Source organism: Microtus pennsylvanicus, chromosome 7 (genome assembly GCF_037038515.1).
Source record: "Microtus pennsylvanicus isolate mMicPen1 chromosome 7, mMicPen1.hap1, whole genome shotgun sequence".
Taxonomy (NCBI): domain Eukaryota; kingdom Metazoa; phylum Chordata; class Mammalia; order Rodentia; family Cricetidae; genus Microtus; species Microtus pennsylvanicus.
In genome coordinates this window covers 55,309,019-55,594,227 of record NC_134585.1, presented here as the reverse complement: position 1 = coordinate 55,594,227, position 285,209 = coordinate 55,309,019, and the positions used below count along the sequence as shown (strand labels likewise).

Sequence of the window (285,209 nt, the reverse complement as noted above, 5' to 3'; positions counted from 1 at the left end):
GTGACCCTATAACGTGACATCATCAGCACTTCTGTACAGACACCAAAGCAGAGGCACTGAAAGGATGTCACTTGTCCAGGGACTCTAAACGTCAAAACAGAGCAAGAATTTGAATCGGGTTTGGTGGTTCCCAAGCCCTTGTGATACCACCCAGGATCCTGCCTTTCTGTAACCCATGGGACCACGCTTCCTGAGAGGGCTTTGCAGGGTGGCTCTGGAGGTCAGCAGCTCCAGGAGCTCAGAGATCTGAGTCCAAGGTGAACTTACTGGAATCAATAGCATCTCTGAAGGCAGAGGTTGCAGGAAGGGCCACCGACAGCATGCACATGTATGTGTGTGTCTGTGCTCACGCTAGTGTGCAAGTAGGTGGGTGGGTGTGGGGCTGGGGCCAGGGGAGACAGTCTACCTATTAGCAGAAAGTAATCAATCTGAAGGCTCCTCACATGCTCGGCACACAGCAAATATTTGTCGAATTAAATTGGAATCCCAAAGACAGCGCTCTATAAATGCAAGGTATCGCTATTACCGTCACCTCCAAGTCACAGGCCCTAGGAAAAAAGACTCAGGGACAGTGTTGTGAGGTAGCATTTGCCAGCTTCCTCCAGGTCACCTCTGGGTGGTACTGACTCCTTTGGGTGGTCATTCTCTGGGAGATATTCCTGAGCTGGCTGAAGCAGGTCTTCCACTCAGGAAGATGGTGACAAGATGCTAATCATAGCAATAACTCAGAGGCATGGAGTCCTCCCCACAGGCTAGCTGTGTGCTAAGTGCTGTTTCCACATAGTCAATGAGGACACCACCATGTGTCCAGAAGGGAAGGACGAGGTCCACAGGGACTAGCCATGAGAACATGTACTTCATGTTAAGAATAACTAGGAAACCAGCTCTCTATCTGTCTGTCTGTCTCTCTCTCTCTCTCTCTCTCTCTCTCTCTCTCTCTCTCTCTCTCCTCTCTGGCTTTCTCTCTCTCTCTCTCTCTGGCTTTCTCTCTCTCTCTCTCCCCCCCCCGTAGGTAAAGATGGATGTGTATGTATATGTGAACATATGCACATGCGTACGCATGCAGAGGCCAGAAGCTGATGTACTTACTCCTCTGCCGCTCTCCACCTTACCTCTGGAAACAGGGTTTCTCACTCCACCTAGAGCAATTTGTCCAGGCTGGATGAATAGCAAACAGCATGGGTCCTCTTGTCTCCACCTCCTCAGTGCTGGGATCATAGGTTCATGCCACCAAGCCTTTAAAAAAGGAAAGGGAGGGAGGAATGGCTCAGGGGTTAAGGGCACTGGCTGCTCTTACCAAAGACCGCAGTTCAACTCCTAATACCCACGTGACAGCTCACAGTTGTCTGTAACTCCAGTTCTAGGGGATCTGACACCCTCATACAGACACACATGCAGGCCAAACACCAATGCACTAAAGTTAAAAAAAAAAAAGTGGGACAGTAGTAGCACACGCCTTTAATCTCAGCACTCCAGAGACAGAGGCAAGTGGATCTCTGTGAGTTTGCGGCCAGCCTGGTCTACAGAATGAGTTCCAGGACAGATAGACAGGGCTACACAGAGAAACCCTATCTCAAAACAAAACAGGAAGGAAGGAGGGAGGGAGGGAGGGAGGGAGGGAGGGAGGGAGGGAGGGAGGGAAGGAAGAAAGGAGGATTGTGTGTGTGTGTGTGTGTGTGTGTGTGTGTGTGTGTGTGTGTGCGCTCTCACATGACACACGCAGCCCCACATTGGCACAGCATACATGTAGAGGTCAGAGGACAACTCTCCAGAGTCCATCTCTCCTTCCACGGAGAGTCCCAGGGATGGGACACAGCCATCAAGTGTGCGTCCCTTTTACACTCTATGCCACATTAATGGTGCACATCTGGCTGCTGACAGGTGCAGGCAGATCCCGGGGCCTCAGTTCCACCCAGGCTGGTGGAATCTTCAGCCGTAGGACAGGAAAAATTCCTGTCTCAAAAAAACAGAGAAGCCGGGCGGTGGTGGTGCACGCCTTTAATCCCAGCACTTGGGAGGCAGAGGCAGGCGGATCTCTGTGAGTTTGAGACCAGCCTGGTCTACAAGAGCTAGTTCCAGGACAGGCTCCAAAAACCACATAGAAACCCTGCCTCGAAAAACCAAAAAAAAAAAAAAAAAAAAAACAGAGACTAGCCCCTGAGAAGAAACTCCTGGCTTAACTCCTACCCCAGCCACACACACATTCAAGAGAGCCCCCTAGCCCTGTGCTTTCCTGCCCTATGAACTTGTGATGTTTGAGAGCTTCTGACCCTAAAGCTGGTCCCTACTCTCTCCACTGCCCCTGTAGTCGAGCAGTGCTCCTGAGGCCATGTCAGTCAGTCATTCCCCCTGACTGCCACACCGGTGACATGGAGCCTTCTCCACGGAGGTCTAGAGCCTTAAAACTTAACAGTCTCTCAAACGCTGTAACACTAAAGGGGGCTTTTATGAACTCAACTGGGCTAATATTATGAGGGGGCAGCCACCGCCTAAAGTGGGCTGCTCACAGTCAGGGGCCTCTCAAACACACTTCAGAGGCCTCGGAGGGCGACTCCACTCCCAGCTCCTCTGGGTCTGAGGAGGTTACGACTGAGCAGTTTGTTGCAGACAAGGGCCTGGTGGGAGGCGGAGACCCTTGTACCCAGGCTCAGGGGAAGCAGAGGAGCAGGGGGCGGGGCTCCAAGGGGGAAAATCTGGGTGACTAATGAGCCGGCAATCGAAAGTTCTGTCGTGTCAATGAGGAGCAGATGGGGGAGGAGGGGAATTTCTGCGGCCTGGCTTCTGAGGTGTGGCTCTAAGGGAGACCGGAGGGAGGGAGCAGGCACCAGGTGGCGAGCTGAGGGCAAGGCTGCTGGAGCTTTGGGACACAATCTTTACTGTTTTGAAGTCCAGATTTTTCTATTGTTGCCTTTCTTTTTCTTTCTCACTCTCCCCCACCCCATACACTTCTTTTGAGACAGGGTTTCACTGCTTGGCCCTGGCTGGTCTGGAACCCGCTATTGTAGATCAGGCTGGCTTCAGACTCAGAGATCTGCCTGCCTCTGCCTCCAGATGCTAGGATGGAAGGTGAGCACCCTCATGCCTAACATTTCCCATCATGCCAGCATCCTCCAGCATGACTAGCATCTCCCGTCTTTCCCTGTTCCCTTCCCTCAATCCTTTTCTCCTTTCTCAAGGGTGGCTATCTCAGACCAGAAACAGACTCCTGCCTGGGTTCAGTCTGTGTAGGAAGAACCCCAAACAAAATACAAACAACAGAAAATAAAGGCCCATGACTGATTTGCCTACACACACACACACAAACACACTTATCCCAGACGCATACATACGCTTACTCCACACACTCTTATCCCAGACATATGCATACATACACTTACTGCTCGCACACACACACACACACACACACACACGTGCCCATGCTCATAAGTACCACACAGAGATACATAAACAAGTCTACTTGCAGTTGCACTTTTCCAGACACACTGATTTGCAAACACAGGCGCACACTCACACCTTCCCCAGACACATGTACACCCGGGTGCACGAACACACACACATATTTTCTTCATTACCTCCTCAAACACTGTCTTTTCTTTCTGTCTTGAGTTCAATGTTGTTTTTTGTCTCTTCGTGACCCTCCCCCTCCACTTCCCTTCAATTTATTCCAGCTGTGAAAACCTTTTCCACATCTCCTCTGTCACCCCAGAAGATAGGTGAGTGGCAGGCAGAGGAGTCCATTCGGCAGCCACCGTTGGTAATGGGTGCCAGATGTGGATCTGGCCCCTCGCCCAGCCCAGCTTGGAGCTGGGGCTCCCGCGCCTGGTTCCTGCAGCTGGGCCAGGAACAGCCGACCTGACTCAGGGGACGCAGGCAGGGAGGACCAGGAGCAGAGCCCACAGAAGGGGAAAGCTGGGTGCCCAGCATGCAGGTGGGAGCCCCTGCGGCTGGGTTGATCCAGTATGCTAAGAATGTGGCCTGCCTCTAGCTTCCTGTCAGCCATTTTATTTCCTGGGGGAAAAGGGTTTTCCACTGATATTATTCATAAATACATGCACTTGGTAAAATACAAAAAGCCAATTGCCAATTATAACTTTCTAGAATCCTCCGCATCTTTCTGCCACAGGTGATCATGAGCCAGATGACACTAATGTTTGGTTGAAAGCCACTTGCTCAGGATGAGTTCCTTCTCTCAGGAAGCCAGCCTGGCAACCATATTGGGTAGAGAAAACAACTGTCACCATCCAACTGATGGAGCAAACGAGACCAAGACCTGCCCATCCAGAGAGTGGTGGTCTCAGGAGCTGAGCCCATGCACTGTGAATCCATGGACTACACTACACTAGCAGAGGGCTAAAGTCTCCCATGTTAGCTGTATGGGGAGGGGCGCTCATGTGCAAGCCAGAGATCTCTGAGACGTTCTTCCACTTGCTTGGGTGGATATATATATATTATATTATGTATTATTGTGTCTGTGTACGTGATGGGGGCGGGACACTCACACGGAGGTCAAGAGAACATCTTTGTGGAGTCAGTTCTCTCCTTCCATCTTTACTTGAGTTCCGAGAATTGGACTCAGGTCACCAGGCTTGTAGTCAGCACCTTTATCCCCTGAGCCATCTCACTGGACCCCCTCCACCTTATTTTTTGTTTGTTTATTTGTTTTTTAGACAGGATCTCTCCCTAGGATCTAGCTGGTGCCCTTTTGGTTTATCTACACTAACTGGCCAGTGGGGCCCAGCAATCCTGCTGAGCCTCCCTGCCCCGAGCTTACAAGTGTGTACCACCACGCTTAGCTCTTCTTTCTGCGTGTATGTCTGAAGGCCAGAAGAGGGCACCAGACCTCATTACGGATGGTTGTGAGCCACTATGTGGTTCCTGGGAATTGAACTCAGGACCTTTGGAAGAGCAGGCAATGCTCTTAACCACTGAGCCATCTCTCCAGCCCCATTCTTAGCTCTTTATTCTGGTTCTGTAGATAGATCACACTCTAGTCCTGCTGATTATGTGGCAAGAACCTCATAGACTGAGCCATCTCTCAGTCACCCAAGACATTAAATTGTTAGAAGGCATCAGATTTGCCATCATGCATCAGTAATATCAGTATTGGGAGGCTGAGGCAGGAGGATTGACTAGTTTAAAGCTACAAATCAAGTTCAAGGCCAGCCTGGGCTACGGAAGACACAGCTAAATCTTAGAAGGGATCTGATCCAGAACTCCTACTTTTCTTTCTTTCTTAGCCAGTAAACTGATTGTGCAAAAACATGAGAACAAGAGTTTGGATGCGCAGTGCCCACGTAAACAGCTGGGCACTTTGAAGGAAGTGGAGACAGGTGGATCCTGGAAGGGGACCGGCCTCCCAGTCTAGCCTAATTGAAGCTCTGGATTCAGTGACAGACCCTGCCTCAAATAGTAAGGTGGAAATTGACAGAGACAGATAGACACCTATCTATTACCAGGGCACGGGACTCTGGCTTCCCCATGGATGTGCACACAGGTGATTGAGACATGGAGGGAGGCAGTCAGGAGGGCAGACCTGTGGAGTCCATTGCCCTCTTCCGTGCAGAGCCCTCACTTACCAGGGACAGTCTCTGGTCCCAGCATCCACTCTCCCTCAGCCTGACTGTGACCTGCTTTGCCCCAGCCGGGACCAGGACATTCCCTGGTGGGTGACCAGCGGTGCTCAAGAGAGCTTGCAGCAAAGGCCTGTGGTCCTCATCTCTAAGCCACAAGGGCCTCTGTGAAACCAAATCCTCCCTCCCCCATCACTCGCCCACTGGGACACCTGACTCCCTCTGGAGCTCACTCAGGGCAAAGGCAACTTCCTGTCTGGGTCTTGGTAACCCCCTTGAAATCCAGGCCTCTGCCTCCCCATCCCTTCCAAATGCTTATTAAGCTGTTTGCAAATCCAGGGCTGAACCAGGGTGTGAGTTTAATAAAACGAGAGACAGAGGTCATCCATCATGGGCAGGTGCGCTGGGGCTCCGGGTGCACACTCTCCTGGTACTTCTGGTCAACCAGCAGCGGGCATATCCACACATTTCCTGTTCAAGGTGTTCCCTGAGTTCTCTCTCCTCAGCTCATGTCCCTGTTAGCTAAAGTCTGTTCAAAGAGAATAGCTGGGAGTCATGGATGTCAACAACAGGCAGGGCCTTGGCCCCAGGAAGATGCTTAACGGGAGTGAGGACCATAACCTCAGCCATCAAGATAAATCACATTTAAATTAATAGCTTGTTGTGATGGTATTTTCTTGGGGATGGAAGGCGAAGGAGGTGGAGCAAGATCTCATGGATCCTAGGCTATCTTCAAATTCACTAGCAGCTAAGGATGGCCTTTGAATCCTCCTGCCTCCACTACTTTTGTTATTACATTCAAATTCACGATCAGAGCCAATTCCCATTGCTCACCATTTTACATATACACAGGGCCAGCCTTACGGATTGCCCTGGGGGCCAGAGTGCCTCATGGTGCTCACTGGACCAGGTAACCAGCCACCTCCCACTTCTAGACTGTCCCTCCCACCCCCACCCCTGGCATGCACCTTCTATAGTCTTCTTACTTTGCTCTGGAAGGAAGTGCAACCTTCCAGGTACTCAGGCTAAAATGCAAATGCTAGGACCATGCTTAACCTCTTCTCCCACAACCATGGCAATGCTATGCTTCTCCTTTTTTTCTTTTCCTTCTTCTTCTTCTTCTTCTTCTTCTTCTTCTTCTTCTTCTTCTTCTTCTTCTTCTTCTTCTTCTTCTTCTTTTTCCTCTTCTTCCTCTTCTTCCTCTTCTTCTGTTTTTTGTTTTGTTTTTCAAGACAGGGTTTCTTTGTATAACAGCTTTGGTTGCCCTGGAACTTACTTTGTAGACCAGGCTGGCCTTGAACTCACAGAGATCCACCTGCCTATGCCTCCCGAGTGCTGGGATTAAGGGCTTGCAGCAGATCAGGCCCCCCACTGGTATCCCTGGCCCCAGCTTCATGTCCTGTCCTCTGGAGCCAGAATCTCCCTCCATCATTTTCTTTTTTGCTGGATAGTTGTACACACCTTTAATCCCAGAAGTCAGGAGGAAGAAGCAGAAGGATCTTCGTAACTTCCAGGCCAGCCTGGTCTTACAGAAGTCACCAGCCAAAGTTACATAGTGATACCCTGCCTCAAAAAAATGTTTATTATTATTGACAGGGGGTGGGTGGCCATGCTTGCTGGGGTGCACGTGTGGACATGGAAGCCATTGAGTCTGTCACTCCACTTTATGTAGGTTCCAAGGATGGAACTCAGGTCATCAGACTTGAGCCACAACACCTTTTCCCTCTGAGCCACCTCATTGCCCCCTTTCCCCTTTAAGATAGCTTCATGCTGTTCATGACGGCCTGGAACTCGCTATGAAGACCAGGCTGGCCTCAAACCTGTGGGGTTCCCTGCCTCTGCTTCCCGGGATCTCTCTCTTATTTTTTAGCTTCTTGTTGTTGTTACTTGAGATCTCCCCCCCCCCCCCTGTGTAGTCCAGGCTGGCCTTGAACTCCTAATCCCCCTGCCTCTACCTCCCACAAGCTAGAACTGGAAGACGTGAGTCACCATGCCCACTTCCCCTCTTTACTTCTTAGCTTGCACTGGTGCCTATGCCGCTGGTGAGAACCTGCTCCTCTGCACCAGCCTTGGCACTAAGGTGCCCCAATTTCTCCTGAATGAGGCTGGAAGCTCCAAGGTGAAAAGGGGATTCATAGACAGACCTCACTAAGGGGCCCATTCGTGTTATGTGGGTTTGCCAGGCACATAGCAGGCCACATTTTCTAACTCCCAGACTAGTGATCACCACATTGGTAGCTTGAAGTTCCCGGCGGAGGGGATATGGAGAGCATGGAGACAGGCGAAGGAGGATTTCCTCCGAGAGTCAGCTTTGGGTCACGTACCAGCCCACCCCTGCTTCTCCACCAGCAGCACACACGCACGCGCACACGCGCACACACACACACAGCCTCTGAAGGGGCCTGAAAATGAGCTCCACCCCAAAAGTCTTTGCACCCCTTCTCAATTCTGAAAAAGCTGGGACTGTATAGCTTACAGACAGTGCAAGAGGGGCTGGTGAGTGAGCCCCAACCGTCTTTTTCAGCCCTCGTGGGTGTTGAACAGTCTAGGAATGGAAGGGTTCTCTGAAATCAATTAGATGTGAAAACACTTCGGAACAGGGCCTCAAACTAAAACAGGTCTCCAGTGCATGGTGGTCCCAAGCTCCTTGCCCTAATATGGGTGATGAAACTACCAAGGGAGATGCTGTGGCTAGTCCCACTTTCCAGATGGAAAAGCACAGTGAGGTGTATTAGGCCCCTTACCTGCAGTCCTGCGCAAGTGAAGTTGGGATTCACACCTAACAGCCCTGCTCTCTCCGTATGTGTTTGGGCATAGGGACAAGCGTGGAGACCTCACTTCTCCACATCCAGCCATAGACTGTGAGGAGTCTTCCACAATTGTTACTTGCTGCATTTTTTAATTATCTATTTTTATTTTATGTGCATTGGTGTTTTGCCTGCCTGTGTGTCTGTGTGAAGGTGTTGGGTCCCCTAGAATTGGTATTACAGAGAGTTGCGAGCCACCATGTGGATGCTAAGAATTGAACCCTGGTCCTCTGGAACAGTCGGTGCTTTTAACAGCTGAGTCACCTCTCCAGCCCCCACTGCTTGTTGCATTTGACCCCAATCTGGCCTCAAGCACTCCCAAGGCCGGGTGTAGCCAAAGATGACCTTGAACTTTGGTGTACTAATTACTTCTCTACTGCAGCAACTAAGATAACAAAGAAGAAGAGTTTGTTTGGCTTATGATTCCAGAGTAAGAATCCAGCATGGTGAGGAGGCCGGGCATCAAGGCACAGTGGCTGGAGCAGGATGCTGAGAGCTCATATCTGAACAGCAAGCACAAAGTCGAGAGAACTACCTAACAACGGCACAAGCTGAGTCTGCCCCCACTGACGCGTTTCCTCCAGCAAGGTCACACCTCCTGAACCTCCACAAATGGTGTCATCGACTGGGAACTAAGCGGTCAGATGCATGAGCCTATGGGGACATTCCCACTCAACTTCTGTCTCCACCTCACAAGGGCTGGGGCTAGAAACCAAGCCCAGTTTTATGCAGTGCTGAGAATCAAGACCAACCTTTCTACCAGCTGAGTACCTCCCCACCCTGCTGGGTCTTTATGTGTACATCTCTAAAGGACCTCGCAGTGCCCAGGCCCCTGCCTGCCACAACACACCTGCTTATGCCCATTGGACATTCTCCCCAGAGGAGGCCACTTCTCCAGGTAGCACACAACTCCCCGAGGCATTTCTCTTCTGACTTACTCTAGAGCAGTGTCCTAATCTGGCCTGACCTGACCTTCCCACCCCTCCCCAACTCCCCCCCTCCACTACTCAGTCCTCAAAGCTGCACTGTCACCCATCCCAGAGCCTGATTCTATGAGGGTGGAGGCCAGAGCCAGCAGAGGCAGAGCCTGGGAGGTCAAGGGCAGGCCGGGGAGCTTTTCTGCTACATCCCTTCAATCCTTCTTTTGTCTCCGGCTCCTTGTGGTGTCTCTCCAGCTGCCTTCTGCTCCCTTGGTTCCTTTGCTCTTGCCTGTGTGTAGATCTCCTGGTTCTCTCGTCCTTAAATATCTGTCCTCCTCACTTCTGATGCTGTCTGCTTTTGTCTCTCTCTAGTCCATCTGTTTAGTGGCAGGAGTGTATATGCATTTTTCCTCCTTTCTACTTTGTGATTGTCTGTGTCTCTCTGTATGTTGCTTCTCTGGCCTGGTGAGTGAGTGAGTGTGTGTGTGTGTGTGTGTGTGTGTGTGTGTGTGTGTGTGTATAGGTGTGTGTGTAGCTGTATGTATGCATATAGGCGTGTGCGTTGCATGTGGCATGCGTGTAGGTGTGTGTTGCTTGTGTGCGTGCATGTAGGTATGTGTTACATGTATGCATAATGTGTGTTTGTATGCATGTGTGAATGTGTGTGAGCATGAATTATATGTGTACATATCTGTGTGTGTTCTGTGCATGTGTGTGCATGGTGTGTATGAATGGGGAGTACACATGTATGTGTGCATGTTTGTCTGTGTCTCAGTCTTATGGTCCACCCTGAAGCTCTTTCTGCCTGTCTACCCATGACTTCATGTGTCTGTCTGTCTTCAGGGTTCTCTTGAGGTCTCTTCCTGGCAGCATTCACTCAGTTCATCATGGCTGCTCTCTGGAGACACCCACTTACCCCTCCCAAAGTTCACTGCCTTGTCAAATGGAGCTAATCTCCTGCAGGAGGAAAAAGCTTCATTCACACTGCGGGGGGAGGGGGAGTAGGGCAGAGGAGGAGGGGGAGGGTTCAGGGGCTGCAGTCTGAAAACACCCTGGCCTATAATACCGCTTTTGTTCTAGGCTGGTGGGAGGGGGTGGTGGGGGAGGGAAGAAGGGGGATATTAAAGGAGCAGGTGAAAGGCTTGTCTTCGGCAGCCATGATAAGCGCTTACCCCTTCTAATCTGACTGCGGCCTATTATCTTCCCGCCACAGTCATTACTATTAATATTAAACACCCCCAACCCAGCTGAAAAACAACTTGAAAGCTCTGACTCCCACCGCCCTTCCCAGACACCTCCCACAGTACTTGACCACCAAACCAGGCTCCCAGACCCCACAGCCCTTGACTTCCCCCGGACCCTCAGTACCCAAAGCCTCCTTTCCCCCACCCCCAGCCATACTCTTCTGCTTTGATAATCAACTAGTTCTCTCTCTAGCGAACCCCAATTTTGGCTTTATTTCTAGGGATTCCTCTATACCCCAGGCCTCCTCTATCCCCAGGAGAAAATGGCAAGTGGAAGGTTTGTTCCCCTGATTGACAGCTATCAAACACAGCTGATTTATACAAGTAAGTTTTCTAATCCTGCTAGCCTTAGTTTCTCATCTCTAAAATGGGAGGAAGATGTAGTCTCTACAACTAAGGATTGTGTGAGTGAGTGGATGAATCCTATCCCTGATGTCATTTTTAAATTAAATCATTATATTGATTTTAGTTTAAACTTTTTTGTTCATGTGTATGTGAAAGGCAGAGAGAGCACGCACTCGTGTGCCTTGCTACATGTGTAATTGAGGAGACAGTTTAACGGCGTCATCCATCTTTATGTGGGTTCCAGGGCTCGAGCATCTCTACCCACTGAGCCACTCAGCTAGCCCTCATTTGCATAGGATCTCACTCTGTAGCCCTGGCTGTGCTGGAACTTGAAACAGAGATCCACCTGCCTCTGCCTCCTGAGGACTGAGATTAAAGACATGTACCACCACACCTGACTTTGTTTTAGTTTTGGGATACGGTCTTACTAGGTAGCCTAGTCTGGCTTCAAAGTTATGATTTCCCTGCCTGACACCTGTTCAAACTGACATTACAGTCCCAGGCCAGCAGACCCAGATAAATCCTCCATATTTTACACATTGTTTGTATTCATATGTATATATAAATGTTTGTGCAGCACTGAGGGTCAGACCCCAACTTCACATGGACCAATTAGCACTTTATCACTGAGCTCTTCCCGGCCTCTGTAGCTTACATTCTTCCTAAATTAATTAGTGCACCATGCATGTGCTCATGTGAGTCTATGTGCAGCATGTATGTGCTCGTGTGATCTATGTATACCATGTATGTGCTCTGTGATCTATGTGCACCATGTATGTACTCGTGTGATCTATGTGCACCATGCATGTGCTCGTGTGAGTCTATGTGCACCATGCATGTGCTCGCGTGATCTATGTGCACCATGCATGTGCTCGTGTGATCTATGTGCACCATGCATGTGCTGGTGTGAGTCTATGTGCACCATGCATGTGCTCGTGTGATCTATGTGCACCATGGATGTGCTCTGTGATCTATGTGCACCATGTATGTGCTCGTGTGATCTATGTGCACCATGCATGTGCTCGTGTGAGTCTATGTGCACCATGCATGTGCTCGTGTGATCTATGTGCAGCACGCATGTGCTCGTGTGATCTATGTGCAGCACGCATGTGCTCATGTGAGTCTGTGGTCACCATGCATGTGCTCGTGTGAGTCTATGTGCACCATGCATGTGCTCGTGTGAGTCTATGTGCACCATGCATGTGCTCGTGTGATCTATGTGCAGCACGCATGTGCTCGTGTGATCTATGTGCACCATGCATGTGCTCGTGTGAGTCTATGTGCACCATGCATGTGCTCGTGTGATCTATGTGCACCATGCATGTGCTCGTGTGAGTCTATGTGCACCATGCATGTGCTAGTGTGATCTATGTGCACCATGCATGTGCTGGTGTGAGTCTATGTGCACCATGCATGTGCTAGTGTGATCTATGTGCACCATGCATTGCTGGTGTGAGTCTATATGCACCATGTATGTTCTGGTGTGATCTATGTGCACCATGCATGTGCTCGTGTGATCTATGTGCACCATGCATGTGCTCGTGTGATCTATGTGCACCATGCATGTGCTGGTGTGAGTCTATGTGCACCATGCATGTGCTGGTGTGATCTATGTGCACCATGCATTGCTGGTGTGAGTCTATGTGCACCATGCATGTGCTCGTGTGATCTATGTGCACCATGCATGTGCTCGTGTGATCTATGTGCACCATGTATGTGCTGGTGTGAGTCTATGTGCACCATGCATGTGCTGGTGTGATCTATGTGCACCATGTAAGTGCTGGTGTGATCTATGTGCACCATGTATGTGCTGGTGTGAGTCTATGTGCATCACGCATGTGCTCGTGTGATCTATGTGCACCATGCATGTGCTGGTGTGATCTATGTGCACCATGTATTTGCTCGTGTGATCTATGTGCACCATGCATTGCTGGTGTGAGTCTATGTGCACCATGCATGTGCTGGTGTGATCTATGTGCACCATGCATGTGCTGGTGTGAGTCTATGTGCACCATGCATGTGCTCGTGTGATCTATGTGCACCATGCATTGCTGGTGTGAGTCTATGTGCACCATGCATGTGCTGGTGTGATCTATGTGCACCATGCATGTGCTCGTGTGATCTATGTGCACCATGCATGTGCTGGTGTGAGTCTATGTGCATCATGCATGTGCTCGTGTGATCTATGTATACCATGCATGTGCTCGTGTGATCTATGTGCAGCACGCATGTGCTCGTGTGATCTATGTGCAGCACGCATGTGCTCATGTGAGTCTGTGGTCACCATGCATGTGCTCGTGTGAGTCTGTGGTCACCATGCATGTGCTCGTGTGAGTCTATGTGCATCATGCATGTGCTCGTGTGATCTATGTGCACAATGCATGTGCTCGTGTGATCTATGTGCACCATGCATGTGCTGGTGTGAGTCTATGTGCATCATGCATGTGCTCGTGTGATCTATGTGCACCATGCATTGCTGGTGTGAGTCTATGTGCACCATGCATGTGCTGGTGTGATCTATGTGCACCATGCATGTGCTGGTGTGAGTCTATGTGCACCATGCATGTGCTCGTGTGATCTATGTGCACCATGCATGTGCTGGTGTGAGTCTATGTGCACCATGCATGTGCTGGTGTGATCTATGTGCACCATGCATGTGCTCGTGTGATCTATGTGCACCATGCATGTGCTGGTGTGATCTATGTGCACCATGCATGTGCTCGTGTGATCTATGTGCACCATGCATGTGCTGGTGTGAGTCTATGTGCACCATGTATGTGCTGGTGTGATCTATGTGCACCATGCATGTGCTCGTGTGATCTATGTGCACCATGTATGTGCTCGTGTGATCTATGTGCACCATGCATGTGCTGGTGTGAGTCTATGTGCATCATGCATGTGCTCGTGTGATCTATGGGCACCATGCATGTGCTGGTGTGATCTATGTGCATCATGCATGTGCTCGTGTGATCTATGTATACCATGCATGTGCTCGTGTGATCTATGTGCAGCACGCATGTGCTCGTGTGATCTATGTGCAGCACGCATGTGCTCATGTGAGTCTGTGGTCACCATGCATGTGCTCGTGTGAGTCTGTGGTCACCATGCATGTGCTCGTAGAGTCTATGTGCACCATGCATGTGCTCGTGTGATCTATGTGCACCATGCATGTGCTCGTGTGATCTATGTGCATCCATGCATGTGCTGGTGTGAGTCTATGTGCATCATGCATGTGCTCGTGTGATCTATGTGCACCATGCATGTGCTCGTGTGATCTATGTGCACCATGCATGTGCTCGTGTGATCTATGTGCACCATGCATGTGCTGGTGTGATCTATGTGCACCATGCATGTGCTGGTGTGAGTCTATGTGCATCATGCATGTGCTCGTGTGAGTCTATGTGCACCATGCATGTGCTCGTGTGATCTTTGTGCACCAATCATGTGCTGGTGTGATCTATGTGCACCATGCATGTGCTGGTGTGAGTCTATGTGCATCATGCATGTGCTCGTGTGATCTATGTGCACCATGCATTGCTGGTGTGAGTCTATGTGCACCATGTATGTTCTGGTGTGATCTATGTGCACCATGCATGTGCTCGTGTGATCTATGTGCACCATGCATGTGCTCGTGTGATCTATGTGCACCATGCATGTGCTGGTGTGATCTATGTGCACCATGCATGTGCTCGTGTGATCTATGTGCACCATGTATGTGCTGGTGTGATCTATGTGCAGCACGCATGTGCTCATGTGAGTCTATGTGCAGCATGTATGTGCTCGTGTGATCTATGTGCACCATGTATGTGCTCGTGTGATCTATGTGCACCATGTATGTGCTGGTGTGAGTCTATGTGCATCATGCATGTGCTCGTGTGATCTATGTGCACCATGCATGTGCTGGTGTGAGTCTATGTGCATCATGCATGTGCTCGTGTGAGTCTATGTGCATCATGCATGTGCTCGTGTGATCTATGTGCACCATGTATGTGCTGGTGTGAGTCTATGTGCACCATGTATGTGCTCATGAGTCTGTGTGCACCATGCATGTACTCATGTGAGTCTATGTGCACCATGTATGTGCTGGTGTGATCTATGTGCATCATGTATGTGCTAGTGTGATCTATGTGCACCATGTATGTGCTCGTGTGATCTATGTGCACCATGTATGTGCTGGTGTGAGTCTATGTGCATCATGCATGTGCTCGTGTGATCTATGTGCACCATGCATGTGCTGGTGTGATCTATGTGCATCATGCATGTGCTCGTGTGATCTATGTATACCATGCATGTGCTCGTGTGATCTATGTGCAGCACGCATGTGCTCATGTGAGTCTGTGGTCACCATGCATGTGCTCGTGTGAGTCTGTGGTCACCATGCATGTGCTCGTGTGAGTCTATGTGCACCATGCATGTGCTCGTGTGATCTATGTGCACCATGCATGTGCTCGTGTGATCTATGTGCACCATGCATGTGCTGGTGTGAGTCTATGTGCATCATGCATGTGCTCGTGTGATCTATGTGCACCATGCATGTGCTCGTGTGATCTATGTGCACCATGCATGTGCTCGTGTGATCTATGTGCACCATGCATGTGCTGGTGTGATCTATGTGCACCATGCATGTGCTCGTGTGAGTCTGTGGTCACCATGCATGTGCTCGTGTGATCTATGTGCACCATGCATGTGCTCGTGTGATCTATGTGCACCATGCATGTGCTCGTGTGATCTATGTGTACCATGCATGTGCTGGTGTGAGTCTATGTGCAGCACGCATGTGCTCGTGTGAGTCTATGTGCAGCATGTATGTGCTCGTGTGATCTATGTATACCATGTATGTACTCATGTGAGTCTATGTGCACCATGTATGTACTCGTGTGATCTATGTGCACCATGCATGTGCTGGTGTGATCTATGTGCACCATGCATGTGCTCGCGTGATCTATGTGCACCATGCATGTGCTCGTGTGATCTATGTGCACCATGTATGTGCTCGTGTGATCTATGTGCACCATGCATGTGCTGGTGTGAGTCTATGTGCACCATGCATGTGCTCGTGTGATCTATGTGCACCATGTATGTGCTCGTGTGATCTATGTGCACCATGTATGTGCTGGTGTGAGTCTATGTGCATCATGCATGTGCTCGTGTGATCTATGTGCACCATGCATGTGCTGGTGTGATCTATGTTCACCATGTATTTGCTCGTGTGATCTATGTGCACCATGCATTGCTGGTGTGAGTCTATGTGCACCATGCATGTGCTCGTGTGAGTTTGTGTGCACCATGCATGTGCTCTTGTGAGTCTATTGCACCATGCATGTGGTCGTGTGAGTCTATTGCACCATGCATGTGCTCATGAGTCTGTGTGCACCATGCATGTACTCATGTGAGTCTATGTGCACTATGCATGTGCTCGTGTGAGTCTGTGTACACCAAGTGCATGCAGGGTCACTCAGCAAAGAATAGGCTGCTGGATCCCCTGGCACTAGAACTGGTTGTGAGTCACCATGTGGATGCTGGGACTCCAAGCCAGGTCCTCTGCAAGAGCAACAAATACTTTTAACCACTGAGTCATCTCTCCAGCTCCTGTACCTTACTTATATCTTATCTTAGAAGCCTATGAACCTTGAACTTTCAAATATAACTGTCAATATTTTATTACTCAACAGAAATGGCTGAAAGACACTTAAGGAAATGCTCAACATCCTTAGCCATCAGAGAAATGCAAATCAAAACAACTTTGAGATTCTATCTTACACATGTAAGAATGGCCAAGATCAAAAACACTGATGACAACTTATGCTGGAGAGGTTGTGGAGTAAAGGGAACACTTCTGCATTGCTGATGGGAGTGCAAATTGATACAGTCCCTTTGGATGTCAGTGTGGCAATTTCTCAGAAAATTAGGAAACAACCTACCTCAAGATCAAACAAGAGGCAATTTTTGGGTATATACCCAAAGGATGTTTAATTGTACCACAAGGACATGTGCTCAACTATGTTCATAGCAGCATTATTTGTCATAGCCAGAACTGGAAACAACCTAAATGCCCCCTTGACCAAAAAGTGGATAAGGAAAAGGTGGTACATTTACACAATGGAGTACTACACAGCAGAAAAAAATAATTACATCTTGAAATTTGCAGGCAAATGGATAGATCTAGAAAACATCATATTGAGTGAGGTAACCCAGACCCAGAAAGACAAATATCATATGTACTCACTCGTAAGTGGCTTTTAGACATAAAGCAAAGAAAACCAGCCTACAATTCACAATCCCAGAGAACCTTGACAACAATTAGGACCCTAAGAGAGACATACATGGATCTAATACACATGGGAAGTAAAAAAGACAAGATCAGGGATGGACAGATGGCTCAGCGGTTAATAACATTGCCAGTTCTTCCAAAGGTCCTGAGTTCAAGTCCCAGCAACCACATGGTGGCTCACAACCATTTGTAATGAGGTCTGGTGCCCTCTTCTGGCCTGCAGGTACACATGCAAACAGAATACTTATACATAATAAATAAATATAAAAAATCCTAAAAAAGGAAGAAAAAGATAAGATCTCCTGAGTAAATTGGGAGCATGGGGACCATGGGAGAGGGTACAAGGGGAGGCGAGAGAAAAGGAGGGGAATAAATAAAAATATATAGCTCAATAAAAACAATAAAAAAAGAAATAGAAAAAATATAATACCAGGCAGTGGTTTCTAACATCTTTAATTGCAGCACTTGGGAAACAGAGGCAGGCAGATCTCTGACTTTGAGCTCCAGGGCAGCCAGGGCTACATAAAGAAACCCTGTCTTGAAAACAAAACAGGCTAGGCCGTCGTGGTGCACGCCTTCACCTTTAATCCCAGCACTCAGGAGGCAGAGGCAGGCAGATCTCTGTGAGTTCTGGACTACAAGAGCTAGTTCCAGGACACAAAGCTACAGAGAAACCCTGTCTCGAAAAACCAAAAGAAAAGAAAAGAAAGACAAAACCCAAGCAAGCAAACAAAAAACAACAATAACAGAACTCTACATATGTTTAAATGCCATTTGATTTAAAGAGGAAGTTTATTTCATTTATTTACTTATTATTTTGTTTTTTTTTTTTAAGACATAGTTTCTCTGTGTAACACACCTGGCTGTCCTGGAACTCCCTCTATAGACCAAGCTGGCCTCAAATTCAGAGATCTGCCTGCCTCTGCTTCCAAAATGCTGGGATTAAAGGTGTGCACCACCACTACTTGGCATAAAAAGGAAGTTTTAAAAAGTAAAAATTAAATCTCAAAATGAATATAAAATAAAATGTTAAAAAAAAATCCCTCCCCAAATCTCACGCAAACTTAAAGGTTGGGGTTAGGCATGGTGATATACTTCTTTTTTGTTTGTTCATTTTTGCTGAGACAGGGTTTCTCTCTGTAGCCCTGGCTGTCCTGCAATTCACTCTGTAGACCAGGTTGGCCTCGAACCTGGAGATCTGCCTGCCTCTGCCTCCCAAATGCTGGGATTAACAGGGTGCACCACTGCGGACTCAGCAGGACTCAGCAAGTGGTGGCATACTCCTAAAAGCTCAATTCCTAGTCAACAAAGATGAGGAGTTCAAGGTCATCCTCAGCCACTTAGCAAATTTGAAGTCTGAAATGGCTCAGTGGTTAAAGAAGCTTGCTGCTAGTACAGATTTTGTTCCCAGCACCCACACAGCTACTCCCAAACTCTGTGGCCCTCTTCTGGCCTCTGCACAGGCATGCATGCCGCGCGATGAATTGCAGTGTGTTTAGGATTGCACCCTCCCTTCCCTTGCCTCTCTGCTCCTGTGTGTGGTGTTTGTTAACGCCACCTGAGGCCCTGTCCAGTTTTGATGCCTGTACCTTCTTTCTTCGCAGAATGACTGCCTGCCATTCTAGCCATACTTTCAGTAGGTCTACCAATCATGATTCCGCGGACCCTCCTACCTTAGGGTGGGCCCATGAATCAGACCCAGCCAATCAGCACCAGCCATCTGCTTTGCCCAGGAAGTGAACACCTGACCAAGCTGGGACAGGAGTTATCCTGTGTCAGAGTCTGTAGCCCTGCAGCTTTGGGCCTGGTAAGCTCTCTCCTCTGAACTGGACTTTGCTCCCATCTCTCCTTGTCCTCCGATGGATCCAAGAAGCTCTGACCTTCCTTCTTTGCAACTAGAGGAGACTCAGCTTCAGGAGGAGAGAAGCAAACAGAGGCTAGTGAGATGGCTCGGCTGGTAAAGGTGCTTGCTGCCGAGCCTAGACCTGGGTTCTAGTCCCAGACCCTACTTAGTGGAAGAAGAGAAATGACTCGCACGAGTTGTCCTCTGCTCCCCATACTCGTGCATGGCGTGCATGCGTGTGCGAGCGTGTGCGCGCACACACACACACACGCCATCCTTTCTGGCGCCATTACTACTCATATTCGCCTTCCTTCTCCATGAGGTGAATTTCCGTGATCGCTCCATGGACACAGTCCCCAGCACACTCGGTCCTACTTCATGTCACCTGGCCTAGCTACACTGGAGACAAGACAAAGATCAGGAGACCAACAGGAGACTGAAGCTGTCTTGGGATAGATGTCACCTGCTGCCATGGCCTCTTGAGGACCTCTGTGACAAGCTTTAGGCTGGAAGGGACCCCTGGAAGATAGGAAGACCGAAGACCTGCCCTAACCGGCCCTGCACCATCTGTAACAGAAAACGGACTCAGCTTCCTGCACTGGAGAGAGAGAGAGAGAACACACGTGTTTTGAAGAGAGGCTTACAGTGTGCCTGCCTCAGGCTAGCCTGGAATGTACTACATAGCCCAGGCTGGCCTCCAAGTCTCAGCAATCTTCCTGCCACAGCCCCAAGCACTAGGATAGAAGTTACCTCACATGGGTTTGAGCATATTCTCAACCCTCTTTTTACTTGTTACTTTGAGACATGATCTCATTAAACTGCTCAGGCTGGCCTTGAACTTCGGTTCCTACAGTCTCCCGTTTCTGAATAACTGTGATTACAGGCTCATATGACTAGTTCTTGCCCTGACTTCCCCCACCCCTGGCTTTCTAAGAGACTGCAAAACTGTCCAGCTATGTGAGTCGAGCCGGCTTCACTCTGCCCTGCACTGGGGACGCTCGGGAAGAACTCACCCTGTATTTCTCCACTTGCTCAGAGACTCACCCAATCTTCCCTTCCCTGCCCTCTGCCCTACTTAGCACAGGCTCGTGCATGCTGTACACCGTGCCCTGAGAGCCCAGGCTGCAGCAGGCAGTGCCAGTGCAGCCAGTGTCACTAGCTGTGTGACTTCAGGCAATATATTTACCTCCCTTGAACTTCAGTTTCTTTAAGAAATGGAAAAGGTTTCAAGAATGAACGAACATAAAGGGCTTGAAACTGGGGTCAGAGAGACAGCCAGTGGATAAGAGTGGACACTTCACTTGGAGAAGACCTGAGTTTGGTTCCCAGAACCCACATCAGGCAGGTCATGCCCTGTAACTCCAGCTCCAGGGGATCCCACATACCTGGCGTCTGTAACTCAAGCTCCAGGGGATCCCACATACCTGGCCTCTGCATGCCTGCACCCACTCACACACACATACTCACACATATAGATTAATAATAAAAATTGGAAGAATAAGCTGTTTGGGGTTATTCCCAGCTCATAGTAAGTACTGACTGAATGAAGATGAACTCTTTTGATAAACTGATGCTAGGGTGTGTGTGTGTGTGTGTTCAGGACCTCCTCCACACTAGGAGACCCCTATGGGCAGAAACACACCTTGCTCATTTAATTTTGAAGAGTATATGTGTGAGTGCCTGCATGTACGTATGTTCACTGTGTGCAGCAGCATCCAAAGAGGCTCGAAGAGGGCGTCGGAGTCCCTGGCGCTGAGCGACAGGTGGCTGTAACCTGCCATCAGATACCCAGGAGTGGACCCGAGTCATCTGCAGGAACAGCCGCTGCTCTTAACTGCAGAGCCACCTCTCTGTCCCCACATCCTGCTCATTTTTAAAGACTGGAGTCTCAAAGTCCTAAGAAATAAAAATGGCAAAATAAACTGGGCGGTGGTGGCAGCATGATTTAAAACCAGCACTCAGGAGGCAGAGGCAGTAGGATCTCTGTGAGTTTGAGGCCAGTATGACCTACAGAGAGAATTTTGGGACAGTCTAGGCTAAACAGAGAAACGCTGGCTCAAAAAGAAAAAGGGGAAAAAAAGAAAACAAGAAGAAAAATCAAGAAGAACTGAATGAAGGAATAAAAGGTGTCCTGTCCTGGGTCTCCCCCTCATCCCTCACAAGTAGACGTCAATTTTGTTCACCCCTGACCCGGGGTGAGAGACCTGTCAGGCAAAGAGGTCTCATAACTCAACAACACAAAAGCGAATTCTGCTGGCTCTGCTGTGTCTCTGCACTGCATACACCATGAGAAAGGGAAGGGTCACTCCGCATTCAGCCCACGGGGCAGAGGTGGGCACTGAGGGGTAGCCACATACAGCTGGCTGGTGGTGGGAGGGAGGCCAGGACCTTGTCACCTGTTTGGTCAGAGCTTTGCCAAACACACCCCCAGAAGCTGAATGTCCCCTCTTTTGTCCCCGGCGCCTCACTCTGCTGTGGTCTGTTTCAGAGCATACGGGTCCAAGTCCAGGCGATTGTCACCCTCCCCACAGCCTTTGTTTATGACTGCACCTTCCATATGTCCTGATATTTGTACAGCCTTGCTGGAGGGGAGGCAGAGCAGAGGAAGCCCAGCATCCAGGACTGAAGGTGACTCCTGAGTACAATGGCCTATTGTGGCTCCCTGTCATGTCCCCTCCCCCTCCACCACGCCCAGCACACAGCATCCTGTTTACCTGCCCCCAGGAGCTGGCAGCTTCTCAGGTGCCACTCCAGCCAGGCCCACGCGCAGGCATTGCCAAACCCTCTGCCCAGGAGCCCCAGGCTTGGTATCTGTACAGTTCCTAGGGGCACCCCCAGCCTTTGTTTTAGCCCCAGAGACTCTCTGCTCCAACAAGATGCCCAACAGATTCTGTAGACATGCACTGGTAACTGTAACAGCCTCCAGGTCTCTGGGCCTCTAGGAAGAGGTGCTGGAAGCTTCTGAAGTGCAGGTGGCATTGTGAACGAGGTGGTGGCCAAGCATCAGCTGGCTGGGAGGGGGGGGCTTTCTTTCCTTGTCCCCTTGCCTGAGCCTGGATGGGGAGCGTGAGAAGACAGAGCCCACTGCTCTCTAGGGAATGAAAACCCAAATAAGGCACTCCCTTGGTCCAGCTGGGACGCCTTCCTCTCGCTGCTTCAGAGGTCAGAGGTCAAAGGTCAGGACATCAGGAAGACCCTTGGAGACAGACCCTCCTCTAAGAAGGCAGATGGAGAGGGTTAGTTCCTCAGGTCCAGGCTGCGTTTGTGGACAAGCTGCTGTCTGGCTGTGTGGAAGTGTGGGGTGCTGTTTGTCCACATGCTCTCCCTCACAAAGAGCTGTGGCAGAAGAGGACAAGGGTCCTTGCAGAGAAAAGCCAGGGACAGAGGAGTTAGGGAAGAGCAGGAAACTTCAAAGAGAGATGAGGGGTTCCGACAGGGATGGGAAGGGGGGCGGGGCAGGGAGAGGCAGATTGCAGAGCTGGAGGTCCAACCTGCTCATTTTCCACATCAGGAGTTGGAGGCCCAGAGGAGAGGCACACCTGGCCTGAGGACACACAGGAGGTCTAGGGTCAAAGAACCGAGGCATTGGGCCAGTAGACATTTCTTAGCTTTCTGTTGAGCTGTAAAAGGGGGGTTCAGGGGTCCAGCCTTGTTCATCTTCCAGAGATGCAGGAATCAGTTAGGATACCCATCATGCCTCTCAAGACAGGTATCTGGGGTTTACCAGCCACATTTACAGGTTTCACTTCAAGGTAAGTTTTTTTTTAATATTTTTATGGTTTATTTAACTTTATTTTATGTGCATTGGTGTGAAGTGTCAGATCCCCTGGAACTGATCTTCAGACAGTTGTGAGCTGCCATGTGGGTGCTGGGAATTGGTTTTCCCTAGTCCCACATCTGTCTCTTTTGTAAAGATTTTTAATGATGTGAATATACATATGAATACGTGCGTATGAGTGCAGGTGCCCCCCGCGGCCAGAAGAGGGCGTCAGACCCCTTGGAGTTACAAGGGGTTGTGTCCCAGGGAGCTGCCCAAGATGAGTGCTGGGAACTGAACTAGGGTCCTCTGGAAAGTCATCAAGAGCTGCTTACGTACGCAGTGCACAGCACACACACACACACCCCATTAAAAATAAATCTCAGAGGCACAGACCATCATGCCCAGAAGGAACTGGAGTTCTGTTCTGTGTATGGAAGGGTCCCTTTAGGAGGGCAGGTCATGCTTGGGTGCTCGGCCAGAGGCTGGGGTGGGCAGCTGCAGTTGGCAGGCATCCTTTGACTTCTCTCTCAGCAGGTGCCCGTCACTCTCGCTACTCTCTGCGCCCACCAAAAAACTCCAAAGTTGAGAGTCTCCTTAGAGGCTGGGAGGTGGGCTGGGAGAGCTGGAAAGACCCAGGAGGCCTTGGGGGAGAGAGGAGGTCACACTGGAGGCCAGCACTGCATCTGGCACGAGCCCCACTGGGCTAGGGTCCCAGGGAGTCACTAATTCCCGATGATACACTCGCATTCGCTGATGTATTCTCTCTCTGGCTGTATTCTCGCGGCTGGCACTCTCGCAAGACCCCATTGTCTCTATAGCCAGCTGCGGGCCCAGGGCAGCCACCTCAAGACCTCGTGCCTCTCATTCACTTCCAGAGAAGAGAGACTCTCACTCCAGGCACACGACCCTCCCCGCCCTCTCCCAGCTGGCCCAAGGGTCCAGCTGCCAAGCCAGCAGGCACTCCCAGGTAGGCGGCTGGCAACGCTTGGATGAGGGGCTAAGCTAACCAGGCTGGCTGTAGACAGGAGGCCTTGCCATGACTCCACCGAGCCTGCGCAGGACGGGCAGGGGTGTGGCCCACAAGGAAGTGGGTGTCAGAGTGTTGAGGAATAGGACAGAACAAGGGCAGAGGCGAGGATTTCACTGACCTGAGTGGGCGGGAGTGAAGTGAATTCATAAAACGTTGTTCTTCTTTAATGGTCTCTTTCCCCTCCCCTTTGCGAAGGCCCTGCTGCGGGAGGGAGCTGACGCGGTCGGGGGCAGGGCAGGGCTGGGCCCTCCACAAGTGACACCGAATTCCCAGTCTGGACTGGGCGGGAGCTTGAAAGCAGCTAAATTAGCAAAACAGAAGTCAACCGTCGATTGCTTCTACAGAGGATTAAGTGTGATAAATGGAGGGTTTGTTCGCTCTCCGGGCCAGATGTTGTGTCTAAGTGAGGGGTTTTTATGCTTTTTTTTTCATTCTTGGCCCAGATCCCATATATATTTTGGATACTGCTGGGAGTATATAATATCACTGGAAAATGATGTGGTCTGGTAACCTTTTAAATAACATTTCCGCCCTCCTCTGTTTTCTAATAGTTTGTTTTTCTTTCCATGTTTGCCTTTTATTGGGGGAAATTTTTTTTGGAAATTAATGAGGCTCAAGTTTGGAGACCAAAATGAGAGAGAGAGAGAGAGAGAGAGAGAGAGAGAGAGAGAGAGAGAGAGAGAGGGAGGGAGGGAGGGAGGGAGGGAGGGAGGGAGGGGGGGGAGGGAGGGGGGGGGGGAGGGAGGGAGGGAGGGAGGGAGGGAGGGAGGGAGGGAGGGAGGGAGGGAGGGAGGGAGGGAGGGAAGAGGTGGAAGGGTGCGGGATGAGTCTGGGACGGTGTAACGTTCGGGGTGTGTGTGTGTGTGTGTGTGTGTGTGTGTGTGTGTGTGTAAGTGATCTTGCCCCCCCCCCACACACACCCCTTTTAAATGTTCCCTGCCCTCGGTTGGGGCTACGTGGTGGCACGCGCGGGCAGAACGCCCGGGATTCGTCCTGCCCGGGCCACGGGGCTGCGTGCCTCCTTCCTTCGGGAAGAACCTGCCATTCCCCTGGCTCAGCCGGGGCCCGGAGTGAGGGGGATGGGGGCGCCTCCTTCCTGAGTGAAACCTACGGAATCCGGCAGGAATTCGGGCCTCCCAGATTTAAGAAAACAAACAAAGGAAAGATTGTCAGAGAGGGGCCTCCAAGAGCCGCCCCGGCCGCCGCACCGCGCTCGGCGCTTGCCCCCTGGGCTGCCAGGGCCTTCATCAGGGGCGGAACGCCTGGCTCCGGCTCCCACGGGTGGTCCTCAGTGGGCTTCCCTGCCCTGGGCCTCTACTAGCAGGTCATCCCCCAGTCTCGGAACCGGTGGAATACTCCCCTCCCCAACACATAAGAAAGGAGCTGCCGGTGTGACTGCCGGGCGGCGCGAGGTGGGCATCCCTCTGCCTCAGAGTAGAGTCTCATCAGCACAATGTCCAGGGTGAAATGGTGTCTCAGGCTCGCGTTTGGGGTGAAATACCCACTCCTCAGGTTCATGTGGGGACAGGGGTCTTCCTTCACCCAGTCAGGCTAGGCCTAGGGCACTGGTCGACAGACTCAGTCCCAGACTTTGTCAGGCCCTGGAAAAATTAGAAAGTGAAAATGTAGGAAGAAGGGGCCATGAAACAGAAGGACCTATCAAGGACCACTGCTGACCATCGCCACGTTGCTGCCCATCTCTGGATCATGGGTCATTCTGCCGGTTTCTGTCTCCCCAACTCCTGTTTCCCTGTCGTCTGCTGCCTCCACCTAGGTTTCTGGTCCTCCCTGTCTCTGTAGCTACATCTTTTTTTAGGATGTCTCTGACCCTTCCTGTGTCTGTCCCTGAGCTGTGTGTGTGTGTGTGTGTGTGTGTGTGTGTGTGTGTGTGTGTGATTGTCTTCTGTCTGCCTGCTTAAAGTCTCTCTCCCTCTATACACCCTACACCCCCTCCCATTTTACTCAGTCTACCCACCCCGCCTAGGTAGCCGCGCGGGCCGGCATCGTGCCAAGGCGACCCGGGGTAGGGCCTTGCTGGCGCTGACAGAGCCTCACGCCCGCGGCCCAATTAGCGCGCGGCGCGGGCGATGCGGCATCTGGAATTGCGCTGCACTCACGGCCAAGGCCGATTGTTTAGTCTGCGCGGCGGGGCGGGCGGCCCGCGCGGTGGCCCCACATCTGGAGCAGCGGCCAGACGGGCCTGCTGGCGGCTGGCCGGGGTGCGTGCATTTTTAACTCTGGGATTTGCTGACAAGTTAAGAAGTCAGAAAGTCAGTGGCGGCGGCGGGAACTGGCGGGGAGTGCAGGGAAGGGAGCGGCTGGGGCAGCTGCCCAACCCGGGTGACTTTTTCTTCCGGATTGCGTCCCTCCCCGCCTTTATCTTCTCCTTCCTTTTCATTAATTAAGTGGCTGAATTATCCCTAAATCCCCACACTCCCCAGCTGGCAGGAGCTCCCTGGAGGCCCGCGTCCACCGGGGAAAGCCCTGTGCACTCTGGTCTCCCACGCTCTGGAGAAGCACACAGAAAGACAGAGTGACTCTGCAGTTGGGCGGCAAAAAGGACCAGAGGACAACTCTCAACTCGCTAACAGGGCTCTTGGCACAGCTCCATGTCCCCCTTGGGGATGGTCCAAACTGAGGAGCCTTTCTCAAGTTGCCAGCGAGCCTTCCTATCCTAGCAGACATGCTTTTGAGTTTCCATTCATTCGCATAGTAAATAGCGGTTACACATTGTGTCTGGCCTGGGGGCACAGCTGTAAGCGTGATGGGCGCATGCTTGTCCAGCACAGTTGACATTTTAGTGAAGATGAAAGATGCGCAGAGAGATGCCGGGCCTGGTGGCACGCGCCTTTAATCCCAGCCCTTGGGAAGCAGAGGCCCGTGGATCTCTGTGAGTTCGAGGCCAGCCTGGCTACAAAATGAGTTCTAGGACAGGCAGGACTGTTACACAGAGAAATCCTGTCTCGAAAAACAAAAGTCCAGAGGGAGACTGAAGACCAGAAGTCAACAAACTCTTGGAACTGGGAGTGTAGCACAGTTGGTTGAGTGCTTGGCTAGTCTGCTGGAAACTCTGGGTTCGGTTCTTGCCCTGGGGAGGTGGAGACAAAAGGGGATCAAGAGTTCAAGGCCACTGTTCTTTAGGAAGAGTCAAACCAGTCTGAAATACTGAGACTGGCTCTGTATAAAAAAACAGAACAAAGATACAAAGTATTGAAAAACAAGGTGGATGATTGTAGCTTATTTCTTCTGTAATCAGCATGACAGATTGATCCTTTTGTTTGTATCCACTGGTCAGGCCCTCAATGTCCTAGTGAGGTATTCCCATGTTCACTGAATTCAGCTTTGACTACAAAACCAGGGATTTTGTGTTTGATTTTGTTTGTTTTTCAAGACAGGGTTTCTCTGTGTAACAGCCCTAGCTGTCCTGAAACTAACTCTGCAGCAGACCAGGCTGGCCTCACAGAGATTCACCTGCCTCTGCCTCCCAATTGCTGGATCAAAAGGTGTGCACCACCACCCGCTGGCAGAAACCAGTGATCTTTTTCATGTGTGTCTGGCATGCATGCATGTGTATATGAAGGCCAGAGGGCAAAGCTAATGTTTTCTTCTGTTGCTTTCCATCTTTTTATTTTTTTAATATTTATTCGTTTATTTTCTGTATATGGGTGTTTTGTCTGCACCTTTGTCTGTGCACCATGTTCATTCCTGGTGCCAGTGGAGATCAGATGAGGGTGTCAGATCCCCTGAAGCTGGAGTTACAGATGGTTGCAAGCCACCCTGTGAGTGCTGGGAACTGAGCCTGAATCCTCAGTGGAGTTCTTCTTGTCCACCTTGATGTGAGTTCCTGGGATTGAACTCAGGTTATCTGGTGTTCCTGGTGAGAGTCCTTACCTGCTGACCCATCTCTCCTGACCATATTTTTTTCATATCTATGTCTGTGTTCTCTCAGTCATCTCTTTAATCTTCATCATTTTCTTCAAAGACTGAGTCTTATGTAGCCCAGGCTGTCCGCAAACTAGGATGACATTGAACTCCTGATCTCCTGTCTTGACTCCCCAAGTTCTGGAATGGCAGGCACACACCACTATATTAAGTTTTGTTTTGTTTTGGCTTGGTTTTTCGAGACAGGGTTTCTCTGTAGCTTTAGAGTCTGTCCTGGAACTACCTCTTGTAGACCAGGCTGGCCGCGAACTCACTGAGGTCTGCCTGCCTCTGCCTCCGGAGAGCTGGGATGCTATGTTAAGTTATTGGGCACTGGAGATTAGCCCACGGCTTTCTGCATGCTAGGACGTCACTCTACCAACTGAGCTACATCCTCAACACTGTAAAGCATAACTTTTATTTTCATTTCCGCATCAGAAAACCTAGTTGCTACAGTGTGCACAAGCTTAATTTGGTTTTGCTGTTTTAAGATAGTATCCTTCTATGTAGCTCAGCCTGGCCTCGAACTCATAGTGCTTTGTCAACCTCACAAGCACTGAGACCCATTCTTAGCTAAGGTATTAAGGTTCCTGCCTTTTTCCTTGGCGGGCTTGATCTAGCTCCTTCTTTCCTTCTAATCTATGTGTTTGTACTCCGTGGAGGTAGACCTAAGGTGTGTTCTCCGCCCCAGGAAATAGTGACTATGCCTTGCCTTTGGGAACAGGGAGACTCCACTGGATGCTCTGGGTGAGTCTCCTGGAACTAGCTCTTGTAGACCAGGCTGGCCTCGAACTCACAGCGATCTGCCTGCCTCTGCCTCCCGAGTGCTGGGATTCAAGGCCTGCACCACCACTGCCCAGCAAGTCCTTCAGAATGTGCTAGAAGTTCTGGGAATAGTTTATGTACATGCACATACATATATTTCATTCAACGTGTATTTCCAAAGAGTTTAGAAACTTTTAGTATGTGTATGGTGTACGCATGTGTGTGTGTGCTTCGATGCTCCAGATCATGTCTGTGAATGCAGAGGCCAGAGGAGGAAGTCCTTGTCTTGTTCTGTCTCTTCTTGTTCTATGCTCTCACTAAACCTTGGGCTAGACTGGCAGACAATAAGCCCCATGGCCCACCTCCCCCACCCCCACTTCTTGTACATGTGCTGAGGATTTGAACTCGGGTCTTCCTGCTTATGGGCAAATATTCTTATCCAATTAATCACATCCCTAAGCCCCTAAGATTCCAAGAACTCTTTTCGTTGTTGGTTGTTGTTTCTTTTCGTTGTTTTTCAAGACAAGGTTTCTCTGTGTCCTGGCTGTTCTAGAACTCACTCTGCAGCTCAGGCTGGCCTCGAACTCACAGAGATCTGCCTGCTTCTGCCTCCCGAGTGCTGGGATTAAAGGCATGCGCCACCACAACCCAGCTGTGACCCAGTTTTAAAACAAAAACAGAACAACAAACAAACAAAAATGAAGTTATAGGTGGTGGTGATGCATGCCTCTAATTCCAGCACTCGGGAGCAGAGACAGGCAGAGTTCGAGACCAGCCTGGCCTACAGAGCCAGTTCCAGGCCAGCCAAGGCTACATGGTGAGACCCTATCTTCAAAACAAAAACAAAAAGTTGAAGGTTTCTGAGTTTCAAAATCCCTGGTCCTTCCCAGCTGCCCCTTCAGCCATGCTCTCTCAGGAAAGGCCGCTGACAGCAAGCAGCAGGAAGGTTGTTGCGATGAAGTGTTGTGGGCTCTTCATAGCCTCTGCTGAGTGCCCAGCTCAGTGCTGCCCACAAGCCAGAGACCATATGATTTGTGGACCAAAGAAGGTTTGGGTTGAGAACTGAGAAAGCCTGGATCCTCCCCAAGAGTGTGGGTTTGGGGGTTTTGTTTTCTGTTTTTGTTTTTGAGATAAAGTCTCACCATGTAGCCCAGGCAGGCTTGCAACTTGCTGCATAGTCCAAATTTGTCTTGAACTCACAGTCCTTGGTTCTGGTCACCTGGCACCTAGGATTACAAGCAGGGGTTACCATGTCCAGATCCTAGTGCTGAGCTTTATTTAAATCTGCTGTGTGATCCCAGGCAACCCATGCAGCCACTCTGGGCCTCATCTGTTACATGTTTCCATCGTCTCTGCTTAGGTCATAGTCTGACTGTGAGGGCTGCTCACCACAGGTGGCTGTGGCAGGGAGCAGGTTCTCCTGGTGTCTTAGGGTTTCTGTTGCTGTGGTAAGACACCAGCTTGGCAAAGAAAAGGTTTATTTAGCTTACATTTCCGCATCATAGTCCATCATTAAAAGAAATCGGGGCAGGACTCAAGGCACCTGGAGACAGGCAACTGATGCAGAGGCCATGAAGGAGTGCTGTTCACTGGTTGCTCACCCTGTTTCTTTTCTACTACAACCCAGGACCTCCTGCCTAGGGGTGGCACTGCCCACTGTGGTCTAGTCCCTCCCACTTCCATCATTAATCAAGGCAGACCCCACAGGCTTGACTACCGGCCAATCTTATGAAGGCAATTTCTCTTTCCAAATGACTCCAGCTGTGTCATCGTGACAAAGGCCAACTGGCACAGACCTGTTCAGAGCAGAATAAAGCCAGCGTGGAGCATGTGCAGCGGGGGCACACGCCTGTAATCCAGCACTCGGGAGACTGAGTCAGGAAACTGTCGCAAGCTCCAGGCTACCCAAACTATAATATGAGATCTTGTTTAAAAAACAAATAGGCTGGGGGGCTGGTGAGATGGCTCAGCCGTAAAGAACACTGACTGCTCTTCCAGAGGTCCTGAGTTCAATTCCCAGCAACCACATGATGGTTCACAACCATCTGTAGTGGGATTTGATGTCCTCTCCTGGGATAAAGGTGTGCACGCAAATAGAACACCCATATACAGAAAATAAATAAATCTTTAATAAATAAATAAGTTTGCCTCGTCCAGCCATGATACGAGGGTTTGTGCCTGGTCTTACTGTAACTTGTTAGGCTGTGTTCTGTTGATGTCCCTGGGAGGCCTGCTCTTTTCTAAAGGGAAATGGAGGGGGAGTGGATCTAGGGTGGAGGGTGAGGGACTGGGAGAAATGGAGACGGGGGAAGCTTTGGTCAGGGTGCAGTATATGAGAGAATAAATTCTCGGTGTGGTGGCACATATGAACACAGCATTAGAAAGGCTGAGGCTGGGGGATCTCTGTGAGTTTGAGACCATCCTGGTTCCAAACTAGCCAGTGCTACAAAGTGAGACCCTGTCAAAAAACAAAAACAAAATTTCCCCTAAACCAAAAGAACAAATAAAACAACTGCAGAAAAGTGGGTCAGATGTGGTGGTTAAACTTGGAGGCAGGAAGATCAAAAGGTATGTCCCCCGGCCCTGTCGTGACGCCTTGTGTCTCTTCATATCTCATAGCAGTCTTAAAAATAGTCGCTGAGCGATGGTGGCACACGCCTTTAATCCCAGCACTTAGGATGCAGAGACAGGTGGATCTCTGTGAGTTCGAGACCAGCCTGGTCTACAAGAGCTAGTTCCAGACAAGCTCTGAAGCTACAGATAAACCCTGTCTCAAAAAACCAAGGAAATAAAAATAAGAAAATAAAGAGTCAAGACTAGGAATGGTGGCACGTGCCTTTAATCTTAACACTTGGAAGGACGAGGCAGAAGGATCCCTGTGAGTTCGAGGCCAGCCAGGGCTACAATAGTGAAACACGACCTCAAAAAACTAAACTTTCCATCATCCTTCCCTTCCCCTCCTTTCTTTCTTAGTTTTGTTTAGTGTTTATATGTGTGCACACACACTCACACTACCACCAACAGGCAGAGCTGTTTAGGCACTGGCGCTCGCAGGCTGTGCTTCTTCAAGTCATCCTGGGCTCCTTGCTGGGCCGGAGGCAGCAGTTTTCACTCTTTAAAAAAATCATATGGAGGGGCAGGAGAGATGGCTCAGAGGTTAAAATCACTGACTGTTCTTCCGAAGGTCCTGAGTTCAATTCCCAGCAACCACATGGTGGCTCACAACCATCTGCAATGAGATTTGATGCCCTCTTTGGCCTGCAGGTGTACATGCAGACAGAATGCTGTATACATAATAAATAATAAAGAAAACATTTTAAAAAAAACTTATAGAGTGAAAGAGACTGCTCAGCAGTTAAGAGCACTTGCTGCTGCTCTTCCGGAGGGCCTGGGTTCAGTTCTCAGCACCCACTTAGGCAGTTAACTCTGGGTCTAGGGGACCCAAAGCCCTCTTCTGGCTTCCATGGGCACCTGCACACGTGTACACATACCCTTGCATAGACATAAAAATAATAATATATATATATATATACACATAGTGCATACATACATACATATACTTGTTTTTTTATAATATATGCAACCTCACATGCATACTCAAACTCAAGGAGGCAGCCTTGGCAGCAAACGTCTTTACCCCCTGAGCCATTTCCCTGGCCTAATTGTCCCTTCTTTTTACAGAGCAGGAATCTGACACAGACTCCCCTGCTCAGGCCTGGGTGGTAAGGCCTGGCTGAGCTGTCTGCTGCCCAGTAGTTGTTTCCCAGTGCCTGAGTGGGCTCCAAGTGACTGGTGATATAGGAATGGCACCCAGGGAGGCCCGTGAAGACCAGGTGGGAGACTTCCTGGGGAAGCTGAGGTTCAGGGGTGCATCTGAGGAATGAGCAGAAAAGAAGAAAAGTTCTAGGCAGGGTGGAAAACTTTGAAAAGAGCAGGAAATGGCTCTACTGACCAGAAGTGCTTATTTTGGGGCAAGTTGAGGCCGCACCACGGAGGCTTGAATATCAGTTCCCTGGGGGCAGGTCTGGCATGTTGTCCCCTATATCTGCACCCAGGGGACTATATCACAGAGAACTTGCCAGGGCAGGGACAGAGGAAGCCGGGGACTGGCCAGCAGGGGATGAAGGAGTCTCACCTGGCACGCTTCCATTTCCTGGCTAAGCACCCTGGTCCTCAGTCCCTCCCCCTGCATCCAGCAGTAAATAGATGTATAAAGCAACCATCCCATTTAAAGTTCTGCACACTGGAGGGAGGCGAGCCTGCAGGCCAGCTGCGCCCTTGTTTGGCAATGTTTGTGCTTACAACAAACCTGATAGACAGAGATTTATCACCGTTTTCATTAGCTGAGGTTGGTTTGCTTTGCTGCAGGTTTCTACCAGGCTCTCTCCCGCGCCCCCACATCCCCACACACTGTGGAGTCACAGATTTATAGCAGGCAGGAAGGTGGGGGCTTCAGGGAGGGAGGGGTCCAGAGCAAGGTGCGGGCTTGGAGCAGCCTGGAGAGGAAAATCAGGCGTCTGAAGGGGGTGTGGCCAGGAGGACATGGGGAGGAAAGACAAGAGAAGGGAGTTAATTAGGCTGAGTGTGTGGACATGGGTCCTAGGCAGGGGTTGATAGGTACTTGAAATCCCCTTCCCCCTGCCTCACACACACACACACACACACACACACACACACATCTCGACATCACCCTTTGGAACATAGATATTGGTGAGTTACTGATTTTTGTTAAGATTTATTTTAGTTTTAATTATGTTGGGGTGGGGAGTGCAGATGAGGGCATAGATGCCTGAAGAGCCAGATGTCAGACCCCTAGAGCTGGGGTTACACCTTGTGAGCACACACACCGCCACCCCTGATGGTGCTGGGAATCTAATCACGTGTCTACGAGTGCAGTTCAAGTTCTTAACTGCTGAACCACCACTCTAGTTCCCCCTACTTTAGCTTTTTGAGACAGAGTCTCACTATGCAGCCCTGGCTGTCGTAGAACTTGCTCTGTGGACCAGGCTGACCTAAAATTCAGAGATTTGTCTACCTCTGCCTCCAAAGTGCCGGCATTAAAGATGTGCAGTATCACTCTTGGGTTTTATTATTATTATTATTATTATTATTATTATTATTATTGTGCTAAGGACCCAATGTAGGGTTTGGGGCATCCTCAGCAAACACTGTAATGCTAAGTTACATCACCTCTTAGGTTTTTGTTTTGTTTTTGTTTTGTTTTTGAAAGGTCTTATGTAATGAAGGCATCTCAGTTACAGTTCTATTGCTGTGAAGAAACACTGTGACCAAGGCCACTCTGATAAAAGAAAGCATTTACTTGAGAGCTTGCTACAGTTTCAGATAGTTGGTCCATTATCATGGTGGGAAGCAGGAGCAGTAGCTGAGAGCTTTATATTCTAATCCAGAGACTGAGAGTCACTGGACCTGGTGTGGGCTGTTGAAACCTCAGAGCCAACTCCCAGTGACACACCTCCTCCAACAAGGCCCTACCTCTTTATCCTTTCAGACAGTCCACCAACTGATGACTAAGCTTTCAAATGTATGAGCCTATGGGGCCAATCTTATTCAAACCAACACAGCAGGCTATCCTCAGACTTGCTATGTGACCAAGGCTGGTCTTGAACTTCTGATTCTCTTGACTTCACCTTCCAACTGTTGGAATATAGGTATGCATTGCTAAGCCCAGCCACATTCCTTATATTTTGAGAAACGGTTCCACGGTGTTGCTTGGGCTGCTTTCGAGCTCAGAATCTTGCTGCCACAGTCTCCCAAGTCCTGCGGTTGCCAGGCGTGGTGGTTAGTGAACATTATCTGTGATCTCAGCATGCAGGAGTCTGAAGCAGGTTTATAGTCCCAGTCCAGCGTTTAGGCCTACCTTGTCTCACAAAAACAAAACAGGGCCATCGAGATGACTCAATAGGGAAAAGCACTTGCCCCCGAGACTGGCATCCAGAGTCTGACCTCCAAACCCACATAGTAGATGCAGAGAACTAACTCCTTTAAGTTGTTTTTGGACATCTACATGTGTGAACCCATGGCATGTGCAGACATACACACAATACACACACATACAAACACACACACTCGCCAGGCAGTGGCGGCACACACCTTTAATCCCAGCACTCGGGAGGCAGAAGCAGGTGGATCTCTGTGAGTTCGAGGCCAGCCTGGTCTACAAGAGCTAGTTCCAGGACAGGCACCAAAGCTACAGAGAAACCCTGCCTTGAAAAACAAACAAACAAAAAAAAAAAACCCACAAAAACCCACACATATTCAAACTAATAAATAAGGCTGGTGTAATGGTTAGGTTTTCATCAGCTTGACATAGGCTGGGGTCATTTGGGAAGAAAGAACCTCAACTGAGAAAATGCCCCCATCAGATTAGCTTATAGGCAAGGCTGTGGGGCATTGTCTTGATTGACAGCTGATGTGGGAGGGTCCAAACCACTGTGGGTGGTGTTACCTTGAGTAGGTGGCCTTGGGATCTATAAGAAAATAAGCTGAGTACTAGGTCACCCTACAGGCCGACCTAGGTTCCCTGCATATGCATTAGGACTGAGTGGTTCCTGCGGGGTTTCTAACAATGGGAGCAGGGGTGGTTGCTGACTCTCCTGCCTATTTATGGGACCCTTTTCCTCCTTCTGGGTTGACTCATCCAGCCTTGAAGTGATGGTATGTGTCTGGTCTTATAGTAGTACGCTGTGTTGTGTTTGGTTGATGTCCCCATGAGACCTTTTTTTTTTCTGAGGAGAGATGGAGGGAGGGTGGATCTGGGGGAGAAGAGAGGTAGAGGGTAGAGAGGGGAAAACTGCGGTTGGGATATAATATATGACAGAGGAATAAAACATTAAATGAAAAAGAAAGAGAGAGAGGAAGGAAGGAAGGAAGGAAGGAAGGAAGGAAGGAAGGAAGGAAGGAAGGAAGGAAGGAAGCCAAGTAAGTCAGTGTTCCTCCATGGCATCTGCATCACTTCCTGTCTCCAGGTTCCTGCCTTGACTTGCCTTCATAATGGACTGTAAACCATAGTTGAAACAAATGATTTCCTTATCACATTACCTTTGTTTGTGGTGTTTATCATAGCAATAAAAAATCAAAGACCACTGGCAAAATGGCTCAGCCAATAAAAGTGCTTGCTATACAAGCTTAATGGTGTGAGTTCAATCCCTGGAACCCAAGGAGGTAGAAGGAGTGAACTGACTCTACAGATTTCTCCTCTGATCTTCATACACGCGCGCATGCACACACACACAACAACAACAACAACAATTGTAAGCGGAACCCACTCATTCATTTCCCAGCCACCCAGACCCGAATAATCACACAGAACCCATATTAATTACAACATTGCTTGACCAATGGCTTAGGCTTATTCCTACCTAGCTCTTATATCTTAAATTAACCCATTTCTATTAAGCTGTGTGTCGCCACAAGACTGTGGTTTTGTTTACCAGAAAGGTTCAGGCAGCATCTGGCATCTTTTTCCTTCGGCAGCTACATGGCTTCTCTCTGACTCCACCTACTCTCTCTCTCACTCTCTCTCTAGCCATTTGGCCAAGACACTGCTCTTGCCTGGATTGCTTGATGGTATGGTGTATGAACTGGACATGCAGGACCCACAGAAAAATGACTGCTGAAGCTGCTTAAAGAAGGTGAGACAGGGGCTAGAGAGATGGCTCAGTGGTTAAGAGCACTGACTGCTCTTCCTAGAGGACCTGGGTTCAATTCCCAGCACTCACATGACAACTCACAACTGTCTCTAACTCCAAGATCTGACACCCTCACACAGATATACATGCAGGTAAAATGCAAATGAAATAAAAGTAAATAGTTTAAAAACAATGGTGAGACAGTCCTTCAGGGTTCCTGCTAAATGAAAGAGTCTGCTAGATATTTCAGGACACAGAAGAAAGTGACTGACAAACTGCCAATATAGGCTAAATAGTCTTTCAAATTTCCTGCTTCATGGGAAAGTCTGTTGGATACTGTGGGCCTGTAGGCTGAAGATGAATGCCCCAGCATTACAGAAGAACTTTGGGTGACTGTCCAGGCAATTCTAGAGTTTTGGAAGTTGCTTACCGTGCAGTTCCTGTTTACTTGGATAATATTATATCCTCCTGGGGTCTTTGATGAAGAATACCTATCCATCTGAAATATATCTCTATACATCTAGAAAACCTAACTAACATGACTACAGTTTGACTATTACAGATAACTATTAACCCATAATTTTTAATTATATATTACATTTTAAATGATCTGTATAAACATAGTACCTTAAACAAAAGTAGAAATACACATATAAAAAATTGACCTTAAGACAATGGCACGCGGTTTTGATCCTACGCAATCTGCTGGCTTGGTGGGAGCCTAGCCAGTTTGGATGTTCACCTTCCTAGATATGGACGGAGGGGGGAGGACCTAGGACTTACCACAGGGCAGGGAACCCTGACAGCTCTTTGGACTGGAAAGGGAGGGGGAGAGGAGTGGGGGGAAGGGGAGAGGGGTGGGAGGAGGGGGAGAAGAGTGGGAGGAGGGGGAGGGAAATGGGAGGCTGGTGGGAGGAGGTGGAAATTTGTTTTTTTTTTTTTTCTTTTCTTTATCCTCCTTTTATCAATAAAAAAATTAAAAAAAATAAAAATAAAAAAAAAAAAATTGACCTTAAATTTGTATCAATAAACCAAGATCCATACCAATGCAAAGTGTTTATCTCTATATCAAACAACAACAATAATAAATAATACTTTAAAACTTGAACATAATGCAACCCCAAGCACTGGGATTACAAGGTGTGTGCTGCCACGCTCTGATGCTAAAAGTTGAAATTTCAAGGCATGACCATAATCTGGGCCAAAGGTTAGGAAGGGATGACAGCTGAATTTGGGCAACCCCCAGGGATGTTGTGGTCCAGCAGTGTTTAACATGTCTTCGGCTTTCCTTGTCTGCCTGGTATTGCTATGGTCTTTGCGTAGATCTCATTTCCACCCTCAAAACCAGGTTCTGGTGTGGTGGCCAACACATATTATCCCTTCGGTATAAGGCAGGAGGACCTGGAGTTTGAGGCTGGCCTGGGCTGCTTATGGAAATTGTTTCCAAAAGCAAGGGAGAAGGGCACTGCTCTGGAAGGATGCTTAACATGTGTGAAGCCCTGGATTTAATTCCAGCATACAATAAACAGGGTATGGTAGTGCAAGCCAGTGGTCTCAGCACTCAGGATGCAGAGGCAGAAAGATCCCCACAAATTCCAGGCTGCGTAGTTTGCTTGAGGCTAGCCTGAGCTGCATGAACTCTGGTACCAAAGGGTCAGCAAGAGGTCAGCCGGAGCGGTGACACAGAGGTCAAAAGCAACTGTTGATCCTCAGGAGGAGCTGAATTGGGTTTCCAGCAACCAAACTGGTTTATAGTCTCCTGTGACTCCAGCTGCTGGGGATGCCTGCTTCTGGCACTGCACACACATAGTGCACACACACACATGCGCGCGCACACACACAAAGAGAAAGAGAAACTTAAAAAAAGAAAGAGAAGAAAAGAAAATGAAACAGCAGAAGAGAGCTGTGCCAAGGCCCTGGAGATGACGGGATGGATCCTAAAGAAACAGATCAGGGCGAGTTACCCAAGGCCACAGACAGCCCTGGAACAGCATGGTGCCACAGTCGCCTTCCCCCACATCCATATTATGCTACGAACCATCCCTGAGCTGGACTTCTCTTGTCGACTAATTCTTATTTTGTTTGTTTATTTATTGTTTTTTAAGACAGGGTTTCCATGTGTGGCCCTGGCTGAACTGGAACTCAGCCTGTAGACCAGGCTGGCCCCAAACACAAGACCCTCCTGCCTCTGCTCCCAGAGAGCTGGGATTAAAGGCATGCACCACCCTGCCTAGCTCTTGTTGTTTAAAAATTAAAAAAAAATATCATGTGCAAGAGTACACGTGGTTACATGATGGTCAGAGGACAAGTGTGTGACATTTCCTCCTTCCACCTTTGCATGGGACCTGGAAATCAAACTCAGACGGTGATCTGCGCGGCGATACCTTCACCTGCAGCACCATCTCACTGGCCCAGACAGAACCATGGAGCCCACCCTAAGCTCTAACTTCTGGTCCTTCTGCTTAAGCCAGGTGTCCCCTGGGTGTTCCGCGGGCTCCCACAGTGCACCCCTGGCTGCTCTATCCCTTAGCTTGGCTTCCATTTTCTTCCCAGGGGCCTTGGAGATGCTGGCATTTGTAGTCAAACTCCACAGCCTGAGTTCAGTCCCACAGACCTGGCCCATATAGGGAAGAAGAGAACCACATAAATAAACAAAATGCAAATATTCCTCCCATGGGGCCAGCTTATGAGCTAGCAATAGCCAGTGCTTTCTAGATGTCCTTGCATGCCAGGCCCTGTGTCCCCAGCTATGGGAGAGGGAGGCCAATGGGGTCATACACATCATCTTGATTGACAGACACACCAGGAACTGAACAACAGCAAACACTCCAGAGCTAAGCAAGGTTCCCAATCTATGCTATCTTCAAACCCCTCCTTCTCCTGGGGTTAGGGTCAAATGCCACCCTGCCCCAGACCAGACTACGTCTATTAAGGGCCTCTGAACATCCCAGCCTTTCCTGCAGCATACAGACTGCACATTTGTTACTTCCAGGCTGGGATCTGATTGTCCTTCCAGTCCCTGTCTGATGGAAATTACCCAGGTCCAGGGGCCCAGAGTGGGGTGAACGAGGCAGAGAAGACATGATCCCAGCCTTCAGACGTTTTCCACTCATCTCTGGATGGGGCAAAAGTACAAATGGGGGTTCATGTTCCACACGTCTAAATATTTAAAAGTGATAAATCAAGTTAACAAACTTAAATAAAATGAGTCGTGCTCTGCTAGGCTGGCGAGTATTCCTTCTGAAGATCCGAGAGTTCTACCCAGGGCTGACCGGGGAGAAACAGCCCCAGAGCCTCAAGTCTCTTCCTTCTGTTCTCACCTGTAGCTTTTGTTTTGTGGCTAGGTCTTGTGTAGCCCAGGCTGGCCTCCAACTCATAATATAGCCCAGGATGACCTTGGATCCTGAGTGTTGGGATTACAAGCACTTGTCCCCTTTGCCTGGTTTCTGCAGTGCCGTGGATAGGAACATACGTACAACCTAGACAGTCACTCCACCATCTGAGCTACATTACCAACATACAAATCCTCTTCCCGGAACAAGAGCATCGGCATCCAGCCGACTGCAGCTGTGGCTCAGCAGCAGCCCCCACTGATGAATGTGCTGGGCACATTAGCTGTAACCTTCTTCTCTGGACTCCAACAGCCATACCTTACCTGGCCATACAGTAGCTTCCCAATTGCTCTCTTTGCTCCCACTCCTGTCCCTACATCCAGGCATCAAAGCCCTTTTAAAAATGTGTTTGCAGGCTGGTGAGATGATTCAGTGGGTAAAAAGCATTTGCTGCCAAAGCTGAGGGCCTGCGTTGGATCCCTGGTACCAGCATGGTGGAAGGAGAGAACCTACTCCCACAAGTTGTCCTCTGACCTCCACACACACCACATCACCCCACGAGTACCCCTCCACACACAGAGACATGCACAAAAATAATAATAATTTTTAAAGCGTTTGAGAGATGACTCAGTGGTGAAGGACACGTGCTGTTCCCATAGAGTGGCTCACAACCGCCTGTAACTCCAGCTCCAGGGGACGCCTTCTTTGGGCCTCTGAGAACCCCTACACTCTCATGCAAACCCCACACAGACACATGCACATCATTAAAAACAGAATACAAATGTTTTAATTAACACGTGCTTCCCGCTGGACATGGAGGCACACATCTATAATCAAAGCCCTTGGAAAGCAGCTGGCAGGAGGATCCCAAGTTCAAGGTCAGCCTGAGCTACTAGAGAGACCTAGTCTCAGAATACCAAAAGCTAGGGATATAACTCAGTGGTAGAGCACTTGCCCACCATGCCCCAGCACATCCTGGATCCAGGCTCCAACACCACAAAACATTATACATATATATGATATTATCATAGACTATATATAATGCTATAGGTGTGTGTATGTATGTGTGTAGCTCACGTGGTAGAGTGCTTGCCAAGCATGCACACAAACCTTGACTGATCCCCAGCACCAAATCCATTGGGTGAGATGGTGCAAACACACAGAGAAGCAGAGCGAACCCAAACTCGCTACGCTGTTGCATACCCACAATCCCATAGGGATTTGAGGCCAGCCTGGAATACAGAAACCCTGCCTGAAACAAAACAAAGCAACTAATATCAATAACATGGAATTTAAAAAGCCCGCCGTGCCACCCCTGCTCAGTGTTTGCCAGGGCCTCCCATTTCACTGATTGCAGAAATTCCCTCCCACCCCCAACACCAGATGAAGAGGCTTCCAGGTGGCAAGCGTCACTGTGGCATGGCTGCCTTCTGACCCTGAACCTTGGTAGTTGGGAACAAGTCTACTCACATGAAGGATTCTGGGTTTGCAGGAGAAGGGGTGTAAGGAAAAGTTAGGGAATGGGTTTCCTGACAGGAGGGCTGGGGACAGACATAGATTATAGTGACTCCATCCACCTGAGGACCATCCAGCCCCCTGTTTGGTATCCTCCAAAAGTCACCGCAGTGTTGGTCACTGAGGACGTCCTAGGTGTGCAGCAATGTGCCAGGGCCTCCCGCCCTTCCCCGCCCACACAGGGCTTGACTCTAGGTCAGCTAGCTCCTCAAGTGGCTTTAAGCAATTGGACTGAGCGCTAAGCGCTTGCAGATCTAATTTTGTCAACAGCCCTCAACGTGTTGGAGGCTGTGGAGAGCGAAGGCTCTCCACCAGATGCTCCAGATGAGTCCTTGGTGGGTGCGGGGGCCCAGATTTCTTGTCCCCCGCCACTCTGTGCTGTCCATCTTCTTGGTGCTGAGATGGAGGTTTGCTAGGGACCAAGGCAGCCTTCACCCCCAGGCTCCGAGGGCTCGGAGGCCCTCCCCTGTCTTTAATTAACTGTCCCACTAAAGTCAGTGCACAATCGTTCCCACTGGCAGCGGACCCTCCTCCTGTGCGGCCGCGTCTCCACCGCCCAGAAAGCTGTCCAGCAGCCTTGGAAGTGATCTGCTGCTGCCTCGAGGGCTGGATGCTTGAAAGTTAGACGGGCCTCAGGCTCCCTGAGGTCTGCAGGCAAGCGAGGAGAAAAAAAGCTTTGTCAGCTGAGCAAAAATGAAGAAAGTGGGGTGCTGAGAGGGGAGAGAAAGAAAGACAGAAACAGGCCAGCCTGAGTGAGATCCAAGAGACTGCTCCATAGAGAAAGTGGCCGAAAATCGAACTTCTGGGCTCTGCAGTCAAAGCCCAGAAGATAGATACATTCTTTGGAGTTATGTGGTGGTATATGGGCCAGGGGGTTGAGACAAGGTGCCACATAACCCAGGCTGACCTTCAACTCACTATGACATTGCACTTCTGATCTCTCATCTCTACCTCCCATTTGCAAGGATTAAGGCGTGTACCACCATGCCCAGTTTATGGGGTCTGTCAATCAAAACCAGGACTTCATGTACACTAGCCCAACACTGATTCAACTGAATCCCATCCCCCATATGTTGTTTTGTTGTTATTGTTTTCTCATTGTGCATGTGTGTGATGTGTGTAGATGTATCCATGCATTGTTGTGCATGTGTGTGATGTGTGTATATGTATCCATGCATTATTGTGCATGTGTGTGATGTGTATAGATGTATCCATGCATTATTGTGCATGTGTGTAGATGTATCCATACATTATTGTGCATGTGTGTGATGTGTGTATATGTATCCATGCATTGTTGTGCATGTGTGTGCATGTGTACAGAGGCTCAGTGTTGATGTGAGGAATCATGCCCTCATCAATCTTCATTCACTGAGATAGGGATTCCAAATCAAACCCAAAGCTCACCAGCATGGAGAGTCTTCCTAGCCAGCTGCTCTGGGTGTCAAGTTTCAGCCTTATGAGGACCAACATTTACTTAGGTTTCTGGGGTCTTCATGCTTGTGAACCACTGAACCATCTCTCCAGCCTCTGTTCCATTTTTTGAGGTCAGGTCTCTCATAGCTGAGACTGACCTGCTAGCTGGATACAATCTTGAACTCTTGGTCCTCCTGTCTCCACCTCCTAAGAGTTAGGTTTACACTTAGCTCAGGAAGAGAGATGAGGAAGATCTCTCACTGAACCAGGAGCTTATGTGTAGGTCTGACTGGCTGACCATGACCTCCAGGAATCCAACTGTCTGTAACTCTGCCTCCCCGGCAATGGGATTGCAGTCCTGGGCTGCAGCACCTGGGATTGCAGTCCTGGGCTGCAGCACCTGGGATTGCAGCTGTGGGCTGCAGCACCTGGGATTACAGCCGTGGGCTGCAGCACCTGGGATTGCAGTCCTGGGCTGCAGCACCTGGGATTGCAGTCATGGGCTGCAGCACCTGGGATTGCAGTCATGGGCTGTAGCATCTTGGATTGCAGCACCTGGGATTGCAGTCCTGGGCTGCAGCACCTGGCTTTTATTTGAGTGCTGGGGATCCAATCTCAGGTCCTCATGCTTGTTGACCTTCTCAGGGAAGTCTTGGCAGCTGCTCCTTTGCGCATTTTTTAAAAGGTGTATTTATTTATTATGTATAGTGTTCTGTCTGCATGTATTGGTGCAGGCCAGAAGAGGGCACCAGATCTCATTACAGGTGGTTGTGAGCCACCATGTGGTTACTGGGAATTGAACTCAGGACCTCTGGAAGAGCAGCCAGTGCTCTTAACCTCTGAGCCATCTCTCCAATGCATTCTTTTATTTGCTCAGTGATTTCCTTGGGTGTTCCTGGGGGAGAATCCATACACACACGCACAGGCGCTGACACACGCAGTTTTTAAAGTCAGTCCTGGCTCACTAAGCAGCAGCCCAGGCTAGACTTGAACTCATTAGTTAGCCCTGACTAACCTTGAACCCATGACCCTCCTGTTCCAGTCTCTTGAGTGCTGGGATTGTAAGTGTGCCCCCATTAAACCTGGTTAATACAGTGCCAAACTGAACCCGAAACTTCATGTACCGAAGTACACTATCAACTAAGCCATATCCCCAGGGCTGTACTTCTCGGAGACACTAACCTAGATAGTTGCTTGGATCCCTGGCATCCTTGAGCCCCGTGTCTTCTAATAACTCACAGGGGACCCCTTCTCGGCTAAGGGTAGAGAGGAAATCCTGTGTAGAGACCCTAGTGGACATTCTACCCCAAGGTCTGATGTCCTGGTGAGGGCCGAGTTTCCTAGGGTGCTCAACTCTGTCACCAAACTGATCAGGCTGACAGCACCTGCCTGAAGGTCTGTCATTAGGCTGCCCCCCAACAACTTTTTCATGTGGATGGGGACAAAATAGAGCTAGCAGCAGACCTAAATGCAAGTCAGACAGTCAGGGTATCTATCGTTACCGACAAAGTCAAGAGCACCGACAGTGTAACCAAGTGGTCTGAAGATGTCTCAGCAGGGACTGTAATAGAAGTTGGAGGGGGGGGGCGTGGATTCTTCCCCAGGAACACCCGAGGAAATCGTTGAACAAATAAAAGAATGTGGAAAGGGGCAGCTACCAAGACTTCTCTGGGAAGGGTCAGCGAGCGTAAGTTTGAATCGGATCCCCATGCCCAGCAGGGGCAGCAAGGGGGACAGCTTCTCCCCAGGGACACGCAAGGAAATTGTTGAGCGAACCAAAGAATGCACAGACGGTCCCTGGAAAGGGTCACTTTGAAGGCCGTCTGTCACTAGTCCTGTTTGCTTTGGTGTGAATCGTGTGTCTTACACCAAGGGTTTCTAGGAGGAAGGAACAGTTTTGGAAACCGGATGTTTCTCTGTACAGGAGAGGTAGGAGACAGTCACTCAAACAACCCCCCCTGACCTGGGCTGCCCCACCTCCCCACCTCCTGTCTTTCAGCCCTCAACCTACCCTCTCTTCCTTCCGGTAGGAGGGGGGGCAGCTCAGGTGCTGAAAGGTACTTTCTGGAGGAGAAAGGTATTTGGCAAGGAGCAGGAGGGTGGGGGAGGGGAATGTTAGCTTGTGCTAGCTTGAGGGGTGTGGCCCGGGCTTGTCAACATGAGAGGGAGTGGCTTCCTGCCTGAACTCGGCTGGTGCTAGCGGTGGAAATTCCTACCTGGCCCTCCGCTCCAACTTCTACCTGCCACGGCAGCAACTTCACAAACAAACAAGGCCGAGGCGGAAGTCAGCACGACACCCACCTGCCCGGGCCACTGTCCTTGAGCCCAGGAGCACGCTCCACCCAAGGCCTGGTCCGGCCCAGTCTGTGGAAGGCAGTGGAAAGCCATCGTGAAGCAACCACGTCACTTGGCCTTTCTGGATTCCAGAGTCTTCTTCAACGGACAAAGGCAAAAAGGAAAGGTGTCAGAACTAAAGACGCTGCCACTTAACTGCTGTTCAAACCCTGCCTTGACGTCGCAATGGATCCTGGAGATGGCATGGGTCCACCACCACCCCACCCCGCGGCTCTGGTAGCTACCGGTGACCTTGAACTTCTGATCCTTTTCCCAGTGTTGGGATTATAGGCAGGTACCTTAAAACCCAGTTGTCCGCGTTGCTGGGGCTCAGACCTGAGGCTTTGCATATGCCAGGCCAGTACTGAGCAGGCTAAGCCACCTCTGACTAACTTTGAGCCCGTGATCCTCCTGTGCCCCCTCTCTCACCTCAGGCGCTCACAGGACTGCCTTGAGGTGTTGGAGGTGGTTACAAAATGAAGAGTAAAAAAATCACCAATTATGCACGTCTGTCACAGAAGCCCATTACAAATTCTTCTTTTTATTTATTTATTTTCATTTTATGCATATATGTATGTGTGCATGTGCACCACCTGGCTGCAGGTGTCCACAGAAGCCAAAGAGGGCATTGACTCCCCTGATCCTGGAGCCATAGATAGCTGTGAGCCTTTATGTGAGTGCTGGGAACTGAGCCGAGTTCCTCTGGAGGAGCAGTCAGTGCTCTTAGCTGCTGAGCCAGCCTTCCAGGCCCTGTCTTTCCCTTTCTCAGATGGAAGCTGGCCACGGTGGTGTACACCTTCAATCTCAGCGCAAAGGAATAAGTCCAGTGGGATCTCTATGAATTGGAGGCCAGCCTGGTCTACATAGCCAGTTCTAGAAGAGCCAGGACTATATAGAGAGATGCTGTCTCAAAACAAACAAACCCATACACCTCAGATTCTAAGAGGCCCATTATTTTACCTTCCAAGATTTCAGCAGCACAAGGTGGTACATGTCTATAATCCTGTCATTTAGGCTCTGTCGCCTCTGGCCTCCTCCTGCGCCTACACCCATATGCATATACCCACACACACATACATATAACTAACACCCACATGCGTATACCCCACACACATACATATAACTAATACCCATATATGCATATACCCACACACACATACATATAACACCCATATGCATATACCCCCACACACATACATATAACTAACACCCATATATGCATATACCCCCACACACATACATATAACTAACACCCATATATGCATATACCCACACACACATACATATAACTAACATCCATATATGTATATATCCACACACACACATACATATAACACCCATATGCATATACCCCCACAAACATACATATAACTAATACTCATATGCATATACCCACACACACATACATATAACTAATATTCATATGCATATATCCACACACATACATATAATTAACACCCACATGCATATACCCACACTCACATACATATAACTAATACTCATATGCATATACCCCCACACACATACATATAACTAACACCCATATGCATATACCCACACTCACATACATATAACTAATATTCATATGCATATACCCCCACACACATACATATAACTAACACCCACATGCATATACCCACACTCACATACATATAACTAACACTCATGTGCATCCCCACACACACATACATATAACTAACACCCATATGCATATATCCACACTCACATACATATAACTAACACTCATGTGCATCCCCACATACACATACATATAACTAACACTCATATGCATATACCCCCACATACATATAACTAACACTCATGTGCATATACCCCCACACATACATATAACTAACACTCATGTGCATATACCCCCACACATACATATAACTAACACTCATGTGCATATACCCCCACACATACATATAACTAACACTCATGTGCATATACCCCCACACATACATATAACTAACACTCATGTGCATATACCCCCACACATACATATAACTAACACTCATGTGCATATACCCCCACACATACATATAACTAACATTCATGTGCATATACCCCCACACATACATATAACTAACACTCATGTGCATATACCCCCACACATACATATAACTAACACTCATGTGCATATACCCCCACACATACATATAACTAACACTCATGTGCATATACCCCCACACATACATATAACTAACACTCATGTGCATATACCCCCACACATACATATAACTAACACTCATGTGCATATACCCCCACACATACATATAACTAACACTCATGTGCATATACCCCCACACATACATATAACTAACACTCATGTGCATATACCCCCACACATACATATAACTAACACTCATATGCATATACCCCCACACATACATATAACTAACACTCATATGCATATACCCCCACACATACATATAACTAACACTCGTGCATATACCCACACTCACATACATATAACTAAAAATAAAAACTCTTTAAAACAAAAAGCTCATCTCAACTATATATAAAATTTGGGGAGAGCCTTAGGTACATGAGGCCCTGTATCTGCAAGAAATAAAGCAAAACACCATGGGACTGATTCTGGATCCCTGGGAGAGCAAGGGAAAGAGAGTTACTTCCACAAGAGCTCCCCACTTGGGAAGAGTCATTTTTGAATTTGACACCTATACTTCATGCCCAAACCTCTGGGGTGTGGACCAGTGAGTGATCTTTTTGTGCCTTTGTTTCCCCAGCTGCAAAGCTGAGCTCATTCCGAATGTACTCCTGGGATCTGTTGTGCTGTAGGAATTAAGTCAGCGCTTCTCAGCCTTCCTAACGCCGCAACCCTTTAACACACACAGCTCATGTTGTGGTGACCCCAACTGTAAAATTATTTCCCTTCTTCGTGACTGTGATTTTGCTACTGTTATGAACAGTAATGTAAATATCTGTGTTTTCTGATGATCTTAGGCGACACCTGTGAAAGGGTCGTTCAACCCCTAGGGGTCATGACCCACAAGTTAAAAACCTCTGAATTAAGTGAATGATTTTGTACAAGATCAGTAAGAATGCTGAAGGACATGTTAAAAGCCACACCATGGGTGCTTCCAGAATTCAGGTTGATCAAAGGCAGAGGGCAAACAGCCAGGAACATGTGACTGCTGCCAGACCCCACCCCCACCCCTACTCCTACCCAAAGTACCTGGGAGAGGCCCACTCTGGCCTCTGTAGAGATGGAAGGCCAGCAGGAGGCTCACCTGCCTTCTGTACAAAGTCCAGGGGGACCCCACCCACCCTGACACTGTGCCCCACCCCCACAGCAGAGCAGTGGGCACTGCCACGCCCCAACCTGCCACAGCCTCTAGGAGTCTGTGACGAGAACCAAACCTTCCCCCTCCTCCCCCCTCCCCTTTCCTGCTTTTATTATTTTCTTTTCCATAAAGATTAGTCTCTGCTGCTCCTCTATCAAGGCCCAGAGGATAAACATGCGGTCCTGAGTCTGAGAAACGCCAGGCCTGAGGCCCACAACCCCCACCCAGCAGCATAAACCCAGGGCTTTTAAGCAAGGAATGGTTTTCAGCAAATCTCCCCCTATCAGCAGAAACCTTTGAAAGAGTTTGTTTAAAGGCCAGGGAGATAAACAGCAAGGAGAAGTGTTTGTTTAAGAGGCATGCTCTGTGTGGCCACTCTGGGGCCAGGATTTACATCTGTGGGGAGGGCAACCACTTGGAGGCCAGGGTGGGGGCCTCCCAGGGGCACTCTTGGACTCCTGGGTGTGGACTCCAGCCCAGGTAAGTCACCTGAGTCCTGGAGAAGTGAGGTGAGCCAGGCTGTACCTGTGGGCCCTCCTGGGCTAATGGAGTCTGAAAGGAACCCTTCTCAGGCGGCAGTCCTTAGAAGGGAAGGTGCCCAAAAAGACTTGCTGGTGGGGTGGGGGCAGAAATCCCACATGAAGGAGCCAAGATGTGGCTCAATCAGTACCGTGCCTGGCACACAAGCAGGAGGACCTGAACCGAGATGCCTAGAATCTGACCTGGGGTGGGGGGAGTGTAGAGACAGGAAGATCACTGAGATTGATGAGCCTGCTGACCTCACCCAACTGATGAACTTCAGGTTCATTGAGAGACCCTGTCTTAAAAAGTAATGGTGGGGAAGGCCAGCAAGATGACTCCGGGGGGGAAAAGGCACTTGCCACCCAACCTGACTACCTGATTTCAATCTTCAGGACCCACATGGCAGAAGAAACACTGGCAAAAAGTCCTCTGACATATATATACAAGCTGTACACACACAGAGATACACACACACACACATGTGCACAATAAATAAAGCATAATTAATAATATATCTGATGTTGATCTTGGGCTACCGCATCTACACCAATATATAGACATATCACATACATACAATACTACATGCACACATACGAAAATAAACTTAAAAAAAAATAAAGTTTCCCAGAAATCTATTCTGCCATACTCAAAGTTCAGAACAGAAGTGGGTTCTGGGCCCATGCCATGCACCTTAACACCACAACCCAACATACACCAGAGTGAACTCACACAAGCTGGAGTGAGTGTATAGAGGCTAAGGAGACCCCAGCTGAGGGAGGAAATAGGTGCCGGGGGCCTGGGAGGGGCAGTTGCGGCTCCCTAGAAGGTGAGGTTGGTGGATGTATCCACGAGGCAGACGCTTGGAGGAATGATGGGTGCTCTATAGAGCCCTGGAACAGGACCCATGGGCAGAAAGAACCATGGCACTGTCCACGTCCTTGGCGTCTTTGCTAAGGGGGTAAGGCAGGAGGGGAGGACTAGTCTAGGGAGACTGGCTTTTCCCTAGAATCCTTTCCCCCTTCCAGGCAGCAAGGATGCAAGCTCTGAAGATAGGGAAACAGGCAACTCCTGACCCAGTTCCAACATGATGCGCCCTGCAAGTCTAGATCAGAAACTTAAGGCGAGCCCTCAAACGGCCTGGGAAGCACTGCTTCCATCCCGCCTCTGCCTTTGCTAACCACGTGACCTGGGTCGAGTTTTCTTCTCACTTCCTTACCTGGATGGGGAGATAGAAAAGGAAGGATAGTGGGTGTTTGTGCCTGTGACACATAGATACTCAGTGAACACTGGGTTTCCCAACTGAGCCCCTGGCACGTTTACCCTTCTTTTCTACACCGTTTTGGAAGGATGGACCAGAAGATGACAGTCTGTCTACCAGGAACAGCTAAGTTGTCAGCAGGCATTGGGAGGACCGTCTCATGGAAGAAAGTCCAGATCGGCTCTGTGGGATTCACAAGGAGGGAAGGAATTCAGAACAATGGGCTCTCTATCACACCCAGGAGGATTTCCAAGAAGTCAATGCTAGTGATCAGCGAAAGAGACTTCTCAGGAGCATTGCGCAGGTAGGCAGAGGTAGGGCAGAGAGGGAAGGCTGCCCTGGGCGGAGTTTGGATCCATCAGGTCTCCGAAGCTGTTGCTACTTTAAGATTGGGGATTTTCCACCACTCCGTATGGGGGTGGGGGGTTCAAAGTCCATCAGGATTTTCTCCAGTCCTTGAGAAAAGTTGTCTGTTGTCAGTCCTTAGTGTCCTACCGTGAGAGGCCAGCACGCATCTGAGAGATAAGTCCGTGCTAAATTTGGACCAGCAGCACATTAGCCTACAAACACTAACCAGGACACAAAGGTGATGTTTACAGGACCTTGAATATGTTCTCACCGGGGTACAAGGAGAACATTCCAGCACCAGGGAAGGATCGGAGGACAGATGAGTTTGGGAGACTTAGGCATTTTATCAAATAATTCCTAGTGCTCTAAAGCTCAATCCGGGATCATAGGATTGCGGTCCATGGCCCAGACATTTACAGGACTGGATTGCTGCCTCAGCCCCTCCTCTCTGGCAGCTGGAGACCTTGGGGTTCCTTCTCTTTGCCCTGTCGACGCCTCGCCAAGGAGAGCCCTCGTGCCTGGCAGCCGGAAACCAGCACTTTTCTTTTCAAAGTGTCTGTGTCTCCTTTGCCTCCTCCTCTTTCCTCCCCCCACCCCAAAAAAGGGAGGATGCCCCTGTGTTGAGTACACAGCCTGTAATTTTGCTGTCAAACCTCAGCTAGGAGGTCAGTGTTGTGACTGGCTGTGTAAGGATCTCTCCCTTAAGGGTAATTACACTAAATTCCCTCTGAAGGACAGCTCTCTCTGGATGGAGTACAAGAAAACCCCCACATCACATCCCTGTTCATGGAAATGCTTCGGTCTCTGTGGCTGGCACTGGCACTCTGGAGATACTTTGAGGCATTCTAACTCCTCTGAGGAGAGGCTGCAGGGTGACAAGACCCAAGACCAAGGGAAGCATGACCAAATAGGGGGGCTTCCAGAGAGCTCTGTCTGGGAAGCTGGAGTTCTAGGTGGCCCAGAAGGAGAGTGGGTATCTCTGCTTTAGCTGACACTAAATTCCCTGAACCAGGAAATCTAGAAGGTTCTATCTCCTGGCATCCAGACAAGAGGTGGAGACCCCTCTGTACCAACCGGTCCCTTTAACAGGTCGGCCTTGAGGACCTGCTGTGTGTTCAGCCTGTACCTCCCACCTCACAATGGACCAGCAGAACCGGGGCAGACCTAGGATGCAGCAGTGGTGCCCTTAGAAAGAGCTTGAGAACTCTCAAACATAACAAAGCCCTCATACTCGAAAGGTGAAATAAAAACCCCAGCACACCTGCCCGTCACCGGCAGCTCTTATCAGGGGACACCATCTTCCCATTGGTCTTCTTCCACCCAGAGGATCCAAAGATGGCAGAAAAAAAGATGGTTATGACCTTCCAGGTCTAGCATTGGAGCGTCCCCTTTCTATCCCAGGGAGACCCCAGAGAGAGCTAGGGAGTCACTTCAACCACAACAAACAGTTAAAAGGAAGAAAGCGGGTCTGGCGATATCAATGCACTTTGATAACAATAAACCCTGCTTTTAATTTATGCTAATGTGTAGGGCTGTGGTGACAGTAAGGACTAAATTACAGAGTGGCTTTCGAGCCGGTAATTATCCCTCCATTTTTCGCCGCTCTGGAAGATGGACACACAATTATGCTCTCTTGCTGTATATTAATACAGATTCTTGACATCTTCAGCAGACCCGGAGCTGTCATCCAGCTTTTTGTCTCCTTTAATTGAAAATTAATGGTTACTGGGTTGCCACGGAAACAGAGGCCACAGACGCCAATGGTGCTCACTTCTCACTAAGGGACTGGCGGCATCAGGAGTCCGGAATGACCTTGAAAGTTAAAAGAAAAAAACTTAAAAAAAGAAAGGAGAGAGGAGGGGAGCTGAGGACAGGAAAGTGGGAGACTGTGGTCAAAGCTGATAGGAGAGGAGGAACGAGGAGGTGAGAAAGGAGAGAAGGGGAATAAAACGTATTTAAAGAGAAAATTTCTCATGATTAGGAGCATGAAATCTGGACAGAAAGAAATTAAATCAGTAGGTTTCCCCTCCCAAGTGTTTGTTTGCTTGTTGTTTTTTTTATTTGTTTTTGTTTTTGACTCAGGATCTCTTACATCCCAGGCTGAAGGAGGATCTTGAACTTCTGATCCTCCTGCCTCCACCCACCCAGGGATACTGCTTAAAGTTGTGTGCAATCAACTACACCTGGTTTGTCCGGTGCTGGGGATTGAACCTGGGGCTTTGCACTTGCTGGGCAAGCACTCGACCAACTGAGCTACACCCTTTGCCCAGTTATCCACCTCCCTCCTCCAAAGGCCATTGGAAATCAGGGAGACAGATCTTAGTTTCCAAACCTGTGGCCAATCCGTTGACCATCAGCCTCTGCCTAGAGCTCTGTGGGAGAAAGACAAAGTTTAGGTGTGGTGGGAGTCAGTGGAACAGGGCCATATGTAAGAGGTTCTGGGGGACATAGGGTGGGAGCCAGTTGTTAGGACTGTTGGAAACAGGATCCAGAGTGTTGCTTGGGGAGCAGAGAAGCCAGAGCAGGTAGATAGAGTGGGTGGGGAAAAGGGTACCTTCCTCAGTCCCTGCCAAGGTATGCAGCTAAGAGTACATGCCAAGCGCAACAGAAGGGCTCTGTGGGCTGGCCCTCAGCTTGAAACACAAATGAACCAGAGAGATAGGAATAGTGAACCTGAGATGAAATGTTGTTTCCTTCCTTCCTTCCTTTGTTTCTCTTTTTGAGACAGAGTTTCTCTGTGTAGCCTTGACTGTGGAACTCACTCTATAGGCCAGAGTGGCCTCACTCACGCCTGCCTCTGTCTCCCGAGTACTGGGATTAAAGGCATGCACCACCACCAGCTGGAATGCTTTCTAATAAACCAAAAGACAGAGTGTTCCTCTTTCTTTAAGGTTTTGGGTTTTTAGTTTGCTTTTCAAGTCAGGGTTTCACTGTGCAGCTCTGACTGTCCAGAAACTCACTTTGTAGACCAGGCTGGCCTCTAACTTACAAAGATCTGCCTGCCTTTGTCTCTCAAGTGCTGGGATTAAAGGTATGTGCCACCATCACACAGCTTTTTGTTTTGTTTTGTTTTTCGAGACAGGGTTTCTCGGTAGCTTTTGGTTCCTGTCCTGGAACTAGCTCTGTAGACCAGGCTGGCCTCGAACTCACAGAGATCTGCCTGCCTCTGCCTCCCGAGTGCTGGGATTAAAGGTGTGCGCCACCACCGCCTGGCAGCTTTAAAGTTTTTAAAATGCGTATTTGCGACTGTATGGATGAGTGTGTGTGTAACGTGTACCGTGTCCAGGGAGGCCAGGAGAGGGTGCTGGGTCCTCTGGAGCTGGAGTTACACGCAGTCGTGAACCCCCACACACATGGGAACTGAACTTCCTGAGAGCATTGAGCCATCTCTCCAGCGCTCTGTTTGTTAGCTTGTTTGTTTGCTGAGGCAAAGTCCTCCTTCGTGTAGCCCAGACTGGCCTAGAAAGAGCTGTACAGAAAAGGATGACTTGAATTTTGTTTTTTTTAAGATTTATTATTTTATTTCATGTTCATATTTGCCTGCACTATGCCTGGTTCTGGCAGAGGGCCAAAGAGTCAGATTCCCTGCAACTGGAGTCATGAATGGTTTCAAGTCACCATGTGGGTGCTGGAAACTGAACCCAGGTCCTCTGCAAGAGCAACAAGCACTCTTAACCACAGAGCCATCAACAGCCCCCAAGCTTGAACTTTTGATTCTGTCGCTTCCACCTCCTGGGACAACAGGTGTGTGCCACCACACCCAGTGTGGGGGTGCCAGGAATGGAACCTAGGGCTTTGGGCATGCTAGATAAACACTACCAAACTGAACTTTATGAGACTCTGTCTCTGAGAATTAAAAATGAGCATCCTTACCAGGCATGGTGGTACATGCTTTCATCCAGCATTCGGGAGGCAGAGGCAGGTGTAGCTCTGTGAGTTCGAGGCCAGCCTGGTCTACATAAGCAAAAGTTCTAGACTGATGTATATAGGAAGTGTTACCATGGTTATCTCATCTCCTTGTGTGTGTGTGTGTGTGTGTGCTTTTCTGTATTTTTAAGTTTTCCTCTGTGGGTATATCTATGTATTGTTGTTGTTGTTTTGAGACAGGGTCTCCTGAAACCAAGGCTGGCCTTGAACTTGCTCTGTGGGGAAGGATGACTTTGAACTCCAGTCCTCCTGCCTCTACACGCTTTCTCTCTGAGTGATGGAATTACAGCTGTTCCCCACCATGCCCAGGTGTGCTTTCTGAAATTCTATGATATACATAACTTTGACTATCCTAGAATGGTAGAGACCACTACCCTAGATATTAAATTCCCAGCAAGTGAGGGGTGGGATCCCCACAGACACATACGGGAAGCTTTGGCCACTGGACCCAGGATTTTATCCTAAAAACAAGAACCCTTCCCAAATCACCAGATTCCCCCACCTCCCGCTACCCTGTTCCAAGCTCTCATCTCTGTTCAATGTCCAGAGTACACAGAGATGGGGGAGGGGCTGACGACCCCAGAAGGGCTACTCAATGGCCAGCTGGGCAAGCAGACATGTGTCATAACCACCCCTTGGTTCCTGGGTGAACCCTGAAAGTAGCATGGCTAGTTTAAGCCACGTGCCAGCACATATGACTCAGGGACCCAGGGAGGGGCTCATTCACTAAGATCCAGTACCTGGATGGAGATCAGTGGCTGCCAAGCTGATGATCAACTCTGAGCAGTTACTAACCAGACATCATTATAACTCTAAGGTGAATATCATTATTTCTGTGTGTTCATGTATGCGCAGATGTGTGTGTGTGTGTGTGTGTGTGTGTGTGTGTGTGTGTGTGTGTGAGGTAGGGGGAGAGAGAGAGGGAGGCCAGCTTTAGATATTCCTCAGAAACCATCCACCTTTTTTATTTTTTAATTTTTGAGACTGGGTCTCCCTATGTAAATGTTGATGGCCTAGAACTGGCTCTGTAGACCAGGCAGCCCTTGAACTCACAGAGATCCTTCTGCCTCTGCATCCCAAGGGCTCGGATTAAAGGTGTGCACCACCACACCTGGGCCTCTTTTTAAAAACTTTTTATTTTGGTCCAGCTGTGGTGGTGCACACCTTTAATCACATCACTCAGGAGGCCGAGGCAGGTGGATCTCTGTGAGTTCGAGGCCAGCCTGGTCTACAGAGGGAGTTATAGGACAGCCAAGGCTACACAGAGAACCCCGTCTCAAAAAACAAAAAACAAAACAAGCAAAGAAACACAAACCCTTTTACTTTACTTGGTGTATATATGAATGAGAGCACACCTATGACACAGTGTGTGTGTGGAGATCAAGAACAGCTCTCCGGAGCTGGTTTTCTCCCACAGTGGGTTCCACAGATTGAATTTAGGTCACCAGACTTCCATAGCGAGTTCTCTGACCCAGCCAGCTCACCAGCCACCCCTCACATACACACTTTTTTTTTGAGACCCTGTCCAGCTGGTCTTTTATTAACTTTATAACTGGAGACAATCTCTGACGCCTGATTCTCCCAACACTACCTTTCCCAGTGCCAGGATCAGAAGTCACCAGGACAGGCTAGGCTGTTCCTCTTCCTAACCTGGAGTGTCTCTATTTTCATGTGTCCTGCAATCCACACCAACCACATGAAAGCGAGTGATCAGGAAGAAAGTTTGCGCTTCCTGTTCCCCAGTCTGACCAGTTGACTGGGACATTAAACTGACTGGTCCCCCTAGACACACAGGAGCCTGCCTCCTCTAAGCCCCATCTGTCCTTCCCTGCCCATCTCCTGTCCTTGCCCCCACTTCTCCAGTCACCGGTGCCCACTTCCCTCCCTATCCACTTTCCCAGAGCAAGAACAAGAGAACAAACAAGACAAACCCCAGAGGCGGCTCTGGTGGCGGCAACGGGGGAGACAGGGAACTGGCCTTCATTCCCCGGCTTCCCTGATCCCGACCTTAATCCCTGCTCAGCATCCTGTCAGCCGGCTGTTCTGAGCTGACATTGCTGGAGGCACCTTCTCGGCAGCCCTTCCTCAGATCTACCTCCTCTGGGGACTTTTAAAGAGGAGCCTGAGGTTTCTCCGTTACAGCCTACTTCACTGGCTGCCCTCGAGCAAAACCAGGGATCCCGCGGGGCCGCAGGGAGGAGGGCTGCGGGGCGGTGCCGGGGCTGATGTCTTTGAGGAGGAGTCAAGATAAAGGTGGCTGGACCCCAGGGATTCAGAGAGTGAGGGTTAGGGCTGGGGCAGGGGCCTGGCCCGTACTGCCTGTCTATGGCATCAAGTGCTCAGATGTGTGGGCCTGTGAGGCAGAGGAGAAACCGAGGCTAAGGCTCGAGGAATTTAGAGTGGTAGGTGGGGGAGGAGCTGGGGTTCCGCACAGTTCTGAGCCAGTAGCCAATCAGATGGCGCAGTGAGTAAAGGTGACAGCCACCAAGTCTGACAGCCAGAGTTTGATCCCTGGAACCCAGAGGGTGGGAAGGGAAGAGAGCCCCGCAAATTGTCCTCTGACCTCTACAATGGACCCCGTGTGGCAAACGTGTATGAGCATGCGTACATGGGTTGAGCATTTGAATAAATATAAAAAGAAAAAAGTTATTTTGTCTTAAAGAGCTTGGAGATAACTGGGTATGGTGGCCCACACCTTTCATCCCAACAGAGGCAGAGGCGAGTAGTTCCATGATGAGTTCAAGGCCACGCTGGTCTATCTAGTGGTTTCCAGCCAGGCAGGGCTGCATAGTGAGTCTCTGATTTAAAAAAGAAAAGAAAAAGCACACACACACAAAAAAACAAACCTCAAGAACTTGGTGATGTGGTTTGGTGGTGAAGGGGTCATCCAGGCTGCACCAACTCAAAGAAGCACCTAGACCTGCCAGGTGCTGCAAGCCATCTGGGGCAAAGTACAGGGGAGGCCAACTCCAGACTCGCCCTGTTATACATAGCTGTGCCGCCCTGTTATTTGACTTTCTTGGACCCCTTTTCTCTCCTCTCTAAGGTTGGGAGTGACGATAGTAATAGCTTCCTTACAAGATCATGGGCCGAGCAGTTGGATTTCACTGACTGTCACCATTCAAGTCACTGTCCCCACAGTCATGAGAATCTGCAGAGTTGCTAGCACCTTCAGGAATGGTACTGGAGCATGGAAATACATGCCTTAAATCTCAGCACTTAGGAGCCAGAGGCAGGAGTATATCTGTGAGCTTTGAGGCTAGCCTGGTCTACACAGCAAGCTCCTGGAGAGCCAAGACTACATACAGAGAGACCCTGTGTAAAAATAAATGAATAAATAAAAAGAGTGGTTCATATCCAAGATCACTACATGAGAGCAAGTGTCAAGTAAGCAAGACCTGCGTGGAGTCTGGATGGAGCCCGGAGAAGCTGCAGAGTCCCCATACCAGAACTGAACTCAGTCCGCAGCCCCAACTGTCCAGGGCAGCATGTCCAGCCAACCCCAAATGTCCCAGCCACCAGGTCAAAGTGTCCTGTCTTCCCTTGGTCCCTAATAGGTGTTGAGAAAATCCCCTTCTTCTTTGTCTTCCTTCAAACCAATTTTCTCCTCCCTGGTTTCCAGCTGAATTCCACTATGGGGAATTTCCTGCCTAACCTGCCCAGATACTCCAGTGTCTGTCTTTGGGTTTGGTGGAGGGGAATGCTGTCAGGGGCCCCTCAGGGCCTGTTGTTGCAAGTGTTTGGGAAATCACCAAATGCTAGTCTCAATATTCCTAGGGACTAGTTCCCGTGGGCAGATTCCTGGACACCTTGCATCCAACCTGCTGAATTCTTGCCCTGCAGAGGGATCCCGGGGAACAGCCTGTAAGAAGCCTTATTGAATCTGACTCCCATTACTGCAGAAGACCATCCCTTGTTAGATGTCCTGGCAAAGGCCTGCAACCCCAACACTTGGGAGGCTCAGGCAGAAGGGTCACAAATGCAAGGCCAGTCTGGGATACACAGAGACCCTGCCTGAAAGCAAAATAGGTTGAGCAAGGGGGTCCAGTGGATCAAAGAGTTGAGTGCATGAGGTTGTCAATCTGAGTTCAATCCCTGGGACCTGCATGGTGGAAAGAGAGAACCAGCTCCTGGCATCTGCACATGTATATGTATGTGTACACACACACACAGGTATTGAAATAAAAAAGAAAGAAAAAAAAACCCAAGTCAGGCATAACGGCACATGTCTTTACTCCCAAGACTTTACAGGCAGAAGCAGATGGATCTCTGTGAGTTAAGGCCAGTTTGTTCTACATAGTTCAAGGACAGCCAAGGCTACAGAGAAACCTGTCCTTTTTTAAAGGAGAAAGGGAGGGAGGGAGAAGAGAGAGAGAGAGAGAGAGAGAGAGAGAGAGAGAGAGAGAGAGAGAGAGAGCGCTGGACATTGGTGGCACGTGCCTTTAATCCCAGCACTCCAGCACTCAGAAGGCAGAGGCAGGTGGATCTCTGTGAGTTCAAGGCCAGTCTGATCTACTAGAGCTAGTTCCAGAACAGGCTTCAAAGCCACAGAAAAATTCTGTCTCGAAAAACCAAAAAAAGAAAAGAAAAGACAGACAGACAGACAGACAGACAGACAGAAAGAAAGAGAAAAGAGACGCTGCCTCTTGGTGCGTTTTTCCCTTGCACTGGGTCCATACTGTATGTTCTTATGTTGTCAAGGTGTACGGTCCTTCCTGGCTGGGGTGGAAGTCTCTTCTCCTAGCTAGGAGAGCACAACCACAGACAACTCGAAGACCTCGAACTAGATGCTGCCCTGGAATTCTAAACTCTCCCCCTACAACTAGCAAAAGGTAAGAGCTTCTACAGTGAACCCTATCTTTCCAAGGTCCTCTGGTACCTCTGGGTTCCTGAGCAGTGACCTGGGATACCCCTGGGGCTCCATGCTCAACCAAAGCGTTGTCACCCTGCCCAGGCATGCGAAACCGGGTTTGCTCGGGTCATGGCCCGCATGCATTGAAGGTTGGTGAACAGATTTCTTCTGCTTCCATCCTCCAGCTCCATTCAGTGTGCCCACCTCTGGAAGGACCGAGGGGAGAACTTCTCAGATTTCCCACAGTCCACATTTCCAGACATTGCCACCTGTAACACCCACGTAGAGATTCCCACTGGCTAGCAAAAGTGAGGTAGGCTGGCCTTGCCAGGGAGCTGGTGCTGGAAGACAATGGGGGAAGACGAGGCCTTTTCAGGAGCCTTAGGTCTGAGTCTGAAGTCCTGGCTGCCATGGCCAGCTGTGCAGGCAGAGCAAGTCCTTCTCCATTGTCACATCTGGGAAACCCATGCTGGAGAACCTCTGAGGTCCCCAGCACTCGAAGTGAACCAGGGCAGGAATCTTTTCTTCTTTCTTTAAATATTTATTTTTAATTTTAATTATGCTGTGTGTGTGTGTGTGTGTGTGTGTGTGTGTGTGTGTGTGTGCCCATGAGTGCAGGTGCCCATGGAGGCCAGTGGTGTTGGATCCCCTGGAGCTAGCTATAGGCTGTTGTAAGCCACCCTACATGGGTGCTAGGAACCAAACTTACCCTCCAAAAGCTCAGCAAGTGTTCTTAACCACTGAGCCATTTCTCTGGCCCTTTGTTCATTTATTCATTCTTTTTTTTTTTCTGTTTTTGTTTGTTTGTTTTGCTTATTCAAAACAGGGTTTCTCTGTGTAGCCTAGGCTGTCCTAGAACTTATTCAGTAGACGAGGCTGGCCTCGAACTCAGAGATCCGCCTGGGTCTGTGCTGGAATTAAGTGTGCATCACCACTGCCTGGCTGGCCCTTCATTCTCTATCTAGAGTTTGAATTATTCTGCATCCTTTTCCCCAAGACAGGTGCAGGCTCCCTAAAAAGCTCCCTTTCCAACTGGCTCTTTTCATGGAGCCCGAGCTCTTAGCAGTCAAGCTCTTAAAACAAGCCCATCTGTTTGAGGGGCTTCAGAGGTGGCTGGGAGGGGCCCCAACCAGGCAGGTTCCTTCCAAATCATTGCAACGGGAGAACCCCTGCTACCAGGCAGTCCCAAGCCACCATGTGATTCCAGGGTGGGAGGTAGTGGGTGGGGAGTTGTCAAGGAACAGGGCACCATAAGAGGATTCTGGACGCCAGATCCTGAAACTTTCATGGGCGTGAGACCAGAAACCCAAATCCTGGCCGTCTACCCCACCCCTCAAGCCACTGTCCGGAAAAAATAAACTATTTCCTGCGAGCAACTCCGAACCAGAGTCTGAGAGTCCGCTGTGACACATGTCACATAAATAGAAGCCACAGAGGGGAAAAGCCTGTTTTCTCTTTCATTATTTATCACTCTCTAACCATCTCCAGCTGGGTGAGTAAACAGGCACATTGGCCCATAATGAAGAACAGACTGCTGCCGTGGGGCTGCTGGAAGGGCTGGGTGTGCGTGTGTGTGGTGTGTGTGTGCATGCGTGTGTGTGGTATGTGTGTGCATGTGTGTGTGGTGTGTGTGCATGCGTCTGTGTGGTGTGTGCGTGTGTGTGCATGCGTGTGGTGTGTGTGCGTGTGTGTGCACGTGTGTGTGGACGTGTGTGGTGTGTGTGCGTGTGTGTGGTATGTGTGCGTGCGTGTGTGCGTGTGTGTGTATGTGTGTGTGGTGTTAGAGAGAGAGAGAGAGACAATGTGTCTGTTACTCGTGATGCCAGCAGGGCAGAGGGGCAAGAAAGAATCCATGAGAGAGGAAGACTGGCGTGTAAGGGGGTACCTGATTCTAGAAGGCAAGGAGACATCCTCTGGGGTCTGTCCCATCTAGTATAGGCCAGAGCTGCCGGGTTCAAGTCTGGTGGGAGGGGAGACTGCTGGAGCAGGAGGGAGGAATCAGGAGAAGGCTGTGTGGGTGGGAGGGGATGTGAGACCAGGAGGCTAGTCTAAGGCTACCAGTGGCTGGGGCTCTGAGTGTGATGAGTGTGGCCATTGCTGAGCGGGTGTGCCGGTGGAGCATGCAGCAAGAGGACCTGTGCTGAGCTGTCTGAGGCCGTGAAGGTGTGCAGTCCTGGTAGCATAGTCCAGTAAGTGCGACCCTAGAATGTGGGTGTAGGTAGATTGATGTGTGTCACTATGGGAGAATACTGTATGCATGTAGAGTTTATATGACCATGAGTGGTGTTAGATGCTGAACTGTTCTCCTCTCATCCATATATGTGCATGTATATATGTATACATACACACACATGAATATACATACATACATGTATACATACATACACACATGCATACACATGACATCCCAACATCTAACACCTTGGAACATGATCTGGTTTGGAGACCAGATGAATGTACATGTAAATAGTAAAGAGGTTGGATCTGACGTTGGGGGTCCTAAGGTGTTATGACTGGCTGTTCAAAACTGTTCATATGAAGACACCAACATATGGAGAGAATGCCCTGGAAGACCAAGGGGAGACTGTAGTGGTGTGTCTGCTAGCCAAGAAGCACCTGGGGTCCCCAGAAGCTGGAAGAGAAGAGCCTCTCCCACCTACCTGAGGAGGGGCCTTTGTTTATCTTTTGAGGATAGGGTCTCACAGCCCAGGCTGGCCTAAGGCTCAAGTCATCAATCCTGACCACAAAGAACCTTAACCCACCAAGATGTCTTGCTGGTCCAAAGATTTCTCAACATTTGTGTGGTTTACCACATGGACCACCAGCTGGACACTCCAGCCCACCCCAGCCGCCCATCCTGGGGACATCAGAGTAGTGCCCTCAGAAAGCCTGTGTCACAAAGTCTGTCTTTGAATTCTCAGTTGTATCCCAGACAGACCTTTCTGGGCTTCCTTTCCCTCTGAAAAGGACTCGGTCACCCTTATCAGCATCACAGTGGTGTGTCACCTCAAAGGGACCCCATGTCCATAAACGTATTTGGGTTTTCAAGACAGGGTTTCTTTGTAGCTTTGGTGCCTGTCCTAGAACTAGCTCTTGTAGACCAGAGAGGCCTCGAACTTACAGAGATCCACCTGTCTCTGCCTCCCGAGTGTTGGGATTAAAGGTGTGCACCACCACTGCCCAGTCAAACTCACTTTTCTTAAAAAGAAATGCGCTGGGCTGTCGAGAGAGCTCAGCTGGTAAAGGTGCTTGCTTCCAAGCCTAACAACCTGAGTCTGATGCGCAGGACAGACGTGGTGAGAGGAGAGAATGGACTCCCCAAAGTTCCAGAAATGAAATCACAGGTTATGATTGCCACACTCACACCATGGCACCCCCATATACATGCACACACAAAATAAATAAAACAAAGATGTCTTAAAGACTGTCTGGCCAATTGACTCTGGCAGACACCCCACCACACAGCCCCTTGCACTATGACCCGGTGTCCTTTCCCAGCTTCCACTGTGTCTTTCTTTACTCAGGAATCTGCAGGTCCACAAACCGGACTGAGTCTGTATTGCATAGTTTGCAAGCTAAGCATGCACATACACATATTTAAGATTTACTTATTTTTATTTTATGTAGACGAGTGTTTTGCCCTCATGTACGTATGTTCACCACATGTACGTGTGCTTGGTGCTTCAGAGACTAGAGGAGGGTGTCAGCCCCCCTGAAACTGGAGTTACAGACAGTTGTGAGCTAGCATGTGGAGGCCAGGAATCAAACCTGAGTTTGGTTTGCAAAAGAAGTGAGCCCTTTCAACGCCTATGCCTTCTCTCCAAGCCCTAAGCATGTTCTTTGCTTGCCTGTGTTATGGCTCTGAGGACAAACCCAAGCAGTGCTAAAGTTATGGCCCTGGTTCAAGAGTTTGGTTGCTTTGGGACCCTACACAGCCCAGATTGGCCTTGAACTTACTATATAGTCACAGACAATGTTGAACTCCTGACCCTCCCACATCTACTTTCCCAAATGCTAGGATGGCAGGAATGAGCCACCAAGATGGGTTTTGTTGTTGTTTTGTTTTGTGTGTGTATGTATGTTTGTGGTGTGAATGTGTGTGGTGTATGATGTATGTATATGTGTATGGGCTGTGTGTTGTGTGTTTTGGGACAGAGTCTCCTGTAGTTCCTACTGACCTCCAACTTTCTCTGTAGCTGAGGATGACCTTGATCTTCTGAACCTTCTTCCTCTTCCTCTAGGGTGCTGGGATTACAGATGAATAGACTCACACCAGGGGTTTGTGGTGCAGGGGCTCAAATCGATCACCACACACATGCTAGGCAAGTACTCTAACCACTGAGCTCCATCCCCAGGTCCAGACTGGCATTAATTATAATAACAGGCAATTATTTACCAACAGTTTGATAATAGGAAATTTTATTTTGAATCCAGTTATATGTTCCTTTTTTTGGGGGGGGGGGCTTGTTTGTTTAGGCAGAATCTTTCTTTCCATGTGGCCCTGGCTGGCCTGGAACTTCCCCACGTGTAAACCAGGCTGGCCTTGAAGTCACAGATATTCACCTGTCTCTGCCTCCCAAGAGATGGGATTAAAGGTGTGTGTCACTGTGTCTAGCTGTATCTGTTACTTTTGCAGTTCCAGATCACAGTTCTGGACAGGTACAACAGGCAGGGGTGGGGTTAAGGTGGGAGAGGCAGGGGTGGCTCACAGTTGCAGAGAGCCCATCAGAGAAAAACAGACATGGTGAACTAGTTTGAGAGAAGGCATCAAGAGCATGTGGCAAATATTCTTCCTATGATGGCCAACTAAGTAGCAGAGAACAAGACAGGAGCCAGGGACCACCTGCCCCTAGTGACCTGCTTCCTCAAGCCAGGCCCCACATCTTCAGGGTTTCCAGAACCTTCCAAAATAGTGACACCAGACAGGGACCAAGCATTCAACCGAAGAGCTTGTGGGGCTATTTCAGATTCTAATCATATTATCAATGAAGGGAAATGATGGGACCGGCAAGATAGCAGAGCAAATAAAGGGGCTTGTCACCAAGGCTGATGACCTTAGTCTGAAACCTGTGACTCTCATGGTGAAAGGGAGAACAGAAGCTGGCAGTGCTGGCGCACACCTTTAATCCCAGCACTGGGGCAGAGGCAAGTAGATCTCTGTGAATTCAAGGCCAGCCTGTTTTTTTGTTGTTGTTGTTGTTGTTGTTGTTGTTGTTTTTTGATTTTTCGAGACGGGGTTTCTCTGTAGCTTTTGGTTCCTGTCCTGGAACTAGCTCTTGTAGACCAGGCTGGCCTCGAACTCACAGAGATCCGCCTGCCTCTGCCTCCCGAGTGCTGGGATTAAAGGCGTGCACCACCACCGCCCGGCGCCAGCCTGTTTTTATAGGTCAGCAAAGACTACATATTACCATTCCACCTCAAAAAGAGAGAGTGCCTCCTCCCCTGAATTCTACTTTTCTCATTGATGGACCAGCACCACAAAAGAAATGACTAATTATTATTGTAATTTTTATCATTTATTTTATGAATTCCTATATAACATCCTTAGTTTGGCCTCTTAAGCAGTAAAGCCTAGAATATTTACTCTCTGTCTCTGCCTCCACTACCTGCCACTGTAGCACAGACCAGCCCAGATGACATCTAAACAGTTGGGTGTGGCCATGTTGCTATACAACCTTTCTTAGAGACCACGGTTGTGGTGGAATATTATTTTAACTGGGCAAAGATGTATTATACTTGTTTATGCTGCGGAATATTACTTTAACTGTGTAAAAAATATGTTATACTTTTTTAGCCAAAATTTTTATTAATTAGTTTCTTGTACTTGAAGTGCTCTTTGATGACATCCTTGGCCTGAGAGTCTTTGCCATAATCCTTCACCACTACCCAGCTGCAACCAACCACTTTCCGTGACTTTCCCTCTCGATCACTTTTACAGAGGTCTATCCATTCCCCTAATTTCTTGTCATCAACCTTGCCTAGGCTGACTTAGCAAAGTGTCTCCACCAACTTGGCATGCACAGGCTCATCAACACTGGATGCAAACACACGGAGATGGGCTTGACACTTGTCTAAGGCCTTGGCAACTTCGTGTGTGCCATGTGCTCAGCCATCGTGGATGAGGGAGGCCTTCAGAACCTCTTGAAGAGCAGTTCTGACGTACATCACACCTCCAGGTGCAATGCCTTCCTCGGCCATGGCGGTGGGTTACAATGAGACCGAATCTTGAAAGCACCAGCGGCTCCACCTCCAACGCACCCTGGGTGTCACATTTGCTTGTGCTGCATTTGTTTAATTATGTAAAGACGCATTGTGTTTGCTTCACCTTGCCTGCCCAAGGCACCTCATTGGTCTAATAAAAAGCTGAAGAGTCAATACTTTGGCAGGGAAAGAATAGTAGGAAGAAAGAACAAATAATAGGAGAAATCTAGACTCGAGAGAAGAGAGGAGAGAAGGATGAGAGAAGGAGGGAGATACCTGGGACCAGACGCCAGCCAGCCCCCAGTCAGAAGACATGAGAAGCAGTGAAAGAAAGATATACAAAAAGGAAGTAAAAAGTCCCAAGGCAAATGGATGAAGAGAAACAGGTTAATTTAAGTGAAAAGAGCTAGCTAGAAACAAGCCTAAGCTGGGCCGAGCATTCATAACTAATAAGAAGTCTGTGTGCCATGATTTCAGAAATGGTTGGTGGTCCAGAAGAAAAAAGCCTCGTACAAATGGGTGGCAGAATTCAGTCATGACAACAGAACTCTGGGAGCCCTTAGCCAGCCTGATGGTGCCACAGGCCAAGGAAAACCTCCACAGGGGCCAGAAGAGCCAATGTTTGCTTGAATACTTCACTGGACCAAAGCAGGCTGGGTGAAAGCCTGAAGTCTCCCGAGAACAAAGCCCACTCAGAGGAAGGCAGAAGTAAGCAATGGGAGGGCCTAGGGCTGTTGTTTTAAGCCCAGAGCACACAGCAACGGCAGCAAACCTCAACCCTGGGTCCTGCAGTTCCGGGAGCTCATCTGATCCATTGCCATTGTTAGCTAAGACCCTTAGAAGTGGCTTTCCTGATGCTTGCACTGATACAAGCTCACAAAAGACCGGTGTAATCCAGCCTGGGGCATTCAGGGAAGACTTCCAAGTGGAGGAGTCATCCTGATGGGTCTTAGAGTCGGCAGCGAAAGCAAATGGCAGAAAGGATATTCCGGATAAAGGGCAGGGGTGAGAGGAAAGCACAGCGCAAGTGTCAGGTGACAGAGCTGGGGGTGGACAGGATGGAATGGGAGGTTTGAGAAAGCACACCCTGCACCCTGTGTGCCAGGCTGAGTGCTGAATTTAGTGTGTGTATATTATGTATATGAAATTATTATCATTATTGTGTGTATAACTGTGTGACTGTGAGCACAGGTGCTCATGGAGTGTGTAGACTGTGTGGAGGTCAAAGGTCAGCTTTCAGGAGTCAGAATCACTTCTCTTTCTGTTGTGGGTTCTAGGGTCCCAACTCAGATATCAGGGTTCCAGGCAAGGTCTTTCATTCACTGACCATCTCACCAACCCTGGAATGGGTCTTGGGCAGGGCATGACAAGTTCAGCCTGGCACTCTGGAAACTGACCCCGTAATTCACGAATGCAGGATAGTTAAAAGTGAGCATATTTTTAAAAAGTACCCCCCCACTAGACTGCACACTCCTTGAATATAGAACTCTTTTTTTCTTTTTTTTATACAGGGTCAAATGTGTAGACCAGGCTGGTCTCACACCAAGATGTCCAGTTTCCACTTGAGTACTGGGATCACAGATGCGTGTCATAATGCCTTTTTTTGTGGTGCTGGGGACCAAATCCAGAGCGTCACACATTAGTCAAGCATTCTGCTGGCTGGGGTGTAGGACCTTCTCAGTCCTTACTGCCTTTTAAGGCAAGGTCTTCTGTGTAGCCCAGGCTGACCTACCACTTGCGGCTCACCTGCCTCAGCCTCCAGCTTGCCAGGGATACAGGTGTGGACCACCAGGTCTAGCCTAGAGCTTTTTGACCGCTATGGATGATGGATGCATAGGAGGGAGGTTCTTGGAGAGAATCAGACTGGAAGTAAGGGTCCAGTTCAGAAGCCAGAATGTTCCAAGCCATCAGCAATGAGGGTCCTGGTAGCAAGCAGAGTGCAGGTGGCAAAGAGGGAATGAATGGCTGTGGAAAATGCTTAGGAAGCCACTTAGCAGGACAAGGTGGCCGAGTGCATGTGTAGAGGAAGGGATAGGAGAACACAGTGGTTCTTATGGCTCCATGGGAGAAGCATGTTCTAGATGAAGGCAGTGATGCCAGGGCTGGAGACATGCCTCATGGCAGCATGGTCATCTAGCATGCACGAAGTCCAGGGTTTGGTCCCCAGCACAACCTAAACCAGGCTTGCTTACATACCTGGAATCCAACACCCGAGAGATCTCCATTTCAGGGGAATCAGAAGTTCAGTGATGATGACTTGAGTTGGAGACAACTTGAGTTGGAGTGTGAAAAGCCTTGAGGCACAGAGGAATAGGTATGGGATAAAAAATATAAGAAAGGATGATACAAGAAGCCCCCAGCTATAGGTAGTAGTTAATTCCAAGGGAGTAAGGGGCTGGAGGGACAGCTCAGTGGTTAATAGCACTGACTGCTTTTCCAGAGGACCAGAGTTCAGTTCCCAGCACCTACATGATAGCTCACAACCATCTGTAATCCAGTTCCAGGAGATCTGATACCCTCTTCTGACCTCTGCAGGCACCAGGTAGGCATGTGATGTGCATACAAACATGCAACCTGCCTACATACATAAATAAAAATAAACCAAGATAGTAGGACTGCAGGATGGCATGGTGTTTAAAGGCACTTGCTACCCAATAGCACAAACTGGTTCAGTGCCCAGAACTTACAAAGGGGGAGCAGAGAACCAACTCCACAAAGTTCTCTTCTGACCCCCACATGTGCCATAGCATGTATGACCACATATACACATAGAATATTGATAAGCAATATTAATTAATTTTAAATTAAACCAAACATGAAAGCAGGTTGAATTGTCCAAGTGTGAGCACAGCCTTGGGTCCAGCTCAGAAGTATGAAAACCCCCAGGGTCTTAGTCAGGGTTCTATTGCTGTGGAGAGACACCATGAGCATGGCAACTCTTATAAAGGAAAACATTTAACTGGGGGGGGGGCTGGCTTACAGTTTCAGAGGTATAGTCCAATGTCATCTTGGTGGGGAGCATGCCAGCCTGCGGGCAGACATGGTGCTGGAGGAGTAGCGAGAGTCCTACATTCTGCAAGCAACAGGAAGTCAACTGACACACTGGGCGGTATCCTGAGCATAGGAAAGCTCAAAGCCCGCCCCACAGTGACACACTTCCTCTAACGAGGCCAGGCCACTCCACATTTGAAGAGCTGGGAATGCAGCTCAAGGCTGAATACACACTAAGCAAGCGCTCTACCACTGAGCTGTGTCCCCTTCTACGCTCTCCTAGGAAGGCTCAGCTCCTCACACTCATGTTCTTCTTCATGTGGCAGGGTGGGCCCCAGTGCTCAGAGGGAACCCCCAGGAGGGAAAAGCAGGCACTGGTTATGGAAGTTATCGGGTGTAAGGGGCAGCAGCTGCGTCACGCCCATGAGCACAGAAGGAGATGGGGCTCTGTGCAGAAAGCTTTGCACCCAGTCTAGGGGACCCACCTGTTACATGACCCTCAGCCTCACTCGAGTCTTCAGCTGCTCAACCCTAGGAATCTCCGGCTACCTGACAACTGAGACAATCTCCGGCTAAGGAGCTCAGAGGTCAAATACAGATGAGACCCGAAGAAAGTGGATTCTGAGTGATGAGGGGACAATCAGAAAAAAGAGGAAACTGGGGAGGGAGCCTGGGGCTCAGGCCTGGCATAGAATATGGCAGGGACAGTGTAAGGAAACCTAGGATACAGGTCAGCTCAGACACCGCATCCAATAGGGACATATAAAGGCTCCTTTTCTTTTTCTTCTGTCCATCTGTCATCCATTGTTTATTTGGGATACAGCCTTGATCTCCTACTCCAGCAGTATACAAGTTAAGGTCTGAGGACAGCTGGTGTCACAGTGGGTAGATGGTAAGTGGCACTCACCCACAGGCCGGTGATGTCACAGTGGGTAGGTGGCACTCACCCGCAGGCTGGTGATGTCACAGTGGGCAGGTGGTACTCACCGGCATGTTGGTGATGTCATAGTGGGTCGAAGGTATGATGGCACTCACCTGCATGCTGGTGATGTCACAGTGGGACAGTGGCACTCACCTGCATGCTGGTGATGTTACAGTGGGACCGTGGTACTCTCCTGCATGCTGGTGAAGTCACAGAGGGTAGAAGGTACAGTGGCACTCACCTGCATGCTGGTGATGTCACAGTGGGACCGTGGTACTCTCCTGCATGCTGGTGATGTTACAGTGGGACCGTGGTACTCTCCTGCATGCTGGTGAAGTCACAGAGGGTAGAAGGTACAGTGGCACTCACCTGCATGCTGGTGATGTCACAGTGGGTAGAAGGTATGGTGGCACTCACCTGCGGTCCCCATTCTAGGGAGGCCAAAGAAGGAGGACTGCCACAGTTCTGGCCTTAAGACCAGCCTCGGCAAAGGCAATCTAGTGAGATTCATTCTCCATCCCCTCCATTCCCCCTCTCTCCACAGGGTCTCACTATGTTGCTTTGGCTGTACTGGGTCCTGCTACTGAGTTCTGGAATTAAAGGTGCCCACAGTGAGATTTCCTCTCAGCCTCATCTCCCTCAAGACTGTGAAAAGGAAGGCTGACATGCCAGGGCTGCCCTCCTGTTACATCCATGCTATGTCTGTCTGTCTCCCTTCTCCTGCACAGAAGCCTCTCCAAGCAGGCCTCATTACACCCACCACTGCTGTTCTCTAAAGGAAGGCTGCTCGCGGCCTGACACGATAGCGTTCATTTCCTGACCTTCAATGAGGGATTTCCAACCACTCGGCCCAAGGTGCCTATGTCCACCACCACAGACAGACTGAAGTGTCAAGGCTTCTGCAAGCATCTCCCAGGGCCCTGGCACACAGGTCAATGCCACCTCACCCAGTCCCATGGACCTCAATCCACAGTGCCAGGGACATAGCCCCACAGTATGGTAAGCTGATAAGGCTCCTGCAGGGGTGGAGCCCCCCTCAGTGTAAGGGGGAGTCTACAGAGTGCCTGGAAGGATCCTGGCACAGCTCATTAAGATATCAACCCTTAATGAAATATTTCTTTGCCTAGGCAGTTTGGATGCTCACCTTACTAGACCTGGACAGAGGTGGGCGGTCCTTGGGCTTCTCACAGGTCAGGGAACCCTGATTGCTCTTCGAGCAGATGAGGGAGGATGACTTGATCGGGGGAGGGGGAGGGAAATGTGAGGCGGTGGCGGGGAGGAGGCAGAAATCCTTAATAAATAAATAAATTTAAAAAAAATTGTCATTTATCTTGGGGAACAGAGGCCTTGTTGGGAAGACTGCCCTTGCATCCTCCCTCACCTCCACTCAGCACAGACTCTGGATCTTTCTGAAAGACTGCAAAGGGTAGATAGGGAGGGGGGAAAATTTCAGAGAAAAGGACAACTCAGTAGAAGGGAAATGGGGGTCACAGAGGAAAGAACTGCAATGAGCCCATGATAGACAAACATCCAAGGGGCCTGACTGTCCGTCAGTGACAGGGAGGTGGTAAAGAAGCAGACACACGCAGTGGGATGTTGTCTGGAGACACAACGTAGGGCAGGCTAGCCTTGGACTTGTTCTGTGGACTGTGACAGTCAGGAGCACAAGATGCACTTCCAGAAACATCAGTTGTGCTCCAAGCGACCGGTGCAGGTGGCTCACAGCCACAGCAACTTCAGCTTCAGAAATCTGACACTCTCCTCTGGCTGCCTCAGGCACCCAACACACTTGTGTGTGCATGCACACATTTTAAAAAATCTTTCAAAAAAAATAATGGCTGGAGAAATGGCTTAGCCATTAGGATCACCTGTTGCTCTTGCAGAGAACCTGGGTTCAGTCCTTAGCGGCAGCAGGGTGGCTTACAACCATCTATAATTCTAGTTCTAGGGGATCTGACACACTCTTCTGGCCTCCTTGGGCACTGCACTCGTGTAGGCAAAACACTCCTACACACACACACATACACACACACACTAAAATAAATCTAAAAAGATAAAAGATTGCAAACTTTTGAGGGGCAAGAAAAAGATAAATTCCTTAGCTGCCAGATGAACTGAAACAAAATATCTGGATCTAGGTATATTCCGAGTAGGAGATTAAATACACTGTTTCTAATCACCCCATCATGCCCTTGAGAGCGAGCTCAGGCCTCCTGCAGGGAACAAGCTCTGCTATTGGCTAGCTCTTGCCCTTTGGGAAAGCCTTTCTGCTTCCCAGCCCGAAGAAGACTTGGTAACAAGCACTTGCTGGGCTATCTCCTAGCTGTGTGATCTGAAACAAATTATCCGACATCTCTGAGCCATCTTTGCATGCAGAATGGGGAGAAGAGCAGGTGCAGGCAGCCTAGCACATAGCAGGATTTCCTAACCGGCAGCTTTTTTGGTTTGGCTACCTCTTGCCTCCTGAGGTCACCGCTGCTATTATTCATTCACTCATTTTCTTGTTTTTATATTTATTTATTTTCTTGACTTTTGCATCCTACCCAAAGCTTCCCCCTCTTCCCAGACCCCCCATCCACTCCTCCTCCGCTGTTTCTCTTCAGATGCAAGCAAGCATCCCATGGATATCAGCCAGCCACGGGATAGCAAGCCGCAGTGAGACCAGGCACCCCCTCCTCCATCAAGGGTGAATGAGGCAATCCAGCAGGACGAATGGCTTCATGGGTCCCAAAAGCAGACAACACAGTCAGAAATACGCCCTGCTCTCCCTGCTAGGAGAACCACTCCAAGACCAAGTTACACAGCTGGAACATATATGCAGAGGGCCGACGTCAGTCCCGTGCAGGTTCCCTGGTTGTCAGTTTAGTCTCTGTGAGCCCCTATGAGCCTAGCTCAGTTGGTTCTGTGGGTTTTTCTTGTGATGTCCCTGACCCTTCTGGTTACTACAATCTTTCCTCTCTTCCACAGGATTCTCCTACTGTTTGGCTGGGGTCTCTGCATCTGTTTCCATCAGTTGCTGAGTGAAGCCTCTGCTGACAGTTGGGCTAGGCACCAGTCTGAGTATAGCAGACGAGCATCATTTCACTGACTGCATCCCCTCTGTGTTTGGTTCCATCCTAGGCCTCGGGGGTATTCTGCTTCTTGTTCCTTGTTCTTAAGCAAGGAAAGTGGGGCTCACAAAATAAAAGTTGAGCATTTAAGGGAAACACTTGAGGTGCAGGTCACCAGGCTTTCCTCATGCTTTCTTCAGGCTCTCCTCCCAACCCCTTTAAGAAAACACCTCCCATAAGGCAGTGGTAGCCCACACCTTTGATCCCAGGATTTGGAGGCAAATGATCTTCAGGTTCAAGGCCAGCCTGGTGTACAGAGTGAGTTCCAGGCCAGCCATGGCTACACAGAGAAACCCTGTCTCAAAACAAAACAAACAACAACAAAAAAGGCATCCTTTCAGTTTTGTGACTGAAGGGAAGGGGGCTGGGACCTACAGTCTGTCCAGGTCACACATCTGTAAGTGTCCAGGCTGAAGTTCAACCCCAGACTGCCTGACTCCAGCCCTCACCGTCCTAACCTTAGCTTCTGTCTCTGTCTTCCAATCGGGCCTGCAGCCACCTCCTGAGCTTCTGTACCTGCCTTGCACACTGGGATGGGACAAGGCACAGTGACTCCCACTGGGGAACCCCTCCAAACTCTTACACTGGGAGGAAGGACTCAGGACTATGGCTACTCTAAGACATTGTTCTATTACCTCTTCCCAGAGGTCTGTTTTCTCCACTGAATTACCTCAATTAGGTCAAGATGGGGTCTTCTGACTCCCCTGGGCTTTCCACTGTGACTCACAAGTCATGCAGTCCCATGGGGGACTGAGTGGGCCCAAGAAAAGCAGGTAAACTGAAATGAAAGAAAAACAAAAACAAGTTATTTTCCCAGGGTTCCATGTGATGGGTGGGGGAGGGGCTGTGGTAGCAAGGCAAGGGGGCAGAGTTCGGTGGGCATGACAGCAACACACCTCACAGATACTCCACCTCAGCCTCTGCTGTAGACAGGACGGGAAGGGGGCTGTGGAGCAGGGTCTACACACCAGGAGGCTCGCCAGGCTCCCTCTCCCCAGAAGCTAAGATGAGGACCCTCGCTCTGGTTGGACCTGCTCCATCACTTGTCAGCTGTGTAAACTTACACGCGGTGAGTGCCTTTCGTGCTCAGCTTCCGCCTCTATAAAATGGAGCCAACAGAACTAGCTACCTCATAGGCTAACTATCAAGATTACAGGAGCCAGTATACCTGGAATGAGGCAGGATCCCCATGTTAACTACATCTAATCCTTGACTATTTTTATTATTTTGGATTAAAAGATGCTTTAAAAATACAGTTTTATTATTTATTGTGTGTGCACATGTGCCAAGGTGCATGTGTGTATGGAGGTGAGAGAATAGTCTCCAAGAGGCAGTTGTCTCCTACCGTGTGTCTCCCAGGGTCCCAGGTATATAGGCAAGTGACAGAAGGCATCTCTACCCACTGGGCCATCTGGCCAGCACTGTTTTGGATTTTTGAGAGCTGGCCTGGAACTCCCATCTGTAACTTAAGATGACCCTGAACACCGGAATCACCTTCTGCCTTCACTACCCACGGTCATTTGGATTCTCCATTCTACTGGAAAGGTGACTTGATGTCCAAATAAATGAGCTGAGCTGTGGTGTGGCTGGGTGGGAGATCATGTGCTTAGCATTTATGAGGCCTGATTGGCTCTCCAGCAGCGCAGATAACGAGTTCAGTAAGTGGCATAACAGTCCTCCCCACCTTGACACCTCCCTGCCTGGACTCCAGCAGGGTCCACCGCTTGGGCAGACACTGCAGACCTGTGCAGTTGCCATCAACTTCCAACTCCTGGCTGTAACTCCCCACAGAAAAAGGGCAGAATGCTTGAGCAGAAACAGGTTAAGTCGAGCATCATCGCTGAGACCCGTTTTTTTTACAGCGTTTTCTCCAAAATATGTGTCCCTAGGAAATTAGGCCCAGTCCTTAACCAGTTCACCCTCCACTGAGGCATGGATCTGCCTGCCCTTGGCCACCTGCTAGCCTAAAGTCAACAGGGCATTCCAGGATCACTGACTTCCTGCTCTCAGATCACAGCAGAGGCCAGGGGACCTGGCATCACTGGGCAGGGTGGGGGCAACCACCGAGAGACCCTGAGGTCTCTCACCGCTTCACACACCCAGTCAGGGAAGATGTTTGGGGTAGAGAGTGGGAGGATTTTTTTCAGATCTCCACCAGTCTGAGCCTGGCGCCTGCTACCCAACTTAGCCCTCCCCTTCGGAACGTGGGTCTTTCCGTGCCCGGACTTCCCCCTTCCAACCCAAATACACACGGCTGTCCTCACCCCCATCCTCCCAAGTCCCCCGGGGAAAGCGGTATTCAGGGACGCTGAGTTTTGTTTACAATCTAATTTGTTCAGATAATTGCCTCGACTTTACTCCGCGCTTGGCCCGCGTGCATCCAGCCTGAAGCCCCTTCTTCATTGGCTCTCACAGCACTTTATAGGAAATTCCCCATTGCAGACCCAGGCAGCGCGTGCGCGGGGCTGGGAGAACCACTGTTCACAAAGCCCAGAAAGAGCCTCCCCAGCCCCAGCCCCCACACAGTGGGGAGTCGGAAGGAGGCAAGGCAGAGCCCGCGCCGGACGCCGGCTCCGGACTCGGGGGGCCCCCTGACCACTCCCAGCGCCAGGCGCAGCCCGCCCGAAACCAGTGAACCGTGTGCCAGCAGGACTTGGCCGTACCTCCAGGCTCCTGGAAAAGGCCAGAGTTTATAAAGCGTCCCATAGGCTGGGTCCCCAGGCCAGTGTGAACCTCTGCGGCCTATCTGCTTTGGCAGATCTGTAGCCCAACGTTCCCATTTTTCCTTCCCCAAACTTTGGTCCACGTGGTCTTCTTCGGCTCGCCGCTGGCCGCCTGGCGGGGGGAAAAGTGGCTGCACCTGCTTTAGGCGAATTATGGTAGCACTAGAAGTTAGTCTCCCCTCCCTCCGCCGCTCTTTCGTTCTCTCCCTCCTCCCCGTCGCTCGGCGCGCTCCCTCCTTCCCTCCACCCCTCCGGTTCTCCGCCCGGTGCGCCCCGCCCGCGAGCCGCTCGCTCGCAGCCACTCGCAGCCGGGGCTCAGTCGCAGCCCCTCGGAGTCCGGAGCCGGCCGCCCCTGCGGGCCGGACAGTGCCACCGGCGGCCGGGACGGAGCCCCCCAGCACGCGATCAGGGCGCGGCGCAGGCGGCCGCGGCGCGGCGGGGAGGAGCCCGGGCCGGAACCAGGGCTGGGCCGGGGGCGGGGACGCCGGGGTCCCGGAGCCCCGGAGCCGGAGCGAGCTCAGGAGCGTCGCGGGAGCCCGGGGAAGGAAGATCGGAAGCCTGAGGGAGCCGAGCCACCCTACAAAGTGCGATGCCCCCGAGGGGCTGAGGCGCGCGGCGTTCAGTGCTGGAAAGATCGCCTCGGAGCGGCGCGGCGCGCAGGGGCAGTCCCGGCGGGTGGCGGCGGGCCCGGGCTGCGACCCGAGCGAGCCCCATGCCCCGTGCGGGCTGACGGGCCGGAGCCCACACTGAGCGGCCGGGCCGGACAGGTAGGTGACCGATCCAAGAGACCCCAGGGACTCGGGTGGGGGCTGGGCTAACGACTCGTCGAACTCCCCAGCTCGCTCACTCTCTGGCTTGCTCCCTGGCTCACTTTGTGTTTGCAAACTGCCGGCCCGAGGCGCGCCGGGCGCCGGGAGGAGCCCGGCCCCGGCCGGAGCACTTTGTTCCAACCGGGGCCGGCCGCGTCGCACTGTCCCCAGTGGGTACGAAACCCTGTCCTCGGCCCGGGCTTCTAGCGGACTGGAGCTGTCTGGGGAACAGGTGGGGGCCGCGGTGCGGGGTTGGGGGGGCAGCGGGAAGCCGGCCATGGGGGCGGCTTGGAGAGGCCACTGAGGCCCGCCCTGCCCCAAGAATCTGGACTCCGCCCCCTTCTGGCCTCGCTACTGGGAATGGGGTGTTAGGGGGCGCGACCCCCCCTCCCGGAGTGAGACAAAGAATACTCCCGGCCCGGACTTTCCTGAACCGGGAAGGGAAGTGGTGAAGTGGGATCCCCCCCAAGTCCAGTCTGCACGGGACTCCCCAGGACTAGAAGGAGGCAGAGGGACTTGAGGAGGGGGGGGGGTACGACCAACAATCTCAAACACCTTGTCGCCTTGGTCGTACCTCGGAAGTGCTGAGACTAGTCAACCTTCTTTCCCTTTATCCCTTAATCAGATCTGAGATAGAGCGGAAAAACTTCTTGGGGACTTGAGAGAGACTGGAAATGGCCCCTGTGATTTTTATGTGTTGGAGCTGGTCGGTGGGGGACTGACCGGGTGGATACCCTCCCCATTGGGACAGGGCTCCTGCAGGGTTGTGGGGGAATAAAGTGACTGGACGGAGGGCCCAATGCCACCAGAGAGGTGGGGCTGCCGGATTGACCGAGCCGGACCCCATTTCTCCAGACCGAGCACTCTGGTGACTCACTAGACAGCCCTTTCGTCGCCCCAACACCTCTCTGACCCGCGGCCACCCTCGGCGGTGCTCAAATCTTGCATTCCGCTTCTACGTAAAACTTCTGCCTCTTGGGCTGCGCCGGAGCAGAACCCGGTGGCGCTTAGAGACCTGGGGCCGCGGGCACCTGTGTGAAGGAACTTGTGATTTCGTGGGACGCGGATTCTGAGGCAGAAGCCGTGACCATCACAGATTGACCCTCTTCCCCAAGTGAGGCGACCGCGTGAACACCCTCATGTAGCATCTGCCGACTCTGTAGGTTGGGAGGACAGGGTATGGGGGGCTGTCCCTGCTCTCAGGCAGTGCCCCTCTGCTTTGCATCCCGGGCCTCTTACACCGCCGTGCGTGTTTCCACGTTCCTTTGCTTGGCACCTGGGACTTCAGAGATAGGCGCGTGTGGTGCACCTTGACACGGGTCTACCCACCCGATTGACCGTGGCGCTCTGAGCCGGGGAGGGGATCAGGACGAACAAACCTAAGTCCAAATCCACCGTTTGGTGGTTCCATAGCAAGTCGAAAAGAGTTTTGGCTGATGCGGGATTTTTACCTTGAACTTAAAGCATCTTTACCTGGATTGGCAGTCGACGGCTTTGGGGCTGGATTTGGGGTCGGGAGCTTCCGCGACAGTCGTTTTGTTTTGCACGAGTGTCCCCTCTCATACAAGAAAGGAGCAGCGGGTGGTCCATGCTGTTCCACCGCTTCCTGGAGAAGCTTAGCCCCCACCCCCACCCCCGCGAACCTCAGTGGGTAGGCCCCTTGGCCTAGGTACCCTGCGGTACCGGCATTTTAAGCCCCTGGTTGAAATCAACCGAGGAGCCAGGGGGAGGCTCCTTAAGGGGAGCGGTCGGCCTTAGACGACCTCTGCCCGCCCCCGCGGAAAACCGCTGTGGGGAAGTCTGCAGGCTTTCCTTCTTTCTCTTTTTTTCTCCTTAAGCTTGAGAAACTTTACCTTGCCAGGGTGATTCAGGGGCTGTCGTCTGGAGGTCGGAGGGGCCCTCAGATGGCTTGCTGGCTCTGAGATACCCTTAGAACAGCGCGTGTAAAGAATGTCCACCACTCTAGTCAGTTGAGCAAGGTAGCCTGGTATCAGGGCTGTTCTAGGACCTCCTCTTCCACACTTGCTGCACACCCCGTGATATATGATCCTCAACTTGCGGGGACCCTTAAGTGCCTGGTTGTTTTATTGTTGTTTTTATTTTGTTTTGTAGGAGGGTTGGGGAGACTTGAGACAGTCTCTTTATGTTGCCTAGGCCATCCTCGGATGCTGCGTTTTCAGGTGTGTTCCACACACACCTCACCAAGCTCCTTCTATATTTTACCCTAGCTCCAACCTTGGAAGTTGGAGGAGACTCTCCCTTAGTCTCTTCTGAGGCTAAGGCTAGGTTGGAGTTGAGGAACAGGAGAGCGTGGGGGACTAATCAGGCCCAACTTGCTGGTGGACCTGCGCCTGTTCCTTCCTAGATATCCCCACCCCTTTCCTCTACCTTTGGCCAGAAGCTCGCTTTCTGACCGGCTGCTAGGTAGGTCCCTTCTTGCCAAGAATGCGCAGTTCCTGCTGGGCTCTCACTCCAAACACACCTTTCCCCAGCAGGGGAGGACTCCAGGAGGATTGGAAGGGGGTGGCTTTCTTTGATCTGATAATTTCCTCAGTGTTTGCTGAGCCCCCTCCTTGCCTGGGCAGATCCCAGGCTGGGCACTGGGGTCTGGAGCCTCCTCTCTGGACCTCAGCCTACTGGAATAGATGAGACAGTTGTGATGGGGAGGAAGGTGGCATGCAGAGTTTGATTTCAGAGGACTGTGTGAGGGAGGGAAGGAGCATCTCCCTGCGAAACCATCCTTCCTTCCCTACATTTTAACCTTTCACTGCCCGTGGTACTTTTGGAAGATTTCCCCTCTAGACGCAGTGTGCTAAGCTCAGGCCTTTATTCTTATTGCCCAAACAGCGCCAACTTCCTTCCATCCCAGGGGCTTCTCAGTTTCTCTGCCCCCATCCCCTTTCCTATCCTCTCAGTTTCCCCAGGCCCAAGGCAGCCATGGGCCTTTTTTTTTTTTTTTGCTGGAATTCTGTGCCTCCATTGGCCGAGAATAGCTTCCTCTGAGGTGGTTCCGGAGCCCTAGAACCCGAGGCACACAACTCGTGCCTCCCTAGGGCCATACGTGTGTCAGAGTAAAAAGGGCTTTGGAATTTGGCACTTGAGCTAGGGCTCTAGGGAACCTAATTAAGCGGCTGGAACCTCAATTTTCTTAGGTTGTAAAGTAGGTCAGCAGTGCCCAGAGCAGAGCAGCGGCTGGGGGTTGAATGGGAGGTGAAGTTTCGCGCCCTAGCAAGCGTCTGGCCTTCAGAGTGCCACCCGGTGATGGCACGCATTTCATTTTCTTTTCTTTAACTGGTTTACTGGCACTGCCAGGCCACTTATCGGGCCGAATACTGGAAACGCTGGAGTATAAACCTTCAGTTTATAGGCTGGAAAATGAAGCCAGAGAGAAGTGGCAACTCATGTGAGGTTTTCGCTGCTGCCCAGGCACAGAGCTGAGACTAAGTTGCTGGGCTCCAGAATAACCAGGGGCTGGAGCCTCTCTGCCTTGGGCAAGTGAGAAGGCCAGGGGATAGAGGGCTGACACTTCACCAGCCTGGCCCAGCCAGCCATCTCCCTAGCTTGTCTGAGCTGTACTTCCTGCATTCTCTGCCTGCTCCTACCCTGGCTGGGCCCTTAGGTCTTCTTAGGGTGGTAATAGATACAAATACAAATGAGACAGAATTCTCCAGAAGACTGAGGAGAAAAAAAAATTACTGGAAGACTAGCTTCTCCTCTTTTTAAAGGGAAAGATTCCTAGTGTTTGGGAATGGCGCCTTCTGTCCTTACATGAAGCTATCAGGCAGAGATCCTCAGGTTTGGGACCTGCCGCTGAATGGTCGGCTCACAGAGGCAAGAACCTGTCCTGCAGGGAGCCTGACATTGTCTGTCCTTCCCATCACCAGCTGGAATTCTCTGTGGAAATGTGGAAATGAACATTTTCTTTACTGCCGGTTTCACCAATCCTGGGTCTCAGTGGGAATCCTCTTCCTATGGCCCCTGACTTTGTGTATGTTCTGGGCTTCTCTCAGAAGATTTGGGGTTCACGGATGGGCTGGGAAACAAGAGCACCCCCACAAAAGGTGCCTTCTGCATGGAACCATGGGGTGAGGGGCCATGCAGTCTTCCTTGTTGTATCACCTTCCTTGGTTCCAGGACAGATGGACGGAGACACACGCACACACACACGCACACACACGCTTTTGCCCACTTACAAAGTCATACATCATCTTTCAAGCCCTATCAGAAGTCTGCACCTCCAGCCCCAGATGTCTCCTCCTCTCTTAGGGCCCTTCCCCTCCACCACTGCCTCAGGATGACTGGGCTGCATGGGTGGTACCAGATAGACGTGAAGGGTATTTGCTTTCGCACTGGAATTGGTTCTGATGGCATCTGACCCCAGCTACTACTGTGTAAATGAGTAGGGGGAGCAAATGGTGGATTTCCTCATAATAGGACAGTATGCAGAATTAAGCATGCCATTTGTCTGAAGTAGGGAGGGGGCAGAGATGACACAAATCTGTCTGTCTGTCAGTCTATCGGGTTGTGGAGCATGGCATATCTCAGTTTCTGACTGGCAGGAAGAGAGGGAAAAGTGATGGCTGCCAGGCTTGAGGAGGATTTTTGGGAATAGAGATGGGCGTTTCTACAACCCCCAGAGCCTGCTGTGTGCAGCAGACACATTGGCAGGACCTAGGGAAGAGAGGAAATGAGAGGAGGCTCTCTTGCAACTCCCGAAAGCCCAAACTGGAGTAAGTAGGCGAATGTGGATCTTTGAGATGGGTGCTGGGGACAAGAGAGGGTGGGGTTCTGACAGGGGTCCAGTGTCGGGGAGGGCGGGGAGATGAAGGGGTGGGCAGGTAAGGAGCATTGAGTTCTGGTTTCCTCAATCCTGCCAAACCGGAGTTGGCTCTTGGGATACGATTCCGGCTGGGCCTGCATTTCTAGCAGACCTAGGTCCGAAGAAGTCACTCTTTGGGACTTCCCTTTTCAGTAGGAATTCCCTGTGTGGAGGAAGGAAAATGTCTTGCCAGAGAGAATTAGGAGTAAGGAAACATCAAGGTGTGCTCACGGTCTGGTGAGGAGCAGCTGCTGGAAGGGCTGGGGGAGTAAGGGCAGGGGCTCGTGGCCTTCAGAGCAGGAGGCTGTGTTGAGGTGTTACCTATGTTCCCTTGGGAGACTCTCACCTGGGTTTCCCCCAGAGACCACAAGCTACCTGCCTTTCTACCCAGTTGGAGCGCAATGGTGATGGAAGCTCTGAATGGCTTCCCTGGCATCTTGCTGAGTCCCAGGAGCATCAAACATCCTTGCCCCTTGATGAAAGGCTGCAGGTGACTGAGACCTGAGCCCAGGAAGGCAATCGTGGGTTGTGAGACCAAACCCACCAGAGCACAGACTTCTACCCACCTCCGCTGGGCTTGAGCCAATCTTGCAAGCTCAGACTTCATGATCTGTGTTTTGCTATAGCGTGTCCCCCAGTGTTATACTTCCTGTGCTCTGGGACGACTCTCTGGGTCCTCCAAGTTCACTGTGGGGTCCCTGTAAGGCACTGCCACCAAAATCCTAACTTTCTGCCTGGCCTTTGCCATGTTCTCTGTGGGTATCGGTTTCCTACAGTGTAGCTGGTGAGTAACCGCCTCCTCTCCCTGGCCTCAGTTGAGGATGGCTACGGTCTTTGCCAAGGCAGCATGGCCTCCTGCCCCTGAAGGGGCTGCCTGAAGGGAGCGCTGTGGAACTCAGGGCAAGGGGCCCTGTGACCCTTCAAGCCACCTCTTTGCCAATTAGACAGCCAGAGCCTGATTAAAAGGGGTGCTGCCTGCCTCCTCCTGCCCGATCCCCATCGACGAGATTTCCCTTCATCAGAATCTCACATCCTCCAGAAATTAATTTGATGCCTCTTGTTATCAATTAATTGAATCTCGTTGGGAGAGCGCTCCGAGAGGCGTGCTGCAGCTTGGCCCTTATGTGTTTCTGTCCCCATCCCCCACTAACCAGGACAGCCCAACCCTTCCCCCAAACTCTTCTTTCTGCTTTTAATTTCACATATTTTCTAAAATCAAAGCTCTGCTCTGAGCCCCTCTGCCAGGTTTGATGTGGATGGATACTTCCAGCTGGGTACTGGCTGGACTCGCCTCGTCAGGGAGTCCACCTCTCTATTTGGTTTCTCCTTAAATAAACAAAACCTCACCCTTCAGGGTTTGTCTCTGCCCCTGCCTCTGTGTGCTCCAGGGGCTAGAACTTGGGAGGGGTTGGAATAGCTACATCCTAGATGGGAAAAGAGAGACACACAGAGGGATCAGAGCAGGGGTCTCTCCTGTGAACACGTACCGTGGCAAACGTGTAGAAGTCGAGGGCAGCTCCTGGGAGTTGGTTCTCTCCTACTCCATGGACTCTGGGAATCAAACTTAGGTTGTCAGACTTGGTGACAGACACCTTTACGTACTGAGTCATCTCAGTGACCCATCCTCCTGCTGCCCTGGGCTGTTGTGGGATATTCGGTTAACTAGCAAAGATGTGTTGCATTTGTATATAACTATGCAAAGATGTGTTGCATTTTTGTTAATTAAATAAAATTAATGTAGACTCAGAGGCAGGGTTAGCAACTGGTTGCCAGGAAGTAGCAGGGAGGAGCTTAGCATGGGTTTCTTAGTTGGGGTGGTGTGGAAGAAGAAAGAAAACGAGATGCCAGAGGCCAGACAGACAGACAGGGAGGAAGCAGGAAGGTAGGACATACAGAATGAAAGAAAGTAAAAAGCCAAGAGGCAAAACATAGATGAACAGAAACAGTTTAATTAAGTAAAAAGAACTAGTGGACAAGCCTAAGCTAAGGCTGAGCACTCGTAATTAAGTCTCCGTGTCTTTATTTGGGAGCTGGTTGGTGGCTCAAAGAAAATGCCAATTACACTGATCATCAATTTAGGAATTATTTAGAAGTTATTGCCCTTGGCAGATCAATTTATCATTTGTAGGGCAAAGAGCACCTGTATGGCCTCCTGCCCACACCCCAGCTTCCTGAGAGACAGGATAAGCTACTTCAGCTCTCAGTGTCCTTCAAAGTGGAAGTCTAAGCTCCACCCCTAGAATGGAAGATGCGGGAAAGGCTCTCTGATGCTTCCCAGTGAAGAGGCGTGCTTTACGGCAGCAGTTCTCAGCCTGTGGGTCCAACCCTCCAGAGTTGCATATCTGATGTTCACATTGCAATTTATAACGGTAGTCAAATTGCAGTTATGAAGTAGAGATGAAATAACTTCATGGTTTGGGGTCACCACAATATGAGAAACTGTACTGAAGGGGTGCAGCATGAGAACCACTGGTTTGCAGCTTCTTCATCCTAATCTACCACATCCTGGTGACCCCCAGGGTGTGATTATTGCTCCCGTTTGACAGATGAAGGACCTGGGGCTGGGGAGGTGGTCTGCCATAACAGGAATCCCCGGTTATGGAACTTGACTCTTGAAATGCTTCATTATTTCAGGGGTAGGGGTAGTGCCATAAGTTGACTGACCTTACCCCTGCTTTTTGTTGGCTGCCATACAGGTCAACCCATGGTAAATGTCACATAGAGTCACATAAATATTCCCACTTGGGCTTCCTTTGAACGAGCAAACACAGGCTACACTTGTGTGCAGTGGGGACTCATTGAGGCTGAGTGACAGCTTCTTCTCCCTGGGCCTCTTTAGTGGCCGTCTTAGCTACGGAGGGGGTACTACATAGCACCTTTCATCTCTTTCTGTTTTACATGTATGGGTGTTTTCCTGCCTGTATGTCTGTGCATCACATGTGTGTCTGCTCCCACAGGATCCCCTGGAAGAGATGCCAGTGCTGTTAACCACTAAGCCATCTCTCTAACTCCAGATCTTTCTTTTCCTTCCTTCCTTCCTTTTGAAACAGGGTCTTACTGTGTAGCTGTGGCTGACCTCAAGTTCATATATATTCTCCTGTTTCTGCCTTACAATTTCTGGGATTATAGAAATTAAAGCTGGTTAACATCTTTTCACGTGGACGTTAGCTTGGTCCGAGTTTGGTTGTGTTGTCCCCCCCACCCTTTTTTGGAGACAGGGTTTCTCTGTGTAGCCCTGTCTGTCCAGTGTAGACGGGCATTTCTGTTCCACCTGGTCCCGCAACCATTCATTCCCAAAGAAACACACAGATGCTTCTATTATTATAAACCATTGGCCTATTAGCTCAGGCTTATCATTAACTAGCTCTTACAATTTAAATTAACCTATAATTCTTGTCTGTGTTTAGCCTTGTGACCTGGTACCTTTTCTCAGTAAGACATTCTCCTCTTGCTTCTTCTGCATCTGGCTGGTGACTGACTCTGCCTTTCCTCTTCCCAGAATTCTCCCAGTCTGGTCACCCTGCTTTTTGCCTAGCTACTGGCCAATCAGTGTTTTATTAAACTAATACAAGTGACAAATCCTTACTGTGTACAAGAGCTTTATTCCACAGCAGTCCTGGAACTCGCTCTATAGATCAGGATGTCTTTGAACTCACAAAGATCACCTGTCTCTGCTGGGATTAAAGGTGTGAGCCACCATTGCCTGGCATGATCCCAGTATTCTTTTTTTTTTTTTTAAAGATTTATTTATTTATTATGTACACAGTGTTCGGCCTCCATGTATGCCCGCATGCCAGAAGAGGGCACCAGATCTCATTACAGGTGGTTGTGAGCCACCATGTGGTTGCTGGGAATTGAACTCAGGACCTCTGGAAGAGCAGTCGGTGCTCTTAACCTCTGAGCCATCTCTCCAGCCCCCCCCCCCCCCAGTATTCTTTAAGTAGATAAAGGTAGGGTGGGATAGGGAGAAGGTGTCTTGAAGACTCCAAAGACTCAGAGAAGACCTGTAAGGACACTTTTGCTGAAATCAAATTCCTATTCCCATGCTGCTGCTAAGAACTGACAGTGGCATTCGGTTCTTGCTGGTTCTGGAGGTACTGGGATTGAACCAGACGTCATTAAGTTCCAATCCTAGGAGCTCTTCCTCCTTTCTCCTGTGAAATGAATTTTAAGGCTTCATGCTTCCAGGGACTGTACAAGTACAAAGTACCTTCTTGTGTATGCCTTGTTTGGGCAAGAACCTTTTTAGAAGGATCATTGCCCCCCCCCCACCTCCTATTCGATCCCCAGCGATGAGATTTCTCTTCATCAGAATCTCACATTTCCAAGAAAACAATTTGACGCCTCTTGTTATCAGTGATTTGATATGGAGGTCCTCTAAGAATGGGATCACGAGTGGACTCTGGCCCACTGAGGCCTAGAGAGAATGAGGCACCTTCTGAACCTAACCTTGATGCTGGGACAGAGAGTGCTCACCCGGTTTGTGTGTTGCTGTGTCTTAGATGTCCCTGAATCGGTGCCCAAGAGCCTTCTGAATCCCATGCCTAGAAATCTTCTGGGGAGACAGAGGGGTCAGGGCTGGGTCAAGGGCCATGGAGTGTCTGCCGCAGGCCTACAGGAGCCTCTGGTGCCAAGGGCACCCCCAGAACCAGGCTCCAGACAGGAGCCTCTGGTGCCAAGGGCACCCCCAGAACCAGGCTCCAGACAGGCTCCAGATGGTCACTTGAGCCCTGAATGGGTAGCCCCTACCCCTGAACCGGCAGGCCCCCCACGTAAGACGTCACTATTTAATTAGCTCTGTCTGATTAACCAAACTTGGCATTAGGCTCCTCTTGCCCTCTTCTCTCCCAGCTCCGAATCAATGGCTTTGATATGCTAATTAGGGAGTAATTTAATTTCAAAAGGCCGCAATTAACAAGGGTGTTGTGGACATGCTGTAGTTAAGCGGAGTAATCTAATTTGCATTAGTAACAAGCAGGGACTAATTAGAAGCTTAATTAGACACTTAGAAGGCTCTTCTGTTTACTTTCTTAATGAGATGGAGTGGGCTCTTTGGTTCTCTCTGTCTCTCTTGTCCTGTCTCTGTTAATCCTTCCTTTTGGTCATGACTAGGAAAGTATTGAATGAGGCTTCCTTGCCAGGCCTGGTGGAAGCATTGTGACGTCAGAAAGTGGCAGTGAAGAGTATCTGAGGTCCCCGGTTTGTCACTACTGGGGTGGGATGCTAGGAAGGGACTGGGACCAGATGACCTTGTCAATTATTTGTTCCTCTTTCAAAATGAGCCCAGGAGTGTGGCGGAAGAGGGTGAGGGTATGGTGGAGGCCGGCAGGGACTCTTGAGTGGGTTAAGGAGGATTAAGAACCAAAGGCTGAGGCAAGGGCTGCTCTCGGAGGCCTGGACCCATAATCCCAGCTACTCAGGAGGCTGAGGCACATTTAAGCCTGTCTAGATTACAGAGTGAGTTCAAGGCCAGCCTTGGGTACCTTAGGAAAACCCTACCTGACACTTTCTGGGAAAGAAAGGTTTTTTGAAAGGTTGATGTCGTAGCTCAGTGGTAAAGCCCTTGCGTGGCGTACGTGAGGAACTAGGCTCAGTCTCCAGTACCATGAAGAGAGACAGTGACACACAGCATGAAACACATTGGCAAATTATGCTTTGGAGGCTTACTGCCTATAACTTATCTCAGAAGTAACCTGCAGGGGTCTTTCCAGAGTACCACACTTCCTTTAGGTACCCCTCCTTTGTTTTAGTGCCTAACATAACATATGCAAAGTGGAGCGTGTGTGTGTGTGTGTGTGTGTGTGTGTGTGTGTGTGTGTGTGGTGTCTGTGTATCTGTGAGTTTCTCCACCCCAGCTGTGTTTGTAGTTCAGGGTCCTGGGAAGGCTGTGTGAGGTGCCCATGCCTTCGTCACTCCCCAGAGTCTGACTTAACTGACCGAGAGTATGAAGTAGGAATGGTTTGTCTTTAAGGCTCCTTTGTCAGGAAGAGCCTTGTGTACCTTTGTTGCTTATGGTCCTTTTTCACTCCACCAAAAGCCAGAGCTGTGTTTTTTTCACCTCTGTTTGCCAAGATTCCACCACATGTGCGTACTTAGTATTCATTGCAGGGCAAGGGCCGCTCAACACCTCTGTACCAGGAGCTTGTGCATAGCCAAGGGGCTTAGTTTTGGCTTCCTGATGCAGAGCTGAGACTGTCTGGGAAGGAGCTACACGGTAAAGGGAAGTGGCCCCAAAGGCTTGTGAACCTCCAGGAAGAAAGGTCAAACTGGTACCAATCAATGGACACCAATGAAATCAAGAGCTATAAAGAGATAGAGTTCCAGAGCTGGGCAGTGATGGCACATACCTGTAATATGAGCATTTGGTAAGAGGAACCAGGAGAATCAAGAGTTCAAGGTCATCCTCAGCAAAATTGCCAGTTTTACCTCAAAAAATGTGATTCTAAAGCCTGGTTGGTAGTGGCTTTGTGGCCCCAGCACTGGGAAAGTCAGGAGAATCATGGGAGTTCCAGGCCATCCTGGCCTACCTAGTGAGATCATATCTCAGAAAAAAGGAAATCAAAATGAAAAGCAATGAAAAGGAAGAAATAACTGTACCTTCTAAGCAAAATGTTCTCCTAAGTGAAGACAGATGAAGACAGTCCCTTGTCTCGGACTCTAAGGGCTTGAGAACTAGAATGTGTTAAGTAGACCTCAAATTTCCAGTGACCCTCCTGCCTCTGCCTTCTAAGTGCCGGTATTACAGGCTTACAATGCCAGGCCTGGTTGTTGTGGTTTTTGATTTAGTTTTTCAGTACAGGGTTTCTCTGTGTAGCCCTGGCTGTCTTGGAACTCTGTAGACCAGGCTGGCCTCAGACTTGACAGACGGGTGGATCCGCCTGTGTCTGCCTCCCTAGTGCTGGGATTAAAGGTGTGTGCCACCACTGCTGGCATGGTTTTTGTTTTTCAAAACAGGATCTAGCTGTGTAGCTCAGGCTAGCCTGAAACTCTTTCCTCCTGGCTCAGTCTCCCAAGTGCTGTGATTATAGGCATACATACTGGACATGGTATGCACATAGGCATATATATACCATATGGTATAGGCATATATACATATCATATGATATAGGTATGTATACCACATGATATAGGCATATATGCATGCCATGTGATAATATAGGCATGTCCCCCATACCTAGCTATACATCTCCCTCCTAGAATATTCTTCCAAGATGTCCTTTGCTTTTAGAATTAGAAAATAAAAAAATGGGGCTGGAAAGATGACTCAGTGGGTAAGAGCAGTGACTGCTCTTCCAGAGCACCCACATGGCAACTCCCAACTCCGGGGGACCTGACACCTTTATACAGACATACATGCAGGAAAAATCACCAGTGCGCACGAATAAAATTTTTAAAAAAGAAAATAAAAAAATTTTGAAACTTGGGAAAAGACCCTCCAAAGGTAACCCAGGAACAGATTCCCAGTCGAGGGCTGTGTGGGCCAGGGGACCCTGTGAAATGGCTCCGTGCTTGCCCTGCTACTCGTCTTCAGCCCCTATAGCCCTGAAGTTTTGTGCTGAGGACTTGACCGGTCCCTGGATTTGGGGGCAGGTAGCTTTTAAGGGGCCACGTGCCATTTACAGAGGATCTTTGGCTTGGCACGCAGGTGGGTGGGGAGGCTGAGGTGCCAGCCTCCAATCTGCAGGTGGGAAAGCCCCCAAGTTCCTATCCTGGAACTTGGGGAGAGGGTGTTTGTTGCTCATGGTAGGCGAATGCTATACCCGTGAGCTGGACCTGCAGCCTTTAGAGGCTTTCTGGCTGGTTGTTCCTACCTTAGCTTTTCTTAGAAGCCGAACAGAAGGCTGGAAGGGGCCGAGTGAACTTTTAACTCCAGTTCCTTCAGAGTGGGCCTGCAGCAGGGCCTTTGGGAGCCCCAGGAATTGCCCTTCTCTGACTGTCTCGTTCATGCCCTATGCTTTAATGAGTCCGAAGGGAGGAAGGAAGGTTTACTGGTATCAGCCAGAGATCTGGACCCCAAGGTTCAGGCTGGGGACCTCACTGTTCCGTGCCATGGATCATGCCAGGAAAGGGTTAGCGGTAGAATGGCAAGTGAGTGACTGGCTGACGTGGGCTGCTGTGTGGCGCCCTCCCTATTCCTGGCCGCCTGTAGCCAGTGAAGGTCAGAGATGCATTGAGTCCTTGGGTCCTTGACTTGAGAGGTACACTCAGCTGCCTGTGGGACCAAGGTTGATGGCCCTGAAAAGCTGTTTGCTCTCTGTTCCTTACTAAAGATTCGTTAGCAGGATAGTCAGAAAGAAAGGGATAGACAAAAAGTGTGCACCTTACTCTATTCTATGTCATGTTCATGTGAGTTGTTATATGTGATCTAGGAAATGTCACTGTTTCAAAGACCTTTAGTCCTAGAAACGTCTGAACCCAGTAGGCTCTCTTTTAGTGAAATGAAGGCCTTTGCATGTGATTTTGGGGCATCAGGCTACAGTCTGCCTGGCTGAGTCTGCTCATCCTTCATAGCTAATTCATTTCAGCAAAAGAGACCTTCCCCAATCCAGACTTCATTTAAGGTAGAGCCCCGAGTGTGGGGAGAGGATTCACATGACCCAAAGACACTGTATGCATGCATGTATGAATTTCTCAAGAGTGAATAAAAGTACAATATTTACTCCTTTTACTCACGTTGGATAGAATTTGTCTCAATCTGAGAAGTGCACTTATGCCTATCATTTCTCTCCCCCTGGGAAGGTGGGCTCTAGAATGCATGCCAATGCCTGTTCCCTGCATACCCAGCCTGGCACACTGGTGCTGCTTAGGTGCCCTTTGAAACTATGATTGGTGAAGGATCGTTGCTGGTACAACATACTCCTGACGGGCTAGCTGTGGAGGAGGAGAGAACCCCCACTAGTGACCACTCTTTCAGAGACAGATACTCAGAGGAAACATAGGGGGGGGCCTTCACCTCTTCCATTTGCCTTGTTGCGTCTTTCCATTCGCTCAGAAAGAACTGCCCTTCGGGCTCTTGTGGCTAGATCTCAGCTTTTAGGGTAATCGGACCCTAAATGCTTGCTTGGTGAATGCATGGCCTCAGAGGGCCACCAGCTGACCAGTTTGGACCATGGGAAAATTAGCTCTTCCCACCGAAGCTTGCTCTCATCCTCGGAGCCCTGCTACCCCAGACAAGCAGGTCAGCTGCACCCGGAAACGGCAATACAAGTTATGTCCTCTTCAGATCAACAGAATTTGCCTCTCTGATTGAGCCCAGTACAAGCACACAAAGGTTTTGGTTTATCCCTGGGCTCTTTCTCCTGCATGGTATTGTGCTTTAGGACATTCTGTCTCTTAGTGCAATCAACTTCCTCGGCCTCCTTCAGAGTTTTAAGTAGACAACATCCACTTATTTGCTCCAGATCGCTCAGCAAGTTCGTGACCTACAGGGCTGCAGCTAGACACCAGTTTTCTAGCCCTAAGTGTCAGGCTCTCATTAGGGCCACCTTCTGCTTCAGGGGCCACGGGACTCCGGTACAGGTGACCCATGGCCACGCCCCCATATGTCGCCTGCGGCCGCACTGCTGCTCCCGGGAACGCGCGTCCCGAGCTTCTCGGGCCCCTCCCCCTCCCCTCTCTCGCGGGTAAACTCCGGGCATCCATCAGTCTGTTAATTGCACTAATTAGAGATCGCGGAGGTGTTAATTGGAAAACCCTGGTATTGTGCCTGTTTGGGAGAAGAAAACGTCAATAAAAATTAATTGATGAGTTGGCAGGGCGGGCGGCGCGGGTTCGCGGCGAGGCACAGGGTGTCGTGGCAAATGTTACGGCTCAGATTAAGCGACTGTTAATTAAAACGCGACGGTAATTAATACTCCCCACGCCATATGGGCCCGCGAAAAGGCACAAAAGGTTTGTCCACGTGTAGGACTCCGGTGTCTTTTCCTCTCCGCCTCCCCAAAGCACCCCAGGTCCGGAGTGCCCCTTTGGCCTCAAGCTAGGTGCAACTCGTCACTTCCGGCAGGGAGGGGACGGGGCGGACCCTGACTGGTTCCAAGAAGGCGTTGTTGCCTTCGCTCCCACTGGGGTGCATCATAGAGGCAAAAGCCTCAGGGAAAGTGGGAACCCTCAGATGGCCACGGAGTTCCCTAAAGCGGAAGAAGTGGCAGTGGCTTTGACCTAGCTTCCTTCCGAGGACGCCTGCTGGAGCCCGGGCCAGACCGTGGCTCCCTAGTGCTCCGACTTCAGCCAGGGAATCCGGAGAATGGGAGTATGGGAGACTAGGATCCACCCACCTGTAGCCATCCAAATCCTGAACCCCCACCCACCCAACACACACACACACACACACACACACTGTAAATGGTCCTCCACTACCCACGACATTTGGTGAGGGAGTGGTCTGGAAATTCTGGCATGAAGTGAGAAGCCTAGTCTTAGCAATTCTTAGGGAAATTTGAAAATGTTTGGTGCCCACTCCTTAGTGGCTTTTGGGGGTAGGGAAAAACAGTCTGCTGGCTGTTAGTTGAGGTTGGTCTTGAAGACCTGCTCCTCCTCCTCTTTCTCCTCCTCCCCCTGATGAGTGCAGAGAAGCACCCACCAAGCCTGGAGGGATTACTATGTGAAGAGCGGCCCAGCAACGTGTCCAGAGACACACAGCTGGGCCTAAGTGGTCTAATCTCAGCTTGTGTCCTTCCCCGCTGCAAGTGTTACTCCCGCTAAGGGGAGGGTGGCTCTGTATACAGAGGGGGCGGGAATATGCCAACTGGGATCCTTGTTGGGTGGAGCCTTTGGGCCAAGGGACTAAGCTGTGACTCTAATGGCCTCCTGGTGGCTCCCAGCAGCACCCAAATAGTGTGACTTTACATCCCCCCAGCTAGGCTAGGGAGTTCCTTCACCGCCACCCCAGGAGCTTCTGAAACTATTTTCTCATGGAGAAAAGGGAAACTGAGGCCTTGAGATGTAGGAAGGCAAAGGGCTCATAGCTGGTTTGTGGCAGAGCCTAGGGTCGGTCATAAGGCGCACCAGTGGTTTGCCCCTACCCCCTCTTAGTTACTAGGCACTGATAACAAAGTGTACTCCAAGCACCCCACCCCACTCAACCTCTAGCTGGCTGGGCCCCAGGCGTCAGTGCCTGCTCACCTACGGTACAGGGCACTCCCCATCTTCCTTACAACACTGCTGAGAGAGGTGGGTAGGCGCTTTGAGCCTGGAGGCTGTTGGCTGTCCGTGTGCTCGGGTTGGAGGGCAGGTGTGCCAGGGCAGAGGTGAGGATTCCTAGAGGGCCTGGAAGTTCCTGCCCAGTGGGTTTGAGGGGCTGGTGTTGGTGGGTGGGCCAGAACCTGGAAGGATATGGGTGTGTGTTAGCGGGGCCAAGGCCCCTGGGGGGGCAGAGCACACGCCAGAAGGGAATGGCCGCTATTCATACACCCTGCGGAAATGACTTTTCAAATGCATATAATCTCAAGCATGCAAATGAGAGGCTTGTTCAATATGAATGATCGGCCCTTGAATAGCTATTATTATATGGCACATTGCCACAATTATGTTGTTCACTTGGTATTGCTATGCCCCGCCCCCCTCCCTGCTCTCCCCAAAAGGAAGGGAAAGGAAAGGACACCTCTGCTGGCACCCCCCTTCCTTTCATTCTCCCTTTTCCAAACTTGCTGTCAGAGCTACAACTTTGCTGTGTTCTGTGAATGTTGGAAGGGGACCACTTTCCCTTCCCTGGGAGAAATAACTGCCAGATTTTTCTTGCTTTCTCCTGGCCGTGCTTACACCCGGGAGGCTTGTCTTTGTCCCCTGGGGCCCAGGAGTTCTCAGATCTCAGAGCAGCTAGTCTGGGATTCTGAGCTGGAAGCTGCTCTCTGCCCCAGCCGGGCTGGAATTGGAGGTGAGGGAGAACTGAGTGGGCAGTGGGCTCCCGCTGTCTTCCCATTCCCTCACCCCCAGCTGAGGTCCAGGCCTGAGTGGGGGAAGTTACTCTTGTAGTTTTCGGGGTGGGTGGTTTCAGGGGAGGGGGCTGAAGTCCTGTGCTGTGGTGGGTGGAGGCCAGAGCCCACCCACCCATCCATCATTTGGCAGTACAAGCCCTGGGGCTGACACAGCTATTAAAGGCTGGGGACCTAGTACTCAATCTCTTCCAAACTGTCACCTCCACGCTCTACCCCTGCTCCAGTTCCTCTCAGAACTCGGGAGTGGGAGCTACTGACCAGAACATTAAGGCCGCTTCAGCAGTACATGGACTCTTTAGGATCCCTCTCCCAATCCACTACAAGAGAGACAGTCCAGAGTCAAAACCTGAGGACTCTGGAGCGATGGTGTAGCCCCCTGTACCCCTCTTCTCTCTCAGTCTGCTCCAGCATGGGTGAACAACTGGTGCAGGAGAGACACGGAAAGGGAGGGGAGGAAGACAGGACTGGGAGCCTCATCCTGGGGAGAGGAGTAATTCAGCCACTTTCTACAGTTTCTTTAATCTGTTACCTGAAGGGCCTCAGCCTGTTGGCTGAGAAAGATGTGTTTATCTGTCTGGTTTCTCCAGTCCTTGTTGGATGTTCAAGTGACTTGATCCCTATGTGACATCAGACAAATCAAGAGCTCTCTGAACCTCATCACCCCTGCCTCACCTGGGGTCGATGGAGAATGAGCTGATGAGGGCTAGCCTGGGCAAATGCCCTCATTGTCTGTAAAGGACTGCAAGAGGATAGGATGACATACGTGGACAAGGAAACGGAAGTTTAGGGCATCTGAGACAAGTGTTAAACAGCAGTTCATGGTGGGTGCCAACTGTTCCCTTTAGGGTGATTATTCATGGGGTAATATAGAGTCCAGAATTTGAGGAGAGCTTGCTGTGTGTGTCCACGCGTGCACATGCTCGTGAGTGCTGGGACGTGAAGCAGGGTCTTACTGTACCGCTCAGGCTAGTCTTGAACTTGTGATCCCTCTGCGTCATAGTCCTAGGATTACAGGCATGCATGCGCCTGGGGTCGAAGGCATGCACTGCCCCCCTAGTTTCAGAATAGTTTTTTATGCTAACATCCCCCTTCTGAAGTGTGTGTGTCAAGCTGGTGGGCTGCGCTGCAGCTGGGGAAGGGAACTCCTCACCCCTTGCTCTCCCTGCTCTTCACCTCGTCTCTGGAGAATTTACAGCACTCCAGGTTTAAGGAGGGGGCATTTGGGCCTTGATTCTGATGCTTTGGATAAGATACCTGATTTGGGGCTGGAGAGATGGCTCAGGGCTTAAGAGCACTAGTTGTTCTTCCATAGGACCCTGGTTCGATTCCCAGCCCCCACATGGCATCTCACAGTTGTCTGTAACTCCAGTCCTAGGGGCTCTGATGCCTTCTTCTGGATTCTGCACGCATATGCTGCACAGATATACATGCAGACAAAATACCCATGTACATAAAATAAATATATTTTAAAAGATTTTTAAATTAGTTTTTTTAATTAGTTTGTTCATTTGGCTTTTCTTTTCTGATTTACATGTGTGTGTATGTGTGTGTAGGTGCACACTTGTGTGGGTGTCTGTGGCAGCCAGAAGAGGGTGTCAAATTCCCTGAAGCTGGAGTTGTGAACACTCTTATTTGGGTGCCCTTAACCTCTGAGCCATCTTTCCAGCCCTGCGTTTTTGTGTTTGAGGCAGATTATCCTGTAGCTCAGGCTGGCCTGGGTCTCCTACCACAGCCTCCCAGACTCAGATTTTAAGTGTGACAGGGTTTTTTTCCTTCCTTCCCCACCCCAGTTTACATAGTGCTGGGAATGGGAACCAAAAAACACACTCTCCCCTTGAATTACTGTAATCCCATTTGGGGGTGACGCTTGCTTGGGCTTGGACCGAGGGCATTCAACAGGCTAAGTCTTTGCCTACGCCTGTACTGCCAGCCTCTGTTTTACCGTCAGTAAAATGGGTATTGAACACAGATCTCACTGTTCTGAGGAGGAACAGGCTAAGTCTTTGCCTAAGCCTGTACTGCCAGCCTCTGTTTTACCGTCAGTAAAATGGGTGTTGAACACAGATCTCACTGTTCTGAGGAGGACTCTTGGGCTGTGGGTAGTAATAAATGAGTTACTTTGGTAGCCGGGCTTAAGTGTGACTGTAGGTAATGGACCCCAGGATGCCTTCCATAGACGCTAACTAGGGCTTAGGACAGTTACTTTCCTGTGTTGATTAGGGCCTGCTGTGTCCTGGGGAAAGCAACCTCTGCCTCCAGGGAACTCATATTTACGTGGGAACAAAGGCCAGGGCCATTACTGGTGAAAGGGAAGAGGTTTGGTAGGTCCCAGCTAAAAGGAAAGACCAAAACAGGTTTAAGACCCCGAGGGAACAGGGAAGAGCTCATCTCCTACCCTCCCCCATCTACTCTTACTGGGAGCGGGAAATGGGAGGTTGCAGGGCAGGGGCCTGAGCTCAGGAAGGGGTGACACATTGAGAGGGTCTCTGGAGGAGCTTCTGGGAAATTGAGGAAGAGAGCACCCTAGGACAGGGGTGGGTGAGGTGGGTGGGGGCAGCTTTGAGTTGTAGTCCCAGGTAGGACCTGCCCTGGGAATCTGTCTTTGTGCCTCAGCCCCTCCCCCATGTCTCTTCTCCAGATCCCAGTAGAACGACATGATGGTGGAATCTGCATCGGAGACAATCAGGTCGGCTCCGTCTGGACAGAACGGCGTGGGCAGCCTCTCTGGGCAGGCTGATGGCGGCAGTGGGACCGGGACCGCAGGCACGGCTCCGGCCGTGGGGAGGGATGGCTCCGGCAGGGACGCCACCAGCGGAGCTGACAGCAATGGCGAGATGAGCTCCACCGAGCTTCTGCACTTCCAACAGCAACAGGTAGGCTGACCTCCCAGAAGCCCTCCACCCGGGTGTTGCTGCTCTGTCCAGCCTAGCACCCTGGCTTTTAGATAGTGAGAAGGGACAGCCTCCAGGGACTTCCCTGTGTGTCTGCTGTTCTGGTGGCTAGCCTGAACTGGTACTGGGGGCTCAAGTTTATGAAGTTTGAAATAGTCCCAGCAAAGCCATAAGGACTGACAGCCGCCTGGGCTTTGAAAGTCTGTTTTGAGTGGGTGGATGTCTTGGCACGAGGCTGGAAAACTGGCTATATTAACAGGTTTGGAAGTGTGTGCTGTGCACACAGGGGTGTCTTTATTTGTACTGTGAACCAAGGCTGTGAAGAGGTTAAGTGGCCAAAGAATCTGGAAAGAGGCCCAAGAAGGGAGGGGAAAGGTACCTGCACGCGCGCGCACACACACGTATTTTTTTTTCAAGACAGGGTTTTTCTGTGTAACTGTACTGGCTGTCTTGGAACTCACTTTGTAGACCAGGCCGGCCTTGAACTCACAGAGATCCACCTGTCTCTGCCTCCCAAGTGCTGGGATTAAAGGTTTATGCCACCACTACCCAGCTTATTTTTATATTTTTAATTATGGGTATGTCTGCATTCTGCACACAGTATGTGCTTGTGAGTTCAGGGGCCTGCAGAGGCTCCGAGTGTCAGATACTGTGTAACAGGAATTGTAGACAATTATGAACCACCTGATACCAGTGTTGGGAATCAAACTCAAGTCCTTCGCATGAACAGCAGATATTCCTAACTGCTGAGCCTTCTCTCCAGCCCAGGCTTGTATTTTATTTTAAAGGCTCACACTAGGAGCCTATAATCTCCACCCTGCAGGACAGGGCACTAGGTGGAGAACCTCGTTAGATTATGAATGAGCAGACCCCCAGGGGTTGGGGTGGAGGGGATCCCTGGCCTTGGGAGTCTTGTTTGACTTTGCCTCTTCAACTGTTGCTGGTGGCCTGACCCTTAGGGCCTCAGCAGGGAAAGTAGAACAGGAAGACCTCCAGATGCTCCATACCATCCATCCGAGCCTTGCAGCCAGGACCTTTGCGCCTTGCAGACTTTGCTCTCACCCAGGCTCCTCCCCTAGACCACACAACATCCTGGGGGTTGCTCCAGAAGCAGTTCACTGATGCTACAGGTGATCAGCCCCATCACACAGGGACCTGTCCTGAGTCTAAGCCAGCATCTTAGCAGCCACATGCCCCTGGCCACTAAAATACTGAGTTGTTAGGACCAAAAGCCGCCAGTGTGACACGCTTTACATTTGTTCAAGTAAGAGTGAACAAGTAGAGGAGTTAACAGTTTCTGCGTGTGTTATTGGCTTGTATGTGCTCCTGTCCTGTGTACAGGGGGCAGAGATGAATTTAGGGTACCTTCCGTAGTCACTCGCAGTCTTTGTGGGGTTTTTTGTTTGTGTTTGTTTGTTTTGTTTTGAGACAGGGTCTCACTATTAGCAATGGCTGGCCTGGAATGTGCTATGTAGATCAGGCTGGCCTGAAATACATAGAGATCTGCCCGCCTCTCTGTGCTGAGATTAAAGGAGGAAGCCACTATACCTGGCATCTTATTATATTGTGTGTGGTGTGTGTGCGTGTGCGTGTGTGTGTGTGTGTGTGTGTGTGTGTGTGTAGTGGTCACATGCCACAGTATGTGTGTGGAGCTTTGGAGAACCATCATGTGGAACCCAGGGATCGAACTCAGATCCTCAGGGATATGATCCTTGTGAGTTGGTGGGCATTGTCATCACCCTTCTTAAGCAGAATCTCTGGGAAGAAAGAACCACTGAGTCTGTGCTTTCTGCTGGGACAGAATCCTGCTTTCTATCAAAATACAGCTAAAGACGGGCTCTTGCAGAGGACTTGATTCATAGTGCCGACATGGCCACTTGAACATCTGTAATGCCAGTTTGGGGCTTCAGTTCCCTTTTCTGGCCTCTGTAGGCACCTGTATTCCTGTGCATATACACACAGACACACATACATATACATAATTAAAACTAAATCTTAAAAAAATAGACCCCTAGAAGTTTCCAAGGTCACACTGTTTTGGACCCTCTGCATCTCTTTGCAAAGAGAAAGCCATGCAAAACTTCAAATGTGGCATGAGGTTGGAGGAGCCGCCTAAACTGGAAACTTTAATAAAACAAAACCAAAAAACCTTGAGGCCAGCAAAATGACTCAGAGGCTTGCCGCCAAAGTTGAGTTCGATTCCCTAGGACCCACAAGGTGGAAGAAAAGACCTGACTCCAGCAAGTTGTCTCCTGACCCCCACACACGCACTGTGGCTTGTGTACACACACACATATCCACAAACTAAGTAAATAAAATGTAATTTTCAAAAGGAAATTAGAAAGCTCTCCATGAGGCATAAACACAGGCCTCTGAGTAGCTGGGGAGATGTTTGGGCGGGAGAGGCAGAACCATCTGTACTGATCAAGTTTCTAGGCTCTGCCCTGTACACGGGCCGTGACGTGCCATCTCAATTCCGCGTTCCAGTTGTTCCCGTTTGTTTTGGGGACCATCCCAACGTCCTGGAAAACTTTGTATCTACTTCCACAAGTAATCTGGGACGGGGATTTGCAGGCAAGCAAGGGGCCGTTTTATCCATTTGGGCTCACCACGGGAGAAGTGCCCAGGCCCAAGGAAAATATGTGAGACTTAAAAAAAAAGGTCTCGTTGGCTTTAAACTTCAAAAATAACACTGCAAAATTAAAATTATAAAATTTTCAATTAAAGCAAAACATAGCCTGTAGGTCATTCTTCCACTTCCAGCAGATGACTTGAGGCTTTGGGGGAGAACATTCAGCAATTCTTGGGCCCCTCCCCCCCCGAAAACAGATGTTATTGTTGGCGGGGTAAGCGAGATCAAGAAAGGGAGGTTGATCTGTTGGTTCCATCTGCCTTTCAGCCATAAGCAGGACGTCTGCAGAAGACAGCTTTTGGATTCACTGTGTCATTAAATGTCATTAAATTGCCTCAGCATCCGTGGGGGGAGAGGCCATGTCATTCCCACTTTGCAGATGAGGCCACCAGAGGCTGCACTGACAGCCTCCAGGCTGTCGTTCAGGGCTCAGCTCTCTCCTTGTTGGTCCCACTACAGCCACAGTCGCCTGGGTGATACAGGAGGAAGAAGAACTTCTCACACACAGTGGGTGCTAAGTACATGTGTGAATCTTGGTGAGTGAGAATACCTCCTGCCTGGCTAAAAGGGTCCCTTAAAACAGGAAAGGAAGGCAGGACCCAAGAGATGATGGCTCACCGGGTAAAAGCACTTGCTGAACTCAAACCCCAGTGGAAGAAGAAAACCGGTTGTTGGAAGTTGTCCACACACTTGCACTGGGGCACCTGGACACCTGCGCGCATGCGCGCGCACACACACACATACACTCTAATAATAATAAATTAATTTTAAAAAATGGAGGGGAGTAAATTTAAAGCCATGTATAGTACAAGAAGCTGAGGCAAGAGGATCTCAAGTTTAGGAACAGTCTGGGCTACTTGGTGAGACCCTGAGTCAGACAGAGCCCTGGGGCTCTGGAGATGGCGGAGTGGGGAGAATGCTTGCTCTAAAGCATGGGAGCATGAGCTTGGAGCCTGAGCACCCACAGAACAGTGAATGCTCTAATATATAACACCTATAATCCCGGCCTAGTGTGTCGGGTAAGGGGGAGACAGGAATCCCTGGAGCTGGCTGGCCAAACTATAGTCCAAACTGTAAGGCCCGGGTTCAGTGAGAGACACTGTGTCTGAAAATATGATGGGGGTACTAGGGATATCATATACATGTCCGTAATTCTTGAAAAAGAGATAAATAAAAAATGTTAAAGTAATGTGGCAAAGCAATTAAGGGGAACATCCCAGTGTCAACGTCTGTCTTCATCACATGCCTGCACAGGTGAGCACACACAACACACACACTCACACAAGCATCCCTGCTGAGCATGGTAGCACACGTCAGTACTTAGGTGGGATGGAGGCAGGACATGGAGAAATCCAAGGTCATCCTTAGGTATGTAGAGTTGGAGACTAGCCTATATGAATCCTGTGTCAAAAAAAAAAAAAAAAAAGACTGTGAGGAAGACCCTACACACTGCCCTAGGCGACCACTCCAGTGCCTGCTTCAGACAGAGGTTTGACTGAATGAGTCTGCAAATGACATTCTGTCCTTCTGCCCTCCAAGGGTCTCCCAGCCCCAATCCCTTTGTCTGTGGGTCCCTGTCTCTTTGGTAAACAAGTCCTGGAAAGGCAGTCCTGGCCTTTAGGAGTAATGAGTTGAGAGACAGCCAGACAGGGCGAGTCAGAAGTCAGGCGGTTGACAGGACTTTAGGCTGGAGCAAACAGCGCTGAAGAGGGCAGTCACGTCACTTTGGAACAAGAGCCGGTGCGCTGTTTCCATGCAACAACAGGCTGGGACCTTGTTTAAACAGAGGTGAGGGGGCGACCCAGCTCAGCCGCCAGGCCAGTTCTGGCTGCACAGAGTCCTTGCTGACTGCTCCATTTCAGTCTTTCCCAGAGCTCCACTCTCTGCCTGGGGCCTCCGTGTCTTCTGCAGCCACGCTCTCTGGAGACTGTCCCATGAGGGTGGTGTGGGAGGGCCGCGGGGCTGTAGCTCAGTTGGTGGAGTGCTTTCCCTCACATGTGATGCCCTGGGTTCGAGCCCCGGCTCAGCATAAATTGGGTGTGAAGTCGCTCATGTGGTGTGAAGTCACTCCTGTGCCTCCTTCACCAGTACTTGAAAGGTGGGCACAGGAACCTCGGAAGTTCAAGGTCATCTTCTGCTACCACTGAGCTGGAGATCAGCCTGAGCAAGTTGAACCTTGTTCTGCCTCTGTTAATGAAAATGCTGTGGGGACCCACAAATTCCTGTCGGACTTGGGCTGTGGAAGGTGTGCCTCTGCCCTGGTTTTGGAAGGTCTTAGGGACTTCTGGTTTTGCCGGCAGACAACTGGACTTGGGGCCAGGAGGGCTGAACTAGCAGGGTGGGGGTAGGCAGAACCAATGGCTACTGAGCTGAAAGGCGTCCTGGGCCCCCAGAGCCAGCATTCCCATTGTCCTTGGGTTGCAGGGGTGACAGGTCAGAGAGGGTCACCAGAGGGTTGCCTAGTGTCTAGGAACTCCCACTGCAGTTGCCGTGGCAACCGGGCCAAATCCCACCCCGTCCACATCCTGTGAGGAGTTTCAAAAGGGTTGGGGGGCTCAGCCTAGTAATGGGCTTTTAACTCACCCCCTCCTAAGAGATGGGGGTTGAGTCAGGGAGCTAGGGGGAGGGGAGGAGAAGAATGGAAAGAGGCTTTCCTCCGTCTGGCCCTCCTCTGCCAGCTCCTTAGGAGAACTGGGTGGAAAGGGAGCTTCCAGAGGGGATCAGCCCCGCCCCGCCGCCCACAGGCTGCCAACAGTTAGTTGTCTGAAGCCTTTCTGCTGGTCAGTACTGCAGCCTCACGCCCTGGATTCCTGTGTCAGCTCTGGTCCTATAACCAAGTTCTCTTTGTCCATCTGGAGAGGGAGTCCCTCCTCAGAGGAGCTGGGGTGTGCAGAGAAAAACCACCCAGGGGTCGGGAGTGCTCAGAAGTAGATGGGGAAAGGAAGGCAGATGAGAAGCGGGGGGGGGGGGGGGGGGGCTGGAGGGGTTGGGGGTCATGGCTGGAGGAAGGGGCCCAGTGCCTGGGGGAAGGCTCCTGACTGTTCCTCCTCTCCACAGCAGAGCGTTTTAGTCCCCGCTGAGGTGGAGGGGGGGGAAGGGTTTAGGGTGAGGGTTGTAGTGAAGAGGGTTGTATGTATTCCAGTCACCTGTGGGCTCCCGTGGAACCTGACGTGTGAGCTGGTGTTGCTCTGAGATGCCCTAGTAGGATCCCTGGGGGATGTATCTGCCAGTTTCTGGTCTAAGTCCAGCACCCTGTAGAAGTGGCTGGGGCCAGGCAGTGTGAAGTAGACCCACTTCTGAAGAGTTCTACAGAGAGGACAGAAGACCTGGCTAGGAACATGCTGTCCACTTCTTCACTTTCGCTCCTTGTCAGTGCCTGGGTGCCATCCCTTCAGACCAGAACCATGCCAAGCTGGCTCTGGATGTCCCTCAGGCCAAGCTGCTGAGAAGGCACCTGCAAGGGGAAGCCACAGGAGCCTTCCGAGGACAGAGTCCCTTCTATGCCACTGGCCCATGGCTGTCCGCACCTGCCAAGGCCAACCTCTCATGAAGCGAGAACCTTCTGTAGAGTTGGCGGCAAGGGCCCTGAATCTGCGAACGTCCTGGGGATGTCTCCCACCTGGGAGGGCCTGTCTGTGTCTGTGCTTCGCTGGTTTTCATTTTAATGGTTCTAATTTGAGAATGTGCCGATGTCATTTTTACGAGGTTGGTGTAAAAAAAATTTACAGCCTTTTCCAAAAAGCTTTCTTTAAAAAAAAAAAAAAGATCCAAGGGAAGAAAACTGGAATCACTTTGGGGGTTTTATAGTCTCCCCCACCACACGCCCCCCCTCACCCCCCCGTATAATTTCATCTTTACGTCTCCTCACTGGAGGACAGAGCCTTACTGGTCAAGAACCTGTGTCCCCCTAGGTTAGTTCTGTCTGTGGTGGCAGCCTCTGACCCCTTCTCCCTGCCGTTCCCTCCTTGGGTCTGTCCAGAAGGAGTTTTGTGGGCTGCATGAGCTTTTAAGGAACTCTTATTAGACACCTGCTGTTTACTAGCAGGGGGTCAGGTATCACTTTCTGCTCAGTGTCCCAGAGATCGCCCAGGCCAGGAGCTCAATGAGGTGAGCTTCATTTGAAGTGTCTGGTACTCTGGTGTGTGCCTATATTAAAAGTACTTGAGCCACTGAGGCAGGAAAGTCATGGGCTCAAGGCTAGCCCACAGACAGCAAGGCTTTGTCCAAAAAAAAAAAAAAAAGAGAGAGAGAGATGGGGCTAGCTAGAGATGGCTCAGTGCCTTAAGAGCACTGACTGCTCTCCTAGAGGACCAGGGCTAGATTCCCAGAACCCATATGGTGACTCACAACCGTCTGTAATCTGATGCCCTCTTCTGGCCTCTGTGACACCAGGAGGCACGGATATGTTACAGGCAAAACCAAACAAACAAGACCATACACATTAAAAAAAAAATATTTAAAACAAAAACAAACAGATTAGGGCCATGACTCAGTAAAGTACTTGGCATACTCTCATTATTAAGACCTAAGTTCTGGTCCCTGGTGCTCATTTCAAAAGTCTGGCATCTCAGTGCTGGAAAGGCAGAGACGGGCAGGTTGTTGACCAGCCAGCTTAGCCAAATCGGCAAACTTGGGAGAAACCCTGTCTCATAAAACAAAGGGAGAACTATTGAGAACGATGCCAGCATTGATTGCTGGTCTCCACATACAGGTGTGTGTGTGTGTGTGTGTGTGTGTGTGTGTGTGTGTGTGCGCGCGCGCGCACGTGCGCGTGTGTGCATGCACGCATAGGCATACAGAGGAAGCAAAAAACAAAAACCACCCTGCCCTTATTTAATGGGGTCGCTCCATGTCTCTAGAATTCAGCCTCAGCCTGCTTCCCGGTTGGGAGGGGGCGTATGGGGTGTATGTTCAGAGAGAAGAGGTCTTGCTATGTAGCCTAGGCTGGTCTCAAACTCCAGATCCTTCTACCTCTGCTTCCAGATGTTGGAATTAAAAGCACATGCCACCTGGCTGACCTGGGTATCGTTTATGGCACTCCTCATGTTTTGCTTTTTCTACCTCAGGACCTTTACACTATCTGCTTTTCAGCCTTGAATACTCCCTGCTTCTGCGGTGAGGTGTCTCTTGGCCATGTTTTTTTTTATTTTGAAATTTTTTATTGACTATAAATTTTTTTAAATTTATTTATTTATTAAGGATTTCTGTCTCCTCCCCGCCACCGCCTCCCATTTCCCTCCCCCTCCCCCAATAAAGTCCCCCTCCCTCATCAGCTCGAAGAGCAATCAGGGTTCCCTGACCTGTGGGAAGTCCAAGGACCGCCCACCTCCATCCAGGTTTAGTAAGGTGAGCATCCAAACTGCCTAGGCTCCCCCAAAGCCAGTACATGCAGTAGGATCAAAAACCCATTGCCATTGTTCTTGAGTTCTCAGTAGTCCTCATTGTCCGCTATGTTCAGCAAGTCCGGTTTTATCCCATGCTTTTTCAGACCCAGGCCAGCTGGCCTTGGTGAGTTCCCGATAGAACATCCCCTTGTCTCTGTGTGTGAGTGTACCCCTGGCGGTCCTGAGTTCCTTGCTCATGCTCCCTCTCCTTCTGCTCCTGATTTGGACATGGCCATGTTTTATGTAGCTCGCTGTCCTCAGCATAAGGCTTCGCTGTGTTCGGGTTTTGTCTGGTGGTCATGTCAGCCCACTATACCAGGGAGCTCTGGCAGTTAAGAGTTCTTCCTTGAACTTGACCATGGCTCCTGGGATTGTCCTGGGCCTGAAACTGGCAGGCTTTCCTAAGATTGCTTCTCATATTTGAGACTCAGGGAAGAGATAGCAGTCCTGGACCCCTTGTGGTCCCCCTTCTCCCCCAGCCTGCCCCCAGCACATTAGTGATAAACACAGGACCAATAGGTGCCTCGGGGGTTGGAGGAACTTGCCCTGTGAGCTCAGTGACTGAGTTGACCCCTGAAGCTCACATAAATATCACCAAATATGGACAGGGCTGAGTTCCAGTTTTGCTAAAAAGTTTCCAGGGACAGAGAAGAAAGTGTGGATTTCCAGAGTTAGACCAGCAAATTTAGGGTTGACTACGTGTGAACACAGTTCCCTGGTGTGAAGTCTCTCTCCCATCACCCTCCTGGCTCTCGGAGTCTGCCCCCATTACCCTGCCGGCTCTTGCTCCTTTTTCCTGCAGAAAGGTCTGGTGGGCTTTAGTTCTGCTTGTGCTGCTGTATCTCTGGGTAAGCCCTAGGCCCCTTTCTGGATCTCCATGTTCTTCTCCTCCTTCATCTATTTAATTTTATTTTATATGTGTTGGTGTTTCGCCTGCATGTGTGTCTGGGTCTGAGCTGGTACCCTGGGCCCTGTTTCCTTGTCTGTAAGGTGAACATAGTTACGCCCGCCCTGTAGCTTAGTGTAGGGACGTTCCTGGATAGTCTGTCTGCAGAAGGGCTTTGCCCCTGGCCCCGTGGACCTCTTGGCCGTCCTGACACTGCAGAAGCGCCTTCACAGGTTAACACCTTTGAACTTGGGGTCACCTTCTGCCAGCCTCCCATACTTAGCCTGGAATGAGATGGACTTTGTGTGCAGGGATTATGCCTACTGTGTGTTGGAGGTGGGAAGCTCACAGCTGAATTTGACATCCATGCACTTAAGGGGTTCCTGGCCCAGGGTAAAGTGGTTGCTGTGCCAACCCTGCCCTCCTGAGTTCAGTCCCCAGAACCCATGTGAGGGTGAAAGGGGAAAATGGACTCCTCAAAGTTATTCTCTGTTATCCCTACATAGGCACCTGTGTGTGCCTGTGTGTGTGCGCGCACGTGCACACACACACACACACACACACACACACACTGGGTGGCTCCAGTTTGGGCAGCATCACTGAAGGAGGTGAGCTGGGCTATGAGGTCAGGGCCTGTTGTTTCCGTGTCTCAGAGGCTATGGGTCCAGTGGTTTCTTTGACCCTCAGTGGCAGGGACAGAAGACATTGGCCCTTGTGGTGCTTTACACTGACGGATGAAGCTCAAAAGAAGTTTTGTTGGGCAAACGTAGAAGGAACAGCGGGCTGTGTTCCTGCCGCCCGGCTTCCAGCCACCTGGCTAGCTTATGCCCCAAAATAACAACACACAAATTGTATTCTTTTAAACACTGCCTGGCCCATTAGTTCCAGCCTCTTATTGGCTAACTCTCACATCTTGATTAACCCATTTCTATTAATATGTGTAGCACCACGAAGTGGTGGCTTACTGGAAAGATTCTAACCACTGTCTGTCTTGGGTAGGAGAAGCATGGTGACTGACTCACTTCCCTTCTTCCCAGAATTCTGTTCTGTCTACTCCACCCACCTATGTTCTGACCTATCAGGCCAAGCAGTTTCTTTATTAATTAACCAATGAAAGCAACACATAGAAAGAAGACCCACCTACATCAAAAAACGGCTACACGAAGACAGCTTAGCTTGGGGGACGCCTGAGGCTCCCAGGTGATACGCCATCCTCAGCCAGGTGCTTGAACAGCAGTTATTGCCCACTGAGTGCCATGTGACCTGCCATGGCCATTTGAGGAGGGAGCTTAGACCACGGTCCTGGAGTTTATCCACACTCATCATTTGGCACCTACTGCATACTCATTAGGTGATACGAGATGGGTCAAGGCATGCTCTAGGCAAGTATGAGAAAGGAACTTGCTTTGTCCCCGTAGGCTTCCCAGCCCTCCAGGCCAGGACCCTGTGGGAAGAAGGGAGGAGGCAGTGAATGAGTGAGGTGCCGGAGAGGAGGTGCGCAGCTTCAGGGCCCCGCAGCCAGTCTCCAGCCCTTCTTGTTGCCTTCCCCAGCACAGTCCAGCTTTCTACTGACCTGGGAATTATTTCAAGTCCTCCTGCCCCTGCCACAGTCACCTCAGGTGTGCTGCCACACTGTATAGGAGCACCTCCTCCTCTTCCTCATCTGCTTGATGAGCAGACCCTTCAGGACTCCAGGTTTCTGGTGCCCCCATGCCGCCTTCTCTGGGAGGCCTGCTCAGAGCCCCACAGCAGTGGAGGGCCTTCTATGGGCCAGGGGTGGTTTTGATAATCCAGTTCCCTGCTTCCTGCGCAGGCTCTTCAGAGAACTCCTGCTCCCAGCAGTTGAACACCTGGGGCCAGGACACCTACCACCTAGCGTGACTTAGCACACAGTAGGCATTTTGTACATGATAATGAAGGTGGGAGAGGTGGGGAGGAAGAGAAGAAACAGACAGCCCTTGGGGGACAGGGAGGGGTGAACCACCTCACCTAACTCAGCTGGCCTAAGGGTGAGGTGGGGAGCGGAGGGTCTGTTGCTTTCAGGAATGAGATTGTAGGACCCTGTCATACCACCACCACCACCCACCCACCCCCGCGCACCCCTGTAAATCTTGTAATTTCCTGCTCCAGGGAACCACAAAGTAGGAGAGTTGGTGAGGAGTGATTTCAACTCCCCTGGCTGCTCTGCAGCCCCAGAGACTAGGCCAGGCTCTCTCCCCAGCTGCCGCCGAACTTCCTCTGCTGTTGTTCCGCCCACATGGGGGGGTTGTCCCCCACCCCCTGACTAATGTCTCTTTTGAATCATCTGTGCTGGTCAGCTCTGGGGTCAGCCTCCACCACACCCCTTACCGCCTAGTCCCCTCCTCCCGCCACTTTTCCATGGTGTTCCTTTAGAGGACAAGAAGCATTCTATATGCCTAGACCTGGCGGCCAGTAAGAGCTGGGCAACGAAGGCCAGAATGTCTTCCTAAGGTCCCTTGGCCACCTCCTTGCCATCCTCTCCTTTCTAGAGTTTCTGAAATTCTCTTGGCCCGGGAAGGTCCAGTTTCTGCTTCCTAAAGAAAACCCTTCGGAGAGGCAGTATCCTGATTATGCCTAGAGGTGTGGGACATCCGAAAGGAGGAGCAGATAGGGAACAGGGCTGCCAAGGAGCACACGTTCCCATAGATACACCAGGGAGTATTTAGACAATGTCCTAAGGTAAACTAGACTGAAGCCCCAGGAAGCTGTGCCAGTCAACACTGTGAAGGGCCCTGCAGGTGGACTGTATATAGTCACACTGGGTACACGGTGGGCGCTCAGAGGGTGTTTGCCAAGCTCTGAGTGTCCACCACACATCCACGGTACTGCTGCGGCCTAAGGATGTGTAGAGGCCCTGGGCTTGGCCTGAGCGTTGGGAAGAGGAGGCAGGGGAACGGAGAGATGCTGGGGTGGGGGAATGGAATCCACGTGAGAAAGAAACAGGTGTGGGTGCCAGTGTACGAGCCAGCTCCAAGTTGGGTACCTTCATCTAACAAGTGTGGGCCGCTGGGAGTGGGTAAGGAGCGAGCCACCTGGGAATTATCGAGAAGAAAAGGGTATACGCTTCCTGAATGCCAACGAGGTGCCAGCGTTGGTCTTTTAATCCCTCCTCCTGATTCTGAAGTGGGTAGTGTCCCAGTTTTAGCACTGAGAGGGGGAATGACTTACCCAAGGTCACAGCCAGGCAGCTACAGGGCTGAGATTGCAGCCCACATCTGCCTGGTGTCAAAGCCTGGCCTCCAGGGCCTGAATACATCTGCTCTGGCTCTCTAGGAGGCCTTTGAGGAACCTGGAACTGACTGGACAGGTCCCCCACTGTCACCACCTCCATCCACCTCCAGGTCTTAGGGACAGATCTTGGCTGGACCCCAGAGGAGCTGTTGACGCTTCAGACTTTTCACCACCCACCTATAGTCATTGCTGCACTCCCCATCCCATTCCTAGGATCCCCTTTGCCCAGTCTTTTGTCACTGTGGCCACCAAGCTAGGCACTCATGTGGTGACTCTGATCATTTAGACTCTGCTTCAAATCTGATTGGTTTCCTCAGGACCACTGAGCCTCCCTCCCCCCCCCCCCCCACCACCACACCCACACTGTGTGCCCTAGTAGCTTCATGGCAGTGCCGGTCCTGTAGGTAGTTCTTGGTTGACACCCACCTCCTCCCTTCCTTAAACCTCAGAAGCAAGCCTCCTGGGCTGGTCAGTTGATCTTGAGGCCAAGTTACTGATTTAACCTCCTAGAAGCTTCACTGCCTCACCTAGAAAGAAGGCTGATGAGCCCTAACTCAGTTTTTAAAAGGAAGATCAAGAGCTTGGCCTCTAGCCCTGAGTGATGACCAAGGATCTCTAAGTTCAAGGTCAGCCTGGTCTTGAGCATGCTGAGTTCTGAGTTCCAGGGCAGCCTGGTCTTGAGCATGCTGAGTTCTGAGTTCCAGGGCAGCCATGGGCTGCCTCAAAAACAAACAAGCAAACAAATCAGTGCTGCACCAGGCACGGGAATGCTCAGTAAAAAGCACCTACTTATTCTGCCCTGAGTTCACCCTCCTGCACTTTCACCTGGAGTCCTTTTGACCCTTGACCCTTTCATCTGCTGTCCCAGCTAAAAACCACTCTGATCCCTGGTGAGCCCTGGCCATCTGCACTGATCCTGCCGTGACCTCAGTGACTCCGTCCTTTCCCCCAGCCCATATGAGCCTTTCTGCCCGGCCTCCCCACCCCCTTCCGTGCACTCATCCCCGCTCCCAGCCACTTCTGAGGGCATCGCTGGGGCCTCACACTGACTCAGCCCCTGTCTTACAGGCTCTCCAGGTGGCCCGGCAGTTCCTGTTGCAGCAAGTCTCCAGCCTGAACTCCCCGGGGAACAATGACAGCAAACAGTCGGCCTCTGCAGTGCAGGTGAGAGGGTGCACCCACTCATGCGAGGCAGGGCTGGGGTGGAGGTCAGGGGCTTGGGGGTATGCTTGGCCCAGGGAGCAGTCAGAGACCCCTCAGACCCATACCTAGCCCCCACGTTCCTGAAAGAAGTACTGTCACTCACTGTAGGGTGGGGCCCAGGCACCAACACCTCCCCTGTCTCCACCTGATCGGCCAGGTCTGAGTCTGCCTAGCTTCTTTGTCTGCACCTCTCTCTGGACCTGACTCACTGGGGTTCCCTCCCCACGTGCTACCCGGTCCCTAAACTGGGTCTTGGCTCCTCCTAGACTTCTCAGTTGAAGAATCACTAAGCCTCCCCTCTCCCTTATCTCTCCCAGTCTCTCCGTTTCCTGTCTCTTGCCATCCCTGTCTCTTCTGTTTTCTTTTGCACAATCTGCCCTTTTTTCCCTTGTCCCCTCCCCCCCAGCCTGTCGGCCCATCTGGCTGGCTGGAGGGGGAGGGGAGCAGGAGGCAGTGGGGAAGCCTGGCCTTCTGTTTACCCTTTTGTGTCAAAGAGAACTTGGGAGAATTGCAGTCTGGGTCCCCGTGGGTCACTACTCTGGCCAGCCGCTTCCTCCCTGCCACCAGAGCCCCCTCCCTGCTGCGGCAGGGAGGGAGGCTGGGACGGAGGATAGAGGACGGGATTAAGCCAGGCTCTGAAAGGAAGTTTGAGGGGAATGGTGTGAACCATGTGGAGCTGTCCCTGAGCCCCTGTGCCCGAGGGAACCCAGAGGAACAGGGACATGAGACAGGCTCAGGGTGCTTGCAGGACCCAGGACCCAGCCAGTGGTCCTGGAGAGGTTCTGTACTTACAGACAAGTTATTCATGCTTTTTTTTTAAGCATATGTTTGGAAAGTGCTTTTAAAAAGTTCAGGGTGCCAGACAGCTGTGCAGCCATGACCATCAGTGGCCTCAGAGCAATCTAAGCAACCTGAGAGTTCTCCCAAGTGAGGAACTGGCTAAGGGTTGTGGCTGGGATGGGGGAGGACAAAGTCTGGAAAGGCAGCAGGGGAGGGAGAGAGGGAGGGAGGGAGATCTCAAGGGGAGACAGTTCTTGCTGAGGGTGAGAGACCTCCTCATGGATGGTCTCCAGGTCTGTATCTGCCCTCCCCTTGCTGACCTGGCCTGGCACCTCCTTGTAAACAGGGGGTGAGAGCTGTGGGGCAGGTAGCCCCCCCCCCCTCCACACACATACAAATGGAAACCGCCAGGTGAACTCCAACCCCAGCAGGGCAGGAGGAGTTGGGTGGCCTTGGAAGAGAAGCAGCATTAGGGGACTTTCCAGCTGGGTGCTGGGATGGTTATCTCAAGGTCACTTCCTTAGGATGCCTTCCCCTGCCAAAGAGAGCTGCCTCGGGCTCCAGCAGAGAAAAGATGGCCCCCTCTTTGCTTCCTCGCTGCCCGGGGTCAGCTTCCTCACCTGCTCAGCAGCTATCAAGTCCTTCTTTTTGTTCATGTCTGTGCACGTGTGTTCGTGCTTGTGTGCACATTTGTGTATGTGCTTGTGGAGGCCAGAGGATAACCTCACATGTCATCCCCAAGATAGCTTCAGAATTATCACCACCTCCTCAGAGACAGTCTCAGTGGCCTGGAGCTGAGCAGTCAGGTTACACTGGCTGGTCCCAGGAGTGGGTTTGGAAGATCAAACTCCAGGTCTTCTCAAGCCCGCCCCCTACCAGCCTGGATTCAGAGTGCTTATCCAAGGCTGGCCCTGTACAAGTATCCGGCACTCTGTCCTCACGCCCATGGGACATCTGCTATTATTAATCCATTTGCGAATGAGGAAGCCGAGGCTGAGACAGAGTATCTAGCTAACTAGTCAAAGTCAGTTCATGCCCTAATTTCTGTCGCTTTGATAAAAGGCCCTGAAAAAAGCCAGCTTAGGGAAGGACGGGTTTGTTTGGCCCACTTTATGTTCCGTCATTGCAGGGACATGGAGGCAGTAGCTCATTCATGGTGGCCAGGCACAGCACATCCCAGAGCAGAGAGAAAGAACGCATGTGTGCCTAGTGTCAGCTTTCTTCTCTGCTCTTCTACAGTCCAGGGAATGGTGCCAACATGTCACTCACTTTCGGGCTAGGTCCCACCTCCCCACCCCCCACCCCCACCCATCAATTAATGTAATCAAGACAACCTCCTACAGGCATTCCCACAAGCCAACCTGAACCAGACACTCTCTCTTCTCTAGTGATTCTAGGCTGTGTCGAATTGACAGTTAAAACCGACCGCAACACCCTCCACATAAGAGCAGAGACCGGGCTGAGCCCAGAGGACTGGCTTCAGAACTCTGCTCCATGTGGTGCCTCAGTACCAGTGCCACTCAAGTCCCTGGAGTCCCAGGGACACGGCTGGGCTGAGCTTCTCCCCAGTCCCTTCTCCTGCAGCCAGGTCTGTCTTCTGTGCTACCCCGCCCCATCTTTGCTGTTTCTGAGTGGGGATGGTGGGAACTCTGTCCTCAGGTAGGGCCTAGGGATAGTGAAGAAATGGGAGGACGAAGGCTGGGCCTCCAACCAGAAAGTAGGTGCTGTGGATTTGGGACTTGAGTGACTTGGTAGTGAAGGGAAGCTGTTGGGGTCCCATGGGCACATTCTGCTCCTGGACAGGTCACTTGTCCCTCACCTACAGCTTCTTTTACCATCTTCCTGCAGCTAGCCTCAGTGGGCTTCCAGACCATATTGAGCTCGAGGAGTGCCCATCACTATAGAGATCAGTCGCAGGAGGCGAGCAGGCAGCCAGGAAGGAATCTGGAGGAGCTAGTCAGGGCCAGGTTTGCTGCTTTCTCATCTCCACAATTCTAGAAGCTGTGCCTTTTCTTTGGCTTTGTATTTTACGAAGGTTTTGTTTCTCTTTGTTTTGTTTGAGATAGGGTCTCCTGTAGCCTGGGCTAGCCTCCAGTTCTCTGTGTGATGTAGGTGAAGATGACCTTGAACTTCTGACCCTTCGGTCTCCACCTAGAATCGCAGGCACGCACCTGGTTTATGGAGAGCCAGGAGTTAAACCCACGACTCTGTGCGTTGGACAAGTTCCTACCCTAAGCTACATCCCTGCCCTCCTTCCCATCCCTGCTTTATTCTTTCAAACAGGGCGTTATACTGTAGTCCTGATTGGCCCAGAATTTACTATTTTGCCCAGGCTGACCTCAAACTCGAGGTAATTCTTCTGCCTCACCTCCATATGCTGGCATCACAGGCACTAGACCCCATTCCTGGCCACCACTGCCATCTCACTCAGCTTCAATACAGAATTAGCTGAGGTTCTTCTGGTCCCTAGCAAGGGGTGCCTGATGCTACACACTACTCCCGCCTACCAGGCACCCCAGAGTCTGTCCTTCAGGAGTTGAGTTTGGATCCATCACAACCCTCAGCCCCTAGCTACTTTTCCTCCATGGCAGCCCTGCCTCGCTTCCTCCTAGTCAGGCCACCGCTCCCAGTACTCCGCATTCGAAGTGGGGGGAGGGCTGGGACCTGAGTGTAGCTGCGCCCAGTACTCCGCATTCGAAGTGGGGGGAGGGCTGGGACCTGAGTGTAGCTGGCATTCAGCCGTCCTCCCTGCCGTGGCACTATTGATCATCTAGCTTCGGGGCCGATCTCTAGACAGGGATTCTCAGCTGTTGAGCCTCCCAGCTGCCCAGTGTCCATACTGACACTCCCTTGTCCAGTGAGTGCGGGGGCACCATCAGGGCACCTCCGCTCACTTTTCAGAACCCCAAGACGGGCCCGGTGATCGCTGGGCCAAGCCATCTCACCGATTCTGTTTTGGCTCCGTGTGGCTGGCCACCTGGAGATCAGTACGCAGGGTGAGGTCCATCTGGGTCCCCACGGAGGCTTCTGCAGCCAGCTGCTCAGCCAACTCACAGGAGGCATGGGGGCCAGAAACGCCTTCTAGGGTCATCGCTCCCATTCCCCGCCTCCAAGCCAGAAAGCCCCAAGGAGGGATAGGCAATGTCCTTTGCTGTATCTGTCAGTCATTCACATCCTGGTGCCCAGAAGGGTCCTTGGGGTGTGTCTGCCTGCCCTCTCTCCTGGCTCTTGTTCACTTCCTGCTGTGGTGGGAACAAGTGATCTGGTGAGTTGTCCTAGGTGACCTCTAGGATGTCCTTTCTGCTCCACTCTGCTGGTGTCCTTTCTGGATTGGGGTGGATTGTCTGACCTCCACTGTCTAGATGGAGCTGATGTACACTTTTCAGTGGTTTCTCTGACCTTCAGGGGGAGAAAACATGCTTGAGGGCTTAGCCACCTGCTTGGTACCGGCTCAGGCAGCAGCATCTTCATTTTCTGCAGTGTGAGGCTGAGAAGGGATGATGTTCAGATCCCAGGGCCAGACGGGGACAACGATGCTTAGCTTTTTCAAAGAGCAGTGATGAGGACCAGCGAGACAACTCAGTGTGTGAAGTGCTTGACACACAAGCCTGGTGACCTGAGTTCAAGCCCCAGGACCCACAGAAAGAGAATCAGCACCCAGAAGTTGTCCTTTGTGGAGATCGTATACGCACGTGCGTGCACACACATGCGCGCACACACACAAACACACACACACACAATAATAATAATAATAACAAGAAGATTATATTAATTTTTAAAAAGAATAAACTGAGCAGTGGTGGTGCATGCCTTTAGACCTGGGTACTAAGAACTGAGGTCACCCAACTCGAACTCAGGGCTGGAGATGTGCCAACCTCTCAGCTGGCGCTGCCCTAAGAAGAGGAAGAGAAGGGCATCCATGGGTGCTCCGTGTTGGGTCCTTCCACCTGAATTCTCTAAGCTGCCACCCCACTGCTTCTGGGCATCCACCAGGAGGCACAGGGCCATGTTCCACTGAGCCCAGCCCTAGGTCCCTCAGCCTGCAGGTCTTGACATCTCAGCAGCCTTACAGAGAACCTTCGTGAGGTGATGTTTCTTCCTCGTCCTCTTCTGGTTTTTCCAGGCAGGGTTTCTCTGTGTAGCCCTGGCTCTTCTGGAACTTGCTTTGTAAACCAGTCTGGTCTTGAACTTAGAGATCCGCCTGCCTCTGCCTCTTGAGTGCTGGGATTAAAGCCACATACCACCACCACTACTGCCTGGCTAAGTTTCTTCTTATTCTAATTATATTATTATTAGTTTTCCAGTCTGCATCAGTGTTTCCTGGATCCCAAGCTGTCCTCAAATCAACATACAGTCGAAGATAGCCTTGAGCTCTTGAGTCTCCTGCCCCCAGCTTTCCAGTGTTTGGCATTGTAGGTGTGCGCTACTACACCTGATTTTATTAGTGCTGGGGTTCAGCCCCAGGGAATTACAGGTGCGCTCCTACACCTGATTCTATTCAGTGCTGGGGTTCAGCCCCAGGGAATTACAGGTGCGCTCCTACACCTGATTTTATTAGTGCTGGGGTTCAGCCCCAGGGAATTACAGGTGTGCACTACTACACCTGATTCTATTCAGTGCTGGGGTTCAGCCCCAGGGAATTACAGGTGTGCACTACTACACCTGATTCTATTCAGTGCTGGGGTTCAGCCCCAGGGAATTACAGGTGTGCACTACAACACCTGATTCTATTCAGTGCTGGGGTTCAGCCCCAGGGAATTACAGGTGTGCACTACAACACCTGATTCTATTCAGTGCTGGGGTTCAGCCCCAGGGAATTACAGGTGTGCACTACTACACCTGATTCTATTCAGTGCTGGGGTTCAGTCCCAGGGAATTACAGGTGTGCACTACTACACCTGATTCTATTCAGTGCTGGGGTTCAGCCCCAGGGAATTACAGGTGTGCACTACTACACCTGATTCTATTCAGTGCTGGGGTTCAGTCCCAGGGAATTACAGGTGTGCACTACTACACCTGATTCTATTCAGTGCTGGGGTTCAGCCCCAGGGAATTACAGGTGTGCACTACAACACCTGATTCTATTCAGTGCTGGGGTTCAGCCCCAGGGAATTACAGGTGTGCACTACTACACCTGATTCTATTCAGTGCTGGGGTTCAGCCCCAGGGAATTACAGGTGCGCTCCTACACCTGATTTTATTAGTGCTGGGGTTCAGCCCCAGGGAATTACAGGTGTGCACTACAACACCTGATTCTATTCAGTGCTGGGGTTCAGCCCCAGGGAATTACAGGTGCGCTCCTACACCTGATTCTATTCAGTGCTGGGGTTCAGCCCCAGGGAATTACAGGTGTGCACTACAACACCTGATTCTATTCAGTGCTGGGGTTCAGCCCCAGGGAATTACAGGTGCGCTCCTACACCTGATTCTATTCAGTGCTGGGGTTCAGCCCCAGGGAATTACAGGTGTGCACTACTACACCTGATTCTATTCAGTGCTGGGGTTCAGCCCCAGGGAATTACAGGTGCGCTCCTACACCTGATTCTATTCAGTGCTGGGGTTCAGCCCCAGGGAATTACAGGTGTGCACTACTACACCTGATTCTATTCAGTGCTGGGGTTCAGCCCCAGGGAATTACAGGTGTGCACTACAACACCTGATTCTATTCAGTGCTGGGGTTCAGCCCCAGGGAATTACAGGTGCGCTCCTACACCTGATTCTATTCAGTGCTGGGGTTCAGCCCCAGGGAATTACAGGTGTGCACTACAACACCTGATTCTATTCAGTGCTGGGGTTCAGCCCCAGGGAATTACAGGTGCGCTCCTACACCTGATTCTATTCAGTGCTGGGGTTCAGCCCCAGGGAATTACAGGTGTGCACTACAACACCTGATTTTATTCAGTGCTGGGGTTCAGCCCCAGGGCTTTTGCATGCTAGGAAAGTGTCTTACCAACAGAGTCCCAGCCCCAGCCTTGGGGTTAAAGCTTCAAAGAAGGCAATCCCCCTGAGATCTCAGTCCCATGGCCCCTTCAAGGTGGACTAGCCCAGCTGCTGTCTGCCAGCCTGTGATGGGACAGGAGCTCGGGTCCCAGTGCTGTCACAGCTGTCCGACCCATCCGAGTCCCTTCTGGGTAAAAAGGGACCTGAAAACAAAAGCCCACAAGCTGCCGCCCCCCCCACACACACAGAGGCTTCAACAAGGGTCATGTCTGTGACTAAAAGCCTGATTGTCCCCCTTCCTTCACACAGATCTAGACTGAGTACTGGGGCAAGCTCAGGAGTGGAACCCAGCTGCTGGCTGTGGGTGGGAGGAGAATCAGGGATAGAGATCATTTGTGGGGGGACCCCTGCATCAGCTGCAACTCTCTGCTTGCTCCTCTTTGGGGGGATTTTCTAATCTCTGGCTTAAGGGGTAGCTCGGGGCTGAGGCCTTAGATTGGAGAGGGAAAGAACCCCTCCTCCCCTGTCCCACAGGCCAGGCTGGAGTTGAGGGAAGGGTCCCTTAAGCACCTAACTTGTCTCTACCTAGGGCCCCCGCTTGCTGACCCTGCTTCCTGATAGGCCAGTCCCCTCTCCTCCTCCCCCTAGGTCCTGGGGTCTTCAAAGTGCTGGCCGGCTATGGAAGCAAGTACTTACACCTATTATGTGCTAGGTCCTCCACCAGAGCATGGGAGTGAGATAGTAGAGTATTGTGTGTGCAGGGCTCACTGAGCGGTGGGGATACAGACAGTTTCACCCCAACACCTGTTCACCACTGCAGGACTGTGTGATATGATGTCCTTAACTGCCATGCTCTGACTGCTCAGGGAAGGGCTATGGGAAAATATGTCGTTGTTATTTTCTCTGAACCATTTTAGTTTGTAGGTGAATCACCTGCACCTTCTAGAGAGTGCTAACAGGCCCAGTAGGCAGAAAGCGACTCCGCCTGTGTTTTGTGTTTGAGGACAGTGACATCCCGGAGAGGACAAGTGACTCTAAGCCTGCTGAGCTGCTGTGCTTTGTCCACTGCAGCTCTGACTCCAGAACAGTCCCAGCAGGGTGTGCTCTCTGGGCCTCTACTCTGGGCCGCCACGCGTACCACGAACACAGGCGTTCAGAGCGAGCCAGGTGGGCTCACGCCAGAGTGGGCTCAATCAGGTGCTGCTCAGGGGAAGACAGGGTCTCACTGTAAGCTCTGAATGGCCTGGACCTTCCTGTGTCCTCCGATCTGAGCTCAAACTCACACGATTATAGGCATCATCCCGTGTCCAGCAGGCAGGGTACTTTTGACTCTGTCTCCCTGCTGCTCTCCGAAGCAGGCTCACACTGCTGGTAGTCTCAAACGTGATAAGTTAAGAGCTGGAAGTGGCCCAGTGGCCTGTTGGTGCTATCTTGTCTCCCACACCTGGGACCATGCATCCTGCGATCATGGCCATTTATAGGCCGTTGCTATGCACTAGCCTCTGACCACTGTTGTTAATCCCCTAGTAGCCTGAAGACGGTGACTGTTAAATCATATGTCCAGAAACAAGGCTCTGTGGAGGTCGGTAGTTCACATCTGAGATCACAGTGTCTGGAAGACAAGGAGAGTTCAAGGCCAGCCTGGGCTATAGAGTGAAAATGTCTTCAGATAAAACAAAGTATAGAGACACAGGCCTGTAAACACAGCATCTACCCGAGTTCAAGGCCAGCCTGGGCCCATGGTGGAGTCAGAAGAGGCACAGCCCCATAGGTGGCAGAGGCAGACACATTGGAGAGCCACTCTGCCATGCACCGGGGACGGCCTCTGACTCGTGGGGTACATCCCACAGGTGCCCGTGTCTGTGGCCATGATGTCGCAGCAGATGCTCACCCCTCAGCAGATGCAGCAGATCCTGTCACCCCCTCAGCTGCAGGCCTTGCTGCAGCAGCAACAGGCACTCATGCTCCAGCAGGTGAGATTAGCCCCAGGGCGGCACCCACTCCCTCCCTGAGCCTCACTGAGGACCTCTGCTGTGGCAGAAACCAGAAACACTGCCCAGAGAATCCTTTGCTACCTCCCACCCTTACGTCCCACATACTGGCCACACTTCTATCTTTAGAACTCTTGGGGAGCAGGGTGAAGTATGGAACACCATACCCTCCATACCCCCAACACACACTCAGAAACATACTGAAGAGGTCCCATCTCTCTCTGCCTGGCCATGTTTGTGGAACACTTTTGCCCTGCCTGCGGGAGCCTTGGCCAGGCAGGGCTGGGTTTGCACCTAGCAGCTCCTGGATTGGCAGCTCCAGGGCTAGCAGCTCCGGAAACTGCCCCTCTTCTTCCTTCAGCTGCAGGAATATTATAAGAAGCAGCAAGAGCAACTCCATCTGCAGCTCCTCACCCAGCAGCAGGCTGGGAAACAGCAGCCCAAGGAGGTGAGTGGCTGTAGAGCTGTGCCCAGATATCCCCTGCATTCTCTAGTCCCAACACTGGCAACCAGCCTTCTTCAGTCTGATAAAGAAAACTGGCCTTGTGGGAAGAGTTGGAAAACCAGGAAAACATTGGGAGGGGAGGTTCAAGGAAGAAGTTAGGGGTGGACATTCACTTGCCTCCAACTCCTTGTACCCATTCTTTCTCTGCTTGCCTCAAATTGTGTGTCCCTATGTGTGGAATCACCAGATATGTCTGATGGTCTTCGCTTATATCCAACAGACTCATGTCCTACCATCTTGCTGCTCACCCTGTCCCTTAGTGAGCCAGCTGTCCCATGCAGAGGACCCTCAGCAGTGTGCCTACCTCCTGCATCTTAGCCTGCCCTGTCTCCCGATGCCTTGTGCAGCCCTCACCAGCTTATTCTCATAGCTCCCCAGCCCAGCGTCTGCTTTACCTCCTGCCACAGCACATCCTGAGGGGTTACAGCAGGTGCCTGGTGTCCCAGACTTGTCTCCTTCTTGACTAAACTGTGGCCTCACTTCAGGGTGCCCCTTCCCAGAGTGCTGCTCTGATGGTTACCAGGCCCTCCCCGCCCCTGCCTCTCTTCCAGTGTGCTTTCAGCTGCTAAGATCGGTGTTTGAATCTATGCTCTTTATCCTCTTGTCTCAATGAATTGCCGCCCCTAATACATACCAGGCCACTCCCCAGGGCAGGCAGGCAGAGATACCTGGCCTCTCAGACATCCAGGACATGATTGGCTCTCTGGACTCAGAAAACTTGCTGACAGCCTGACCTGTCAGTGCCTGTGTGAAGAACTGAATGGGGAGGGGCGGGGAGCCGTGTACTCAGGGAACCAGGAGTTTAAGCCTAGGCGGTGTTGGCCACTGTTCTAGACCATGCTGAGGCTGGTCAGGTCCTATCCCCTTCTTTAGCACTGTGTCTGAAAAGCAGAACAGAATGAGATGGAGGTGCAGAGTCTCCACCACCCTAGAAGAAGGGGGGCTCTGGGCATGTGGGAAGGGTCTCCTCCAGGTGGGAGTGGCCCCCAGTTCTGACAGGCTCATCCATCACTGTGATGAGAGCCCCCCCCACCCAGGCGCACAGCTGCCGTGTGGATAGCAGAAGCTGCCGCCAAGGAGGAGGAGGAGGGAGGAGGGAGGGCGTCGTGCTGCGTGTCTGGGTCTGGCTGTGTGTGTTTGCGCGTGTGCGTGCGTGCGTGCATGCGTGTGTTTACTGCGAGAAGGCATGCAGCCCTATGGAAGCTGGGCCGGGAGCAGAGAAGCTGCAGCTGCGGAGGCCACCACGACAGCTTCAGGGGCTGACAGGCCCTGGGAGGGGGTGGCGGCGGCATGGGGGCCAGATGGCACGGCCGAGGCCGACGGCACCCCTCTCTGCCCACCCCCTCGGGCTCCCTCTCAGGCTCTGGGGAACAAACAGCTGGCCTTCCAGCAGCAGCTCCTGCAGATGCAACAGTTGCAGCAACAGCACTTGCTCAACCTACAGAGGCAGGGGCTGGTCAGCCTGCAGCCTAGCCAAGCCTCAGGCCCCCTCCAGGCCCTCCCGCAAGGTGAGCAATGCCCCACCCCCGCCCCCAACCCTGCAGCTTTCACCAAACCCTGGGTGAGGCACAGGCTCTGTGTATTGTGCTCCCAACCAGCCAGCCTCTCTCTCCTGCAGCAGCCGTGTGTCCGACAGACCTGCCTCAGCTGTGGAAAGGTGAGGGTGCCCCAGGGCAGCCTGCTGAGGACAGCGTCAGGCAGGAGGGGCTGGACCTGGCCAGCACAGCTGCTACTGCTACCTCGTTTGCCAGCCCCCCCAAGGTCTCCCCACCTCTCTCCCACCACCCCTTACCCAACGGACAGCCCACTGTGCTCACATCTCGGAGAGACAGGTATGGATGGCCCTAGGGCACAGCACGTGCCCAGGCCCTGCTCTGGGTTGTGCCTGGAACCCCAAGAGTAGAGGGAGGGAGGGCTGGAGCTCAGGGACCCAGGAGTTTACCTCCTCCCTCTGGTGTTCAGAATGGGAAGCCAGCTGTAGGACAAAAGCTGGACCCAGGGTTGCTGAGGAGGGGCCTTCGGGCTCTGATCACTAATGTTTTCACCCCTTTCCAGCTCCTCCCACGAGGAGACCCCCAGTTCCCACCCCCTTTATGGACATGGAGAATGCAAGTGGCCAGGCTGTGAGACCCTGTGTGAAGACCTGGGCCAGTTTATCAAGTAGGTGTCGCCCAGCCCTTCCCACTGTCACCTGCAATCCTAACGTCCCAGCCAAGTGGAGCTGCAGGGTGGCCTAGCTCTTCCCCTGCTTTCCCTGCCCCCCATATTCCTGCTGGCAGCTCCCCCCCAACACCCTCCCACCGCAGAACAGGGGTGTCAGTGGAGGAAGCCTATCTCGCCGCATCCTGGAGAGTGATGGCCAACCGAGGACAGGCAGGGTGGGAGGCAGACAGGCGGCTGGCAGCAGGCGGCCAGCCGCCACCACAGTGCCAAGCTCTGTCACTGACGGATTAACTCCGCTGTCTCCCGGACCCTTGCTGCATCAGGGTCAAACAAATTGTTTTCACGCTTCGTCAGAGGTTTACTTAATTAGTTCATTTGCAATTAGATCTCTCTGTAGCCCGGTTTTAGCTAAGACATCAAAGGAGGCTGAGGAGAAAGCTTCCTCAATTGCTCCCCCCCCCCCCCCCCCGCTTTGTTCCACCCTTTCTCTTCGTTTCTCTTATTCTGTCTGCTTTTCTGGCTGAGGCCTGGCTGACAGAGTCGGGGTGGAGGATGGGTGGCAGAGGTGAAGTAAGACAGCCCAGGGCTCACTCTCTCCCCTGCTCTCCTCCTCTCTAAGACACCTCAACACAGAACACGCTTTGGATGACCGGAGCACAGCCCAATGCCGCGTGCAGATGCAGGTGGTCCAACAGCTGGAGATCCAGGTGTGACCCACGGGTGTGCTGGGAGAGCCACACAGTTTTGCCCATCAGGGCAGGCAGTGTCCTGTGAGGGTCCTGTGGTCAGAGCCAACATCTTACATTCTCTGGGTCTTAGTTAGCATAGTGTGGGGTGAGGACCGGTGAGTTGTTTGAGGCTATGTGCTTTATATGCTACGTAAATACAAGGCTGGGTGAGTGGCTGTGTACAGACCTGCTTCGTGCCGTGCTCCCCCAGCCATCTAGGTAGCTCAAGGAGTCCTCAGAGCAGCCCGCCATGCCTGCACTAACACCGTCCCCAGTGACACATGCACAGAGCATGGTACCTTTCAAGTGGCCACTCAGCGAATGAAGGAATTGGGATTTGAACCAGATACCCTGGCTCCTGTGTGGAGTCCTTAGTAGTCAGTCAGCCAGCCACGTTTAACCTGGCTCCTAACAGGGCGCCCTGTGAAGAGGGTAGTTGTAAAAGATGCGTCAGATTTATGAATGGAGGAAGTGAATCATTCATCCATTCCCACGTACCTTTTCAGTAGTGAACCAGGCAGGCCGTGGGGTGGTGTTCGGCCACAGATTCTGCCTTCCCTGGGGAGAAAGAGCACATTGCTGATGGGAAGAAGGGTGCCCGTGTGTAAGAGTGGTAAAGTCTGAGCCGGGACAGGGTGTCAACATCCCGACCCTGAAGGTGTGGAGGTTCAGAGGGACAAAGAAAGTTTTCAGAAGTGAGACACAGGGAGCAGGCACCTCTGTGTGCGTGCATGCGTGCGTGCGTGTGTGTGACGGAGAGAGAATGAGTGTGCATGTGATTGTGTGTAAGAGTATATGTGTGTAATTGTATGTGTGAATGTGTATGTGGTGCACATGTGAATGTGTCTGTATGGGTGTGAGTGTGTGTGTAAGAGAGAGAGTGTATATGAGTGTGTGTATGTGAGAGAGTGTGCGTGAGTGTCGAGGCTTTCTGGGGGAGTACTCTGGTGAAGATGGCATGTAGGGATAAGGACCCATTGCCTTCCTTTACAATGCCCCTCTTTGCCTGTGTCTTTCACAGCTTGCCAAGGAGAGTGAGCGGTTGCAGGCCATGATGGCCCATCTGCACATGCGGCCTTCAGAGCCCAAGCCCTTCAGCCAGCCAGTGAGTGCCCCCGCGTCCCTGCATGCCCTGGGCCCTTCCCCATTACTAACCACTGAACCCAGTTCCTCACTCCTCCTCTTTCTCCAAGGTGACCATCTCTGCAGACTCATTCCCAGATGGCCTCGTGCACCCCCCAACTTCAGCGGCTGCCCCTGTCACACCCCTGCGACCCCCTGGCCTGGGCTCTGCATCTTTGCATAGCGGGGGCCCTGCTCGCCGGAGAAGCAGCGACAAATTCTGTTCCCCCATCTCCTCAGGTGAGGCTGCTGTGGAAGGAGGGGTGTTCCCTCCCCCAGGCAGGTCCCCGGTCTGGCTGCCTCACCTTCTGCCTGTCTCCCCCAGAGCTGGCCCAGAATCATGAATTCTACAAAAATGCTGATGTCAGGCCCCCCTTCACCTACGCCTCCCTTATCCGCCAGGTAAGTGTGGAAGGCAGGAGGGGTGTGGAAGGAAAGCTAGTTGATACCTCCAAGAGGGTTCTGGGACCCTCTCCTCTGGTCTTTTGCCTGCAGCTCAGAGTATATTCCCATTAATTTTTGCTGTCTGTATCCACAGTGCCATGCTCATTTCTGCATACACACACTCAGCCTCCTTCCTCTCTGTCCCTTCTCTCCTGTCCATACCCCTCATGTTCTTAATGCTCACATGATATTCATAAACACATAGACATACTCTGACACATGTGTCTGCTCTCCGGGACTTCCTATAGGTGTGCATTCTCTCCCATTCTCAGGGTGCACTTTGCCCAAATAAGGATAAATTCCCAGCCACTTCAAGAACGGCGCTCATTCACTTCTTCCAGATAGGGCATGTGGAGCCCTATTTCCCCCTCACCCCCAACCCCAGCAGAGGCTCTTGTGTCCCGCGTGCACTTGCACAGGCTCTGGAGCTGGGCTCCCAGTATCCTCAGCCCCTCTTAGCTCACTGGCCTTGCTGGGATGCCCAGCCTACCTCTCTCTGGTCCTGCATCCACCCATCTGGTCCATACCTATTGCAATGGGTCTCCTCTGAGAGGGGCAAAAACACAGGGCTCTGAACCCTCCAGGAGTAAGCTGAGGGTCTCTCTGCCCTTTCCTTGCTTGCAGGCCATTCTGGAAACTCCGGATAGGCAGCTGACTCTGAACGAGATCTATAACTGGTTTACCAGGATGTTCGCCTATTTCCGGAGAAACACCGCCACCTGGAAGGTGAGGCCTGCCCCTCCCCTCGTTCTCACTTCTTAAACCTCCACATCCCATGGAGACCCAGGCTGCCTAACAGTTTTTCCCCTCAACAATCCTGCAGAACTATCCCATTAGGGCCATAGACACCCCAGCCACACACACACACTTCTTAGCAGGAGGTGTGGAGTATTCATAAGGGCCCTTTTGTGAGTTGGGGACTTGCCACATTGCCCAGGCTGGTCTTAAAACCCTGGGTTCAGATGATCTCCCTGCCTCCAACTCCCTGAGTGCCAAGATTACAGGTGTGCATCACCACACCCTGTTAGGCAGTGCTGGGCATAGAACCCAGCCCTGTGTGTGCTAGGCATACAGAGGGACTTGCTTTTAGTGACTTTGTCCAATCTTGTGCTGTCACTTTAAAAAGAAGAAATCACCCCCTTCCTAAGGTACTTCCAAGGTACAAAGAACCCAGCCCCCTGAGGCAGGACAGCAGAAGGGTGAATTCTTGGTAGCAGGTCCTGGGCTGAATCCGTAGGTACTTCATGGGTCTAGATTCCAAACTAAAGGCTCGTATGAAGTCCCGGAGGAGGTTGCAGGTATATGGCCCAGATACATGGGTGGAATGAGCCCCGTGGACCATTCCCGGGACACACATGGGCATTCACAAACTACCCAGTATACCAGTAGCAGGGAGATAATTGTATCTATCCAATTAGAAATTTAACACTTTCAGCCATAAAAGCATTTTCCTAGGAGACCCTAGGAAAATGGGACACAGATGTGGTCTGGGACCCTAAACCATTCTCTAGTCAAGACGAGGTATGCGTGCCCACACTTTGTGTGACTTTCACTGTGCAGCAAGGTGGGAAGGTGGTATCTGAATTAAGGAGGAAGGAGTATTGGCCCCTTTGTGAAGTCTGAACACTGGAGAGGGAGTCCCTATCTCAGAACTCTTAATTGTATCCTGGCTCTCGGGTCCCCCTGCTGGCCAGCGAAAAAACTGCAGCGAAACGAATCCTCTCCCACAGTGTTGCCGGTCTCTCAACACGTGTACCGCCAAGCCCTGTGTACGGTCTGCGGTTGCCCAGCCTTTTCCACCTTGGTAATATACAAAAGGTTACTAGAAGGACCTTTCACATCATCTTCCCTTTCCCATGCCAAGCTCCCAAAGCTTAGAGATACTATGTGGCAGAGACAGCCATTCTGATTGGCTATGAGTGATGTCACTTCCTGGCAACCACAACCCTGCTCTTTTTGAACCAACAACGCGTCCTGGGGCCACCTGGCCCAGCCTCCAACCTCCAGGCCAGGTCGGAAGGCAGGCTTTACAAGTGATACAATCACATCATCTAAAATTTAATACGATATAGAGCCTAGTTTCTATGTGGAAGGTGGTCAGGTGGCTTTCTTGGTTTCTCAGTGACCATGTTAAAACAACTCATCTGGTCAGTTGGCCTCCGTCTCTGTTTCATCCCTCACACACACTGGTCCAGATCCTCAGGGTGCCTGTGTTGCTACCTGCACCACCCAGGGACCCCATACTGCCAAGCCACATCTGGTCAGACTATGTTGGCTTTAGAGCCACAGTGTCTTTGAGAATTCTTTTCATCAGCCAAACTTCATTCATGTATTGGGGGAAGCTTGTGGTTTCTTCCCTCTGTTCCTGTTCCGTCTACTTTTCACTTCCTCCAGGTCATCTTCCTCTACTTTATTTGGGTTTCTAAGTCCCATCCCCACCCCGTCTGGCCCCCATCCATAAATAAGGCTTCTACTTCAGGCTCAGGGCATCCAGGCTTAGAAGTGGGTGTAGGCCAGGCCAGCTGCCATTTCTTGGGGACAGAGCCACCATCTGCCAAGCCAGTGGTCCCCACCAGCCCTCCCATGTCCATCCCCTCCTAGGGCCTGTGTTGTGGGCCCATCCTTTTGTTTACGCAGCCTCCGCCAGACCCCTTAAATTGCCGTTAATGTTTCAGCGTAACGAGTTAGTCTCTCATCACGAATCAGGCTTCGAAATGAGGGAAAAAAGCCCCGGCGAGGCCACCCTCGGAAATTGGGGTCATTCTCATTTGCAAAGCGGAGGATCGGAGCCCCGTAATGCGGGCAAATTTATTCTGAGGCAGGAGCCCCGGCGTGATTAGGCCCTTTGTAATTATCGCTCCGTGAGATTCCACTCCAGCCGCCCGCCTCCCTCGTGGATTAGCAAGCGAGTCGGAAAAATACACAGGATTTAATTAGAGGCAAATTAAAATTGGTAATGAAATCGGGCCAGTTGCAAGAGGCAAGAGTTGGATGGGAGAGAGGGAGAGGGGATCTCCAGGGGCACCCACTGCCCGCCCTGCCCGCATTCTTCCCCCTTCAGAAATGTAAAGAGGAGATAGGAATGGGGCGAATGGAGGAGGCTGATGGGGGACAGGTAATGGGGACAGGGCTGGGGCTGGTGGTGAGAGGCAGAAAAACTGAGAGCAGAGAGTTAGGGAGGTGGGACCAGGGGACCTGGGGACAGGGATCAGGGCCCTCATCCAGGCTTCCAGAGGGAATTAGGCCCAGCAACCCCCCGCCCGTGTGTCCTACCAACCAGGTGACCTCAATTTCTGAAGTTCCCCCGTCAGGAGAAGGTGGTGGTAACCTTGTCGTGTTGCCTCACAGCTGTGACTTTAGACTGTCTTTTCAAGTTAGCAGTTGGTTTCCACGTGCATTTATTGGGCTCCACTGTATGCCTGTGCTCCCAGGAAGCTGTCTGTTCAGAGCCACAGCACAAAGCCTCAGACTCCTTAGGGCTTCAATAAAGGCTGTGAGGACCATGGGTCAGTCGCAAGTCCAGAGTTCCTTGTGTGCCTGAGGTACAGTGTCCCAACTTCTCTGAGTCACCAGGGTCCTTAAATCAGGTCTTAAAATCAGAAGCTAGGGAACTAGAGAGATGGCTCAGCAGGTAAGAGCAGTGGCGGCTCTCCCAGAGGACCCAGGTTCAATTCCCAGCACCCACATGGCATCTCATAACCTTCTGTATCTCCTGTTCCAGGAATCCAACATATTCGCACAGACATCCATGCAGGCAAAACACCAATGCGCATTTTAAAAAAAATCAGAAGTCAGGAGTGACAGCTGCCAGTTTTGAGGACAGGAAAAGGAGTGATTTCATTTCCCAGGCTGCAGCATTTTCTTTTCTTTCTTTGGAGACAGGGCCTCTAATGTAGTCCTGGACCTCTTATATAGTCCTGGCTGGCCTGGAACTCCCTGTATAGACCAGGTTTGTCTCTGCCTCCCATGTTAAGGCATAAAGCCATGTACCACCACACCCTATCCAAGACAACACTTTCCAAGATGAGGCAGAAGTAGGAGCTCCTGGAAGCAGGTGCAGTGAGAGCCCTCCCTCCTGCCGCCCTTGGGTGGGGTACGTGGTTGTTGCTCCCTAGGACGTGAAATGAGGGACCTTTGCGGGACCATGGGAGGATTTTCTGTGTGTGTTCACTGGAATGAAGGTGAGCCCCGTTTACTGCATCCCTAGAACGCCGTGCGCCACAACCTCAGCCTGCATAAATGCTTCGTCCGTGTGGAGAACGTCAAGGGGGCTGTGTGGACCGTGGATGAGCGCGAATATCAGAAACGGAGACCACCAAAGATGACGGGGTATGTGGGCCCCCACTGGGTGAACTGGGTCAGGCCGGCCCCTGCTTCTCAAGGACACCTGGGCTCCAAATGCTACCCTGAAAGGGAAATGTGGGTGTCGAGGGTGGGGGAGACCAGTGCTTGGCAAGCTGTGGATGTGATGGACAGTCCGGAGATGGCGCTGACAGCTTCTGTTCTCACTTCAGGGGGGACAGGGTGCCAGGGAGATGACGCCCATAGTAGTCATGGCATGGCCAGAGCTGGGATGTGGGCTGAGGTGACAGCTGTCAGTCATAGAAGAACCCTGGTCCCCGCCCTATTTCACAGAGGAAGAGTTGAATGGGGAGGGCAAGGGGCTGGCAGGAAGCCACACAGCAGGTTGGTGGCAGAGCTGGGTCCAGGACCAGGTATCACGTGAGGTTTGAGCTGCTTCACCACACAGTAGGTCAGAGGTCAGAACCTTACCTACCATCTCGTATACACATCTGCCAGAGGAGGCCTGAAATAGGCTTAGATACCCTTTCTCTTTCTTTTTTAAGATTTATTTATTTATTATGTATGAATGCCCTGTCTGCATGTGTGCCTGCAGGCCACAAGAGGGCACCAGATCCCATTATAGGTGGTTGTGAGCCACCATGTGTTTGCTGGGAATTGAACTCAGGACCCCTGGAAGAACAGCCAGTGCTCTTAACCTCAGAACCATCTCTCCAGCCCCAGGCTAAGAAGATACCTTTAGCACCCAATGTTTCTTCTAACCAAGCACAGCCTTGCTGTGCAGCTGCAGGGATGCAGGTGCAGGGTAGACTGCAAAATGCCCTACTGTGTGTCTGCAGCCGCCTCTGCACTTGGCAGTATCATCTCATGCCAGCCTGGATCCTGGTGCCTCTGCTTCTCCCCCGCGGTGTGAGTTCTGAGAGGTTCTGTGAGAGGCAGACAACCCCAGCCTTGGCGTCCCCAGAGCCTCTGGAACAGAAGGGCCCCTTTTGGTGCATGGTGTTCCAGGGGGACAGGTTTGAGCACAGGTTCAGTTCAGGAGTTCCAGAAAGTGGACGTCCAGAAAGGAGCAGTATAAGCTATAGATCAGACTTTGTTGCCAAACTCCAGAAAATAGGCATGCCGGTACAGCTCTGTTCCCAGGCTTCGGAGGCAGAAGCTGGAGGATCAGGAGTTCAAGGCCAGCCTCAGCTACAGCACTTCAGTGACCAGCCTGGGCTATGAAAGAGACCTGTTTCTTTTTCTTTTCTTTTTTTATGTTTTTGTTTGTTTGTTTAGACAGGATTTTTCTGGTTTTCTCTGCCTTTCCTGTCATTCACTCTGTAGACTAGGCTGGGCCAATACTGTCTGCCTCTGTCTCCTGAGTTCTAGGATTAAAGACGTGCCCCTCGGCTGAGATTCTGGGGGTGGGAGGATGATGTGAGAGAGAGACTGGTCACACCCTGTGAAAAGGGAGTTCTGGAAGTACTGATCCTACCTTCCAGCCCTTGAGCAGTCAACGCTAAGTAAGGCTTGTGGTCCCTGCTCCTTGCAGGGCTGTGATCAGAGCAGGGAGAATAAAAAGGACCTGTCCCTAACCCCGCAGCCTCTCCTGGAGCAGTGGAGGAGCCAAGTACATCTGTTCCTTCGGGCCTAGAATGGGGGGGACAGTCGGTCATGTGTAGACCAGTGACTTGAGCTCATCTTCTCTCCCCTAGGAGCCCCACCCTGGTGAAGAACATGATCTCTGGCCTCAGTTATGGGGCACTTAACGCCAGCTACCAGGTGACTGAGCCCACCTGCCCCCCTCTGCCTTGCCCCTGGTTTTGCCTTACCTTCTCCCCCTACAGTTGGGGGTAGGTGGGGAGGAGGGTGAAGACTCCCCATTCTTGGCCTCAGCCCTCCGCTCCCTGCCCTAATTAGTGTGTACCTCTGATTTGAAGCCTGGGTTTGAAAAGGGTGGACATAGCACATGCAGACATAGCACAGCCAGTGGCGTCCCGTGCCTCAGCCCATCACTCTAGGGTCCTCTCCCCAGGTTGTAGTGGGAGGTGTTGCTGGGTGAGAACAGTTTTCAGGGGAGCTGGGAGGTGGGGTGAAGGGTTCTGCCCGGGGTGTGTGGGGAGTACTGCCCAGATAGACAAGCGTGGCATCCGCACGAGGGCCCTGGCAAGTGGGAAGGGTCTCCAGCCACTGATAGCCCGTTCCTGTGTGCTCTAGGCTGCCCTGGCAGAGAGCAGCTTCCCCCTCCTCAGCAGTCCTGGCATGCTGAACCCTGGCTCAGCCAGCAGCCTTCTGCCCCTCAGCCAGGATGACATGGGTGCCCCTGGGGAGCCACTGCCCAGCAACGGGAGCAGCAGCCCCCCTCGCCTCTCCCCTCCTCAGTACAGGTGAGCTCACACAAGCCCCTCAGATGTGGAAGGTGGCTCATCCATCCTGCCTCATCTCTGCAATGGACAAGTGATCTCTTTCACCTCATATTCCTCCCCACAGTTCTCTCTTCCCTTCCCCACCCCTCCTTTCTGTACTCTTCCTTCTTCCCTATCGGTCCTCCCACTTCTGCATCTCCCAGAGCCTGGGGGAGGGGGATCTCAGATGGGATCCTGGCAGGCAGGATCCTGAGCTTCTGAATGAACCTGTGGGAGGACGGGGAAACCTGGCAGCCACATGCTCACATAACCCTTTCCATCAGCCACCAGGTGCAAGTAAAAGAGGAGCCTGCTGAGGCAGAGGAAGACAGGCGGCCGGGGCCTCCCCTGGGTGCCCCCAACCCCAGCACTGTGGGGCCTCCGGAAGACAGGGACCTGGAGGAGGACCTGCCAGGCGAGGACATGTCCTAAGGGCTGAGTGGGCAGGCAGGGCAGGCCAAGACCCTGCCGCCCAGTCCGGACCCTAGCCCACCCACCCCACTCTACAGCCCCCTCCAACCTCAAGGCACTTCGGGGACTCAGACGGGGGAGATCTGGGCCAGCAGCTCCCTAAGCCACCTGACTGACAGACGCCTGGGGGCAGGCACATCCCTGCCTCTGAGAGGACACAGAACCCTTGGCCCGGGACCTGTAGAGGACGTGGAGGGCCCAGACCCTCTCAGACCCTCCCTGTATCCCAACCACCACCAGCAGCAGGGCCCTCCTCCCCCACCAGTGCTCCCTTCCAGGGCCCCTCAGCACAGGGGAGACCCGCAGGCGGGGCTGAGCCACCCTGACATCCCTGACCTTCATCTCCTGCCCTGGCTGTGGCAGAGGTTTCTGGCCAGAGGACCCTTCCTGGTTCGTCTTCCCCTTGACCTTTCCCAACTGTGAAGATTGTAATTCTCCAGCCCCAGCTCCCTGCTCAATGGGGCAAGCAGACTGGGAATGCCGCTGCAGCCCAGCCCCTCAAGCTGCTGGTGTGGGGCAAGTTGTGCCCTTCCCTTCCCCCACACACACCTGAGACAGGACCCAGATGAAAACAGGCCTCCACCCTAGCCTGTTTGCCGGGTGCTCCTGAGGCACCCCAACTTGAGGAAGCACTGAGGGATCCCCATGCTGGGCACCTTCACAGCTGTGTGCACAGGCGGCCTCTGGCCCGGGCATCACAGTACAGGAGAAAGCCAGGCGGGAACCATCCTCAGCCCCAGCCTGCGGGTCCCCCTCTCCCCGCACTGGGGTCCTCTCACCCCCTCAGCACCTGTCCCCCCCCCAGTTAAATGGATGACCAAAGACCTTTCTTATGCCGGAAGCAAAAACCAAATCTTTTTGTTGGCTTTTTCCTTTGTCGCCTCCTGAGCACCCTGCCCACCCCTCTGCACCCCGGCCCCAGGCTGGAAGCCATCCCTCCACTTAAGTTATTGTTTAAAACCAAAGTTTACAGTGTCTGTTGGTGGCAAGACCCTCTCCTTCCCCTCCCCCAGGGTCTAGGGGTCCTGCCCACTTCCCCTCTGCTCTACCCCCCACCTAAGGAGAAGGGAGAGGGCAGGATCCTGCCCCCAACCCTGGGCTGCTCTCTGGGGACTCTTCAGACCCCTGCAGAGGACCAAGTCCCCATTGTGCTGGGAGTGTGGATTCTAGCAGACTCTAGAGCTGGAGAAGTTGAGACTCCACAGACCCCCCTATGGGGGACCCACAACCCAAGGCCATGGACTGGGTGTCAGGGATGCCCAGAACACCCTGCGACAGCCCCTACCCTGAGAAAGACTCCTTGGACGTTTCCCAGGAGAACCCCACATCCACCATCAACCCCTATCCCACCACCCCACACAAGCTGCCCTCCTGAGAGGCATGGGGCCCTGGCCTTCCCCGTGTATCCCCACCTGTGTTCCGTTTGACCAGCACAGAAATATTAAAGTCCTCTATTTACCGGGCCCTGTGTGTGTCACCAAGGCGAGGGAAGGGAGGGCCCTTGGAGCCAGAAGACTTGCTAAAGACAGGAGTGGCAGACAAGCCAGGCCTGTGAATGTGTCCAGGGCACAGGCCATCCTGGGTCCCTCTCCCAGCTGGCACCCTGCGCGAACCACGCTTCTCCTAACCCTGAGTCCTGAGCGCCAGACCCTTGTGCGGTTTGGTTGCTGACGGCACTCTTAGCCAGGGTCCTCTGCTGTCATGTCACCTGAGTGGGCACGTGCATCCTGACTCCAGGTCGGTTACTGTTGGCCCTGGGGTGCACCTGTGTCTGCAGTGACCTAGTCAGGTGGTTCTGGACTGGGAAAAGAATGGTCTGATCCACTCGGGACCCTGGAGAGTGAGGGGAAGGGCCGGGAGAAAAGTGGCTCAGCCGTTAGTCCCAAGGTGAGTTCTGTCTGTGGGTGACGCCTCCCTTTGAACGCTGCTCACCGGGGCCTCCTCTGCCTTCCTAGTGTTAGCCCGCAACGCTCAGGAAGCTGCTCAGCCGGAACGAGGGGGAGGGGCACAGAAGAGAAGTACCAGGCCTGCAAATGCAATCGCCCTGCAAGCCACACGCTGCTTCTCAGTTTCTGAGACTCAGACCGCAGCCAACCTCGCCTGCCAACCTTCAATCTTGCTTCTAACCCTAGCTCAGTGGCCCCTCTCCCTCACACAGTCTGAGATGAACTCTGTCCATCCACCCGCCCACACACACCATCGAGAGGAACAGCTCTTCTTGGAGACAGACAGACACGCTGCTTGTCCTGCTGGTCACCTGACCCTGGCCACCGCAAAGGCAGTGTGCACTTATTCAGGACACCACCTTCTGCAGTCAAACCTTAACATGACTTTTGCTCTCCTTTCCTCTTTCCCGCCCCCAGAGCCCCAGGAGAATCCAGGGATCTCGACTGCCAAGCACCAACTCCATTGCCCTAACCCTGCAAAAATAGGCGCTGTTCTGAGAGTTATTCCCAGTGGTACTCCGCTTACTCCAAACCCTAACAGGGACAAGATGGCACCCTTCCCCCACCCCCAATACTCAAGACAGTTCTCTCAGCAGTCTAACTCCAATTTCTCTTGCTTTAACTAAAATCCTAGTGGCTTTTGGTTTTGCATTGCCGTTCTCCCATAGACGGTGGCAAGTGTCCTGTCATGTGGAGAAGTAGGTCAGCCTCCGTTGCTGATGAAGACTGTCCTACAACATAGGGCGTTTCTAGGACCACTGACCTTAGAAACTCATGTTACCTTTTTTGTGTTTGAGTCAGGGTTTTCCTGTATAGCCCTGGCTGTCCTGGCACTTAGTCTAGAAACCAGGCTGGACTCGGACGAGTCTCCCCGTGCTAAGGTCACAGACGTGTGGCACCGTGGCCAACACTAGTCTTAATGCCAGTCCACCTGCCTCTCGGTCACTTTTCCATCAGGAAGTTCTCCACGCTGTCCAGCGTCTCTCCTTCCTAGTGTCCTTTTTTTTTCCCCGGTTTTCCAAGACAGGGTTTCTCTGTGTAAAAGAACTCGCTCACACTTGTCTGTCTCTGCCTCCCTAGCGCTGGGACTGACGGCGTGTGCCACCACCGCGCCTATGTTATCTGTTTTGTTGGAGGTTATTTTATGTTTATGAATAACTTGTCTGAATGTGTGTTAAGTGCCTGCAGAGGCTAGAAAAGGACATCGCATCCCCAGGGAATGGAGTTCGAGATGGTTATGGGTCACCATGTGGGTGCTGGGAACCCAATTCCAGCCCTCCGCAGGAGCCGCCAGCACTCCTAACTGCCGAGCCGCTTCCCCAGCCCGAGTCTTCCCGCTATTGATGGGTGTTGGCTGCTGCCAGCCAGCGGCTTGTCCTGGTTTTAGCATTCCTGCGCCGGACTCTGGGCGGGGAGGGCTCCTTGCACACCCAGGGCGGGCTTCCCTTTCAGAACCGCCACCCTATCCCGGGCCTGCCACCCGCAGCCCGCAGAGGGCGCTCCAGACAAAGCGGACCAGCTACAGTCCACAAAAAATCTGAAGGAAGGAGGAAGAATGTGGAGACCCAAAGTCAGAGACCTCCATAAGGAAGGATGAGTTCTAACAGTAATACATACCCGTGGCCTGTACTCGTAGTCCCAGCCCATGAGAGGCAGGAAGATCAGGAGTTCAAGATCGTTCTAGTTCATATATCATAGGTCAGTCTGGGCTACATGAGACCGTGTCTCAAAACCAACCCTCAAAAAACAAAAACAAAACAAAAAAAAAACTAGCGTTTAATGAGATTTAATACGTCCTGCATGCTTCTAGAAGCTCTGTGTTTGATTCCCCACAACTCTAGACTAAGTACCGTATCCTCATTTCTTAGGCAGGGAAACTGAGGCACGGTCTAACCAGCTAGCAGGTGGCTCAGAAGACATGGTTGCTCGTGCCTTAAGCATTCAGGAGGGTGACCACCATTGAGTTCAAGGCTAGCCTGGGCTATAGAATGTGAGGAGGTGGGGGCCAAATTTGTCCCCTGGGGAAGGAAGGAGGGACGCTTGGAGCCTACTGCTTCTTTGGTGATGCTCAGCAGAGAAACTGATAGAAACGAGAGCGCCTCAGAGGCAGGATTTAGACAGTGGCTTTCTGAGCCCCCAGCTGATGTTCTTCTCCAGGCTGAATGAGGTAAACCTGGGTTTGCAACAGAGCAAGGCTGAACCGCCCTGAGGAAATACTCTAACGGCCTTCTGCAGCACCTCGGGGCAGGCAGACAAAGGCAGCCTTGTCTGAGGTGGGAGTCGGCAGCCTGGCTTTGCTCACACACCGGTCAGTGATTGGTTCACACCCAGAGGCCCCTTCCACGGGGTGCAGAGCAGTCCCACCCTCGGGGCCTGATCCCCTCGCCTGGCCTCAGGAGCAAAAGTTTAGGAAAACAGGGCTAGGGAGATGGCTCCTTGGGAAAGGGCGCTTGCTGCCAAGCCTGAAGACCCGAGTTCAATCCCCAGAACCACATGGTGGAAGGAGACTGATTCCTCCATTCGGCACACTGGAGTCCTCCTCCCACAGTAAAATAAATAAATGATGTAAAAAGCAAAAGTTTCAGAAAGAGCCTGTCCCTGTGCCTGCCTGGTCAGAAAGGTTCATTATCCTCGCAGAGGGTCCAGACAGGCATGGGGCTGGCCGTGCCAGGGTGGAATGGACATGTCCTACGTGGGTCCCTGCTTTCCTGGGACCTGGATTGGCCCCAAGTTGGCCACTACCTGCCCTGAGGGACGAGTCTGCAGGACAGTCACAAAGATGTCTGTCAGGGTGGAGTTGCTTCTATGGCCCAGAAATAACGGAGATAGGCAAAGCCTTGAGGGCAGTAAGCTGGGTAGTGCTAAATGTTGGTTCAAGAAAGGGGAACTCAGGTGTGCTACAGGTTCCAGTGTAGTGGGCAGCAGAGGAAAGGGCCAGGCAAGGTACCCGCAAGGCCAAGGTTAGAGAAATAATGAAAAAGTTAAGGGGTGGGGGACAAAACAGAATGCTTCCATTATTAGCATGTTTGAAAACATCCATGGCAATGTCAGGTATGGACATGCAACAGAGATTTAAGGAATTTGCAGGAGTAGCAAGAACTCTCGGAACCTGGTTGTCTTCCAGGGGAAGGGGATATAAGGGAGAGGGGAGTCTCCAGGGGTTTCCTATAAGCTGCTAATGTCAAGTTTGAGCTGGGCAGAGAGAACTCAGAGCTCATTTTAGAACAGAAAGAGACTGAGGCAGGAGGATGGAACTTCACAGGCCAGCTTGGGCCTGTCTCGACATACATGACCCTTTCTCAAAACATAAATAAGAAATAAACACGAATAAAAAAAGAAGCCAGGCAGTGGTGGCACATGCCTTTAATCCCAGCACTCAGGAGGCAGAAGCAAGGAGATCTTTGAGTTCGAGCCCAGCTTGGCCTACAGAGTGAGTTCTAGGACAGCCAGGGCTGTCCTGTCGGGGCCAGGGGAGTGGAGAAGAACTGGGGTCGGGAGGTGAAGTTATTAGTTAAACCTGGATTCAATTGCTGGCACCCACATGGTGGGAAACCAGCTCCTGAAAGTTGGCCTCTGAACTCTGCATGCACACCGCAGCACATGTGTACGTGCACACACACACACACACACACACACACACAGTAAACAGACAAACGTGAGAGCTGTGGTAGGCTGGGAGAGGGGCACACACCTGTAACCTGACATCTTTGGGCTGAAACAGGAGACATAGCAAGTCTGAAGCCAGCCTGGACTATATGAGACCTTGTCTCAAAAAGAAGAGGAGGGAGGGACAAGGAGCCAGACATGATGGTGTGTGCCTGTCCTGTAATCTAACCACTCAGGAGACCAAGGAACTGGAAGACAGCTTGGGCTACCTCATCTCAGAAAGAGCCGATGGGGCTGGCACAGCTCAGCAGGGAAAGGCACTTGCTGCCGAGATCTGAGATTCCCCAGGATCCACATGGTCAAAAGAGAGAACCGACAGCCACAGGTTGTTCTGTGACCTCTATATGCACGCAGTGGCATGCACCCCCCCCCCAAGAACAGACAAATACTCAAAGTTTTCCCCCAAGCCTGAGATATACCTCAGTGGCTACAGCCTTACACATTCGCGTTCAGTGGTGGAGGAAGAGGTTGTTCTGAGGTGAGGCCTACATCCCAGGTCCTTACCCACTCACCAAGTCAGGACAGAGCAGATTAAGTCTCACCTGGCCTTGGAGACAGTAGAACACCTAGCCGCCTTTGCCAGGTGGACAGATAGACCTTGGTGAAACACATCCGACCCAGATTTGTCTATGGAGCAAGAGGTCGGCCATGAAAGAAGCGTGAAATAAAGACAGGGAGAGTCTCAAAACACAGAGCCAGGAGAGAGGGCTAGCCCAGGCCAGCACAGAGGCCCCAGAGTCAGAGGCCTGGGAATGGCACCCAAGGACAGAACACCCCAGAAGACAGTCAGCTGGGGAGCCAGAGGAGGGGAGGAGCGTTTGGCTGAGGCTGTGTTCTGGAGACTTTGGTCATGAATGGGAGAGAACAGACTTCAGATGACGAGGGGAAGGGACAGGGCTTCAGCTCTCATCTAGGGTGACTCCATTCCTTGTAGAACAGGATTCTGAGTTCTCACGGGCCAGGCCTCCCTCTTTTTTGAATCATCTCTTTCATGCCCCATCCCACCCCACTCTCTCCACCTTTGCCCTACCCCTTCAGCTCCCCAACACACACACACACACACACACACACACACACACACACACACACACACACAGCTCTGCTCCGAACTCAGTTCAGCACAAAATGCTTAGGAAGAGGAATGGGACCCTGGGGTGGTCTGGATACCATCTCTGGGCGTTTGGAGGAGAGGAAATGGGGAGGGAGTCCCTTCCATCAACACAGGCCTGAGCCTAATGGGTTCCCTGGATAAGGCGTGACTCTCTGACTCTTGGGGCTCCCATGGCAGGGGTGGGGAGGGGAGGGCTCAGCACATCAGCTTGAGTGTGAAGTTTCCTAAGTCCTCCCCTCCAGGGACCTGCCCCTACCTGCAGCTCTTTTCTACAGACATGCCCCACCCCACCCCTGCAGCGCCATTTTTTCCCTTCAGGTTTCTCTGAGAGAAGCTGGCTGTCATCGTCTCCAGAAGCCGCTCCAGGAGGCCATTCCGTTCCTAGCTGCCACAGGCGCCACCAACCCAGGCCTGATTTTGTGTCTGTGTCAGAGAGGACCCTTATCCCAGAGCATACAGCCAGTTTATGAGCATTAACTGAGCCTGCTTGACACCTAGTGCAGTGTTAACCGAGCCTGCTTGACACCCAGTGCAGTGTTAACTGAGCCTGCTTGACACCAAGGTTCAGCGTTAACTGAGCCTGCTTTACGCCCAGTGCAGTGTTAACTGAGCCTGCTTTACGCCCAGTGCAGTGTTAACTGAGCCTGCTTTACACCAAGGTTCAGTGTTAACTGAACCTGCTTTATACCTAGTGCAGTGTTAACTGAGCCTGCTTTACACCCAGATGCAGTGTTAACTGAGCCTGCTTTACGCCCAGTGCAGTGTTAACTGAGCCTGCTTTACACCAAGGTTCAGTGTTAACTGAGCCTGCTTTACACCCAGTGCAGTGTTAACTGAGCCTGCTTTACATCAAGGTTCAGCGTTAACTGAGCCTGCTTTACGCCCAGTGCAGTGTTAACTGAGCCTGCTTTACACCCAGTGCAGTGTTAACTGAGCCTGCTTTACATCAAGGTTCAGCGTTAACTGAGCCTGCTTTACGCCCAGGTGCAGTGTTAACTGAGCCTGCTTTACACCCAGGTGCAGTGTTAACTGAGCCTGCTTTGCACTTAGGTGCAGTGTTAACTGAGCCTGCTTTACGCCCAGTGCAGCGTTGACTGAGCCTGCTTTACACCCAGTGCAGTGTTAACTGAGCCTATTTTACACCCAGTGCAGTGTTAACTGAGCCTGCTTTACACCAACATTCAGTGTTAACTGAACCTGCTTTACACCCGGTGCAGTGTTAACTGAGCCTGCTTTACACCCAGGTGCAGTGTTAACTGAACCTGAATTACACCCAGGTGCAGCATTAACTGAGCCTGCTTTACACTGAGGTGCAGTGTTAACTGAACCTCTGCCCAGGTTCAGTGTTAACTAAGCCTCTGGTTTACACCCAGGCTGATTCTGGGGGCTCTGGGGAGCAACAGTGACCACTAGTAGACCCGGGCCTGGAGCCTTGTAGGGGTCACAGAGTAGATGGCAAAACGACCACCACTGTGTAGTGACGTAAACTATTAAGTAAAAAATTAGCACTCAGCAGGGGCTGGGGTGATGGTTCAGTCAGTCACATGCTTGCCGCACAAGTGTGAGGACCCAAGTTTGTTCCCAGAGTTTGTCCTAAAAAATAAATAAATAAAATAAATAAATAAATAAATAAAAGGCATGGTGCATACTTGAAATCCCAGCATTGGAGAGGCAGACACAGGAATCCTCCCTGTTGGGGTACCCTACTCAGGGGAGCCCCAGGTTGGAAAGACAGCCTTGTCTAAAGAACTAAGTGATTGGCTTCTGAGGAATAATGGCTGAAACACACGCGCACACGCACACACACAGAACTTAAAAGACTTGAGAAGACCCTACTCCAGCTGGTCTACATAGTGACGTCTTCCTTCCCCATCTCCACCAAAGAAAAGAACTCGTTCCAGGCCCTGCCGCTCTAGGCAGCTTTCCACAGGGAGAGTCCTCCTGACACTTCCAAGCACCTTCATCATTTAAGGAGTGTTATTAATATTTGACAGTGAAGGCCACAGAGAAGGGAGGATAAATAGTGAAATGTAGCCCGTCACTCACACATTCTAAACCTATTGAGATGTCCTGCATTCAAGACACTGATGAGGTCTTAAAATACAAATGGGTTAGACAGTCTCTCTCCTCAAGGAACCGGGAAGTCAGCTGACAAACAGAAGCAGGGGCAGGGGCCTGGGAAAGGCTCTGGCTGTGTGATTCCTCTTGGGCATCTGAGCTGAGCCAGGGAGAGGGTGTGGCTGGGCAGAGGGAGGATTTGAAAGGGAGGCTGGAGGCTGCTTCAGAACCGCCTGCAAGAGAGGCGGGAGGGCTCTGCCTGGACATACAGACTGGAGGCAGATGGTGGAAGCCGCTGCTCCGCCCAGAAACGCAGACTTTTGTTCTGGACAGCATCAAATATGTTTGTGCCAAGGCCTGGAAGGGTTGTCCAGTTTATGTATGATGGTTGTGACAGCCGTCCCCTCAAATTTTATTACGTTGCTTTGTGTGTGAGATGTGTGTGCACCATTGTGTGTGAGATATGTGTGCACCATTGTGTGTGTGACGTGTGTGCACCATTGTGTGTGAGATATGTGTGCACCATTCTGTGTGTGTGACGTGTATGCACCATTGTGTGTGTAATGTGTGTGCACCATTCTGTGTGTGTGACGTGTGTGTACCATTGTGTGTGAGATATGTGTGCACCATTCTGTGTGTGTGACGTGTGTGCACCATTGTGTGTGAGATATGTGTGTACCATTCTGTGTGTGTGACGTGTGTGTACCATTGTGTGTGAGATATGTGTGTACCATTCTGTGTGTGTGACGTGTGTGCACCATTGTGTGTGAGATATGTGTGCACCATTCTGTGTGTGTGGTGTGTGTGCACCATTCTGTGTGAGATATGTGTGCACCATTCTGTGTGTGTGGTGTGTGTGCACCATTGTGTGTGAGATATGTGTGCACCATTCTGTGTGTGTGGTGTGTGTGCACCATTCTGTGTGTGTGACGTGTGTGCACCATTGTGTGTGAGATATGTGTGCACCATTCTGTGTGTGTGACGTGTGTGCACCATTCTGTGTGTGTGACGTGTGTGCACCATTGTGTGTGAGATATGTGTGCACCATTCTGTGTGTGTGGTGTGTGTGCACCATTCTGTGTGTGATGTGTGTGCACCATTCTCTGTGTGTGCACGATTGTGTGTGAAATATGTGTGCACCATTCTCTGTGTGTGAAATATGTGTGCACCATTCTCTGTGTGTGATGTGTGTGCACCATTCTCTGTGTGTCATGTGTGTGCACCATTCTCTGTGTGTCATGTGTGTGCACCATTCTCTGTGTGTCATGTGTGTGCACCATTCTCTGTGTGTGATGTGTGTGCACCATTCTCTGTGTGTCATGTGTGTGCACCATTCTCTGTGTGTCATGTGTGTGCACCATTCTCTGTGTGTCATGTGTGTGCACCATTCTCTGTGTGTCATGTGTGTGCACCATTCTCTGTGTGTCATGTGTGTGCACCATTCTCTGTGTGTGATGTGTGTGCACCATTCTCTGTGTGTCATGTGTGTGCACCATTCTCTGTGTGTCATGTGTGTGCACCATTCTCTGTGTGTCATGTGTGTGCACCATTCTCTGTGTGTGATGTGTGTGCACCATTCTCTGTGTGTCATGTGTGTGCACCATTCTTTGTGTGTCATGTGTGTGCACCATTCTTTGTGTGTCATGTGTGTGCACCATTCTCTGTGTGTCATGTGTGTGCACCATTCTCTGTGTGTCATGTGTGTGCACCATTCCCTGTGTGTGATGTGTGTGCACCATTCCCTGTGTGTGATGTGTGTGCACCATTCTCTGTGTGTGGTGTGTGTGCACCATTCTCTGTGTGTCATGTGTGTGCACCATTCTCTGTGTGTGATGTGTGTGCACCATTCTCTGTGTGTCATGTGTGTGCACCATTCTCTGTGTGTCATGTGTGTGCACCATTCTTTGTGTGTCATGTGTGTGCACCATTCTTTGTGTGTCATGTGTGTGCACCATTCCCTGTGTGTGATGTGTGTGCACCATTCTCTGTGTGTCATGTGTGTGCACCATTCTCTGTGTGTCATGTGTGTGCACCATTCTCTGTGTGTCATGTGTGTGCACCATTCTCTGTGTGTCATGTGTGTGCACCATTCTCTGTGTGTGGTGTGTGTGCACCATTCTCTGTGTGTCATGTGTGTGCACCATTCTCTGTGTCTCATGTGTGTGCACCATTCTCTGTGTGTCATGTGTGGGCACCATTCTCTGTGTGTCATGTGTGTGCACCATTCTCTGTGTGTCATGTGTGTGCACCATTCTCTGTGTGTCATGTGTGTGCACCATTCTCTGTGTGTCATGTGTGTGCACCATTCTCTGTGTGTCATGTGTGTGCACCATTCTCTGTGTGTCATGTGTGTGCACCATTCTCTGTGTGTCATGTGTGTGCACCATTCTCTGTGTGTCATGTGTGTGCACCATTCTCTGTGTGTGATGTGTGTGCACCATTCTCTGTGTGTGATGTGTGTGCACCATTCTCTGTGTGTCATGTGTGTGCACCATTCTCTGTGTGTCATGTGTGTGCACCATTCTCTGTGTGTCATGTGTGTGCACCATTCTCTGTGTCTCATGTGTGTGCACCATTCTCTGTGTGTCATGTGTGTGCACCATTCTCTGTGTGTGGTGTGTGTGCACCATTCTCTGTGTGTCATGTGTGGGCACCATTCTCTGTGTGTCATGTGTGTGCACCATTCTCTGTGTGTCATGTGTGTGCACCATTCTCTGTGTGTCATGTGTGGGCACCATTCTTTGTGTGTCATGTGTGGGCACCATTCTCTGTGTGTCATGTGTGTGCACCATTCTCTGTCTGTGCACGATTGTGTGTCATGTGTGTGCACCATTCTCTGTGTGTCATGTGTGTGCACCATTCTCTGTGTGTCATGTGTGGGCACCATTCTCTGTGTGTCATGTGTGGGCACCATTCTCTGTGTGTCATGTGTGTGCACCATTCTCTGTCTGTGCACGATTGTGTGTCATGTGTGTGCACCATTCTCTGTGTGTCATGTGTGTGCACCATTCTCTGTGTGTGCACCATTCTCTGTGTGTCATGTGTGTGCACCATTCTCTGTGTGTCATGTGTGTGCACCACAGCATACACGTGCGAATGAGAGGTTCTTTCATTTGTCTCTGCTGGTCACCATTATGTCCTCTAGGACTCCAAGCTGCCTGGCCCTGGAACTTCTAGGCGTTGGTTCTGTCTCCACCTCTCTCTGCAGCAGGGGCACTGGGCTTACAGATGTTCATCACGACTTCTGGGCATCTGGCTTTTTTTTTTAATATTTATTTGATACTTTTATTTATTTATTTATTATGCATACAATATTCTGTCTGTGTGCATGTCTGTAGGCCAGAAGAGGGCACCAGACCTCTTTACAGATGGTTGTGAGCCACCATGTGGTTGCTGGCAATTGAACTCAGGACCTTTGGAAGAACAGGCAATGCTCTTAACCACTGAGCCATCTCTCCAACCCCCGGCATTTGGCTTTTTGTGTGTTCCAGGGATTGGACTCTGATCGCCACGCTGGACAGCCTGTTAAGCCTTTTGCTTGTTTTGTGTTGTTGTTTGGTTGGTTTTGAAACAGACTCTGGCCATCTTGGCCTCTAGGGTAGCCTTGAACTCCTGGTCCTGCTGCTAAATTAAGATTATAGGCATGCACCATCACTTTTGGCTCCCCCTATTTTCCTGTTTTGGTTTTGTTTTTGTTAATTTGTTTGTTTGGGTTTTTTTTTGCTTGTTTTGTTTGGAGATAGGGTCTCATAGTCCTAGCTGACCTAGAACTCTGCCCCTACCCCCCAAGTTCTGCAATTAAAGGCATTCATTACCATGTCCTTTTCTTTTAATGTGTATGGGTGTTTTGCCTATGTGTGTGCCTGTAAATCACGTGTGTGCAATGCCTGAGGAGGCCAGAGGAGTGTGCTGGATCCCCAAGACCTGGAGCTACAGATGACTGTGAAGCTTCATGTGGCTCACACCCTGATCACTCCCCAGGCCTTCCATATGGGTGCTGGGAACCAAACCCAGGTCTCTGAAAGAGCAGCCAATGTTCTTAACCTCTGAGCCATGTCTTCAGCCCCAGAATCTTTTTTTTTTTTTTTTTTTTTTTTTTTTTTTTTTTTTGGTTTTTCGAGACAGGGTGTCTCTGTGGTTTTGGAGCCTGTCCTGGAACTAGCTCTTGTAGACCAGGCTGGTCTCGAACTCACAGAGATCCACCTGCCTCTGCCTCCCGAGTGCTGGGATTAAAGGCATGCGCCACCACCGCCCGGCCCCAGAATCTTTTTTTAAAAAGATTTATTTTATTTTGCAATATGAGCATGTTGCGTGGGAGAGTGTTGTGTGCATGTGAGTCTAAGTGCTGAGGAGGTCAGAGGCCTGAGCTCTCCTGGGGCTGGAGTGACAGGCGGTTTCAAGGTATCTAACGTTGGTGCTCAGAACTGAATGCAGGTCCTCTGGAAGAGCAGCGCATGCCCTAACCCCTGAGCCGACTCTCTAGCCCCTTTCTTCTTTTACACAGATTTGATAGGGACACTGAAGTGGAAGAGATTGTGAGTTTAAGGCCAATCTGGGCTACACACCAATACCCTGCCTGAAAATACAAAACAACAAAAGCCTAACTAAACCCAGACCAAAGAAAACTAAAACTAGACAGACATTTTCATTCTGCAGATCAGCTGTGAGGGCAATGCTGGAAGATGTCTCCCCAGGGCCTCCCATTCCTGCCCTGCTGTGAGAAGACAGGTCTGGGTGCTGCTGCAAACCAAGGAAGGGAGTGTGAGGAGCAGAGAGGAAGGAGAGAAACCTTGTGACCTTGTTCCACAAATAGGAGACAAGGAAAACAAAGATACAAAAGGGACCCTATGGTTTTGAAGCTTAGAGAACAGAGTGACAGAAAGCAGGGGCAGGAAGAAGACTATATGGAAAAGCAGCTCACTGTGGCGGAAGAGGAAAGCGTGGAATTTGAGGCGACAACAGAAAACCCAGTTGGAGCAACTTCTAATTAAAGATGGAGGACGGAGTTCATGCACTCCCCTCCTACCTCCTGAAGCCGGAGATGCTTCAGAGATTGTTTTATTTTGAGGAACAGACTCCAGAAGATGAATACGACAGGATGACCTGCTGGGGCAGCGGAAGGGAGGGTGGCTGAGGAAGCCCAGTCCTCGGTCAGCAAGGACAGGAAAGATGCAGGCTTCCCTTCATGGTGGGCTCCCTCAGCTCACTCCACCTACACACACGTGCACATACACTCACACAGACTACCTGCACACACGTGCACATACACTCACACCTGCACACACGTGCACATACACTCACACAGACCCTCAGCTCACTCCACCTGCACACACGTGCACATACACTCACACAGACCCTCAGCTCCCTCCACCTGCACACACGTGCACATACACTCACATCTGCACACACGTGCACATACACTCACACCTGCACACACGTGCACATACACTCACATCTGCACACACGTGCACATACACTCACACCTGCACACACGTGCACATACACTCACAGACACTCAGCTCACTCACACCTGCACACACGTGCACATACACTCACAGACACTCAGCTCCCTCCACCTGCACACACGTGCACATACACTCACACCTTCACACACGTGCACATACACTCACACCTGCACACACGTGCACATACACTCACACCTGCACACACGTGCACATACACTCACACCTGCACACACGTGCACATACACTCACACCTGCACACACAGGCACATACACTCACACCTGCACACACGTGCACATACACTCACACCTGCACACACGTGCACATACACTCACAGACACTCAGCTCACTCCACCTGCACACACGTGCACATACACTCACAGACACTCAGCTCACTCCCATCTGCACACATGTCTCATGGTCTCATAGGCAGCCCTGGCCTAGAATGCTTTCTGTAGACCAGGTTGGCCTTAAATTCACAGAGCTCTATCAGCCTCTGCCTCCTGAGTCTTAGCATTAAAAGCTTGTGCCATCATGCCTGAATTAACTCCATTCTCCCTCCACCTTTTTTAGGCAGGGTCTCATGGTCCCTTATGCAGCCCAGGCCTAAACTGCTTTATGTAAACCTGGCTGGTCTCAAACTCACAGAGATCCACCTGCCTCTGCCTCCTGAGCTATATCTATGAAATAAAAGTCAGACGATAGCCGGGCGGTGGTGGCGCACGCCTTTAATCCCAGCACTCGGGAGGCAGAGGCAGGCGGATCTCTGTGAGTTCGAGACCAGCCTGGTCTACAGAGCTAGTTCCAGGACAGGCTCCAAAGCCACAGAGAAACCCTGTCTCGAAAACCAAAAAAAAAAAAAAAAAAAAAAAAAAGTGAGACGATAGAAAAATGTGCATTCATAGAACAAAATGAAGTCATAGAAATTAAAAATATGATAGCAGCAATGAAAACAATGCATGGAGACTGGAAGCTAAAGACAGGGTCAGGTGTGGCTGAAAAAACCGTAGTCCGAGCACCGAGAAGGCCGAGGACTCCAGGCCAGCCTAGGTGCATAGCAAGGCCATGTCTTAGGAAACAACAGGATCCGGGACGCAACTCAGTCAAGAGTGTGTGTCTAGGATGCATAAGGCCCTTGCTCATGTCTAAGTCTGCATAAACCAGGCATAACGACACACAAGTTTTGGGCCAGTGACCAGGAGGTGAAAGGAGGCAGGAGAATTAAGATCTCAAGGCCAGCTTCTGCCACACGGAGAGCTCAAGGACAGCCTGGGGTATGTGAGACTCTTTCTTAAGATAAATAAAATAAAATAAGGCTAGAAGTCAGGCGGTGGTGGCACGCGCTTTTAGTCCCAGTACTCAGGAAGCAGAGACAGGTGGATCTCCATGAGTTCGAGGCCAGACTGGTCTACAAATCGAGTTCCAGGACAGCCAGGGCTGTTACACAGAGAAACCCTGTCTTAGAACAAAACAAAAACAAAAAGCAACAAAAGAACCCAGCCAATAAAGGGCATCAGATCCTCTCAGAACCAGGCTAGAGAGATGGCTCAGCCATCAAGAACACATAGCACTCCTCCAGCGAACCTAAAGTTCCCAGCACCCACATATTGTCATACAACCATCTGCAACTCTAGTTCTATGGGGGATTCAACGCTCTTGCAGCTTCCATGAGCTTTGCACATACATATAAACATACATATATAGAGAATAAAAATAAATAATACTTTAAAGATAAGTAATTTTTTTTGTTTTTTGTTTTTCAAGACAGGGTTTCTCTGTGGTTTTGGAGTCTGTCCTGGAACTAGCTCTTGTAGACCAGGCTGGTCTCGAACTCACAGAGATCCGCCTGCCTCTGCCTCCCAAGTGCTGGGATTAAAGGGGTGCGCCACCACCGCCCGGCTGATAAGTAATTTTTTTAAGCGGTGGGGGAGGTTCGTGGAAGGGTTTCTCTACAGCTTTAGAGCCTGTCCTGGAACTATCTCTTGTAGACCAGGCTGGCCTCGAACTCACAGAAATTAACTCGCCTCTGCCTCCTGAGTGCTGGGACTAAAGGGGTGCACCACCACTGCCCAGCTCAAGATAAGTACATTTTTAAACCAAAGGTAAACTAATTAATAGCTATTCCTTATTAAATTATTACAATTAAGAATAAAATAAAGACCATACTAAAAGTACCCCATATATACACATACACACAACCCATAAAGGGAAACAGGAAAGATACACCTGCAGTACCACCTACCAAGGAGGCTAAGGCAGGAGGCATACCTCAGCCCAGGGTCCAAGGCTAGCCCAGGCAACATTGAAGACCTGTCAAAGGGACATGTAGGGGTTAGTTGGAGAGGGGAAGGGAAAGGAAAAAGAAGTAATTCAAGAGTTTTTCAACTTGAATTTCTAAACTGAGCAGGCCAAAGAGCAAGTGAAAGCTTATTCCCTAGGGCACCGTCACAGAGTTTCAGAACCGCGACAGAAAGAGCGATCTCACAGAAAGAGCGATCTCACGGTCTCGCAGAAAGAAAGCAGAGGCGCATCAAAAGCACAGAGACCAAAGTAGCGCCTGACTGTTCAGTTGCGCCATTGAAAAAGAGCGCTGCCTTTGACATCCTAAGGGGAATTATCTCCAACCTAAAAGCACATCCACCTGGCCATTAATTAAGCCTAAGGGGAAACATGTGGAGACTCGCAACCTCCCCAAACACGGCTCCTGTTCTCCCAGCACAGAGCAGAGGAGCTGTACCTCCTCCACACTAGAGGAGAAAGCCCAGGTCAGTCTAAGAAAGAGACAAGGCAGGGCGGTGGTGGCACACCCTTTACGCCCAGCACTCAGAGGCAGAGGCAGGTGAATCTCTGTGAGTTTGAGGCCAGCTATAGAGTGAGTTCTAGGACAACTAGGGCTGTTACACAGAGAAACCCTGGCTCGGTAAACCCAACAACAACAATAAATTATGTGAGCCTGGGGACTGAACTCATGTGGTCAGGCTCCGAAGCAAGCGTCTCTGGCCTAACTATCTCACCAGCTCCTCCATCTTATTTTTTTTTAGATTTATTTATTTATTATATATACAATATTCTGTCTGTGTGTATGCCTGCAGGCCAGAAGAGGGCACCAGACCCTATTACAGATGGTTTTGAGCCACCATGTGGTTGCTGGGAATTGAACTCAGGACCTCTGGAAGAGCAGCTAGTGCTCTTAACCTCTGAGCCATCTCTCCAGTCCCTCCATCTTATATTTAAGCCACATTTTCTCACTGAACCTTGAGTTGACAGTTCAGTTGGATGGACTGACTGGAAGCCCCAGGAACCCTCTTGCCGGAGCCTTCATGGCACTGGGACCACAGGGGCACAGTGCGTGGCTCCTTTGGTGGCTGTTGGGCATCTGTAGTCAGGCCGTCATGGTGTGTGTGCATCAGAAACTATTTCCCACCCGAACCATCTCCTCGGCCCTGCCTATCTCCTCTGTAGAGATGGGCCCTCAAGTCAGAAAGTCCACTCAGAGAATCGGCTGTGCTGGGGATGGAGGAGGAGTCCTGCTTTTCTAACAAACTCGATAATGCAAATGATGTTCACAGCCTCCCTGTTGGCTCTAGAGGTTCAAGACCACAGACACGGGCCAGGCACCATTCACCATGTTGCCTCAGTACCCGGCCCAGGACCCGTCAGACAGCAGGCCCTCGATTACATGATTGTGGGGTGAGTCACTGGAAGCTCCAGAGGGCAGACAACTTTTGCTTTGCCCTGTCACTCCATGTGAGGAAACTGAGGCCTATGAAGAAGTGAGTGGCAGCTTCAGGGCTGTCATGGCAGACTCTATTCTGTCTAGAGCTCTGTGGCCAGCAGGCGCTGTCTGTACGCTACATAGAGGAACAGTTACCAGAGAAACAGCTGCCCTGGGGAGGGCTTCGTTTCTTATTTACCGCCCCCCACACACGTCATATATGTAAGTGTGGCCACACAAATGGCATGTCTGGAGGTTAGAATACAGTCTGATGTCAGTCTTCATCCCCCGCCCCGCCCTTGTTTGAGACAGGGCTTCTTGTTTTGTTTTGTTTACTGTTGTGTGCACCAGGCTAGCTGGCCTGCAGCTTCCAAGATCCTCCTGTTTCTGCTTCCTTTATCTCTGAGGAGCTTTGTGTAGATTCTGGGGACTTGAACTTGGATCTTCACGCTTGCACACTGAGCATTTTACCCACTGAGCCATCTCTCCTAACCTGGGGAGGGAGGAGCCTTCCAAAGAGAACAGAGGGAATAGGAAGACAGAAGACATGGCTGGGGTGGGATTGAGAAGTAGAGTGGTCTCTTAGCATGCTGCCTGTCCTGGATTCCATCCTCAGCACTGGAGGGGGTGGGGAAGGAGGGAGGGAGCAAGAGAGGGAGGGAGGAAGGGAGGGAGGGGCAGAGAGATGAGGAAGAAGGGGAGGGAGGAGGAGAAGGAAGGAGAAGGAGAAGGAGAAGGAGAAGGAGAAGGAGAAGAAGAAGAAGAAGAAGAAGAAGAAGAAGAAGAAGAAGAAGAAGAAGAAGAAGAAGAAGCCGCCATTCAGAAGGTCATATGGGAAGAGGCTTACTTATGTGGTTCCTACCAGAATTGTCATTTTGCCCGAGAATGGAGAGTCACTGGAGAGGAGGTGGCAGCAGAGACCATCTTGTCCTGAGGACACACACAAGTGAGACACCAGTGAGTGAGATGGTCCCATGGTAAGGTTCTTCCCACCAAGACCAACTGATCTGTGAGAACCACTCCTTCAACCTCCGGACACACGCACGCACGCACAAATAAATAAATAAATAAATAAACGGATTTTTTTTTTTTTTTATTTCTGAGACAGGGTTTCTCCGTAGCTTTTTTGGTTCCTGTCCTGGAACTAGCTCTTTTTTTTTTTTTTGGTTTTTCTTTTCTTTTTTTTTTTTTTTCGAGACAGGGTTTCTTTGTGGTTTTGAAGCCTGTCCTGGAACTAGCTCTTGTAGACCAGGCTGGTCTCGAACTCACAGAGATCTGCCTGCCTCTGCCTTCCAAGTGCTGGGATTAAAGGCGTGCGCCACCACCGCCTGGCTAAACGGAATTTTTAATTCCAAAGTCACACTCCAGTCTGCAACAGGGGCAATGGGAAGCTACACAACAGACCCCAATGTCTCTCCAGTCTATCTAGAATATTCTTTCACTTTGCTACCTGCCTCAGCTGTGACAAAATCTGAAACTAGCTGACTTTCCCATCTGTGCCCCCTACCTTCCCTACCAATTGCACTGAAAAGTTCCTTTCTCCTCCCAGGTTCCCAAAGAAATGCAGGCTCCCTGTTGGGACACCCCTGCCAGCAGGTGCCTAGGCTGGCTCCAGGTCAACCAGTTCCGCAGAGCTTAGCCCCGCGGTACCCAGTAGTGTCTCTGACCTCACGTGCTCACAGGTGTTCGGTGTTAGCAGGACCACCTTGTTTTTCCTGTCTCGTCCATTAGGGAGTCCAGCTACCGGAGAGGAACAAAGGCTTCATGTTTGACTTAGTGCCGTTAGGATGCCACAGGCTGACAGGGAGAAGGAGGGGTCAGAGAATTCATGGAAAAGGATGTAGCTGAGGAGATTGGGAAAGAAAGCCTCTTGTGACCCCCAGCTCAGGGACTCTTGATGTACCAAGGGAATGCTCAGTGCAGATGCTCCTGTGACCGTCACTCTGTAGATACACGCACAAGAGACTGGGCACGTGGGCAGCAGGCCGGTGAACTGGGCAAACCAGGGGCCCTTTGGGGAAATAGTACCCAACCAGGACCCTGTGACATCATGAGGTATGTTATACCAAGTGAGGAGCAAGAGGGGCCAGGATGGACAGCCAGGGTGCTGTCCCAGTCAGTTCGGACAGACACAAGGCCTGGTCACCACTGCAGTGGACCCTGGGCCTCTCCTCACTCTGCTCCTGCTGTACCCCGGGATGGTCCTACGTAGGTAAGAGGCATGGATAACATGGCTTCTCCTTTGCTAACGTCTGGGACACATTCCCCCCGCCCTCACCATTCTCTAACCAGCCCGTGGAGTCAGACTTAGCTGTGGAATCAGGATACAGTACTTCCCAGCTGTGAGAGGGCAGGGCGATGTTGAGTCTTTGCACCTGAAAACGGAGCTAAGGTACCACCCTTAAGGATCACATTAGGATGGAATGACCTAGAGAAGGCTCGCACCAGATCTCCACATGTCTGTCCCATGTAAAATCCACCCCATGAACATAGAACATGCCTTAATCCGAGCACTCCGGAGGGGAGCTTGAGAGTTCAAGGTCAGCCTGATCTGCAAAGCAAGTTCCAGGCCAACCAGGACCACTATGTGTTGAGATGATGTCTACACAAACAAAAAGAACTACCCCAAAGCATAAGGACTTAACACAAGCACTACTTGCTGTTATGATTGACTGGGGGCAAAGCTGGCAATACTTGTCCTCTTTTGGCTGCATTCTGCTGGGATGGTTGCCATGCGTGGAGGCTGCCTGGATTTTTCCCCAGCATCTTGACCCAGAGTCCAGGACTCCAGACTGAGGCAGAAGCAGCTAGAGTTCTTTTAAAGACTATGCTGGAGAGCTGGGGGTATGGGGGTATGGTAATACCTATAATCCTACCCTCAGGAGGCTGAGCCAGGAGGACCAAGTGATCAAGCTGGTCCGGGCTGTAGCAGGATAAACAGTCAAAGCCTGGGCTAGCGATGGCCCGGCGTCATTTGTGGAATTTAGACATCTCTGCCCTTCAGAGGGAGACCTTAACTGATATCTAAAAGGGACAAGGCACTCGGATGAGAGATTGTTGGGGGCAGTCCTGAGGTTAGAGAGGCGTCAAATGGCACAGAGTGCCCCTTGATTTAAGGGGCTAGTGTCACTGGTAGAAAACCAGGCCACGGTGTTGTAATAGGAGCGGCGGGGCTGCGTCCCCAGCACCCCGGCCGCCTGCTAGCTTATGCCTCGAAATAATTACACGGACACTGTATTCTTTTAAACACTGCTTGGCCCATTAACTCTAGCCCTTACAGGCTAATTCTCATATCCCGATCAACCCATCTCTAATAATCTGTGTAGCATCAGTCTTACTGGGAAAGATTCTAGCCTACGTCCATCCTGGGTCTGAGCTTCATGCATCTGCCTCAGAGAGCAGAGCTATCGCCTCTGTCTGGGAGTGGGGAGCATGGTGTCTCTGCTCCAGAGAGCAAAGCTGTCGAGTCTGAGCTCACTTTCTCTTCCTCCCAGCATTCTTTTCTGTTTACTCCACCCACCTATGTTCTAACCTATGAGGGCCAGCCAAGCAGTTTCTTTATTTTCTTAACCAATGACCTTCCTCCATCACCACGGGAGAAAGCAACTTCACATTTGATTTTTTTTATCTTTCTTTGACAAGATTGTCTATATCCCAGTCTGGCCACACACTCAAAATCCCGATCCTCTTGTACGTACACCTAGTGCTGGAGTAAAGGGAGAAGGCCACCATGCCACCAGACTTGGCTGTATGTGATACCAGTATCGAACACAGGGCCTCATGAGTGCTCGGCAAGCACTCTACCAACTGAGCTACATACCCAAGCCTTGAGTTCTTTTGATTCCATCAGATCAAACATTTTTTGATTCATAGGGATCTTGGCTTTGGTGTGGCTGATTGGGAAGGCCTCCACAGTCCTAGCCAGTCTCCGGCTCTCACACATCCAGGTCTCTGTCTTTGTCTGGCCTGCGTTTATTTTTAGGACTGCCAAGTGGCACTGGTTTCTATTCCCAGGGTGACAAGGAGTTAGCTGCGTAAAGAAACCATCTCAAAAGAGGACTCAGAATCACCAACCCACGTCCCAGCTGCAAGCTTCAAGCTCTCTCCTGCTGACAGGGAAACACAATGCCCCGTATGTCTACCATTATCAGTCTGTCTTCATGCCCCAGCCCGTCGAACTGTTCCTCGTCTCCATGGAGGGGCTGCAGCATCTTAATAGGTCTTCCAGAAACTTCTCCATGTTCTGCTCTTCCTAGAGAAGTAGCTGGGTCCTGAGACTGTCACGTGTCACAGTCACTCCAGAGCACACAGGCAGATCAGTCCAGGAATCTACAGCGTCACAAAAGTTATCACAACCCATACTGTAAAACACGGACAGAGCAGGCGTGGGAAGTGCAGCCTTCTGAGACGGGCGCTGGACACCAGCAGGCTAGCTGCGTCTGCCAAGGACTCTGCCTGGTTATCCCTGCCTGGTCATTTAGAAACTAGAGACGTCAAGACCAACCCCATCCTTGGCTCTGCTCCCAGTAGGGTGGACAGGCACACGTCAGACAATCTATCAGCAAGTTGGAGGTGAATGTGGCCTTCAGATTTCATTCTTCTTCTAGAAGATGCGAAAAATACTTATTCAATTTTATTTTTTGAAAACAGGGTCTTACCATAAGCCCTGGCTGGTCTAGTACTCACTGTATAGCCCAGAGTGTAAGTCATCACACCTGACTTGAGAAGACATTATTAGTGTGTGTGTGTGTGTGTGTGTGTAGATGATGGAGGAAGGTCATTGGCTAATAAAAAAACTGCTTTGACCCATTTTATTGGTTAGGACATAGGTAGGTGGAGTAAACAGAACAGAATGCCGGGAGGAGGAGGAAGTGAGGTCAGACTCCACAGCTCTCCTCTCCGGAGCAAGCGCCTCAGAGAGATGCCATGCTCCCCGCTCCAGGGAAGATGCACGCTATGAAGCTCCGACCCAGGATGGACTTACACTAGAATCTTCCCGGTAAGACCGGTGCTATACAGATGATAAGAAATGGGCTAGTCCAGGTGCGAGAGTTAGCCTAGAAGAGGCTAGGTAGAAATGAGCCAAGCGGTGTTTAAATGAATACAGTGTCTGTGTAATTATTTCGGGGCATAAGCTAGCCGGGCAGGCGGCTGGGGTGTTGGGGACGCAGCCCCGCCACTCCATATTACTACATGTAGACAGTCATATATTAGTTCAAGCTGGTCTATAAATCAGTATTATAAGTTTGTATTAACACAGAAAAACATAAAACAAAACTTTTTTAATTATTTATTTATTTTTGAGACAAGGTCTCACTATATAGCCCTGCTAGAATTCTCTCTGTAGACCAGTCTGGCCATGAACTCACAGAGATCTTCCTGCCTTTGCCTTCAAAATACTGTGTGTGTGTGTGTGCGTGCATATACACACACATATATAAACAAAACAAAAAAGACTGTGCATGCATATATATATATATATATATATATATATATATATATATATATATATTCTTTTGTTTTGTTTCTCAAGCAGGGTTTTCTGTGCAACCCTGACTGTCCTGGAACTCATTCTGTAGACCAGACTGGCCTGAATTCACAGAGATTTGCCTGCCTCTGAGATCAAAAAAGTGCACCACCACCCAACATATTTGTTTAAATGATGAAAGAGTAAAATAAATAAAATATACTGATCGCTAAATTTAGGTAATATTAAATATCTGGGAGTTTGTTAGAGGACTGGCAGCAATGTTTGGTTTAATAATTAACTAAAAGCCAATAATTCATGTACACCGAATGTATATTCTTCTTTATGTTCTAATTTTAGTATAATGACCAGTCACAGTTTTCTTTTTCAAAAAAAAAATTATTTTTATTTGTGTGCATGTGTTTATGAGCGCATGACTACGGGGCTCTCGAAGGTCGGAAGAGGGAGTTGCATCCCCTGAAACCAGCGTTAGAGGTTGTTGTTAACAATCCAGTGTGGGAGGAACTGAATCTGGGTCCTCTGCAAGAGCAGTCAGTGCTCTTAACCACTGAGCAATCTCTCCAGCCCCCAGTTAGAGTTTTATAACCACGATTTTCAAGTAATAATTGTATTGGTAGCAACGGCATGAAAGACTAAAATAAAATGCAATCTGGGTATGATGGCTCAGGTTCATGATCCTGGAAGTTTGTGGTAGGGAGGCTGAGGCAAGAGGATCACAGGTTTGAGACAAGCCTGAACTACAGAATGTATTTTTTTTTTTTTTTTTTTTTTTTTTTTTGCGCCACAGCAACGTTTATTGAGAACGGGGAGGGGATCAGTCCTTCTTGGCCGCCGCCTTCCTCATGGCGGCCAGCACGTTGCTCAGCTCCTCCCGCTTCCTCTTGGCGCGTATGTGCGTGCCCACCCGCTTCTTGATGAACTTGAGCGCGCGCTTGTCCTTGGACACCTTGAGCAGCTCCATGGCGCGCCGCTCGTAGGGTGCGAAGCCGCACACCTCCCGGATCATGTCCCGCACGAACTTGGTGTGCTTTGTGAGGCGCCCGCGCCGCCGGCTGTGCCTCGGCTGGCTTACGTTCTTCGTCACCTTGTGGCCCTTGTTGAGGCCCACGGCCATGGGGTAGCGCAGGGCCATGGCTGCTCCTCTCCGATGGCGGCCGCGACAGGAAGTACAGAATGTATTTAAGGATGCCTGGGCAACTCAGTGAAGCCCTGTGTGAAAACAAAGTGGCCTGGGGATGTAGTTCTGTGGTAGAGAATTTGCCCAGCAGAGTGAGGCCCTGAGTTCAGTCCCCAGGAAGATGTGAGAGGGGTGGGGAGGGAGGGAGGGAGGGAGGGAGGGAGGGAGGGAGGGAGGGAGGGAGGGAGGGAGGGAGGGAGGGAGGGAGGGGGCTGGACGTCATCGGTAGAGCATCTGTGTAAGGTGTCTGAGGCCCTGGATTTAATCCCTAACATGAAAAGTAATGAATGAATAGATTAATGAATGAGTTATAAATACAGTTGCAAGGGCTGAAAAGATTGCTCAGTGGGGAAGAGCATTTCCTGCTCATATTCCTGCGCATACCTGAGGACCCGCGTTTGAGTCCCAGAACTCACATAAGAAGTTGGGCCTGGCGGGGTCCTCAAGGTCCCGGCTGTCCGGAAGACCGTCATGGGCTCTCCTGGTGACTTGCAACGCTGGGCATGTGGGCCCTATTATGCTAAGGAACTATGTGGTGGAGAAACGGGAGAGACAGAGAAGTAGAATGGTTCATGCGCTGTGGAAAGATGAAGAATGGAAGAATTGAAGGCAGTGAGGAGTGGGCCCGCACTGGAGGCCTGCTTGCCACCTGGGGCCACGGTGATGCCCGGCAGGGCTGCTACCTAGGGCCATGTCTGGGTCCCTGGTCCTATAGTAGCCAGGGTCTGTGTTGATGTCTATGGACTGAGCTGCCTCCTAGGGCCATGTTTGATCCACGAGCCATGCTGCAGCTGGGGCTATACCCAATCTTGGCAGCCTTTGCCACCATCTGGGGCCATGGTGACAACCGGGCCTAGGCTACTGCCTAGAACCATGTTTGAGTTCGTGGTTCTACCGCAGCCAAGGTCTGTGTTGATGCCCGTGTCCTATGGTGCCACCAAAGGCCACATGAGGCCCTGTCTGGGCAACAACCTGAGTCCTTGGTGGTGTCCAGCGGCCATACAACCGCCAGAACCATTCCTTCCACTCAGAGCCAGGATGTCGTCTGGGCCCAAGCTGTTGCCATGGGTCATGTCTGGGTCCATGGTCCAGCTGCAGCTGGGCTCTGCGTTGATGTCTGAGGCCTGTATCACCTCAGTAGACCTTAGGAATCATGTGAGATGAATCAGAGGGCCATGCTGAGCTGCCCTGCCCTTCCCTGGCCCTGAGAAAGCAGGCCTTGCCTCTCACTGGACACTACAGCAAGAGAGGTGGCCCCTGCGCTCGGAGAGATGGCCTGCAAACCTCACCACAGGCAAGGGTGAGCCAGTCCTGAGGGAATGCACGTAGGGGAGCTGACTCTGCCCCCTGGCCTGAGGCAGGTGGCCCCAGTAGGTGGACAGACAGACCAGCATGGCTACAACCCAGGCCCACAGCCAGGCTTTGGGTTGACCCAGCCTAGCATCTACCCCTTCTAGGACCTGCTGGAGCTGGTGAGGGGACCGCTCCTGTGGAACAACACCTACAAGATCTCCAAGACTCTGGGCAGCCACAAGATCCCCAGAGGAGTTATGATGAGGACCCAGAGAGGATGGTGTGCCTTCAGAAACCAGAGGCCATGAACCAAACTGCTGTGGAATATTATTTTAAGATGTGTTACATTTGTTTGTGCTGCGGAACATTTGTTTAATGATGCAAAGATGTGCTGCATTCTTTTATGTTGCATTTGTTTAACTCTGTGAAGCTGTGTTACTTTGCCTGAAACACCTAATAAAGAACTGAGCCACCAATAGCAAGGAGGAGTTAGGTAGGCAGAGAGAATAAATAGGAGAAATCTGGAGGAGAAAAGAAGAAGGAGCAGGACAGAACAAGAGAGGATGCTAGAGGCAGCCACCCAGCTACTCAGCAAGCCATGGCGTAAGAGTGAAAGTAAGGTATACAGAAATAAAGATAAAAGCCCAGAGGTAAAAGGTAGACAGGATAACTTAAGAAAAGCTGGCAAGAAATAAGCCAAGCTAAGGCCGGGCATTCATAAGAAAGAATAGACTCCACGTGTGATTTATTTGGGAGCTGGGTGGCAGGCCCTCCAAGAGCAAGGGGATCCCCCAAAAAGTCAAAAGAATAAAAAGAGTAAATGCGAAAAGAGTAAAAAATCAACAACAACACACCAGACCAGTGACTCACTGCAATGAACACTTGCCAGTCAAGCTGACGGGACACAGGGTACACTCTATGACACACCGAAGCCTCCAGTGCCACCAGGATGGAGGAAGAGGGTTGAAGAGTTGGGAAAGAAGGAGAAGCAAAGAGGTTTTTCTGTTTTTGTTTTTGTTTGGTTTTGGTTTTAGTTATTGCTTTTGTTTGCTTGCTTACTCTGTTTTGTTTTCTTTTGTTGAGGACATGATGGGGATAAGGGGAGGCTATGGGGGGGCAGGAGGTGAGCAGAAATGGGGTGAGCGAGGTGAGACTCCCAAAGATCCAATAAAGAAGTTAAAATGAAAAGTTGGTCATGGCTACATGAGCTTCTATAACCTGAGCTCTGTGTGGGGTAGAGACAAGAGGTCACTGGGGCTTCCTGGTCACCTAGTTCCTGGTGGGCACCCAACATCCTTCTCTGGTCTCTGCTTGTGACAACTCGGGTGGTCAGGCTTGGCAGCAAGCTCCTTCACCTGCTGAGACATTGTCAATTCATACATAAAATACATTTTTGCCCCTTTGCTCAATCTAGACCTCCAATTGTGTGTTAGATTGCCTTCTATAAGCCCATGTCACTGTTCCGTTTATTCTCCAGCTCTCGTCTCCCTGTGTGCCTTTCTCACTGACTTTCCTCAAAGGTATCATCAAATCAGCTCCTTCCCTAACCCAATGTACTTCCTACTTAAGACACGTTGTCTCATTTCCAGAAACCGCACTTGAGTTGCCTGGGAAAGTTACTGCCCACACCGTTAAGTTGTCTGCAGGTTGTGCTGCGTCTTCCAAGTTTCCCGCTTTCAGGATCATCCCCCTTACTGCAGTGGCATTTGGTGCTCCACCTGCCTTACCTGTATTCCTGCAGGGAATCCCAATAAACTCATTCCCCCTCCAACTGGACTTTCAGGGTGTTCTCCCTTTGATCTGTTGTCTGTCCCCTATCTGGGTGAGTTTGTTCACGTCTCCTCAGGAATACTGTCGCACAAAAGTTCATGGGTGAATTGTGTACATGTGAGTGTATGTGTACACACATGCATGTGGAAGCCAGAGTCCCCCATTGTTCTTTCCACCTTGTTCACAGAGGCTGGTCTTCATCAAACCCAAAGCTTGCCGATTCGGCAAGTCTTGTCAACCAGGTGCTTTGGGATCGCCAGTCTCCACCTTTCAAGCTTGGGGTTCCAGGTGGTCCACCGCAACCTGCTGGCATGTAGGTGAGTTCTGGGGATCCGAACATGGGCCCTCATGATCACACTTCGACTTCTGAGCCTCTCCCTAGATGGAATCAGAGTTCTCCTGTGATGTTTGCCTTTAAGACTTCCTGGCATAGACACAGACTAGCTGCCTAAGGCTAATTTAGACTTTCATCAAGGTGACTCCCTCCTGAGGAGCGTGAGAATGACATGCAATATCCACTGTGGATGAGAATGGTCAGTGGTCTAGCCTGTGCTCTGTGTGAGCTCCAGGCACTGGTCTAGCCTGTGCTCTGTGTGAGCTCTAGGCTTCGGTCTTTCTTTCCTGTGCTGCATGTGGTGCTGAGGCTTGAACTCTGGGCTCTTTTTGTTTTACTTCTCATGTGCAGGGAGTTTTATCTGCATGTAAGTCTGTGCCCTGTGTGTGCACCTGCTGCCCTGTGAGGCCTGGGACTGGAGTTAGCCGGCAGGCAGCACTAGGAATTGAACAGTGCTTTTCACTGCTGAGCTATGTCTGGCTCTTTGCATCAGGGTTTGGTTCGTTGTTGTGAGACAGGGTCAGTCTCTCTCTCTCTTTCTCCCTCTCTCCCCACCTCTACCTCTAACTTTGGCTGGCCTGGAAGTTGCTATGTAGACCAGACTGGCCTAGAATTCATAGAGATCTGCCTGCCCTATCTCCTAGGTCCTGGCATGAGAGGCATGCACCACCATGCCCAGCCTATTCATGTCTGGTTTGGTTTTTTCATACAACATATTTTGAACATGTTTTCCCTCCCCTAGTTCCTCTCAGATCTCCTTACCTCCCTCCTCATCCAACTTCATGTTTTTTCTCTCTATCTCTTTACCTCTCTCTCTGATAAGCAAAAACAACAGCGAAAGAAACACACACGTGTACACACACCAAAACAGACCCAAAATAAAAATAAACAACTAAGACAGAAAAAGCTCAAACAAAGAAAAATAAGACAAAAGTCTTAAAAAATATTATTGAGTTTGTTTTGGGCTGGCCAGCTACTCCTGGGCATGGGACTTCCCTAAGGTTTGGTTAATATATCCAGTGAGACTCCATTGGAGAAAACAATTCTTCTTTGGCAAGTGGGTGTTAGTTGCAAACAGCTTAGGGATGGGAGCCTGTACTTGCTTTTCCCTCTCAGCACTAGGGCCCTGTCTAGCTTGAACCTGTGCAAACCTTGTGTATCCTGCCACAGCCTCTGTGAGTTCATATAAGTATTGTTCCTGTTGTACCAGAAAGGCTGTTTACCTGGTCATCCATCACCTCTGGCTCCTACTCTCTCCCACCTCCTATTCTCACAGATCCCTGAGCCTTGAGCGAGGGCTTTGATGAAGATATCCCTCTTAGGACTGAGTGCTCCAATCTCTCACTCTCCGCACACTGCTCAGTTGTTTTAGTTCCCAAATACAAGAAGAAGCTTCTCTGCTGAGGGCCAAGAATAGCAATACAGCAGTATGTTGGTATGAGTTATTGTATTGCTATTTTCCTCTAGCAGGATAACATGTCAGGTTTCCCTTAGACCTGTGACCTTTCTAGTCTCAGGTTCTTGACTACTTGGCAGTGTCTGGTGTGGCTTCCAGCCCTAGAGTGGGTCTTAAACCCAACGAGAGGGCAGTTGGTTACCCCCTGACGTCTGTGCTACAGTTGCGCCAGCGTATTTGCAGGCAGGTTGCTGTTGCAGGTCACAGGGATTGCAGCTGGGAGATACTGATGATTCTCTTTCTCCTCTGATAGCATGCAGAGGACCTTCTAACACCACGAACACTAGTCAACAGGGCTGAAGCTTCCAGCCAGGCAGCAGCTCAACTCCATGTCCGAAAGCCATATGTAAGTCTGGCTTCTGCAATAGAGCCTTGGTGTCAGGTTGTGGAGAGTTATCAACAGCCTTGGCCTATGATGTTTAGGGGTTTCCACGGAACCCTTTTGACCAATGACTCAAAAAGATGCAACCTATTCCTGGCACTGGAGATTTTGCTTGGTGATATAAGATGTGCTATTTGGGCATTGTCTCCCCTATTATTTGGTAACTCCTTTTAGATTCTTTTTCTTTTCTTTCTTTTTTTTTTTTTTTTTTTTTTTGAGACATGGCTTCCCTGTGTAGCCCTGGCTGTCCTGGAATTCACTCTGTATATCAGGCTGGCCTTGAACTTGCAGAGATCCACCTGCCTCTGCCTCCTGAGTGCTGGGGTTAAAGGCTGTGGTAATATCACTCGGCAGATCCTTTTGTATATGTATATACTTTTAGGACATCTCTACAATGCAGGTTTCCATATTAGTTTTCAAATGGCCTTTGGTGTTACCTGTCCCTCCCTGGACCCCCCTCATCCTTCTCTCCCACTCCCCTCCCATTAGTCCTCCTTTTCTAGTTTTCTCCTTGTCTCTCTACAACAATATTCTCTCTTTCTCTGACTTGGGGGATCCTCTCCTCCCCACTAGTCCCACTAGTCTCTTACCAGGCACCTAACCTCTCTGGTAACTCAGATTACAGTACACATAAAACTAGCATCCACGTTTAAGAGAAAACAGACCATATTTGTCTTTTGGGGTCTGGGTTACCTCACCCAGGATGACTTTTTTCTGAATCCATCCATTTGCCTGCAAATTTTATTTTTCTCAATATATATGTCTGTTTTTATTTGTTTCTTTGTTTTATTTTTTCAGACAGGGTTTCACTTTGTAGAATTGGATGCCCTGGACTTACTTGGCAGACCAGGCTGGCCTCAAACTCATAGAGATCCAATTGCTTCTGCCCTCCCGAGTCCTGGGATTAAAGGCGTGCACCACCACCACCGACAACATGTCTGGTTCTTAAGTGGATGCTGGTGATTCAAACTCAGGTCCTCATGGTTGCTCGGAAAGCAGTTTACTGGCTGAGCCAGCTCCTAGACTACCACTACCCCTTGTATTGAGATGACATCTCATAGCCTTGATGGCCTTGTAGTAGCTGTGGATGACCTTGAGCTTCTCATTCTTCTGACCTCTACCTCCCAAGATCTGGGATGGCAGGGTATGTGGTCTATAAGATACAGAGGCTCAAACTCAGAGCTATGTGAACCCAGCCAAGAGCTCTGATGAAATACACCCCAGTCTGGAGTTCTAGGTTTGGAAGCCAGAAGAGTAAATCTGGCCTCTGATACATCACTACAGCCAGAGGCTACCATCTGGCTAAAGTAACAGGTTTGTGACTGTGACAGACAGTGTACAGATGGTGGCTCTGAGCCCCTGCCCCAGTGTGAGCGCAGCACTAACAATTGTGTCCCGCTGGGATGTCACCTGCATGTATGCTTCCTCCGGTCAGACGGAGGTTACAGCGTTAGTGTTGAGGCAAACGGCTCTTGGGAGACATGAGTAGGCAGTGCGTGTTCACCTTGGCCTGTGCGGCGAGTCCAGAAGTCATTTCAAAGATCCTCAGGGGCTTTCCCCCATCTAATTCACCAGAGTGACATGGTAAAAAGATCCTACTGTGTGGCTTCCTCTCCCTTTTCTCCCTCTTCCCTGGAAGTTTTCAATTCTCTCTCTCTGCAGACTTTTCTCTCAGAGAACGCACAACAGACACAAGTGTTCCTCTTTCCTCCTGCCCCAGGAGTGCCCGGCCTCCTCATCCATTCCCTTCTCTGCCAACTGCTCTGAAAGAGTTCCCTGTGCCGCCACTTCCACCCCTCGCTCCCCCCACAGCCCCCTCACTGGCTGCGCCTCCAACTCCCCAGGACCTCTGATTCCAACAAAGCCCCTTCTGGCTTTCCTGAACTTGCAGGGCTTCTGCCCCATGCTTGTTCTTTTCCTTTTTTCTTTTAATAGTCTTGATTTATTTTATTTATTTACTTTTTTTGGGGGGTTCCCATGGTGGGCCTGGGCTTTACACATGCAGGACAAATGTTCTACCACTGAGCTCTTGAGATGTTTATGATCAGCCATATGGCTATTTTTTTGGAACCATTTTACTGAACTGTAATTCACACACCACACAATTCACCCCTAAGATGTGCAGTTCTGTCCCCCATGTACAATTCAAAGTATTTTAATAGAGAGCGCTGCAACCATCACCACCAATCAATTAATTAATATAACTTAGTTTTTTAAAGATTTATTTTATTTGTGTGTGTGTGTGTGTGTGTGTGTGTGTGTGTGTGTGTGTGTGTGTACAGGAGCCATGGAGTCCAGAAATGACTGTAGGATAGCCTGGAACTGGAATAGATGGTTGTAAGTATCCCAACAGCAAACTTGGGTCCTTTGCAAGAGTAGCACACACACACACACAGACACACACACACACACTGAGCCTCCTCTCTATCCCCTAGTTAATGTTGTTTCTTGAGCCAGAATCTCCAGTAGCCCAAACTGACCTTGAACTCACTAAGTAGTCAAGGCTGACCTTAAGCTCTGGAACCTCCAGCCTTTACCTCCTGAGTGGGAACGAGGATTGCAGGCGTGAGCCTGCATCCCTGCCTGAGGAGCCTGCCACTGCAGGTAGAGAGGTAGAGAGTCTAGCAATGTGACTGGAATGCTCTTGTTCATTAATGTGAGGCCCTGGGCTCTGCAGGATGCTCTGGGAATGTGAAGAGAAAGAGGCAGGTTGCAGTGCAGAGCCCAAGAGGACTGTGAGCCTGTTCCCCTTCCTCTGGGCCTCTGCTTACAGACAGCTGGTGACATTGTCTCTGCACTGAGGCTGGCCTGTTCAAGGCCAACTTAAACACACAGCTTCCGTGAAGCCTACCAGATTCTCACGGTTTGCTGTCTCCTGCCAAGTCAAATAAGCACAGCTTGCCTCCGGACGGCCCCAGGTCACATTAGCATCTACCAGGGTCTTGCTCACCCTCTGCAACCAGAGCTTGAGCACCAGGGCTCCATTGAATAAGAATGCTGCCTGAGGGCTGGAGAGAGGGCTCAGCGGTTAAAAGCACTGGGGCTCTTTCAAAGGACCAAGGTTCAATTCCCAGCAACCACAGGATGGCTCACTTTCTGTAACTCCAGCTCCAGGAAATCCAAACTCACTTCTGGCCTCTCTGGGCACCAGGTGCTCATGGGGTACACAGACATACATTACATGCAGACAAAAATCTCAAGAAAAATATAAGTAACTATTGCGCATGGTATGGTGGTGCACACCCTTAATCCAAGCACTTGGGAGGCAGAGGCCAGTGAATCTCTGTGAGTTCAAGGCCTGCCTGGTCTACAAAACCAGTTCCAGGACAGCCAGAGCTACACAGAGAGACCCTGTCTTGAAAAACAAAACAAACAAATAAAAAAAAGTTCCCTGTAGGTACAGGCATTTCAACACGGTCCTCAGTCGGTGACATTGTTTGGGGAAGGTGGGCTTAGAGAGGGCTGCCCTTGCTCGCTCTCTCTCTCTCTCTCTCTCTCTCTCTCTCTCTCTCTCTCTCTCTCTCTCTTCTCTCGTGTGTGTGTCTCCATCTCTCTGCCTCTCTGTCTCTCTGTCTCTCTCTCTCATCCTTATGGTAAAGATGCAATCTCTTAGCTTCCCGCTCCTCCCATCATGCCTTCTGCATGTTGTCTTTCCTCCCTGAGAGATGAACTCCTCTCTGAAACCACAGTCAAAACAAACCCAGTCTTCCTTACGTTCCATGGTCATGGTGGTTTTTTTCTTAGATATATTTATTATATATACAGAGTTCTGCCTGTATGTATGCCTGCAGGCCAGAAGAGGGCACCAGATCTCATTACAGATGGTTGTGAGCCACCATGTGGTTGCTGGGAATTGAACACTGAACGCAGGACCTTTGGAAGAGCAGTGAGTCATCTCTCCAGCCTTCATTTGCCCTTTTTTTTAATGCCTGTGAATGTTTTACCTGCATGTATGTCTGTGCACCATGTGTACCATGTGCATGTCTGGTGCCATCAGAGCTCAGAAGTTGTTGGATCTCCTGCAACTGGAGTTACAGACAGTTGTGAGCCAACATGTGGGTGCTGGGAACTGAACCTGGGTCCTCAGCAAAGCAGCCAGTGCTCTCAACCTCTGAGCCGTCTCCAACCCCAGGGTCATGAGGCTTAATCACCGCAACAAAAAAGTAACTAATGCAGTGAGCATCGCATGAATGAAGGGATGAAAGAGTGACCAATGCAGTGAGCAGCTCATGAATGAAGAGATGATGCAGTGAGCATCACATGAATGAACAAATGAAGGAGTAACTAATGCAGTGAGCAGCTCATGAATGAAGGGATGGTGCAGTGAGCATCACATGAATGAACAGATGAAGGAGTAACTAATGCAGTGAGCATCGCATGAATGAAGGGATGAAGGCATGAATGGGTGGATGCCTGCCAGATATTCCCGACGATCTACAAGGATTATGCCAAGAGTTATATCAGCTACTCTTCTTGTTACCATGACCTGACAAGCTTGACTCACGATTTGAGAGTGTAGTCACCGAATCCACCTTGGCAGCTTCCAGCTCGTGGCTATTGCAGCTGGGGCACCAGGCTGCTTGCTCACATCTCTATGAACCAGGAAGCAGAGATACAACAGGAAGTAGGGTCAGGCTATAAACTTCAAAGCCTGCCCAGCAGAGATTCACTTTCTTGCAGCAAGGCCCCACTCCCAACATTTCTGCAACTCCCAATGTCAACACCAGTTGGGGGCCAAGCTGTGGGGCTATTTCACACCCAGGCCTTCCCAGGGAATCTTGAGCTGAGACAAAACAGCAAACAGTCTCCTTCAACTGAGTCTTTGGGCGTGACTTTAGCTGACCGAAGAACCTTGATTGACTCATAACAAATTAATGATCGATGGTAGAGGAAGGGGAAAATAGGAGAGAAGCACAATTCTCTTCCTTCCAACTGGGCTGCACATAGAACAGGGTATGATATGGGACGAAGATAAATTGGCTCCACTGAGGACCTGACTTGAAGGTGACCCTCAGGAATGGAACAATTCACCAATAAGGTTTTGAGTTGTCCAATTGTAATTTTGTTTTTGTTTGTTTTTAGGCTTGGGGGGCTGTGCGTATATGTTTATATGTATATAATATGTGTGTGTGTGCGCATAGGTAAGACATATGTGTGAAGGCCAGAGGTTTATACCTAGTGTCTTCCACCTTTTTTTTGTTTGTTTGACGTCTCTCACTGGATCCAGTCACCTCCTCTCTCTGTCCCCAGTGCCAAGGTAACAGCTGTCTGTGAACGCATTTGGCTTTGTGTGGGTGCTGAGGATCTGAACTCTAGTCTCCATTGTGTGTGACAGCCACCTTGTCTTCTCCTCTTATAAATACTGTGTGTGTGTGCGTGTGTGTGTGCTTGCATGTGTGTGTGAGTGTGTGCATGTGTGTGCGTGTGAGTGTGTGTGCATGTGTGTGCATGCTTGTGTGTGCACGTCTGTGTGTGTGCATGTGTGTGTGCTTGCATGTGTGCGTGAGGGCGTGTGTGAGTGTGTGCATGTGTGTGCATGTATGCGCAGTGTGTGTGTGTGTGTGTGTGTGTGTGTGTGTGCAGCTTTAGGGAGGATCCTAGGGATACAATCAGATCATCAGGCTTGGAAGCAGGAGCCTTTATCCACTCAGTCATATAGATGGCCCCTTTTTAAGGGGTTTGATATAATCTCGCTGCGTACATCTGTCTAGCCTGATGCCTTCCTAGTCCTGAGATGGCAAACATGCACCACTACTTCTGGTCTCGCTGAGCTTTAAAAAGTATCAGTATGGCCGGGCGGTGGTGGCACACGCCTTTAATCCCAGCACTCAGGAGGCAGAGGCAGGCAGATCTCTGTGAGTTTGAGGCCAGCCTGGCCTACAGGCGAGTTCCAGGATACCCAAAGCTGTTACACAGAGAAGTCCTGTCTCAAACAAAACAAAATAAAACAAAAAAGTGTTATTATCATTATCCCACATGTATAATGTCTGTGTAGGGCATACATGTCACAGTGTACTCCTGGACCTGGACATACATGTCACAGTGTACTCCTGGATGCATGTCACGGTGTATTCCTGGACACGAATGTCACCGTGTACTCCTGGACATACATGTCACAGTGTACGCATGGACATACATGTCACAGTGTACGCATGGACATACATGTCACAGCGTACTCCTTGGCATACATGTCACATTGTAGTCCTGGACATGCATGTCACAGCATACTCATGGACATGCATGTCACAGTGTACTCATGGACATACATGTCATAGTGTACTCACGGGCATACATGTCACAGTGCACTCCTGGGCATACATGTCACAGTGCACTCACGGGCATACATGTCACAGTGCACTCCTGGGCATACATGTCACAGTGCACTCCTGGGCATACATGTCACAGTGCACTCACGGGCATACATGTCACAGTGCACTCACGGGCATACATGTCACAGTGCACTCCTGGGCATACATGTCACAGTGCACTCACGGGCATACATGTCACAGTGCACTCCTGGGCATACATGTCACAGTGCACTCCTGGGCATACATGTCACAGTGCACTCACGGGCATACATGTCACAGTGCACTCCTGGGCATACATGTCACAGTGTACTCACGGGCATGCATGTCACACCATACTCCTGGGCATACATGTCACAGTGTACGCATGGACATACATGTCACAGTGCACTCCTGGGCATACATGTCACAGTGCACTCCTGGGCATACATGTCACAGTGCACTCCTGGGCATACATGTCACAGTGTACTCACGGGCATGCATGTCACACCATACTCCTGGGCATACATGTCACAGTGCACTCCTGGGCATACATGTCACAGTGCACTCCTGGGCATACATGTCACAGTGCACTCCTGGGCATACATGTCACAGTGCACTCCTGGGCATACATGTCACAGTGCACTCCTGGGCATACATGTCACAGTGCACTCCTGGGCATACATGTCACAGTGCACTCCTGGGCATACATGTCACAGTGTACGCATGGACATACATGTCACAGTGCACTCCTGGGCATACATGTCACAGTGCACTCCTGGGCATACATGTCACAGTGTACTCACGGGCATGCATGTCACACCATACTCCTGGGCATACATGTCACAGTGCACTCCTGGGCATGCATGTCACAGTGCACTCACGGGCATACATGTCACAGTGCACTCACGGGCATGCATGTCACAGTGTACGCATGGACATACATGTCACAGTGCACTCCTGGGCATACATGTCACAGTGTACTCACGGGCATGCATGTCACAGTGTACGCATGGACATACATGTCACAGTGCACTCCTGGGCATGCATGTCACAGTGCACTCACGGGCATGCATGTCACAGTGTACGCATGGACATACATGTCACAGTGCACTCCTGGGCATACATGTCACAGTGTACTCATGGACATACATGTCACAGTGCACTCCTGGGCATACATGTCACAGTGTACTCACGGGCATGCATGTCACACCATACTCCTGGGCATACATGTCACAGTGCACTCACGGGCATGCATGTCACATGGAGCTCCTAGAACTCTGTGAGCTTGGTTCTGTAGCTCACTCCATATTGTTGTCCTTGTACTATCAGGGGTTGCCTGCCTGTGTCTCTGCCTCCCCGGTGAGGGGCCTTCTGACACAGACTTCTTACTCTTAGTCTGTGGTTCAGGCTGACCTGGAATGTGGGTTTGTTGCTGTTACTGCTCTTACCATTATAGCTACACTTATTTATTTGGGGCGGGGACAGGTGGAGGTCAGCGGACTGCTTGTGGAAGTCTGAGTCCAGGAATTAAGCTCAGGCCATGAGGCTTGGCACCAAGCGCCTGGCCTTTACACCAAGTCACCTCACCCTAACCTGGAGCGTGTAATCCTCTGCCTCAGCCTCCTGAGCGCAGGAACTATAGGCGCACGGCACCACACCCAGCACTGGCTTGGTGATTGTTGTTGTTAGAGGAGCCGAACCTGCAGGTCCAGAGGGCAGCGGGCAGGAGATTCTGTCCAACGACTCTGTTTCCCACACCAGCCATGCTAGCCAGCACACACGCTCGTTTCCATCACCGCTGCAATTACCATGACGTCAGAAGCAATAAGCCATAGGAATTGTTTTATATTATAGTTCTTAGGTCAGAGTTCGGGGCTGTCATGGCTGTGTCTTTCTGGGGTGCCTTTAGTAGGGGAGACTGAGTCCTCACGCCGCAGTTTTCCTGGCCTTCAGTTGCCCTGGCTCTCTGGTCTCAGCCAAAGTCTGATTTGTTTTGAGGATGGTGATGCGCAGGAGGAAATCACCCATTGCAAGGTCGGTGTCCTTGTTTCTACAAAGTCCTTTCTGCCATGCTAGGCAGTGTATTCACATATTCCTAGGATGGCCTTAGATGGAGACCATTGTCCTAGCCAGCATGGAGCCAGGTGTGTCACCTCACAAGCCCTTCACATCTTTGTTTTTATATTTCAAACATTTAATTCCTATGTATTTGTGTGTGGATGCCTGCAGAGGTAAGAGGATCCTCCTACCATTGTGTGCTTGCCAGTTTTATGTCAACTGGACACAAGGCAGGGCCATCAGAGGTGAGGGAGCCTCAACTGAGAAAACGCCTCCATGAGAGGGGGCAGAGGGCAAGCTTGTAGGGCCTTGTCTAAATTAGTGATAGATGTGGGAGGGTCCAGCCCATTGCAGTGGTCCCACCCCTGGGCTGGTGGTCCTGGGTTCTATAAAAAGCAGACTGTGCAAGCCACAGGGAGCAAGCCGGTGAGCATCAGTTTCTGCCTCCAGCCTGCTTTGCTTGAATCCGTGCCCTCATTGCTTTTGTTACGTGGAACTGTGGGTAAAATCAGCCCTGTCCTCCCCAGGTTGCTTTTGGTCACGGAGTTTCATCACAGCGACAGAAAAGCAACTCTGACCATGGTTGTGAGCTGCCAGGTGGGTGCGGGGAATTGAACCTGGGTCTTCTGCAACAGAGCTCTCAGCTGCTGAACTATCTCTGCAGCCTACTCCCCCCTTTTTGAGAAATGGTTTTACTATGTAACCCTGGGCAGTCTGGATCACACCACATAAACCAAACTGGCCTTACAGTTTTCTGGCATCTAGCTCTGTCTCATGACTGCTGGGATTACAGCTTTGGGCCATAAAGCCCCGCCCATCATACACAGAGCAGTGTTGGCCAAGAATTGAACCTAGGACCTGCTGAATGCCAGACAAGAGCTCACTGAGGTCCATCCCTAGGCCTTACATTTCTTAACTTAGTCCATCTCCACAGCTCGGTGCTGCTCCCATGTTTCAAGTGTGCCCTGCACAAGGCTGGCCCCCTCTCCAACACCTGAGTCCAGAGGGGAGGAGGTCACTCTACAGTGCGGAATAATAAAGGCCAATATAACAGCCCCAAATCACACTCATAGAGTGTTCTCTTACTATGACATCATGTGAATGACAGCTGGCCCCTGTACTCTTCCTCCCTAGAACACATGACCCCTGTATAACCAATCGTAAGGAAAGCACAGAGCAAACCTCAGTAGAATAGAAGTGTTCACCAATTTCTTCTCAGATCTTCCCTGACCAGCAAAAGTCAGAAAAACCTGAGAAACTAGGACCATGGTCACAGCCAAGAAGGCCCTGATGAGACTTGACGGCGGCCGTGAGAGATCAGCAATTAAGAGCACTGGCTACTCTTCCAGAGGGCCTGGGGGTCGGTTCCCAGTACATATTTGGTAGTTGTTCTGGCTGGTCTTGTGTCAGCTTGACACAGAGGAGTTATCCCAGAGGAGAAAGCCTCAGTTGAGAAAATAGCCCCATGGGGTCAGGCTGCAGGCAAGTCTGCGAGGCATTTTCTTAGCTAGAGAGTAATGGGGGAGGGCCAGCCCATGGCTGGTGGGGGTATTCCCTCCGAGGGTGGTCCTGGGTTCTATAAGAAAGCAGGCTGAAGCTGGGCGGTGGTGGCGCACGCCTTTAATCCCAGCACTCGGGAGGCAGAGGCAGGCGGATCTCTGTGAGTTTGAGGCCAGCCTGGTCTACAAGAGCTAGTTCCAGGACAGGCTCCAAAGCCACAGAGAAACCCTGTCTCGAAAAACAAAGAAAAAAAGAAAGAAAGAAAGAAAGAAAGAAAGAAAGAAAGAAAGAAAGAAAGAAAGAAAGAAAGATAGAAAGATAGATAGGAAGATAGAAAAGAAAAGAAAGCAGGCTGAGCAAGCCAGTAAGCAGCACTCACTCCTCCATGAACCTCTGCATCAGCTTCAGCTCCCAGGTTCTTACCCTATTTGAGTTCCCGTTCTGACTTCCGTCAGTGATGAACGGTGATGTGGAAGTGTACGCCAAACGAACATTTTCTTCCCCGAGTTGTTTTTGGTCATGGCGTTCATCGCAGCAGTAGTAGCCCTAACTAGAACAGCAGCGCCCAGCCATTTGTAGCTCCGGCTCCATGGGATCTGATACCCTTCTCTGGCCTCCATGGACATCAGGCATGAATGTGGTGCACAGGCATATATGCAAGCAAAACATTCATATTAAAAAATAAAAATAATGGGAGGGGAAGGGAGAGAGGGAGAGACTTGGCAGTTAAATATAAGTTGTCTTGGACAGGATTCTGGCTCAGAGAAAAGACTTTAGGTCAAAACTAAGGAACCCTGATTAAGTGGGACTTTAGTTAGCAGTGGTGTGTCAGTGCCGGTTCATGCGTTAGGACAAACGTTAGAGGGAGGATGGTCTGTGGCATGTGCAAGGGATCTCACAGGACCTCTCTTTTTCTTTTTCTCTTTCTTTTTCTTTTTCCTTTTCCCTTTTTATTCTCCCAATGTTGGGGATGGAACGCAGGACCCCGCACTTGCCAGGTAAGTGCCCTACCACTGAGCTAAGTCTCCCAGTCCTTTCTTGGTTTTGTTGTCATTTTTCAAATTAAAATTCCTTATTAATTTATTTACTGCGGCAGAGCATGTGCATGTGAGGAGCTCAGAGGCTACTGCCACCACCAGGGGGCAGAGGACTAGACAGCCTGTGTAGCCAAGGATGAACCAAGCCTGCCCACAAACTCCCTATGTAACCAAGGATATCTCTGAACTTCTGAGCTTCCCGCCTTTACCCCCCCCCCCGTTTTGGTATTGTATGCACAAACCACAGCACCCTGGTTTAGGTGACTCTGGGGATCAACCCAGCGTTTCCTACGTGTTAGCAAAGTCCTCTACAGCTGAGCTATGTTCCCACCCTGCTATGTGAGGGTCTGGTTTTTGAGGCAAGGTCTCATTCTGTATTCTTCTGTAAGTCAAGCTGGCCTGGAACTCACTATGTAGACCAAGCTAGCCTCGAACCTGTGATCTGCCCGGTTCTGCCTGCTGGGTGCCAGTGTGGCACATATGGACTGCCAGGTCTAACCTTAATTTCTCCATGAAATTGTTCACAGGACTGGAGAGATGGCTCGGTAATTAAGAGCACACACTGCTCTTGCAGAGGACCCGAGTTTGGTTCCCAGCACCCACCTTGGGCAGTTCACAACCTTCTGTAACTCCAGCTCTAGGGAATCTAGGGCCCTCTTCTGGCCTCTGAGGACACTGCACTCACGTGTACATACCCCCACACAGACACACATAAACAAGTAATTTAAAATGAAACAAATCTTTAAAAGTAAATAAAATTTTTTAAAGAAATACTTTCAAGCTCAATAAAGTCCTGTAGCACAGGTACCATCAGAACCCTCATTTTAAAGTAAGGAAACTAAAGCCTGAAGGGATAGCTTCTCTCATAAACGCCAAGACCTGGGAATTCTGGCTATGAAGCTTGCTGCTCTGCCTCCTGCCTTAGCCCAGAAACTCTCTGTTCCCCAGCCTAGTAGCAGGATCTTACCTTGTGAGACCTGAATTCCCTGCCAGCCACTCTCTCCTGAACACTGAGCATCTTCAATACATTCATGCCTGGTGTTCTGGGGGCAGGACTCCCCAACCAGGAGAGCTTTTGCCCCTGCTCCCGAGACATTTGGCTGTTGTCAGTTCTCTCCTCTCCAGTCTGGAGGTGTTGTTATCTCCCGGACGAGAGGGTTTCTTGGTAAATGCTACTGCAGAGCAAAGGTCCTGCATGCTGCTGGACATCCTCCAGTTCTGAGAGTAGCTCCCCAACAAAGAATCTTTCTCTCCACACTGTCAATAGAGCTGCGAAGACTGAGTAACGCTCTCTGGTGACCTCCCCAGGACTGACAACTTCCTGTTGTCCTAGGAAATAGGACATCCTGCAGGTCTGCCTAGAGGCCCCCAACAAAAGTCGAGGAGTCTAGGGACTAAGGGAAGACAAGACCAGGCGCTCCAATATCCATGAGATAGACCCCGTTTCTGAGCCTCTCTCCCACTTCCCTTGTGAGGACAGTTGCATGTCCTAACCACCACATGCGCGAATCGCTAGACCTTCTGACCTCCATCGCGATCCTCTTGGCAGAGGCGCAGGATACTCTGCTTCCCGGAGCAGGAGGAAGTTGCCGGCCTTGAAGAGGTCATGTCTGAGTCAGCCTTTCTTGGCCTCGGATCCCAAAGCTCACAGAAACATGAAAGAGACATCGGCAACATGGCTGGGAGCCACGGCACCGGCTAGGGAGGCGTGGCAGGGAGCCGGCCGTGCTGAGTCAGCCTTCCTCCAGCTGGCCAGGAGGGCAAGTTATGGCAGCTGTACTGGGTGGGGTTAAGTCAGGGTTCTCTGGACTCTGACATCTCTAGATATAAAAGGCAGAGAACACTGGCCCTCTCTGTTGGAAAGAGGACTGAGCCGTCAGAGAGAGAGCATCCTTAGTGGGTACTGACTCAACACTGGGGGTAGCCGTGGGACAAAGTGGAGCCAATGAGACAGCGTCTTGTCTTTCACAATGTCATGCTTTGCGCTTATAAACCATGGATCCATTTCTAGTGAGGCACTGGGAGGTAGTCATGTTCAAACACAGCTTCTGAGAGGAGAGAGAGAGAGGTGGGGTTGGGGGAAGAAGGAGGGGGTTGTGGCTACCCGGTCAAACACTCAACTTCCTTTCTTCCCTCTGTATTTTCTATGGAGCTAAACATCAACATTGCATTCCCAGCACTCCCTCCCCATGGAGGGAGCTTGTGAGGGACAGGAAGGCCCGAGGTGGAGGGGGCCCTTTCTTGCTTGGGGAAGTGACTTCTCACGCACAGTGACAGGCATATGAACAGGTGGACCAGAGTAGCAGGGCAGGTTCCTGTGTCTGGCTGCCTTCCAGTGTGGGTCCCTGAGTTCCAGCAGTTTCCTAGCTCTGGTGGTCAGAGCCTTAACACAGCTTTTCTTCTTGAAGTTTCTGTTTCCCTGATTGGATCCTGGTTGATACAGAAAACATCACATGATAAAGGTGAAAATTGACTGCTTCTTACAGCAAGATCCAAGGCAGAAAGGAACCCCAAACTCTGGTAATCTTCCCGTTAGTGGAAAGGGACAGCACACATCAGCTTGACTGCTTCAGGGTAAAGCAAGGTGACCCCCAAACGAGTTCACGAATACCTAGGGCTACACCCGTCCTTCCCAGTCCTGTCACCTCCCTCAGATCCTGAAGTCCTGTCTTATTCTCACTACTATTAGAGGAGCTTTCTTCTCACTACCAAACTCACCCTACTGTCCATGTATTTTTCATTGCTACTTTTTATCATTAATGTCAGAGGTCCTCTAAAACCCAGCTGACAGGGGACAGAGGCACAGGGGTGGCCAGAGTCCCTCTCCCCAGCCTCTGATGCCATTCCATGGGGCTTTTGGAGTCCAGGGATCTCCCAGAATTGTGCTGGAAATGCTGTTTGTTTGCAGAGAAAGTTTGTGAAGAGAGATCCTGTGGCTATCATCAGATTGTCAAAGGGATATGGGATCCAGAAAAATCACCGCCAGGAGGTTAGGTAAGACTGTCTGTAGCGTATGCTGCTTCAGGCGGGGCAATGCGCTGTTGCCAAGGTGCTTACCTGGCAGGGTGGCCCCGTGATGCTGAAGGTGGTTTCCCCAGGGTGAAGTTCATCCAATGCACTCCGGCGTGCTGCCCACTGTGGTGGTTCCCCCTCACCCCCGTCTGGGAAACTCGACCTTGTAATTTGTGGCAATGGGGAAACGTGTGTGCACTCCCATGCGTTAAGGAAATATTCCCCTATCTCTACCGCTGTGGAACCCATGAAGATCTACTCTGTTTACTTGTGCTCTTTATACGACATTCTTGGGTTTTGTTTGTTTTTGTTTTTTGAGACAGGGTCTAACTATGTATCCCTGGCTGTCCTGGAATTCATTCTGTAGACCAGGCTGGTCTCGAACTCACAGAGATCTGCCTGCCTCTGCCTCCTGAGTTGCTGGGTTTCAAGGCTTGTGCCACCATCGCCCAGCTTATACTACATTCTTTCGTGATGACAGCTGTAAATTCCAGTTTGTCCAGAGGGATAAACAATGTGAAGACGGGCAAGCAGGTCAGAATGATAGGTCCACAATCCGAAGAACTTAAGATTGGTAGGCTGGGAACTCTCGCTCTCTTCTCTCTCTCTCTCTCTCTCTCTCTCTCTCTCTCTCTCTCTCAGTCTAATACAGGGAGATACTGCTTAATATTTAAAGAGTTTCTGTCTGGGGCGATGAAAAGCTTTATAAACATGTTGCTGTACGATATCAGGGGCATAACTATTCCAATTAAGTTGGATACTTCAAAATTGTTGAAAAATTCTGTATCTGTTTTGTTTTTTTAACTGCAATATAAAGCAATAATGTAATATAACAAAACCCACTGAATCGTGCACTCTACTGGGTGACTGTTGAGTGTTACAATAATTTGTATGTGAAGGACCACAGAAGAGCTGTGACAGGGGCTCTTTAGATGCCATCACAAAAGGCATGGCCATGAAAGAAATCAGTGATAGACCTGATCTAATTAAAATTTTAAAAAACTGTCAAGAAGGCAAGACTGGAAGGAAATATTTGCAGAAGTCGTATCTGATAAAAGACCAACTCCACATGCTTGAGTGCAAACTTAAGGACCTGAGTTCAAATCCTCAGCACCACATAAAAAGGTGGACACAGCCACACTGCCTGTAACTCCAGTGCTGCAGGGACAGAGAAAGGCGGATCACTGGGTCTGCTAGCTGTCGTCTGTTGCTACATGTTCAGTGAGAGACCTGACCCAAGAAAACACAGAGATAGGTGACAGGGCAGAGCACTGGGGTCCTCTATCGGCCTCTGCGCATGCATAGGTGCGCTACACACACACGATTCTTTTATTTTTATTGAAAGAAAAATTTCCACCTCCTCCCAGCCTCCATTTCCCTCCCCCTCCTCCCACTCCTCTCCCCCTCTCTCTCCAGCCCATAGAGCAGTCAGGGTTCCCTGCCCTGTGGAAAGTCCAAGGTCCTCCCCCTCCATCCAGGTCTACGAAGGTGAACAACCAAACTGGCTAGGCTCCCACAAAGCCAGTGCATGCAGTAGGATCAAATCCCAGTGCCATTGTCCTTGGCTTCTCATCAGCCCTCATTGTCCGCCATGTTCAGAGAGCCCGGTTTTATCCCATGCTTTTTCAGTCACAGTCCAGCTGGCCTTGGTGAGCTCCCAATAGATCAGCCCCACTGTCTCAGTGGGTGGGTGCACCCCTCGTGGTCCTGACTTCCTTGCTCATGTTCTCCCTCCTTCTGCTCCTTATTGGGACCTTGGGAGCTCATTCCGGTGCTCCAGTGTGGGTCTCTGTCTCTATCTCTATCTCCATCCATCGCCAGATGAAGGTTCTATGGTGATATGCAAGATATTCATCAGTATGGCTATAGGATAGGGCCATTTCAGGTTCCCTATCCTCAACTGCCCAAGGAACTAACTGGGGACATCGCCCTGGGCACCTGGGAGCCCCTCTTGGTTCAAGTCTCTTGCCAACCCTAATATGGCTCCCTTAATTAAGATATATGCTTCCCTGCTCCCATATCCACCCTTCCTTTATCCCAACCATCCCATTTCCCCAAGTTCCCCCCATCCTCCCCTTCTCACTTTTCTCTCCCCATCTCCCCTTACCCCCATCCCACCCCACCCCCAAGATCCCAATTTTTTTAATTTATTTATTTATTTATTTATTATGTATACAATATTTTGTCTGTGTGTATGTCTGCAGGCCAGAAGAGGGCACCAGACCTCATTACAGATGGTTGTGAGCCACCATGTGGTTGCTGGGAATTGAACTCAGGACCTTTGGTAGAGCAGGCAATGCTCTTAACATCTGAGCCATCTCTCCAGCCCCAAGATCCCAATTTTTTGCCCGGCAATCTTGTCTACTTCCCATATCCAGGAGGATAACTATATGTTTTTCTTTGGGTTCACCTTCTTATTTAACTTCTTTAGGATCACAAATTATAGACTCAATGTCCTTTATTTATGGCTAGAAACCAATTATGAGTGAGTACATCCCATGTTCATCTTTTTGGGTCTGGGTTACCTCACTCAGGATAGTGTTTTCTATTTCCATCCATTTGCATGCAAAATTCAAGATGTCATTGTTTTTTTACCGCTGAGTAGTACTCTAATGTGTATATATTCCACACTTTCTTCATCCAATCTTCCATTGAAGGACATCTAGGTTGTTTCCAGGTTCTGGCTATCACAAATAATGCTGCTATGAACACACACACAATTCTTTAAATCATACAAAAATTCTCAAAACCAATTCATAAGATAATGAACCACTAAACATGAGACTCAGACATCTCACCAAAGAAGATATATAAAAAAGAAGATATATACATGATAAAAACATAAAAATTTACTTGACATTATATATTATTAGAAAAATACAGGCCAGGTGGTAGTATTGGTAGCAGCACACACCTTCAAGTCCAGCACTCAGGAGGCAGAGGCAGGTGGATCTTTGTGGGTTTGAGGCTAACCTGGTCTACCGAGCAAGTTCCAGGACAGTCAGGGCTACACAGAGAAATCCTGTCTCAAAAGACAAAACAGAAACAAAAGTAAAAACAAAAGAAAATGAAAAAAAGCAACTAGGACTAGAATTTTAGGTGTGCACCGCCACAAACAGCTTACGTGCTGGAGACGCAATCCAGGGCTCTATGGTTGCCAAATAAACACTTTACCAAGAAAGACACATATCTTGTGCTGGCTTCTTTTAAGACAAAGTCCTACTGTATATTCAGGCTGGCTTCCAATTTGGGATCCTCCTGCCTCAGCCTCCCAATTGCTGGAATTAGTATAGGTATGTGACTCCACATCTGGACTTGGTGAGCATCAAGGAAGGGTTTTGGGGTGGTGGTCTTTTGGTGGGTTTATTTATTTATTTATTGTATATGCTACACACAAAAGCGGGAAGATACAGATGTCTCGCTGTGCATATGGAGGTCAGAGGACCACTTTGTGAGCTGGGTTCTCATCTTCTACTTTTCCATAGATGTACTCAGATTGTCAGGATTCAAAGCAAGCACCTTTTCTCACTCAGCTATACTCTCCTACCCATATTCACTGTTCTTTTGAGTCAGGGTCTCAAGTAGCCCAGGCAGGTCTGGAAATTGCTATGTAGCTGAGGCTGGCTTTGAACTCCTGATCTCTCTACTTCTTCTACCTCCCAGCGTGGAGATTACAGGCACTCACCACTACGCTCAGCTCAGTTTGTTTTGCTTGTTGACATATCGTCTCCCTATGTAGCCCAGGCTTACCTGGATCTCACCATTCTCCTGCATCAGCACTCTGAGGGCTGGAATTACAAGCAGACACCATTATGCACAGTTAGAGCTGGAAAGTAATTGTTAATTCCTACAGAGCAGCCTCCCCTCACTACATACAACCTCTCCACCCTACCTGGTGTTATGGCACATGCCTGTAGTCCTAGCTAAATGGATGCTAACCCGAGCAGTTGGAGGTCAGTCTAGGCAGCATGGTGAGACTTCATCTCAAAACAAAACACACCCCCTTTACATGGCCCTCATCTGGGAGGATCCTACCTCGCACAGACAGTGTCCTATCTTCAGTTTCTAGGACACGGAGACCACAGCTGTGGTCCAGCTGCAGCATACAGACCAACTGGCTGACCTCTGTCTAAGACAGGAAGTGGGGAAGACTGGTACATGCTGCTGAACACAGTGGGGTGGGCACCACTGGAGGGGCCAGGCTTATGGGTACTAAGAAAGACTCAGAGGGCAGTCTGGGAAGGGCCTTGCTCAGCTTTAAAAGGCTTGGAGGCTACAGAGCCGGTCCAATGGCTTATTGTCATCTTGACTGTTTGGGGGGTAGTGAAACACTGGAGTCCACATGAAGCTACCACGTGTCAAGCCCCTCCCCTCTTGGTGTCTCATTCCCTACCTATATGATTGAAATACGTATACTGTTCCGTGTACAGACACACTTCTGGGGGCAGGCAAGGTCCTGGTTGTGAGCTCTCCTTGTACTGTAAGATCCCAGCACCCACATCAGGCAGCTAACAATGGCTTGAAACTCTAGCTCCAGGGGATGTCTGTTACCACCAGGGTGCAGAGCCACCTGGTATCCCTCTTTGGCCTCCCCTAACTTACCCAAGCAACCCGGCCAGCTCCTTCAGGAAGAGAGTGCCAGGACCAGACTGTGTGGGGCATTCTGCTCAGGTGAAGACTCTGAAAGAGCATCCAATCTCATTCACGTCAGTTCAGTCAGAATGGGTATTGTCAAGGAAAAAACAACAAAAATAACAATAATTCAGGCAATTCCCCCTTTTTCCTAGGGGGATTGCAGACCTGTGTGAGATGGAAATCCATGAGGAGATTCCTCAAAAAAACTGAAAACAAGTTTCTACTAGCGTAAACCCCAGCTAAACCACTGCAGGACGTAAGCCAGTTTGCCACAGAGATACCTGCACGTTCCCGTTCCCTGCTGTACTGCTGACAGCAGCAAACAGAACCAGCCGAGGCTCATCCACAGACCAATGGGGTAAAGCACGCGGGTCACATACGCAATGAAATTCTAGCCCTGAAGAAAAGCAAAACCAGATATTTGCGGGAAAATGGATGAAACTGGAAATTGCGTTAAGCAAAATAGAGTAGACTCAGAAAGACAAATCTGCATGTTTCCTCTTATTGAGGATTTAAATGTTTATATGTATATGTAATATATATCAAATTATATGTGTGCATGACCATGCATGTGTATGTATAACTATGTACATATAGAGGGTGAAACTCTAGGAAAGGGACCATGGGAGGGAAAAGGTCTGAAGGAGGCTGGAGAAGAGAGGGTGATAGAATCAATGTAATATAGAGGGGACCGGCTGAAGGAAGCAGAGGAGATGGTCATGGCGGAGGGGACAAGTCAGAAGTACACACCTTTAATCCCAGCCCTTGGGAGGCAAAGCAAGTGTTTGAGCTGTCTTGTTTTGCTTTGCTTCTGAGACAGGGTTTCTCTGTGTATCTCTGGCTATCCTGGAACTCACTCTGTAGACCAGGCTGGCCTCGAACTCACAGAGATCCGCCTGCCTCTGCCTCCCTTAGTGCTGGGATGAAAGGCGTGCGCCACCATCACCTGGCTAAAGCAAGTGTTTGAAGGTAGTCTGGTCTACATAATGAGTTCCAGGCCACAGCAACATAGTGAGACCCTGTCTTAAAAACAATATAATGGTAATAAACAAGTCTGTGAAGGCAGGCATAGTGGTGCTTGCCTGTAATCCCAATGCTTAGGTTGCCGCAGCTGGGGGATCAGGAGTTCAGGTCACCTTGGCTACATAATGAGACCCTGTCTCACCTAAACCCGCCCCCCTCACCGAAATGCTTCTTATTCAAATACAGTAGCATACCCAAAAGTTCATAGTGGGGATGTAGCTGGATTGGAGAAGTGCTGACTGCGATCAGGAAACCCACCCCTAGGACCCCATAAGAGGGCTGTGGTGGCCTGTCATCACAGCCCCTGGTAAGTAGGAGCAGACGAGCGTATGAAGTCCAACGTCACTACTGTCACACGGGAGTCTGTGGCCAACCTGGACTACATCAAAGCTGCCTCAACAACAAGAAAAAGTTCACGCACCACATGTACCTGGCATGCTGAGCCCTCAAAGGAAGCACACCCGTGTAATGAGCGTGTGCTGCAGCGGTGCAGGGACTTCTGACGGGGGCTTTCACAGCCCACAGCCAACAGGGAAACAGTAGGAAGGATTGCGTTAGTTCCAGGGGCCTTGTTCTGAAACAGAAAAACTTAAAGATAGGGTGCTGAATCCAGCGGGAGACTGGAGCTGCTTATGAGGCCCAGCCTACCGGCTCAGGTAAGCGAGGAAGAATGCAGCAGCCGCCAAGCCCTGTAAGCCGCGGGCGCGTCGCGGTGACTCAGCCCGTACCAGGAAGGAGGAGTGCGCCCAAGCTCTCACCCAGAGAGCAGCCTGATCTCGGAGGGCTCTGGGGAACCAAACAAGACCCCCACCCACCGCGGCGAGCATCCAGGCATCCAGGGTGGGACCCTTCCCGTCCCACCTCCTTCTCAGAGCCGTCCCTCCAGTCCATCGCCAGAACGTGGCTCGAGGGTGGTGAGAATTCTGCGGGCGCCGTGGGGGCCACGCGGGTCCTGGCCCCGACGGCGCCCAGAAGACCTACGAGAGCTGTAAGTAGTTGACTTCGAGGACTGGGAGATGACCGTGGGGGGAAGGTCCATCCCTGGCGTCCCAGCTTCCCTCGGTTGTAACGCCGGCTGGGAGGAGGTGGCCTGGCGCCGCCGCCTCCCTAATTAGCCCTGGTGGTACCGACTCAGACGCCGGGCTTGAGGCAGCTCAGGACCAGTGTGGGTCCCTGTCCAGCCCTACCTGGCTGCCCACAAGTTCTCGGAATCGGGTCCTGGGGTCACTCTGGGGGTCTCCGAACTCCCTCCTTCCCACACACACACCCTGCTTGGTGACAACCCCTCCCCACAGCCAGAGTTTACAATTCCAGCCAGGCCAACAGACTGACCTCTCCTTACCCCTTTCTACACTCACCCTCGTGTTTGAAGTTGGGGTGCCGGCCTGGAGCCCAAAGAACCCCCCCCGAAACGAATTCCCACGTCCAGCTGGCGGGGATGGCAGGGTACTGGGGATGCTTCTGGCTATGGGATAGGGGAGGCTGATGAGACACCAATTGGATTTCCCGGAGGTCTAGTTTCTGGCGGGCTGATCCCCACACTCCAGGCGCCCAGCTTCTTAGTGGAAATCGAGGACATGAACAAAGGCACCAGAGGAACTAGGTTGCTCTCATCCTGGGACAACGCAATTTGTGGGCTAGTAGTATTCAGACATTTGTCCCAGGGTGATAGTGACTTCTTTCTTTTGATAGTCTGGAAACTTTTGCAAAGTTTAAGATAGAAGGAAAAAACACGCGGCCCCTTGTGCAACCCGCGAGGTCCTCCCGGCCTGAGGAGGCGGAGATCTGGGGAGACTGGAGCCCCTGGCTCTGTGCGAGGAGAGGAAACCAGACGAGCTGGCTTCCTGTGGGGGCTTGGGCCTCGGACGCCCCGCGGACAGACGTGTCCTGCCCTGGCAGCGCCGAGCCCCGCACGGGGGAGGGGATGCGTGGGGGGCGAGCCAGCGAGGAGGGGGCGGGGACAGGGTGGGCCAGGGAAGAGGGGAGGAGCGAGGGGGCTGGAGAGAGAGAGAGAGAAGGAAGAAGGAAGGGGCGCTAGGTGGGTGCGAACTGGCGCTGGAATGGGAGCCAAGAGCGAGTGAGCGGGGAGGGGGCGCAGGCGACACCAGGTGTCTCATGGAGGGGTCCACGCGGTGACCTGCCTGGGAGCACAGCTTGCACGAGTCTGCGCTAGGGCACCCCCAGTCAGTCCCCGGTTCCCCACGCACAACCGGGGGAGGCCCGCCCTGCCCGCTGAGCGCTGTTTTCTCCAGGTCCCGGGCCGATGTCCCAGGTGAGCAGTCAGTGCCCTGCTCTGTGCGACGCGCCCCATGGAGTCCCCAGCGCTACCCTGGACCCAGGTAGGAGAAGGAATGGAAAGTAAAGATGGACCGGAGTGGGGTGGAAAACTAACAGGGTTTTTTTGGGGGGTGGGGTTGTTAGTTCTCTAGCAGACACACAGGCGGATAGCTCCCAGGAGCTTGGATGGGAGTGAGGGTGAGAAGTCTGAGTATTGGGGACCTGGTCCAAGGGGAGTAGAAAGGAGTAGAGGGCTAGGGTGAGGAAACTGGGCCCGGAGCAGCCATGGCTGAGCGGAGTTGGCTCCAACTCCCCCCAGCCCCAGCTCTACACACACACACACACACACACACACACACACACACACGTCGTGCGTCTGCCCATAATATTGGGATTTGTGTCTCAACCATTTCTGCCCAGTGTGTAAATATTTATGAGGGACTTAGGCGGGGTGTGTGGCGGGTGGGGGGTGGGTGGCGTCTGAGTCTCTCTTCTTCCCTTCCCCCAAACTGAGCAGAGCGCTTTCTGCAAACTTTTGTTTCAGCAACTAGTGGCTACGAAGCTGGCCCCTTCCCTCCTTGCTAGCTGCCGTTCACTCCGCCCAGTCCCTACCCAGCGTGGCACAATACACACCCTACCAACGTAGTGAAATACCCCTTCCCCCACCTCAGGGGCTAAACTGCCCTGATTCTCCCAGGACCCTACAGACTAAGGAAGGCTGTGTGGGGGCCTCCCAGTCTAGCGTCCTAGTCCCTTGTCCTCAAAGGCTAAAACTATCTTATACGGAAGGCACCGCTATGGAGGTGCAGATTCCGTTAGAGTCGGGGTGGGTAGGGGGTGGGGTGCAAAAGTGTAGGTCCAGATTTTCTGACTTAAAACCTTATTCTGGCTCAGCCAGAGGCTCTGTTTTCCTCACACCCAAACTCTCCCTTTCCTCAGACTGTCTCAGTAATGAAGATCCAAGGCTTGACCTCAGGTTCCCTCAGGGTCTCAGACAAGTCCTTTCTTTCCCCCTTCTCTGGCCTCAGTCTCCTCACCCTACTCCCAGCCTGGACCCCCTAGTTAGTTTGTCTGTTTGGGGAATGGTCTCAGCTGTCTGTATACCTGGCCTGGCCCCTCACAACTGTAGAGGTGGGGGCCTCCAAAACCTGAGAGGGACGTCTGCCCAATGGAGATAGTGTGTGCTCTTTCTTCATCAGCCCTAAGTCCCTGTTCTGGGAGAGTTCTTGACACAATTACTTAGACTTCAAGGGAAGATGCTCCTCCAAGGACCAGGCTTCTTCGGCTTGGAAGGACAGTGGGAAACTGGGGGCTGGGAGGCCTTCATGTCTGGGAACTGTCTCTGTCTCTCTTGGCCTTCCTCCCACCCCCACTTTCCCATGCTGTCTTCCTTCCCTTATTCAGTATTTCTCTCCTCCGATATCTCCTTCCAAGACCCCCCTCCCCTGTCTGACCTGCTCTCCACCCAATGGAAGAGGAGGGGAGCAACGTGTGCTCAAGACAGGCCGCAGAGTCCAGGGGGGAGTGCCGGGAAGGCTTAGGCCTGGGCTGTAATTTGAGGCCCCAGTGTCCCAGCAAGCCCCCTCCCCAGTCTGAACTGGGCCAGACAATGTGGCTTTTGTAACACTTGTCCTGTCCTGTACTGTTCTGCCTGCTACCCAGGAAGCCCAAACCGCAGAAGATGCAGCCAGAACCCCACAGATGCCTGACCCTGAGACCAGAATCCTCCACGCTCCCTGTGCGCTCACAGAACAGAGAGGCCACAGCACTGTCCCCAGAGTGGAAGCTGCTGGCAGGACAGCCAGGGTGTGACATGCCTCCTCTTTCAGGGTTCCAAGATACAGACAGGGCACAAGAGGACTCAGGGCAGCTGTGGTTAGGGCGGGTGGCCAAGTGCTCACACTCTGGCCTCTCCCCCGCCCATTCCTGAGAGCCCCAAGAGCCTGGCTCCCTAAGCCACAAGATTTCTGCCTAGCACTGGGGCGTCGAATTTCTACCCGTGGCTCTAAATTCAATTTCCTGGGAATTGGAGCCCTTGGACCTAAAATAAAACAACTGGACTGAACATAGCCAGCAGCTCACATCCTCCCAGGTCCTCCTCTTCATGGCGCGGGCCTCGCTAACTGGACATCAAAATAGCCCACCATCTCTGGTCTCCGTGGGGTTCAAAGTCAGATGTCGCCCATAATCCTTCATGTGACCCCTCTTTCTCCTTCCCAAACCTGAGCCATTTTGAACTCCAACACTCAACCACAAACATGCAGACCTCCACAGGGAAGGTGACCGACCGACAAGGGGCCAGTTTGCAGCAGAAGCTAGCACTCCGTGGCCAAGTTGTCGGTAACAGGCTGTGTAGAGGGCACGCTGGTATCACAGGTGACAGAGGAGGCTTACTGGAGGAAGAGATGAGGCTGCGGCTGGCCAGGGAGGAGTCAAGAGCAACTATATAAGCACAGGTAGTCTGGCCGGAAGCTGTTGTGATGGCCCAGGGGCCTGGACAGGCGAGTGTGCCTGGAACACAAGACCTTTGTCCATTGACTAAAGATGTGTGACAGAGGCCTTGAGTATCTACTCATACTGAGAGTGACTGGGAGGTATCAGCCACCACTCTCTGGCCTGAAGTCCTGATCTTCTCTCTCCAGAGATAGTCATAGCCCAAGGTACAGGGAGCCCAGATCCACTGTCCACAAAGACAGTCTTGCTGGGGGCAAGACTTGGAGCTCCAGAACATGGGAACTGGCCAGGCTTGAAGTGAACCCATCCCCACTGGAAGAGGTTCTCCTCTTCCTTCCTGGCCAAGAACCACCCCCCCCCAAATCTGGTGGATGACAGACAGAGGGAATCCGCGAGGTCCCTGCTGCTGGAGTGAGTCTCCCCACCTTTCCTGTGGAGCATGTGGAAAGTTCTCTCCACTTGTTTCTAGAGAGGCATGCAGACCAGAGCCTCGCCCCGTGTTAGGGAGGAGCACGTGTTGAAGGGACCCTGCAGAGGTGCAGGACACTAGCATGTTGAGTTCACTGTGTAAATCAATAGTGATGTCACTCTGGTCAGATGGGTGGCTTAGATGTCAGGCCTCTCCCAGCCACACCTCTCCTCTGCGCTCCTGCGCGCGCGCGCATACACACACACACACACACACACACACACACACACACACACACACACACACATACACGTCAGGAGAGTCTCCTTCGAGATGCTCTCTCTCTTCTCCATGCAGGACGAGGAGTCTTTTGGTCACAGAGGGAAAACTGGGCTCTTTAGCCTCTCAGTTTGGGAGTCTTCAGCCCACGTGTGCCCTGGCTCTTCTGTCCCAGCTGCTTCCTGGGGCCCAGGTCCTCTGGGGGCAGCATCTCCAGAGCAGTCTTCCTGACTCCACCCTTTCCTCCCTGTTCTGCTGGCCTGTCTCCCTCCTCTGCCCCCTCTGTGACCTTCCTAGCTTCAGGAGGTCTGCCCCTCTGTGTCCCTCAGGCCATGGTCTGGTCTCTCTAGAAGCTTTTGTTCCATCCCGGTCACCAGCCTTGTAGTGACTGGGAGGAGAGACACCTAGGTGAAAGGACAGCCAGGGACTCCCATGGCCTTAAACCCTCTTTATTGTCTTTCTCCTTCTCAAGCCCTGGGGGGCAAAAAAGCAGGAATCTTGGCTCTGTCTAAACAGGACTGTGCACTCTGTGACCTCAGGAGAAAGTCTGGGAAGCCAAGGGCCTTTAATGACCAGCTGCTGTTGCAGGCTCCCAACCTCAGAAGCACCAAACAGCTTGCGCTCCCTCATTCCCACCGAACTGTGGTTCTGGGGTCTTGGTCCCATTGCTCTTCTCAAACACCCCTCCCCCACGATTGTTTAAGACTCAGTGGCTACTGCCTTCTCCAGAGTACCTACTGACAATGCACACGCGTGTGCGCACACACACACACACACACTCCTATAGACTTTTAAAATTTGTTTTCTGTTGTTGTTTTTGTTTGTTGGGATAAGGTTTCTCAGTATAAACCTGTGAGGAGAGCCCTGGCTGTCCTGCAACTCATTCTGTAGACCAGGCTGGTCTTGAACTCACAGAGTGCTGGGGATTAAAGGTGTGTGCCGCCACCTGGCTTTAAAACTTTTTTTTAAGAGTTGGTCTCTCCTGAGGCCCAGACTGGCCTTGAACTTGCTTTGTAACCAAGGCTGGCCTTGAACTTTTGAACCTCTGGCCTCCACCACCCAAGTGTTGGGATTATAGGTAAGTGATACCACACCCCATTGGTACCACTCACAGGGTGAAAGAGCTATCATTGTTTGTTTTTGTTTGGGGTTTTGGGTTTTTGGCAGTGCTGGGAATAGCAACCAGGGTTGTTGTTTTCATGTCAAACAAATGCTTTAACTGAGTGCTCGCCCAGTCCTCTTCCTCGCCAACCCTTATAAATACCCGGCTGCAGCTTTGAGCTGGGACCTAACGCAGAAGCTTCCTGAGCCCCTGCACCTCCTACTCTCTGCCCCAGCTCCTATCTGTGATGAGGCCTGTGGTTTGCCCTGGGCAGGCAGAAGCATGCCTACTTGGGTCTGCAGTGTCTGTGCTACCCAGTAGGCCTCTGGGATTTGTGTCTGCATGGCCAAGAGGAACTAGGGGCTGTTAACTGGGTCTCGGGCTCAGCAGCCAGTGAGGTGGCTGGACACGGGAGCACACCTAGGCCTACCTCCAGCTTTTGATTCCCAGATCCAAGTGCCCACATCTCCATGGACGGCTCTGTTTATCTCCCTCTATGGCTGTCATCTGAAGACAGCTCAGAGGACATCTGTGGAAGCTCGTCTCTGTTCTCTGTAATGGAACCCATTTCCATTGGCAGGACCTTCCTTTGTCTCCATCCCTTTCTGGTGTGTACAGGGTGGATCGGATTCTGACCTCTTATCTTTGGACATCTCTGCTGTTTTCTCCCCCGTCTTGTCCCCATCTGTGAACCCTCCCTCCCCATCTCTGCTGTTTTCTCCCCCCGTCTTGCCCCCATCTGTGAACCCTCCCTCCCCATCTCTGCTGTTTTCTCCCCCGTCTTGCCCCCATCTGTGTACCCTCCCTCCCCATCTCTGCTGTTTTCTCCCTTCCCCCATCTGTGTTGCCTCCCTCCCCATCTCTGCTGTTTTCTCCCGCCTCTCGCCCCCATCTGTGAACCCTCCCTCCCCTTCTCTGCTGTTTTTCCCCCTCCCCATCTGTGTACCCTCCCTCCCCATCTCTGCTGTTTTCTCCCCCCCCCATCTGTGTTGCCTCCCTCCCCAGAGCCCTGCCCTTTGGCATCTGCCTCTCTCAGAGTCTCCTGCTTCTATTTCTTCTTTCTCCCAGCATGGGAACTATGAGGGAGACACAGGTAGAGAACCATGCTCTGAGACCACTGCTGTCTCACTGCATAGCACAGCCAAAATTGTCAGAACTTGGACTTTACCCCTATGGCCCCTGCCTTACCCAGAGGCTGAAGCTGTGGGTTCTCAGACACTGCGCATTCCCATCCCTTCCTGGGAGCCCAAGGGGCTCTAGTCCTGCTGCCAAGGGCGCTGTGGTTTGAAGGTGGCCTCGTTCCCTCATTCCGCCCACCCTGCCCAGAGTCACTCTAATTACACGGGACTGTGGTTCACCTCTTCCCCAGCGCTCCAGGCTGCTCCTGGCCTCTCTTCCTGCCTGGGGCCCCTCCCTGCTCCTCACCCCCAGGTTACTCTCTCTCTCTCTCCTTTCTCTCTCTCTCTCTCTCTCTCTCTCTCTCTCTCTCTCTCTCTCTCTCTCTCTCTCCTCTCCCATGCCAGCATCCCCTCTCTGACCCAATTTCTCCGCATCTGCCCTCTTCCTGTCTGAGCAGCTTCTTGCCCTGGTCTGCCCAGGCCCTGTCTAGTCTTTGTCTTTCTTCCTTGTGGCTGACTTTGCTCTTGGTCCCAGACAACCTGTCACTAGATCTCAGCCGTCCCCACCCAATCTCCTGAACTCCCTTTCCCTGGCATCTGCCTTGTAGTGCCCGTCAGTCCCCGTAACTGTCTCTCTGGCTCCGCTGCTGGACAGCTTGTCTGTTTTCTCCTGCACCGTGTGCCTCTCCTCTCCCTACTCCTCTTTGTACCATGGGTCCCTCCTGATGCCACATGCATGTACTCACCCAGGAACACTTACATGCACACATATGAGCTATGATTCAGAAACCTTCATCTGGAAGTCAAACACCGCAGCCAGATAAGGTGATAGCTGACTGACTCGTGAAGGGACCAGAAGTAAGGAGTTCATTGAGGGCTCTGGCCTGGAGGTCAGACCTGGGCCTGAGCACATAGAAAGATGCCAGAGAAACAATCCTTCATCATCTGCTTTTTCACTAGCCCAGACCATGTCCCTCCTCCCTGGGCTGGAGGTAGCAGCAGGATCCACTCACCCTGCAGACACATCATCAGAAGAGGGCTCCCCAGAGGAGGTGGTACCCTGCATGCCCCAAGACAGTGGTCCTGGGGCTCACCGGACTCTGAACAGCACTGACCTCGATGTTCACAGAGAAGCTGTGACGTGTGAGTACAGGGGACTTCGGTTTGGGGTGGCAACATGCAGGGCTGCCCGAGGAAATCCAACCACAGAGTGGCGTCAAGATACAGTGCAGCAGCTCTCCGCCTCTACCTTGTAAGAGGCCAAGCTCCTAGAAACACAGCTTGAGCTTGCAGGACAAGAGGCATCCTTTGCCTCTGAGAGAGAGAACTGGTGTGCTGGGCAGGGCCAGAAGCTGAAACTCAGTGCAGTGTACCCTTCAGGACAGGACCTGGGTGCAGAGGAAAGAGGGGAGCACCCAGATGCTCTGGGGAGGACGGAACAAAGTTCATCTTCTTTACCAGGCCTGTTTGGAGGTCTTCACAGTGGACAAGGGCTACCCAGGTCATTTTTTTAATAAGCATCTACTGCCTTCCATGATAGTATCTCAAAGCGGATTTTCTGTCTTTGAATGACTTCAAGTACTTTCGTAGAGAGACATCACGACAGCTCTTGTCAAGCCTATTCTCTAGATGAGGAAACTGAGGCACAGACCCAGACCAGACCAGGACACAAGCCTAACACTCAAACTTCTGGCCTCATTCTGCTGTGCCCACCTGCTGTGTTGGCATAAATAATGTGTCCCCTGCACCTCTGACGAGGGCATCTGGGGCCAAACTGGACAGCCTGGAAGCAGCCTTACACACACACACACACACACACACACAACACACACGCATGCATGCACACACACGCGCGCACACACACGCACACATACACACACGAGACAAGGAGGTCATGGCCATGGCCACAGGGAGGGGGCCCAGGCGAGAGTGGGACAGACACCCCTGTGTCTATGGCTTTGAGTGTTTGCACTGTGACTCAACACCACCCCCACCCCTTGGCCACCCCACAGCCGAGGCCACAGGCGAGCTTTGTGTCTGCAGGGCCTCCCAGGGCCCTAGGCTCACCACAGACTCCCTCCCTCTGGCCACTGAGCCCATGTTTAGGCAGCAGGGCAAGGGACAGTGACACTGGCCAAAGGCTCAGCCAGTCTTCTCTGGAGCCAGGATGATTCAGGCCTAGCCACTCCCGTGGCTTTGCTCCTGTTTGCCAGGTGCAGGCCTCAGCCATGCCTTGCCCCAACCCCAACCTGGCACCTCTGCTTCCCACCTTGTCATGGTGTTATCCTCCCAGCCTCCTCTCTCCGCTTCCTAGCTGTGGGATCTCTTGTGAGTTATACCAGCTGGTCCTCGAGTTTTTTCATCTGAGAAATGTACCAATAACAGATGGCTTACAATGTTTAAAGACATTACTCTGGCACACGGTCTCGCACACCGATACCCACTCAGAGCATGTTAACTAGCTGCTACTCTAGGAAGTGACTGTGTGGATATAACAGTTTGTTTCCCAGTTCCTCAGTCCCCAGCCTTTGCCCCCATCCCTTGCCTCTGTCCTAAGGCACAGTGGTCTACACCAGTAATCCCAGCACGTTGGAAGTCAAGACAGGAGAATGAGGGACTTGAACTCCTATGCAAGGTCATCGTCAGCTACATAACCAGTTTGAGTCCAGCTTTGGCTACAAAAGTCTCAAAGATGGGGATGGGGGGGGTATAAAGAAGATTTCATTAGAAAATAACCAGCAAGTATTGGGGACAACTGGCCAGCACACACAGTGCTCAAGGGGCAGCAACTGGTTGGCACGCAGTGAGTGTTCAAAGGAACCATGACTGACTGGCACACGAGCATCCAGCCCCCAGAGTCCAGCACTGAGGCCACCTTCCTCTCTCCTGAGCACCAAGGGCCTCCTCGTATCTCCCCCCTGTAGAATGTAAATCCCCAAGTCTGCTGAAGAAGTGAGGACTAGGGTCCTGCTGAGGGAATGGAAGCACCCCATGTTTGCAGAAGGCATTCAGCAGCCAGGGCCCAGACCTCTTGTGACCCCTTCTTACCTCCCCTACCAGCCTAACACAGGTCCCCTCAGTCTCTGAGACTCGTGCCAAGCCGCTCAGTTGAGCATCCTCTGAAGGAGATCTAGAAAGCCGCTGAGGGCTTGGGGCATCACCAGGCTCAGCTTCTAAAACTGATTGCTTAGTTTAGGAGGGCACATGGCCTTTGGAAGGCGCTCCCTACCAGTTCTCCCTCCCGCCCCGTCCCGCCCCCACCCCTGTCACCCAGACCAGGAGCTGCTCAGTCCTTTCTGCCCACAGTAGCAGAGCAGGGCGGGACTATGCAGAGCTGAGGGCAAGAAGCAGAAGATAAAGGGGCTGCTACGAGGGGCCCTCAATCCAGAGCCAAGCATGCGTCTCCAAACAGATGTTCCCAATAAGTCACCAGCAGCACCAAGGGTGAAAACAGCTGGGGGTTTGGCAGAAGCCAAGGTGAAGGTTAACTGATTCACTGCCATTGTCAGCAACCCCAGCTGACCTTGTCTCCTCCACCCTACCAGTCTAGCCCAGGTCCTAGAGCCTACAACAAGAGGACAGAGTTCATGTGGAGTAAGAAAGTGGGGTGCAGGTACCCCTGCTTTGTACCTTTGGTTTTAGTTTTTGTTTTTCCGGGATGAGCACTGCTATGGGAGTTGAAACTGAACTCCAGGCTGTAACTGTTCCATGATGTCCCTGTGGGCTCGTCATTTCTGCTTTCCGGGCCTCAGTTTCTCCATGTAAAGGACACAAATCTGCCTTCGCTGCCGGAGGTGTGAACTGGTAGGGTTCAGACTGATCATCAGAGGGTGACCCTCCCTTTCATCACCACCTTTTCTCTTCATTTCCCCAGGCCAGCCTCAGGGGAACCCCTTAGGCTGCACCCCACTACTGCCAAACGGCTCCGACCATAGCCACCCCTCAGAACTGGGCAGTGCTGGGCATGCGGGGAACGGTGCCCCGGGAGGCCCCAAGGCCCACCGGAAGTTGCAGACACACCCATCTCTGGGCAGCCAAACTGGGAGGAAGAGCAAAGGCAGCACTCGGTCAACTTCCCAGGTCCCCCTCCAGGCACAGGAAGGTAAGACCCCTGCCGTCCCGCGTGCGCAGACAGGGAGCGCAGCCCTGGCTGCAGGTTGAGTTGTGCTCGCAGCTCGGTTGGACTCAGTGCCTCCTGCCTATTGGCTCCTGAGGCAGGAGGATCAAGGCCGTCCTGGGCTTCGTAGCTAGATCCTGTCTCAAGCGGCAATAAACCAGGCGTAGTGGCTCACACCCCTACCATCCAGCTCTCAGGGACTTGCTAACTCCTGCAAGGTATCCTCCTACCTCCACATTGTTGTGGGGTTTGTGTTTAGAAAGGGAGACCTCCAGCCTCCGGGAAATCATCTATGGGGCGCAAACAGCTAGGGGCTGGGCAGAAGCCGCGGGGAAGGCTGATGCGAGAGTGCGAGAGCCTGGCTCTGAGGAGCCCTTGGTGCCCTGTTGAACTTCGTGCACCTTGAGAAGCACACCGGGCGGTGAAGTGACCTCAGTCCCAGACCGGCTCCCTCAGGATTACCCTAACAAGGACTGTGGCCATCTGGGCTGATCCAGTTTACACCAGAATCAGAAAATTTCCGCCAGGGGCTTGTGACCCCACTTTCCATCCCCAACACCAGAGAAAATGAAAAAAAATTCCTTTAGGAGTGGACCATCTGTTTAATCAAAGCAAACGTAGAGCGTAAAATGATGCTGAGCAATGGGGGGTAGGGGACACAAGATTCCGCAGGGGATGCCAGAACTTATCAGACCAGACACCCAGCTGCTTTCTGCTCCGACCTCACAGCCGGCAGCCATCTGCTTGCCCCATCGGGTATCGTGGGGCAGTCATCTGTAGTTCAGGAACTACCTGATCGCAGCCCTGCTCATGTCGGGGGACCCTGGCCTGGCCCCTTGCAAGCAGGATTCAATGTGTGCATTTATTGCTGTTGCTTTTTTTAAAAATATTTATTTATTATGTATACAATATTCTGCCTGTGTGTATGCCTGCAGGCCAGAAGAGGACCTCATTACAAATGGTTGTGAGCCACCATGTGGTTGCTGGGAATTGAACTCAGGACCTTTGGAAGAGCAGGCAATGCTCTTAACCACTGAGCCATCTCTCCAGCCCCTGCTGTTGCTTTTAAGATTTATTTATTTTAACTTGGGAGGCAGAGATAGGCAGATCTCTGTGAGTTCGAGGCCAGCCTGGTCTACAAGAGCTAGTTCCAAGACAGGCTCCAAAGCTACAGAGAAACCCTGTCTCGAAAAACCAAAAAAGAAAAGAAAGAAAGATGTATTTATTTTTGTGTATGAGAGTTTTGCCTGCACATGTGTGTGTGCACCATGTGTGTGCCTGGTGCCCTCAGAGGCCGGAGAGGCTGTCCAAGCCCTGGAACTGGAATTACAAATGGTTGAGCGCCATCATGTAGAAGCTATAAGAACCGAACTGGATGGAATCAAACCCAAGCCCTCTGCAAGAACTGCAAATGCTCTAAACCACTGAGCCAGCTTTCTAGGGAGGGCCCTGCCCACCCCACCATCCCTGAATTTGTTAAGTAAGGCATTCTGAAACCTTCTCACCCCTTGGGGCAGATTCTGCCCAAAGTATTTATGACAGGCAGTCATTCCTTAGCTGACTTCCCCTGGGCAGGATGGAGAGAAGTGTCTGGGTGGTAGAGCACTTGTCTAGCACGCTCAGGGCCCTGGGTTCAACTCCCAGGGGTGCAAGAAAATAAATAATATTAACAGCTGTGCATTCTGGGCACCTGCTACATGCTAGGTACCTAGCCCATGCCCTCATTGGGCTCTTGTGGATAGGGCACACATGGGGTCGTTATCCATGTGACAGCCCACTACAGAGGCTGTATTAGCGTGGAAACAGCCACACCAGCACAGAGGCCGAGATAGGGAACTCAGAAGTGATCTGTAGTAGGTGTGTTTGGCATTTGACAGGTTGACTGAGACTCCAGGAGGCAGGGACTCTGGGAAGGTTTTTATCAACTATGCCAACTATGTTGAGGGACGCAAAGATGACCTACTGACACACGGGGACGGTTGAGATGGACTGAGAGTCTTAAATACAGCAGATTTAACACATCTGGAGTTGAAGAGAACTACTGGATCCATTTGGGGCATAGAAGACAGGGCTGCCACACAGGGTGCTGGACAGTGTTAGTCAGCAAAGTGCAGCTCTGGTTCCCCTTGCCTGGCCCTCAGGAGGGCTTACTGTCCACCACTCTGCAGTGAGGGCTCAGCCCACCAGTCAAATAAGGGCCTACTGTGTTCACTTTGTGTGGTCCAAGCTGGCCTCAGATTCTCTGTGGCCGACGATGACCTTGAACTCCTGATCCTCTTGCCTGTGCCTGCGGGAGCTGGGATTACAGTCGTGCAGGACTACAGCTTGTACACACAGACAGGACCGTGTGCGTGCCCTTAGGAGAGAAGCATTCTGCGGACTAGGACACATCTGTGACCATAACAGACCAAGGTGACTGCCCTGGCAGCAGCTGTGTCTACTTAGGGTTTACTATTGCTGGAAGGAGACATCATGACCACGACAGTGCTTATAAAGAAAACATTTAATTGAGGGGGGCTCGCTGACAGTTTCAGAGGTTCAGTCCATTATGATCACGAAGGGAAGCATGGCAGCGAGCAGGCAGATGTGGTGTGAGAGTCAAGAGTGCTAGTCTTGCAGGTAAGGGAAAGTTGACTGAGCCCCACTGAAGGAAGCTTGAACAAGAGACCCCAAAGCCCACCCCCACAGTGACACACTTCCTCCTAACAGTGCCGCTCCATTCAGGGGTCATTTTCTTTCAAACCACCACCACCTGGCAAGGGTGAGGTGACCATCTACGTAAAGCCTGTTGTGCAGTGGCCCACGACGGAGCTAGGAAGTCAGAAGAATGCAGGCAGTGAGCGGGGTGTGCCAGGGTGAGGAGAGTTCTGGAGAGTTCTGCTCCTCCAGGGGAGCCTGCTGGAGATGGCATTTGGAGAAGTAGGGAAAGAAAGGAGTGAGACTATTCCAGGCAGAGAGAGAGGTACCACTCGGCCGTGCTTCGCCTGAGTTTCAGCAGAAGATCAGCGCGGACAGAGCGGAGGAGAAGGTGCAGTCAGGAGAGACAGCTCACCAGGCCTGAGGCCCACCTGGAACCTCAGCTTCTCCCCCTTGAGGGTGTCTGTGGTAGCTCTGAGCACGGCAGGATCTGACGCAGCCTCTGTTTTGAGTTCTTGTTGCTTGTTTTTGTTTGTTTGGTTTTTGTCCTGGCTCTGGGACACACAACAGATTGGTGAGGTGTAACCAACGACAGAGTAGTATATTGTTGTTTATTTGTTTCATTTTTTGAGACAGGGTTTCACGTAGCTCAGAGTGACCTCCAACTCACCAAGTATCTGAGGATGATCTTGAACTGCTGATCCTCCTGCTTCTCTATCCCAAACACTGGAATTGCATATGCACACAGTTTCTGCAGTGCTGGGGATTGAACCCAGGGCCTCCTGCATGCTAAGCAACCACTCTATTAACTGAGCCAAATCCCAACCCTTTGGCTACATCTTTAAATGGCTAATCTCTGTGCCTCAGTTTCTTCATCTGTAGAATGGGGCTAATTACAGCCCACATCGTAGAGTTGTTATAGGAGGCTTAGGCGAGTGTCCTTCCTACACCGTACTTATACTGGTGCCTGGGACACCTCTTCACCCACTTGGTTAAATACATAATCAGAGCGCAGTTAAGGCAGAGATTCAGAGTGGTGGTGGTGCACACTTTTAATCCCAGCATTCGGGAGGCAGAGACAGGTGGATCTCTGTGAGTTCAAGGCCAGCCTGGTCTACAGAGCAAGTTCTAGGACAGGCTCCAAAGCTACAGAGAAATCCTGTCTCGAAATACCCCCCCCCCAAAAAAGGACTCCCAATGCAGACTGCCTTTGCTCCCTTCAGTTCCACTCTGGTTTACTCACCTCCTGTGCCTATAAAGAAACTGGGTATCCCCCCACTAGCTCCATTTGCTTTTCGGGGCAATGGGGGCTACAGACACTAGGTGAAACTGGACTGTTGTGACGGGGGCTCCCTTGCTCCTGTCTCTGACTCGCCTGCCCCCGCCCACAGACTGCTGCGTCCACTGCATCCTGTCCTGTCTGTTCTGTGAGTTCCTGACACTCTGCAACATCGTCTTGGACTGTGCCACGTGCGGTTCCTGCAGCTCCGAGGACTCCTGCCTCTGCTGCTGCTGCTGCGGCTCCGGCGAGTGCGCAGACTGCGACCTGCCCTGCGATCTGGACTGTGGCATTGTGGATGCCTGCTGCGAGTCGGCAGACTGCCTGGAGATCTGCATGGAGTGCTGTGGACTCTGCTTCTCGTCCTGATGCCACAGAGCAGCCCCAGAGCTGCCACACGAAGCTTGACAGCTCCCCTGACCCCAAGGCCCCCTCAGAATCCCAGCCCAGATGTGAGAAGGTGGGATGGCCAGAGGAGCCATCTCAGCCGCGGAACAGGTCCGTTACCGACAAGCCTGCTCTCCTCGGTGGGTGACCAGGAACGTGGCTTCTAGAACCTGGTAAGACAGGACCAGTTAGCTGCAAGGACTCCGAACACTGTGAACGGCAGGGGAGGGGCAGGAATGTGAGGCCTCTGTCCTTCTCTACCTCTGCTCCAGGTGTCTGCCTCCCTCGGCTACCCCAGCTCGGAAGACAGAAAATGTGAAAAGACACCTGCCTGGCCCATGTCAGCCCTTACCCTCCTCCCCAGCTCATTTGCTGGGCTCTTATAGGAGCCTGACCCGTACAGTGACCCAAGAGGGTGGGGCTTGGGGTGGGGTTGGGTGGGACAGGGCATAGTAAGACTGGAAGCTGGGGTGGGCAGAGGGAGGGTCTGTGCTATTCGTTGCTGTAAATAAAGATGTTTGTCTGTTCCGTCTCCACTTTCCTTGGAACCTGTGACAAAATGTAAGGGCATAACTGCTGAAAAGCAGTACTCCCTGCCAGGACCTGATATGCGGTCCCGGATGGGCTCATAGGCAAAACGCTGCCACAAAAGCATGAGAAATTGGCTTTGACTCCCCAGAGTCCACATAAAAGATGGCTCTAGAAACCTGTATCTGCCATCCCAGAACTCCCTCAGCAAGATGGAGGCCGAGAGAATCTCTGGGAACAAGAAACTGTTTCCAATGAGAGAGAAGGCGAGAGCTGGCCCTGAGATTGCCCTGTGGCACACACGCGTGCTAGCACACACAGACCCTGTGGCACACACGCGTGCTAGCGCACACAGACCCTGTGGCACACACGCGTGCTAGCGCACACAGACCCTGTGGCACACACGCGTGCTAGCGCACACAGACCCTGTGGCACACACCATTCTCCTTGGCTCATGACTTCACTTTCCACAAGGAAGGAGGATAGGTCAGGTCCTCACCGCTGTTCCCAACTGACAGGTCCAGCAAGGGAAGAGTTAACCTTGGCATGGTGTAATTAACAACAGATGCGTCCAGCTTTGATTAATTAACTCCTGCTGGGGGCAGCTTCTCCAAGCTTCCTGATGGAGCTGCTCCAAGGCTCAGGCAGATCCTGTGTCAACTGCTTGAAGGGTGACCCCAGACCTCACCCTGACTTGAAGCTGGGACTCTGGGGATTGGGGGCAGATGTGGCCTGAGCAAGGGACATATTCCCTGGCTCAAGTCCTATTCCCCAGGTGTCAGAGACTGGAAGAGAAGGAAGCCTTTGTCAGGACCACAGGAACCTTGGAGGTCATGGGTCCAGTGACCCATTCAGGCAAAAAGTAGTATATGGCCATCAGAGACAGACCTGGGTATCCCTGCACTGGGGTACATAGGCCCACAGCAATCAGGATCAGGCCACATGACAGGGACCTGGGGGCCCGGGGAAGAGACGTGGCTGAGGAGACACTCAGGTATGTGTGGGTGCTGCTTCCATCTCAATGGCTGGAGGGAAGGACACTCAGAAGGGCCATTGGCACCCCAGACTCTCTCCAGAAATATGGAGCGGCCGTGGGCTTCCCTTTGTAGCAAAAGGTTGTGACAGGCCCTAAGGGGACTCCTGCCCGACAGGCCCAGGCCGCAGACCTTACTTTGCCTGCTTTCTGGATTCTAACACCACGCTGGAAATTTAGGAAAAGACAGGACCAGCCTGGAGTCACCATCGTACTAAGAGAAAGTGCAAGGCCCCTGGTGTTATTAATTTGTCTATATTCATTTGTTTACAATTTTTATTTAGTTATTGTGCATGTCCAAGGTTCAAGAGTCCAACCTGGATCTTATATGCTCTGGTTGTTTGTTTGTTTGTTTGTTTGTTTGTTTGAGACAGGGTCTTTCTCTGTAGCCCTGGCTGGCCTGGAGTTCACGCTGTAGACCAGGCTGGCCTTGAACTCACAAAGGTCCACCTGCCTCTGCCTCGCCGTACTGGGATTAAAGTGTGCGCCACGTGCAGTTTCTTTTGTTGTTGTTTTTCGACAACAACCACAAAAAAATGTGAAGGCAATTTGACCCTCTCAGTGACCTCAGTAAGCGAGGCAGAGCCACCGAGTGACAGTGGACGGGTGACTTAGTTTTCTTCTTGTCCATTCTCAGCAGCCATGAACACACCCGTTTACATAACTGTACTCCCTCTGAAGAAGATTCCAGAAAATGAAAGGTTGGTGTAAGAGACAGGTTACAAGCCAGCAGCACAGTGGGAACGTGCCTCAAACAGTCTGCAAGTGCATCCCTGGGCACATGAGTGTCTGTGGCACAGGCAGGGCCCCCAGTGGGCCTCTGTGAATGTCGACAGCCCCCATTCACACGTCCTCAGGTTGTCCCCATCTCCGCTGTCCTGAACACTTTCATGGGAGGAGACTTGTGGGGTGGCAGCCTCATAGCTCCCTCAGTCTGGGGGTTGGGAGGTGGTCAGAAAATCCAGGATAAAGGATGCAGGGCTCCTGACCAATTCAGCATCAGCCCAGGTGGGCAGGAAGCCCTGCTGGCCTCCCTCTCTGCTCATAGACTGCTGGCGGTGGCAGGAAGAGGCACCTCTGCAGTCCAAACATTGACTTCCTGTTGCAGGCTCCAGGCTGTTTTCTTTAGGATAGTGGCTGAATCCCAAGAGTTGAGCAGGGTGGGGGCAGGCAGGACACAGGAAAGATCTAGCCAGGCTCAGCACACATGCACACACACACATGCACACACACTCAACTTCATGTGCATACTCATTTCTCTATGCACATTTTGCACATTTCTTCAGGCATGTGTGTACACACACATGCACACACACTTTCGTGTGCACACCTTTTACTTAACACACACACATCTCTACAGGAACTTCCATTCATGTGCAAACTCTAAACACATGTGCACGTGTGCCCCCCCCCACACACACACACCTTCAAGGAACACCCCTTGACACACATACACCTTTTTTTGTTTTTTTTTAAATATTTATTTATTCATTATATATACAATATTCTGTCTGTGTGTATGCCTGCAGGCCAGAAGAGGGCACCAGACCCCATTACAGATGGTTGTGAGCCACCATGTGGTTGCTGGGAATTGAACTCAGGACCTTTGGAAGAGCAGGCAATGCTCCTAACCTCTGAGCCATCTCTCCAGCCCACCACATACACCTTTATCAGCACCCATTCCATGTGTATTTTCCTTCATATACACACATCCTTACTCAAACACACACCTTCATGGTATACCTCCAACACACACACAGACTCACATGGTGACCTCCATCCTGCATTCCAGAACTGTGCTGAGGTCATCGTTCACCCTGCATTCCCATGCCTACCCTGCTACCCCACCATCCACCTTTCCCAAGAAGCCAAGGGCATTCATCTACAGCTGTTCTCTCCCCATTTGCACCAGCCAGCATCCCAGGAAAGCCCTAGCTGGGCACCCTTCTCTCCCACACTCGTCTGATGGCACCTACCTTCATTTTCAGCTGGACAGAGTGGGTGACAGTTCTCAGCTGGCTTTGCTATGGGTCACAGAACAAGCCCCCCACTCCCACCCCGGCCTTGGTATCCATTGTGCACACACTGACGCTTGAGGGACTCTGGAGATCTGAAGGCCGGAGTCAGGAAGCGCCTGCCTCTGCTTCTCTCTGATCTTTGGAGCACTACCCTGGTCACCCTTGTCAGGACATTTCTTGTGAGGTCCTGTCACTCCTGAGCTGTCCACACCGAGGTAGGAGATAAGAAGAGGAGCCCAAGTCAAGCTGACCCTGGCCTGAAGCATTCTGGGACCTCATGCTCTGGTCTCAGAGGTGCTGCGCATGCTGCTCCGGTCTAAGAGGTGCTGCGCATGCTCTGGTCTAAGAGGGGCTGCACATGCTCTGATCTAAGAGGTGCTGCGCATGCTCTGGTCTAAGAGGTGTTGCGCATGCTCTGGTCTAAGAGGTGCTGTGCATGCGTTGGCAGAGGCTGTGTGAGGCAGGATGCTCGCCTGTGCCCTCAGCCTCCCTCATATTAACGGGCGCTTTCTGTTCTTGGACCCAAAGCTGGGCACTTAGTGTTTCAGATACCACCCCTGGCTCCGGAGCTGTTAGAGGAGGCACTTGAGCAGCCATACTTGTTTGCAGTCAGTCGTGTCCTGGGCCTCTGCCAAAGAGTAGTGGGATTGGCGTGGCCCCTGAGGTCATCAGGGCTGCTGCTCACCCCTATCGCTGTGCAGGTGGGGGACAGTGGGACTCCACTGTGGCTGGGAAAGCAACACAGCCACAGCACAGCTCTGGGGACAGAGGAGGTGGTAGAGCTCTTCACTTGCTGAGCTCTGGCCTTTCCAGGGAGAGGAAGGTCACAGACTGGGGTGACACCCATGACACAGGACCTCAGTGGCTTTGGCGCCCAGTCCCAACCCTGCCACCGCCTGCCTCTCATCTCACAGTCCCAACCACCTCGAAACCTGCTTTTAGGGGGATTGCATCCTCCTTACTGCAGCGGTGCAGGGGCTGGGTGTGTGTTGGGACGTTCATACACTAGCTGCCCGCCACAGCCTCAGTTTGCACCCCTGAGAAGTCCTAGATTAAAGACAAGTAAAAGACTAATTCACTCAGTTTATGCTACAGATTTAGGGCTGTGTTGTGATTGGCTAGGCCAACTACACATGACATTTCTGGGCCCTGGGAAGGTGCGTTACATGGCCATCCCTCCAGAGCCATGTAGAATAGAGAAGTGTACTTTGGGGCTCCTGAGAAGGCAGGCTGGGAAATGAAAACAGTGGGAGCCACTCTGGGGGTCAGGAGATATGTTTGGTGGGGTTGCTGGCCTCAAAACCTCCAACAGTAAAACACAGCTCAGCAAGGACATACGCCTTCAACATCCGTGGCTTGGTGGAAATGGCGGCTCCCTCTCAGGCTCCAGCAGGCAGAGGTTAGAGCAAGGGGCAGACAGATAGGAGGACCTCCCAGCTCGAGGAGAGAGAGGATGGACAGGGTCCCAGGAGCCAACACCCCAAGTGCAGCTCCCCTGGTCCCAGACAGCTCTGGGGCATGGGTTGTCCTGGTGCTGACAGAGAGTGGAGTGTTATCCCAGGCGACCCCACGATGCCTTCTGACTAAGACTACCATGCTTAACCACAGGGACCTGATGAGAAAGAAATACCAGGACATAGAGAAGATGAAGATATAGGGTGAGCTGAAGAAAAGGAAGCAGGGCTGGCGGATGGCTCAGCAGGCAAAGATACAAGACAAACAAATAAAATGTGATTTTAAAAAGAAAGAAAGGAGATGGAAGTGCTTGAGAAAGATCCTGGACACCCAGAGAGGACAGTGCTGTGGGGACCTGGCCCTAGGCTCCTCCCAAGGTCACCCATCGTGGGATGTCAGGGCAGCCTGGGTCCCTCCCAAACACGGAGCTTCCACAGAACTGGGCAGCTTAGCATTAATTAGAGGCCCTGGCTAATGGCTTGGAAGATTGGCCAGTTCTAGAGACGCTGATGAGTAGACACCTCGGCGAGATTTATTTCTAATTATCTCATTTGTCTCCCCCCATTACTCTTTATGGCCTGGATTTATGGGACCATTAGGGCCTCCCCTCCCCTGACCAGGCCAGCGTGAGCATCAGCCTTGGGATACTTCATAATAACAATAATAATGTTCTCCATGGTCAGATTGATGGAGGATTTGCCTTCTTGTCCTCTTCATCCTTGGCCTTGGGACCCCAGGTACCAGTTGCCCCCATGTCCCTTTCCCTTCTAGGACCAGTGGTCCTTAGCTCACCAACCTGAGGTGCTGAAGCCATGGCCTCCCCTGCCTCCTCCCTCACTGCACGGCCCTCTCAATCCCTTTACAACACCCCAGCCCAGAAGCTAAGGACAGCAGAGGGCCCAAAGCCTTTTGTAGGTAATAGTTGGCAAACAGCAGAAACATGTGGGGTTTTTTTGTTTGCTTGTTTTTATTTCCTTGAGTTTTTGTTGCTGTTTTTGTTTTTCCAAGACAGGGCATCTCTGTGCAGTCCTGATTGTCCTAGAACTCGCTGGGCTTGAACTCACAGAGATCCACCTGCCTCTGCCTCACGGGTGCTGGGGATTAAAGGTGCGTGCCACTGGCGGTGTGGTTTAATCTGTATTTTCTCCTTGACCGAGAAGGACCGTGGTGATCCCGAGGTGGCCCTGCTTCTCCAACGCATCCGCTCTCAGCTTCCTCCCTCAGAGATAGCAGTCCGATCTTCAGTTTGAGGTAGCTTCCCCCTCGTGAGGGTGGCATACACCTGAGCCCCCCTGCCCATTGTATGTTGCCCCTGGGACATCTGCTTGGGCAAAAGCTACCAAGTGGACATTCACATGCCGTATCAGCTAGTGGAGTACAAAACACCCTGGACTCACACAAAGCACATATCACTATTCACCAAAGTCCCCCGGTGGAAAGCCTGACTCATGCAGACCAGCACATTGAATTCTATCCAGCCGGAAAGAGACAGGATCCGATCACGGAGAAAGCTCACAAAACAACCAGGGTGTGCTATGGGCTTCTGCTCACACATAGCTGAGCACAGGACTCTCATCCCTGGTGTTAAAGTCAGAATTGCTGTCACCCCCACTGCTGCCCTAAGGGGCAGTAGGACTGGAAGAGGGACGTGTGGTACTTCTGGGAAGCTGGCAAATGCTTGGTGTTTTTCTCTTAGACACTTTTATGTTGCCACGTAAAACACCTTGGTCAAAGCAGATGAGAAGAGTTTATTTTCGCTGATGACTCTGAAGAGATTAGAGTCTGTCATGTCAAGGAAGCATGGCAGCACATGCCAGGCATGATGGCTGCAGAGGATGCTGAGAGCTCACATCTTGGACCACAGGCACAGAGCAGAAAGCAGCTGGGGACGGCGGGAGTCTTTAAACCCTCAAAGCCCACCTCCAGGGACATACTGTGCCAACAATGGCACACCTGCTGGATGTCCAGCATTACCAGCTAGGGATGAAGTGTCCAAATGCCGGAGACCATGGGGGATATTCTCTCAAAACACATCCTCATTTCCTTTCTTTCCCTTCCCTTTCTTTTTCCTTCCTTCCCTTCCATCTATCACCTGAAACACATCCTCAGCCCTGTCCTGTCTTCTTCTGCATGGTACCTCTATGACAGTTAAGACAGGGTGGGGATGCCTCTGGGGATAGGCTGGTCTCTGGGCTCCCACTTTTCTGCAGAAAACAAGGAGCCTTCTAAGTAGAATGAACAGGCAACTGCCTCCTATATCTTGCTGTTGCCTTTCTGGGACATGGGATCACATGACAGGGGCGGCAGGGGGTGGGCGGGGGTGGCACTGTGAAGAAAAGTCTTTCCAGAAAGAACTCATAGCTGGTGGACTTCTGCTGCCTTTTACCATTGCTGTGTAACAAATAAGTCCAGACCAACAGCTTTGAACCATAAGGAACAGCCATGGCTTCACACAAGAATGTGACGCTGGCATTTGCATACGCTGGAATGGTGTGAGTCTGGCTCAGGGTCTCTCAAGAAGATTCAATCAAGATGGCAGCCTGGGGTTCTGGGGATGTGGCTAAATTGATGGAATAGTTGCCTAGCATTCGTGAAGCTGTTGGTTTGATCTGCAGCACTGCCTAAACTATGTATAGTATCATACACCAATCATATCACCACTTGGGAGGTAGAGGCAGGAGGATCAGAAATTCAAGGTCATCGTGGGCTACAAAGTAAGTTCTAGACGAGCCTGAGCTCTCTGAGACCCTGTCTCAAATGATGATTCGTTACTTACCTAGGACTATAATAAGGTACCACGACCAAGGCAACTTATAAAAGCATTTCAGACTACCATGGTGGGGAGCTTGGCAGGAGATAGGCAGACATGGTGCTGGAGCTTAGATCTTGACCCACAGCCACAAGGCAGGGAGAGCTAACTGGAAATGGCTTGGGCTTTTGAAACTTCAAAGTCCACCCCCAGTGACACACCTCCTCAGCAAGGCTATAACTTCTTAATCCTTCCCAAACAGTTTCACCAACTGGGGAACCAAGTATTCAGGAATAAGAGCCTACAGTGGCTGTTTTTATTCAGCCCACCACTGGAAGATCAATGATGATGATGATGATGATGGTGATGGTGGTGGTGATGGTGGTGGTGGTGGTGGTGATAACATTAACTAGAACTATGGCCTCTGTCATCTTGATGGGACCAGAGGGCATGTTTCCACTGTGGCCCACTCCCAAGGCCAGAAGTCTGTGCTAACTAGTAGCAAGAGACCTCAGACCCTTGGGCCATCTTGCTACAGGGATTTTTGTTGGTGGTGGTGGGTGGGTTCTTTTTTAATTTGTTTTTGCTGTTGCTGTTTGGTTTTGAGACAAGGTTTTTCTTTGTAGTCCTGGCTGTCCTGGCACTCACTTTGTAAGCTAGACTGGCCTCCAACTCAGGGATCCGCCTGCCTCTGCCTCCCCTGAGGGCTGGGATTAAAGGCATGCACCTTCACACATGGCCTGCCACAGGGATGTTTAAGAGGACTCACTCACCGTGGTCAGCTTGCTCCAGAGCAAATGATCCATTTCATCCAAAGGAAGTCCAAATGACCTGGGTGTCTGAGTCAGGCCTACTCAAGTTGAAAGACATCAAAAGGTGTGAATACATGAACCTGGAAAGGTAGAATCAGTGGGGGGCATCTTGGAAGCTGAGCACCATATGTACTAGAGATCAGGCTGCACCGTCCTCTGAGTCCCTGGAACGTCTGTCAGTGCTCAGCACCCCTAGAATTCCTGCCTTCCTTTACCAATGAGGAAATCAACCTGGAGAGCCCGTTAACATTTTGTTTGTTCTCTTTATCAAAGTCAGGGCATCAAGAATGCTAAGCAAATGCTCTGCCACTGAGCCATGTCCCCAGCCCTTTTTACGGCTGTTATTTTGAGGCAGGACTCTCTAAGTTGTCTAGACTAGTCTTGAACTTGTTTTGCAGAGTTTAAGTTGTAATTCTTTTGTATCAGCCTCCCAAGTAGCTGGAGCCACTGGCTTGGATCACCCAGCCCAGCAACCTTTTCTAAATAACATCTCCAATGGGTACCCCTGTGAGCCTGGTCCCCAGTGGTCCTGAGCACATCTCACGCTGTTACATTGTTTCATAAAGCGCAGAACGTGCCCTTCCCTGAGAGCCCAAGCCGGGTGCTGAGGTAGGCTTTCTGTGAACTTGGAGCTTGCCACCTGTCACTGACGATGCTGCATTCATGGAGACCGTGTCTGCTCTGGTGCATTTCCCCCCATGGTAGTCAGTTCAGAGACTGCTCCAGAGCAGAAACGGGAACCTGTTCCTGAGATCTCACAGCTCCAGGCCCCTTCCCACTCACACCCTGCCATGATTCTTGTTCTCGTGGTCCGGGACAGTGACACCCACATTCCAGACAGCAAATGGAGAGAAGACAAAAATAAGAGCCAAGGCTTATGACAAAGTTCCTTAAAGAAGATTCCCAAGGGGCTGGAGAAATGGCTCAGCGGTTAAGAGCACTGACTGCTCTTCCAGAGGACCCGGGTTCAATTCCCAGCACCCACATGGCAGCTCACAACTGTCTGAAGATCCAGTTGCAGGGGATCTGACACCTTCACACCAATGCACATAAAATAAAGTTAAATAAACAATAAAAAATAAAAAAAATAAAAAAAAGAAGATTCCCAAGAGCTACCGGAACATCTGCAGCTTCCCATTGGCCAGAATGTTGCCACCAGTCACAATCTGCTGCACCAGAGGCTGGGAGCGCGAGCTTCCTTCTGGGTGGCCAAGCACGCTGCCAAAATTTCTACAATGGAAAAAACTGAGCTGGGAGTGTGGCTCAGGGGTAGAGTGCTTGCCTAGCGTGCATGAGACCTCAAGTTCAATCCTAGAACAGAGAAAGTGGGAAGATTGGGGATAGAGAGAGGAGAAGGAGCATAATGAGGGGGAGGAAGGAAGAGGAGAAAGGGGTAAAGAGGAGGGAGCAGAGGGAGAGTAGAAAGAAAAAGAAATGGAGATTGGCTGTATCAGCCTTCATTCTTTGTGTGCAGGGTGGCGGTATGTCTGTGTGTGTGTGTGTGTGTGTGTGTTTTCATTTGTGTGGGTGTTTTGCCTGAATGCATGTTTGTGCGGCACATGCATGCTTAGTGGCCTCAGAGACCACAAGAGGGTATTGTATCCCTTGGAATCAGTGCTGGGAACTGAACCCAGGTCCTCCACAAGAGCAGAAAGTGCTCTTGGGTGCTGAGCCACTTCCCACCCCCACCCCATTTTGTTTCAGGAATAGACTTCTAATTTACTTGACTCTGCCAGGGAACCATGAGTTTTATTCAGAGAGCAGGCCCCAGCTCCAGGGTAGGAATCGTGATTGATCTAAGTCAGCCAGGACAGTCTCCGGGCATGTGCTAGTGATTGGTTTAGGAAAGCAGGAGGGCTATCCGCAGAAGCTCCAGGAACATGTGACAGAGACCGCCTCATTTCCGCCCTCATTACTTGTCTTACGTCCACATTTGACCTCCATGCTAACTTTTGTCTCGCTCTGTTCATCAAATCCAGGCCCTCGCACATGCCAGGCAAGCTCCCGCCCCATGAAGGAGCCCTGGCTAGCAAAGCAAGACAATCCCTGAGGAGGCCAGGGTGGGGAGAAGAGACAGCTGCAGCTGGCCATGGTGCTGCAGCCCTGGGAGGTGAGACAGAGCAGCAGAATCACTGAGGATTTGATGGTCAGTCTATTGTACACACCGACTTTGAGCAAGGCTGTAGAAACAGACCGTGCCTCAGCAGCAGTGAAAGTCTCCCAATTGCTGTCTGCCCTGAAACCACACTATCTCTGAACTTCCCGGTGTGTGTGCACATGCACTCCCAAGCTTGTGGGGTAAAAGGGCACCCTCAGATACCACCCGCCTTGTTAGTGCTGTTTCCTTTTTCTTTCTCAGAGCTCAGAACTGAACCTGGGCCTTGTGCTTGCTCTGCAAGTATCTCTAATCCCCAGCAACCCTCCTCACGCTGCTATTGAGACAGTGTCTCCAGCTGGCCTGGAGCTCACCAAGTAGGTTATATTAGATAGCCAGCAAACCCCAGCTTGATCTTACTCCAAAAATCCCCAAAGGGTGAGGTAGTAGAGTGACTGCCTCCCTGGGATGAGGCTGTGGGTTCTAATCTTGGAAAGAGGGGAGCATAAGCTAGTATAAAATGGCTGCAAATCACATATATGATAAAATATTTGCCTGCTGAATATATAAATGTATTGATCATTTTTTTTTCCTGTTGCTGGTACCACACACCTGATAAGATGAACACAAGGGCAGGAGGTTTGTTTTGGTTTGCAGTCTGAGGGATAAGGTTTATCATGGCAGGAGGGCAGGGCAGCAGGAGGCTTCTCAGGATGGGAGGTTATGTTGGCCATTTTCTCAGCTCTCCACAGGCAGGAAACAGGAAACACTCACACATGAAATAAAAATAAACAAATCTTTTTAAAAAGTCTTCAAGTACATTTTTTAAAAATATTTTTTTAAAAATATTTATTTATTATGTATACAATATTCTGTCTGTGTGTATGCCTGAAGGCCAGAAGAGGGCACAAAACCCCATTACAGATGGTTGTGAGCCACCATGTGGTTGCTGGGAATTGAACTCAGGACCTTTGGAAGAGCAGGCAATGCTCTTAACCACTGAGCCATCTCTCTAGCCCCTAAAAATATTTTTATTCCGTGTGTGTCTTTTGCCTACATTTGTGTGTCTGTGTGTCTGTGAGTGCAGACACAGGTTGCAGTACCCAAAGAAGTCAGAAGAGGGCGGAATATCTGGAAATTGAGCTACAAATGGTTGTGAGTGCTGGGAACTGAACCCTGGTCCTCTGCAAAAGCAGCAAGTGCTCCTAACCACGCAGCCATCTCTCCAGTCCCTTCAATCACAATCTATATAACTTCAGTAAACTCTTACATTTCACATCACTTAGCATCTCAGTTTTCTTACCAATAACATAGGGATATGATACACTTATGGAATATCTGTGCTGCTATGCACACACGTGTGCATGTGTGCAAGTGCACCTCCAAGAAGAGCTTCCAAATGAAGAGACTCTCTCACTGAAAACTCGGTGAGCATGCGGGCGCTAAAGAGGCACAACTCCAGATGTCCCCACACCACCCTCAAGGTATGGGTTGATGGCTACGGAGAAATGGCCACTCCGATCAAGAAAGTAGAACTGCCTGGGTACTACTAGAGTGCCTGCCTGCTCTTTGGGCAAAATCATCCCGTCCTTGTGTCATTCCGTCCCTCCTGCACACACACACACACACACACACACACACAGAGCCAGGCAGAACAAACCAAAATGTTGTGGCAACACAGCTCTTCCCTCGCTTCCCACCTCTGGGATTACTGGCCAGTAATTACCTAGCAAACCAGAGAGTTTACCAGGACCCCAGCTAGGTACCAGATATAATTGGTCCCTAATTAGAAAAAGTTATCAAATGGGAACAATTATATCTATTCTCCACTTCATCTCCTCTCCCTCAAGCCAAATCTCTCTGTCTCCCTCCCAGGGGGGACCTTCCTGATATGAGACCGGGAGTGGGGGGCGGTGGGGAGGGAGGCCGGCAGAGGCCCTTGGTTGCTGGAACCCACTCCCAGAAACCCTAGCCCTCAGCTGTTTGCTCTTGGGCCATTTAGGAAACGGACCACAGGACGTGGGCTTGCCATTCACTTCGGCAGCTCTGGGTGGAGACCTCGGCCTGTGTCCAGAAAGTGCCCAGAAATGATTGTTGACTGCACCCAAGATGGCTGATGTTTGGCTCAGGAAATTTGAAGTTGAGAGGAAAAACCACAGGGCTGGGATGTAGCTCAGCAGGAAGTGTTTGTCCAGCATTCTGGAAGCTGTGGGTTCAACCCCAGCACTTCGGAAACTGGGGTGTTGTGGTGTACACCTGCAATTCCAGTGCTTGGGAGGTGGAGCAGGAGGAGCAGGAGTCTGAGGCGGAGTGTGGGGGGGGAGGTGGGGCAGGAGGCGGGGCTGGAGGCGGAGCAAAGAACAGGTGAGGGAGTCAGGTCAGGCTGTGGAGACACCTGGGGGTGTGTGGGCTTCACCTGGTGAGCACAGGGCAGTCAGCTAGCTAAGAAAAGTGTCACTCCTGGCCACACTAAGAACTGAGGGGCTGCAGAACCAGGCCAGGCCTCCAGGACTTGGGCCACCACAAATGGTTCCTAATAGACAAAGAAGGCAAAGCGGTGTGGGAGCAGATGAAGCCAAATGTCCCGTGTTTTATCTTTGTCTCATCCAGCAGATACCATCCTCAGTGGACTTCAAACTCTTTGGTTGGCTAGCATCCACCACAGAGTAGGGAGGATGGAACAGAGGGAGGAGCTCAGGCAGGGAAGACCAGAGTCCTGTGAATTACACACATCACAAGCCACTCCTGGGACCCCGGATGCAGACACTGTGTGCCCACTGGTGTGCAGAGACGGAAGGTGATCGCCATGATTGCTGGTGGTTATAGGGTTCTGTGTTGGTGAGATAAAACATTCTGCTCCTGCCTGGAGACTGAGCAAGGAAAGGAAAAGCCGCGGTGTGTGATACATACCTCCTAGGTGCCTTCTTTGTTCAAGCTGGAGACCTCACCATTCATCATGGTGCCTCCGCCTCCTGCCAGCAAGAGAACAATCAGGTTCGCTTTGTACCCAAACACCGGGTGTGGGTTGAGTAACAGGGAGGTGTGGTGGGTGTCCTGATGAGAGGCATCATTAAGTCAGGTAGTGGTGGTGCACACCTTTAGTCTCACCACTCAGGAGGCAGAGACAGGTGAATCTTTGTGAGTTCAAGACCAGCCTGGTCTACAGAGCTAGTTCAAGGACAGCCAGGGCTGCACAGAGAAACCCTGTCTCGAAAAACCAAGAAAAAGAAGAAGGAGGAGGAAGAAAAGGAGGAAGAAGAAAAGGAGGAGGAGGAAGAAGAGGAGGAGGAGGAGAGGAAGCATTAAAGCTGGAGCCAAAAGGAAGAGACAGGAGGGCTGGGGGGCGGGGTACAGTTGGAAAGCGCTTGCCCAGCCTGCAGGAGACTCCCTTCAATTTCAGCCCCACTACAGCAGGTGTGGTGGCCCCTGCCTGTGATCCCCACACTTAGAGGTGAGGCTGAGATGACTCACTGGATAAAGGCTTGTCAAACAAGCCTCAGATCAGAGTTTGGAGCCCAAGATCCAAGAGTGTACCTAAAAGCTGGGCACGGTGTGGCAGAGAGGCGTGGGTGTTTGACTGAGAGACGGCAGGACAGTGAGGAGCTCTAAAGACCCCTGCCTCCACCTTCAGGTCTCCACAGTGCACACACGCAATCCACGCATGCCCGCCCCACACATGGGAACACCCATAAGCACCCACCTCCCAGCCCCTCCCCGTGCCACACACATGCAAAGAGGAAGTTGAGGTTATCCTTGCCTACCTAGCCAGTTTGGCGTCAGCCTAGAAAATAGAAAATATGAGATCCTGTCTCAAAATGAGCTAGAAATCAATTTTGTCTGTTATCTTCGTTGCACCCAGCACCTGAGGTGCCCATTTTTTAAATTTTGTTTTACACATACACACACACACACACACACACACACCCAAGTGCACCTACTTGTGTGGTCTGTATATCACACTGCTCATGCCTGGTTCCTGAGGAGGCCAGAAGAGGGAGTCTAGCCACCCCCGAAACTGGAGCTACAGACAGTTGTGAGCTGTCATGTGGTTGCTGGAAATGGAACCCAGGTCCTCTAGAAGAGTAGCCAATGCTCTGAGCCATCTTGCCAGGGCTCCAAATGCCCACGGGTGTGTGTCTGTCTTTCACTCCACAGACACCGTTAGAGCAGACAGCAGGCAAGAGGCCCTGGGAACTGAGCAGGAAAGTGTCTAGCATACAGAGTTCCCATCTCAGGTGGAGACAGGCCGCAGTGGTAACCCAGCTCACTGGAGATGGGCTGATCTCCACAGGGGCCTGAGTCTTCTCTGACTGAGGAGATGATTTTCTGAGAGACCTGAATGAGAGAAGGGCCACCTTCATCACAGAGAAGCAGCAAGACTCCCTTGTGGGAACCAGGCTTTACTTCCACAGTCACAGCAGGTCTTGGGGTCCCACCATCTAGGTCCCCCATTTAACTGGATGTGAGACTTTGAGTGAATTAGTCAAGCTCTCTGGGTACCCATTTCCTCGCTAACTACAGAAAAATACGCAGCGGTTACCATAAAGCAAATTTAGAGACTAGGGCTTGGATTGTAGGTTCCATGGTGAAACTAGAGGAAGGGATGTAGTAACTTACATTTTTAAATTTCGATTTCCCATGGGCGCTTAGCAGAGTATCATAACAAATGCTGGAGGAGGGAGAGCCTCAGATGACCCCAGTGTCTCCATGGCCAAGGTCACTGAAGGAAGGCCTGAACAAAAGTCTCTGATCCCAGGACTGGAAGTGTCACAAGAGCAAGCAGGGCTCTCCTCATCCCCACCCCGTTGTCCTTCCTTGCGCCCACCACGAGAAAGCAGGGCTCCCCATCTCCCACCCCCACCCCGTTGTCCTTCCTTGTGCCCACCACGAGAAAGCAGGGCTCCCCATCCCCACCCCGTTGTCCTTCCTTGTGCCCACCACGAGAAAGCGGGGCTCCCCATCTCCACCCCACTGTCCTTCCTTGCACCCACCACGAGAAAGCGGGGCTCCCCATCTCCACCCCACTGTCCTTCCTTGTGCCCACCACGAGAAAGCGGGGCTCCCCATCTCCACCCCACTGTCCTTCCTTGCACCCACCACGAGAAAGCGGGGCTCCCCATCTCCACCCCACTGTCCTTCCTTGCACCCACCACGAGAAAGCGGGGCTCCCCATCTCCCACCCCACTGTCCTTCCTTGCGCCCACCACGAGAAAGCAGGGCTCCCCATCTCCACCCCGTTGTCCTTCCTTGTGCCCACTACGAGAAAGCGGGGGCTCTCCCCACCCCCACCCCACTGTCCTTCCTTGCGCCCACCACGAGAAAGCAGGGCTCCCCATCTCCCACCCCACTGTCCTTCCTTGCACCCATCATGCTACTCCCACATGTTTCCTTCCAGAAGCTTCTAGCATGAGGGTCTTCTAGGCTTCTCTGAAGAGAACTGACACAGCACTAATTGACTTCTTAATTACACGAACCACATGGTTAGAGGCGCAGCAGACGCTAATGTTCATTAGAAAGCAGCCCTTCCCCCTCCCTTTTCTCACGTCCTCTGCCCACTGAAGGCAGTAGCCCACCCCAGCCTAGTCCTACCCCAGAGAATCTCTGGGAATGTCACACTCCCTGGATCCAGGCTCCTAACAATAATGCAAATATACATGCCTCCCAGCTGAGGGTGGAGATGGACAACCAGGAGGGTTTTTTTTTTTATCATTTTCGCTTATGAGACAGATTTTGCTTATGAGACCTTAAGGCCTTCTGTAGCCAAGGATAACCTTGAACTCCTGATGCTCCTCCCTCCACCTCCCAAACACTAATATCACAGGTGTGGTCCACCATTCCCAGTTGATTTGCTGGGGATTGAACCTAGGACTTCATGACCTCACGCGTGCAACTGAGCCACATCCCCAGTCCCTCTTTTGACTTTTTAAAAAATTTTATTTATTATATATACAATACTCTGCCTGTGTGTATGTCTGCCAGGCCAGAAGAGGGCACCAGACCTCATTACAGATGGTTGTGAGCCACCATGTGGTTGCCAGGCATTGAACTCAGGACCTTTGGAAGAGCAGTCAGTGCTCTTAACCACTGAGCCATCTCTCCAGCCCCCTTGACTTTTTTTTTAAGAGACAAGATTTCATGTCTATTAGGATGGACTTAGAATCAATATATAACCAAGAATGAGCTTGTGCTTCTGATCTTCCTGCCTTTATCTCCCAGGAGTGGGTGGTGCCATCCCTGGGCAGGTTGTCCTGGATTGTACAAGATTTCAACTGGGTGTGCGGATCACCCCTTTAATCCTAGCACTTGAGAGGCATAGACAGGTGGCTCTCTGTGAGTTCAAGGCCAGCCTGGTCTATGTAGTGAGTTTTCCGAGCAAGTCAGTCAGCCAGGACCCAGTCTCAAAAGGAAAAAGAAAAGAAGAAAGAAGGAAGGAAGGAAGGAAGGAAGGAAGGAAGGAAGGAAGGAAGGAAGGAAGGAAGGAAGGAAGGAAGGAAGGAAAATTAGCTGAGCAGTGTATGAGGAACAGCCAGTATGAGGCAGCACCCTCTGTGGCCTCTGCTCCAGCTCTTGCCTCAGGTGTCCACCCTGCTTGAGTTCCCGTCCTGACTCCCTTCACTATGAACTGTGAGTGTTATCTGGGATATTTCTCCAAGATGTCACCAGGTATGTGACCCTTTCTAGGCCTGTTTAGATTCTTGGGTGTACCAACAGAGTTCAAGGTTGCTCTGGTCATACTATAAGAATGAGGACTATGAGCAGGAATACTATTGGCCCTGCACATAGATGGGTGGCCCTACATCTTTCTTCTCCCAGACACTCTAGGTTGTCACCTGTTGCTCCATTGTGACCATCCACTGGGCCAAGTCCCAGCCAAGTAACAGGGGAGGCTGCTGGTGCACAGACAAGCTGGCTATAATTCAAAGCCTCTCTCTTCCTTGAGGCCCTCCCTGACCACCCCAGCCTCCACTGCCTGCTCCTCGGTGCCTGTGCCATCCTGAAGAGCATTCTTTGCCAGGTCACAACCTCCCCACACACTTATTGGGGTTGTGTCAGACACCATGTGCTTGCACCCATAAACACATCCAGCCATGTCTGCAGGACCCTTAGCATCCCCATCTTACAGATAAGGAAACGGAGGCAAAGGCTGAGGAACAGCACATTTCGATGAACCTAGAAAGAGAACCCAGGCAATCAGACCACGTCCATGCTTTTAACTCTGATTATAATCACGTGACTGATAGGTGCAGGATACCCACAGGACAAGAGCCGGTGGGCTTCGTAGGGTTTCTCATCTTATCAGCAGGTGCTCCTTTCTTCCTTACTTAAAACAAATCTCTCTCTCTCTCTCTCTCTCTCTCTCTCTCTCTCTCTCTCTCTGTTTTTTTTTTTTTTTGAGACTGGGTTTCTCCATAGTTTTGGTACCTGTCCTAGAACTAGCTCTTGTAGACCAGACTGACCTTGAACTCAGAGATTCACCTGCTTCTGCCTCCCAAGTGCTGGGATTAAAGATGTGCCCCACCACCACCCGGCACAAAAGAATCTACTTATTTTGCTTTATGTGTATGTGTGTTTTGCCTGCATCTATGTAAGTGCAGCGAATGTGAGCCTGGTGCCAACCAAGGTCAGAAGAGGACATCTGATCCCTGGAAACGGAGTAACCCCTTGGCCCCCTGTAAAAGCAACAAGTGTTCTTAGCTGCAGAGCCATCTCGCCAGCTCCCAACTGGCAAGCACTCTTGGGGTTTTTGCCAGCGCTGTGGTGGACGCTCACACCTGTACATGGTGTGTGCATGCAGCAGTGTGGGGAGCTCACACCCCACATGGGAAGTGTGGGCAAATATTCAGTGTGTGCATGTCTGTGCACCTGGTGTGCTTCCTGCAGGGGGTTGTTGGAGGGCACATCCCAGTCCTCTAAGTGCTGGTGGCATTAGAAAGGTGAGGGCTGGGCTGGGGCTGTAGCCGGGGCTACATTAGACTCTGCATCAGGGCTGGAGAGCTGGTTCTGCCATTAAGAGTATTGTACTATTCGCTGGGGTGGGGAGTGGGGATACGGGGGTGGTGGTGCACACCTTTGATCCCAGCACTTGGGAAGCAGAGGCAGGTGGATCTCTGTGAGTTTAAGGTCAGCCTGGTCTACAAAGAGAGTTCCAGGACAGAGTTACACAGAGAGAAAAGCAAAAGCAACAACAATAACAAAAGAATAGCAACTATTCTTGTAGAGGGCCTGAGTTCAGTTCCCAGCACCACATCTGGTCACCCTCAGGCACCTGTCACTCCAGCTCCAGGGGCTCAGCACCCTCTCCTGGACTCTGCAGACAACCCACTCACATATGGACACATAAACACATACACATATACACAAAACTAACATTTTTAATGTAGCACTTGAGGAACCTGAGATGAATCAGTGGTTAAGAGTACTGGCTGCTCTTCCACAAAACCAGGGGTCAGTTCCCAGCACCCACATGGCAGTCACAACCATCTGTAACTCCCGTCCCAGGGGATCCGATGCCCCCTTCTGGCCTTATCGTGCACAAGATACACATAGAGCAGATACACATGCAGGCAAAACACGGGAAGAAAATAAAATAAATTAGGGGCTGGAGAGATGGCTCAGAGGTTAAGAGCTTCGCCTGCTCTTCCAAAGGTCCTGAGTTCAATTCCCAGCAACCTCCTGGTGGCTCACAACCATCTGTAATGAGGTCTGATGCCCTCTTGTGGCCTGCAGGTATACACACAGACAGAATATTGTATACATAATAAATAAATATTTAAAAAAAATAAAATAAAATAATCAATAAATAAATAGGTTGTGTAAAAGAGAGAGAGGGAGAGGAGAGAGAGAGAGACCTGGGGAGAGGCAGTTAGTTGCAAGGGCAAGGGCTCCTAGTGAAAACGCAGTAGGCGCTCAATGCATGCTCGCTGTCTGAGAGGGCAATTCTGCGTGGGGTTCCATGTGCCTCTACACAGGACTTCTTGTGTTCATAAGGGAGCGTACTGGGCAAGCGGTGCATGGACACGGAACCATGTGCAGGGCACACAGGGAGCATGCGCAGGCATGAGATGAATGTACAAGGCTGAGTGGTGCCCCGTGGTGAGACTCTGGGTTGCATTACATGCGTGTTGGAGGCTGTAGCCCCAAGACCCTCATTCTAGGTGGGGCTGGAGTTGAGGGGGCCTGGCTGGGCCCAGGGGGTATCCCTGGCTGTCAGTCCCATGGTAGGTGGGGGTGTCCCCGCCAGCGGTGATTGAGCCTCTGCTCTCCCACCAAGCCTGCCAAAATACAGCAAGACAGGGTGTAATTACCAGCACTTACTGCGGCCATTACCCCCCTAGCTGCTGCATGTGACACACGACCCGTCAGCTCAGCATTTGCGCCATTAAGGGGCCTCATTAGCATCCCGGCTCTGAAGCAAAATTACCCTCACTGCTCATTCCAAGATGTCATCAATTTTAATTTAGGGCCCAAAGATAGTACAATGGGAAGGCCCTCCCTGGCCTGCCGCACATGGAGTGAGCCAGTGGGGGAGGGGTTGGGGGGGGGAGCCAGGCCAAGGAGGCATTGAGGGAGAACGACAGGAGCAGGCAGAAGAAAGAGCAGAGCCAAGGAAAAAGTCTATCCCCCAACAAAGAACACCCCTAACCTGAGCTTCCACTGGCGCCCCCTTGAAATGAAGTGGGGGTGGGGGCAGTGACCATATACCCCCAGGATGTCAGGAGAGTTAAAAGCAGTGTTTAGCTCCTCCTCAATCCCCTTTAAGTCCTTACAGCAGCCCGAGAAGTTATAGATCTCCATCACAGACGGGGAAACTGAGGTACAGGCTCCTAGTGCAGCAAGCTGTGTCAGAGTTCACCATGAAGTGTAGGTCTGTTAGGCTTTGCTGCTTCCAGCCTTCCACCCAGATGCTGTGGCCTTGCGGAACAGTGTCCATCAACACATCCGGGACAGGAGTGGGCAGAGGCAGCCATGCCCTGGTCTCAGACTGCCAGCCCATCTGCAGGGACCCTCACTCATTTGGTGTAAGACCCTGCACCTTCAGGCCTTCCTGCACAAACGGTGTCCCATACCTAGAGTGCTCCTTTCCTCCTCCTACAGGGGGAGCACTCCTGCCAGCCTGGTCCCTAGAGACAGCTGTCAACTCTGCCCCCTTCATCACTTCCAGTTTATATGTCAGTGCCCCCACCGTGTCCCCAGCTTACATGCCTGCCGCTCACCCTCTAAGGATATCTACTTAGGGTCAGCTCTCAGTGAGGGCTCAGCAGTTGCCCGGGGATGCCCCCTAGCTGCAAAGGGCTCCCACTCTCATTGCTCCAAGAACAGCTGTGACTCCAGAATGGCGATTTCAGCCTGTCTCCCATGGGACAAAGCGGTATGCCAGGAAGGTTTGTTGAATGACTGCGTAACTGAAGATGGGAACAAACGTGTCTGTGCTCAGGTCTCCCCGGGACAGGAATCTCAGCTCCTCTTCAGCAGCCCCGCACAGACACACTCCACACCCTGGAAATGGTTTCCTGACAGGAGGAGCAGGTGCCACATCCCAGCTTTCCTGATGGAGGCCTGGTTGTCCAGATTGTCTGACTTAGGGAATGGACGGAGAAGGAGTTTCCAGTCAGTTCTGCCTGGCAGTCATCCGTCATCATGCTCACGCAAGATCTGGCAGTCTGCGAGCCTCAGTTTCCCCAAGTATAACTGTGGGATGAGGCTCGGTGGAACTGGAAGCAGGCATGGGAGTGCAGGTGGAAGAACTGGGCTCCGCAGCCATCCCACCTGCTGCAACTCTGTAGCGCTTCCTGCCTCCTCCCCAACCCCCACCTGCCTGTGCCGAGAGTGAAGGGCCCCATTCTCCAAGCCCGTGACAGGGTCCTCATGTCAGCCAGCTCACAGAAGACAGATCGCTGCCTTAATCACTCTGGAAAAGAACCCCAAGCCGATATAATATTATAATTAATTAATTCACTAAAAAGGTATTAAATTTCTCTCCCCCTGTGGATATTATCTGAATTCATTGACCTTTAGAAAAATCGCCGTCTAATTGTAACCAGGTCCAGAAGCATTTGCGGCCCATCCCTTTTACATTAATAATATCTTCCAGGACCAGACTCTGGCTGCTTAAATATTGTATAAATTCCACTGCCCCCCTCAGAAAAGAGAGAGCAAGGAAGAGATGAGTCTGGAAGACACCAGGAGGGGGTGGACACTGGACCACGGGTCTGGAGGCCCTGGGAAGTGGAGCAGGAAGGGCATTAAAGGGGCTCTTTCCAGTTGCTCCAATAGCCAGCCAGGGCGCTCAGAGGTCAGGGGAGGGGCTAGGGTTTGAGGTGGGCGGGGCAGGAGTTCCTGAAGTCAGGAATGAGTCTGTGTGCTGCACAGAGGGTCTCACACCCTCAGCTTGTCAAAGGTCACAAAACAGCAAATGAAGAATCAGACTTAAAAGAATGGTGGAGATAGGAATGCCAAGCAGGGCCTTCTGAGATCCCAGTTGTCCCTGTAGATGTCAGGCAATCCAAAACTGGCAACCTGGGAAGAGGGAGGAGCTGGTGTGGACGGACAGACAGGCTAGGACCCGGAGCTGAGGGGACAGGACGCTATGCATGTGCCCCATCTCTGCTCCGCCAGCTCAGTCCTTTGGGTCCTCTTACATGGGACTGAAGGAAGCTATGGCTGCTGGGACCTCATCCCACCATACTTTGCCCCCAAGGCTTGAAAGGGGCTACCTCGGTGGAAGGGTCAGCACGGCCATCTTTCTTCACAGCGCTTTGTACTCAGCCTTAACGAGACTTTCCCTTGCAGATGTCCCAAGGGTTACCCTCCATCGAGGGATGAAGAACAGAGTCCCCTATTTGACCGGGATCAGTCATAACCCCCAGCCCGACTCCTTTCCAGTCACAGGTGAGGGTCTTGCCAGCCAGTCTCAGATAAACATTTTCTGGCGACGTGAAGTGCTGGAGACAGAGTCTGCGTTGGACATCAGCAGCCCCAGGCGGGAGGGAAGCCACCCAGCCAAGCAGTGTGAACTGCTCCTCGCTCGGCCCTGAGACCGGCTCCCCAGATTGCTGTCTGAGCCTGTGCGCCCCCGTGTGGACAGAACCCCACTCTCATCCTGGTCCTGTTGGAAGTGCCATCCTGACCCACGGCCCACGCAGCAGGAGCCCTGAGACCAGGAAGCTGCGGGCTTCGGTGACAGGGGTAGCTTAGGGTTTTGAGGGGTTATATGAGGACGTAGAAGTCAGCTTCCCACGTCACTCCAGATCCACCAACCACCAGAAGTGCTGGCCCCAGAGTCTGTGGACCCCACCCACATCCCAGGCTCCAGTTGACCTCAGCCAGAGTTCAGGGTTCACGCCAGGAGTCTCAGAGGGAGGGTAGATCCCAGGCTATGGAGAAGGACCCTGAACTGGAAGGAGTTAAGGCAGGCGAACTCAGGCTCTACAAGGTCATCCAAGGCTCCAACTGACCTTGAGATTAATCTTTGAGCTCAGCCAGCCCAGTGCCACCTCGCCCACACCGTTTGGCGCCCTTTCTCTGCACGTTAATTGCTCCAATGTTGATTCGATCTCTTGTTCTTCGAAGAGGAAATTACCCTCTTAGTCATTTTCATACTGGATTTTAATTTTTTTTTTAATTAGGCTTCTTTGGCCTTTGGGGACCCTCTGAAGAGAAATCCATTTTGGTCCCCGGCAGAAGAGCCTTGAAAATTGAGGAACCAAGCAAAACCTACAAAGGCCCTCCTTGGCCATCAGGTTCACTTCCCCATCCAGGCAAAAGGTCTAACACCCCAGAATCCGGAGCAAAGGGGTCCTAGAACCCCACCACTGCACAGCGCTGGAGCAGACTCCCAGCTAGGGTCCTCTGCTCCCATCTATTCCAAAACAAGTTCAAGAGGGTCCATTTCCCCATAGCCATAAAGACACAGCCTGGCAATCATCTCCAGCTGGTTTGTAGCTACCCAGACAGGGGAAGAATGCTGAGGGTCCCACTAGAAGACTGGCCAGACAGAGCAACACACCTAGAGAGGCGGCTGGGAGCAGACCCACCCATCCCCAACAGCATAGCTGTTCGGACCACTGCTGGAGCGAGGGACCAGCATGGCTGCAGCGCCACCTCGTGGCTTCAGTGAGACACATCCCCCCTCCCCCCCCCCCCCCAGCCTCACGCTGCAAAAGTTGTTTCTCTCTCCTCCCTAGGAGTCAGTGCTACTCAAGGCGCACTTGAATTCTGGATTCGGGATGGGGCCCGTTGGGCTGGCTCCCGCTTGTTGTGAGCTGAGGCCACATGCACTGCAGAGCCAGGACAAATAATACAAAGCACAGTGTTTACTAAAGGCACGAAGTGGGGGGTCTGGGGGCGGGGGTACTCTCCACCCTGAACCCAGACTCCTCTTCTGGCCACCCCACCCTCATACCGCCAGGGGAGAGCTGTTAGCACCAAAGGGGGGTGGGTGCCCCACCTGTGGGGGAAGTATCAGGCTGGGGGGACAGGCTGGGTGCCATCTAGTCCCAGGAAGGCAGGCCTAGGCACCCCCAGGCCAGCTGCTACCTCAGAGGTACTTCTTATACCTTCTCCAAAATGTCCTTCATGGAGGGGCCCGGGCTCCGAGAGAGGGGCTCCCCTACCAGGGTTTCTTCTTATTCCTCATATTCTTTCACCTCACCCTTGTTCTTCCACATCGCAATTCATAGTACTGCCCCCAGAGGAGGGGGCTCTAAGCCGAGCGGCAGGGCTTAGCCCATCTGCAGCCAGGCAGGCACTAAGTCCAAACAGGGGCCGACCAAAGGGAAGGAGAGGCAGGGTAGGCGGCTACTTCACACCAACTGCAGCCTGAGGGATAGGAGGGTTCTGCCCAGTCCTCCCAGCCCCCAGGCAGCCCCTGCTCCTTGGCACAGGGGCAACCAGGGTCACAGAACATCGCCCTCCTCCATACTGAAGCTGCTCCGGCGGCTGCTGGCCTTGGAGGCCTCAGGGGACATGGTAGAAAAGAGGGGGTCGGAGGCCAGGGGTAGCAGGGAGTCATCTAGGAGCATTAAGTCCAGATCCTTCTTGGACAGGTTGGGGAACGGGGAGCCATGCTCTGTCCCCAGGGGATCATGGTAGCCTGTGGGCCCCTCATCACCCCCACCCCCAAAGCTCAAACTGTGACTGAAGTCCAGGTGATGAAAAGGGGACTGTGGCTGGGCGGCTGGGGGCAGTGGGGCCTGCGGAGGGAGAGCCGGCATCGGCTCAGGGTCGGGGACCTCAGGCGCCAGCATGAGCGCCTCCCCTGGGCCGTCTTCACTGGGTAGTTCCTGCTTCACCACCTGTTGGGCCAGCTCAGCCATGTTCACGCCAGATGGCGATGTCGTGGGGAGGCCGTGGACCCGTGCCTGCATCTCCAGCTCCTGTGGGGAGCAGAAGGAGCCGTAAGAGACATGTGATGCCAGCACCAGGCCAGCCCGCCCGGACCCACCACACTTGCCGTCCCTCCCGCTACACTCAAGAGCACAGCATCTCTCTCCCAAGTCCGCGGCTTGTCGAGCCAACACAGAGCACCTTGGTCGGCTTTCTCTCAAAATTTTAAATTGAAATAGACTTGTCTGAGTGAGGTGGGAAGAGAAATTACCAAAAGGCACAGCATGCGTTAAGGATAAGTTTAGTCCAAAGTTCAGTTTCCACTTCAATTGTCTGTGTGCTTAGGTGGGAACAATCAAAGGTTAAAGCGGGGGGGGGGGGGGGGGGGGGGGTTGAAGAGATGGTTCAGTGGTTAAGAGCACTGGCTGCTCTTCCAAAGGTCGTGAGTTCAATTCCCAGCCACCACATGGTGGCTCACAACCATCTGTAATGAGATCTGGCGCCCTCCTCTGGCGTGCGGGCATACATGGAGGCAGAACATTGTATACACAATAAATAAAATAAATCTTTAAAAAAAAAAGTTAATGCCTGTGGTCCCCGGGCAGTGGTAGCAGGTAGTGGTGGCACACACCTTTAATCCCAGCACTCAGGAGGCAGAGGCAGGTGGATCTCTGTGAGTTCGAGGCCAGCCTGCTCTATAAGAGCTAGTTCCAGGACAGACTCCAAACTACACAGAGGAAAAAAAAACCTTTAAAAAAAAAACAACAAAACCCTATGGTCTAATAAGCTTATGTTTAGAGCAGTGGTTCTCAACCTGTGGCTCATAACCCCTTTGGCAAATTTCTATCTCCAAAAATATTTAAACTACAATTCATAACAGTAGCAAAATTACAGTTATGAATTAGCAATGAAAATAATTCTGTGGCTGGGGGTCCCCACAGCATGGGGAACTGTATTAATGGTCACAGCTTTAGGAAGGGTGAGAACCACTATTGTAGAGGACCAGCCTTGGGGGCCCTCAATACAGCCAGGAACAGAGTCCTAGATCCAGTGGGGTGCTGACTCTCAGCCCTGCTCCTCAGTTTGCCCAGGTGATTGCCAGCGCTGTCTCAACCCACTCTACCTTCCAGACACCCAGGGCAGGGCACCTGTGCAGGGTCTACTTTCCATTGCCCAAGGATATGTGAGCAGGGGTGACTGGCGCCTCACAGAGACCTGTAGAGTCAGGGACGGTGGCCTATTCCTGCAAACCCCAGCATTTGGGAAGCTGAGGCAGGAGGACTATAATTTTCAGGGCAGCCTGCTCTACAAAGAGAAATTCCATCTCTCAGAATATAAATTTTGTTTTGTTTTGTTTTTGTTTTTTTCTAGACAGGGTTCTCTGTAGCTTTGGAGCCTGTCCTGGAACTAGCTCTCTTAGACCAGGCTGGCCTTGAACTCAGAGATCTGCCTGCCTCTGCCTCCCTGAGTGCTGGGATTAAAGGCATGTGCCACCACTGCCCAGCTAAATTTTTTTTTTTTGAAAAGTGGGGCAAAACAAGAGTATCTGACTTTAAGAAGAATAGACCTGCCTGGTCCCCAGTGTGGACTGCAGGCTGAGGGTCTCACAGAACGGAAGGAACTGGGCATTTCACTGAGGTATCACATCCTGACTGACGCAGCTTTCTGATTGATGGGCAGCATTTATGCCCCACCCCAGGACTCGGGAACCAGATGAGATCAGTGAAAGCCACCCAAGGAGCCCAAAGTCAGGGCCAGACCTGGATGCGAAGCCAGAGCTGCTTGTTGGTCATCTCCAGGCGCCGAGAGTGGTTCTCCAGTTCTCGGGATTTCTGCAGGTCCTTCTGCATCCTCCGGATGTAATCCACAGATGCCTTTAGAATGGTGCCCTTGTTCCAGCGCACGTCCCTGCAGCCACAACCACATGGAGTCAGAAGTGAGCACCCAGAGGCCCGGCCAGGTCCCCCTAACACTAGGCTTGGTTCAGAGTCCCAACTGCTTCCACCCCTCCCCATACCTAGCCTTGAGTAGAGGGGATTTGTCTATGGAAATTTGTCCAGCTCCTCACTAATCCTTGGGACCAAGCAATCTGCCCAGCCCATCTCTCGCCTTCAGCTTTCACTCCTGCCCTGTGTTTCTCACCTCTCCATCAGGGTCTTTCACCCACTTTCCCAGCATGAGTCCTTCTCCAGGAAGTCCCCCCTTTACCCCTACAGAAGCTGTCTTGACCCAGCAGAGGCAGGAATATTCTCTTCTCAAACACGCTACCTCCATCACTACCTTTAGCAATTGAGAACTGATAATGTCTGCAGCCTCTGCCCAGCCCAGACCCTTCCCCTCCCTCCAGAAACCTGCTCACAGGTCATTGGCCTTGGGGATCAGCATTCCCAGCTCCTTGATGCGGTCATTGATGTTGAACCTGCGTCTCCTCTCAACTACAGATTAAGATTTTAGAGGGCATGGTTAGAACACTGGGAACCCACCTAAGAGAAGCCCCCAACCTAGATGGTAGGCACCCCATAGAAAATCTTAGTTTAGAATAAAAGGGACTCAAGTCTCAGTATGGTGCTTTAATCCCAGCACTTGGGAGGCAGAGACAGGGGGATCTCTGTGAGTATGAGGTTAGTTTGGTCTACAGAGTGAGTTCCAGGACAGCCAGGTTACATAGAGAAACTCTGTGTCAAAAAAACAAAAAAGAAAAGGGAAGGACGGATAGGAGAGGGGGGGGAAGAAAGAAAGAAAGAAAGAAAGAAAGAAAGAAAGAAAGAAAGAAAGAAAGAAAGAAAGACAGACAGACATGCAGATTGGGGTTGGAGGCTGGGGAGGGTCAGGGTGCAGTTTAGACAATCAGGGGGCAGGGGCAGGAGTCAGTTTTAGCAAGAGAGCTGCCTGGGGCAATCTCTTCCACTCCTATTGCCCGAGGCCCTGAAGAATAAAATCCAGTGAACTGGAAAATTCAAGAAAATTCCACCCAGCGGTCCCTCCCATTTTCCTAAAAAGACCTAATGCAGTGGTTCTCAAGCTCCTCAAATTGAAATAAAGTGAAAATAAGATTATTTTCATCGCTACTTTATAACTGCAATTTTGCTACTGTTACTAATCATAATATAAATATCTGACAAGTAGGATATCCTTGTGGAATATCAGGCAAACCCCTGTGACCCCCAGGTGGAGAACCGCTGGCCTGGTGAAAGGCGGCCGAAAGATGGGTGGTTTGAGACGGTACAGGGCGGCTGGTGGGGAATGAGGCAGACACTGGCTTCTCAGCAGGGTAAGATGAGGGAAGGGTGGAACTCACTTAGATTGTGATTGTCCTTCTTCTGCCGTTCCTTGGCCAGGGCCCGGCTCTCAGCATCTGCAGGCCAGAGAAAGAGAGAGGTGGTGAGAAGAAAAAGAGAGAAAAAAGGACTCCGGAGCCCCAAGGGTATAGGGGAGAGGACGGCAGTACCTGTTAGCTCTCGCTTCTGGGTCAGGTCAGCAGGGCAAGAGCTGCTGGTGACACCTACTAGGGAGGCTGTGACCTGAGGGTCACCGCTGTACACATTCAAGTGGCTGCTGGACAGGGGTAGCTGTGGAGGAAGGAGTGGAGGGGGGCTTGGTGAGTCCTCACCAGGACCCATGGTGCCAGGAGCAGCTGTTCCTGAAGTGCTAGAATTACCCCTGAGCCCCTTCTCCAGGATTGGGTGAGCTGAGGAACGTGTGGCCCAGAGCAGCCCTGCCCTCAGGAGCCCCTGGCCAGGGCGGAGGCTGGAGAGGAACCTAACCAATGCAGGGATTAAGCCGCAGGGAGGGGCTCAATTCGTTTGGGAGTTTGAGTTCTTCTGAGAGTATGGAATTCAACAGAGCAGCAGCACTGAAGGCATTGTAGCAGCGTTGGAAAAGATCTACCACAGAGCCAGGCAAGAGCCAGCCACGGGCCCAGAGATTCACTGTGTAAACAGGAGCCAGAGAGGGATAATTAACTGGAGAACCTGGTTTCCTGGCCTCGGTGTCTGTGAGCAACAGGTCTGAGCTGGGCTCCCCCTCCTGCTTGCCCTGGCAATGCCACCAGACTGACTCTGCCTCCCCCAGGACTTTCTCTCGGTGGCATGGCAATACTCAAGCCAAAGAACCAACCAGAGCAAAGGGGTGAGCCCCAAGAAAGGCGGTGGCTCTAGCCTCTGGCAGGTGAGCCCCAAGGAAGGTGGTGGCTCCAGCCTCTGGCAGGTTGTAGGCCCATATTTCTATATGGTGTGGCAGCCAGGCTCTGAAGCCATAGGCCCCACCTGAGGTGGTCCTGTAGCCCCACAGACAGGCTGTCACTGTCCTAATAAAGGGTCAGGATGTTGTTTGTTCCTTTCTTTGTAATTTAGAGGATGCCTGATAGAAATGCTGATTCAAGTCTCCTGACAGCTAGTATACAGAGCAGACAGGCAGAAGGAGACAAGAAGCCATTCACCTGGTTACTTAGGAGACAGAATGCTAATGTATTTCCCCTAAGTTAAGTTTTGGTATAAAGGCTGGAGAATAAATAGGAATAATTTTCAGGATGTGAACTCAGGACTTCAGGAGGGACCACTGAGAATCTCCCTCCCGAAAAAGCCATATAAATTGTGGCCGGGCGGTGGTGGCGCATGCCTTAAATCCCAGCACTCGGTAGGCAGAGGCAGGCAGATCTCTGTGAGTTTGAGGCCATCCTGGTCTACAAGAGCTAGTTCCAGGACAGGCTCCAAAAGCTACAGAGAAACACGCCGGTCCAGGGAGAGATAGTTTATGTTGGGGTATGGTCAAGAGAAATAATTGAGGGTCCGGGCTAGCATCGGACCCAACACAGGTGTGCCCCAAGAGAGGTGGTGGCTCCAGGTTTGCCTGATTGAAACTAATTCTTCTCACCCTCTATTTTGTCTTCTTTTTTATTTTTATTTCAGTTTTGCATTTAAATTTTATGTATATGTCTGTGTCCAAACGTGGGTTTGTGCAGGCAGCCACAGAGCCCACAGAGGGCGTGGGATCCCTGGAGCTGGAGTTGCAGGTCACCGACGTGGGTGAGTTCCCAAGCGTGGGCTGTGCAAGAGTGGTTTCACCTGTCAGCCACTGAGCCATCTCTCCGGCCCCACCCTCTTTTTCGTCCCTTCTAATCTCCCCGTAGCCCTGTGGGGTAAAAGGTATCACCCCATTTTGCAGCTGAGTAGACAGGGGAGTCAAAATGGGGGAGGAGGAACTTCCCAAGGTCGTGACAGAAAGTCCAGATCTCTTGATCCAAGCCTGCTTCTCATCTGCTACCTAGGCCTCTCCCTCCCCACCCAAGTCAGTGAGACCCTCAGAATGGTCATACAGACAAGAGTGACCGAGGGAAGGGTCCTGTGGTTGGGGACAAGGCAAGCCCTTCCGAGTAACACAAACCTTCAGCCCTGGACACAGCAGAGGAGGGGATGATCTGCTCAAGACAGACTGACTCTCTTTGGACACACTGCAGCTCTGGAAGGTTCTCCTAGCCTCTTCTCTACCCACTCAGGGAACTCCCTGAGACCACCCCATCACACACACTGGCCAAGGCTGGGGCATGTCTGTCTTCTCTTCTTCTGAAGCAAGGCCTCACTTATGTGGCTCCAACTGTCCTAGAACTCACTATGGAGCCAGCCTGGCCTCGGACTTCCAGAGATTCACCTGCCTCTGCCTCCCAAGTGCTGTACTAACCATACCCCGCCTGTCTTCCTTGGTTCAGTTCTACTCAGAGTCCTGAGTCTTTCCCACAGTCTTGCCTCCACAGACACCAGCTCTGGAACCACTATGTGTGTCCCCCAGCCCAGCCCAGTCCAGCCCAAGAGTACCGTGTTTGGCATCTGCATCTCAGGGTTGATGTAGCCCAGCACATTGTCCAGGCGCATAATGTTGTCAATGACATCATCAAACTAGAAGAGAGAAAAGTTCATTTGGGGATGACCTACCTGAAGAGCGGCAGCCATCCACCTACCCCAACACCACCTCACCCAACCTGCTCCTCTAGAGGAGCAAATGAACCAGAGAAAGGGCCTTCGGCTGAGCCTAAGGCTGGTTTAGGCTTGTCCCCAGGACCTATCCCTTGCCAGGGAGTTCTTGACACACCTATCCAGGGCTACGAGAGCACTGGGCTTTCCTCTGAGTCTGCCCTATCCCCTTACAAGAAGATGGCAACTCTCCTCAGAACAGGGCTCCCTGGAGGCAGGACTGTGTCTCCCTGAGACTGGAGCTCCCTGCAGACACAGCTCCACTTCTTCCACTAAAACCACTTTCCCAGAGCACCACAGCTGACAGACACCAAGCCGGCAGCCCTCACTCACCTCCTTCTCAGGGTTGGAGCTGATGTGCAACATGGCCATGGGACTGTTGGGGGCACTGTTGCCCGCTGAGGTGGACAGTACGTGTCCAGCCCGCACCCCAGGGGATGCTGCTGGTGGAGGCTTCGGGGAGCCTTGGGCTGGGCTGATGTGGGCCGCAAACTTATTCCCGTAGGTCTCTGACAGGTACTCCCGCACCTTCTGGTGCTGGGACTGCTGCAGGTGGTAGGAGGTGGGGTTCTCCAGGTAGGACTGCACCTGGGGAAGGGGAAGGCATAGCTGTAGAGGGGATGGGACTCATGGAGCAGGACAGAAATCAGTGGGGGCAGAGGCCCTACCTTCAGCACCTCCCCAGGCACAGGTGGTGGCGACTGGAAGTGGACCGGGGTGTTGATGGCTGGGGTGGGTGGGCCTCCCAGCTGCGGCTGCTGTTGCTGCTGCTGCATGTAATGCATGACGGCCTGCTGCTGCATGCGCTCTCGCTGCTCCTCCTGCTGCGCCTGCTCCCGCATGAGCTGCATGCGCAGCCCGATGCGTGACGCCATGGCAGCTGCTGGTTCGGGCTCCCTGCAGTCGAGAGGAGACAGGTCCGTGAAGCAGTCATCCTCCTCCTCATAGTCTTTAAACGTGGGCTGGCACAAGTACGGTTGCTCCCACTGCACAGAAGGAGAAACTGAGTCCTGACAGAGGGGATTTGCCCAAGGCCACTGAGCGAGCTGAGCCATGAGCCCAAGTTCCCTGACTCCTAGACCAGAGTGATGGTAGGAGCCCACATGTCGCCCCTCCGTCACATCCCCGTCCTGAGCATTTCATACCTGGCCTCAGCTCCATCCGCTCTCCTGCCCCTCCCTAGCCCAGCCCGTGCCACGCCTTCTCTGAGGGCCCGAGGAGCCTCCAGATGCTCGTGGCTCCTCCCCCACCATCTGCCAGAAGTTCCACCATGCTGCTAGTTCCTGTCTGCTCTCTGCTCAGAACTCTCCCGAGGCTCCTGTTCACTCAGAGCAAAAGCCTAAGACATGGCCGCAGAGGCCCTCTGAAATCTGCTGCCTTCGTGGCCCCCCTTAGATCTCCCACCCCCACACGCTTCCCCCCCCTTGTTCTACCCACTCCAGCCACACCCCCTAAACTAGTCTTCAAACACCCCAGGCGTGTTTCCACCTCGGGGCCTTTGCACTTGCTGTCCCTCCACCTGGAACATTCTTTCTACAAATACCATCAAGGCTCACGTCTTAACCTCTTCCAAGACTCAAACGTCAGCTTACAGTGCCGTTTAGGGACCACTGTGATAAAATGGCATTATCCCCTCCCCCTGCCTTGCCTCTCTGTATCAGAGGCCACCATCTAGGACGGGGCATTTTTTGGCTTAAGTTTGTTATTGTATTCGCTGTCTGTCCCTTACTAGGAATGCAAGTCCCCTGAGGGCACACATTTCATCTGTTTACTGCTGCACCTTCGGCCTCCAGCCTCTGGTGTGGGAGGCAGACACCAATGGAGGAGAAGGGAAAGAATGGATGTGATCCCTGAGTCAGACACTGGACACGTAGTCCCCCAGCTCCTGGATCCCACAGTCTCAGCGAGAAAGGAGGGCCCCCAGGCAGGGCTAGTCCTATGTAGAAGGGGCAGCTTCGGGCTCCTCACTGTTCAGAGCTCGGAGCTTGACCCACTGTGGGGAAGGGTGACTGAGGCCCCCAAACCTAGGCTGGAAGGTGGAAGGGTGAAACCCAATGAGCCCCCAAACTGGGCCTGCACTCTCCCTAGGCCACTAGGTAACTGGGCAAGTCTCTTCCTCTCACTGGGCCACAAATAAAAGAGCAGAACCCAGTGACTTCTCAAGGACAGTCCAGACTGAAAGGCACAGGACTTAGGGTACCTGAGTCCCTGAGAGGACAGTCAGGGAGGGGAGGGATTTGGCAAGAGAGAGGGCTTTCCCATGAGCAGGTGGACACAGAGCCCGGGTTCTCACTTTGTTGTGTGACTTTGGGCAAGCTGCTTAACCTCCTAAAGCCTCACTCAGTTTCCTCCTCTGTAAACAGCATCTTCCTCTCTGCCGCTTGCGCACTGCCTGGCAGTCTGCGGGTGCACAATCTAACCAGGGTTTTCAAACTGGGATCCAAGGCCTCCATCAGCAATGCTGGGAAGTCCTTGCTCAACCACAAACCATGGTCTTCTCATGAAGAAGGGAAACAAAGGCACCGGGCAGTAAGACACAGCTAGGACACACCCCAGATTCTGGGGAGCTGGGGCAGAAGTGGAGCTCAGGTCACAGATGCCCAACTAAGACTCCATCCACTATCTCCCGCAGCTCCCTAATGGAGTGAGGATACCTACCATCCTGTCTGTCCTGTAGCACACAGCAACCTTCCCCCCCATCTTCCATTCGCTGCCCAGCGAAGGCCTGAGCAGCCCATGTCGGCAGGGCAGCCCCCAACAACCCAGGCCCTGACTCTCCACCCTCCCCCATTCCGTAGCAGCTCCCAGCTGCAGCCCCCACTGCCTCCCACCAGCACGTCTCCAGCTCTTACAGAGGGGTGCCCCTGTCTTCACATCACAGCCTGTTAGCCACACTGCCAACAGACCCCTGGCTCTGACCAGATGCAGCCCCGCACATCCACTAGGCAGCCAGCAACCTCCCCTCCATGGACAATTCGACTTTAGATGGCCAGTGGGGGCCAAGGGGCCTGGCCGTGCCAGCCGGCTCAGGGAGGGCTAGGGAGAAGGAGTCCCTTGTTCCCCTGACAAAGAGTTGGCCTGGCTACTTCAAGGACTGTGCTAGACCCAATAGGCCATGCTCTGGCTGCATTAGCCTCAGCTCCCTGTCTGTGAAATGGACGTGGAATTCAACCCCCTCTCCAGCCTCCGGACAGATGGAGTGAAAAGAGAGTCTAGCTAAGCGGGGGTGGGTACCAGTGACTTCTGAGGGAGGAAGCAGGCAGAAAACACTTTCCCATTCCTAGCAACCCCCGGACAGAGCTACTAAACCCCATATTCCTGACGGCCAAACTAGCCTCCCTGGCTGAGCTTGGGAGAATGAATGGTAAGGACCAAGAGCTTATGGGTACTGGGGAGGAGAGAACCTATATGCTGATCAGCCTCAGTGGGGGCTAGCCAGGATGAACCAGGAGACAGGGACAGTCCAAGTGTTTGTGCCCCTCCCTTCCTGTCCCTCAAAGCCTGGAAAGGGTCCCCTGTGCAAGCCCAGGAACATGGGACCCACAGGACCTACTATGGACAGATACCACCACCTCCTAAAGGAAGGGGTCAGTGGCCCCAGAAAGTCCCTGCCTCTTCCCAACCCCATCTGTGCACCAGGACCCACTGGGTACTTCCAGCTGTCATTTGCCCAGGTCCTCGGATGACTGCCTCAGCCCAAAGCCGAGATGGCTTAGTCACGACCCGGTGAGCCCCCTGCCTCCTCCTCCGCTTCCACCCACACTAGTGTGTGAACTTCCCTAACCATACATCTGAGTGTGGACAAGCTGGGAGAGCTTTTCCTAAGGAGACGGGTGGGAGTCAGGATGGGAGGACAGAGATGTCAAGGAAAAGTCTTGTGTCCAGGAAAGAAGACAGCAAAGATACACCACGAAGTCGAAGAAGAGAAGGAGGGGGAAAGAACTACAGAATAAAGTGGACAGCCTGAGTCCTGTTAGGCAGGAGAAGGATGCTGGAGGCTGGTCCAGGAGAGGACTACCCTTTAGACATCCACAGGAAGGAAACGGAGGCACGGAGACGGAATGGCTTGGCTGGAGCCGCAGTCTCTAAGCAGCAGGAGGAAGAAGGCAGCCGCTCCCACCTCTACTTGTAACATACTCTTCTGAACTCCCTGGCACCTGAAACTCTTCCAAGTGGTCACCTCTGGGGAAGGGTGGAGGAGAGGAACCTGTTTCTGTGGTCCCCCCCACTTAGGAGGCATGTACCCTCCTGTGTGACTCGTGCGGGGCCGGCTGGCTTCTACAGGCCTATGGGAAGGAGCCCCATTTGATCCTGATCATGTCTGAAGGCATCTCTGAAAAGCAGTGACCCCACCCCCAAGGTCACTCGCCAGGCCGGAACTCTGCCCTTCTCAGAACAAGTGGGGGCCCTGAGTGGCAGAGGCACTGATGTGTCCCAGGCTGTTCTTGAACTCACCATGTAACTTCTGACACTTCTACTTCCTCGTCCCAAATGATACGATTCCAGCTGTGCACACTACTACATCTGGCCTGGTGCGCTGCCGGACACCACTTCAGGGCTCCACCAAATGAACTGCCTTTCAACGCGGTGTTGGGGGAAATGTTCAAGGGCTACAAACTCCTGATCCTCCTGCCGTCTCCCACGTGCTGGGAGGTGTTTGTCACCCATACCCGGCTTCTTGGGAATTTGTCTGCCTTGTTGGTAGAACCTTTAAAAACTGGACCACTGGGCCTGGAGATGTAGCTGAGTTGGTAGAGGCCTCCCTAGCACACAACCCCCAGCACTGCATGAACTGGGCACGGTAGGTGGTACCTGCCTGTGACCGCAGCACACAGGTGGGGTGAGGGACAGAGAAGTTTAAGGTCATCTTTGGCTACATAGAGAATCTGAATCTAACACATGAGACCTGTCTCAATAAATAATAAACAAACAACAAACAAATAAAAGTTGTATCTCAAAGCCGAAATCCATGGCAGAGGCAGGCAGATCTCTATGAATTTGAGGCCAGCCTGGTCTACAGAGCAAGCTCCCGGCCAGGTTCTCCTCCCCGCTGACAAAAAGCTGTGCGTGGCCATTCAACACCAACCCCACACTCCACTGCTGCGGGCCTCACTGACGTGTCGCAATAGAGGCCAGACTCAGAAATGCCTGGAGCCAGGCTGGGTGTGGTGGCGCATACCTTTGATCCCAGCACTCAGAAGGCAGAGGCAGCGGAGACAGACTGGCAGATCTCTGTGAGTTCAAGCCCAGCCTGGTCTACACAGGCAGTTCCAAGACAGTCAGGGCTACGAAGAGAGACCCTGCCTCAAAAAACCACCACCAATAACAACAACAACAACAAAAACCCAAAATGTACAAAGTTCCATCTACAAATATAAAGTTCAAAAGCAGGCACAAAACATCTACTGTGTGAGAAGTCAAGCTGCAGTTAGCCTTGGGGGACTGCCTGGGAGGGAGAAAGGGCCACTCTGCGGGAGGGGGCCAGGAATGGTCTGAGAGGCTGCAGGTGTTGGTGACACAGGCTGACTTGTTTATGAGCACTGGTCCAGCTGCTGGCTCCTAATTGTTTTCATTTTCTGGAGTTCACTGAGTGAGGGAGGCCAACCTTGCACAGCAGAGAAGGAATAGCAAACAGCTTGCCTTCACCAACATTCCGGACCTCACCAAGCCCACGATGTCACTCGAGAGCAACTGGGGATTCAAAGGACAAAGGCACCTGCCACCAAGCCTGGGGACCTGAACTTGATCCCCAGAATCCACAAGGAAAAACTGACTTCCACAAGTTGTCCTCTGAGCCTCCACTTACACACTGTGGCACGTGCTTGCGCGCATGCGCGCGCGCGCACACACACACACACACACTAAAGGTGTTTTTCATATTATTATTAGTACAGATATTCATTAGGCCAAGGAAGGAATTCTAAACGTGGAAAACACTTGTATGCAAACATACAGTCAGTACACATCAGGTAGAAATACAACAGTCTCAAGATGGGCATGGTGACTCATTCCTGCGCTCCCAGCACTCCAGAATCAAAACAGGAAGATACAGTAGAAGTTTGAGCCCAGCCTTGGCTAGATAGCAAGAGCCTGTCTAAAACAATAAAGTAGCTGGAGGGATGAGGCAGCAGCTCAGAGCACTGGCTGCTCTCCTGGGGAACCTGGATTCGCTCCCAGCACCCATGGACTCACAGCTGTCTATAACTCCTGGTCCAGGGGATCTGATACTTCCGTCTCATTGCCGTGAGTGCCAGGCACACAGACAGACATGAAAGCAAAATAATCAAAAACATAAACTAAAAATCAAGTCTCAGTGTCCAGTACCAGGGCTGCTCAGTAAACTATGGTTCACCCCTCCGCTGTGCTTAGGGCAGACAGCACGAGGTTATGCGAAGAGACAAATGCACACTTTTATATAAAATCTGCCGTCACCTCCTGATGGTGTGCTGTCTCTGCAGCACAGTGTGTGACACATGGGCAAGAAGATGTCTTGGGATGAAATACGCAAAATCATGACTGGTTTCTCCGGACAATAAGTGCACGGGTGTCCAGTGGGTGTGTGTGTTTTAAAGATGGTGTGTACGCATGCGCATGCGTGCGTGCCTGTGTTCATATGTCAAAGGAAACCGACAGAGGGTGGTGGATCTGGATTTACGAGTGGCTGTGAGCTGCTGAAGTGGGTGCTGGAACCAAGCTTGGGTTCTCTGGAAAGAGCAGCAAATGCCTCAACTGCCGAGCTATCTCTCCAGCCACCTAATTTTTTTTGTTCGTTTGTTCTTGTTTTGTTTTTTGAGACAGGGTGTCTTATAGCCCAGGCTGGCCTTATATAGCTAAAGGTAACCTCAAACTCCTGATCTTCCTGCGTCCACTTCTCAACTTCTGGGATTACAAGCGAGCATCGTCACCCTGAAGCTCCAATCTGGTTCAATTTTGTAGTTCATTCTCAACAGTGCGCATCTGTCCCTGCATCACAGAGACAGACAGAGAGGTGGGGGCATAAAGGCCTCAGAGCTGCTATCAGGGCTGAGTCCTGGCAGCCCAGATTTCCCTGGACTGGGAACCACCCCCCCATCCTGTTTTGGGCTGAGGTGGGCACCTTTGATTTTAGGAGTCCCCTTGAAGAAGAACCATACCCATCAAAGGGCTCAGCAGCTGATCTCATTCATATAGCCCAGAGCCAGGAAGGTGTCCAGCAACAGTCTGGAATTGGCAACCATAAGAGACACAGTTACCCTTCTTCAAAGGGCAGGGCCAGTTTCCTGCATTCCCAGAAAAACACGTGTCTGGCAGCTGAAACCGCAAAGTGTGAGCCCAGAGCTGGGGTGCCTGCTTAATTAATTTTCTACAGCCTGCCTCTGTGGTGGGAGGGTGCTCTTTCCCTCCACTGTGTGGGAGCTGCAGGCTGGATCCCGAGGAAACCATGACCTTAGACAAATGCCTCTTGCCAGGGTGCCTGGGCAGGGGAATGGTCACCAGAAGGAAAGGAAGGAGTCAGGGGAGAGGGTTCCAGGTCGGGAGGGTGTTCTCTCTTCTCTGTGCAGCCTCTGCTGCCGAAAGGCCTGGTGGCAAGAAGAAACAATGCAGGGGCCAGGAATTGTAGCTCAGTGGGCAGAGAACTTGCCCAGCATGCATGGTCAGGAGGATCAGAAGTTCAAGGCCAATCTAGGCTCCCTGAAACCCCGTCCCAAAAGTGCAGGGGAGGGCAAACTAGCACGGATGGCCACACAATTCCCATACCCCAAGACAAGGCCACTTCTGTGATAGAAAAAGAACTGTGGGCTTGGGATGGGAATGCAGAAGGCTCAAGTGTCAGCCTTGGGCCTGACTCAATGTCTGCCTCAGTTTCCCCACTAATCAGGCTGGTTTTGTTAGCTGGAACCAGATTTTCTACAGCGTACACCCTGGTTATGGAAAACCACTACACAAGCTGTCACTGTCATCGTATCTGAGCTCACGGGTAACGTCCTTGAATAAGCTTTCTTCTTGTGTGAACATAGACGTGCCTGCATGTGTGTGCACATGCATATGGAGGTCAGAGGTGGACATTACCTATCCTCCTAAGTCTCTCGCTGATCCAGAACTATCCAATAGGCTAGACTGGCTGAGCAATGAACTCCAGAACCCCCCTATCTCCGTTTCCTGTGTCCCCAGCACTGGGGTTAGAGATGCTTGCTACTGTGCCTGACTACCTGAGCCATGGCCATCTCCACAGCCTAAGCCCCTTGTCTCTGTTCCATTGAGGAAGAGGAGCCTTCCAGGTACCTATCCATTTGCCCCACGCAACCAGGGCTCAAGGCAAGCAGAGAGCAGCCTCTGAAAGACGGTTTCCTTCCCAAAGTTTGTGTTCATTGTGAAGCTCACAGCAAGGGGCCTTAGAGAGGCAGAAGAGCAGTTCCCAGTTCCCCAGGCTCTCAGGCAGGCTGGGGCTAGAATATTGGAGACACCTGCAAAGCACGTTACAATCCCAGCATCTGGCCAGCAGCTCCCAGAGGTCAGGAAGGGTAGCGACAAGACTCTCAGCTTCCTCCTACCCTGGAGAACAGCACACTGGTGTCACCTGGATCTGTGCACTGTTTGGGTGAAAGGCCCAAGTATCTGTGCACTATTTGGTTGGAATGTGTCTTGTACCAAAATAGGATGAGATCAGTGGTGTGCACTTTTTAAAAGATCTATTTAATTAAAAATTGATGTGCATGTATGTATATGTACCACATGTGTGCCTAATGCCTGCAGCGGTCAGACATCCTGGGACTGGAGTCATGGATGGTTGTGAGCCACCATGTAGATGCTTGGAACTGAACTTTGGTCCACTGCAAGAGTAACAAGTGCTCATAACCTCTGAGCCATCTCTCTAGCCCCAACATTTTATACCCTTTTACATATTCTTATTTCTATGTATGTGTGTGTATGCCTGCTCATCCATATGTGCACCAGTACATGCAGGTGCCTATGGAGACAGACCATAAGGAGCCATCAGATCCTCCGCAACAGGAGTTACAGGCAGTTGAGAGCTGCCTTTGGGTCTTTCTTCTGTTTATAGATGCCTAATCGACCCTAGGAAACGTACAGACTTGAGGCCAGTGAGTAACAGCGCTTGCCGAGGTGATGGCGCAAGTTCAGTTCCCAGGACACAGGAAGGAGAGGACCAACTCATGCACGCTCTCCTCTGACCTCCCGCATGCACACTGTGGCACTCTCGAGCCCCCTAACGAACAAGTAAATGTAATTTTTAAATGCACAAACTTGAACCATGTAGCTCATAAACGCCTACATCGGGCCTCTCCTGCCTGCACTCCCCACTCTGAGGTAGACGGAGGGCATCCCCAGGCACCTGAGGACCCCCCCCAAGGCCCCACCCTGAAGGCCTCTCCAGGCTAGCCTATGGCATCTAAGCTGACAGTCACTGGCCTCCAAGTCACTCGGGGCTGTCATGCAGAATGTGGCCTGCCATTACTTAGCTGAGTGGGAACACTTAGCACAGACCTGACCCTCACAGGTGACAGCTGCAGGCCCAGAAATAGACATGCGGAGACTCCAAAGATGGGGCCCTGAGCAAACATGAGCATAGGAAAGGTTGACCCATCCCAAGAACAGTGAGTGACCACAGGGAGCTCAGCCTGTGGGGTCCACTGCTGGACTAGAGGCTGGGGTGGCCAGGGGCCTGCCTCTGCTTTTCTCTTCTAACATGTATGTGGGCAGGTGAGCGGTGTGAATGGAGTGTGTAGTGTGGATGTGTGTGTGGTATGTGCATGAGTGTGTGGTGTGTGTGTATGAGTGTGTGGTGTGCATGAGTGTGTGGTGTGTGTGTATGAGTGTGTGGTGTGCGTGAGTGTGTGGTGTGTGTGTATGAGTGTGTGGTGTGCGTGAGTGTGTGGTGTGTGTGTATGAGTGTGTGGTGTGCGTGAGTGTGTGGTGTGTGTGTATGAGTGTGTGGTGTGCGTGAGTGTGTGGTGTGCGTGTATGAGTGTGTGGCGTGGATGTGTGTGTGGAGTGCGTGTGCGTGAGTGTGTGGTGTGGATGTGTGTGTGGTATGCGCATGAGTGTGTGGTGTAGATGTACGTGTGGTGTGCGTGAGTGTGGTGTGTGTGTATGAGTGTGTGGTGTGCGTGTATGAGTGTGTGGCGTGGATGTGTGTGTGGAGTGCGTGTGCGTGTGGTGTGGATGTGTGTGTGGTATGCGCATGAGTGTGTGGTGTAGATGTACGTGTGGTGTGCGTGAGTATGTGGTGTGTGTGTATGAGTGTGTGGTGTGCGTGTATGAGAGTGCAGCGTGGATGTGTGTGGTGTGCGTGTATTAGTGTGTAGCGTGGATGTGTGTGGAGTGCGTGTGCATGAGTGTGTGGTGTGAATGTGTGTGGAGTGCGTGTGCATGAGTGTGTGGTGTGGATGTGTGTGGAGTGTGTGTGTATGAATGTGTGGTGTGTGGTGTGTATGAGTGTGTGGTGTGTGTGTATGAGTGTGTGGTGTGCATGTGTGTCTATGAGTGTGTAGTGTGGATGTGTGTGTGGTGTGGATGTGTGTATAAGTGCGAGGTGTGCATGTGTGTGTGTATGAGTGTGTGGATGTGTGTGTGTATGAGTGTGTGGTGTGGATGTGTGTGGTGTGGAAGTGTGTGTATAAGTGCAAGGTGTGCATATGTGTGTGTGTATGAGTGTGGTGCGCGTGTGTATGAGCGTGGCATGTACATGTGTATGCAGGACAGAGGCTGACATCAGGGGTCTTTCTTGGTCCCTCTCTTCAACTTGGTCACCGAGGTAAGGTCTCTCAGTTGAACTCAGCTCATAGCTATGGGCTGGTCTAGCTGGCCAGCTTGGTTCGGGGATCCTGTGCCCACCTAGTCCTGGTGCTGGAATTACAGGCAGGACACTGCACAGTCTAGCGTTTTCAGGAGTTCAGGGAATGCAGACTGGTTCTTGGGGTTTGACTGTAGGAAAGGACTTTATCCTCTGAGCCATCTCTCCAGTCCTGTTTCTGTTTTATTTCTGAGGTACAGGGAATTGAACCCCAGGTCTCCCACATTCTCATTGAGCTATAGCCTCAGCCTTCTTTTGGGGCACGATCCCTCTTGCTCAGCCTCAGGAGTAGCTGGGATTTTACAGCACACTGCTTCCAACCCTGGCCAGAGCATAAGACAAGGGGTAGGAAGAGAAGGAAAGGGAGGCGGCTAAGAGCAGAGCATGGTTTCTGATCGGCCTTGTGGTGGCCTCCAGTTCTCAAAGGTTCATCAACCCAGGCCCCAGCTCCCATCCCACAGAAAAGGGTGGGAGCTGGCACCTCCTGCCTGCCCAGCCTGTGAATCCGGGGCAACCTGAGCAACTGGGCACACAGGGAACAGCTTCAAAGGCAATCCCAGACCATAGAGACGCCTGTCCTGACCCTCAGAGACCAGCTGGACTCCTTTTATAGGGAGAGTCACTGAAAGTGGGAAGATGGGAGGCAGGAAAAGGATGTGTAGCCGAGGCAAGTGTGGGGAGGGGATGTGAGAAAAGTCCTTGGTTCGGACTCAGCCTCCACACAGACCCTGTCTCTCTGCCTGCTCACCTGCATCTGCCGATCCTCCCTCTCCCTCTCTCCTGTCCCTTAGCTGGCATGCCACATGTCCCCTTGGCTGAGTGGACCAAGGGACTGGACCAGCCCTGCACCTCAGGCTCCCAGCCACTCAAGTATCCGCTGTGTCTGCTGAGTTCTGTCCTTTAATTTGCTGGTCACCCATCAGGCTCCCAAGCTTTTCTAGAAGAAAGCTCACAGCGAGAGCAGGTTTCACATTTGTCGGTCCACTCAGCAGACTTCCCAGGAAGGCGCCGAGCTCGTGCTGTGCTTGACAAGAGCACACATGTTCAGAGATCTCTCCTCTGGCTCTGCAAACACTTCTGAGTCCCCACACATGTTCAGAGATCTCTCCTCTGGCTCTGCAAACACTTCTGAGTCCCCCGGCACATGTCAGGCCTTAGTCATGGCCCCCACATGTCAAGTCTCAGACATGGCCCCCCACATGTCAAGCCTCAGACATGGCCCACATCGGGCCTTGTGTACACCCCGCAGACACCTCATGAGACAAACAGCAACTCTAACAAAAGAGGAAACTGAAGCTCAGGGGAAAGTGGCCTGTCTGATCTCACACTGCAGGGCAAGTCTACAGCTCAGCCTCCCCAAAGCCGACGCCACCACTACCTTCAGCAGGAGAACTTCCCCACCGTCACCTCTTGTACCCCCAGTTCTGTCCACCTACCCACAATGCTCCCCTTAGTAAACTCCACAAAGAGCCCCTATAAAGGCCTGGGCACCAACCCTCTGGCTCTCACAGACATCACCAGACTCAAGTCACTCCAAGCCTTCCGGCCAAGAAGACATAGACCAGGACTTGGGGACTATCTATGTGGCTCTCAGGCCATTGATGCCTGGGGTGACACCAAAGTGTCAGGCAGAATACGATCACAGGAGTCAGAGAGCTGACGCCCAACACAGGACAGGAGCCTGATGCAAAAGGTGAGGGAGTCCAGCTCTGAGGGAAGATGAGGGGGACTCCAAACCAAGACCACAGGTACCAATGCCCTGTGCCTCCCCTGCAGCGAGAAGCAACTGTGTTCACAATGGCAAGTCACAAAGGCTCCAGCTCACCCAAGGCCAGCGTACCGTGGAAGATGCACAGAGGATAGGTGAACCCTGCTCTCTGGGCCTCGGCTCCCTGTATGAAGCTAATGGGCCCCTCAGAGACTCCTTCCAGCCTGGTCTGGCATAGAGAAAATTCAGGCAGCATGGATGCACTCAAGGCTAGATCTGGTATACATGGTGGGTAGGACTGCAGGGCTTCGACAGACAGAGTTGGGGCTGCAATCCACTGCCACTCCCCGAGGTTCTAGAAGCTCTTCTCCAGAACTGTAAGGGTCTTAGGAACCAAGCTGCCTGTCCCACCCCAGCCTCTTAGAACCCTTTCTTGGGGCTGGAAAAGCTCCTTGTCAAATAGCAACTTCTGGCTCTGGGTCCAACGCCTAACTCTATTGAGGCCTCCCTCTATCTTCCTGGGCTACTAACAGCCCTCAGGGTCACTGTCCCCCTGTCATACTCCCTGAGTTTGGTAGGGATCCACAGAGCACCCCTGGCCTGGCTCCCAGCCTCTGCTGCCCCCCACTACTTCCTCATACTTTTGTATGAGAGCTTCAGAAACAGCCTCCTAACTGCAACAGCCAGGTTCTGCCTGTAATACCAAACAAATCAACAAGGCATGGGACCGTAAGGAGAACACACCCCTGAACAGACACAGCCATGTCAATCATTTCTCTCCCTGAGAGCTAATGACACACAAAGCATCATTCTGAGCTGCCACATACTGCTGACTCCTCCAAACAACCCCACCAACCTGTGACAGGGGCACGACACACCCATTTTACAGAAGAGGCAACAGAGGGGCAGAGGGATGCCTGAGATCACACAGCAGGCAGGCCACGGAGCATCGCTCTCTGAAGCCACACACATGTGCTGCCCAGATGTGCACACGGAAGCGGGTGGGGGCAGGACACCAGCCCTCTCTCTCCAGAACTGTGCCCCTCTACCCCTCCTTCCCACCAAGGACCACACCTCACACTGCAGTCCCCGACAGTTGCATGAGAACCCGGATGTAGTGAGATCTACTTGGGTTCTGAGGTTCAGTGGAGTGTACATGAGTTCTGGGCCTCCCTTCAAAGCCGTGTGATTGTATGCAGGCAGGTACATAACTTCCTGGAGCCTCAGTTTCCCTATCTGTAAATAGACGGCAACAAAGCTGTCTTCCGTGGAGCGGGTGAGGGGTGGTGTACCTGTGAGACGGTCAGCTCCCTGCCTGTCTACCAGCTGGAGTCCAGCTCTAGCTAGGGGCCTGCTATGTCCTCATCCCTCAGCACAGGATCTGAAGGGAGTGATGGTGCAAGCCTGTAAACCCCAGCACTCGGGAAGTGAAGGGAGGAGGATCGGGAATTCAAGGTCATCCTCAAGGATGTGGTAAGTTCAAGAGTGGCCTGGGGATTTGGTCACCTGATCTCAAGGGTGAAAACCGGTGACAAGAAGGAGGTCAGACCCGAGTGGTCCAGCCCCTAGAAGGGCACAGGACAGGAATAATCTCCACTATGAACTTGAGCCAAATGCAGGCTGGAGTGTGGGTGGCTGGCTGCTTCATCCATGGCTAGGCCCAGCGCACGAAGCTCCCACACTCAGTGTTCGGGGACAGCAGAAGAGCAGTTGAGATGGTACTGAGACTCAGTCAGGAAGAACCGCGTGAAGAAACCCGCTCATACAGACCACTGCATCCACAGATACTCCCTGTCACAAGCACACACACCCCAAAAGGCAGAATAATTCTGAGACAGAGGACACTCAGACACACAGAGCCTCAGGCACTAAGACCCCCCCCCTTACACACACACACAGCAGGCCAAGGAGTTTCTCTTGCCTCCACAATGCTTTCCCCCTATCATCTGCCATATGCCACTCCCACTCACCCAAGATGGACAAGGACCCACGTTCTGTTCTTACTGGCTACCTGCTTGATGGAGCCTCACTCTCAAGAGACAGAGAGGCATCAGGCCAGGCTGCTGAATGAGGGACAGCAACGTGGCACTGTCACCTCAGGGTCCCCCGACAGGCGCCCATGCTCAGTACTTACTGTATGGTTTCCCAAGTACACACACACACACACACACACACACACACACACGACAGTGGCAACCATACCTGCCTCCAGCTACACAGACTCAGGAGAGGCCACTGTCCACTCTATCCATGGACAGGTGACCGCTCTTTCCTCCAGCACCCCCACCATCAGCACCCCATCCCACATCCCACTGACCTCATTCACCACTGCAGGCTGGACTTCTGGGACACCTAAGTCATGTGGACACTACAGAAATCCCAAAGTATGGGACCCAAACCAGAACCCTGCACAGGCCTACCATTCCTAATAAAAATGCCACTTACTATGGGGGTCAGTTAGGACCGTTTCAGAGAGTGATTTCACAGGTTATGAAAAGGCCTGTGACCCTAAAATATCTTCCCTCTGAGTCTGGAAATCCCCACCCCCACCCCTCTGAGATTGACTTCTGGGACAGGCTCCCACCTGAAGTTCTAGTCAGCTCCCACCCTGGGAGTGACAGCTGACAGCTGGCCGAGAGTTGGTGAAAGAAGCAGGGCAGGGCAGGGCAGGGCAGGGTCATTAGCCTTTGCCAGCTCCCGCCAGGAGGGGGCACTCCGCCCCAGCACCCACCCAAGGACCAGTCCCCTAGAAGCCAGCCCCTCTTACTTAGCCAGCAAGGGAGTTCCGACAGGAGAATTTTTAACACCACCCCCATGCAAACCAGGGAAAACCAGGTACCATCCCGACTGTCCCCTGAGGAAGGCAGAGGGCTGAGGACCAGGAAAGGACAGGAGCTCTGAGAAAAAGGAGGTGGTGGCGCTGGAGGGGGAATTAACCAGGTTCCAAAATAGCACAGTTGGTTCTGCCTCGCTTCACCCGGCACGGTGTCTGGCTGCTTCTGCTTTCGATCTGACTCACGCCCGGTGGGGGCAGGAGAGGGTGGCCAGTATGGACGAGACCACTGGACGACCACAAGCAGTGGTTCAGAACCCTCAGCAGAGGGGCCTTTCTCTCCCTGGCTCCACACCCTCTTCTCCTGCCCTACCCAAGAGTGAGCTGGCTCCAGGAAGAGTCAACAGGGCACCAAGGCCAGGGGCTCCCTTGCCAGGGTGCTGGTCTCAGCTAGCCCACCTGGGTGTCTCCAGGAATGTCAGCTGCCTTACACCTGCACTGCCTGAACACTCTGACCTCTCCAGCCCGCCAACCAGGAAGCCAGAGGACACTTGCCCTGAAAGCCACCTTCTCCTCTACTGAGGTGAAAGGACCCTCCCAGATCAGCCTCACAGAGCTGCAGAGCTGAGTCCAGGCCAGCCACCTGCAGCTCTCCCCTGGGGCCACAAGCAGGTATGAGAGGAACATGGAAGTCTTTTCCCCCAGCCACTTCTACCTTTTGCTGGTCCTTAAACACCAGCCTTTTGCGCTTCCTAGGCGGCAGAGAAGAACCCTGACCATATGTTGGGGTGGGAGCAGCATCCTGCCCCTAGTAATTATCGTTCTCCCCATGTCCTTCTGCCTCCTCCAGGACTTTGAACTGTCACATTTCTGCTCACAGGGGTGTGACTCCAGCAGCAGATTCGACATATGAAAGATGCTTGAGCCCAAACCTGCGTGACTCCAGCAGCAGATTTACCACAGATGGAACATGCTTGAGCCCAAACCTGAGAGGCCCAGAAAGCAGCACCCAGCACAGGCCCACCTATGGCTCCTGAGCAGAAGCTCAGCTGAGCCTGGAACGAGCATGGCCACCTGTATCAGTGAGTAAGGAGAAGAGACTCCTAGTAAACAGTGTCAGTGGTGAGGTGGGTGGCCCACAGTGACAGGCGTGTGCCCGATACCACCACCAAGACATGCAAACCATGACCAAACATCAAGAGAGAAGAGCTGCAGGTGACAGCAAGGGAGAAATCTGTGCAGCGTGCCTGCTCAAGAGGGATGTATGGCGAGCCCCAGCCCTTCACCAGCTCACACTGGGGCTGTCTTACTGGGCCTCTCACGTGGCCCCACTGCCCTAAAACTCACTACAGAGCTGAGGACGACCTTGACCTCCACATCCCAAGGGCTTGGATTACAGGCTGGGGATCCAACACAGACTTTCCTGCACACTAGACAAGCACTCTACCAACTAAGCCACACCCACAACCGCCACTCCCTCTTTTAGCTCTCTCTACCTGGCCCAACTAGGAGGAAGCCATAACCCAAGATTGGCGGGGCTAGGGTAGGCAGAGGTGAACCAGAGATGCGACCCTTCTCCTCAAAGTGGACTAGGAATGATCAGGGCTGACTCTGCAAAACCAATCCCCCCACACCAAGTTTCACGGACGGCATCCTGTTGCGCTGGGCACCGGAAGGCTCCACTCTCCACTGACTAACGGGCAGTCGAAGGTAGCCATGGTCCCGCAGAAGAGGCAGGGGCAGTAAAGGAAAGGAAGAATGGCCGCTGCATCCATCTCAGGAAGTTGGAAGGGACTGCTAGCGGGCTGTGGTGTCACATGCCTAAAATCCCAGCACTCAGGAAGCGAGTTCGAGGTCAACCTGAGCTACCTACTGAGTTCCAGGATAGCCAGAGCTACACAGAAAGACCCTACCTTAAAAAACAAAAAACAATCATCTTTTTCTCTTTAAAGGGGGACTGTTGGCTGCAGGTGATGTGCCACCTAGCGTAGCCACACATCTTTCTAAGTGAAAACAGAACATCCAGGGCTCTCTCACTTGGTGAGACTAGGAAAGAGCTAGCCAGCGTCAGGAATGGAGTAAACACATAATGTTCGCAGAGGAAGATCCTGCCAGCTTCCTCTATCAGTTAAAGGGAACTGGTAGGTTCTCCACCTCTGTTAGACACTAACTACAGCAGGTGACTGGCCCAGGGTTAAGGGACTACCTTGGACACAGCCCTAAGGGAGTATGGCAGGAGGGCTGGCCTGACCACCTGGCTGGGTTGGGTAAGTCCAGCAGAAGCTGCTGAGGGCCATATCTCCTGGCCATGTGTGGCCCCAAGCAGTCTACCTGAGCACTATCATATGCAGTCAGAAATGATGGCATTAGCATCTGGCCCAGTGACCCCCACATTCCCAAGCCATCCCTGGGTAACCTCAGAGCATGATCTAAGACCCCTGCCCATGACAGGGAGCCAAGAGCACACCTCCATAACCTCCACCTTATCAGCTCCCTGCCCTTCCAGGACTTCTGGACCCTACTTTTCCAGGTAGTCCCTGGGAATCCTCCCAAATAAACTATTTAAAGCTACATTCTTTGTCAGCCAGTAGGAATCTGGCCTGAAACTGAGCTGCTGGCTCTTAAGCTTAGAAGGGCCAGCTGTGGATGAGCCAGTGACAGGAGCTGACTTCCCTGAGGGGGCCCCCCGAGAAGGCAGAATGTGAGCATCAGTCACTGGGAAAGACTGCCAGAGCCAGACGCAGTGGCCAAATGTGTACCTAGAACACCCTGACCTGTGGGCAGGTAAGAATGTGCCTAGAAGCCGAGCTGTAAGGGTGGAGGGAAGAAGCAGGGCTTAGCAGAAATGCTAACGTGCAGAAGAACACTGCATGTCGAAGGTGGTGATGGTGACAGGAGGTTCCTGGGAAACCTGGCACTGCCTTCCACCTGCAGCGCGCCTCTAGGGTAGAACTCCAGAACTCCAACGCTGTGCTACAGGACCTAAGTGTGATGGACGCTGGTTCGCTAACACTGCCTTTGTGCTTAGAACTCAGGAGGGGGCATTTGGGACGCCATCTGATTCCCATCAAGTGCGTGTGCTTTGAGGCTGGAGGGCCGGCTCAACAGTTTAGAACAATGGCTGCTCTTGCCAAGGACCCAGGTCTTCTTCCCAGCATCCACATGACAGCTCACAACCATTTGTAACTCTGGTTCCATGGAATCCGAAGCCCTCTTCTGGCCTGTGAGCACTAGGCACACACATGGTACACAGACACACATGCAAGCAAACACTCACATACATAAAATAATAGTGTTAATCATTTTTTAGAAAGCATATGTGTTCTGAAGCAGAGAGGGTTGAATCCCACTTACTGGCTGTGAGAGCTTCATGAATTTATCTCATTTGATGGACTTCCAGGTTCCTGGTCCCTAAAATGAAATACCCTCCATCCTGGACCAAGGGTAAAGTTTATAACCCAGCATCTGGCAGATTGAGCGCTCAATAAACCTTGAGAAATGAACACCATTCATTCATAGACGGAACAAGTAGGTGGGTGGATGGACATGTGGATGATGAACGGATACATGGAGAGGCCGAATAGATAGATGGATAGATTGATAGTTACTCTAGGTGGATATAATGGATGGATAGGTGTATACAGTATGTTTCTATTCTCTTTGTTGCGTGGGAACACGCCTACGCATGCATGCCACTGCATGCCACAGCGCTGGTGCAGCAGCCAGAGAACTTTCCAGCCACTTCTCTTCTCCCATTGCGGGTTCTGAGGGTTAAACTCAGGGCGCCAGGTTTGCACAGTCAGGTGGTCCCCAGCCTTGACCTGACGAGGCAGCTCTGATTGTAGTACTATTATTGCTCCCACTCCTGACCTCTGCAAACATCACTTCCTGGGGCCCTCATGTGTGTCTTCATGGGACCTTCTCAATAAGACTAGGGAGCAAGGAACTCCACAGAGAAACCGAGTCACTGAGAAGTTCCTGTCCAGTTCTTCAATCCTCTTTTACTTCATGTGTGTGTCTTCTGCCTGTGTGTATGTATGTGTACCACACGTGTGCCCAAAGCTTGCGGGAATCAGAAGAGGGGGTCAGATTTCCTAGATTTAGAATAGGTAGATGTGAGCTACCATGTGCATGTTGGGAATTGAACCTGGGTCCTCTGCAAGACCAGAAAAACTCTTTTTTTAAAAAAATATTTATTTATTTATTATGTATTCAATATTCTGTCTGTGTGTATGTCTGCAGCCCAGAAGAGGGCACCAGACCTCATTACAGGTGGTGGTGAGCCACCATGTGGTTGCCGGGAACTGAACTCAGGACCTTTGGAAGAGCAGGCAATGCTCTTAACTACTGAGCCATCTCTCCAGCCCCAGAAAAACTCTTAACTGCTGGCCCAAATCTCTAGTCTCCTGGCCAGCTTCCTAGTTCGTACACTTCCCAAGGCCTGTGCTGGGTTTCTCTCCTTGGGACCTCCTATGATCCTCCAGACAGCAGGTAACTGATGCCACCGCTGGGCTTGTTACATCCGCTCCCGTCTCCTGGGGGCGAGGTCATGAGGTCAGGGTGTTGGGAAAGGCACAGAGTGAGAAGCCTAGCAGTGTGGCGGCAGGAACTGCAGGAGGAGGCAGCCTGTGTGTCCCCTCCCAGCTGTCATTGCCATCTGTCCCCATGCACCAGCCCTGGCACGTCACAGTCCCATAGTCACTGAGAATGCCCTGTCCCTTTGCTAAGGCACTGAAGGAGGACTCAGGCCTCACACCCAGGGTGGACGGGGTGGCTAGGAACATGGGCTGTGGGAAACAGGGCTCCTGAGTAAGCCCAACCATGAAAAGCAGGAAGACTCCACGAGGGCATGTCTCAGGACTCTCCCCTTGGCCTTTGGATTTGGGCACAAGGCAGAAGTGGGGCTCTTCTTGCGTGGAGCTAGGCTGCCCACAGCAGGCTCCTTTGCTGCAGAGGCCTCTTGAGGCTAGAAACCTGAGGAGGTAGAGAGACTCAGGCCAGACTCTCGGAATAGAAGCATCTAGAGGCAGAATGTCCTGCTTCCCAGTGGAACCAAGGCCTGTGGGGGCTCAGAGCCAGTCTATGGCGCTCAGGAGAAAATTCTAGGCCCCGTCTCAGTCACACCTCACCTCTATACAGCTAGAGTGGGGAAACTGAGGCAGAGCCTGCTCTCCAGCTTTGGAGGCTTGCTCTCCCCACCAACCAACCAATCCTTGATTGTTATTTACCTCGCTTTACACAGACATGGGGGTTCCAGATCCTCACGTCTCGGGCCCCCTCACAACCCAGGATATGTTGTTTGCCTTGCTTTCCTGGCTTGGCTCTGAAGAGCTGGAGTCAAGCAATTTCAGAAGGTCAGCCTGGAAGGGGGACTAGTGGTTAAGCAGCTGAGCATGCCTGCCCCTGCCCCAGGACTCTCCTGACCAGCAGTCCCCCACCCCCTCACTGGAGTTTGAGGGCTCGGGCCCCAGTGGGAGCTGCTGAAGAGACTAGGGAGCCACTGCTGTTGATAGCGCTGGTGCCAGGTCCATGACGCAGGCCTGAGGCCCAGGCACACAATGGGGCTGTGTGTGCACCCAGCATTACTCTGGAGTAGAGCTGGGCAGGCCAGCATCTGGGTTCAAGCCAAGAATTCATTTCCCTGGAGAGAGCCTCCCACCCGTCCCAGGCAGTAGGGCTGGAGCAGGGGCTGCAGGGATAAGCAAGTACTTCCTACCCTCAGTTCAGAGAGAAGAAGGGACAGGCCAGGGGCAGGCACTAGGAACAGGGACTCCCGAGTCTACCTGCTGGCTGCCTGCTCCCTTGGGAGGGATTTTGGACCTCTTACATAATGAAACAGGGTATTCCTGAGGTTGCAGCCTCTCCAGTACTCAGAGAGATGGTAGAGGGACAAGAGAGTGAGTGGCCTGGTCCCATCTGTAGGACCTTCCTGCTACTTCTACACTTGCTCAGGTGTGGACTCCATCTGTACAAGTTTTCTGAGACACCCAGGACTTCTGGACACCCAGCCTGTACAAATACCCTTAGGGTGCCCCGGGAGAGTTGCTGGCACCCTCCCTGGGGGAATGAGTCACCAGCTGGCTGCATCCAGGGTGTCAAGCAGGCGTTGGGCAGGTTCAGCTGCCTGCTCCCCTCCCTGGCAGGTCTCAAGCTGGAAAACCACTCAGCTGGTATCAGGTGTTGAGCACAGTGTCCCAGACTGGAACTGGACAGACACTTCCCTCGGGAGCAGGGGTTGCCTGGATTCTGGGGCTCGACGCCTACTGGTCCCCATATTATCTCCTTTAGCCACAGGCTGAAGCACTAAAGACATTGGACCGCAGGAAAAGGCAGCCATTTCCCCCAGGAACAAGAGAGGTTTGAGCAGGCAGGAGAGAGAACAGAGCACCTGAAGGCCCGGGGAAAGGGAGGAAGTCAAGCCACCTATATCTCAGGCTGAGGCCCAAATGGGACCAGGCCCCTTTGCTGAAGCCCGGGGAAGCACCTGGTGCCAGGAGCTCACCACCCTTGCTCCCTCTGGGGCTCTACAACAGGTTTCACACACTCCTTCACACAAATGTGGGGCCCCAAAGGCTTCTGCCCACACTCCCCAAAGGTCACACACAAATGTCACAGTGACAACCTTTGTCCATCAGACACAGATGGATGGCCACTCATCTTCTGATGGCCAAAGACCGCCATCTCCCTAATCAAGTAACAACAGGTTACAGGCGTCCCATCAGCCTCACACAATACTGTCTCGGTGTGTGTGTGTGTGTGTGTGTGTGTGTGTGTGTGTGTGTGTGTGTGTGTGTCCGTGTGTGTGTGTGTGTGTGTCTGTGTGTGTGAGTGTGCATTTGCACCATACCATCTTGACCCTGAGAGATTGCTCCTGTGCCCTGAGCTCAGAGACCATGAGGTCAGTGGGACCTTGTGGAGACCGACCTTTCCTCTCACAGATGAGCAGATGGCTGGGAGGAGCCTACATTCAAGGTTATGATGGAGTCTGGCACCCAGGGCTGGGCTAGCACAAGGTTAGTTGGACCGAGCAGGAGACAGGGAATCGGAAAGGGGCAGGAAGAGGAATGGTGTACCATTCCCACTTTCCTGGGCTGTCATGCTGGGGCCACTTCACAGCTTTCTGTGCAGGGTCTGGGGGCTCTCCAGCCACGGTCATTCCACCTGTGATAGCTGCCTCAGAATAACCACTGTCTTCAAGGTTGCCCCGTGTGGAAGAACAGCTACCCCAGAGCAGCTCATCTGTGTCCGGCACTGAGGGACACTCAGCACCAAAGGGTCCGTGCCATCAGTACCCTCTGGAGTCAGCAATGAGGGGCAGAGGACAGCGATGTGGGCAGTCACCCACCAGAGAGCCCCAAGCCCACGGAAGCAGCAGACAGGACACATGGAGCCCTTAGACTAAAGCAATGGATGGGGAGAAGGGAGGGTCACCTCTACCCGATAGTCCGGAGGGACCTCCATGTTCTCAAGACCATAGCTTTGGGAAGTATGGGGGTGCATGATCAAGACACCGTATATGAAATTCCCAAGGAACAATACACATACTATAAGAAATGAATCACTACTGGTTCGTTTATTTTCTCTGGCTCCTCATCTGGCCAGAGGAAACAGATGAGGCATGTGTGTCACGGAGTCCATAGGGGACAAGGCTCCTGGCTCCAAATGCCAGCGTCTTTCCACAGCTCCAAAGCTGCCAGAGCCATCTCCCTGACAGCCCCGGCTTCAGCCCCATGCACACCCGTGCGTGTGACCAGGCAGTACAGCCTGCATGGTGCATGTGCAATAATGTGGGGAATACGCCCAGATTCCAAGCCACCTTTGTGCTCTTAACCCCTCACGGCTGCTGCTGTGCCAAAGCCACCACTGTCACTAAGGCTGGTATAGCCGATCCCAGGAGTCATCCGATGTGGAGGGAAGCTGAGAGATCCTCCCTCTCAGCCCCTCAGTACTCAGTATCATCCACATCTCCCTGTCATTACCTCAGACCTCCTCCTTGGCCGCCCCATTTCTGAGTCCCCTGTCTGCAGGGGGTCAAAGGCCAACTGGACCTACTGATGGCTACTGAGAGAAGTCTATGCCCTGACCTTCAGCCTCCGCCCCCACCCACAGCACTGGGGCAGGATAAAATGACAAGAGAAAGCAACACCGGAGCACAAACATGACACCCGCCACACACCCAGCTTCGAGTGGTGACGGGGTGATATAGGAGGCCGCCCCGGCTCTCCGCTAGCCCCCAGAGCCATCCACAGGGGTCGCCGTGCACCACATGCTGGCAACACTTGGAACCAGAACTAAAAATAGAGTCCGTAATGAGTCACAGCTAAGAACAAGCAGGCAAACTGCCTCCGGGAAAGAACTCTGCCAGAGAAGCACCACCTCCTGCCCTTCCCAGCCCGTCTCTGGGCCCCGCGTCGCCCACAGAGAAGCCCTGTCTCTGCACCTGCACAGCCAGGCAAGGTGTGCGCCTACACATCCACAGCACAGTTCATCTCCAGCGCCTGTGCAAGAGGTAGGGATAACAGGCATGAGAGCTTCAGATATGCCCAGTGAAGAGGTAAACTGAGGCACTGAGGCACATTTCTCTCCTTAACACCAGTTCTCAGCAGGGCATGAAGAAGACGGCCATGCCCCTGGCTGGTTCCTCTGCTTACCTGTGCAAAGAGTCTCCAGAGCCAGCCAGACTGGCTCTTCCCAGAGGTCATCAGTGGGCAGAGACCAGAGAGGGCAGCAGTATCACTCAGGACCGATATCACAAAGCAGGCGAATGCAGAGGAGTCTTAGCCAATTGGACCCCATGGCTGGGGTCTCCTCCAGAAATCACAGGCTCGTTTCATTTGTGCACGTCTGTAGCTGGAATCTGGGGACTTGGCGACACACACATTCTACCACAGGAACTCCTCTCCACAGCAATGCAGCAAGATAGGGTGAGGGTTTTATTTCAGACGGGAGCCCCAGCCCCGGAGAACAGAAGGGCAAGACAAAGCCATAGCGCCATGCACCAGCCTTTGAAGTGTCTCCCAGGAACCACATGTTAGGCACACAAGACATTCTCATGCTGGGGCCTAAGGATGGGGGCTGGAAAGAGGGGGTCAGAACTCTTGGTGCACAAGCCAGTCCAGGAAGAGGATGGAAGAAGAGGGACTGGGTCCCAGGCCAGTGTTGGTCATCAAGTCGGAGCACCTGGTCCAGCCTTAGGGATGTCACAGCCTCATTCCAGGCCCATCAGGACTTCAACGCCATGAGGCACAACAGAGAGACAGAAGGAGGACTGGAAGGGCTGGAGGATGACTCAGCAGGTAACCATCCTACAAAAGCAGAAGGTCCTGAGTTCAAATCCCCAGGGGAAAAAATACAAAAAGCCAGGTGTGGATGTCTGTAACCCAGTACTGTGTCAGGAACAGGGCACAGGCTTGCTGGACCTGTCTAGACCCAGGTTCAGTTAGACGGCCTGTCTCAAGGGTACACACACACACACACACACACACACACACACACACACACCACATACATGTTCATACATATACACATGCAAAATTCATTTTAAACGAATATTAGTCCACCAAAGGCTCTAACAAGTCCAGAAAAGAACTGGCCACCCCAGTCCTCATCTTTTGCCTTTTTGTTTCTTTGTTTTTTTCAAGACAGGTTTTCTTGTCAGGCGGTAGTGGTGCACACACACCTTCAATCCTAGCACTTGGGAAGCAGAGGCAGGAAGATCTATGTGAGTTTGAGGCCAGCCTGCTCTACAGTCCTAGTACCAAGACAGGCTCCAAAACTACACAGAGAAACTTTGTCTCAAAAAACAAAACAAAACAAAAAGACAGGGTTTCTCTGCGTAGCCCTGACTGTCCTAGAACTTGCCTTATAGACCACGATGGCCCTAAACCCAGAGATCCACCATCTCTGCCTCCCCAGCACTGAACTGAAGACATGCACCACTATGCCCAGCTCTCTCATTGTGCTGTATAGGGGCTGGAGAGATGGCTCAGCAGTTGAGAGCATTGTCTGCTCTTGCAGAGGACCTGGGTTTGGTCACAAGCACTGGTGACTGAAGCTCCAGGGGACCTGATGCCCTCCTCAGGCCTCTGTGGGCACCATGAATGCATGTGGCACACAGGCACATTGCAAGCACTCAACATACATATAAAAAAAGATAAATAACTGGCATACATATTTATAGATACAATTGGTATTATAATATAGTCACACAATGTAGAATAATTAAACCAAGCTAATTAACATGTCTGACACCTCAAATATTTATAATTGATGGCTGTGATAACATTTAAAAATTTGATCTTGCTATTTTGAAAATAAAAGACATCATAGGTCACTGAACTGCCGAGTGCAGGGTAACATTTTCTTGTTATATCGAGATTCTGCCCCCTTTGAGGGCACTTCCCATCTTCCACCACCCATATTGCACTTTTCAAATTCCACCTTCCATACCTGCTTGGCCACCAAAGCCATTGACAGAAAACTGCCTGGGAGGTTCGGGTTTATTAATTGGAGGACTTTGTAGAAAGGTCAGCAGGAGCCACGAGAATTTGAAGTGAACCCAAACCAAGAGCAGTCACCATTACTGGAAAGTTCTAGCAGCCCTGTGGGCTATAACAGGCTAGCTTTTCTGCCACAGAGACCTCCTTCTTAGCCACTTGGGGACTTTGATTCCCCACCTAGAGGGGCAAGGACCGGATCAGTTGTGTGACAGAGTCCAGGTCCCACATGAACAGAGAACTTTGCAGCCCTTAGTTCACAGTCAAGCAGCAGGTTCTCAACATGGACAGCTTTTCATCAAACACCACACTGCCATGGGACTCACGCCCGAGTCTCTGGGCTCGGCGCTCAGCAGACAGAAAACTGCCCACAGCTTTCTGGAAACTGGAGGCTACTTTGGCCACCAACCCTCCCTGGCAACATAAACCTCAAGCTGGGGCCCCTTGGAAGCTCAATAAAAGGAGTACTCCAGAGGCTGGGGGTTGCCAGACCTGGTCTCACCCCCTGGGACCTTAGCAAACTTCCTCCACTCAAAGCCAGGGGATAGCCGGGCCTGACATGACCAGGGTTCTCCCCATAGCTCCTCCTACTGCCCTCGGTCACAGGGTGGGGAGGAAGGGGGATTCTCCAGACAGGCAGCTGATATCCTCATGATCTTCCTCAGCCATCCCAGCCTGAGAGACCTCAAGAGTAACCCACTCGGAGCTCCCACACTTCCTGCCACCCGTTTATCAGTGCTGAGTCACAAGATGGGCAGGGCATTGCCCTAGCAGGCTGTCAGTGGGTTAGGACGCCCACTCTACAGACGAGACACTGAGGCCCAAAATGGGCCAAGTACTTGCCAAGGCTAGGCTTTAAGGAATGAAAAGGCTTTGGGTTCTTGGAGCAGGTCACAAACTAGGCTCACTGGAACCGGCTGAGGCTGCAAGGCCAAGACAAAGTTCAGGAGGTTACAGAGGCACAGCAAAAGGGAAAAAGGGGAAAGAACCCTCTGCTTCTCCCCAGTTACTGCAAGCAGGGGGCGGGACATTGCAGCCATGACTGCTCAACACTACCCCACCATCTGGGGGTGACAGAAACAGCCCCTCTTAATGTCCCCGGACGATGCCCACCTAGCCTGCTACCTCCACCAATAAGGACAGCCTCTCTAGAGGCTGTCTAACCCCTAGACCACACAACCAGCCATGCTAGGAACTGTCTCCTCTCCCCACCCCTGCTGCTCTGCCTGTGTTTGTGAAGAACTGGGCCCTGAAACCTGAGCCCCAAGCCATCTCTGGGTTAAGTGCTGGGCCTCATAATCAATAGGCACTACACCCGCCCCGCACAGCTCTCCTCCTCTCGGAGTCTCTAAGGCAACAGCCCTGGAGTTTTTAACCATGACTCACAGAAAGATGTATTTCATTTGACCTTGGAGGCGCACACACAAAACCAAGTGCTTTCCAAAACAGAAGTTCCTGATCTACTGGCACTGTGCAACACACTCAAATAGTTCTGTTCTATTGTGTGTGTGTGTGTGTGATATGTGTGCACATACACGTGCCAGAAGAGAACACCAGGTTCCTGCTCTATTACCCTCCCCCTCATTCTTGTGAGACAGGGTATCTCGCCGAAATTGAAGTTCTCTGTTACAGCAAGGCTGGCTGACGAGCAAGCTCTTGCAATCCCCGTCTCTGACTCCCAACACTGGAGTTACAGGCATGTGTGGCCATTCCTGGCTTTTATGTGGGATTCAAACGCACGTCCTTATGCTTCTCTATGTAATCCTGGCTGTCCTGTAACTCATTCTGTAGACCAGGCTGGCCTCAAACTCACAGAGATCCGCCTACCTCTGCCTCCTGAGCGCTGGGATTAAAGGCGTGCGCAACCACCCGGCTTCCACAGCCCTTTTCTACTATTCCTTTTTAGTTTTTAAAAATGTTCATGGAGGCTGGAGGGATGGCTCTGTGGTCAGGAGTACTTCCTGCTCTTCAAAAGGACCTGAGTTTGGTTCTCAGCACCTCTATCAGGGGGCTCACAACCATCTGAGACCTCAGCCCCAGGAAGGATGGGACACCCTCTTCTGGTCTCTACACGTACCTGCATGAATGTGGTATACACTCACACAGAAACATACATAATCTTTTTCTTAGCAACAGCAAAAAACTGTTCATGGAGTCCATAGCACTGATTTCATGAGTTAATTAGTGACCTGGTCCATAGTTCAAAAGAGCCCTCCCTCCACATCTAATTAGCTACAACTCCATGTCTAGCAGGTGGCCCGCTACCCTTGTTGCTATGCTACCTGACCTCGTCCTTCCCTTCTCTGTAACAAGTAGGAACTGTTGGGTCCTCATGGTATGAAGAAACCGAGGCTCAGAGCCACACTGTAAATAACTCAGGGAGAACCAACCCAGGCCTTCCAGAATGTACAGCCAGGTATATATCACACCGCTCTCCATCGAAGATAATCAATCACCTTGGCAGGCGGATCTCTGTGAATCTGAGTCCAGCCTGATCTACAGAGCAAGTTCCAGGACAAGCTCCAAAGCTACAGAGACACTCTGCCTCAAAAACACAACAAACAAATGAACAAGCAAAAAGATAATCCCCTTGAAGGTTGGGATGGTAGAGCATTGGCAAGGCCTGATGTAGACCTCCAGAATACCCGCTGGACAGTGTTCTGCCACATGCACAGACACATTGGCTGGGGGGTAAACACGCTAACAGGTGCCAGACTCTGCGTCTGAGATCTTTTGTCTTTAATGCCCATGATGAGCACATGAGATGGGGGCTACACCTGTCACCTCCATCTTAGACATGCATACAGGGCACTGTGAGCAAGCTACCTGCCAGGATCACCCAGATGGAAGGCTGCAGGGCCAGGGTCCAAACCCAACAGAAACGGGACCGCCCTCCACTAACACATCCTATCTACATGACCTATAAACTAGGACCTAGACACAAGTCTAGGGAAGTGAGCAGCCGCACGCCCAACTGGGGCTGGCTCCTAATTCCCCGTGATTCCCACCACGCTCTGGGCACACTCCCCCTTAACTGGACCTTCTTCTCCCCTTCTGCCCTGGGCCCAGCGCAGCCCAGTAGGCTGAGGCAGAGGATGAAGAGGAGAGGGTGCCCCTTGGAAGGAGGCCCCTGGGGTGCTCAGCTCCACTCCCCCACTCAAGCCCCAGTCATTTCCTCATTTTCCCCAGTGCTGTTTCTCACCCAGCCCCCTGCACCTCCGTGAGAGGAAGTTGCACAATCCCCTGGGAGCTGCAAATGTGGCCAGGGATTACTCACAGCACAGAGGGAAGCTCCAGCCGAAAGCCTCTTCCCCTCCCCAGGCAGGCTGGCTCCAACCTCCCCAACCCCAACCCCGAGTTCCAGTCCTAGACAGAGCCTTTCTCAGTCACCAATTCCACTCCAGGGCACCCTGAGAGAGACACAGAGGGACAATGGCCAACACAAACGTCCCAGAGAATGCCAAAGTTCTCCTGCACCTTCCCGGCTAGCCACACGCCTGTGGCCTTGGTCTCTTATATTGCCCCTCTAGAAATGAGACCCAAATGTCACCAGGCTCTGGGCGGACAGAGCCAAAGCACTTAGCCTGGCGGGAAAGCCATTCTGATGCACAGGTGACTTCTGTGGCTCCTAGGCCTCTCCTCTGACAGACGGTGAAGGAGTGGCAGTGAGTCCCCTTGCCCACAGGTAGGTATTTGTCTGGAAGAGCAGGCAGTAATCAAGCCACTTGTACCCCAGAATGGAAGAGTTCACATTTCTGAGGTGTCGTGGGGAGAGCGGACTCCTGGAGAAAGCAGAGGCCAGTGAGATGCGGGGAGCCCAGAGCAGAAGGACGATGGTGACTCTGACTTGCCCTGGGCTAGCAAAGAGGAAGGAATGTGAACGGGATGTGCAGAGCCCCAGTGCTGCCCTGGACCTGCAGTGGGGCCTCAGATAAAGAACGGCGTGAGTACCTCTTTATCACCCCCACAACCTTGGACTCCAGCTAAGGACAAAGTCAGAAGGGGCTCTTCCTGGGCCCCAGGGCTCCCACGGAGCCCCACATTTCTGCAGTCTTCATCAAAAGCCTGGGGCCCTCAGGGTGGTTCCCTGCAGGAGGGTCCACAGCACCAGGTTCACCAGCTGATGCCTCTAGTTCAGTGGACAGGGACAGCATGGGGGAGGGGCGCACTAGAAAGCCAGTCTTGTCTGAGAAACATAAGTAGCCCTAGGGTCCTTATAGAACTGCTTCCCCAACCCCATTAAGGAGAGAGGTAGCAACCCTACCATCCCCATTTTTCAGACGGAGAAACTGAGGCACAAGGCACTTAAGTAACTTTTCAGAGGCCATACTACCGAAACTTAGGACCAGGCCATTTTCTGATGTGGGACAACTTGTGTCCTTTATAGGATGCTTCTTAGTGTCACTAGCCAAGGTCCTCAGACACTGACAAACGTGCTCTGCCCAGTAAATTGTTCCCCCCTGAGAACTACTGCCCTAGGAATGGCTGAAAGTCAAGGGCCTCCCAATTCATCAGGAGGCACACAGTCCTCCGCCTGCGACAGATGCCCTAGGCACGAGGTCCAGAACCACGGCTGGCAAGAGGGTACCCCCACAGCAGGCACTGCCACTCCCAAGTGGCATTCCCTCCCCTTCCAGCAAGACTCACTGGCAGCTGTCCAGTACTACAGCAATGGTCTTTCCCTATTTTGATCAGAGACCCCTTACATTGTTGAACAGAGAGGAAGAAAGGAAAGAAACTGACCAATCCTAATTAAAAATACATTCCCTGTCCTCAGAAACGGGACCGTCATTCCCATTCCTCAGTGTTCTTGGGATTCATGCCAGGATCCCTTTGGATGCTAAAATCCAGAAATGTTTGGTGTCTCTTACATACAGGACATCTAAGGCAATGCATCCTCCTATCCATGCCTCAGTTACTCCAAAACCTAACAGGATTGTATTGTTTAGGGACCAGTGGAAGAGAAGCTATGTATGTATTAAATACAGGTGTATTGTTATGCATGAGTGTACACACAGAAGCGCAGTGCCCACAGAATCCAGGAGAAGGTGCCGGAGCCACCCGGGGTGGTGCTGGAATCAAACTTAAATGCCCTGAAAGAGAAGCAAGCCCTCTTAACCAGGAAGTCTCCATTCAGATACTTTTAATCTGAAATCAGTTAATGCTCAGATGTGGGACTCAAAGATGGAGGGCCCACCGTGTATGCCAATTATGTAACATACACTTGCTAGCAAACATATGCAAAACACAGATTTACTTTTAAAATGGAGAGACAGCTCAGGGGTTAAAGCACTCGGTGTTCTTCAGAGGGCCCAGCTTTGGTTTCCACCACCCACATGGTAACTCACAACCATCTGTAACTGCAGTTCCAGCAGACCCCACAACCTCCTCCAATCTCTGCAGTCACTGAACACACATGTGCACATAATTTTAAAAAGTTGATGGGAATGTTAATTATAGCTGTGATAAGACACCAGGTGGTGGTGGTGGCGGCAACACATACCTTTAATCCCAGGAGAGGCAGAGGCAGTCAGATACCTGAATTCCAGCCAGCCTGATCTATCATAGTGAGCTCCAGGGCAGTCAAGGCTACACAGAGAAACCCTGTCTCAATAAACCCCAAATAATAATAATAATATAAATAAAGTCAAAATAGTAGTAAGTTCTGGGAGGGAAGAAAAGTTGTTTCTTCTTGTTGTTTACTTGCTTTAAGGAGTCTCCCTATGTAAACCAGGCTGGCTTTGAACTCAAAGAGATCTACCCGTCTCTGCCCGCTGAGTGCTGGGATCAAAGGTGTGCGCCATCATGGCCTGTTTATAAGAGTTCACATTACCATCTGTGTCTCCATGCAGGTGTCTGTTATCTGGGGAGTCCCTTTCATTTAAAAAATTATTTTATCTTTATGTATGTGTGTGTGCACATTTGTATGTGCAAGTGTACAAGGCACCGTTGGCGGCCAGAAGAGGGCGCCACATGCCCCGGAGCCGGAGCTGCCCCATGTGGGTGGCGGGAGTCCAACCAATCCTCTTAACTGTGAGCCATCTCTCTAGCCCTTCATGCTCCCTCCTTATTTATTTATTCTTTTTATACACACGCTCATTCATAGACTCCTGAGGAAGTCAGGGGAAGACTCAGCCGCAGAGCTGGACAGCGGGTGCCTTACTGCCTGCGCCATCCTGCTGACCCAGTCACTTGGTACTTAGTATCTGTGCCTTCACCATCCTGCTGACCCAGTCACTTGGTACTTGAGTATCTGTGCCTTCACCATCCTGCTGACCCAGTCACTTGGTACTTAGTATCTGTGCCTTCTTGGGCAACTGTGCTGCATTTCACAATAAAACAGGGCAGGAAAGGACAAGATATGGGTAAAGCAATAGAAATTCTAACATTTTCTTCCCACACCTGGCTTTGGAAAACACTATAATTAGGCTTGAAACACTTGGATGATAACCTATCATTAGTCATGGTTCCAGAGTGTGTGACGATGCTTGGGGCCCTCTCGATGGAGACCCCCCAAAGTGTCCAGTGTGGCCCAGGCTGCAGGCTGTCCCTCGGCCAACCAGAGCTGGCTACCTCAACCTCTTTCTCACCCTTCTCGGATGCCCCTTCCTGCAGAAGGGCAGAGTGAATGTCAGGCATGTGTCTGCACACCCTCCCCTCCCTATCCTGGCTCAGTCCTCTGAGGGCCCAACAGCAGGACCTGGAGGCTCACCTGGGTCATTCCCTGAGCATGAGGAAAACAGGAAGACAGACGAAGAAATAAGGTGGATGGAGAGAGTGAAATAGAAAGAGAGAGAAAGAGAAAGGGGGAGAGAAAATATGCTCTAGAGATAGATATTGGGACTGTTCCAGGTTCTATGGAAGCTGGAGGGTGGGGGTATATGCACTGTCCTCAGCCTCCAGGTAGGAATACCTTACAGTCCCAAGGCTTCTACACAGCAGGTGAATGGCCCAGGGGCCTCCCCTTTACTCCAGAATGCCTAGAAGGAAGGACTCAGTCCAGGAAGAAATCCTCCAGGACCTGCAGCAGTGACCCCTAACTAACAACCTGGAGTGGGGCAGAGCCACCTTGCTGAGGGCCCACCCGAGAGTCAGGTCTCAGTCTATCACTGTCTGCCTGCCTGTCTCTGTCCTCCGAGACTTCCAGAAGCTTCTGTCCCTAACAACCTCCTTGAACACACAGACTTGGGTGTCCCGTGGTGCTGAAGACCATGGCTGCGAGCTGCTGGGTCGCTAAGCCCCCTCCTTCCTCCTCTCAGTAACAGTGCCAGTCAGACAGCTGCTAGGCTTCAGTCAGCCCAGGGCAGAGTCAGTCAGCTCTGCCCTGTTGGGACAGCTGAGCACACCTGGCCAGAGCAAGGAGATGAGTGACAGTGGGGCTGGACAGTATAGTGTGTCATCTCCTGGCCACGCCACATCCCTCAGGGACCACAGGAGGCTGAACAGGTGCTGTCCCCAAACTGATTACAAACAGACCAGAGGACAGGCTGTGACTTCCCTTGCCAAACAAGCACAAGCCCCGCCCCACAGCCCCACTGGTAGAACTGGGATAAGCTGGGGGTGCTGGCAATTTTTCTATGGGGAGCAGCAGGCTGAGAACCCCAAGCCAGAGGGGACTGGATCACTGCAGAAGAAGAGAGAAAGGGGGGATCAGAGCAGAAGCAGAGGACGGTCTCTGCTGAGCTGTGTATGAGGCTCTGGGTATACAGCAATGAAGTACCTAGAGTAGGGATCGTGGAGAAGCCGTCTTTTAGGCCCTCGTTTCCGGGCATATGATGGGATTCAATTTATGTTCACTCATTCATCCTGAAAAGCTTTACTGGGCATCCACCATATCGGAGATTCTCCTGTAGGCAGGGGACCAAACAGACCAAATCCCTGTCTTGAGAGGATATCTATTGTGGAATATTAGCTTAAGACGTGTTACATGCGTTTATGCTGTAGAATATTTCTTTAGTGATGCAAAGATGTGCTACATTCTTTTATGTTGTATTTATTTGACTCTGAAGCTGTTTTACCATGCCTGTCTAAAACACCTGATTGGTCTAATAACAAAGGAGGAACGAGAAAAGGAAGAGAAGACATGGGGGCAGCCACCCAGCTAGACAGCCAGCCAAGAAATAAAAAGAGATATATAGAATAAAGAAAGGTAAAAAAAACCCAGAGGCAGCTGGGCAGTGGTGGCGCATGCCTTTAATCCCAGCACTGAGGAGGCAGAGGCAGGTGGATCTCTGTGAGGTCAAGGCCAGCCTGGTCTACAAGAGCTAGTTCCAGGACGGTCCCCAAAGCCACAGAGAAACTCTGCCTCAAAGGGAAAAAAAAAAGGAGGCAAAATGTAGTTAGAGAAACAGAATAATTTAAGAAAAGCTAGCTGGAAATAAGCCAAGCTGAGGCCAGGAATTCATAAGTAAGAATAAGTTTCTGTGTATTTATTTAGAAGCTGGGTGACAGATTCCCAAAGATTAAAAAAATAAAAAATGAATAAATAAAAAACAACTACAAGCATCTGAGGTCCAGTGCTGTGTCAATCACCTGTTACCTGGGACCCTAAGCTCCTCCTCACCAGCTTTCAGCCAGCTCCTCCAACCCTGAGCCCCAAGCACTCCTGAGAATGTAAGAGCCTCAAGGCCCAGGTAGCACAGACTGCAATCCCAGCCCTGGGGGAGGTAAGACTAAGACAGGCAGATCGGCGAATTCAAGGCTAGCCTGAGCCACACACTGGGGCGGACAGTGAGACTGTCTCAAAAATGTCAAACTAACAAACAAAGCCAGACGTGGTGGTGTGCACGCTTGTCACCCAGCACTTGAAAAGGGAAGCAGGAGGATCAGAAGTGCTAAGTTGTCCTTGACTACATAGAGAGCCTGGGCTACGTAAGACCAGGTCTCACAAACAACAACAAAAATCCACACGTGGGCAACAAGACAGCGGCCAAACCTGACGACCTGAGTTTGACCTTGAGCCCATGTGGAGAAGGAGAGAAGCAGTTCCTGAAAGTTGTCCTCTGACCCTCACGTAAGCACCGTGTCTTCACACATATGTACACACGCACACACACACATGCACATTTAAGTAAATGTAATTTTTAGTAAGTAAATATAAATTTTAAAATAACATAAGTAAATAGGAGTCCAGAACCTTCTAGATGAAATGTCCTCTCACAGGGCTCCTCCTAACACCTATCCGAGCAAAGAAAGGATACTTACTTCTCTTGTAAGGAATGTGAATGAGGGGCGGGTGCTCACTGTGTTGGCCTGAGGACCTGAGTTTGATTCCTAGAAGCCACATAAAACTGACTCCACAGAGTCGTCCTCCGCCAGGCATGGTGACGCACTCAGGAGGCAGAGGCAGGGGGATCTCTGTGAGTTTGAGGCCAGCCTGCTCTACAGAGTGAGTTCTAGAATAGGCAGGGCTGAATAGAGAGACCCTGTCTAATACAAACAAAGCAATGTTGTCTTCTGACCGCCACACAGATACCCTGGCATGTGCCCTCCCCCATTACACACAATAATGATTCAAAAAATAAGTATGATTCAGTGACCAAATACTCGCCTGTGGCCCTATGTGGAGAAGGAGGTAAGCGGCAGGTGTGTAACAGTCTCGCTTTGGAATGGCTCTCTTCTTCCAGCAATGTCCTAGGACACTGGTGACATGGACACCGTGCTCAGATCCGCCACTCGTCCAGCTCACTCCGTGCAAGCAGGCGGCACGTCCCAGAGAGGGACCAAATGGTGCCGAGTTTCCCGGGATGCTCAAGCATGGGTGTGGCCGGAGTGTCCCATAAGGGCTGAGATTTAATCCTCATTACTCACGGTGGGGATTAGATGCTGGAAATACAATCCGACCCTGATGCTCAGAGGTAGGCCTTTGGGAAGTGATCAGAATTAGGTAGAATCATCAGGATGGAGTCTGAGATTGAGAACTGGTAGCGTTTTAAGACCAGAGCCTGAAGATCCTGGTTTGTATACCCAGAACCCATGTAAAAGTCAGGCGTGGTAGCATGTGCCGGTAACCTCAGCACTAAGTGAGCAGAGGCACGCAGATCCCTGAAGTCGTTCAGCCTAGCCAGATTAATACGCTTCAGGTTCAGGGAGAGTCTCGGCCTCAAAGATAAATCATAAATAAATGTCTCGAGTGATGAAGGAAGGACATGATGCTGACCTCCGGCCGACGCCAGCGCATACACACTCCTATGCACACACACCACATCCATACTAAAGAGTTCGTGCACCACACACACGACACAACACGTTACACCCCCTTCACCCTCCCCCACACACACACGACATAACACGTTACACTCCCCGTTACCCCCTTCACCCACCCACCCACACACACGACACATTACACCCCCTTCACCCCTTCACCCTCACACACACACACACACAACACAACACGTTACACCCCCTTCACCCCTTCACCCTCACACACACACACACGACATAACACGTTACACTCCCTTCACCCCCTTCACCCTCACACACACACACAACACAACACGTTACACCCCCTTCACCCCCTTCACCCTCACACACACACACAACACAACACGTTACACCCCCTTCACCCCCTTCACCCCCTTCACCCTCACACACACACACACGACATAACACGTTACACTCCCTTCACCCCCTTCACCCTCACACACACACACACACACGACACAACACGTTACACTCCCCCTTCATCCTCTCTCTCTCTCTCTCTCTCTCTCTCTCTCTCTCTCTCTCACACACACACACACACACACACACACACACGACACAACACGTTACACTCCCCCTTCATCACACACACACGACATAATACATCACACTTTCCCTTCACACCCCCATCCCCTATACAAGACCAGAAGGGTCATCTCAGATGAGGTCTCCTGCCTTGAAAACTGTGAGCTAATGCCAAACCTTATTCTTTATAGGGTTCTTGATTCTCTGCCATTCTGTTGTAGTAACTCAAACAGACTAATATGGGGGCTGGGGACAGAGATGTTAGCACACAACGCAGAAGTAGGCACAGCCCTGGAGATCTGCCTTGAAAGACAATATCAGCCAAACAAATCCAAAACAGCCTAAGACATCACCATTGGGTACCTGAACAAGTCAAAAGTTGTGTTCTGGGGACCAACAACTTGCCAGAAATTCAGTTCACACAAGACGAGTGGTTGTAGTGTGTCGTGATACACACCTGTGATCCAAGGATTCAGGAGGTAGAGGCAGGAGGACCACGACTTTGAGATCATACTGAGATATATATATACATAGTAAGACCTTGTCTCAAAAAGAATTAAAACAGGGTTGGAGAGATGGCTCAGTGGTTAAGGGCACTGGCTGCTCCTGCAGGAAGACCTGGTTCAGTTCCCAACATCACATGACAGCTCACAACCATCTGCAACTCCAGTTCCAGGAATACAACGCCCTCTTCTGGCCTCCACAGGTACTGCATGCTTGTGATGTGCAGAAATGTCCAGCAAAACACCCATACACATTAAAATAAAAGTTTTTTAAAGAAAAATAAACAAGCAAGTACAATAGGAATGGAGATATGGCTCTGTGATTAACAGTGCCTGTTGCCTTTCCAGAGAACTTAAGTTTGGTTCCCAGTACCCCTACAGATGGTTGACAACTGTAACTCTAGCTCCAGGGGATCTGATGCCCTCTTCTGGCCTCAGTAAGCAACTGCACACATGAGCACACATAGATACACATACCTTAAAAGAAGAAAATAAACCTTTAAAAAGATAATAAAATAAAGTAATGGCTGTGAGGATGGTTCACTGAAGCACACAAAAGTGTGCAGGGTGAGTCAGGCAGTGGTGGTGCACACCTTTAATCCCAGCATTTGAGAGGCAGAGGTAGGTGGGTGGCTGTGAGTTTGAGGCCAGCCTGGTCTACAAAGCCAGTTCCAGGACAGCCTCCAAAGCTACACAGAGAAACCCTGTCTTGATAAACAAACAAACAAAAACTGTGGGGTGTGGTGGCATGTGCTTATAATCCCAGACCTAGAGAGACAGAGACGCGGGGACTCCCGAGATCTCCTAGCCTCCCCTAAGTGGTGAGCTCCAGACCCTGAAAAGCCCTCCCTGAAAGAAGGCAGACGCTGTTCCTGATACCCCAGGTTGCCTCTGGTCTCTGTGCACATGAATACACCTGCGCACACACAAACACACTAAAAAAATAAAAAATAAATCCTTATTTTTAAAAAATAAAACTCCAGACCTCAGAAGCTTGTGGAACTACTGAGTATGAGATATGAAGCAGGCCAGAGAAAGCTGAAATGGAGCAGTCACTGGGGACTTCTCCGGTCTGCCTGGTGCAAGAGACCTTGCCTTGGACTCTATGGCCCAGAGAAAAGCCTGGGAACCGCCTGGGCATTGCTTTGTACTGATGCCTAGGCCCCACCCCCAGAGATGGGGAGGCAAGGGCATTTTGGAGGAGTTCCCAGCCAGGTGAGCGGTGCGATGGAGAGGTCAGTGGCCTCCGTGAGAACTGTGACTTCACTGAGAGGACACTTTGGTTGGAGGGAGAGAGCAGGGAGGATGTGACAGGAGCAAGCACGAAAGGGAAGGAGGGCGAAGCAAGGGCACAAGAATCCCAGCTTTCTAGACATGGAATCTGCTGCAGTTCAAGCTCTGGATTACTCTCCAAAGCATCAAACCCCACTGCGTGCATAGCTGCCATGGGACTGCCACTGCATGCATAGCTGCCAACAAGGTGGACTGCCCGCTAGCAACACTGGAAAGGCCTGGTACTGGCCAGGCTCATTCTCTTCTTCTTTGTGTTCGCATTTAAGACCAGGATCATGGTGGGAGAGGAGCTCAGGGTCTCAGCACTTACTGGCCTAGCATGCACAAGGCTCTAGGCTTGCTACCCAGCACCAGGAGGGGAAAACTACGCAAACCAAGAAGCAACAATGATCCCGCCTGATGCCTCTGCCTCTCTGGCTGTCCTCCGACCTCACCCACCACCAGCCCACTCCATAGCAAAGCACTTCCTGTGGCTGCGATAAGTCTCAGGTCCTCCCTATCACTGCAATTTTATCTCTGCCCGCAGCAGCAACACAGCAGCCAAGAGGGTCAGTGTGTGTAACACACAGTGAAGAGGAAGGCAGGCAAGACAGAGAGAAAGAGCCACGGCTAGGAGGGAGGTGCCAGGACAGACGCTCCACAGGGAAATTCGAGCGGGGAGCAGAGACACTGCAGGCATTGCCAACCCTCCCGCATAGCCTCGCTAACTGAGAACAGCTAACTAGGAGAACAAGCTGGGAATGGGGAAGGGGTTGTAGAGTGTAGCAGGGACTGTGGCCAGAGTCTGAAAAACCTCTGGGATATATACACACACATATTTTATTTATTTACTTGTTTATTTTACAGACAGGGTCTCTCTGTGTAATCCTGGCTGTCCTAGAACTTGCTCTGTAGGCCAGACTGGCCTCAAACTCAGCGATCCTGTAGACTCTGCCTCCCAACTGCTGGAATTAAAAGTGTGTGCCACCACCACCTGACTACATATGAATTATAGTATATACATAGTGTGCCACCACTGCCCGACTCTATCATATATAATATTTATCTTATGTGTGTTTTTCCTGCACGTGTGTCTATGCACAGTGTGCATGCTGAGGCCAGAAGAGGGCGATGGATCTCTTGGAACTGGACTTATAGATGACTGTCTCTCTGTGTGTGCTGGGAATTGGAACTGGAGCTATAGACGACTGTGAGTCTCTGTGTGTACTGGAAATTGGAACTGGAGCTATAGACGACTGTGAGTCTCTATGTGTGCTGGGAATTGGAACTGGAGTTATAGACGACTGTGAGTCTCTGTGTGTGCTGGGAATTGGAACTGGAGCTATAGACGACTGTGAGTCTCTGTGTGTACTGGGAATTGGAACTGGAGCTATAGACGACTGTGAGTCTCTATGTGTGCTGGGAATTGGAACTGGAGCTATAGACGACTGTGAGTCTCTGTGTGTGCTGGGAATTGGAACTGGAGCTATAGACGACTGTGAGTCTCTGTGTGTGCTGGGAATTGGAACTGGAGCTATAGACGACTGTGAGTCTCTATGTGTGCTGGGAATTGGAACTGGAGCTATAGACGACTGTGAGTCTCTGTGTGTGCTGGGAATTGGAACTGGAGCTATAGACGACTGTGAGTCTCTGTGTGTGCTGGGAATTGGAACTGGAGCTATAGACGACTGTGAGTCTCTGTGTGTGCTGGGAATTGGAACTGGAGCTATAGATGACTGTGAGTCTCTGTGTGTGCTGGGAATTGGAACTGGAGCTATAGACGACTGTGAGTCTCTGTGTGTGCTGGGAATTGGAACTGGAGCTATAGACGACTGTGAGTCTCTATGTGTGCTGGGAATTGGAACTGGAGCTATAGACGACTGTGAGTCTCTGTGTGTGCTGGGAATTGGAACTGGAGCTATAGACGACTGTGAGTCTCTGTGTGTGCTGGGAATTGGAACTGGAGCTATAGACTGTGAGTCTCTATGTGTGTGCTGGGAATTGGAACTGGAGCTATAGACGACTGTGAGTCTCTGTGTGTGCTGGGAATTGGAACTGGAGCTATAGACGACTGTGAGTCTCCGTGTGTACTGGGAATTGGAACGGGAGCTATAGACGACTGTGAGTCTCTGTGTGTGCTGGGAATTGGAACTGGAGCTATAGACGACTGTGAGTCTCTGTGTGTGCTGGGAATTGGAACTGGAGCTATAGACGACTGTGAGTCTCTATGTGTGTGCTGGGAATTGGAACTGGAGCTATAGACGACTGTGAGTCTCTGTGTGTGCTGGGAATTGGAACTGGAGCTATAGACGACTGTGAGTCTCCGTGTGTACTGGGAATTGGAACGGGAGCTATAGACGACTGTGAGTCTCTGTGTGTGCTGGGAATTGGAACTGGAGCTATAGACGACTGTGAGTCTCTGTGTGTGCTGGGAATTGGAACTGGAGCTATAGACGACTGTGAGTCTCTGTGTGTGCTGGGAATTGGAACTGGAGCTATAGACGACTGTGAGTCTCTGTGTGTGCTGGGAATTGGAACTGGGTTCACTAAGGAGCAGCTGGTGCTCTTAACGGCCAAACCATTTCTCCAGCCTGGAAGGTGTTATATGTGAGGGTATTAGATACATGACTGGACTGTTCGAACCGTAAAGCTCTTGTTTGTTTGTTTTGTTTTAAGATGTTTTTTTAAATGTATGTGTTGTGTCCATGACGACAAGAAGATGTCAAATGCCCTGAAGCTGGACTGACAGGTGCCTGTGAGCTGCCCGGCAATGGTGCTGGGATCCAGTGCTCTGGAAGAGCCGAGTGCTCTTGGCCATGACCTAGCTTCCCAACCCCACTTACTGATTCTTTTTTAGGCAGGGCCAATGTTTCTCACTCCAACCCCAGACTCACTATTCTAGCAGAGGATGACCTTGAACTTCTGGTTCTCCACTTCTCAAATGCTGGGATTACAGGTGTGTGCCACCATGCCCAGCATATCTGGGACCAGAGATCAAACCCATGGCCTCCTGCATGCTCGGTAAGTAAGTATCCCCAGCCCATCCATGGTTCTTTTTTCCCTCTCCTGGAGCACTTTAGGCCTGTTTCTCACTTAAAACTGAGAAATGAAAAAACGAAAGAGCCACAAGAGTTGAGCGTGCTTGTTATTCCAAGTGCACTGTGTATTCAGGGCATCGACACACTTGGCCCTGGCTCTTAGGTAGGCAGGTAGGGCATACACCTCTTAGTCGTGAAAGGAGGGGTACAGTGGGCTGCTAAACAGCTTGCCAGGGTCCCACACTGGTAAGCAACAGAGCTGGGATTCCAAGCCAGGAGGCCTGGCCCCAGAGTCAACATTCATCCAGTACAGTGCTGAATACATGGTGGCTGGGTTACGTCCTGACAAGATGGGACACGTGAGCCGGACTTGATTCCAGGGCCTCCATCAGTCCCCAGGTCTTCTGCCACCCACACCCTCCCGTTCTGAAGCCTGGTGTCCTGGTACCTGAGGAGAGACCTGTAGACAGCCATTCCTGGAGGGGACCAGCAATGATTAGTGTTCCTCGACAGCCACAGGAGGCTGACAGTTGCTGATGGTGTCGGGTCTCTGGACTCCAGGTCCTCTGACCTTGTGACTTTCTCAAAGGCCCCGCTGCCTTTCCTCCACATCTGATGAAACACATCCTTACCGAGGGTATACTATAGCTGAAAGGGCATGCTGTCCACGGTCGGAGCCACACGCCCAGAAGGCTGTCCTCCCCTGCCTGGGCTAAATGAGCTTTCCACGGAGACCAACAAGGTCCTGCTGACCTATCTCCTCCCAGGGCAGGGTCTCCCGGAGACCTAGCTCAGCAGCTCAGAAAGGAAGCCAGGAGACAAGTGTAGTCCCTGAGCAGCAAAAAAAAGGCCCCCAAACTAACATGCCCCCACTCTTAATAAATTCATTTGTCTAGCTAGTTCCAAAACAGACTGCAAAAGCTACAGAGAGCAACAGAGAAACCCTGTCTTGAAAAACTAAAAAAAAAAAAAAATTTCATTTTATTATTTATAATTTGTTTTTAGATTTTTGATTTGCATTTTACGTGTGGACGTATGTCTGTGTACTGCATGTGTGCAGCTCCCAAGGAGGCCATAAGAGAGCTAGACTCATGACAGCTGTGTGGTGCCATGGGGGTGCTAGGAATTGAAACTCAGGCCCTCCAGCAGTCACTGGTCCTCGCTGCTGACTGCAGAGACAGCTCTCCAACACACACTCCATCCACAGAAGGGACAGTTCAGTGGGGAAGATCTCCTGCAGTGAGTTCCCAGCACCCTGTCTGGCAGCTCAAAAATGCCCAGAATGCCAGCTCCAAGGGATCTGATGCCTCTTCTGATCTCTGTGGGAACTGCACTCTGTGAACACAGCCTCATACAAACACACAGAAATTAAAAAAAAAATTAAAAAGAATTTATGGCCAGGTGGTAGTGGCTCACGCCTTTAATCCCAGCACTCAGGAAGCGAAGGCAGGTGGAGCTCTGAGTTCGAGGCCAGTCTGGTCTGCAAAGGGGGTTCTATGACAGCCTGAGCTGAACAAAGAAACCCTGTCTTGTGCCAGGTGGTGGTGGCGCATGCCTTTAAGCCCAGCACTCAGGAGGCAGAGGCAGGCAGATCTCTGTGAGTTCGAGGCCAGCCTGGTCTACAAGAGCTAGTTCCAGGACAGGCTCCAAAGCAACAGAGAAACCTTGTCTCAAAAAAGAAAAAAGAAAGAAAGAAAGAAAGAAAGAAAGAAAGAAAGAAAGAAAGTCAGTCTTGAAACAACAAAATAAATAAATACATACATAAGTAAATAAATAAATAGAACAAGAAAAAAAGAACTTCTGACAAACACTGATGTGGTCTTCTTTAGGAATTAAAAACATGGTTTTTGAAATTGGTTGAGCCTGGGTTAGAACCCCAGCCCTCTACTCTAGGCTGTGTGGTTTTCAACAATTTACTTAACTTCTCTGAATCGGTATAACAAAAACAATAATTCCTACCCTGATGCAAGATACATTAGCCTGGGGCTGGAGAGATGGCTCAGAGGTTAAGAGCACTGACTGCTCTTCCAGAGGTCCTGAGTTCAATTCCCAGCAACCACATGGTGGCTCACAACCATCTGTAATGAGATCTGGCACCCTCTTCTGGCCTGTAGGTATACATGCAGGCAGAGCACTCTATATATAAAATAAATAAATAAAATAAAATGTTTAAAAAAAAAAAAAAGATACATTAGCCTGGCAGCTATTGCTTGCAGCAAGGTCTTACTCCAGTCTGCCTCTGGTGGCACTTGGCTATTCTATTAACACAGTGCTGTGCTCTCCTTACTGTCAGAGACTGTCATCTTCGCAATCATCCATTACACAAGCTCACCGTGTAGGCTCTACACTTGGTCCTCACAGTGGTGCAACAGATAATCCTATTTCTATTCAGTCCTTTCGCAGTACAGGTAGAGAGAGAGGCTGGCTGTAGCCCAAGACAGGGATGCTTCTGGAAGCTCCGAGGATCTGAACTCCCTCTACCTCCTGCCCCAAACACACACGCTAGATGGCTAACTCATTTCTATGGCAGCCCCAAGTGTCCCCTGCCCTCCATCCCCAGGACAAAGGCTCAACTTGGCTTTCATGTCAGCTGTGGTTGGGGAAACCCCTGCTGCCTGCAAAAACCAACTTGACTTTGAAAAGGAAGAGAAGGAAGCCAGAGGGAAGGGAGGCTGGGCCACTCCCTGTGGGGGCAGGTGCTAAGTAACTCTATAAACCCTAGCTAACGATGCAATTGCAACCATAAACAGAGCCTAAGAGAGATCAGGGCCAGAAGCCAGACCCTCAAAGGGCAGCCAGGCTAGAGGGTAGGTCCCCTCCCACCTACTTCCCGGCGTCCAGGAAGTGGGGTGGGGGCAGGTGGCGGCTCCCTGGTGATGGGATGGGCAGACACACTGGACATCCCCCAGCGGTGCTTGAATGAACTCTTCCCTGGCTCACTCCCTGCCCACCTCTTACTGAGTCACCAGGCCATCAGCCCTAAATGCAGTTGGCTCTCTGTGGATTCAATGCTCACGTCAGATGTACCTTGCCTCATTCCATGGGGCCTGGAACCAAGAGACCTGGGTCTCCATCTAGCTCCACCTCCTAGGTGGACAGAGAATTAGCCCTCAGCTCTAACAAGCCCTGTAAAGTGTAAGCCATATCGGCTTCTCTCACGCAGGAGAACCCCAAAACAGACCTGCCCTTCATCACACGCTCTCCTTCCCAACTCTCCTACAACTGAGGCAAGCCTAAAGAAGGGAACCAAAAGAGCCGAGGGAAACTGAGGAACAGTAAAAGCTCCAGAGGCAGCAACCCTTCCCCCTTCCAACTACCTCTCTTGACTGGCGGGTTACTAAGGCTGGCTCTCTCTCCAGACTGGGCGCTGCGGGGGAGTAGAGCCTGGAGACTGGCTCCCCAGCGGGGCACCAAGCAGCTACGATGGGAGCCGGCCATCGAGCCTGACCTCCGCGTCTGGATCTGCCAGTATCTGGCACCTGGCCGCCCTAGAGGAAACTGGAGATCCGCCCCCACCTCACACCCCAACAGTGCCTGGTCTGGGCCAGCGGAATCCAGGCCAGGGAGGGTGTAGGGACCTCAGGCCACGTCCTAGAGGCTCCCCTTCCCTGCTGCATCAAGCAGTCCCTCACTCCCGATCCGTGGAGCCCACTCTTCCCCAGTGAACCGAGCACCCAAGTTTAGTCCTGCAACTGTCACACAGAATAGTCCTCTGCAGGACGAGCGAAAGCTGACGCACGTTGGGGAAGGGCACCGCGGTGAGGGGCAGGCGCAGAATGGAGGGCGGGGGCCGGGGGAGCGCTGGCGCAGACCAGCCCCACCCGGGCGGGCGTCCTCCCTTCCTCTCCAGGGCGCGGGGCTGGGGCGCGCCAGGCGGCTGCGGCGCGAACCTGCTCGCGCAGCCCCGAGCAGCTCCGGGCAGCGGTGCGTGAAGCCAGAACCCAGAGCACGACGGGGGCCGAGGGGCGGGGACCCAGGTGGCATCCGCCAGCTCTCTTCCAGGAGGCGTTGGGCGGAAGAAGCAACGGGGTCCGGAGTTGGGGGTGGGGGAGACGAAGGCACTGACCTGGAGCCCGGGGCGAGCTAGCCTGGGGTTGGACGGCAGAGTGAAGGGGACAAACAGGGGAAAGGGGGCGTATTTTCCGGAATTAGGGACCAAGAGGGTGGCTCAGGGAGGAGGGCAGACAACTGCAAGTTCAAGGAAGCAGAAAGCGAGACGCACAGAAGGTGCAACCCGAGTTAGGGTTCCCTAGGGTGGTGGGATAAGGCGAGAGAAGTTTGCCAGGGACACCAGGGGCTGAAATCAGGGGTGTCTTCTGCAAGAGATCAAGGAGGGAGGGAGGCACAGAGGGAGAGAGAGAGGGATGGGACGTCCACACCATCCCCGGACACAGCAGCCCAGCCCACGGGGCGTGGCGCCTCGCCGGCCCTCCCACTCCCCCGCGACCATCCAGGCTGGGCCTGGCCCCGCCGGCCTTGGTGCTTGCACACCTCCCCGAGCCTCGGACTCCCTCCCCCGAGCCCCCCGCCCCCGCCGTATCGAGGGAGGGGGAGCGAGCCGAGGGCCCCGAGCGTCCCTCAAAACTTATTGCAAGTTTACTCCTGCGCCTCCCGCCCCAGCTCCACTCAGCTTCCCCGGGCCAGGAAGGCCCGTGCCCGCCCCGGCCACTCCCGCTCCGGTTACATAAGGTCGCGGGGAGGCGGCCCCCTACCCGGCCTGAAGGGAGGGGCCCGAGGGGCTCCCCGGCTGACGAGCCGCACCGCTCCGGCCACGCGCTGGGTACCCAGGGCTGCACCGGCTGCGGATGGGTGGCGGTGCAGTGCACCCTGTCCTACTCGTCTGTACCCCCATCCACCCACCCCACCTGTCTCCGGCACCCACAGGATGGAAAGTGCGGAGCTGGCGTTCCCCAGTTCCCCGTGCACCCCTTGCCCCCTAGTCCCGCTCACCTCGCTTTGAAGGTCAATCTGTCCGCCGCCGGCGCCCTGTGGTTCCGGCAACTTGTCTCAAGTTCGGGTGCCCGACCCCCGATCTTCGCCCGCCGCCCGCTTTCGGGCTCCTCAGGCTACGCGCCACCAGCCAGACCCGCCCCGTCCGCCCTTCCCGCCGCCGTCGGCGCCGTCGCCGCTCTCTGCGTCCCGCCCGCGGCTGCCGCCTCCGCTGTCACCTAGCCCCGCGCCCGGCGCTCGGGCTCCGGCTGTCACTCCGCGCCCACTTCCCGCTGAGCCCGGCAGAGGGCAGCACCCGCCCCCTGCGGACCGCCCCCGGAGGCCTCCCGCGGCGCCCGCTGGGAAACGTAGTCCCTGCCGCCGCCGCGCGGGGCTCGCCGGGATTTGCAGTTCTACTCTGCTGGCCGAGGTCCCAAGGAATCAACTTTTGACTTTAAAAGTTTGTCCCCTTTTTCCCTTTTCAGATTTTCTTTCTCCTCTCTATCAGTGGTGTCCCGAGGTAGGATCTACTACTTTATGACATCTTGTGAAAGGACCAATACCAAGCTTCTTTTCCAGGAATGTGAGAAAGATATAGGGTCCCAGGTGGTCCCTCCTGGTTTATGCGAAGGTGTTCACTCTCAGGATTGCCAGCAGCAGACAGAGGAGTTACCTTATCCTTTAGGAACCTCCACTTAGAGACTTTTGACTGCTTTGTTAAATAATAATAATAATTTCTGTTCTACTAATTATTATTATTATTTCAGAAAAGCCAGTATGAAGCAGAACTGTAGCTTCTTTAAAAATACGTGTGCAAATGTATAAAAATAACATATATATTGTTCGTTTGTTTTCGTTGCCAGGATTTCTCTGTGTAGCCTTGGCTGTGCTGGAACTCACTTTGTAGACCAGGCTGGCCTCAGACTCACAGAGATCCTTCTACCTCTGCCTCCCAAGTGCTGGGATTAAAGACCTGCGCCACCACTGCCAGACTTAAAAATGTATTTTTAAATATATATTTAAAACACAGAGGTTAAGAGAAAAAGGCGATCAGGGAAAGTGGAAAGGGTAGGCCCACCAGAGAAACTGGGTGTGGGCTTCTCATTGTTTTTTACAATGGCCAGCTTTCTTGTTTTGGTGATCTCTGAAGTTATCTTCAGACGACTGCTGAGAAACTTAAATAAGATCACAGGATGTTTCCTGGGGTGGACCTGATAGTGTTGTAATTGACCAGGTTAAAGATCATAAAGGAAGTGAGGCTATCTTAACTGTAAATAAAACAGTCTTACTTGTCAGGTTTCCAAACTGTCTTTGGGAGAGCTGAGGCTTGACTCCGGGACACACATGCTCAGGCCTTAAGCCTGGTTTATTGTTGTGTTTACCATTGTTTTATTTTGTTGAGACAGGGACTCACCAAATAACCCTAGCTGGCTCAGAGTTCACTAGTGGATTACGCTGCCCTCGAACTCACAGAGGTCTGCCTGCCTCTGCTTTCCAAGAGCATGTCCCCACTCTGGATTGTCTGTTTAAACACTTAATGAGATGACCTCTGCGTGGGCAGCCCTCACATGAGATGGTCATTATCCTAGAGGTCATGATTCTCAGCTGACAGAAGACTTCATCCAGACTGCAGAATGAGAAGGATACCTTTTCCTCTCAAGTCCCATAATCTCCCCTTCTATCCTGTCTCAGTTTGGATCTTGCCCTTTGTGCCTGCCTGTAAGTATAAGATGGAAGCACATCACCGCCATTTTACTGTTCAGAAGCTTTCCAGTCTCCTTGCTTGTCTCTTCCTCCGAACAGAAGCTCAGAGCACTAAGATAACATTCTTAGCTTTCTTTCCCTGTTGTTTTCTTTTTTCTTTTTTTTTTTTTGGTTTTTCGAGGCAGGGTTTCTATGTGGTTTTGGAGCCTGTCCTGGAACTAGCTCTTGTAGACCAGGCTGGTCTCGAACTCACAGAGATCCGCCTGCCTCTGCCTCCCAAGTGCTGGGATTAAAGGCGTGCGCCACCACTGCCCGGCCCTGTTGTTTTCTTTACTCCCTCTCCCACTGCCTCCTTTTCTCCACACCCCTGCCCTTTTCTTCCCCTTACCTCTCTCCCTCCACCTTACCCTTTATTTTCTTCCTCTTCTTCCTCCTCTTCCCCCCATCATGTGACCCCCATATTTCTGGGGCTTTCTGAGAAACTACTAAGGATGTGCAAGAATAAAGTCTAGAACAACAGACCTCTAACTGAGTTGGCCAGAGAAAGCCAGAGAAAGCCAGGGAAAAAGCTGGCCAGCCTGTCCATAAGCGAGGGGCAACCGTCTCTCCTTCAAACACAAGTCCTCGGATTTAGGAGGTTGGGTAAAAATATGGTCACTTTAACTAAGTCTCAATCTTCTGCAGCCTTCCTAGAAATAAGCATCTTGCTTTTTCAAGGACCCATAACTGTTAGAAATGAACATCCTTCAGAAAATTCTAGTCAAAATGGATTCAAAGCTGAAGAGTCAAACAGGCACATTGCTAGGGGTAATTCCCATGGCTTTGAGGTCCACGGAGTCTGGGGTGTGGTTCAGCAGGGTGTTTCCCATTTGCCCTTCAGTACAAGCCCTGCTCCCATCATGTCTTCAGAGGGAATCTGAGAAGAGGCTCTAGACTCTGAAGGGTGCAGCTTATGTCCAAGCCTGGCTTCAAACTCTGCTTCACTTAGCATCTCAATGACCCACCGGGAAACCTCGTGGCCACTGAGGTCAGTCGAAGGGGAACTTGCCATGATCCCCACTCCCACAGTCCCAAAGACCCAGTAGTCTGAGTCACAACTTTACCCAGCTTCCCCACCCCACACATACCATACACATACCACAACAGGCTGGTCAATGTGAAGAACTATTTATTATCAGAGAAAGTGTAGGATACAGAAAGGGAAGGTTGGAGGCAGAGGGCAAGGACAGAGGGTACTCCTCACAAGTTGGGGGAGATTGAGAGGAGGAAGGGCATAGGGTCTAGATGGCAAGTCTAGACAGCAGTGGCAAAGCCCACCTTCTTGTTGCCCATGTCAAAGACAGCGTAGTAAGACCTGAGGAAGACATCCCCAAGGATCCAGAAGGGCTGGCCATCTTCAGAGGTCAGAGGGGTGCTCTCAAGGCCTACCATGCAGTAGCCATCCTCCTGTTCAACAGAAGACAGCATTCTCTCACACGCTCATGGGCGAACTGAACTTCAGCAACTGAATGACTCAAGACTGCCCAGGGGCTCATGGAACAGCTGCCCCTCCACAGCAAGGGCTTTTGGGGCTCGGGGAGAGAGGGTGCTCTTTCCCCAATAGCTGACTTCCGGTTGCCATGGTTCTACGGAGTGGAGGGCTTCCTCCTCAGACTACCTTCCCCCTGCTCCTGGCCTGCAACAGGTCAGCCTGACAGTTAAGCCTCAAACCTCTGCATAGCTGTTCTAGACCACTCTAGATCCCAGCGGCTCTGCCCATAGGAATGAGACCTTACCTGAAGGATGTAGGAAGAGGGTGACAGGGGGAACTCGACACCATTGAGGACAAAGTTGAAGGTAGGCAGGCTACTGACGCTGTCACAGCTCACAAAATACTGCAGAAAGGAACACGGTCCATGCCGATATGTCTCACTTAGAACTGTATCCAACATGCCTGCCACCTCAGCACCGTAGGCCTGTACCCCATCACGCCTGCCACCTCGCACCCTAAACCCTAGATCCACACCCCAGTCTGCTTTATATTGGGGTACACAACTCCAAGGCAATGCTGACTCAACTACTATGAACATTCAGTAGCATTGGCACAGGTGGGGAGGGGTTCGAGGAACCCTGAGGAGCCCACTACCCTAAAGCTTTGCTCCTGACTGAATTTCCACTATGAGAGAATGTGGATTGTTGCCTTTCTTGCAAGTGCCCTTTAACATACATTTCTGTAGAACATGGAAACCATCAGTTTCCCCAGAACTAGGAGAATGTCTTGAGTAGTCAAGCTCTCCACTGGCCTTAGGGTGGAGAGAGCAGGAGAGAGCCTGACCCTGTGGGGGTGAGGACATGTGGACCACAGAGCTGTCCCTTGTCACTCATCTGCTCGGTCCCGCTTTCTAGTCATTTTCTCCAACCCTAAAGGCCAGGCAGTGTTTACTCCATATTCCAAGGTGACTTCAGCTCAGAAGAGTCTTGCTTTGCCCTATTTCTTCAGCTCCAGCCTCCAGGTCTCCACCCTGCCAGGGCCGCTACCCACTAGTGCCCTCCATAGCTAAAAGCCTGGAGGCCAAGAATTCAGCTAGCTTTGATTTCCCAAAGAGAAGCTGTAAGTGGCACACACAGTCCTGCCACCCCATACGATGGCCATTCCTGAGGGAGGGGGAGCCCTGCCTACCGTACTCACCTCTCCATATTCTTCCTCAGCTCCTATGGCCTCCAGAAAGTCACTCAGGTACTGAGAGGGCATGGTGAGGAGAGAGGTGCCAGTGTCTACAATGCCCTGGCAGCCCTGGGAGCACCAGCCAGAGGTGGTTCCACCAATAAGGAAGCTGAATGGTAAGAAGATAGCAGCCTCAGTTCCCACCTGTTCAGGGCAGGCAGAGGGGGCCCCCCACCACAGTGACACAGGGGGCTGCACACAGAGACAAGCCATCAATGAGGAAGGTAAGGGGACCCCACTTCATATCACCCTAGAGTCTCTTCAAAGCCATATGAATGGCCGTTGAACCTATTTCCAAAGTTTCAAGGAAGGCTGTAAACACAGCGAAAGCCAGAGCCACTGGTTGCTGCAAGGACTTTGAAACACACTCAGTCTCTAACCTGTGGCGTTGGACTACAGGGGACCTCATGATTGAGATTTTATGTGTTGCCCCTCTTCTGCAGATTTAGCTCGACTCTGATGCTCCTGCATAGGTTAGCTGTGACTCCGGGGCATGGCCTATCTTAAAGTCCTCTCCCACCCATCCCCACCAGCAGTGCCTGGATGAATGGACGGTTTATAGTGTTTGGAGGTGCAAGCAGAGAAGACCCCACTGCAGACTCACTCATCGATGCTGATCTGCCAGTAGAGGTCCTGGGTGACGGGAATCCAGGTGAGCTCCCCAGTGTAGAGGTTCTTGTCCACACCTCCAAAAACAATCTGTCCGCCATCAGATCCCTCCTGGCTACAGAAGACAAAAGGAAGGATCAGGAATGAACAGCATCCTGTGGTGAATTAGCCATCTTCAGAAAACAGCTCCCAACCTCACTTCACATTGAGGCTCCCTACAGATGAGCTAGGTCTCCTCAGACTGAGGCTCCCTGTGGACAGGTCCCCTCAGACTGGGGCTCCCTGCAGATGAGCTAGGTCTCCCTCAGACTGAGGCTTCCTGAGGACAGTCTGTGTTTTCCTCAGATTGGGTCTTCCTGTAGATAGGATGTGTTTCCCCAGATGAGCTACCTGTGTGGGCCTCTCAAAATCTCCAGTGCTTCAGCCTCTGGAGTGATGCTGTCCCATAGAGTCCCAGCCCCTCTTAGCAGGCAGCTAGGTGGGCCCCACCCATTGGAGAAGGAGCAAAGCAGGGATGGATGGAGCTCCCAAAGGTGACATGCAGAGTAATTGTAAGCAGAAGCAAAAAACAAGTCTGTAGGGCCTGTGACAGTGAAGGTGCCAATGTCAGAGTCGGGCCCTTAAGTCACAGTGAGTGTATGCACATTCTAGAAGGTGGCCAACTCTGGGAAAAAAAGAGAGAAACCTGAGGCCCAGGCGAGGCCTGCTTGTGTTTGCTGGAAAGATAACAACAGGTTAGAGGTTAACCCCGGGCCAAGCCCCAAAGACTCCAGGACCAGCTGGGACAGCAGATCAAAGGGGATGAAGCAAGAGATTACTATACAAAAGAGATACACAGTGGAAAATCTCAGCCAGAGAGGGACCTGGGGGGGGGGGACACAGAGCTGACCCAGGAAGAGCTAGAATAAAAGCCACGCCCAGATCTGAGCTGGACATAGAGAGCTTGTCACAGCCAAGGAACACAAAGAACACCTGCATGGGCTGGCAGGTTGGCTCAGCAAATAAGGTGCTTGTGGCTAAGCCTGGCAAGCTGAGCGCCATCTTTGAGACCCACACAGTGAAAGAGGAGAACCAGCTCCTGCAAGTTGTCCTCTGACCTCTACAGGTTCGCTGTGGCGTGTACCCCGACCCCTGCTCTAACACAAATAAATAAATGTTGAAAAAAATAGGAGTGGACAGGAAACAGATGCGGGGTGGGGAGTGCAAGATTCCAGAGCTGGAAAGGAAGGCGCGGCTGGGACAGGGGTGGGCGAAGCACTCAGCCCACAAGCTTCTGAGCCACAGTTGGGCAGTGGAAGGCAGAGAAATTCCTAAGTGGTCACTTACCTGCCCAGGTAGACACCAAAGAGGGGCTGGGAGAGAGCGCCCTCCTTCAACAAGCCCTGCATGGCGGTGGTGGCACCACCGGCAGACAGGCCGGGGAAGGCCAGGCCCATGATGCCATCGAAGTCTGCATAGACGAAATCGGTGCCGGGTTCGTTCTCGCTCAGGCCAAACTCCTGGTTGGGGACCTTAATGCCTTGGACCTGGGGCAGAGGTTAAAATAGAGAGATAGTGACACACCAGATGGACCTACCTCGATCCCCCACCGCTCCCCAGAGACAACTCTTGTTCCTCTCTCCTTGCCTCAGTTCCCCCTACAGCCATCGTCCCTCCTGAGAATCAGGAGCATCACTGCATGGTCCCTGCCCCACCCCTCTCCTCTGAAGAGCTATCTTCTTGCAGGGAAGTGGCCACAACCAAAGGGTTCATCGTGGCTTTCTTAGCCATCCTGACAGAACGACCACCGTCAGCAAGCGTCCGCATCGTGGATGGACAAGGTCTCGTGCTGACTTCCCATCCTATGAGCTTTTCCGCCATGTTTCAGGGGCTTTGTTAAGGCCCTCATCTCCCTCTCACCCCGACCCAGGGGCAGGAAGTCGCACTCACGGTCAGAGTGTCATAGCCAAAGAAGCCAGTAAGGCTGCCGGTGCCGTACTGCAGGGAGAAGGTCTGTCCTTCCGTGTAGTAGGTAGAGGACTTGCTAGGATTGTAGCGGGTGTGGGTGGCTGCAGGGGAGGTATGACATAGAGGTCAGATTGTTGAGTGGAGGGGGCTTCTTCCTCAGCCTGTGCTTAAAACCGGGGCTTCAAGCCGGGCGGTGGTGGCGCACGCCTTTAATCCCAGCACTCGGGAGGCAGAGGCAGGAGGATCTCTGTGAGTTCGAGGCCAGCCTGGTCTACAAGAGCTAGTTCCAGGACAGGAACCAAAAGCTACGGAGAAACCCTGTCTCGAAAACTCAAAAAAAAAAAAAAAAAAAAAACAACCGGGGCTTCAGCATCCCCTGTTCGTGACAGCAAGGAGTGATCAGCTGAGGCTCCTGCCTTTGAATTACCCATGACCTGAAAGCCCCCTGTGATTTTTAGGGTAAGCTCTGGGACTTTGGTGTCTCTGGGCAGGGTTGGCTGGACTTAATCTCCATTGTCCTAGGTCCCAGAAAAGCCCTAGCACAGATGGATTGCTCATCCACCGTCGGAGCAAATGGGCCACTAAGCACCTCTCATTCCACAGCCTCCAACCCTTCAAGAACTTGGTCGTTCCAAGATCCAGAGGCAGCATGAGATATAGCCAAAGAGAGACCTCTTGGACCAGAGATAATAGGATCCCAAGGCTCAGGCAGGGACAAAAGCAGCATTACAAAATGCCTGCCCAAATTCTATCTGCCTGACAAAGTACAGCAGGACAAGGCCACATCCATTGTTCCAGCCCATCCTTTAGACACGCCTGACGCCGATGTGGGGTGAATAGAAGGCAGAACTGACTGCCGTGAAGCGAGTGGAGATGATCCACAAGAAAAAGGATGCTATTGTCCTGGTCACCAGGATGGGTGGGACGGAAGAAAATGGAGTGGGCGAGGAGGGCTGGCATAGATGAACGCATATTTGCTGCTTAGCAGAAAAGGCAAAAGAGCCACCAAGCTGCAGGGCCAGCCTCTTTGACAAGGCTTGGATATGTCATGTGACTGAAAATACCACCATCTTCTCCAGGGATGGATTTCCCCCAGCCTCCCTTTCCTGCCCACCCAGCACTCACTGCAGGCCTCGCTCTGGCAGTAGACAGAAGGCACCCACAGGTTGGAGGAGCCAGTGTCGAAAAGGACCAAGAAGTTCTGGGGTGGAGTTCCGATGCTGATCTCACCAAAGTAGGCAGCCTGATAAGGGAGAGGGAATATCACGGGTAGACTGGTTAGTCTGAGGGATCTAGGGGCTCCGCAACTCCGCAGGTACACGGGAAAGGACCCAGATGCTGCCCTCCAAACCACACTAAAGCCAGTGGCCTTAGCCTTCCCTGGAAATCTGCCCCAAACCTAAGGATGCTCAGTCTGTGTTGAACAGGGCAGTCATCAAGCTCTCTGAGGGCTGCAAGGTCAGTAAGGACCCCGCCCCAAGCTCTTCCAACAGTGCATCCCAGGATGGGAAGACAGGGAACCCTCAGCTTTGGCAGCAGGGATAGTGGTGTTAAGACTTACGTCCATGTAGGCTATGGGCTCGTAGAGTACGCTGAAGTCACCGAAGTTGCCAAAGCGGTACTTCAGGCCAGGATCATACTTGTGCTTTTTCAGGAAATCATTGAGCACACCCTTTTCCCTCATGGTCTCTCGGATGGTCTTCATCCTCTTCAGGGGGACCCTGCAAAAGGCTGTGTGTCGGGTGGGAGCCTCCCTCCTTCCTTTCTCCTTCTACACTCCCCCTCCCCACCTCTGGCCTCTGTCTCTCTCTGTCTCCCCCTCCCTCTCTCCTGTACCTCAATCTCTCTGACGCCCTGCCCCACCCATGCCCACTGTTTGTATCTGTCTGTCTCCCCATCTCTCTGTCTTGATTTCTTTCCAGCTTTTTCTCCCTTTATCTTTTCCTTCTCCTTTCCTCTTGTTCTCAAACTCCTTCTTAATGTTTGTTCTGAGATTTAGAATCTCATCAACTTCATCCTCATCCACCTTCACCCCACATGAAAGTACCCCTGCTATCCAGGCCCCCTGCTCTGATATACGCTGGAATTCCCTCCCAAGAAGGGGAGGGTGACTTGGAGAACTATCCTTGTTAGAATCAGTGTCTATGCTTTTGAGATAGGGTCTCATGTGTCTCTGGTTAGTCTCAAACGGAATCCTTATCAAAGAGCGGCCTCTAACTTCTGATCCTTCTGCCTCTGCCTCCCAAGCATGCACCACCACACCTGGTTTATAGAGAGCTGGGGACCGAAGTCAGGGCATCACACAAGCCCTCTACCCAGCGAGCCCCATCCCAACCACTCTGGCACATGTTTAGAGGTGCCAGAGAAAGCAGATACACCTCAAAGGATTCCTTCCTATGGTGGCCCTCTGCCACCCAGCACTGACTGAGGTGACCCAGCATTGTGTGAGGGGAACTGTACTAACCCTACCTCCAGCCCAGGGACATCTCTGTGCCTCCCCGGACAGTCCTTCGGGAAAGTGGCTTGGGAGTTCCAGAGTTGGAACTTAGGCGCCGCAGCTTCTGCCCATGTCACCATAAGCATGATCTAAGAGCTGCTGGCTGCCACCTCCCAGGGACCTCTGAGATTCACCTGCTTGCTCTGCAACTCAGAATTCCTTTTCCTTTTACTTCTTTCTCCGTCTTAAATCCTCATTCTCTTAGGACTCTAGGACATTTCAGAGTATCTCTGCTAACCCCTTCACAAGAGCCACACCAACCACCTCTGCGGAGTTTGCAGAAGTTTTTGGGAGGAGCTGGCTTTTCACCCGGGAAACTACCAGGTAGCAGCCCTGGTATGACGGCTCAGCAGGTAAAGGCGCTTGCTGCCAACCTGTCGACCTGAGTTCAGCTCCTAGAACCCATGTGGTAGGAGAGAAGTGACTCCTGCTGTCTTCCTCTGACCTCCACATGTATTCAATGGCACTGATACACTCACAGTCTCCTCCCATACACAAACTAACTGAGTCATAATTTGAAAAAACAAAGTATGAGGTGCCGACTATAGATACTCAAGCCCATGGGAATTATCCATAACCTCCATGAATACTCCCTCTGCTTTTAAATTATCTCTAGGTTACCATGAAGACCCAGTAAAGGACTGGGTAGTTGTGGTAGGCATGGTTCAGCAGTTAAAGGCACTGTTCGCGTTTCCAGAGGAGCAGGGTTCAATTTTCAGCACCCACAACCAGCTGTAATTCCAGTCCCAGGGGATCTGACACCCTTGTCTGGCCTCCACAGGCTCCAGGCACCTGGCCCCCACTTAAGGCTCTCTGAGTCTGTAGTCCACGTACAGTCTTACCTGATCAAAGCTGCCTCCAAGAGAGGGAGGCAGAGCAAGGCTACGACCATCCACTTCATGATGCTGACTCGAAGCTGGTCTCACAGGATAAACCACTTCGAGCTCAACCGTTGTGGTAGAGTGAAGTCCTGAGTGTGCTCCTTCCTTTTATACACCCAGGAGCTAGCCCGGCCCCTGCCTCCCAGCCCTGGGTAAGCATGACCCCCCAAGCTGTGCGGCCCCCCGGACTCTGCGTATCAATGGTTTCTGTGTGTTTTTCCTTCTGGAGCATGACCACAACACTTTTCATCTTATTGACTTTCTATTGCAGCAGGGACGGCCAGAAGGCGCGCGATAAGAGGGAACAAAGTGGCCGCACCATGGAGGGGCAAAGATTACAACTCTGGGAACCAGACGCACAATATGGGCATTTGTGGGTGAGGACCTGAGTGAGGGACCAGGGGCCTGATGGTTGGTTCCTCAAGCTTGGCACTAGTAACACTTGGAAGGAAAGAATTCTCTGTTCTGGGCATGGCTCTGTCCTCTGTAGGGTACTAGCAGTAGCCCATCTGCCCACTAAGTGCCAGGAGCAATCCCCCAGTTGTAGCCACCGAAATGTCTCCAGGCATTAGTGGTTTCCCCTTGGGGACAAGTCCCTGAGAGCTGCCATTGTACCTACAAGTGACATACTTGGAGATCCAACTTAAGTCCTGCCTCCCAGTAGACCTTAAACCTCTGGGAGCTGGAGTTCAGGGTGTCTGGGGACTCAGGAATCAGGCTGCTGGCTATGATCATAGTGGCAACAGTGGCCATGTAGGCAGTGCTGATGCTGAGGCCAGTACTAGGGATGAAGTCAGAATGGAGTGGTGGCTTTGGACTCCTGTCCCAATGCAGCAGCACAGACTCATTCACAGGGGACGGTCACAGCACCTCTGGATGTCTGAACCAGAACAGATACCCAGAGCAAGATGTGAGCAGAGGGGCCAAACTGCCCCTCGCTGCTTCCCTCCTTGTCTCTCCTCCCTCCCCATTGCTACCTGGGGTTTTATTTGGCTGGGGATTTGGGGGTTGAGACCAGGGTCTTGTATGTGCTAGCCAACTACCACTGAGCTATACCCTAGCCCATCTGTGGGCATATGCATGCGGTGGATGCGCGTTCACTTGTGTGTGCACATGTGGTGGATGCGTGTTCACTTGTGTGTGTACATGCAGTCATCTCTGCAGGCACACGTGGAGGCCAGGGGCTGATGTCTGAATGGCTTCTTTGCTTATCCACCTTATTTTCTAAGTTTTCAAATGAATTGTGATGTTTTTACACTGTGAGAAAGAGAGGAGGAAAGAGGGAGGTGCTCATGTGTCATCGTTATCAGAGTTTTTTCTCTCTTTCCACCATGGAAGTCCTGGGGATGGAGCTCAGGCTTGATGGCTTGATGGCTCCTTTACCCACCGAGCCATTTTTCTCTACCTTATTATGTTGGCATCTCTCACTGAATCCATCTAGACTGAAGGCTAGTGAGCCCCTGGACCACACCTGCCTCTGTCCTCCAGTGCCAGGTTATAGATGCCACTTTACCTTGCCCTTTTCATGGGTGATGCGGATCTATCAAGTCCCCATGGTTGCACAATCAGGCTATTTTTATTTATAATTCTTTTCTTTTCTTTTTTTTATTTAGAATCCAGGTCTCACACTGTAGCCCAGGTTGGCCAGGAACTCACTATGTAGTTCGGGTTGGCCCGGAATTCTCAATCTTTCTGCCCTATCTTCCCAAGTTCAGGAATTATAGGCATGAGCTACTGTGACTGGGTATTTGTGTTTTTGAGACAAACACTTGCTAAATTACACAGGCTAGACTTGAACTCACACTGTAGCCTAGACAGGTCTTGAACTTGTCAACGTCCTGCCTCAGCTCTAGGTAGGTAGGATAATAGGCCCTATACCACCTTAAAGATAGGCCAGACACCCTCTATCTTTAAGGCTTCAAAACCTTCCTCTGTCTCTCCCAAGTCCTTACTCAGCTCCACTAACCTCGCTCTCCATCCCTCCACAACATCCCCACAACTTGTGTTAGCTAGGACACCAGCCTGGCCACCGACAAGCTCACTATTCGGAGTAAGTGGACAGTCCCCAGCCAGCACCCTCTCTGTCATCCTTTACCCCAGACTGGGGCCCCATATAGATTTACCACACCCTAGGATCGTAGACAGAAGGTTGGAACCAGACTGCGAGCCACCTGTGTCATCTATCCAGTAGGAATTTTCCATTCTTGCCACTGCTGCCCTCCACCCGGCCAAAGTTCTGGAACCTCCCCAGGCCTGTGATGAGGACAGAAGGGGGTTGGGAGACCAGAAGTCTGCCCGGGCCTGGCACAGATCAGGAGGTCTCTGCAAGCTTGTGTTTCAAGACCAGCTCAGTGCTCCTTCTCTCCAGTCTCCAGAGACCCCCTGGAGTCTGGACTGGGGGGAGTAAGGGAAAGGACTCTCAGATTTTGGGAGAGCAGGAAAAAATAGTGGAAGTTTGCCAAACCCGTGGAATATTCAAATCCCGTATGCCTGCTGGAACCCCAACCTCACCCTTCAAAGACCTTTCCTTGACTTACCAGGACCCCAGGGTCGTCAGTCAAACCTCCAGGCCAAGTTCCACCACATCTACAGAGCAGGCCAGGATGTCCCTGCTCTGTTGACAGGCCTCAGGGTTTCTGCAGCCCCCGTGGACC

The 285,209-nt window shown here is 51.5% G+C and overlaps 5 protein-coding genes and 1 pseudogene across 12 annotated transcripts; 2 read left to right on the top strand and 4 right to left on the bottom strand.

Annotated features, from left to right (window-relative positions):
• Nucleotides 1-64,724: 64,724 nt before the first annotated feature.
• On the bottom strand, nt 64,725-65,132 carry LOC142854003 (small ribosomal subunit protein eS12 pseudogene; annotated as a pseudogene).
• Nucleotides 65,133-75,511: 10,379 nt separating this feature from the next.
• Foxp4 (forkhead box P4) lies at nt 75,512-130,985 on the top strand. 2 transcript variants are annotated; one of them, XM_075980908.1, is made up of 17 exons: nt 75,512-75,648; nt 95,081-95,315; nt 108,556-108,651; nt 117,261-117,383; nt 117,763-117,849; nt 119,267-119,414; nt 119,528-119,738; nt 119,962-120,066; nt 120,689-120,776; nt 121,819-121,902; nt 121,991-122,159; nt 122,245-122,321; nt 122,988-123,089; nt 126,571-126,692; nt 128,363-128,429; nt 128,865-129,034; nt 129,337-130,985. In XM_075980908.1, the coding sequence occupies exons 2-17, from the start codon at nt 95,097-95,099 to the stop codon at nt 129,482-129,484; spliced, it is 2,016 nt and encodes a 671-aa protein (XP_075837023.1). In that variant the 5' UTR covers nt 75,512-75,648; nt 95,081-95,096; the 3' UTR covers nt 129,485-130,985. The 2 variants fall into 2 exon arrangements, with proteins under 2 accessions (XP_075837023.1, XP_075837022.1); XM_075980907.1 differs by having other exon boundaries at nt 119,525-119,738.
• Nucleotides 130,986-153,728: 22,743 nt separating this feature from the next.
• On the bottom strand, nt 153,729-154,136 carry LOC142853765 (large ribosomal subunit protein eL36). Its single transcript, XM_075978936.1, has one exon. It carries the CDS (start codon nt 154,100-154,102, stop codon nt 153,785-153,787), a length of 318 nt encoding a protein of 105 aa, XP_075835051.1. The 5' UTR covers nt 154,103-154,136; the 3' UTR covers nt 153,729-153,784.
• Nucleotides 154,137-179,670: 25,534 nt separating this feature from the next.
• Mdfi (MyoD family inhibitor) lies at nt 179,671-195,433 on the top strand. 6 transcript variants are annotated; one of them, XM_075980901.1, is made up of 5 exons: nt 179,671-179,922; nt 181,187-181,273; nt 187,534-187,716; nt 190,448-190,675; nt 194,719-195,433. In XM_075980901.1, exons 2-5 carry the CDS (start codon nt 181,198-181,200, stop codon nt 194,973-194,975), a joined length of 744 nt encoding a protein of 247 aa, XP_075837016.1. In that variant the 5' UTR covers nt 179,671-179,922; nt 181,187-181,197; the 3' UTR covers nt 194,976-195,433. The 6 variants fall into 6 exon arrangements, with proteins under 6 accessions (XP_075837016.1, XP_075837018.1, XP_075837021.1 ...); XM_075980902.1 differs by lacking the exon at nt 179,671-179,922 and adding an exon at nt 180,957-180,972; XM_075980903.1 differs by lacking the exon at nt 187,534-187,716.
• A 23,543-nt stretch (nt 195,434-218,976) lies between these two features.
• Nucleotides 218,977-272,420, bottom strand: Tfeb (transcription factor EB). Of its 2 annotated transcripts, none has more exons than XM_075980900.1 (9): nt 272,235-272,420; nt 226,643-226,871; nt 226,308-226,562; nt 225,819-225,899; nt 223,457-223,577; nt 223,307-223,363; nt 222,368-222,443; nt 221,769-221,916; nt 218,977-220,058 (listed from the first exon to the last, which is right to left on the bottom strand). In XM_075980900.1, exons 2-9 carry the CDS (start codon nt 226,847-226,849, stop codon nt 219,579-219,581), a joined length of 1,425 nt encoding a protein of 474 aa, XP_075837015.1. In that variant the 5' UTR covers nt 226,850-226,871; nt 272,235-272,420; the 3' UTR covers nt 218,977-219,578. The 2 variants fall into 2 exon arrangements, with proteins under 2 accessions (XP_075837015.1, XP_075837013.1); XM_075980898.1 differs by lacking the exon at nt 272,235-272,420 and adding an exon at nt 240,792-240,854.
• A 2,694-nt stretch (nt 272,421-275,114) lies between these two features.
• On the bottom strand, nt 275,115-282,588 carry Pgc (progastricsin). The gene is made up of 9 exons (XM_075978935.1): nt 282,517-282,588; nt 280,739-280,898; nt 280,303-280,420; nt 279,160-279,278; nt 278,557-278,756; nt 277,226-277,345; nt 276,586-276,730; nt 275,693-275,791; nt 275,115-275,363 (listed from the first exon to the last, which is right to left on the bottom strand). Exons 1-9 carry the CDS (start codon nt 282,573-282,575, stop codon nt 275,211-275,213), a joined length of 1,173 nt encoding a protein of 390 aa, XP_075835050.1. The 5' UTR covers nt 282,576-282,588; the 3' UTR covers nt 275,115-275,210.
• Between the last annotated feature and the right edge of the window lie 2,621 nt (nt 282,589-285,209).

Bases quoted from the DNA above. Each gene is read 5' to 3' on its own strand.
- LOC142853765 (XM_075978936.1), bottom strand. From the start codon at position 154,102: ATGGCCCTGCGCTACCCCATGGCCGTGGGCCTCAACAAGGGCCACAAG.
- Pgc (XM_075978935.1), bottom strand. From the start codon at position 282,575: ATGAAGTGGATGGTCGTAGCCTTGCTCTGCCTCCCTCTCTTGGAGGCA. The intron at 280,899-282,516 runs GTAAGACTGTAC...AGCCTTTTGCAG, and splicing joins TTGGAGGCAGCTTTGATCAG to GGTCCCCCTGAAGAGGATGA. The intron at 277,346-278,556 runs GTAAGTGACCAC...TGTCTTCTGTAG, and splicing joins TTTGGTGTCTACCTGGGCAG to CCAGGAGGGATCTGATGGCG.
- Foxp4 (XM_075980907.1), top strand. From the start codon at position 95,097: ATGATGGTGGAATCTGCATCGGAGACAATCAGGTCGGCTCCGTCTGGA. The intron at 122,322-122,987 runs GTAAGTGTGGAA...CCTTGCTTGCAG, and splicing joins ACGCCTCCCTTATCCGCCAG to GCCATTCTGGAAACTCCGGA. The intron at 128,430-128,864 runs GTGACTGAGCCC...TGTGTGCTCTAG, and splicing joins CACTTAACGCCAGCTACCAG to GCTGCCCTGGCAGAGAGCAG.
- Tfeb (XM_075980898.1), bottom strand. The intron at 222,444-223,306 runs GTGAGTTCCACC...CTTAATCTGTAG, and splicing joins GAAGGACAATCACAATCTAA to TTGAGAGGAGACGCAGGTTC. The intron at 220,059-221,768 runs GTCTGGCCCTGA...TGCTCCCCACAG, and splicing joins AGCTCTGGCTTCGCATCCAG to GAGCTGGAGATGCAGGCACG.
- Mdfi (XM_075980901.1), top strand. From the start codon at position 181,198: ATGTCCCAGGTGAGCAGTCAGTGCCCTGCTCTGTGCGACGCGCCCCAT. The intron at 181,274-187,533 runs GTAGGAGAAGGA...CTTTTTCACTAG, and splicing joins CAGCGCTACCCTGGACCCAG to CCCAGACCATGTCCCTCCTC. The intron at 190,676-194,718 runs GTAAGACCCCTG...CCCCGCCCACAG, and splicing joins CCCCCTCCAGGCACAGGAAG to ACTGCTGCGTCCACTGCATC.